Source organism: Mytilus trossulus, chromosome 7, assembly GCF_036588685.1.
Source record: "Mytilus trossulus isolate FHL-02 chromosome 7, PNRI_Mtr1.1.1.hap1, whole genome shotgun sequence".
NCBI lineage: Eukaryota > Metazoa > Mollusca > Bivalvia > Mytilida > Mytilidae > Mytilus > Mytilus trossulus.
This window is the reverse complement of record NC_086379.1, coordinates 45,549,068-45,792,860: the sequence shown is the minus strand read 5'-3', so window position 1 is coordinate 45,792,860 and position 243,793 is coordinate 45,549,068. Positions and strand designations below refer to the sequence as shown.

The 243,793-nt window shown below is 31.4% G+C and overlaps 6 protein-coding genes across 22 annotated transcripts; 2 read left to right on the top strand and 4 right to left on the bottom strand.

The window, feature by feature from the left end:
* The first annotated feature begins 637 nt into the window (after nt 1-637).
* On the top strand, nt 638-44,384 carry LOC134725162 (uncharacterized). Of its 5 annotated transcripts, none has more exons than XM_063588763.1 (14): nt 638-811; nt 24,921-25,073; nt 25,494-25,622; nt 28,001-28,063; nt 29,739-32,942; nt 33,878-34,126; nt 34,661-34,777; nt 35,275-35,376; nt 35,744-35,860; nt 37,358-37,446; nt 38,216-38,305; nt 40,079-40,186; nt 41,561-41,697; nt 43,098-44,384. In XM_063588763.1, exons 2-14 carry the CDS (start codon nt 24,939-24,941, stop codon nt 43,166-43,168), a joined length of 4,611 nt encoding a protein of 1,536 aa, XP_063444833.1. In that variant the 5' UTR covers nt 638-811; nt 24,921-24,938; the 3' UTR covers nt 43,169-44,384. The 5 variants fall into 5 exon arrangements, with proteins under 5 accessions (XP_063444833.1, XP_063444831.1, XP_063444830.1 ...); XM_063588761.1 differs by lacking the exon at nt 638-811 and adding an exon at nt 19,726-20,030 and having other exon boundaries at nt 40,118-40,186; XM_063588760.1 differs by lacking the exon at nt 638-811 and adding an exon at nt 19,726-20,030.
* A 3,308-nt stretch (nt 44,385-47,692) lies between these two features.
* On the bottom strand, nt 47,693-93,946 carry LOC134725161 (sodium-independent sulfate anion transporter-like). Of its 4 annotated transcripts, none has more exons than XM_063588756.1 (21): nt 93,785-93,946; nt 88,245-88,360; nt 67,120-67,339; nt 62,098-62,200; nt 61,404-61,608; nt 60,897-60,982; nt 59,601-59,680; nt 58,791-58,845; nt 58,365-58,458; nt 57,409-57,584; nt 56,857-56,929; nt 55,908-55,958; nt 55,445-55,505; nt 54,926-55,122; nt 54,506-54,564; nt 53,985-54,056; nt 52,201-52,309; nt 51,412-51,479; nt 50,569-50,634; nt 49,791-49,878; nt 47,693-48,978 (listed from the first exon to the last, which is right to left on the bottom strand). In XM_063588756.1, the coding sequence occupies exons 3-21, from the start codon at nt 67,317-67,319 to the stop codon at nt 48,890-48,892; spliced, it is 1,932 nt and encodes a 643-aa protein (XP_063444826.1). In that variant the 5' UTR covers nt 67,320-67,339; nt 88,245-88,360; nt 93,785-93,946; the 3' UTR covers nt 47,693-48,889. The 4 variants fall into 4 exon arrangements, with proteins under 4 accessions (XP_063444826.1, XP_063444827.1, XP_063444829.1 ...); XM_063588757.1 differs by having other exon boundaries at nt 93,827-93,945; XM_063588759.1 differs by lacking the exons at nt 88,245-88,360; nt 93,785-93,946 and adding an exon at nt 72,623-72,677.
* Nucleotides 93,947-97,717: 3,771 nt separating this feature from the next.
* Nucleotides 97,718-102,078, bottom strand: LOC134727072 (uncharacterized). Of its 2 annotated transcripts, none has more exons than XR_010108708.1 (4): nt 101,684-101,719; nt 101,579-101,605; nt 100,604-100,756; nt 97,718-97,975 (listed from the first exon to the last, which is right to left on the bottom strand). XR_010108708.1 is itself a non-coding variant. In XM_063591462.1 (4 exons), exons 1-4 carry the CDS (start codon nt 101,956-101,958, stop codon nt 97,785-97,787), a joined length of 567 nt encoding a protein of 188 aa, XP_063447532.1. In that variant the 5' UTR covers nt 101,959-102,078; the 3' UTR covers nt 97,718-97,784. The 2 variants fall into 2 exon arrangements, 1 of the variants encoding a protein (XP_063447532.1); XM_063591462.1 differs by lacking the exon at nt 101,684-101,719 and adding an exon at nt 101,763-102,078.
* A 3,320-nt stretch (nt 102,079-105,398) lies between these two features.
* LOC134725160 (major antigen-like) lies at nt 105,399-124,711 on the bottom strand. 5 transcript variants are annotated; one of them, XM_063588751.1, is made up of 2 exons: nt 124,077-124,711; nt 105,399-109,796 (listed from the first exon to the last, which is right to left on the bottom strand). In XM_063588751.1, exon 2 carries the CDS (start codon nt 109,645-109,647, stop codon nt 105,751-105,753), a length of 3,897 nt encoding a protein of 1,298 aa, XP_063444821.1. In that variant the 5' UTR covers nt 109,648-109,796; nt 124,077-124,711; the 3' UTR covers nt 105,399-105,750. The 5 variants fall into 5 exon arrangements, with proteins under 5 accessions (XP_063444821.1, XP_063444820.1, XP_063444822.1 ...); XM_063588750.1 differs by lacking the exon at nt 124,077-124,711 and adding an exon at nt 118,386-118,795; XM_063588752.1 differs by lacking the exon at nt 124,077-124,711 and adding an exon at nt 117,399-117,534.
* A 3,958-nt stretch (nt 124,712-128,669) lies between these two features.
* LOC134725159 (dipeptidyl peptidase 1-like) lies at nt 128,670-150,642 on the bottom strand. 2 transcript variants are annotated; one of them, XM_063588749.1, is made up of 8 exons: nt 150,386-150,642; nt 146,082-146,176; nt 145,071-145,270; nt 141,156-141,314; nt 133,586-133,704; nt 132,298-132,429; nt 131,414-131,585; nt 128,670-129,194 (listed from the first exon to the last, which is right to left on the bottom strand). In XM_063588749.1, the coding sequence occupies exons 1-8, from the start codon at nt 150,549-150,551 to the stop codon at nt 128,870-128,872; spliced, it is 1,368 nt and encodes a 455-aa protein (XP_063444819.1). In that variant the 5' UTR covers nt 150,552-150,642; the 3' UTR covers nt 128,670-128,869. The 2 variants fall into 2 exon arrangements, with proteins under 2 accessions (XP_063444819.1, XP_063444818.1); XM_063588748.1 differs by lacking the exon at nt 128,670-129,194 and adding an exon at nt 129,217-129,610.
* A 54,679-nt stretch (nt 150,643-205,321) lies between these two features.
* LOC134727071 (nephrin-like) lies at nt 205,322-228,366 on the top strand. Of its 4 annotated transcripts, XM_063591458.1 has the most exons (13): nt 205,322-205,418; nt 211,195-211,500; nt 212,246-212,530; nt 214,313-214,624; nt 215,450-215,752; nt 216,186-216,521; nt 217,953-218,261; nt 219,062-219,157; nt 219,761-219,803; nt 221,216-221,295; nt 222,715-222,739; nt 224,829-224,898; nt 227,355-228,366. In XM_063591458.1, exons 1-12 carry the CDS (start codon nt 205,367-205,369, stop codon nt 224,890-224,892), a joined length of 2,211 nt encoding a protein of 736 aa, XP_063447528.1. In that variant the 5' UTR covers nt 205,322-205,366; the 3' UTR covers nt 224,893-224,898; nt 227,355-228,366. The 4 variants fall into 4 exon arrangements, with proteins under 4 accessions (XP_063447528.1, XP_063447529.1, XP_063447530.1 ...); XM_063591459.1 differs by lacking the exon at nt 227,355-228,366 and having other exon boundaries at nt 224,829-224,899; XM_063591460.1 differs by lacking the exons at nt 219,761-219,803; nt 221,216-221,295.
* The last annotated feature ends 15,427 nt before the right edge of the window (nt 228,367-243,793 follow it).

Here is a 243,793-nt window from a genome sequence, read left to right as displayed (position 1 = left end):
ACTGAAAATCAATTAAATAAATCACTAAATAACACTGGAAATACAACTTAATCATGTTAATTATTGCAACTTTTCAACCCAGGTATAACTGCAAAATTTTGCTATAGAAAATTCTGACGCCACAAAGCCAAAGGCGCATGAAATTGACGATCTTTTCCAGATATCTTATACCATGTATATTTAAGTGTTGATATTCCCTGTAAAAAATGTGTTAGTTGTCTTACATGTACATTTGGCAGCTGATACCATCCTTTTCATTGTGAATTGAAAAATAAACTAACTTTTCATTTTTTGACTAGTGGACATCATGATTCATGATCATGATCAAATATACAACTATTTTTCAAAATCTAATATTTTAAATTAGAATAACAGCTCATAGAAACAAGTCAAAGCAACCCAATGTGAAAAACTTTTAAAAATCAAACACAGACTAAGCTCGCATAAACAAAACTTATTGCCAGTGTAAACATACCAATTTCTTGTTTTCATTTTACTTCTACTTTCACTTTGTTCACCATATTGGAATCATGTGACAATGAGTAAATAATTTTGACAAAAGAATGTTCATTGGTTTTCATTTAAACAATTGTCCAATCAAAAACGGCTATGCATCTCAGTTTTGGATTGATAGACAACACATTTGTTGAAAAATGGCGGGTGCTACCTGTCAAACGAATACACATCCTTTAATGCTACCTGTGATGAATCTTGATAACAGAAACAGTCTTTGAAAATTTCCATTGCAGAAAAAGGGAAAAATATCAATTTTAACCAAAACGAATAGTTGGAATTCCAGAATCATCAACAGGTGAGTGACGCGCTGGCGTGTTGAAACTTGAAAATAAACGGACAACGCCGGCTTGTTCATCATAAATAGATAGCTAAAGTCATTTCGCAATGCAGGCAAACAACGTGTTTTACTTTACATAGGTAAGTGATCCCATTCTACACTAAATCCACTGTCTCTTTCTTCCAACTGACACTGTTGACAACTTTCCTGATTTATCATCAAGTTGGCAAGATTCCAAAAGAAAACGAGACCAGCTGATCATCAATTATGCTTCTTTGTTCGTGATAATTGAAAATTGAATTATAATCTGGATAGTTGGTATAATGGAATTTTCTATAGCATATGCTTTTGGATAAATATTGTAACTTCTTAGTTGAACATGTGATTCAACCTTCAGTAGTTGAATGATCATGATTATTATGTTTAGGAAGTCTACTTTAAATTTTTGCTTTGACTCCTTCCTGAGATACTTAAGGTTCATCATAACAAACAACAAATATGGCTGTATTTACATGCCAAAAATTACTCTGAGTACAGACTTACCTGTAAAGTTGGAAAAGTTTTAATGCCTAGCATCCACTAGATATGAAAAAGTTAAATCCATTTTGTGTTTCAGAAAGATAAAATCTCTTTTGGATTTTGATGGGCATTTTTTTTCCTTCATGCAAAAGGTGTGAAAATTGACTAAGTTGTGGAACAACTATGAGATGCTCCCTCAGGTAAAAAACCGGTTTGTATTGTTTTCATTTTCCTTAATTGACCATAAACATCAGGTATCTTCACATTTTTAGGTGAGTTAAAGAATTTATCTGAGTCAGTGAGTGGACGGTATCAAAGTAATTCAGGTGTTTGTTTATTTTTGCACCTTCTAAAGAAAGGAAAAAAAATGCCCAGCAAAAACCAAAAAAGATTTTATCTTTCTTAAACACAAAATGCATTTTACTTTTATATATCTAGTGGATGCTAGCAAGGACTTAAAATAGATATATATACGTCCCTGATGCTAGGCATTAAAACTTTTCAAACAGCACAGGTAAGTCTGTACACAGAGTAGTTTTTGAGGTAAAAATACGGCCATATTTGTCCATTTGTTATGATGAACCTTAAAAAATCAATTTTGAAAAAAGGGAACAGCGGATGGCATGATTATCTAAACTACAACTTTCAGTAGATTGGAGATAAAATACATGATTGATGTTCACATTAAACTTCACACACAAGACGACAGGGGTCTAATGCGCTTGTGGTGCAGCTGTTTATTACAATTTTGGGGTATATTTCTGTTTCACAAATTTCTATCATCATGATCATATTGAATTGAATATTTTTTATTAAGTTAATTAAATTTTTAATTATGTGAATTTTTTAAATCCTAAGTTTAAATTTGAGAATGGAAATGGGGAATGTGTCAAAGCAACAACAACCAGACCAAAGAGTAGACAACAGCTGAAAGCCACCAATGGGTCTTAAACGTAGCGAGAAACTCCTGCCCCTAAACAGATATGTACAAATGTATACTATTTCAGTGATAATAGACGTCATACTAAACTCTGAGGCAGGGTTAAACATGTTTTTTGATATCTTTACCCTCACCCTATCCACAACAGCTCAGGTGGATTTTTCATTTTTCCACCGGGCCACTGTGGGCAATAGTGATAACAAATGCTTATCTGCTTTCTTCAATTGACTGTACTTGCCAGTCTTTTGATTAAACAAAAGAAATTGCATGCCCAGTCCTTAGGGTGGGTAGAGTGGGCAAGCTAGAAATTTTGTTACCCAGTGCCCACTCGCACTGTGGACGGGTGGACAAAGCAAAATCCACCTGAGCTGTAGTGAACCTCTAGCCAATGAAGATAAAATAAATGCACAATAGACTGCCCTGAACACTGTGAGGGATGTCATTCTTATAGCTCCTAGGGATAATGAGCCCGCTCTGGCCGTAAGTTGGGCACGTGCTAGAAGCAGGTGGTCCCGCCAAGAATAATTACATTGCCGGTCTCCTTGGGGAAAGAGTTACTAAAGAAGAACTATAGTTAATACTACATGTTCAAATGTAACATTAACCAATTTTTCTAGATAAATAGTATAATAAACAAAGTGACCACTGTCCACTGGTACAAATCAGTCATTTTGATAGGACCGCAAAAATTAAAAAAAATTGGTTGTCATTAGTAAAATTAAAAATGGAAATAGGGAATGTGACAAACAGACAACAACCCGACCAAAAAAAACCAACACAACAGCAGAAAGTCACCAACAGGTCTTCAATGAAGCGAGAAATTCCCGAACCTGGAGGTGTCCTTCAGCTGGCCTCTAAACAAATATATACTAGTGTCTTCTGAAGACAGATGGTTTCCGCTTTATAACTTTAGTACAAATGTTTTAATGATAATATTGAACCACAAAAAGTAAGGTTGGGATTGAATTTGGGGGTTATGGTCCCAAAGGTTTAGGAATAAGGGCCCAAATAAGCATTTTTGTAGTTTCCAGTCAATTACTTGTGTTTAAGTGTATAAATCTCTCTGAAATTGTACCACAAGTTAACATATTACAAAGGGATAGTTATTTGGGGTTATGGCTCAAATCATTTAGCAATTAGCATGATTAGGGGCAAAACATGGGGTTTTCTGGTTTACAAAGAACAATTTAGACAATTTAAAACCAGTGTAAGGAAGGTAATCCAATTTCATTTAAAGAAACTGATAAATATGTTTAGACGAGTTATATATATATATATATATATGTTTGATTACCTCCCTTACACTGTTTGAAAATTATGTTTAAAAAATGCAAATTGTCTTTAGATGATTAGCTGTAAATTTATTTTTAGAAGTTACTTTTAATTAATATTAATTTCAACCATGACTGTATATGTCATTTTATATTTTGATATTTTATGACATATTTAAATGAGTAGTTTTTGTTGCAAACTGTATTAGAAATTTGAATTTAGATTATTTTTGGAATAAGTGAAAGGGGGAGGTGGAAAAAAAATTGGGGGTGGGGGGGGCTTTTGGTACTTTACGAAACGGAACGGAACGGAACGGAACGGAACAGAATTTCATTTAAGGTATCCAAAGGGGGCATTTATCAAAATTTCGAAAAATCTTTAAAACAAAACAAACTTTAAAATTTCTGTGTTTTACGGTTTTCCATATACAAATAACACAAATGTATACTTAATCTCATCTTCACAGGTGAAATGTGCAATAATGTATAACATCGGGAACTATTCTGTAAATGAATATGTCGGATTGTCCTGATAAATTATCATGAAATTAACGCATTTGCAAGTCATGCATTATGATATCTAGACTGACCTCACGTCGTCCTTTCCGACGATGATTAGAAACATTGGTTCTGATTTTAACTTCTTAAATTTATTATTCCGTTCCGTTCCGTTCCGCAAAGTACCAATTGCTCTGAGGAATTGGTATTTAACGGAATAGAACGGAACCAGACATTTATAATGTAATAAAAGCAGTATGATAAAAAAAAAATGTGTCTGACACCCCTTTTTGCAGAAGAAATAAGTGTTTTAGATAGCATTCCCGACCAGATAAATAATTAAGAATTTAAAATAAAGGCAGCTTAGACAAAAAGTCTTACTCCTTCCATTGGTAATTATATTTTTTAAAAGAGGCCTTCCACCTCTCGTGCCGACGAGAATTAGAAACAGTAATCAAGTTGAATCTGATTTAAACTTTTTAATTTATTATTCCGTTCCGTTCCGTTCCGCAAAGTACCAATTGCTCTGAGGAATTGGTATTTAACGGAATCGAACGGAACCAGATATTTATAATGTAATAAAAGCAGTATGATAAAAAAAAATGTGTCTGACACCCCTTTTTGCAGAAGAAATAAGTGTTTTAGATAGCATTCCCGACCAGATAAATAATTAAGAATTTAAAACAAAGGCAGCTTAGACAAAAACAAAAAATCTTACTCCTTCCATTGGTTATTATATTTTTTAAAAGAGGCCTTCCACCTCTCGTGCCGACGAGAATTAGAAACAGTAATCAAGTTGAATCTGATTTAAACTTTTTAATTTATTATTCCGTTCCGTTCCGTTCCGCAAAGTACCAATTGCTCTGAGGAATTGGTATTTAACGGAATCGAACGGAACCAGACATTTATAATGTAATAAAAGCAGTATGATAAAAAAAAAATGTGTCTGACACCCCTTTTTGCAGAAGAAATAAGTGTTTTAGATAGCATTCCCGACCAGATAAATAATTAAGAATTTAAAATAAAGGCAGCTTAGACAAAAAGTCTTACTCCTTCCATTGGTAATTATATTTTTTAAAAGAGGCCTTCCACCTCTCGTGCCGACGAGAATTAGAAACAGTAATCAAGTTGAATCTGATTTAAACTTTTTAATTTATTATTCCGTTCCGTTCCGTTCCGCAAAGTACCAATTGCTCTGAGGAATTGGTATTTAACGGAATCGAACGGAACCAGACATTTATAATGTAATAAAAGCAGTATGATAAAAAAAATGTGTCTGACACCCCTTTTTGCAGAAGAAATAAGTGTTTTAGATAGCATTCCCGACCAGATAAATAATTAAGAATTTAAAACAAAGGCAGCTTAGACAAAAACAAAAAATCTTACTCTTCCATTGGTAATATATTTTTTAAAAGAGGCCTTCCACCTCTCGTGCCGACGAGAATTAGAAACAGTAATCAAGTTGAATCTGATTTAAACTTTTTAATTTATTATTCCGTTCCGTTCCGTTCCGCAAAGTACCAATTGCTCTGAGGAATTGGTATTTAACGGAATCGAACGGAACCAGATATTTATAATGTAATAAAAGCAGTATGATAAAAAAAAATGTGTCTGACACCCCTTTTTGCAGAAGAAATAAGTGTTTTAGATAGCATTCCCGACCAGATAAATAATTAAGAATTTAACACAAAGGCCGGATAGACAAAAAGTCTTACTTCTTCCATTGGTAATTATATTTTTTAAAAGAGGCCTTCCACCTCTCGTGCCGATGAGGATTAGAAACAGTAATCAAGTTGAATCTGATTTAAACTTTTTAATTTATTATTCCGTTCCGTTCCGTTCCGCAAAGTACCAATTGCTCTGAGGAATTGGTATTTAACGGAATCGAACGGAACCAGACATTTATAATGTAATAAAAGCAGTATGATAAAAAAAAATGTGTCTGACACCCCTTTTTGCAGAAGAAGTAAGTGTTTTAGATAGCATTCCCGACCAGATAAATAATTAAGAATTTAAAATAAAGGCAGCTTAGACAAAAAGTCTTACTCCTTCCATTGGTAATTATATTTTTTAAAAGAGGCCTTCCACCTCTCGTTCTGACGAGAATTAGAAACAGTAATCAAGTTGAATCTGATTTAAACTTTTTAATTTATTATTCCGTTCCGTTCCGCAAAGTACCAATTGCTCTGAGGAATTGGTATTTAACGGAATCGAACGGAACCAGACATTTATAATGTAATAAAAGCAGTATGATAAAAAAAAAATGTGTCTGACACCCCTTTTTGCAGAAGAAGTAAGTGTTTTAGATAGCATTCCCGACCAGATAAATAATTAAGAATTTAAAATAAAGGCAGCTTAGACAAAAAGTCTAACTCCTTCCATTGGTAATTATATTTTTTAAAAGAGGCCTTCCACCTCTCGTGCCGACGAGGATTAGAAACAGTAATCAAGTTGAATCTGATTTAAACTTTTTAATTTATTATTCCGTTCCGTTCCGTTCCGTTCCAAAAAGTACCAATTGTTCTGAGGAATTGGTATTTAACGGAATCGAACGGAACCAGACATTTATAATGTAATAAAAGCAGTATGATAAAAAAAAATGTGTCTGACACCCCTTTTTGCAGAAGAAATAAGTGTTTTAGATAGCATTCCCGACCAGATAAATAATTAAGAATTTAAAACAAAGGCAGCTTAGACAAAAACAAAAAATCTGACTCCTTCCATTGGTTATTATTTTTTTTAAAAGAGGCCTTCAACCTCTCGTGCCGACGAGAATTAGAAACAGTAATCAAGTTGAATCTGATTTAAACTTTTTAATTTATTATTCCGTTCCGTTCCGTTCCGCAAAGTACCAATTGCTCTGAGGAATTGGTATTTAACGGAATCGAACGGAACCAGACATTTATAATGTAATAAAAGTAGTATGATAAAAAAAAATGTGTCTGACACCCCTTTTTGCAGAAGAAATAAGTGTTTTAGATAGCATTCCCGACCAGATAAATAATTAAGAATTTAAAACAAAGGCAGCTTAGACAAAAACAAAAAATCTTACTCCTTCCATTGGTAATTATATTTTTTAAAAGAGGCCTTCCACCTCTCGTGCCGACGAGGATTAGAAACAGTAATCAAGTTGAATCTGATTTAAACTTTTTAATTTATTATTCCGTTCCGTTCCGTTCCGCAAAGTACCAATTGCTCTGAGGAATTGGTATTTAACGGAATCGAACGGAAACAGACATCTATAATGTAATTAAAGCAGTATGATAAAAAAAAATGTGTCTGACACCCCTTTTTGCAGAAGAAATAAGTGTTTTAGATAGCATTCCCGACCAGATAAATAATTAAGAATTTAAAACAAAGGCAGGTTAGACAAAAAGTCTTACTCCTTCCATTGGTAATTATATTTTTTAAAAGAGGCCTTCCACCTCTCGTTCCGACGAGGATTAGAAACAGTAATCAAGTTGAATCTGATTTAAACTTTTTAATTTATTATTCCGTTCCGTTCCGCAAAGTACCAATTGCTCTGAGGAATTGGTATTTAACGGAATCGAACGGAAACCGACATCTATAATGTAATAAAAGCAGTATGATAAAAACAAGTCAGACCCTTCTTTTTTGAATGAGTGGTAAGTGTTTTAGATAGCATTTCGACTTGATCAATATTTAAATAAACAGCTGCGCCATGAGCGCATGATACGCCCGTCGTCTTGAGAAAAAACATAAATCTTTTTTGAATAACACAGGGTTGTACAGGATGTCATGCTTAGTATATCCTGACTCCTTCCTTATTCCCGCTCAATAGGAAGATTCATCATTGTACAAGATGTATTTGGAAACCCGACGCAACATTAGCCTGTTAAGTTTTAAGCAATAGAGATACAGCGCAACATGTGAAAAAAAACCTCTTTTTTTACCAAAAACTCAATAACTCGAAAATATAAAAATGAATTATCACCAAAAAGTATACAGATCTTTAGATTAATATAAAGAAGTGTGTAAAGTTTTAAGCAATAATCATAAATCGTTTTTGAGATATGGTGCGACATGTAAACCCCCCCCCCCCCCCCTTTTTTTTTTTTTACAAAATACTCAATAACTCAAAAATGAAATTTTGAATCATCACCAAAACGTATACAGATCTTAAGATTAATATAACAAAGACATGTGTAAAGTTTTAAGCAATAATCATAAATCGTTTTTGAGATATGGTGCGACATGTAAACCCCCCCTTTTTTTTTACAAAATACTCAATAACTCAAAAATGAAATTTTGAATCATCACCAAAACGTATACAGATCTTAAGATTAATATAACAAAGACATGTGTAAAGTTTTAAGTAATAATCATAAATCGTTTTTGAGATATAGTGCGACATGTGAAAAAAACACACCCCTGTTTTAGTTACAAAGTGCCGTAACTCAAAAAGTTGTAATCTTATTTTCACAAAAAAACCTCCCCCTTTTTTACAAAATACTCAATAACTCAAAAATTAAATTTTGAATCATCACCAAAAAGTATACAGATATTAAGATTAATATAACTAAGAAATATTTAAAGTTTAAAGCCATAATCAAGAATCGTTTTTGAGATACGGTGCGACATGTGAAAAAAACACACCCCTGTTTTAGTTACAAAGTGCCGTAACTCAAAAAGTTGTAATCTTATTTTCACAAAAGAGTATACAGATCATTTGACCATCATAAGAAACAACTATGTTAAGTTTCATGAAATTTGGATAAGTCGTTCTCAAGTAACGGTGCGACATGTTTACACCGGACAGACGGACAGACGGGCGGACGGACGGACGGACACTGGACATTTGTATACCATAATACGTCCCGTCAAAATTGACGGACGTATAAAAAATAACACAAAGACAGGTTAGACAAAAGGTCTTTCTACTTCCATTGGTAATTATAAATTAAAAAAGGGGCCTTCCGAAGATGATTAGAAACAGTGATCAAAACTTGACAGACAAAAGATTGACGTGCGAGTTTAACACAATGTAATGTGATGCCTGAAACACTTCTCAAGCAACGTGGGTCCTATTTGGCACCACAAATAGCAGAGATCTACAAAAAGCTTGGCTGTGACAAAGAGACGTCTGCAGTATTCAAACTTTATTTATAGAACGAACAACATAAAAACAAGTACACAATCCCGAACCTAATAACCGTTACACTATCCCCCCTTTTCTTTATAAACAGACAGTTCTCAATAAGAATATCTCTTATTTTTTTGCACAAATGTTTTTGTCAATCTTTGAAACGTAAGGGTTGGTTTATTTTGCGTCCATATCGACTGATTTTAATAGGTGGGTGCTTTTCTTTTGTCATCTGATGATTCCCAGGTAAGTCTGGAGCCTGTGTCCTCGACTCACTGGAATCTGAACTGTCATCCATCTTGGGTGAAATCTTTGGATTTAAGGCATAATTGAGAGACCCTATCTTCTTGGTTACGTTTGCATGGGTCTTACTACCACTTGAGACTGGACTCAGTGTCCCCGAATCACGTGATATAATCTCCTTCTGTTCTGATTCATCATCTTGTTTGGTTGAATTCTTGCCCGAATCTAAACTTTGTATCGTCTGTTCTAATGAACATATGATATAGTCTTCAAATAGTGAATTCTCTTTCTTTGAACTATCAGATTTATCGTCGTTAGCCGCATCATAAGCATCTGAAATTTCGACAACAAATTCTTGCGATAGCTTAATATTCTTGTTCTCAAACCCACGTGAGTCTGGAGCCTGTGTCCTCGGCTCATGTGGCACATTTGAACCAATCGCACTTACCTCGTCCATGTCTGAAACATTATCTTTTTCAATATTATCCTGTAGGCGAGTTTCCACTAAAACCGACCCAGTGTTGTTATTGTCTTGTAAGGAAGCTGGGTCTAAAACATCAACAATACTTTCTTTTAGACTTTCAACTCCTCCATATACATCTGTCTCGTCCATGGGCTTTAAAGTATCTAAAGTGGGTTCCATTTCAGCCGTCACTCTTGATATTTGGCAATCATTTTCTGTTCGATACCGTCCTGGTATCAGCTCATTATTTATCAGCAGATCACCTTATTTGGCCATTATGATACCATCTACTTCTTTCAGTAAGTTTATTCCAATCAAAATATCATCTCTTATGGGGGCAATGCATACTTTCCAAATTATCTCCTTTTTACCCAGTTGAAGCTTTGCAACAATATTCATGTCAGCCTCCATTTCTTTCCCATTTTCTGCATTCAATAAGCAAGCTTTTATACCGGTAGCACCGCTCAAACCAATACAATTTGCAAAGGATCTTGAAAGTACCGTTACATCTGCTCCTGTATCAACAATAGCATCGACCTTATTGCCATTGACTTGAATTGGAATGAGTAAATCTTGTCCTCTGCCAATTTGATGATATATCTCCTTTCACAATCAGCACCAGTATCTTGTCTTCTCATAGGGCTGGGGGATCGTGATCTTTTTGGACAACACGTTTGAAATAGCTTTTATCGCCACAAAAATAACATCCCGTTGACTGTGCTGTCAAGGTAGCTGGTTTTGAATCATGCAGCATGGCCCTTTCTAAAAGATATCTTAGTGCTTTGATTTCATTCTGTAATGTTTGATTATCTGGTTTCCGAAATGAATTTACCAACTGCCTAACGCTGTCCATCCCTTCATATTGGTCAGTACTCTTTTCCTCTTCATCTTTCCACGTAACGCGTCTGGTCCTTTGTTTTGTATTATAATCAACATCCCTGCCCAACGTAGCATGATAATTGTGTTGTAGTTGTACAACAATATCTAGTGCTGAAGATACAGTCTTAGGTTGGTGGTTTAAAGCTTCATATGCTATTTTGGCGTTCTTGTGGCCCTTCAAAAAGTGTTCCGCTGCAAGTTCCTCTTGTAACTCGATACTACTTGTTGGGTATGCTCTTGAGACTAATCGTCTGACTTCTTCAGCAAACTCTTCATTCTTTTCATTGTGTTGTCTTCAATCAGATAGTTTTTTTCGTGCAGTGGATGGGGGCTCTTTTCGGTTGAACCTGTTTTCCATGTGACGCGAATTGGATTCAAAAGTATCTCTTTCCTGTCGAGGAATTGCAGGCATTCAATGTACCTATCTAACTTTTCCTCCTCTGTCCATTCGTTTCTCCTAGCTTCCCTGTTGAATGGGATAATAAACCCCTCATAATTATCCTTCCCGTCGAATGTTGGAAGTTTTTGGTGGGGAACGTCACTATTTGGTACTTTTTGTCTTGTCTGCTGTGTATTGTTACTACTGTGCATAGCTTCAATATCACTAGAAAACGAAGGTTGTATGTTTCTTATCAAATCTTGTCTATTATTTGTGTTCATAGAACTCGACCTAGACTCCCATCTTTCTATAGTGCTTAGCAACGGTTTAAAAGGGGGGAGTGTTGTGGTATCCCTTGGTGTTGATGACAATGGTGTGTGTGAATTAGCATTTAGTCTGGGACTGTTCCCGCGACCAAACTGCAAACTCCCGTTCTGTCTGTCATCATCTAAATTCTGTGTTGTTGTATCCCTTTGTGTTGATGACAATGGTGTGTGTGAATTTGCATTTGGTCTGGGACTGTTCCCGCGACCAAACTGCAAACTTCCGGTCTGTATGTCATCATCTGTATTCTGGGACGATGGCCTGGGACTGTTCCCTCGACCGAACTGCAAATATCCTATTGGTTGATTATCTAAACTAAATGAAGGTGGTCTGGGACTGTTCCCACGACCGAACTGTAAAACCGATTTCGGCTTGCTATCTTGACCGAACAAAGATTGTCTGTGACTGTTCTCTTGGCCAACCTGAAAACTGTCAACTGGTTTGTTTTCGCCTAACTTAGGGTCTAGGTGTTCATTATTTCCATCATATAATCCATACTTTGGACAAATAGAAGACCCAGAAAAATCGTCAACTGTGTAACCGGAAGTATTAGTTCCTGTGCTCTTAATGTCGGATTTCGATGTCTCCCGGTTCTGCAAAAACGTATTGTTCAATTCTTCTATACTTCTACTTTGTTGGTAGAGTAGCTGCATTGTATTGGCAGAAACCTCGTCCTGTTTTCTAAACATATGTCATGGTGTCAGCCAAGGTTCCCATGTCGTTCCCCATTCTTTCTAACACGTTAAGCATTTTTATGCCCAACTGATCACCATTTGGCGGGGAATCTTCGCTGACTTTTCGATCAGAACCCGTCTCTACTACTGTATCGTCATTCATGTTTATTATTAAATTGCAATTTATAAAAGATTGTAATTTTCAATCCTGTGGATCGACGTGTACTGAAAATGATTCCCTATCTAACCAATACTCTTGGCATATGTCAAGTGGTAATTTTCTAAACCACTTTTGTGCCCATATTCTTTTAGGATGAAGCCCGTCTCTTAGCAGGTGAAAATTAATATTTTGTCTGTTGTGTGATGACGAGTGGAATAGACCTGAGATAGTTGTGTAGAACAGTTTCACTCATAAGTCCTTTATTTTCTAAATTCGATCTGTAATACTTAAAAAACAAACACGTATTACATGAAACAGTCTAAAAATATGCAAATTATTATGATACAAAATGCAAATCTTGACTAAAATAAAATAAAAATTAAAAAATAAAAATGTTTTTGTATGTCCGGTAATTTGGTGACGAGGTCGGAGCCACCGGAATTATTTTTTTTCAAATGCAAATTTTCGTCAGCTAAATTTTTTGTAAAATTAAAACAATTTTCAGTATTTAAAGTATAAAAATCATACGATCTCACCGGAATAATTATGTTTGGGTTGTGATTGACGGGGATCCGCTTCTGGATCGCCCAATCGTCGACTCACGTGGTTTTCCAAACTGGCAACTTTCCGATGAATTTCCAAACATCTCAGTCGAATCAATTCACAATAGTCGACACTTCTGACACCAGTGTGATGCCTGAAACATTTCTCAGACAACGTGGGTCCTATTTGGCACCACAAATAGCAGAGATCTACAAAAAGCTTGGCTGTGACAAAAAGACGTCTGCAGTACTCAAACTTTATTTATAGAACGAACAACATAAAAACAAGTACACAATCCCGAACCCAATAACTGTTACAGTAATTAAAAAATTGACACTGTCATAGTTTAAGTACACTTGTATTTCTACATCAAAAGCTTATGTCATTCGCACTGTATATTGTCAAAGTTGCAGACTTCTAATTTAATAAAAGGTTGATTTTGATATTTTCATTTGTAACCACTGTAATGACGCCGGGTATAATTGACGAGAGCTTTGTTTTTATTCAAGACCTTTTTTTTCCTTTTTTTTTTTAACTTAAATACACATGCATGATATTCATTAGCACAATTTAAAACTTACATTCAAATGAATTCCAAGAGGATCAACATTACACAATGTACTTTAGACATACAAATGTAGCAACTCATTCCGAACTTTAATAATTAACGACAACATTTTTTTGCCCATTTCATCATTTTTTTTTCCCGAAAATTTTAAAATATAATAAGGAATGGATGGATTTTGGGTAACCTGCATTTGTGTTAAATTATTTATTAATGATCAGGTCGAGAATGCTATATAAAACAATTACCACTCATTCAAAAAAAGAAGTGTCAGCCTTTTTTTATCATACTGATTTTATTACATTTGTAGATGTCTGTTTCCGTTCGATTCCGTTAAATACCAATTCCTCAGAGCAATTGGTACTTTGCGGAACGGAACGGAACGGAATAATAAATTAAAAAGTTTAAATCAGATTCAACTTGATTACTGTTTCTAATCCTCGTCGGCACGAGAGGTGGAAGGCCTCTTTTAAAAAATATATTACCAATGGAAGGAGTAAGATTTTTTGTTTTTGGCTAAGCTGCCTTTGTTTTAAATTCTTAATTATTTATCTGGTCGGGAATGCTATCTAAAACACTTATTTCTTCTGCAAAAAGGGGTGTCAGACACATTTTTTTTTATCATACTGCTTTTATTACATTATAAATGTCTGGTTCCGTTCGATTCCGTTAAATACCAATTCCTCAGAGCAATTGGTACTTTGCGGAACGGAACGGAACGGAATAATAAATTAAAAAGTTTAAATCAGATTCAACTTGATTACTGTTTCTAATCCTCGTCGGCACGAGAGGTGGAAGGCCTCTTTTAAAAAATATATTACCAATGGAAGGAGTAAGATTTTTTGTTTTTGTCTAAGCTGCCTTTGTTTTAAATTCTTAATTATTTATCTGGTCGGGAATGCTATCTAAAACACTTATTTCTTCTGCAAAAAGGGGTGTCAGACACATTTTTTTTTTATCATACTGCTTTTATTACATTATAAATGTCTGGTTCCGTTCGATTCCGTTAAATACCAATTCCTCAGAGCAATTGGTACTTTGCGGAACGGAACGGAACGGAATAATAAATTAAAAAGTTTAAATCAGATTCAACTTGATTACTGTTTCTAATTCTCGTCGGCACGAGAGGTGGAAGGCCTCTTTTAAAAAATATAATAACCAATGGAAGGAGTAAGATTTTTTGTTTTTGTCTAAGCTGCCTTTGTTTTAAATTCTTAATTATTTATCTGGTCGGGAATGCTATCTAAAACACTTATTTCTTCTGCAAAAAGGGGTGTCAGACACATTTTTTTTATCATACTGCTTTTATTACATTATAAATATCTGGTTCCGTTCGATTCCGTTAAATACCAATTCCTCAGAGCAATTGGTACTTTGCGGAACGGAACGGAACGGAATAATAAATTAAAAAGTTTAAATCAGATTCAACTTGATTACTGTTTCTAATCCTCGTCGGCACGAGAGGTGGAAGGCCTCTTTTAAAAAAGATAATTACCAATGGAAGAAGTAAGACTTTTTGTCTAACCCGCCTTTGTGTTAAATTCTTAATTATTTATCTGGTCGGGAATGCTATCTAAAACACTTATTTCTTCTGCAAAAAGGGGTGTCAGACACATTTTTTTTTATCATACTGCTTTTATTACATTATAAATGTCTGGTTCCGTTCGATTCCGTTAAATACCAATTCCTCAGAGCAATTGGTACTTTGCGGAACGGAACGGAACGGAATAATAAATTAAAAAGTTTAAATCAGATTCAACTTGATTACTGTTTCTAATTCTTGTCGGCACGAGAGGTGGAAGGCCTCTTTTAAAAAATATATTACCAATGGAAGAGTAAGATTTTTTGTTTTTGTCTAAGCTGCCTTTGTTTTAAATTCTTAATTATTTATCTGGTCGGGAATGCAATCTAAAACACTTATTTCTTCTGCAAAAAGGGGTGTCAGACACATTTTTTTTATCATACTGCTTTTATTACATTATAAATGTCTGGTTCCGTTCGATTCCGTTAAATACCAATTCCTCAGAGCAATTGGTACTTTGCGGAACGGAACGGAACGGAATAATAAATTAAAAAGTTTAAATCAGATTCAACTTGATTACTGTTTCTAATTCTCGTCGGCACGAGAGGTGGAAGGCCTCTTTTAAAAAATATAATTACCAATGGAAGGAGTAAGACTTTTTGTCTAAGCTGCCTTTATTTTAAATTCTTAATTATTTATCTGGTCGGGAATGCTATCTAAAACACTTATTTCTTCTGCAAAAAGGGGTGTCAGACACATTTTTTTTTATCATACTGCTTTTATTACATTATAAATGTCTGGTTCCGTTCGATTCCGTTAAATACCAATTCCTCAGAGCAATTGGTACTTTGCGGAACGGAACGGAACGGAATAATAAATTTAAAAGTTTAAATCAGATTCAACTTGATTACTGTTTCTAATTCTCGTCGGCACGAGAGGTGGAAGGCCTCTTTTAAAAAATATAATAACCAATGGAAGGAGTAAGATTTTTTGTTTTTGTCTAAGCTGCCTTTGTTTTAAATTCTTAATTATTTATCTGGTCGGGAATGCTATCTAAAACACTTATTTCTTCTGCAAAAAGGGGTGTCAGACACATTTTTTTTATCATACTGCTTTTATTACATTATAAATATCTGGTTCCGTTCGATTCCGTTAAATACCAATTCCTCAGAGCAATTGGTACTTTGCGAAACGGAACGGAACGGAATAATAAATTAAAAAGTTTAAATCAGATTCAACTTGATTACTGTTTCTAATTCTCGTCGGCACGAGAGGTGGAAGGCCTCTTTTAAAAAATATAATTACCAATGGAAGGAGTAAGACTTTTTGTCTAAGCTGCCTTTATTTTAAATTCTTAATTATTTATCTGGTCGGGAATGCTATCTAAAACACTTATTTCTTCTGCAAAAAGGGGTGCCAGACACATTTTTTTTTTATCATACTGCTTTTATTACATTATAAATGTCTGGTTCCGTTCGATTCCGTTAAATACCAATTCCTCAGAGCAATTGGTACTTTGCGGAACGGAACGGAACGGAATAATAAATTTAAAAAGTTAAAATCAGAACCAATGTTTCTAATCATCGTCGGAAAGGACGACGTGAGGTCAGTCTAGATATCATAATGCATGACTTGCAAATGCGTTAATTTCATGATAATTTATCAGGACAATCCGACATATTCATTTACAGAATAGTTCCCGATGTTATACATTATTGCACATTTCACCTGTGAAGATGAGATTAAGTATACATTTGTGTTATTTGTATATGGAAAACCGTAAAACACAGAAATTTTAAAGTTTGTTTTGTTTTAAAGATTTTTCGAAATTTTGATAAATGCCCCCTTTGGATACCTTAAATGAAATTCTGTTCCGTTCCGTTCCGTTCCGTTCCGTTCCGTAAAGTACCAATAGCCGGTGGGGGGTGGGATACAATATTTTTTCATTTCAGATTTCAGAAATTTTAAAGAAAATTTCTTAAATATTTTTTGTCCGGTGGAATATTATTCAACAGCATATTGCTCAAAAGCAAAAAAAAAATTTTAAGTTCATTAGACCACATTCATTCTGTGTAAAAAATTATGCTGTGTCAACTATTTAATCAGAATCCAAATTCAGACCTGTATCAATCTTGAATGTTGTGTGCATACTTGCCCCAACTGTTCAGGGTTTAACCACTGTCAGTGTAGTCCTATTAAGCTGGGCCCTGGGTAGCATCTGGTTCTTGTTTAAAAATGTGTTTATTTGTTGTCAGATGGCAAAGATTAGAAATAACACAATACTCATTTTAATCACAAGAATTTGCTCTACTAGTATATGAATTTGTACATGTATGCATTCAGAAATGAATTATGTACTTTTTTTGGGACATATTTCTAGAATTTTTTTAAACGTTTCATGCAATAGAAATTTTTACTCCAAAGAAATAAATGGATGTCTTGCATTTCTTTTGTTGTATTTAAAGTTCAATGTCTAAAAAATTTTAAACATTTACAACCCCAAAACATGCATTTTCTAATAAGGTGCCAACCTTCACCCTAAACTCAGACAGTAGTGTAACATTACAACAAATCAAGACACACTATTAAATATCAATTGAAATTGAAATTGCTTAAGTCGATCAAAAAGACATTTAAACTAAAACATGTGAAAAAAAATGTATGTATAATGTATTAACACAGTAATACAAATCCAGGCTAGGGTAGGGTTGAGTGCTCACAAACTTGATTAATACATTTACATGTATGTGTCAGTCCAAAGTCTAAAATCCTTATTTTTAGTGGTTGTCATTGGTTGGTGTCTGTCATATATTTTTTTTTTTTTTGATAATTGTATTACATGTATTTTAAATTAGGCCATCCTTTTTCATGTTGAGCCATTTAATAAAGATGACTACATGTGTTTTCTCATTGTTAAAGGCCATACATTTACAATATTTGCTTAAAAATAATGTACATCCACATCATTTGAACTAGGATGGATAGTTTCTCATTGGCAATTATACCACAACTCCTTATCACCTGGCATAGACATGTGAGCTTATGCCATCACTTGGCGTCCGTCGTCGTCGTCGTCTGTTGTCGTCTGTCTTCGTCGTAAACTATTTCAAGAATCTTCTCCTCTGAAACTACTAGGCCAAATACTTCCAAACTTTAACTGAATGTTCCTTAGGGTATCTAGTTTATAAATTGTATCCGAAGTTTTGATCCATCAACAAACATGGTCGCCATGGCTAAAAATAGAACATAGGGGTCAAATGCAGTTTTTGGCTTATATCTCAAAAACGAAAGCATTTAGAGCAAATCTGACACGGGGTAAAAATAGTCATTAGGTCAAGATCTATCAGCCCTGAAATTTTCAGATGATTCTAACAATCCATTGTTGGGTTGCTGCCACTTAATTGGTAATTTTAAGGAAATTATGCAATTTTGGTTTATTATCTTGAATATTATTGAAGATAAAGATAAACTGTAAACAGCAAAAATGTTCAGCAAAGTAAGATCTACAAAAAAGTTAACATGACCAATATTGTCAATTGACCGCTTAAGGAGTTATTGTCCTTTAAAGACAAATTTGCTCTATTTGTTCATCAAACTTGCTTAAATTAAAAAATCTTCTTCTCTGAAACAACTGGGCCAAATACTCTAAAACTTTAAATGAATGTTTGTTGGGGTATCTACTTTCTAAATTGTATCCAAAGTTTTGATCCATCAACAAACATGGCCGCTACGGCTAAAAATAGAACATAGGGGTCAAATGCAGTTTTTGGCTTATATCTCAAAAACTAAAGCATTAAAAGCAAATTTGTCATGGTTATTAAAATGTTCAATAGGTCATGATCTATCAGCCCTGAAATTTTCAGACGAATCTAACAATCCATTGTTGGGTTGCTGCCACTAAATTGGTAATTTTAAGGAAATTTTGCAGTTTTTGGTTATTATCTTGAATATTATTAAATATAAAGATGAACTGTAAACAGCAGAAATGTTTGGCAAAGTAAGATCTACAAATAAACAATATGATCAAAATTTAAATGGCATTTTAAAGCAAAAATAATAATTGTGAAAGGTTTAAGCAAAACGTTTCAGGTGAGCGAATCAGGCTCTTGAGAGCCTCTAGTTTTTAAATTGTAGAACTTTGAATTCAACTTTAGCTTGAAATAATGAATGAATATAAAAAAGAAGATGTGGTGTGAGTGCCAATGAGACAACTCTCCATCCAAATAACAATTTTAAAAAAGTTAACCATTATAGGTCAATGTATGGCTGACTATATGGGTTTTCTCATTGTTAAAGGCCATACATTTACAATATTTGCTTAAAAATAATGTATATCCACATACTTTGAACTAGGATTGATAGTTTCTCATTGGCAATTATACCACAGAAGCCCATTCCCACTAAGCTGATTTAGACAAAGTGTTTTCATGTGTTGTATGATAAATGAGGAGGCTTTTGCAGTATACATACAGTACATGTATACATAATTATATATATATGTAACTTAAAAATGTTTGGCCCTTGGTCACCTATTAAAGACTTCATTTGTTCTAAAAGGTTAAAATCATAATGATATTGGAATAAATATTATATATGTAAATCAAATCAGTTTACCAAAACAGATTAACTTTGTTTTATTTTAAACCTGATAATATGATTAACAAATAATTGTATCAGATTTTCATAACTAAAGATTAATATCTAACCAAGCCTTTTGATATATTATTGGTCTCTAATTTCATAAGAAGCTTTTTTACGTTTATATTAATCATTTTTTGTTTTGGTAATTTTTCTATTGTTGTCAGTTTCAATGCGTAAATTTCACAGCTGAGTAGCAACAGAGAAAATAGTGGCCCTATATCATGTATATAAAAAAGAAATATGCCTGTTATTTTCAACTTATTAGACCAAGTGCATTGATTTAATCAATTGACAAGTTGTCAACAAATATCAAAATAATAAGGGGAATACCATTATTTTAATGGACAAAAGATTATACAAATAAAAGAAGATTTTATGATATTGGTGTTGAAAAAAGATATTATTTTCATACTAGTTAATGGCATACTATAGTAATGGGAATAGATTTTTTCGGAGCTAAACTTTTTATGATGGATCCAAGATTGTCCGTAGAATTAGTTCTTGCAGAAAAGGTAAAATTGTTATTCTATAAATATTTTTAAAAATTGATATTTTAGGAATATGGGAATAAATATGAAACATTGGGTATGTCAAAAATTTATTGTAGCAAAAAACATGATAAAAATAGTGCAGAAGGTTGGAACAGAACATTTAAACAAAGTTTTAATTCTAATTTCTCCAATAAAAACTGTGTATTATTAAAAGGCTTTGAGAGAGTTTGTCAAAATGTTTGTATATTTTAAGATTTTTCTTTGTTCAATTTTTCATTTCTAATTATTGAGTTTTCTAGATTCTTTTCAGAACCCTGAAGGCCAATTTTGCACATCTTTACAAATTACAGTAACAATTCACTCTTTTGTCCATTTTGTTTTGTATACAGACAAGGCATTTCTCTGTGTCAACAGTTTTAATATTTAAATCTTTGATATATTAGCGTTTCAAATCTCTCTATCTGATACCAATCATATTGTTATCCCTAAAAGTCAATATATTGAAATGAAAAACTAATTGATAAAAGTAAAATTATAAATTAAACGTGTGTTACTGTAATAGGTTTTTATCAGTTCATAAGTATTTTTCGCCTTGAGAATTTGTATAGATGCATAATGCCATTTTGTGACAATTCAAAATATTTAACAATCTTAACACAGTTATCATCTTAAATCTTTATGTTCTTATTACTTATACACCCCCAAGGGTTGAATGTGGTATAAAAATGTGGTCATCCCTGGACCCCTTTTGTGTGGCATTAAAACCTTTGTTAAAGTGTGATGTCCGTTTGTCTGACTCTTTGCAGGATGTTTACATATTATTACACAGTCAAATCTAGTTGAAATTTGGACAATGAATCAGATGCCTCTTGCTGATAAAGTGTCAAGCTCTCCATGAATGTTAAAAAATCCTGGCACAAACACGTTAGGTTCCGTAGGTTACCTGGCAATTTTCTGCCTCCTCCATGTATATATCACCCTCATTTTCCAGTGGCAGTCTTAATTCCAATAATTAATTTCAGTTGACTTACTTTGCAGAACCAACTTATAATATTGTACTAATTGCTGATTTGTTTTTGTCCTAAATATACATGAAATATTTGCCACTGGACATTGATAACCAACTAAACAATTATATATCTATGCTATTTTTCTCCAGTAATTCTTTTTATGTTGTTGATAATAGGGTCATTGAATAATTTCTTGATGAATTTATAAGCAATGCAGGCATCTGTGTTTAGGGGCCAGCTGAAGGACGCCTCTGGGTGCGGGAATTTCTCGCTACATTGAAGACCTGTTGGTGACCTTCTGCTGTTGTTTTTTATTTTGGTCGGGTTGTTGTCTCTTTGACACATTCCCCATTTCCATTCTCAATTTAATCTGTGAGCCTCTAGTTTGTCTAAGGTGGTTAATTGATTCAAGACAGTCAGAAGTTAAGTGTTAAGGATTGTAGAAATAAATAAATATTGCAAGGTGTTGTATCTAAATCAATATAAGAAATCTATTTTTTATGCCATAGTCTGCTGCTTAACTTCAACGCTGATAAATGTTAAGTTTCAGGCTGATACCTTAGTAACAAATAAAGATGTCAGCCACTGGCTTCTTCAATGCAATCACATTGTCTGCTCTTTGGTCTGGTTGTTGTCTCTTTGACATGTTCCCCATTCCCACTCTCAATTTTATATTGTCTGTTTGTACTAGTTTGCCTACTAGTTCTTCTATAGAGAATTGTGGGGCATGGCTTTGGATATAGACAAACAATAAATTTAGTCAAAAAGTATGTTAGCTTATACAGTCACAGTGTTTTCCCCAGGCTGATTTAGAGCTGTGGTTTTCAGCGCTATCCCATAATAATGTATATATACATGTACATCATTTAGGAATTAACATAGTTTAAAAAATTTTCCTCAGTTAAAGTATGACCTCAAAATGATGTGCTTAAGTCTTCTTAATAAAATTGAGAATGGAAATGGGGAATGTGTCAAAGAGACGACAACCCGACCAAATAAAAAACAACAGCAGAAGGTCACCAACAGGTCTTCAATGAAGCGAGAAAATACCGCACCCGGAGGCGTCCTTCAGCTGGCCCCTAAACAAATATATACTAGTCCAGTGATAATGAACGCCATACTAATTTCCAAATTGTACACAAGAAACTAAAATTAAAATAATACAAGACTAACAAAGGCCAGAGGCTCCTGACTTGTTATAGATGTAAATTTTGTTTGGACTATATATGGGTAGCAAAAAAACCCAGGAAAATCAAAGATGGACATGTGAAGTAGATTCTTGTTTTGTTTTGATGGTTGGTCTGTAAGATTTTATCTAATTAGAAAAAAGTCAATAATGAAGATTAATACATCAGACATTAAAACAGCATATAAAGAGAGTGAGAAGTAGTGACCGTGTACCTCTGAGAATTATCGTTAGATCAGCTCTATAAATGTCAGACGAAAGCCTCATCAAAATTTCATACAATCTCTGGTAGAAGGTTAATTAAGTTAATTAAAACACACTGGCCATTCATCATGGGTGAATTATATGATGATCATGATCAATGGTCTAAGGGTTTACACCCTATTTTACATGATATTCTCTTTTACATTCATACATGCACATTGCATATTGTGACCAATTTGATTTTTTCAACACTAACTAGTATGAGGTAATTGATTAAAGGAGTATTTCTGTTAACTTGAAAATTGAAGATTCTAATAAACTGTTAATGTCCTGGAAGAAGTATTTTCTTACTGCTGACAATGTAAAAATCTGGTCTAGTGGTAATACATGTACATGTATAGGCAAGTTACATAGCATGCCTATATGTACAAACAAATGTAGATCTTTACCAAAATTCAAAACAGTTTTAAAACGATTCCATGTATCCATTTATTTCATTTCATATCTATGTCTCATTGTATCAAATTTCTGAAAAGCTTCTGACCATACACATGAACATTCCTGATCTTTGTCAGATGCTTTGTGAAGAGTTTCCGATTTTTCCCAACTTATTGTATATGTTGCCGTTTTGTCAATTACATGTATATATTTTTGCTTCTTGTAAGGCTAGTTTTAAGTTTTTTTAAAATACATACAATCCTATCCTATGGCCATGTGTAATTTCTATTTATTTGAAAGATTCAAATTTGTAGTTCAAAACTCAGCCAGGGTAATTTCTGTTTCAATTAATATTCAATTTGTAGTTCACCAAAACTCGGCCAGGAAATCCATAAAAAGTAATTCTCAAATGTTGACTTTCTCCTACTTTGACCTTCTTACATTTAGTTTTTATGCAAATTGTTTGCTAAGGATATATTTTACCAGAAATAAACAATTGATTCAATTAGCCAACTAATGCAATTTATTTGTACCAAAAAAAAACCCAGATTTGATTAGGCAATTAACCGAGATTTTAAATACATCACAGAAAATAATGAATTTTATTGTCATCTTTGTTATTGTAATTTACTACATTACAATAACAGTTTCACAGACCAGCTGTTACAAATTGAATACAGTAAACAATAATTCCATTAAAAAAGAAAGAATTCTTTATATGTGTTATCAATATTTCATAATCCTGTAACGATCTGAATTAAATATAATTTGGCTACAATCCAGTAAATCCATTGGTTGGTATATGCGTCAGGTATCAACAAATAATATGATGATGTATATTTATATATTGTGAACTTGTTTTGATACAGATTAATAAACTGTGACACATTTAAATGGGGTTGGCTTATGTTTTTTTTGTGTTGTTAGAGAATCGGAACTCGAATCATGATTACAAATCTGTATTTATGTGTTGAATTGATTCATAGTATTGAGAAAAATCATCCACAGTAAAATAAATACAGGAAAGATGAGTATATGTGTGCCTGCATTTCAAAATTGTTCAGAAATTGATTAACAAGTTCAAGAATATTGATGAATTATTTATTAGTATGTAAGTAAGAATATCAAATTGTTTACATTTTTGAATGCTATTTTTTTTTATTTTAAAGAAAGTTGTGTAAAGGATGAGGTTATTTATATTTTTTTCTCATTAATAATGATTTTAATTTTTTGATTTTGAAGGGCCTCTGATAGAATATTAGAGTCTGAATAGGGGATGTTCAATTCTGTATTCTTTAACTTTGATGCCATTTCGCTCTTTTCTTTATTTTTGGTCCATTTTTCTGCAGTATTGGTTCATTATTCTTTATTCTGTCAACTCCATCCAGACCCTGATGATATGATACATTAAAAAATCAAAGATCCAGGCCTTTGATATTTTGAGGGAATTACTCGGCCTATCCCATTGAAAGTCTTCTGATTTGTCAGATATTCAAAAGAACATGATTATTTTATGTAATACTAGCATGATCTAGCATACTTGTAAGTGCCTGGGTGGTATATTAATATTTTATTAAACTACATAAGGTTAATATACTTCAGTTTTAAGCTGTTGATCAAACAATGTCAAGATCTAGATATATTATTTAAGATAGATCTCAGGTATGTGATTTTGACCCTTAGTCTTATGGATGGCATAGAAGTAATCGTTATTCAATTTTGTCTGAAAAAGCCTTTTTTGGAGGGATTTTATTTACAGCTAATAGTTTGGTGTAGATTGTCACAAAAGACATATTCCTGGGACTAAAAATTCAAGTTAATAAACTAAAAACAGGTTCATTCAACTTACCTTATCGGAAAAAAAAATATCCAAGTTACACCTGCTATTAGTCTTTGAAAAAATGTATGAAATGACCTGGAGTTAAAAGGCTGCCTGGTCGTTGTTGGCTTAACTTCCAGTGGCAAATATTTCATGCAAGACATCTTGAAGAGACATCTTTTTAGGAATTTTAGTTGACACAGGCATGATTTGTGCTGTCATATTGTGTACATGAATTATATTATATTTTTCAGAATCCCTCGCATCACATCATGGGAGATTTATTAGAATATTTTGAGGCGCAGAGTCGGAATCTGGATGAGATGTCAGCATCATGGTCCAGCCCAATACCAACAAATTTTACCTCTGTAATCAAATTCAATGGAGTACCAATATTACCTCCTGTGGTAATGATTATAATATTATTTACACCAATGAAAACAAATCTGTCATACTCAAATATTTTCTACTTTTCATCTCAAAGTTATTGCAAGCCTTCAGCAGGAAACAAAAGCTCACACGTTACTGCTAGTTCAAGACAACCCAGTTTATTGGTGTAGCAGAATTATTTGACAGATGTAGCAGTTAGAGATCAATAGATCACAAAAGGTTTTACAAAAACATTATAAAAGAAAAAAAAGTCTAAAATATACTACAATTATTGTCTGAAAATTTTGTTGTAAAAAAAATTAAACAAAAAATTACATTTACATATTCACAAATGATGATGGGTAAACTCAATATATTTTTCAATAGTTCATAGATATTTGAAATGAGAAAAATGTATCTGAAAAATTAAAAAGAAAGTTAAATTTAACCTGTTGTAGATGACTGCCAAAAGGAGAGAAGAAATGCTGACCTACAGAAGACAAGCCATGAGACTGGAGAACAGAAAAAAGTCAAAGCAACGAGAAAAACTAGTGGCTAGAGTACAGTCTATAGTGGCTGAAGTTGAGGTAACTTACGATTTATATTATCTTTTTTAGATGCTAGAAACATTACAAACAAAACACATTTTTGATTTAGAAAAATCTCCTGAAATTCTTTTTTAAACGATTTTTGTCGAGCCTTCGACTTTAGTCGAAAAAGCGAGACTAAGCGATCCTACATTCCGTCGGCGTCGTCGGCGGCGTCAACAAATATTCACTCTGTGGTTAAAGTTTTTGAAATTTTAATAACTTTTTTAAACTATACTGGATTTCTACCAAATTTTGACAGAAGCTTGTTTATGATCATAAGATAGTAAATTTTGTAAAAATAAAATTCCATTTTTTCCGTATTTTACTATAAATGGACTTAGTTTTTTCTGCAGGGAAACAAAACATTCACTCTGTGGTTAAAGTTTTTAGAATTTTAATAACTTTCTCAAACTATCCTGGGTTTGTACCAAACTTGGACAGAAGCTTGTTTATGATCATAAGATAGTATCCAGAAGTAAATTTTGTAAAAATAGAATTCCATTTTTTCCGTATTTTACTATAAATGGACTTAGTTTTTTCTGCAGGGAAACAAAACATTCACTCTGTGGTTAAAGTTTTTAGAATTTTAATAACTTTCTTAAACTATCCTGGGTTTGTACCAAACTTGGACAGAAGCTTGTTTATGATCATAAGAAAGTATCCAGAAGTAAATTTTGTAAATAAATAAATACATTTTTTCCATATTTTACTTTTAAATGGACTTAGTTTTTCTGCAGGAAACCATTACATTCACTCTGTGGTTAAAGTTTTTAGAATTTTAATAACTTTCTTAAACTATCCTGGGTTTGTACCAAACTTGGACAGAAGCTTATTTATGATCATAAGATTGTATCCAGAAGTCAAGTTTGTAAAAAGATTACTCTGTTTTTTCTGTAATTTACTTTTAAATGGACTTAGATTTTCTTACAATCATAAAATAGTAACAAGAGGAATATTTTTATTGATTTTATTCCTCATTGTTGTTGAGCCTGCGATTTACAGCAAAAATAGGCGAGACACTGGGTTCTGCGGAACCCTTACAAATTTTTTTTTATAAATACTAAATATTTTGGTGTTTTTTATTGTTTTTGTTTGAAGTTTAAAAAAATTGAGTTTGGTTGATAAAGGCATTCACACTGAAATGTCTGAATAATGTTCAGTCTTATTTTGCATACAGTAGATACATATGATAGTAACATAAATAATGCATGAAAAAAATAAGAAAAGTATACATATTAAAATATGAATATATATTGCTTGAAACATTTTCAAACATAATAAAATTAAAATATGGATATATTATCTCAGAATATATTTAGTGTTGAAAATGTATTTTGTAATGCTAGCCAGTATTTATTTATGTATAAAATTGTTAAAGGTTTAAGGTAAATGAAGTTGTCTGAATTTCAAGTCCAAAACATTTGAATAACTTTGACAAACATGCAAGAAATTTCATGAAAAATTATTGATGTTTTATGAAGATTTTTTTTAAAAATATCTTTAGGGGCTTCAACAATTGCATCACTGTTAAGATTGTTACCAAAGCACACCATGGGGCCCACTGGATTATTTGGAACAATTGATAGATTTCGTCAAATTTAAATGAACAAAATCAAGCATGATAAGGGTCATGGGATAAACTTACAACCTCATTAAATCAGTCTTAAAAAAATGTAACTGGCATCTTCTCTGCTAAACACAAAACTTATAGGAGTAGAAGGAAAGACTTTTCACTTATAGTCAAAACAATGTATCAAAGATTCTTTGGGCTTGTTAGAAAGCCTAATTAAAGCAGTGGGGGATCCAGGGGGTCCGGGGTTTAAACCCCCTTTTCTTTGAACAATCAATGCATTTGAATGGGGACATATAGTTGGAACACCCCCCTTTTTGTCTTGGGTTGGGAACCCCCCTTTTTAAAATGACTGGATCCGCACCTGTAAAGTCCATTCTCAATACGTCTGTCCATTACAAGGCCATGTATCTTTATGACAGAAACATATAATAATGCTTTAAATACTTGTAATGTTTGTCACTAGACATAAAGTAACCATCACTCAGATACTGATTTTACAATGAATGTAATGTATTTATTGAAACATATTCAATTCTTTTTTACAATTGCTCAATAAAAGATACCGTGAAGATGTAATATATCAGCCCAATATTTTATAGAATAAGCAAATTTGGATGAGAACCTTTTAAATGTTATCTCCTTTAATTTTGGGTGGTTGAACTAGGTATTTAGAAAGTAAGCACTTATTAAAATGAATCAATTGATTGTTTACATTTTTTTAAGCATAATTTTTAACACAACATTTATGTTGGTTGTTAGTATTTAATTTAGTATAAAACGCAATGTTGCATGTTGTTTGCAGAAAGAGTTTGCTTTAAAGCGCCGTTCACGGCTTCCTCGAACAGCCAGGATATCTCAGCTTATAGTACGTGACAAAAGCTACACTCTGCTTTTTCTCTTTGCTTTAATAGGAAATCATGCGTGAAATATAATCAGATATTGCAAGGATGCCAGTTAAAAAGTCTTAATTTATGTATTTTGTTTGGAATTTCTGTAATTGAACTAGTAGAAAGTGTGAAACTTAGGATGGTTTTTTCAGGGAATTAGTTTTTTATGCAACCTTGTGACTTAAGGGGAGTACCCTACAGAAGTCACAATAATTTTTCAGTTACATTTGGAGTCCATCAGTATGGCTTTGTACTTATAAGCTTTGGAAGGAAAAAACTACCATGAGGATGTAGTTTTCCTAGACCCATAATTAACTGTTTTTTGTGTACATTTTACATTTAAAGCTTTTAAAGTTAAAATTATTTCTTTCTTGTGATCAATGAAATAAGATTTCCAGAAGGAAAAACATATAAAGAACGGAATAACACTCAACCCTTAAAATATTGGCATCCTTGACCTTGAATGTTAGAGTTTGACCTTCACTGCTGTCTGGAAGTAGGACACCATGTATACCACACATTATTCACACATCAAACATCATGATCATATTCTAGATTATTTTTATTTTGATACATTTATAACATTAAAAAAAGATCATCATTCAAACATTTTGAGAAATTAAAAATGAGACTCATTAGCATGTGAATATAATGCACCATTAGAAGAAATAAAAATCTTTTCCAGCATACTGGTCAAGTTAAATATTATTGTAAAATATGCTAATTTTTAAACATTTGACCTGTGATATCAGTATATATTTAATATAGTAACTACATTAATACTAAAGAGTTGGAGCCTCATATTTCATCCTCATTTTCAATACACTGATGTCTTGTGTTTGTCTGTGTCTATAGATTTATTTCATTATTATATTTTTTTTTTTCTCTTGATTTTTTTTTTCTATTTTCATGTAGATATTTTGTTTTTATTCCTGTTATTATGTACATACATAGAAAACAGCTTTCAATACCTATCCCAACTTTTAAGATGTAGTTTACTGATCCTATAATGCATGCATTTATCAATTGCTATAAAAAGTCAAGATTTCCTAATTGATTTTGTGTAAACTTCATGAACTTTGTGTAAATAGAAGGGGTATGTGACCGTATGTCATGTTAGCTTTATTGTTTCTAGTGTACAGTTTATAAATAAGTTTAAATATTTCAAGAAATGACATATTTCTCTGTGACATCTTAACATGTCAATGTGTATTTGTATGTACGTCCTGTTAAGCATTGTGGGTAAAATCACTCTTGCTGATCACTTCCCTTTTCAAACATCACAACTCTCACATAATTATAACTTGGGTTTGCATGTTTTAGTTTCTCAGGTAGCAACTACACTTTTGCTTATTGTTAATAAGTTTGCTTTTTTTGACACATTTGTTGTAAAACCTATATACTTTTTTTATGGTTTGCAATGATTTATTTAATAATAATATACATCCAATAACAATTACTTAAATCATTTTTGCCATTTTGTTTAACCCCATTGTTTTTGTTTCATTGGATCAAATTCTTTGGCATCTGTTTCGAAAATATTTCATAGTCAGAAACGCAGAAAATAAGATAATTTGAATAAAGCTTATTTTTCAATTTTGATAATTAATATCAAAACTAATTTGAAATATTGACTATATATCTTAATTGCAGGAAAAGCAAAATAGCAGACTTTCCGATTCTGTGGATTCCTCTCCTGTCTCAAGCGGAACTGACGTTTCTTCAAAATGGTCACCTGAAAGTGTAAATTCATCAAGATCCCCAGCTGGGATCTCTAAAACAAATAGTCTTTCTTCAAATAATAGAAGCAAAAGTATGACTAATATTAACAATGAAAAAACAGTGAAGGTTGAAAAATCCAAGCCGTCTTATACAAAAAAGAAAGATCAAAGCCAGGAAGAACAAAAATCTGTGAACAAATCTGACAAATTTGTCAGGGAACAACGAACAAAAATTCCGGCTCCCGTTCATACTACAAAAAGCACCCCGCAGAAATCAAAACCAAAAGCTTCATCTAAGTCTCAGGCAAAAGCTTTATCAAATTTGAAAAAATCGAGTTCAATGTCGTCCCTGCCAAATCCTGCAAAAATCCCAGGAACCCCATCATATCCTGTTCCAAAACCACCTTCAACAAAAATGACAGAATTGCAGGCTAGACGTTCAAATTTGCTGATAACAGGTAGAATTTCATTTTCTAATCCTGATTTAAGAGACTTTGATGATGACAATTCTTTATCATGTAAATCAGAAAGTGGAATTTCCAGAAATTCTCGTAGACTGAAAAAGTCTGCTTGGCAACAGGCCAATCAACATAGTGCTTCAGACCCAGATATAAGTCGTAATGAAATAGGGGAGAGCCAGGGGTTTGTTTTATCACCGGAAGAACCAATTTTACAATCCCCTAAAATCCATAGACTCAAAAAGCAGCATAAAACAGCAGGAAGTAATCCTGAATTATCATCAACACAATACTCACCAGAAGTTGATCCAGAAAAATTTAGACAGGAATTCCTTGCTGCAAAAAAGAAAAAACAGCCAAAATCATCTGCTACAAATACTGAAAGGAAAACTTCACCTTCAGAAAACAAATCAATGACAAAAGAAACCTCAAAGAGGAGGCAGTTGCCAGTAGAACCAAAAGTTGAAGAACCTCAGTCACTAAATGACTATCCATCTTTAGATGATTGTAATTCTTTACCTCAAGAATTTAGCGGTTTGCCGTTGACCTCTGTTAAACAGCAGCAGATAGGTCAAGTTCTTGCCAAACTTTCCAAACATCTCAATTTGCAGGACACAGGTGAAACTCTGAATTCTACATCAAGTAGTTCATCTACAGAAAATAATATGAAACAGTCTGTCTATTCTAAAAGTCCTTCTAAAAATAAAGAGGAGGAAACGAAACAAAAGTATTTTCATTCACCTACATTGTCAGATAATTCAGGAAATTCTGGGAAAGATGGAGTAGAGGCTAGTGTTTCTAGTTTTAACCAGTCTGGTGTGAATTCTTCAGTGATGAGCTCTGTGGGTTCAGTTGGTACAAATCAAAGCAGACGCATGAGTCCAAAAGGACTGAAAAATACTGTTCATTTTTCTTCATTCGTTACCGAAATAAGTACTAGTGCTAGTCAATCTGTAGAGGATAAAATTTCTGTGAGAAAAATGGATATAACTCCATCAAGTAGTGCTGATTTGACAGGACATACAGGGTCAGCAAATTCTTCAGATTTATCAAATCAAGGTCAAAATGGAAAACCGATGCAAAAAAACGTAAACGACCTGGGGTCGTCAGCAGTACCTCAGGTCAGTACATCAACAACACAGCCATATAGAAATAATTTATTTCCTGGACAGCCAGGATCTATGTTAAGCAAAGTTGCCTTGAGCCCAGAAGAGTCACCAGGTGGCACTCCGAAAAGTTTTTTCAAAGATCAGGAAATGCCATTTCATGTTTATACCGCTGAAATTGATCATAACACTTCGGACAAGGAAAATGAAAACGTGTATCAAAAACAAATTCCTGCTGACATGGATGATAAGCTGAACTTACTTGAAAGAGAACTGAATAAAAGTTGTGATCAGACTTATGGGAATATATTTATGCTAACTGGAAAACGTTCCAACGACTCAGATGATAGATCAATAGGAAGTACTTTGAAAGAGAGTCAGGAAAATGTTATATCAGGAATTCAAAGGAATTATTTCAAAAACGATATTTATTCAGATGCCAACAGAACTGACTTTGAAAAAGTTATGAAAGTTTCATCATCTGTTACAGAAGGCTCGGGTCATGTGATGGGTGATGTGAACCAATCAAAACATTTGTCTCATGGAACTTCTGCCAATAAAAATATTCTTCCAACAGGAAGTCAAATATCTCCGAATATTGTTCCTAAAACTTTAGACCGACATGTGAGACATGGATCATATACTCTTGAGCATCCCTCAGATGCTTTATTAAAAGCAAAATTAAACCAACAAAGTCCGCAATATTCTCAGACCAATGGAAATATTACAAAAATGAATATAGGGCCAGAAAGTATGGAACCTGTATCAGTTTCTCAAAATGATATGAGTGTTCCAACATCGGAATCATCAGAACAAAATGCAAAAGCTGAACATATTCAGAGATATTTGTCTCAAGTGCAGCCGCACCCGGTTGAAGATGTGCTAGAAAATAATCAAAAACCCATTCAGAGCAGTAATACAAGCAGACGACCTTATGACATTGGAGAAGCTGTACAATCATTTACAGAAACTCTTCAATCATTTGAAACCTTAAGTGAGGAAGAGATGTTGAAAATTCAAGCAGATCATTTTAATAAAATTCGTCAACATCTTATCGAGCAACAAAAACAACAGCTAGAAGAACTTTTTGTTTCTCAAAGACGTGAACAAATGAATCTACAGGAAGAAATTGAAATGCATCATGATCATTTACGTGAACAGCAAGAATTATTCACATCATTTTCTGAACAAAACAACCTTAGTCAATTTTCTGCAAACAATCTTCAAAATACCTCTGTGAATAGCTACAATGATTCTGCTCAAAATTTTATGAACCCTCCACATTCTAATCCTTCGAACCAGAATATTTCAGTGAACAATCAATTTCAAATGAATGCTGGTAACTATGGTAACAGCTTCACGTCTGCTGGGTCACAACAGCCAAACACGAAAGGAAGTGCTGTCAACAAGTATGTTCCCAATAGTTACTTCCCTACAAATACTACAAACAGTTACGTTCAGCAAAGTTCAGCCAATGGCTATGTTCCTACAACTTCTGGAAATAGATACCTTCCAAATGAGTCGGTATTGTCAGAAATTCCAGGGAATGTTAGTCAACCTGTTTATTCTCAGGTTAGTTTATATAACAAAAAAACAGTATGACAATGCATGAATAAAGTACCTTTAAGTGATGTATGTTAAATGTATTAGGGGTAAATTCTTCGTTGGGGTTTTAATAGTTTGGAATGATTCAATTCTTGAATTTGATCTTGATTTGATCGAAATATTTTTCATAACACATATCATTATAATTCTACTTTTTGTTCATATTTTGAGGTTATGCATTACATGTATACTAAATGATTTCAGTATAATTAACTTGTCGACTATAACTTTTGGTATTTATATAAACCCACAAATGTGACCATTATCAAGTTTATGTATACACTACTTATCTCCATGTCATGTATTTGTATACTGTGAATTCATTATTTTGAAATATATATTGTTTCAGCCCCAAATTTGATAACTGTAAATTCAGAAATTATTGTGAGGTTTTTATCATTGCGAAAATTGTGACACAGTTGTACACGCAATAATTTAAACTCACATTTTGAAATATTTTATATAACCTAAACAGGATTGTTATCAAAATTGTAAAAAATAAAATCACATTTAAGTCTAAAATGACAAAATCGCAATAATAAATGCACGCAATAATTTCTGAATTAACAATAAACACAGCATGCACAGCTTATATCATAAAATAAGTCATCATACAACTGTACAAGAAAAGGAAGAGTTCATATTTAAAACTCACATCAAAAATACATATATGTGCTGTGTAAATAGAATGAAAGTTATTTAAAAAAAGACTATATATAGTCCAGATCAGAACAAAGAAACTTTAACAGAATTAAAAGCAGTTTTCAAATTCAACATGTTAAATTACAAAGTTTTATCAGTTTTGAATACAACTTAACAATAGAAACTAACAGATAGATGTGGCATAGACATGATAGAGGCACATGGTTCATATGATTAACAATATATATATTCTTTTTCAGCAAATGCCTGCCAACTACTCTACACAACAGAAACCTTTCTCTTATATATCTAGTCCAAGTTTGTATTTTAACCCAAGGGATCGGGATAATGAGTCAGATATTAGCACGTTCAGCAGAGGCACGCCTAAACAGTCTTTAAAGTTTAACCATTCCACACCATCACCTAAAGCCTATAAACCAGTTTTGCACTCTCCTGTAAAGGAGGTTCAAAATGCCTGGACAAGTTCTACAATGGTATACCCAGAGTCTGTAAGTTCTTAGTGTATTGCGGTAGTTTTTAAGTTCTTAAAATTTTTAAATTTTTCAGAAAGATACATAGATATAAGATGTGGTATGAGGACCAATGAGACAACTCTCCATCTATTTCAGAATTTGTAAAAGTAAACGATTATTAGTCGTACAAATGTATGGTCTTCAACATGGAACCTTGGCTCACACCTTATAAATTATGTATGAAATATTCTATTTCGAAACAAATTCTATATTGTAAAAGTAAAAAATATTTTTTTAATGTTAAAATAAACTGATTTAGTTGTTTCTTCTTTACTGTAAGCATCATGTTTAAATAAAGGAATGTGAACTTTTTGAAGCAACATTAGTCTACAGTAAAACCGTGATGCATAATATTATATTGTACAAGTTTATTGATGACATTTAAATCAAAATAAAACACTGTATTTAACTATAAGCATTCATTTCATGAACTCTAACAGTATAAATGCATTGCAAGTCAGCTCCTTGGTTTAATGTTCATCACTTCATCCTTGCAATAATTTTTTTCAGGCATTTGATCCCAGATTACAGCACTGTTTTGATAGAGTATCAGCTTGTGTGAAAGGATACTTGACACGTCGTCTGCTAGTCACAGAAAAAGTACAGGAAGTTGTCAAGACCATTAGTGTAAGTTGCGCTAATAATGTCTTTTATGTTGCACAATCTTGTAAAAATGTAGTTTGTCATTTTATGGTTGTGAATGAATATATACATTATGTTATGTTTTAGAAAATATAAAATTTACTTGTAAGACCTTTTAAAAGAAAAAGGAAGAAAACTTGCTGGAATTTTTTTCTCATGTTTTGTAGCAAGTGCAAATTTATTTCATATTTTCTGACATTGTTCCTGTATCCTTTATTCCTTTTAACTTTTTCCCCCTAAGTAAGACTATCCTAATTCTGTCCTGAAAGGGCTTTGAAGGAGGTAAATTGTATTGAGTAATGGCAAAAATTTGGAACGAATTGGTTCCCTATTAAAAATGCAAATTTCCGTTTAATTTTGAAAAGTATTTTTTGTTTCATGGCATTTCTTTAAAGTGCAATAATTAAATTCATATTTTGGTCCATTACTAAACAATTGCAATAATGAATGAAAGATTTTTTTTAATTTTTTTTTTATTGTAGGATACCAAATGTTTTGCAAGAAGCTTCCAAGCTGAAACTCCCATTAAGAAAGGGCAAGTCAACAATCAAGATAGAGATCTGCTGGATAGAATCATTGCACAGGTAAAGATATATTCTCTGTCAAAATAATGTAGTAGAATGTGTATCCAGGTTTCAGAGATACTGAAAGTCAAATGTATGCTGTAGCTGAAGCATTTGATACTTTTCACAGCTATTGAAATACAAGGGGACAATAAAAATCCTTCGGAAAAAACAAAAACAAATAATACCATGACAAAAAGAAAAGAATAATGGTCTACAAAACACATCACAAAGCAACACAAATATAATAAACACTGAAGGATCAAAGGGATTGAGATAATGAGTCAGATATTAGCACTTTCACCAGAACTGTGCTATCAAACTGTGCTTATGTTTGCCATAAACAAGACTTTTGTTTACAATGTTTTCAAATTTATTTTTGTTTCAGCTGCAGGCAGCTTTGTTAGACGTACATGAGATATTTTTTGACATACCAGTCTGGGAGAGAATGCAGATTATAGATCATGACAGACAAGTGATAGAAGAGAGACGGCTCAGAGAAAGTGTAAGATGTTTACTTGTTCTTATAAGGGGACAATTTCAATGTTTTACAGTAAAGTTTAAAAAGTAATGAAATTCATTTAGATATAAGAAGATGAGGTATGAGTACCAATGAGACAACTCTCCATTCAAGTCATGATATATAAATTAAACGAGTAGACCTCATTTTTGGTGTCGCTTCTCTTCTTTCCACAATAAATTAATCAACACGCCTCTGTGTCCTATAGGTACAGTGCATAGTGGCATTTGTCATCCATTCATATGATTATTCAGATTGAGTTATTTTTGGAGAAAAAGGGCATCCGGATATTGTTCCGTCATTGGACGAAATTATAAGTAAGATTAGTCTTCCGGTTTGCGTTTTTCTGTATACTTTGAACATACATATACAAAGAATAAAGTGTATTTTCAAAATTCTATCTGCTATCATTTTCAAGTTAACTATCCACGACATTCACAGAGTTTATTAAATAGAGAGGGTCTGTATACTTTATCAATGACCACTATGGATCGATTAGTAAAATTCGAATTGAAAGTAAATACACTATATTTATATAGTAATGAATGTTCATAATATACAGATAAGCGCTACAATTATTCATGTGAACTTTTGATACCTTTTCTGAAAATTTTACAAAATTCATTGATTACAAAAAAAAGAAGATGTGGAATGATTGCCATGTTGAAACAAATCTCCACAAGAGACCAATATGACACAGATATTAACAACTATAGGTTACCGTACGACCTTCAACAATGAGCAAAGCCCATACCGCATACTCAGTTTTAAAACTGACAATGTAAAACAATTCAAACCAGAAAACAAGCGGCCTTATTTATGTACAAAAAAATGAACGAAAAACAAATATGTAACACATAAACAAACAACAACCACTGAATTACAGGCTCCTTACTTGAATGTTCATAACATACTAAATGTATGTTCATATTGAAATTGATAGAGAACCAAAAAATGGGAATATTGGAAATAAAGGAGGAGGGATAAAAAAAAAAAAAAAGCATTTTCCTGTCCCCAATAACCTATGACTTATGATACTTTTGCTGAAATTTTCCAGTCATTCAATATTTTACAAAATTCTTCCAACAACACTTTACATACTTTAAACTACGCTCTGAATGCCCGCGATTTCGCGGGTGTGTTCTAGTGATATATAAAAGTGAATCATTATAGGTCGAAGTATGGTCTTCAACATGGAGCCTCACCCTGAACAGTAAGCTATAAAGGGTCCCAAAATGATGTAACAGGATAATTTTATTTGTATGAATAAATGGATTTGTAAATAATTGGGAAGCACAAAGTCAAATTTTAAATAAATAAAATAAATATTTATGATTAAATAAAAACAATTTAACAAAACATCTGGAATGCCTTTCAGAAAGATAATTTTTTGTTTGTATTGATCATGTTAATAAATATTGATGCACAGAAGAATTAGTTTTCATGTTTAGGATCACTATATTATAAATCTTTGAATTATAGGGTGCTACAACAAGATCTAGTGTATCATCATCACAGCCAAGGATCAGTTCTGCCACACTGAAGGCCATGGAAAGAAAAAGAAAAGCACAGTATCCTTACTAAACATTAATTTATTTATCATTGAAAAAAGATCAAGTGGTAATGTCAATAAGTTTTATGGTATGCTCTAAAATATAAAAAAGAAGATGTGGTATGATTGCCAATGAGACAACTATCCACAAAAGACCAAAATGACACAAGCATTAACAACTATAGATCGCCGTACGGCCTTCAACAATGAGCAAAGGCCACTAGAATTTATAAAGGAGAAATAAGCAGTCAAAGACCTCAATTGCATCACAATTTACTGGGGCCGATTCAGCCTTTTTAAAAAGGGGGAGGGGGTTCCAACCTCGAAACCCTCCCCTGGATCTGCTAATGATTCATATGAGAGGAACCATTTAATTTGCCAAAAGGCTCATCTTGGAGTTTAATCAGAGTTACTACAAGTGTGCAAATGGCAAGTCATGAGTGTTTTAAACAGAAAATCAAGTGGCCTCCTTTGATCTACTAAACTAGAAACATTTTGAACTTTTGTTGTTAATGAAATAAAGTCTGTTTCTTTAGTAGACAAAAAATATGTGTCTAGCAAATGATTTTTATTATGCCCCACCTACGATTATTCCAATTTCACGGTCCACTAAACATAGAAAATGATAGTGCGAGTGGGGCATCCGTGTACTGTGGACACATTCTTGTTAAAAATCTTTTAAAAAAAATTGTAAAAATCAAACCTAATGAATTGAATTATAAGTGTTTCGAATAGGATTCATTCTATGCAATAACAGATGAGATTATTATACCTTGACTTTATCAAAGAGAGGCTGAATCAGCTGTGTTTGGTGACATCAGACCAAGGTCGGCACCCCATGTTGATGAAAGATGTCACAGAGAAAGTACAGATTTAAGGTATGTTGAAAGTGATAAAACATTAAAAAAAAAATATCACAAAATTGATATAAAGAAGAGTTGTCTTTCTTTTATTTAACTTTGGATTTTATTGGAAAATCTAAAAAGATACAAAAATAATGCTATTCTCTTTATTGAAATTTTAGTATCGCTATAGTGAATCAGTTATTTTCAATATCTCAAATTTAAAGAGTACTTCTAACAGTAAATGTAAATTTTCAATTATTACAACAGATCAACACATGTTTTCAAACTTGATTACACGGATACTACATGACAATTATATCTATATAATTTAATTTTGGATGTAACACGTCTTCTGATTGGCTGACGTTATTTTGTTATGAGCCCATAGACATAATTTAGTCATGTGACCGTGTTGTCGACGTTTTTTCATGGTTTTCTATGGTTTAAAATGGAATTTTGAATTAAATTATAAGATATGACTGATATATTTTTTCTGTCTATTCGAAATAACATAAAAAATGTGGTGCACACTGTTAAATAACCCGCTACGCGCATTATTCAGTGTGCACCAAATTTTTTATGTTATTTCTTCGTAGACAGAAAAATATTCCAGTCATTCCTTAAATATATAGTTTGAAAAAGATAATAAATATTAAACCTTATAAATCGATTTATAAGTGTTTGGAATATGATTCATTCTATGCAATAACAGATGAGACCATCATAATGCGAATGATAACACATGGTGCCAGATTCGCAACATCAATTTCTTTAAGTCTATCTGCACATGGTGCAAGACACATGAATTGAACCTGGAAATTAAAATTATACATGAAAACATATAAAAAAGTGAAATTTTCACAAATATTTTAATATTGGAGTGGTGCCAACATCAAAATATGTATGAAAATGGCTCTAGCAAAAAATTTTGATATGCAAAAAATTGTAACAGCTGTCATGTGTGGTATTGTAAAATTATTTGATTTATTTAATACAGTTTAGATTTATTGTGAATTGTATGCATGCTTGTTTTAATTAGAATGTTGATTAGTGCAGCTATTCTTTAACATTGTATATTTTTTTCGCTGTTTAACAATTTGTTTTATTGATACCATTTCCATTACCAGAAAAACTCTTTTAATTATAAGCTGATTTCTAACATCTTTTCAACATTTTATGAGCGTACTGGATCCTTCCATTTTTGAACTTGCAAAATTGTGCTTGCTTGAAATTTTACAAATTGAAAATAATCCAACTTGATCATTTAACACATATAACTAGTAGTTATAAGGAAATTTATTCCTGTTAGAATATGTATCCCTGAACCTACTGATGTTAATTTCATGCCCAACAAAAGCACAAATGACTTCAAACAACTTCAGTCAAAACCAAACACAGAAATATATGTACTCACAGGTGTCAAAATGTGATTTTTTTTTTTAAAATCCAATTTAAAAAAAAAAAAATTTTTTCTGTGAAATTTATTTTTACAATAAAATCTTTATATTCTCAATATTCATAAGATTTAAAAGACTTTACAGGTTTTTTTTTGGCAGTTACTCATTTATATGCAGAAAACTCACCTGTTTTTGTGATACAGGTTTTTTTTGGGCAAATAGTCCACTTAGCATATCTCTCCTCCTTTTCTATCTTATATATAGAGATTTACCAACCTTTTTGCTTCATCCAAATTTGAGAACTTTGTCTCACTAGCTCTTATTGTTTTGCTTTAATGCTTTTAGTTGTCTTTTCTAACTGTTATGCATGCTACCTAACTATCGCTCCTAAAAACAATTGATGTTTCAGTGGACCTTTGAGAAGACACTTCCAATTTCTTTTATCCAGGGCTCTACAACCATCTCATCTTTCACACAGTCACAATACTTCATCACAGAGTGGCAGCACCACAGCAAGGTACATTGTCAAACAAAAAAAGAAAGCTTACTTTGCCATTAAATTAAAGGGACACTAGCTGTCAAATTCATGGTCACCGATTTGACTCAAATTCTCAAATTTGATTTATAACAATGTAAAACATTAATCCACACTATCAAAAGTCTAAAATAAACAGTTTACAGAGCATGGTGTAGATAAAATATAGGTTTGTTTCGCATGTATTTTAGTTCAGACGCCATCTAATTAACTATTGATTTGACCTCAGATGACCATATAAGCGATGTAAACATAAATAAAGATATGAATAGATTAAACCAACACGTACAATTGGATTTATATAGGTCTGTTTGGTTTTAATTTATAGATTAAAAATAGATGTTTCTCATTGCTTTTAACCGTATAAGAATGATTTAATGTGCATCGAATTAGTAATCAAATGATTTACTGTAGTTTCACTTTCATTGTTTACATTCTTTTTCTTTAAATAACCAGTACACGTACAATCCATGCATTGTCAATCTCTAGCTAGGGGTTAAATTGAAGTTCACATGAATACGAATTTAAAGAGGTCCACTCATTCACTTGCAAGTGAAAACCTAATTACAATGATTCTTAGAGTAATTTGACAAAATTGAACCTTTTTCGCTGCAAAAAACGAATTGTTATTTCACTATTTCACTTTCATTATTGATTGAACAAAGAAAATCAAACTTAATATTTTTTATATATCTCGTAGCTAGTGCCCCTTTAAGAAGACTTTTAAAATTGAGTTTGAACAAATCTCGTTTTAAATGTTTGTATAACTATGATGTACAATGAAGGTGGTATATAGAGATCTTCTTGTTATCGAAAGCACCTAATTTAGGAGGTACATTTGTCATTTTCAATTGTCTAAAACTATACAGAAATCCTTACTTTAGAGTTTATTTTACAAAACTGAATTTCACTCAACAATGACATTAACATAATGAATCGCAAGAGAAATAACAAACACCTAAAGATGTGATTGTTGGTTGAACAATAATGTGTTTATCAAAATAAGAATATGTGGTACGATTGCCACCAAAGAAGCAACTCTTCACAAGAGACCAAATGACACAGAAAATAACAACCATTGGTCACTATACAGGCTTTATCAATGAACAAATCAGATATTTATAAGGGTCCTTGGTATAATTTGAGTTCGTGCACGCAACATCTCTTTTTGTTCATTATCATGCAAATAAAAAAATTGAGGTCAAAACCAGTTTTTATAAAAGATTTTGTTTTTGGGAGATAGAATACTCGATTATAACTTTGATCAATTAGTTGAAATATTTATTTTTTTTATATTTTTTTAATTGCCAGTCCATATTAGATATAAGAAATTCATAGAATTGCCTTTTTTTTCAGAACAAGAACTCGTCCAAAAACAGCACCAAGTCAGCCAGTCCAACATCAGCATCCAGTACACCAAACATCCAATCCTTCCACCCAGCAGACGACAGCAGCTACAGCAGCACCTAAAACCAGGAAAACAGCTAGTACAGGTTGATAACATATTTTATGCATAATTTTTTGAAGCATTATAAAAATCATCTGGTGAATTGAGAAATATAATAATTTTATCAGGCTAAAACAATTGAACATAGTTAACACTTGTTAGACTTGCAATGTTCCCCTAAAACTATGTGGCTTAATTTATTTGACCGATTTTAAACAATAAAGCATTCTCTGCTGACTTCAGAATTAAGTAACTTAAACCTCACTGATGATGGATAAATGCACTTGATAATATAAGCTACTTTTTATATTAATCATCAAGACATCATGTTTCACATGGGTTAAATTTCATTTTGCTTAAATTGTTTTCTTTGGGTTCAACCTTGAAACATTTTTCGGTTTTATCCAGTTTTAGCAAGATACAGAAAAAATGAGGTAAAAGCTTTAAATAAATGGGCTTTTTTATTTTTATTAATTTTAACTGCTTCATTAATGTCATATACATTCTTTTATCATAATACATTTTGGTTATCATAAATTAACTATCATTGCACTCATGCATTTTAGAGTATAAATGTGATAATCTTGAAAATAAATTTCATTAGCTCGATTAATTATTGTGTAGTGTGTGGTTGCACATCATGTCATATAATATTTAATGGCAGCCATTTTGGTAGCTATAACAATTTCTAAATCATTGCTCATATTTAATGTGAATTGTAGTGGATGAGGAATTATTTTGTTTTGGCCAATCAGAAGCGATATCAAAATCTAAATCATTACTCGTACTAAGTGTGGATTATAGTAGATAACATTTTATTATTTTTAATTCAAAACTTCTTTAGAAATTATAAGTTGACTATAAAAAAATTCTATTGATTTAACAGACATAGCTCTAAGGAAAATAACTTCTAAATTGTTTTTAAGATCCTGTTATATCTGTACACAAATTTTATTTTGAAACGATTTACGATATCAATAAACAATGGAAATTCTTTTCCAAAACACTAAAAAAGCTTTGCATACAAAAAGAATAATAAGCATATCTGTTGTTTTGATTGCTTTAGAGATGAATGATTTTCTTTAAATTTGTTTTACTTTTAACAGATAAAACATTACACAGAAAACTAAAGATAGAGCAAAATAAATCTGTACAATACAATGAGGGGGATAGGACCTTTAACGGGACTCTGGGATCGGGTGTTTTTAAGCTCAGGATTTCGGGATTGATCCTTTCTGGATCCGGGAAGTCTTTTTTCGAATTTTGGGACCTCGGGATTTCATATTTTTAAGCCCAGGATTTTGGGATTTCATGATCAGGACCCCTCCTTCTACAATTGAAACTCATGTGCCTCCATAAGGTTAAGCAGTTCATGCTCCTATATATGGGTTGAATTGATGAAATCAAGATAAAGTATTATCATTAAAATATTCTCTTGTCTTTCAGCAAAATCATCAACGACATCAACAGCATCAGTTGCCCCAAAGAGGAAAAAGTCTGGGAAAGCCTGGAGATGATGAAAAGTTTGTAGGGAGCAAAGGACAAGCCCAATTACATCGAGCTGTATGTGAAAAACTGATGGGGAACAGAGCAAGGTCCAGCAGGCAGAAAACCAGTGAAGTTTGAGTAGAGCAGACGACAACCAAGTGCATCATGGGATACTAGAAGTCATTAAAATTTGTAATATTTGTAAACATTTTTTTGGGAGCACTGGTCAAGTTCAATTACATAGTGCAGTATATGAAAAACTGATGGGGAACAGTTCTAATTTTAATTTCAGCAGATAGCAACCAAGTGCATCATGGGATATCAGAAGTCATTTAAATTTGTAATATTATGAAATGATCTCAGTTTTTGGAAGGTTGTAAAATGAATCTCATATTGTATTCAAAATAGTGATGATGAGTTTTAAAACTTGTTTCATATCTATTTGAAAAGCTGTAAACAAATGCATTTAAAACTTTATGTTATATGTCTATAGCAATCTGTAAATTCATAGGTAACACATTTTCCAACGATTTCATTATTCACTGAAACCTCAAAGTTAAATACTCAATGAAAGGCATATATATCATAGATTAATAATGAGTTTTAATATATCAAGGCCATAGATTCATTCATATTTTTCATAAACCATGAAGAAATTAGTGTTTTCCACAAACCTTAAAGAATAGTAAATTTCACTTTTTTAATTCAACAAACCATAAAAGTTGTGCAAAACATTGCTTATTTTACAACCCATGTATTTGGAAATAAGCATCCAGAATATTTCTATGCATTTAAAAATACTTATGTTACATTTTATCATTTCACTATTTGTAGAGCGATACACATTTAAACCTTTAAATTTCTGTGTAAAACTTGGTTTGGGATGAAGATTGTTAATAGGGGTAAAAAAAGCTTCTCCATCAGAAAAAAATGCCCTACTTTTTTACTGTGTTTTGTTGGAGGAATGCTAAAAAAAATATATGATGCCTTCATCCTCATCAAATATCTGATCATTTTCATACATCTCGTACTCACACTAAATGGCAACATTCCAGTATTGAAGATCATTGCAAAAGTAGAGTAAAATTTTGTTACATTGATTTAAGTTTAATTGTGCACAGTGTTACTGAACCATATTTTTGTTATGTTTTTATTTATATGATTTGTTATTTTTATATGTCAGTCATTCTTTGTTGCCAAACAGATAAAATATCTGTGATTATGAATAAACAAGGTATTATTATTCTTATTTGTTTTTGACGAGCCTTCCACTTCAGTTGAAAAAGCGAGACATAGTGATCCTACATTACGCCAGCGTCAGCGTGGGTTGAGTCGTCCACAAATATTCACTCTGTAGTTAAAGTTTTTGAAATTTTAATACCAGTAATTTTCTTCAACTATTCTGGATATCTCACATGCTTGAACAGAAGCTTGTTTATTTTCTTAAGATAGTAAACAGAGGTAAATTTTGAAAAAAATAAATTTCCATTTTTTCTGTATTTTACTTATAAATGGACTTCGTTTTTTCTGCATGGAAACTTTACATGGACCTTCTGAAGCTTGTTTATGATCAAAAGATAGTATCCAAAAGTAAATTTTGTAAAAAAAAAACACCATTTTTTCTGTATTTTATTTATAAATGGACTTCTTCCAGCTAACATTACATACAGTCTTGTAGTTAAAAAATTTTAAAACATTTTTTAGATTCTTAAACTTTCCTGGATTTGCACCAAACTTGGACAGAAGCTTCTGACAATCAAAAGATTGTATCAAGAGGAATATTTATATTAATTTTTTCCTCATTTTTGTTGAGTGTGTGATTAACAGCAAAAGAAAGGGAGACACTGGGTTCTGCAGAACTCTTACAATTTAAAAAAAATAATATTATAAGCTCACCTGGACCAGAGGGCTATGAGCTATTTTCATCATCCTTTGTCCATTCATGGTTTGACAGAAACCGTTTGCATTTTCATTATCTAATCTAAAACTAACAAGTTTGTCTGAATCAAATTTGGCAGGAATTATATATGGAATGTCCCTCATATAAATTCCTCTATTTTTTTTATCAGATGAAAAAAAGTTACATCACATTTGCGTCTGTCATACAAGTGAGAGGTTTAGCTAGCTATAAAACCAGGTTTAATCCACCATTTTCTACATAAGAAAATACCTGTACGAAGTCAGGAGTATGACAGTTGTTGTCCATTCGTTTGATGTGCTCGAGTATTTGATTTTGCCATTTGATTAGGTACTTTCCTTTTTGAATTTTCTTCGTAGTTCAGTAATTTTACGATTTAACTTTTCATTATTTTATCTTACCTAGTCCACACTGCAAGGTTTCACAAAATTTGACAGCAATGGAGAATTTTTTAATTGTCATTTGGACCTTAAGATATTCTTCCTTTATATAAAATTGAGAATGGAAATGGGGAATGTGTCGAAGAGACAACAACCCGACCAAATAAAAAAACAACAGCAGAAGTTCACCAACAGGTCTTCAATGTAGCGAGAAATTCCCGTACCCGGAGGCGTCCTTCAGCTGGCCCCTAAACAAATATATACTAGTTCAATGATAATGAACGCCATACTAATTTCCAAATTGTACACAAGAAACTAAAATTAAAATAATACAAGACTAACAAAGGCCAGAGGCTCCTGACTTGGGACAGGCGCAAAAATGTGGCAAGGTTAAACATGTTTGTGAGATCTCAACCCTCCCCCTATACCTCTAACCAATATAGAAAAGTAAATGCCTAACAATACGCACATTAAAATTCAGTTCAAGAGAAGTCTGAGGCTAATGTAAGAAGATGTAACCAAAGAAAATAAACCAAATGACAATAATACATAAATAACAACAGACTACTAGCAGTTAACTGACATGCCAGCTCCAGACTTCAATTAAACTGACTGAAAGATTATGATTTCATCTTATGAACATCAGGCACAATCCTTCCCGTTAGGGGTTTAGTATACCATCATAACATATTATGAGAAGAACATAACCCGTGTCATGCCAACAACTGTTCTATATAGTCCTCATTAAAGAAAAAATCATTTTGAGACTTCATCCACGCACTCATCCATCTACATGATATTGTAATGAGGTACGCTACTCTCTGAAAATTGGAATCATTAGTCAATTTATAACTGAGAGAAAGGTTCAAATTGTCCTTTTAACTAAGCTGTGGTCTCAATAGTCTTGTGGCAGAAGTGACAGAATTCTTTCCTGTATTGTTGAAGATCCTAGGTTGGATCCCTAGCTTGATCAAACCAAAGACTTTAACAAACATTGGTATTTGCTGTTTAGTCAACAATCAATTGCCATTTTGGAGTGAGATTGAGGCTTGTCAGAATAATGTGTCATGAGAAGTGACCTGTCTTCCAGTCAATTGTTACCTTTTGAGCTAGTTAGAAGAAATTTGACTCAGGGTGTCAGTCTTGTACAAAGTAAAGTTCTTATATTATTATACTGAACATAGTCCAGTCGAACTAAGATTTAACCTCAAACTAATTGCAACAGAAAATGTTTTAGTTATAATCCATAGCATTATGCCCTTTATATACACAGAAAAAAGTCACATAATGTCTATCTTGAGAAAAACTCAAAATCAGCATTTTTAATTTTCTATGGAAATTAACATTGGAAGGGGAGATAACTTTTGCAGAAATGAGTCTTTTATGGTCAGTTTTTGGTTGCTTTTCTTGAGTCTTCCTCAAGTTAGATTTTATGGGACTTTTTTCTGTGTATATTTTGGGTAAAATGCTAAAGATTAAAACTTAAAAATCTTCTGTTGCAATTACTTGTTAGGATCAAATTTATGCCAGATTGACTGGACTAACATGCATATCATTTGACACTGGCCATTAAGTAGTCATCAAACAATCAAGCAACTGGACATTCAACATTTTATTTTTAAACTCATTTTTCATTCACCTTTGACGAAATTCACAGAAAGTGAGACATCAGGATAACATCATGTATTCGGAACAATTGTAAAGTTTATATGTCATTGTCTGGCAGAGTTCATATGACCTTGACCTATATTTCATGGTTCATTGGTCAATAAAAAGCCTTTCTAATATTATTAGTTTATCTGATACTATAAGCAATAGGTCAATTATATTTGGTGTATTGAATGACTGCAAGATATACATGTCTGTCTGTCAGTTCTTTACCAATGACCTCATTTTCATGATTCATTGACAATGTTGAGGTTTTGTAGTATAATCTCTACCTCATTTACTTTTGGCAGTAGAACCACTATGTTTGGTATGTGGAATGCATGTAAGGTGTACATGTCTGTCAGTCAGGGTTCATATAATCTTGACATCATTTTTATGGTTCATTGGACAATGTGGAGTTTTTGTGGTAGTCTCTTCTAAGATATCATTAGCAATACATCAATTGCATTTGTTGTATGTTAACCAAATAATTGTGAAATGCAAATTATCAAGACATTTAAGGAATAGAAGATCTTTGATAATCCATAGTAAAGACCTATTAAACATTTCAAGACAGTTTCACATCAAACATATCACGGAATAGAGACTAATTTATGTTTAGTTTTATTCATATAAAATTCATATAAATACATAATAATAATTATCATTTACAAAATACATATATTCTTATAAAACAAATATTGATCACATTTTTAACAAGCACTTATAAACAAAAAAACAAAACATCCTCCTTAAGTTTAATTTCCAAACAAAATCATTCATCTATGTCTGCTTTAATCTTTAAATCTATATTGTCGCAGATAATCACTGTGCTAAAGAAAAAATATTCTTTCTTCATTACACTTTAAATCTTGTGATTTTAAGAAGAAAAACACTAGATTACTAATTGTATTCTAAACAAAATCAAGTGGCTTATAACATGGAAAACTTATCTGAATTACTTCCCCTTTCTATATTTATTTGACTTGAACTAGTATTTGAACAGAAATATATAAATTTACTCTTAGGGATAAAGTTTGCATATTCATTGATTACATTTATTCTTTATCCCTAAGAGTAAATTTATATATTTCTTTTCAAATACTAGTTCAAGTCAAATGAATATAGAAAGGGGAAGTAATTCAGATAAGTAAGAGAAAGGGGAAGTAATTCAGATAATTTAAAGAAGGGGAAAGTCATTATGATAATAAAGCATGAAATCCAATTTATTATTCATAATGTTGTGAAACTTTAATAGAAAATGCGTACTCATACAACCTTTCAGCTTTTCTTAAGCATTTATCTCCCAACAAAGACATTTTCACACTTTTTACAAGAAATAAATTCTTAAAGCATAATTCTGGTTATTTGTTCACAAAGGCAATATAAACCATTTTAATTAAACAATATCTAACAAGTTCAAGTTACATACAATTATTTAAAATGCCTCCATTTGTAAAAATAGTAATTACCATAGTTAAAATCACAGCTCGAGATAATGACATGAAATCAACGATAAAGTTTTTAACTTCAACACTACATAATACAACATTTTGTAACTAGTTCATGATGGTAGTACCATTTATAAAATGGAGCAATATAATATCCAACATTAGCCATTTGAAAAAATATACAATTACATTATTCAATCATCAAGAAAATGTCTAAATATTTGATCATATTTAGACAATTCTTGATAAAAATACTTTTATGAAATATTTATCACATTATACAAAGATGAAGTTAGTCTGATGAATTATGGTATTTACAATGATTTTTTTTTAATAATCTCACATAGTTCAATATTACAAATGGCTGCTAATATCAACAATAACAGTAGCTTCTCCGAGGGTATGTGATAATTCACCATTCTGAAGTTCTTTCTTTAACTCATCTAAAACAAAAGTATTCAAATAATTATCAAATATTTCATTGGAAAAGTGTCTTGGAAGATATCATGATTTGATTGGGTGAAATCCATGATCTTAATCACTCTAATAAACTGTCCGTGCTATCAAGAAAAGCATACAAATGAAACATGTCAACTTTTCAAATGACTAATGTAATGTAATGTTCAGTATTTTGGAAAACGAATCATGTTTTAATGCCCCCACCTACGATAGTAAAGGGACATTATGTTTTCTGGTCTGTGCGTCCTTCGTCTGTCCTTTGTTCATCCTTCCTTCTGTCTGTCCTTCTGTTAAGGTTACAGTTTTTTGTCAAGGTAGTTTTTGATGAAGTTGAAGTCCAATCAACTTGAAACTTAGTACACATGTGCCCTATGATATGATCTTTCTAATTTTAATGACAAATTAGTTCTGACCCCAATTTTACAGTCCACTAAACATAGAAAATGATAGTGCAAGTGGGGCATCTGTATACTATGGACACATTCTTGTTTTGTAATGGCAGAATCATTTCCAGTAAAACTGTATACAATTTATATGAATAGCATATCATGTGTAATGGGAGGATCTTGTGGACTGCTGCTTTTCCATTTTTCTATTTTATTTAGACTCATAATTTAGCTTTTCTTCAAAAACAGTTTTTTCATTGATAAGTACCCAGGTACTTAGGACAGAAAATATACAAAGTGTATTTGTCTTCTTTTTGCCAATTGTTCCTATCTAATATCCACAAAAATCAGCTTCAATAAATAATAGCAAGCCAGTTTTATGTGAAGCTTTAAAATATAATAATTCTCACCTTGTAATATCCTACAGCCATCTTTTATTGTAGCACTGACCACAAGGTCATTAATGTCTGCATACTCTATGTATTGAAATACTTTTTCCTGTGAAGAAAATAAAACTCATCAGAGTTTGCATTTAATATAAATGGAAAACTTTAGCAATTTATTACAAAATTTCAAAAAAGTGAATTGTAAATGAAAGCTTCAAAAAGTATTAAAACAATATAAATAATATCTGTTAATTTAGAAATTATTACATGCATTTATTATTCTGTTTTACAAGAATGGATAAATATGAGAGTTTAATAATGGCGATTTTTAGAAAACTGCTAACAGATCTATGTTTTAGTTATCAGAATGCAATTTCTTATTTATTGCGACACCCATTCAGTCACACTATTCACACTAAAAAAAATCTCAATAATTTCTGAATTTACAGTGGGTTAAAAAGAGCTTGAAGTATTATATTTTATGGAAAAAAAATTATGGAAAAAATTAATCAACTCTTTTTTCTAATACAGCAATGGAATTTTGTTTAAATTTTTGTCTCATTCCTTTAGTTTGGCTAAATGAAATGTCATACAAATTCCAGATTCACCAAGCAGGTTGAAAACTATAAACTATGTGTTACTATACTATTATTTCATTTAACCCTTGAATGCAGGCAACTTTATTGGCAAATTCGAGGTCAATATAACCCTGACAATGAATCACACTTTTTGCCAATGTATATCTTACAAGGCACACATTAACAAATTCTAATAAATGTTTTGAATCAAATTTGTAACTTACTGTAATACAGGCAAAGACAATCTTTGAATCTCTTCTAGCAAACTCAACAATCATTTCTTTTATACACTAAAAAATAAAAATAATACTCAATTAGTAATAAAATAAGTCATTTCATAATTGTAAACTATCATATGAGTCCATGATTCTCTCTGGGAACTCAGGATGCCTCTGCCAATAAAATCTGACCACCATGAAATGGAACAATAGTACTGAAAGTGGCATTGAACATCAATCAATCAATCAGTCAAATAATTGTCACAAGAAAATTAGAGTGATCGTTAATAGTTTTAGCTACAGTATGACTATGTTGCTTGGAAATGTAAAACAATTTTCTGTTTTGATTTGTTTTCCATTTGTCATTTCAGGGCCTGATAGCTTACTGTGCAGTATGGGTTTTGCTCATTTTTGAATGCTTTATGATGACCTATAATTGTGAATTTTCGTGTCATTAAGTCCCTGGATGAGAGTAAGTCTCATTTACAATTATAATACATCTTCTTATTTTCATATATAAATCATTAAGCACAAAAATACAATAAAAATAAGAATGTGTCCATAACACATGGCTGCCCAAATAGCACTATCATTTTTATGTTCAGTAGACCGTTAAATTGGAGTACAAAACTTTGGCATTAAAATTAGAAAAATCGTATAATAGGGAACATGTGTACTTAGTTTTAAAAATAATGGACTTAAAATTCATCAAAAACTACCTTGACAAAAAACTAAGCATGACAGACGGATGGACGAACGAACGAAGGTACAAACAAACCTATGGACACACAGACCAGAAAACATATTGCCCATAAATTGTGTTTTTAAAAAATATTTCTTAATACTTACTTGTATAGAACTAAAGTCTATTTCTGATATATGACTGCAATCTAAAACAACTGATTGGTATCTGCCGTCTGAAAGAAAAAGAAATAAATTTTTAAGATAAATTGTTGGGATATTTGGACAACAAATGAGTCTAAATAAGAGACATACTTTGCATTGTTGTCAATATGATGGAATTAGATGCGACAGTCATACAAGTGAGAGGTTTAGTGCTATAAAACCAGGTTCAATCCACCATTTTCTACATTTGAAAATGCCTGTTCCAAGTCAGGAATATGACAGTTGTTGTCCATTCGTTTGATGTGTTTTATCATTTGATTTTGCCATTTGATTAGGGACTTTCCGTTTTGAATTTCCTCTGAGTTCAGTATTTTTGTGATTTCACTTATTGCATGGTATTAAATGAATAGGATGAATTATTTTTTAAATCTATCAAATTTTTTTTTACCCTGAAGTTGTTTACATCCATCTCCTTTGGTTGTTAGTTGTTTCATTTGCAATCATACCTTATCTCTTCATTTTTAGAATGTGAATGTAAGAATAAAAGATAGATTTTAAAAATATCCTAAGGTTTAAAATGTCTTGTAATTGATTTTTACACCATACACACTGTATTGTATACATCAAGGACTGCATACATTGTGAAACTTTTTTGAAAGTAAAACATTGTCATCAAAATAAAAAATACACACTTAAAACCACCAGAAATCTCTCTTTTCTGCTACTGAATCGTTGTTGAGTTGCTTTCTCTTTAACATAGACAAAACTACAGCTTACATTAACAATTCTTACCTTTTTCTGACAGATGTTCCATTTCTTCTAGAATATAGTCAACAGCTGGGAAATTCAAACCATGATTTATTTTTAATACTAATATGTTGTTTGCATCAGTTGGTACTATCTGAAAAAAATATACATGTATTAAATTTTGTCTGTTTATTTTGAAAAATAATTGCTTAAAGTATAGGAATATTTTTTTATGCTATTTCTTTTCATTCTTGCAAAATGCTGTAAAGGTTAAGATTGATGCAGAAATTAAATAAATATCCTGTTATTATAAAGACAGGCGAAATGTTAAATGAATCTGGTAATTAATGTAAAAAAAAATACATAAGATTGTACAAATTCTGATAAAAAAAAATCTATATTATAAACAAATTCATAAAAAAGTTTAAACTGATCTTTTTTTTAAACATTGTAATATTTCATTAGCCATATATAAAATAATTCTAGTTATAATGATAATATTTATTGTGTTTGTTTGTCTTGAACTTTTAACAAAGTTGTTATTTTGGATAAATTGTATATCAAAGTTAAAAATTGCATGAACAGTTTAAATTTGACTGATATACAGAACAACACAGAAAAGTTAAAACATGTCTTGTGTAAAGATTTGACACACATTTAAAACATTATTGCACTCTTAGTGAATAACAGGGGCAGATCCAGCCATTTTAAAAAGGGTGGTTCCTAACCCAGGACAAAAGGGGGGGTTCCAATTACATGTCCCCATTCAAATGCATTGATCTTCCAAAAAAGAAGGGGGTTCCAACCCCCGGACCCCACCCCCCACCCTTCTGGATCCGCGCCTGCATAATGTCCTAAAATTAATCTTTTTAATTTGGACTTTCAATAAAATTCCAATTTTAACACCAATTGCATGCAATAATCTTATAATGCAAACTGGTAGCCACATGCAATTTGACAGTATTATTTTAATAAAACATGCAAAAATGGAACAAAAACATTGCAATGTTGTTACATTTACCCTCTTGTTTAAATGAAGAAACCATTTTCTAAATCCCTCTCTTTCTTGAATGTGCAACAAAAAAGATAAACCTATATTAAACAACCCATTTCATAAGTTAAATTCTCCACATATAATGACTGAAATCTACCTGTCTGCCAATTTTTGGAAAGCATAAATCTAAAATCTGGAATCGAATAATTTTTTTTTATCTATCTAAAAATAATTATTATGCAAATAGACAAGGGCTTGCATAAAATTATTGAAATTACTAGATGACCAAAAAAATATATTTAGACAAAATAAGCTTGAATATAAAACTAATTTTAACACAGGTTAATACAAAATGTGATTATTTTTATTTTTCATTTTGTAATGTCTGTGCATTTTTAAGCTTACTATAAGGTATATATTTCCTTATTGTTAAAGTCTTTAATCTACATCATTTTGTGACTGGTAGATAGTTGTATCCTTGCCAACAAACAAATGGAAGTTTTTAACGACCTTGACCTGCATGGTTGGTTACTGTAAACCAACTTATTTTCGCAGATACTTTATTTCGCGTTTTACCCTTACTTGACCACTTCGCGGCTATTTAATTTTGCGATTTTCTGATTTACTTCATGAAGTTTAATAAGGAAAGATCCAAGGTTTACATATTCACGACGATTTATATTCGCGTTATTTTTCTACTCGTGAAAGTCGCGAAAATAAATCGCTTGCGAAAATAAGTTGGTTTACAGTATTCTTGCCAATCTGACCACCTCTTACTCTAATATTTAATGCCAATTTACTCTGTGATACACAGCTTTCGATATTTGAATCTTACCTTAATTTTTGGTCTGGCCATGGGATACAACAACATAATCAAAGAAATACCAACACCAATTATAATGCCATACTGAAAAACAAAGATATTATTTTTAAAATACAGTTGATTAATTTTAATAGAAATTTGGTACTTTGTGTGTATAGTTGTGAGTCTAGCGTGTAGTCTTTCACTGAACTAATGTATGTATTATGGATTTTCTGGCTGCATTTTAAACCCGTTTATGGCCATGGGCTGGTGATTGCTCTTTGGTGAGGTTGCTGTCTCTTTGACACATTCAGTTTCCATTCCCTATTCTATAAAACACTAATTTGCTTGTTATTTTGTATTATAAATATAACCAATCAATTTAAAAATTCATTTCAGCAAATCCATAATGTTGTCCATTCTAAGAGTCTAAATAAATGATGTATTGAAAAAATCAAGAATTTTTTTAAAACAAATATACAGTACTCCCATAATGCATTAATTAAATTGTTGAACATTAAAAATTAAAAAGATGCTGTTTTTTTTAAACTTACTTCTATTCCAACTGCCAGCGAGGAAATAAATGTTATTACTAAAGGTATAAGGTCAAGTTCTGAAAAAGAAAAAGAAAACTCCGTAAGCATTAATACATTATTCAAAATATTGAATATTGAAAGAGAAATAATAATATTAAAAAACTTAACAAAAACAATTGAATTCAGGTACCTAATCATTCTCATCTCCCTTATTGCAAAGATATGGATAAAATATATGTTTTGTCAGTTGAAAATTAAAAACAAAACTATAAAATATATGAAAAGACAAGAACAATTATTGAAGTTTTTCTAAAATTTCAGTGAAATTAGTTCACTGGTACTGTTTAGAACCAGTTGCAAATCCGAGAACTAAAAGACAAGCAGACAGGAGGAATGAATGATCAGATAGACATACTCAAAGATAAGTAAGACACTTACTTTTCACTCGCCATAATGTTCGTGGAATTTCATAATCAACCATCTGTATTACGGCTGAGATGATAACAGCTGCCAAGGCAGATTTAGGAATGTATTTAAACAATGGCGTTAACACTTGTAACGCCAACAGTATTATTGCACCAGTGACTATTCCAGAAGCTGGAGTCCTAACACCACTCTGTGAATTTACTGCAGTTCTGCAAAAGAAAAGATAAATCAGTCAAGGCAATGGCTTAAACTAGAAAGACATATAGGTAAAGTCTTCATTTTGTAAAAAAAATCTTTATTGTCATATAAGTAATATTTTATCTGTTTACCAATTTTCTTAGCTATGAATTATTAGATATAAGATCTTTTTTTTGTTGAAATCAAAATATTAAAATTGAAAACATGAAACAGTTTGATAAAGTTAACTATACATTAAAATAAATACCACACCTAAACAGTTTTCTAGGAAAAACGTTAGGCAAAAGGATTTGTAACAAAATCTGGATCTTAATAGTGGAAATCTCAACTCACCTTGAAAAACTGCCTGTGACTGGGTATGATGAAAAAAATGAGCTAACTATATTGGCTATACCTAAAATAAAAAATAAAAATAAAATACAAATATAAATATTTCTTTTACATGAACATTTTGGTTAATTTGTGTCATAAATAACCAAACATCAATAATGCACTTTATTATCAATCTAAAACTATTTATTTTTGAAACTTTACAGGGTAAATAGATTTTTGTTAATTATACTTTTGTAAATTGTATAGTATATTTCTAATAAATGTATGAAAATATAAAATATATTCATACTGCTACATTTTCAAATTGGATACAACAACAAAAATAGTTTTGATCAATTGGAAAATGTTGTTTCCTATACTATTCAGAGACATAACTGTTTTTTTTCTAATTTAAGACAATATTTTTACCTAAAGAGACTGATTTTCTAAAGAATGTCATTTTATTGAAAGTAGTTCAACTTACCAATGGCAATGAGTTCTTGACTAGGATAAATTTTATAATTATTTCTTCTTGCTGCAAATAGAAAAATAGAAAATTTCAATACAGAAAACTTGATGTGACTACCATGAACAAGCTATACATGTACTTACTTTAACCAGATAATGTACAGCATTTCACAATCACATTTTCATGATCATTGAACTATGAAAACAGGGGTCAAAACCTTTATCTGGTATACATTTTTTTAAACTTCACTTCATAAAGAGCATGTGTACTAAGTGTTATGTCAATGATGAAATACAAAACTTGTTAGAATAACAAATTTTGCATGAATAATACTATAAATTTAAAATTAATTGTGCGTTTTTTTATTGTTGTGAATAATTAGACTGGGTCAGTATCTCAATAACAAGATTGATATACATATATATAAATCCTACCACTGCATCGAGTGTAATACGATATTTATCCACTCGAGACAGTTAAATTTGATAATTTAACTGTCGAGAGTGGATAAATATCGTATTACACAAGATTTGGTGGTGGAATCTGTTTCTCTAATGATTTTCTAACATTATGCAGGCAAACCTATTCCTTCTTTTTGAATGATTTGCAAAAAGATGTTCTTTTTATTTGACGTTGTCAGGCATGGTCGCCTTTTTTCATGTGGTCACAATAGGAAATTCAGAGGAAAGCAAGAAAATTCGATGTCACAATCGGATTTTACCCAATGAAGTACTGAGATCAAACAAACCACACGTTGATTAATTATTTTTTTATACAATGGGTGCAGAAAGAGATCAATTGTGGAAGAATTAGAGAAATATATTTACATGTTTACATGCAGATTTTCCAGATATTGCAATAATGAATCTGACATGAATAAATGCATGCTATAATTTGTGAATTGACAGTATTTGCTAGAATTGTATTTACAAAAAGAGTCCAATACATGCACAGGTATACTTACAAAATGCTTTGGCAATGGCTATGAGTTCTACAAGACCAAGTAATGGAACAATGATAAATCCTGCTCCTATTCCCTAAAAATGAAGAATAAACAAATAAATATAAATATATCCTAACCTTTTTTTTTTTACATATTTGTTTCGAAAAAAAAAACTTCATTGTTATCAATGTAAAAAAAAACCACCCAGTAACTATTCATCTGTTTATCGTTTATTCTTGCAACTGGTTTAGTCTATTTATAGTTTAACATGTTTTTTTCAAAATCAGCTATTGAAACCAAGCAGAAGTTTCATAAATTTAAAGTTAACCAGAATAAAATTGTTTACTTTCAAGCAATAATATAATTCTAACAGCTAACTTTTCAATAAATAGTTGGTTAACATAGATGAAAAAATACATCTGCCATGAAACTAATTTTTTAAACATTCACAAATAAAACATTCTTAAAATAACTGAAACATATTTTTCTGGAAATAAATAATTTTAATGAATAAATGGATGACTGTGTTTTAAAAATAATATGTGTTGCATAAATAAATTAATTTAAATTTACCGTAAAAATTTCCGAGGTACTGATGGTTGTGTTACCATCAGAGACAGAGAATGCTGGGACTTTTACTGGCGGTAATCCACTTTTTATATGGCCGGTAATTGTAAGCTTGTCTACATCGTAACTAAGTAAAATGGCTACTATTCCTGAGGCAGATATTACAACTATTGCATTGGCGCCTGGAAATAAAAGAGAGTTGTAAAATGAGATACTGTAATATAAATAATCATTTAAACTTCAAAGAAATCAAAGCAGCCTTAAATAAGAATAAGTCAAAATTTTACAACAAGGAAGGTAGATAACTTTGATTGATTTATGCTATCTTTGTTTACTGAATGTATTTTATTGATTTGTTTCTATTACATATTTCTTTTTCAGTGATGTATTGAACTATTCTGACATTATAAAAGTATTCAATATCTGAAAAAAAAATGTCTCAAAGAAATTTTCAAATCCAAAATAAATAGGCAATAATAACGAAGTATTATTGTCATGAAAGACTTATAATTCAGTGGTTGTCGTTTGTTTATGTGTTACATATTTGTTTTTGTTATTTTTTTTACATAAATAAGGCCGTTAGTTTTCTCGCTTGAATTGTTTTACATTGTCTTATCGGGGCCTTTTATAGCTGACTATATGGAGTATGGGCTTTGCTCATTGTTGAAGGCCATACAGTGACCTATAATTGTTAATGTTTGTGTCATTTTGGTCTTTTGTGGATAGTTGTCTCATTGGCAATCATACCACATCTTCTTTTTTATATTATGTTTATTTTTCAAATTATTTTTTCTGAAAAGGCTTAAATTAACAGCAAGAGCTACATTTTATTTTTCAAAATTTTACTTTTAACCTTTGTACCTCTTGTTGCTATATTTAAAATAGATATTACTTAGGAAATTAAAATTTTATAGGTGTAAATAGTTCAATAATGTATAGGAAATTCATAAATTCAAACTTACTTGTTCCAACCAACCAGAGAATATATCTAGCAACTTTTACACAGCGTGAGGGGGTAGTACCAGGATCGTCTTTCCATTGTATTACTCTCAATTTCTAAAAATAGCATTATAATTTCATTTGAAAAATAATTATGATTCCATTAAAACAATTATTTCAGAAACAATTTCATAGTAAGAATGTTTCAGTATACTTTTTGCTGAAATTACAGTGAAAAATTTATAAGGAATAAATTTTAAATTATAAATTTTAAATTGGAATAGAATTATCATTTTTTGATTTCATAAATTCTCAATTCAATATTTCGTTGGATTAATAACTCTATCTATTGATTATTTTCAAAAACCAATATGTTGTCCTTTAGATAACAGAATTAATTAAAAAATTTTGTGATAATGATTTGGATTTTTTTTCTTTCTAATTCTTACCTTCATTAAGATTAATAAAACTAAGCTTGATAATCCCATTGTTAAATCCCATACACTGAAAAATAAATAATAATAATTATGCTACTATGTATATGCTTACAAAGTTATTTGAAACGTTACTTTTACTATAATGCTGTTTACCCCTTTCCTCCATAATGACGCCTTTTGACGCCTGTGTAGTACCTCAGTTGAAACGCTTTGACCTCGAAATGTCTGCATCAGACTTCACAAAATTTGTATCCAATATGAAAAGGATATTCATGAGAATATCTTGACTGGAATTTCATTGATGAAATATTTGTTTTCCCAATGCATTCATACTTTAAACCTGATGATTGTTCTTTTAATGAAAAAATCCTATGCGAATCAAGTGTGTTAAAAAAAAAAGGTCCATGGAGGAAAGGTTTACAAAGGTTTTCCCATTGACTATACCAATTGCTGAAATAGTTTACCAAACTGCAAATTGAAACAGCAGTTTTCGGAAAACATTTAAGAAATTGGTATTGTGAAAGGGTTGAAGTCTTTAGGATAGGCACAGTAAAAGTAACAATATTCATGGGTAACAATAGAGTATCAAAAATGTATATACTTTTGTATATGCCTATCCTATGCCTGTTAATTTTCTTGTTTTAAATTGTTTTGACATTTTGGGGCCTTTTATAGCTGACTCTGAAGGCCATACAGAATATGCAATTTTGTTGATTTATTATTTTTCATTGGATATAAATTTTTGTGGATTTTAAGAGGAAAGTTACATCATAAAATTAAGATTTCAACTAAGTACATATTTTGTATTTTCCATACACTTACTTTGTCTTTGGTATATGTTTAAAAGTTTCATACACCATCTCCAGAAAATCTCTTGGTATATTTTTCAGACCTAATATTCCCTGAAATCAAAGTAAAAATTGATATGTAATTGTGAATTCAGTCACACAAAAATCATTCTTAAACTTTAAGTTTCTTTTAAATTTATCTATAAAACATAATTGGTTGATAACAAAATAACAAATTGATAAAATATCATGCTTTCAATTTTCAAATGAACTAATAAATTTGGTTTTTCAATAAATCTTCTGAATCAAATTCTTATGTTATAACAAATGAATATAGAACTGACTGTATTAAAATCTAAATCTCTTTTCTATTAAAAAGGGATTTAGATTTAACCAGCACCAAGTCAGAAATAATCAATTAATAATTTTCTTTACCAATAAGCTTCCAAATGATTGTGACCTGATGCATGTTTCTGAATGACTGTTATATATACTATTATTATACCTTACATATATTTCAAACAATTCTATTAGGTGAAACGTTAACGCGCAACATGGAATATTTCAGTTGTTTTTCATTCAATTGCAATGAAGGACGAATAACCCTAAAAATTTCCTCCAGCGGTGAATAACGTTTTGAGATTGTTGATTTGTACTTGAGTTATCTCCCATGATTATGACGTCACAGACCTAAATAAACAAAATGGCAGCGTTCACGTTACACTGGAAGCCCACTGAGAGATGAGGAAATAAGGCATTGCAGTTTTGAATAGAGTGACAGCAGCTGATAACAGCTCTTATAGAGTAACTGTTCTTTTCAGGGCCATCAATATTTAAAAAAAAGATTCTACCTTTGTTGTACATTCTAGAACACAAATGTATTTTCAAACATCAGCTTGTCTGTGACTTTGACTTTGTTATGTAAAGTTTAAAAATATAGAAAGAGTTCGAAATGCCTTTCAACTGTTAGTTCAGTATAATAAAACAATTGTGGCCCCTTAAAATAGATGAATATCCAAAATTGTAGACCTTTAAAAGTTTTTTCACTTTGGGCTGTGCCTTCATTCTCGTGTTGACAATTTTGAATATTCACCTTTTCAACGTGCCATAATTGTATATTGTTCCTTCTTTTTTTATGCTTTTCCCTTATATTTATGTTGATAGTAATTTCATATTTTCAATGTTAACATCTGTAAATCTTACAAACATCAGTGACCTATAGTTGTTCACTTCTATGTCATTTTATCTATCTGAGAGTTGTTTCAATGGTAATCATACCATGTCTTCCTATTTCTATATAAAAATGTGAAAAGTTTTCTGGACGACCTACCTTAACTTGTCCAAAGGCTATTGTAATGGCGGCAGCAGAAGTAAAGGCATTTATCACAGGATGTGATATAAAATTTACTAAAATACCTAAAAATTGTAGAAAAAAAATCATTGTAAAACATTAGTTCTATTTCCATTGGAAAAATAATTCTTTTTCATCTTCAAATAAAATTTTGGATAACAACTATAAAGATACAAAATAAACTCTCTTCCCTAAAACTGTTACTGCATGCATTATATGAATACAATATTTTACTTAATGAGAAAATCAATTGTTCAATGTGTTTGACATCAGAAAATCTTGAAAGATAATAACATGGGGGAAAAGTCTAACAAAATATATAATTAACAAAAAATTAACTCAGTCATTTTGAAATTAACCGTATTTGGCGGTGTATAGTATGCATTTGTGTGTAATGCGCATTCAAATAAAACGATATTCTTCAATTTGCATTTTTTGTGAATGGCACTCTTTATTTGAAGAGAAATTCAAAAATTGATGACCTACCTAAATTAAGCAATCCCATAACAAGTTGTACAACTCCGGTCATGAGACATAACAAAATAGCATAAGTAGCATCTCCTTTGATCGGTGACATGGCAAACGTTGCTGTCATCAGTGACATTATAGCTGTAGGACCAAGGGTGATATCTTTTGACGTTCCAAGAAATGTGTATATAAAACAACCCATAAAAGCAGAGTATAAACCATACTGAAAAAGAATAAATATGCAAATTTTACATCCTGGTCTTTTTAAGAGATCATGTGACAAATTATAGTATGGAATACTACATAACTAATGAGTATTTAAGGGGGCATATTTAAGGGGGATAATTTGCACCCATACATCATGATAGAATTAAGTACATGTAGTAGATACATATTGTTAGTTGGCTCAAGTCAATTTATGAAATCTAGCAAAACATTACACTAAGTGCCATTTTCTAATCTATTAAGGACCATAACTCTTGAACAGCAAAAGAGAACATTATCAATACAAAACAAGACCTACAATCATCACCAGTAACAACATATTAAACATTTAAAAGCATTGCTTGAATGGTTCATAAGTTATTGCACAGAAACTGTGAGCAGATGCCTGCCAGGAAAACCCAGTTAGACTAATGGGAATGTTGTCCAATAGGAGTCGCTTAAAAGTTATGTATACATTGTACAGGTAATTAATTAAGAAAATATTTACCTGTGGCGGAAGACCTGCTAAAGTGGAGTAAGCAAGTCCCTGTGGTATTACTGTCATAGCAACCGTTAGTCCTGCTATAAAATCTGAAGTAAGATCATTGACTCTGAAATAAGCAACAAAACCACATATTCAAAATTAAGTATTGGATTCAGGATACAAAATTTCAAATGTTCATTAAACTGAACTTTTACAATCAAAGTGAAACAAAAATAAATTATTCCGAAGAACCCAAATGGTTAGATACAATTCTATGAAAATTAAATCATTCAACTGTGAAGTGTATATCACATTTTAATAGTTAGAAAACCCTTAAAAAAACCAGCATTTTTTCTCCATAATGATCACTTATTGAAATTACCATTACTTTAGGTTTTGAAAAGAGAATAATTTATTTCTTTATTTCAGTCAGTGCAATTTTCTTTTATAAATGCATTAGGGGCAGGAGTATTTTGGGAAATTAATATTCTTACCTAGAAAGAACTAAAAAAAGATTACCATGCCAAAAACTGATAAATAGTATTGCCCCAAAAAATGCAGGATATAAAAATGTTTAAAAATGAAAATGAATTTTGAGCAGATTAATAAAAAGAAAATGAAATCAGTAGGTAAATCAACTTTGTCAAAGAAGCCTGACTAAAAAGGCATATGCATTCAGAGAATTGTGATCGGGACAGATCTTCAGTCTATAAAATGACTGGACTATATCATAAATAGATAATTTTAGAACATTGACTCCTAACAGAAGTGCAATCGGTAAGCAGTTCTTTTTATAAACAGTGTCTGGAATCCTTCTTTATCTACAAGGTGTGACTTATCAGTGTGTTCATGACAACAAAAACTAGGCAATATAATAACATGTATACTACCTTCCTGATTCTAAAGACGTCAATAGAGAGAAACACAAGGTCAAGAATTTAACCTATTCCATTGGTTGGAGGTATTCAAAGAATAGAAGATTCATTCCCCTTATATTTGACTTCATAATTTACATATTATTTCTGCAATGCAGTATGTACCCTTAGATAAAATAAGATCCTAAATTAAAGAAAATCTTGAAAATTTGTAATTATATTTTTTCACAAAGGTCTCTGATAGCTTGTCCAGTATCAATGTCATATTTTTGTTTATCCTGAAAAATAAGCTGCCTTAATCTGCCTCAACCCTGTGTTATGGGCTAATGTCCTGAGATGATCACATTTAACGGACATACCAGACAAACCCTTATTCAACTAGCAGTTAAATCCAACCAATCTAAAAAAAAAAAAAAAAAAATTCAAAGAACTAAGCTTTAATGAAGAATTGCTTTGCAAAATACTGAAGAGTTATCCATTTTGTATTACAACTTAAAACAACAAAAAGAACACTTTTATTATTGTATATTTTCAAAACCAATGTTCCTGACCAGTGGCAGCCATAATAATGAATGACCTGCTTATCACCTCAAGTGATGGGATAGAGAGACTGGAAGGTTCACAGCAAAAAAACAGGAAAAAGACCATAGGATTATGTTTTGTCAAAACAATTGAAAAAATAGTTCTTTAGATAATCTCTCAAAAGTATTTTACCCATAATGCCCCATTGTACAATGCACCAAGTGCTATATAAACAATAGACAATAAAGAATGACCACCCTAATCGTTTAATTGTTCAATTGACCTCCTGGAGTGACCACACAGCAAGCACATGCCACAAATTCCTTAAAACATCGTCTCTTGACCCCTGTACAGTAGACATTCCGAGACTGACCATCCAACAAGGCCATAGTTATGACAATTCATTACTTTGTAAAAGGAAAATCAGCTAATTAAAGTATGTAAACGGTCTTTGCCTTTAAGATCGTATGTTTATCTTGTCAGAGGAATTGTGACAAATGTAAAGTGGACTACTGTTATCTTTTCCAAATATGAAATTTTTAAATTGTCTCAAAATATCTTATAAAGCATAGCATCATCACCAAGTTTGAGATATGTTATTGAATCTGTTTATTTTGAAGGCCAAATATTATCTGATTATGCAAGTGACCTCAAATGATTTGTATTTATTAATTTATTTGAAGGTGTTGAAATAAAGTAAAGATGTATATCTGCCCTTGAAAATAGTCGAACAATAAAAATTCTAAAATGTTACATTTTCTCTAATCAGTAAAAGTAATAGAATTATTAAAGCCTTGCTTTTTTAAAGAATGGAGAGAAACTGAAGGCTTTTGAAGCCTTTTCACTTGGCTGTTTTTCACTGCTTAAATCTATACTGTGAATTCATTTATATAAGTTGGTAACAATCCATCTAAGATGGAAATGGTATTTTCATAGATATTTGATTTCATGCTTTTGCAATGATGTATACAAGCCTATAGAAAATTTATACTTTATTGAACATTTAAATCTATGGTTTCCCCTTTAGCCACAAATCAACGAAGATTGACCAAGGTACTCTATGAATAATAAATGAATCCAAAGTATATAAATTTCAATAGTCCCTTTAGAACAATTTTTATCATTTTATTTTTATTTTGATATATCTTTTTTCATGATCCAACTGCCAAAGGTAATATCTTTTTGATATCAGTTTTTATCAATTCGTAAATTTTGTTACAGCTAAAAGATCAATATATTAGTTCTTCAAACAGATTTTGACAGTTTTGGTATCTGAATAATCTTTGGTAAACTGTTTTTGAACAATTTATTGACCTATTTGTCAAATTAAAGACCTCCTGGTAATACAATGTCTTTAAAAACAAACTTAGAGTACTGACCCCTCTAAATCATAATATTTATGTCAGTAAATATTAATTTGACAGCAATCTTACAGCATAACAAAACTAAAAGGTCTCCAAGAAGTAATGTGCCTGTAAGTCAGTTATTGTCGTTGGTTGCTGTAGATATTATATCTATGTTTTTGTTTATTGTTTTGTGCATAAATCAGAACGTTAGTTTTCTCCTTTGGATTGTTTCATTGTCTACAACTTCGTACTTTATTTGGCCTTTTTATCTTTTTGGTGGATTTGAGTGTCACTGATGAGTCTTTTGTAGACGAAACGCGCGTCTGGCATATATACAAAATTTAGTCCTGGTATCTATGATGAGTTTATTAATAACATTTGTAAGTCATTACATTGCCTTTAAAATTAAGCTATTTATGCAAAATCAGTTTTGCTCATTGTTTGGCCTTCAATAATAATCAAAAGAGAAGCGAATTATTGCTTTAAGCTAGACTGTCAATATGAGAAAGTGTCTGCTATTTTGTTTTCCACTGATACCATCAACTATTACAAATGAAAACATAAGCATTGAATATCCATTTCAAGGGACTTAACTTCTTAAAATATGTCTTACTAAAACTGTTGTCAGCCCAAATATCTTAATGTTCAGAAATATATTTGTTTAGATATCAAAGAGGATAACTGTTACATGAAAAAAAATATTCTTAAAACTAATGGGAACCTAATATTAAAGCATTATTCTATACTTTAAAACGTTGTTTTTATCTTTTTTTAAGTTTCAAGTGAAATTTTTGTGGCTAATCTTAAATAGATTGATTGTTTGCCAAATTTTCAGTGGCAAATATTTCATACAAATTCATGTTAAAGGCAAATTAACAATAGGTCTGATAAAGTGCTTCAACCAAGATTAATGGTGGGAAATTTTATTTGCCATTGAAAAAAGCTGGAAGACTGGAAGGTTGCATGGATATGAACAGAAATTTTGCTTTACAAATGGCCTTGTCCAAAAAGTAGATAACTCTACCTGTACAAGGCATCTGTCGATCTGAGGTAAAATAGGATATTTGTGGATGAGTTGCTGCATGATCAAGGTGATAGGTTAAAACATATTCTTACATCCTAGGTCTCATTTCTTTTGTACTGTTGATGTCAAGAAAAAAATATTTTATACTTCAACATTTCATTGTGGTTCCTTTGTAATTTTTACCAAATACTGTAGATTCATCAATATTCGTTGGATACCATTTTTCGTGGATTTTGTGTGTAAAGGGCAACTCAGAATTTTAAATGTTCATCACAAATTTTGTCAAAGGAATGTTGGCTGACTTTGCCAAAACCACAAAATTAAATATTTTGAACACAAGTTTTCCTCAAACCACAAAAATTGATACCCATGAAAATTAACAACAAATGGAAGTTTTTAACGACCTTGACTGGCTATACAGCCCTTGCACAGTCAGTGAAAATTAACAAATCTGCAGTAAGCTTAATGAATACCTTGGAGATGTACATATAACAGGAAATCATTACCCTTCCAGAGCACATGATTTCTACTCTATTTTTAAGTGAGACTCATAATTCTTTAATATGAACTAGGTTGCTATTTTTGTAGCTTGTAGGTTCTTCATTTATTCCCTTATCTTTAATCTTAGGTCTATAATCCTTTTTTTTGCCAAGTAGGTAATGCACTAGTATGATCTACATTTTGATAAATACTTAGTATTATTTTGTATTTTGGAGGGTAGTAAACTAATAGTTAATTTTAACTTAAAACTCAGTGTAAGAATTTGATAATAAGACACTTTGGTCTAATCAATTTTGATTGTCGCTCTTTCTCATTATATGTATTTGACTATATTTTGTTTTCTTTATTTTTACACTGTAATAAAAGTTAACCCAGAAACATAAGAAAAAAAAATCACATTTAAGAAAAGTTACAAAATTGGAAAAAAATATGTTTCTAAATTTCTAGCTATCTATTTACATGTATATGTATATGTATTTATCCATCTGATGGATTTCACTTATGTTTGCTTAGCTGATTCCTGATAAAAGAAACATGCTTTGAACATGCAAATCTTTAATCTTGGATGAGAGAGCAAGACAAAATGTTATTAAAGGAATATTTTTTTTTATTTCAATCTTAAAAGCAAAGAAAACAAAAGGTGAAAAAAAAGGTGAAAAATCTAAAGATTTTCAAAAAATAGAATTTACCAAAAATTCTTAGCTTTTTCAGCATATCAAGATTGTTTTTTACTAATATTTAAAAAATAAAATAAAAAATTATAATAAATTATTCCTACCTGTATTTCAATATCCATTTTGTAATAGGAAATCTTGTTTTCCAAACTTCACGATTACAGCATGCATTACTTATATGCTTCCTAGCTAATTTTCCAACTTGCACCATTTTTCTTCGACAACCTAGGCCTCTTGTTTGTACGGACACACGATGACCACGTAAAAGTGGTGTAGATTCGGATTCCTCCGAATTGAAACTCATGATTTCTTGATGTCTTCATCCTGTTTTATAGTCAAGAAAAATCAGGTCACGAGTTCATATGAATAAATTTAAATGGAATATGAATAAACAGTTTATCTATCTATTGTACAGGTGTATCTTCGGGGAGGGAGAAAAACATAGAATTGTATAAATATTTCCAATATTTTAAATCTATCAATACATGGAGAAAAGTTTTATCTTAATTTAATAAGATTAAAACGTGAAATTATACTTAAATTCACAAAATATTTGAAATTCGGTAATTCATTGACACTGACAACAATGTAAAGGGTTTTAAAACATTTTCCTGAAGTAACTTTATAAATCTAATATATGAACCATAATTTTCACCAACCAGGATGAAACAACCATTTTTCATTAATACCATTAATGTAAATTCTACATTATAGTAAACTTTTTCTAAATTTAATCCCAATTTTTGTATTGGAAAAGTATATCATAATTGCAGATTTGAAAACAATTAAAAAATAATAAGGAAGAATTTGAAAGAAATTCTTTAAAAATAAAAAATGAAGAATTTAATGACAGCAATAAATCAATGCCTCCCCTTATTTAAAAAGACAAATTCTTATGGTAATCTTCCTCCCATGGGCAGATCGAGACAAAGATATAGCTAAATTTATGTAATATCTTAGTTATTGGCCCTTGGAGATACATTTGGAGAATTAAGAAAACAAATTTGATGTTCTTGAAATTCAAATGCTTCATATTTTGATTAACTAACTGATTATTGTTTGCTAATTGTCCAGTGGCAAATATTTCATGCATATTCAGGATGAGAAGGAGTTAATTAAAATTTAAAACGAGGAATTTTGGACAAAGTAATTTTTTGCATTTTACATAACTTTTAAATGGTATTTCAAATTACCATGTAAAAAGCACTGGATATAAATTTAAACAAATTTTGTTTTTCAAAATCAGATATTTTTTTCTTTCAAATAACCTTGGTAATTGAATTTTCTAGTTCTATCCAGAATACGTTAGATAAATAAAATTAAAGAAATATGATATGAAATTAACATAATAGATGAACAAATATATAATGAAGATATACCATGTATGGAGAGCAATAGTACACCATGTAATTTAATCTGGACAGACAAAACAAGGGTTTGTCAAAGTAAAAACATGTTTTTTAATCATTGATTGCATGTACAAATGTACCTGCGTTCGTCATTGTCCGATGTCTTTCAAGCATGAGAATATCTGTGTAAAATAACAGATTATTTACGTAGAATTTGCTTTAAATGATCTAATTGGTGTTCGACATTTCTTTATTTTTGTTTACTGCTTTTTAATTTTGTTATCAGCTTGACAAATAATATTCTGATCAGAAGAAAAACATAACACACTTAAATAATAAATTGATTTTGGATGAATCTGTTTTCACTTAGACAATATTTTTAACTAGTAGTTTCCAAATATAAGAATACATTTCTACAGACATGCATAAAACAAAACTCTGGATGATTCATGCATACAAAAAGGCAGGTTTTAATTGTCCTTCAAATAAGAAAGGTCCAATTTCCCATATATTTGGTTGACTCTAAACGTTGTGTTACTTCGACTGGAAATATCAAGTTCAAATTTGAAAAGCCAGGTAAAAAAACTGTTTCAAAGAGAAATTTCCAAAAAAAATTATATTTACACTTGAAAAAACAATTTTCTTTGTCTCAAAATTTGAAAAAAATATAGACATAAAAGTTGTCAAATCCAACTACAATTTGAATATTAAACAGTTTATATTATAATTACATACCAGGAGTACTTAAAATATTTCCAACAAATTTACATATCAAATATGTCCATATTAAACTCAAATTATTTAGTGCACATGTTGGTGTTCTAGCTCAAGGCAATTTCGTAAAATCTTAATCAAAGGATGTCTTAAACCAAAAGGTAGTACATTTGTACATGTAATTTGTATCCAAAAGACAAAATATTATAGCTTTATACTGCCAACAAAATTTTAGTATTCGTTCAAAATAGCCCCTGAAATTTTCTCAACAGAATGGGGATCTAACACAGGCACCTGTTTCTGTCAATATGGGGTTTACTATCCATACCAGTACAAAATTGTACTGGTATGGATAGTAAACCCCATATTGACAGAAACAAGTGCCTGTGCAGGGCCCTACTGGAATTGTCAGCTTAAAAACTACCAATCTTTCTAGAAAGAACAACCTCTATGATGCAATGAATAATTTAAGTTTTATTAACATCCAGTGGCAAATGTTTCACACTTATTAAATAAAGGAACAAATCCCAAGTTACAAATAAGTTAGATTCTGTATAAACACTTAATATACTACAGGACAGAAAGCTACTTGAACCCCTTGGCTTCTTTAGTAATTACTATCATTACCTTAAAATGTATAATAAAAGAGCAACTGGCATATTCCCTGGACTGTCTGTTTAGAATTACCAAGCTTGCTAGACAGATTAGCAACCAAGGTACCCAAATTTTTAATGATTTATTTGACGTTTTCTTAACATCTAGTGACAGATATTTCATACACATTAAATAAAGTTAAATATTGATTACCAATTAGGAAGATTTCTTATAATTCAGTGGCAAATATTTAACACACATTAATAAAAAAAGATATAAATACAAAAATTCTGTATAAAAAAAGATTTGGTTCAAAGTGGTACGTATAATTAAATTTCAAATCATGGCTCCTCTTTGAGCTTTGGGTGTTTTTTTTGTCAGTTTTGGTTTATAACTCTTTATTTTTCATTAACTTTTAGATTTTCAACTATTTTGCCTTCAAATGTCATTGAAGATACATTTATTAATGAAATTGGGATCTGGTGCAGAAAAAGTTGATACATTAATGTTATTGTCACTCCTGCTCAATATCTCTTGTTATTTTCTCTAAACTTTGTTTTTAGTCTCATTCTAGAAGATTTCGTTGAAAACCTTGACATTGTTTACATTAATTTTTGTAAATAAAAAATGATACTGATTTGCACCGGTTTGTTTATTTTTTTAAATCCACTGATCGAGTTTCACCGTCACTGAGTAAAAAGTATGTCAAAAGCATGTCCTATTTATTAATATTTTGTAAAGTGTAGTTCAAATTGAAAGTTAATCCTTTCCTTTTAAAAACACATACTGTTACGTAATAGATAACAAACATGATAAATAATATGTAGTGCAAAAGCAATTTCAAAGAAAAATGTAAGGCTTTCATGTTTATTTCTAAACTTGACAAGATCGTGTTTTACATTGAACAAATATTAACGACAAGGCCAGATGAATACAAGCAAACAGACCTTCAACAAGTGAAACAATTAAATTATATTGAACCAAATTTTTTAAAACTTTTTTTTTTCTTAATGAAGTCTGGATGTTACTAAAATTATATTCTTATCATAAATTTTTGTCCTTAGCAAATAAGACAGGTGAAAGTTACCAAAGGAGTATGTGGTACCCCCCCCCCCCCCCCCTCCAAAAAAAAAAAATTGGAGGTAGAAAATAAAGTAAATGGGTTTTTGCTCTGTCTAACATTCATAATTATACTGGCTTCTCCTTCTTTTTTTTTGTATCCTTAAGAAACGCTGCTTTGTGGAATTTACTGCTGACGCAAATGCAGTCTTTAATTTGTTTTGATTTTCAGTTAAGTTACAATGTTTGGTGTCTTGATAGATACAATTAATGATTTCAGATTTATTATATTTGTTTATAAGTAGTAAAAGTTAGGACTCTGTTGCAGTTCAAACTAATTTCTTTGTCTTTATACAACAATTGGCTTGTCTTCACAATTCCAAAGTGACATGAGAATAGTTGAGGGATTTCACAAAAAGTTAGATATATATATATCCTAAAGTTGTGCATTGATATTTTCTTGATGTACAATTTGTCTTTTTTATCATTTTTTTTAAAATTAAGGACACATCCAAAATTCTTTTGTAAACGCACATCATGTTTTGAGACAATAATTTTTAATTATAAAAAAGAAATGCTTCAATGCGTTGTCTGTTATAAGATGCTTCAGTCTTAAGAAATAACACAACCAAAAGTAGTATACTTTAAAATTTTGAATATATCATAAACAAATGACATCAGAATCAGTATAACGTTTGTTTAATTTATAAGATGTCAATAACACGGAAGATGTAAACAAATTATGTCAAAGTTACGCAACACTCTAACAAACAAAGTCATACACCAATATGATGTCATAAGTTAAATCCCGTTCTCTCGGTCATAACCTTACTAATCAAAAATAGTGATCAAGACATTTAATACCCTATTTTTACATTACAAACGTTCTCGTTGGCTAATTTTGGCTTTCAGTTACATGTAAAGCAAAGAAACAGTCATTTAATTTGGAAAACAACAATTTGTTGTTAAAGATTTGTATCTTTAAATTGTATTTGGTTCTTGTTGTAACTGTATGAATCACCATGGAAAAACATAACAGCTTACCCATTTTATTTAGAATAAGCAAAACAATGGTTATCTAACTTTCTGACATCATACTTTACAAAACAAAAACAAAATCAGTGATCCAAATCTAGAAGATCTGTATGCAAACATTAGTTGAATTTTGTGATCAAAAATAGTTATAAAAAAAAACAAAAAAAACTGAAGTTACATATTCCGTGAATTCCTTTATTTTCATGGTTACCAATTTATTTAAGATTCTTAATTTGAAGTTTTTTTTACAAAATCTAACAAGTCCACCAATTGAAGTTTAAATACCATCAATTGTAGATCCAGGAAAATATTAACACACAGCGAATAATAAAGATCCAAGGTTCTCTCTGATGAAACTGTAATTACTTAGCTAATATTCCATAGTGTTTAACGAATCTGCTGCATTTATCAGACTACAAACATAAGAGAAATGAAATTTTCCAGAAAATGTATAAAATGACAACTTAATATCCTGGGCTACATACAATAAGTTAAAAAACAAAAGTTGACAGAAAAAATGTAAAAAATTATTCAAACAGCCAAAAAATAAAAAAAATAAAAATAAAATAACATATATGTATATATCAATTCAAAGCGATAAATCTGAAGAGCTATTTATAAAGCCAGATGAAAAATAAAGACTGCATTGGATCAAAATCCTACAAAATGACCCTGAAAACCAAATATGCAGCACAGTTTAGAACATGTAAATCATTATAAATATCAATATCAGTCAAATGTCCACTGCTTACACTTCAACCATGATAAAAAGCAACCCAAACAAACAGTTCAATTAACTCAATAACCTTATGGTGTCAGACAAGACAGGGGAGTGAAACATGTTTGTAATAGTTACCCCCTACAGCAGTCATTCTACACTTTTGTCCTGGTTGATCTTCAGATCCTGTTTGTATATAAGGTGATAATAATGATAACTGTCAAATAATGTCACCCAGTGAGATAATGTATATTATCGCATTCCATCACAGATAACTCGATATTATCATTAATTTCATTGTTTTGACAAGGTTTAATGAAATTTTCAATGAAATTCTTCTGTCCATTTGGTCGGTTCTTTAGGGCCAGACAGAGGTCAGACTATTTATTTACTGTATACTATACGGTCAGAAATTAATACACTTCAAAAATTGTTATTGGTGTGCTTTTGCAAGAGACTTAAAGTCCTTTTTTCAGATGGGCAAACACAAAAGACAGAGAACATTAAAATATGTTTCTTACTGTTATGCAAGTACTAAATCATTATTTTTACATGTTGACAAATTCAATAAAAAGTTAAAAATCAAATCAAAACCAAAACCCTGACCTTGATCGCTAAAAAAACAAACAAAAAACAAATAAAAACAAAATAATAACAAACCATGGGTCACAGAACCAAAACAAACTTGAGAAAAGAAGAAATAAAAATAGTCCAATTTCTAAAGATAGAATTCTTATCTGCTAAATTAGCTTAATTTACACCCATGGAGTTCATAAATAAATTTCTAAATTTAGGAAATTAGCTAAATTTTCTTTATGGGAGACAATGGAATTGTAGTCCTACACTTCTAAATTTGAAAGGAATTTGTCCTGCAACCAGGATGTCTCTGAGGGGGTTATTTGGAGTCCTGATGATATGCCTTTAAGGATGTTTGCTTGTCATGCTTTGGAAAGTTTTTTTTATTTTGAAACTGAGCAGCAAACATCCTTAAGAGTCATTTCGGGATATGTTCACTGATGTTAATTTTGAATTTTTGTCACATATTTGGAATCTTTTGGTTTTATCGATGTTGTACCAATAAAAATTTGCCATTTTCTTTCCTTAAAATTTTAAATTATAAAACATTTGGTCTCTGGAGGAAAGTTGTCTGGTTGGCAATTATCACACCTCTTATTTTTTATATCATGCAGACTATACTTAAAACGCATTTGTCCGATTTATGTATTCAATAATCTTTATGTTTATGTTTTAACAACAAAATTTGCTTCAAAAAACCAAAACAAAGACCTACTGGAAAATTTCAGCTGTACTAGTTTTAAGAATTGAGAAACACTTAACCGTAATCTGTATTGCATGTCTTTATGTATTCAAGGCTTATGAATGAGGGTGGCAAAGATATCTGAAGATGTTGAGATTTGAGGGGTACCAATGTTCTCCTTTGATCTCTGGCTTTGATGTGAAATTTACACAACTTTTTATCTCTGTATGTAAAGTTTATCCAAATGTTGCAGTGGATTTTAGGGACATATATACAGGTCTATAAATTTGTTTCCGAATGATTTGCGGTGAAAGTAAATGCCACGAGTTCAAGGATATCGTAAATTTCATTCCTTTAAAACTATTCTACTTGAAAATAAAGATAATTTTGTTTAATTTTACTATACTTCAATAATACATTGAATCATTGTTGAAACTTTTAAAGACCAATGACTTATTGTATTCTTAAAGAGGATTAACTTATTAATCCATAAAGAATCACATTTAAAAAAATAATGACACTTCAAACAAAGGGATGATTTTCAAATGTTTGTTCTTAAAACTAAATGGTATTATTAAAACACAATTCAATACAGAGTGTACAACTTAATTTTAAGCGGCAGATCCATTCATTTTTAAAAGGGGGTACCTAGTCCAAGATAAAAGGGGGGTCCAACTATATGTCCCTATTCAAGTGCATTGATTGTCACCTGAATTCTCCTCCCCTCCCTTGGATCCTTGAAACCGAAAATTGAGAATGGAAATGGGGAATATGTCAGAGACAACATTTTTCCCAAAGAGCAGATAACAGCTGAAGGCCATCCATGGGTCTTCAATGCAACAAGAAAATCCTGCATCCTGAGGTGGGACTCTGAGATGGCCACTACATGTTTTTAAACCTTTGGATAGTAAAATGTTGACCAACTATGTATCTAAACCATTTGGATGGTTTAAGGTTTTTCTGTTGGGCTGGACGGTAAATCGTACCTACAAAACCTACCATTTTTGCATTTTGTCTCCTCACTTACCAAAAAAATAAGAAATCAGCTGATCACAAGTTTGATCTTTTTCCATAAATAGTGTATCTTTTTTTTGTCATCCTTATGTTGTGTAGAAGCAACAGCTTGACAATGTATATATAATGTCTTGTCAACATATATCATCCTCTCAAAAAATCAATCAATAACAAATTTCTACAAACATAGTTGTTAAAAAAGAGGCTGTAAGGTTATGAAGGAGTTGAAAAAAGGAAAATGATAATTTAACATTAATAATCTTAAAGACAACATTGGTAAATCACACACTTGTTGCTGAAGGGGTAAATTCTACAATGGTTTACTATCCTATTGTGGTCTTTTCAACAAGGATTATTTTTGATTTTTGGTGTTTTAAAACCACTTTTAAGCAGCACATTTAGGCTAATTCATTACAGTCAATTTTACTTTGCGGAGAATTCAGAGTTCCTGGAGAAAACCAATGACCTTTAATAGGAAAACTGACAATCGTAGTCAATTAAGGATAGAGTTGAGTGCAATCGCACCATCGAGGTCCGACCTCACAACCCCAGATTTGACTGGCTAGTGATTACAGCAGTAACTACTTAGACCACTCTGCCACAGAGACTCAATACATCAACAAGGATAATTCATGATGAAATACATTTGACATCCTTTAAAAAAAGATAAACACTCTTTTTCAATGTTATAGAAGTTTACTAGTACTAAATGTACTTTAATATTTGAACAAAGATTATGGTGCCCCTTCAAAGATTAAATGTGTGTTTTGCAAGGTTATCATAAAAAATAGATTATCTTCCTTGGATTTCTAACATTTGACACAAGGACAAATACCTAAAGTGTGCTTGTGTTTTACTGTGCCGGTCTGCAGGATACGCACTGTATCAATATGCAGTCATATATATCTGATTGGACTTTGGATGTACTTACAAAATGTTGCATATTGTCTATTGTTTTTTTTCAATTACAGTCTTATTTAAAAGATGTTTAGGCCACAAATTGGATTCATCATATCATGTTTCTCAAAGATGTATGTGCAATTAGGGCTCATTTTGTGCTTTTTAAAATGTTATTTATCAGATATTCTATGTGGACATATTGATGCATAGTTAAAAGTTTCAGGTCAAATATTGCTGCAATTCTTTCAAGCATAGACATTTCTCAGTCTTGTTATAAGAAAATTTATAAAAATACAAGATTATTAAATATTTCTGTATGAAAAAGGGTTTTTTTTTTGCTTCAACTCATATATTACTAATTTCAAATTTAATATTAATATAAGTTTAAAAATGCATTTTATATAGCTATAGTTTTGCAACATTTTCTTTTTAAGAATATAATTCCTTTCCTTGGCAGTTTTAACATTTTCCATTTGTTTCAACTTTTAGTTACGTCATCCAAATACATATTTCAACATATCAGTGGCCTTATTATGACCCCCTCACCTATAATCACGATAATACAGGTACTACCTACATAGCCACAGTGTATTACCGACTTTCCTTGTAACCTAATTCTAAAGAGCGATATTTTCACGTCAACCCTATAATGCATGCATCTTCCATGACATATAGCCTTCATTTTATCTCTTTGTATGTGTGACTTTTAGTCATGTCTAGGACAACAAAGTATTTAGTATTTCATAAAAGAGAGGCGAAAGATACCAAAGGGACATTCAAACTTTTAAAAGACAACATGGCAAAAAAATATAAAGACCAAAACACAAACAACTGTACACAAACAACTGTCCACAAACAACTGTCCACAAACAACTGTACACAAACCACTGTCCACAAACAACTGTACACAAACAACTGTACACAATCAACTGTACACAAACAACTGTACACAAAACACAAAATAGAAAATTAAAGACTGAATAAATATCAAACATCCCATCCATTCTTATTTTCCCATTGCAAAAAGATTAAAAATTATTTCAGAAGCATATATATGTCAATATGTGTAAATGTATACTTTAGGGATGTTTATTTTTATAAATTTCACTTCTGCTACACTTATGCATATATGGATCACATGGACAAAGGATAACATTTAAAGTTTTGCTCTAGAACACTTGATCTTGCTGCAGAATGGATCACCAGAACAGAAGGATTCTGTTTATAACTGAAGTTCTGCTCTAGTACACTTGATCTTACAGTTAGATAGTATATATAGGTACATAGAATTTAGGACTACAAATTTCAATTGAGTCAATGACACTCACCTGATAGTGTATTATAGCTTAACATGCACAGATATCACATTCAATGTTAATTATAAAATGTATTATAAATGTAGATTAAAATGAGAGAACAAGGGTGGATCCAGCCATTTTCAAAATGAGGATATCCTAATCCAGGATAAAGGGGAATTCCAACTATATGTCCCCATTCAAATGCATTGATCGTAAAAAAAAAAGGGGGAGGGGTTTCAACCCGAGCCCCCCTCTGGATCCGCCACTGTATGAGAAGGTGCAGTATATTAAGGGTCCTATAATAGGTCTTGAATGTAACAAAACTCGTGTAGATTGATTAAATGTTAGCTAGTTGTTTACTTCCAATGGCAAATATTTCATGCATGTTTTGGACAATAACTAAGAGTCTAGAGAGCCTGTGTTGATATAAAATTGCACCTTCAACAATGATCTCTTTCCAATTTCGTTATCTAGAATATAATTGATGACTAAAATATTTCTTTTGCTGTTAACAGAAGTTTTCCCCAAAAAACAAAAATTGTCTAGTCTTGCTTAGATCTTTTAGAGGTTACAAGATATTGGCAAAAATCCAAACTGTTGGTAAACATAGTCATTTTATAAAGGCAATATCTCCTAGTCTTTTATTAAAAGTCGACAAGGATTTCAGCAATAATGATTTATTTGTAGATCAAGTCTTGTTGATCATTTTTAGTACTTTCAAAATTTAAATAGGCAAAAATTGGGGGAAAATGGTAGCATTTGTCTTTTAAAGACAATCACTCCAATTAGAAGTCACTTCTAAAGGAGTAGGGGCAATAAGGCCCTTATTTGGCCCAAAAATTACTGCAAATTTAAAAGTTATCATACATATTTTTAAATTACTGAACAATATCTAAGGTACAAGGTATTCAGAAAAACAAAACAATTTTGGACATTGAACAAGTTACCATGGCAACAATCATGACTTAATTTGCATATTTTGTAAAATTTCATGATTTTCTTTGTTTTTCATCAAATTTTAAAGTATATTTGAAATTGAAAAAGTATGTGCGCACCCAAGAAACAACTGTATTTTTAGTGAGATTTTGTCAATAGTTATAATTAAGCTTCTGTTAAATTATTTTGTTGTTTCTTGGCTGGGCACAATGTTTCCACAGCAGAATTAAAGATAGAAAACACATAAATACTGTATTTTTCATCATTTTTGTAAAAACAGTACATATAATGATGTAAATGTGACGTCATCACATAACATTCTTAATGTTTTTCATTGATATTTCTTGACGCTTAAGGAGGCTCGCGGGTATAAAATTTTAAGAAAAAAATCAAACATTTATTTTTCATTACAAATCTTATTAATTACCTTTAGTAGTTGTTACTTTATCATATGGTACAAAAATTGTTCCAAAAAATCAATGCATGTTGGCCCCAGGTGACTTTTTAAATGTAGATATCATTGAAAAAGATTCAAATTATCTCCCTTTGGTGCAAAAATGTCATTTTTTAGCATAAAAATTGAAATATCCTTTTTAACTCATCGGTGACCTATATTTTTTATTGTTGTTTTCTAATAAGCTGTACATAAACTAAATAATTGTAAAATTTAAGCGATTTCTGTAATTTAGATCTTTTTTTATTTCGATACTACCGCTATTTCTCTTATTAGTTCAACAGAAAAAATGGACATTAACAAAAATGTATGCTTCTTTCGAAGGCAAATTGTGAGCGTAAATGACCGGTGACCCCATTTTTTTATTTCATCTTTCTATTAGGTATAAGATAAAGTTCATTTAGAGAAAAATATAGCAAAATCTTATATTAAATTAAAAAAATGATTTAGACCCGCGAGCCCCCTTAATGCATTTCTAAACATTATGATAAAATTGAGAATGGAAATGGGGAATGTGTCAAAGAGACAACAACCCGACCAAAATAAAAAAAAACACAACAGCAGAAGGTCACCAACAGGTCTTCAATGTAGCGAGAAATTCCCGCACCCGGAGGCGTCCTTCAGCTGGCCCCTAAACAAATATATACTAGTTCAGTGATAATGAACGCCATACTAATTTCCAAATTGTACACAAGAAACTAAAATTTAAATAATACAAGACTAACAAAGGCCAGAGGCTCCTGACTTGGGACAGGCGCAAAAATTCCGGCGGGGTTAAACATGTTTGTGAGATCTCAACCCTCCCCCTATACCTCTAACCAGTGTAGAAAAGTAAAAGCATAACAATACGCACATTAAAATTCAGTTCAAGAGAAGTCCGAGTCTGATGTCAGAAGATGTAACCAAAGAAAATAAACAAAATGACAATAATACATAAATAACAACAGACTACTAGCAGTTAACTGACATGCCAGCTCCAGACTTCAATTAAACTGACTGAAAGATTATGATTTCATCATATGAACATCAGGCACAATCCTTCCCGTAAGGGGTTTAGTATCATACCATCATAACATATATGAGAAGAACATAACCCGTGTCATGCCAACAACTGTTTTTAGAATAAATGTGTTTAGTTCCGACGCAAAGACCTTATCAGTGACTCAATATTAACGCCAAAATATGCAATCTTTAATGACTTGACAACAGTATCGTAATTATATCCCTTCTTAATAAGTCTATTCAAAGGTTTTGTAAGTTTATGAGGTGAATACTGACACCTTTGTGCTTTATAAAGAATATTTCCATAAAAAATTGGATGTGAAATACCTGAACGTATAAAAAGTCTGCATGTTGAGCTATATTTACGAATGATGTCTTTATACCGATGATAAAATTTAGTAAATGTTTTGACTAGTTTGTGATATCGAAAACCCTGGTGTAATAATTTTTCAGTAATACATAAATTTCTCTCGTTAAAATCTAAAACATTGTTACATACACGAGCGAATCGTACAAGTTGAGATATATAAACACCGTAAGATGGTGACAAGGGAACGTCACCATCTAAAAACGGATAATTAACGATAGGAAATGAAAAATCATCCCTTTTATCATAAATTTTAGTATTCAGCTTTCCGTTAGTGATATAGATATCAAGATCGAGGAAAGGGCAGTGGTCATTGTTAGTATTAGCTTTATTTAAAGTGAGTTCACCAGGATAAATTTCATTAATATACATACTGAAGTCGTCATTATTGAGAGCGAAAATATCATCCAAATATCTAAAAGTATTATTAAATTTGTTTATCAGATGTTGTTTTGATGGGTCTTTGCTTATTTTTGTCATAAATTGTAACTCGTAACAATACAAAAAGAGGTCCGCAATAAGTGGTGCACAGTTAGTCCCCATTGGAATTCCGATAATCTGACGATATACGGAATCCCCAAAGCGAACAAAAATGTTATCTAGTAAAAATTCAAGGGCATATATAGTATCAAAGCATGTCCAATTAACATAGTTTTTTTGTTTATTGCTACTAAAAAATGACCTAAAAGAGTTTGAACATATATATTCACATTCTGATTTTTTGAATGCCCATTTAATTAGATGTGTGAATTTTTTCTTAATGAGAATGTGAGGCAATGTGGTATACAGGGTAGAAAAATCAAAACTTTGAACAGATTCAAAATCACCAATATAAGCATGCAATTTATCAAGTACTTCCAACGAGTTCTTGACACTCCAAAAGTAATTTATTCCACTATTTTCGAAGTCCTTATTTGAACAATTTATTATAAGGTTTTTAATTGTACCAAGTGTGCTGGTAAGAATAATAGACAATTTAGTAGTTGAACAATGGCTTGAAGACGAAATAAATCTATATTTGTAAGGGGTTTTGTGTAGCTTCGGAAGCCAATACATAGTTGGAACTTTCATTGTATTTGGCTCTGCTTGTAAAGCGGTGGCTAAAAGTTTATGTTTGTTACAGATTTCGTTTTCTGAAAATGGAGTCAGTTGGAATGTTGGTGAATTGGTGATTTCCTTTTTCAGAACCTCGATGTAAAATTTACGTCAAACAATAATAATATTATTAGCAGCTTTATCGGCCGGGACAAAAACAAATTCCTTGGCTAGTTCTTTTAGTTTATGTTTGATACGAGAAATAGGTTTATTGTGGTTATTGTTAATAGTAAAATGTTCTTTAAAATGTTGAATACGTATATCAACTATCTTCATTACTGAATTAAAAAAAGAGTCCAAAGATTTTTTGTCAGCTTTTTCCCGTTTTATCCATTTCATACAGTAAGTAAGGAGTGAGTCGTGGATGATATTACGACACTCATTCCAATTAATAATTGACGGGGGACGATATTTAGGTCCTTTACTGAGAAATGATTTTAACTCTCGGTCTTGAACGATGTTAAGATCTCCTGTTATAACATGGGAAATGGGTCCATAAATATATTCGGAATTACTGCAATTACATGAAGTAGGTGTATTTTCACTGATATTAACATCTTTACACAATTGACTATAATTAAACACAAATTTCCGGGTAGATTTCTTGTAAATATAACAAATAAGAGGTAGCTCAGTATTGTCAAAATATCCAGGAATTTGTTCTTTAACAGAATGGTCGTTAAATATACCGGCAATATTTACAAAATCAAAGCCTTTGTTGACATACTTAATTTTAATAAAATGTTTTTTATGATCTTCAGGGCGATCAATTTTGGGAAATAATTTAGAATAACAATATGCCATAATAATTTGAACAATTTCATACTCAGGACTGCTATATGAAATTGTGTTGCAATCCTCCAAAATTTTATTTAACTTATTAACCGGTAACGAACAGAGTTTTGTTAACAGATAATGTCTGCCGTTGTTTTTTGAAATAGAAATAAGGTCCGAAATATTGGTATGATTGGCCCGAAATTTTCTTTGATTGCGATTTGTTCTACAACCGTGAGAACGGTTTTTACGAACAGTTTTAGAAACAATATCCAAAATGTTAACGGAATTGGTTCTAGATATATTACCAATTCCCATGATATTATCATTTAGACCGAGAGGGTAAACTGTCTGTAATTTTTTAATCCAATTTAATTCAATTATTTTCCGTGATCGTACAAACTTTGAATGCGATTCACCAGGCTGCTTATTTACTACTTCTAAAGGTTGAACTGCTAAATATTTAAAAGGATGGTTGTGCTTCTTAAGGTGTTGGTAAATGATACTTTTGAATTTATTAGGTCTTTTAAAACGATACAGATGTTGACTTTATGTGCCAATTGGAGAAAGTTATCAAACATTTTATTTTCTTGGGCCAAAACCAGGCCTTAATGCCCCTACTCCTTTGATGTAGATAGACAGTAATTTCATCATACAGAACCAGGGTTTCTGTTGGAAGTTGCGAAAATTTAAAAAATGAGGAAAATTTAAATTCATTATTGGCGAAGGAGTATGTCGTTCAGAATCATTTGAATAGTTGTGACACTTACAGATTTTCTTAGAAATAGCAGTTATCAAAGAAATATACCAAATTTTTCACTTTTTTATTTTTAGCCATGTTGGTTGGCAGCATCATCATCAGACACAATTTTTAAACTAGATTTTCCAATGATAAATGTGCCATGTATGATTCCAACTGGTCTCATAGTGTCAAAGGAAAAAAGTTTTTGTAAAAGTAAGCAGACAACAACAGATAGACAATTTGCAATAAACTAAATGAATGTGTGTATTGCAATAAACTAAATAAAAATGTGTGAATTGCAATACACTGAATCGATGATTGTATAATTGATATCAATTAACTCAATATGTACTTATTTCAATAAACTAAATCAATGTGTGCATATTGCAATAAACTAAATCAATGTGTGCATATTGCATTAAACTAAATCAATGTGTGCATATTGCATTAAACTAAATCAATGTGTGCATATTGCAATAAACTAAATCAATGTGTGCATATTGCAATAAACTAAATCAATGTGTGCATATTGCAATAAACTAAATCAATGTGTGCATATTGCAATAAACTAAATCAATGTGTGCATATTGCAATAAACTAAATCAATGTGTGCATATTGCAATAACCTAAATCAATGTGTGCATATTGCAATAACCTAAATCAATGTGTGCATATTGCAATAAACTAAATCAATGTGTGCATATTGCAATAAACTAAATCAATGTGTGCATATTGAAATAAACTAAATCAATATATGTATTTCAATAAACTAAATTAATATGTGCATATTGCAATAAACTTAATCAATGTGTTCATTGCAATAAACTTAATCAATGTGTTCATTGCAATAAACTTAATCAATGTGTTCATTGCAATAAACTTAATTGATGTGTGTGTATTGCAATTATCTAAATCAAATTTAATTTGTTTGAGTATTGTATAGTCAAGTAAATATGTCCATCAAGGGGCCGAGAAAAGGTCATAATTTTATGAATGGTGCTAATTCAAAATAATTCCTAGTGATAAAACAATCCATTCAGAGTCTTACAATGAATTTACTTAATAAAGCCTTCTATTTGACATAAAAAAAAAAGTATCTTATCTCAGGTTTTCATAATGGTAAAACGAAGATTTGTCTAAAAACCAGATCTAAAGTTATACAAGCTCAAGACATATAATATTAAAAATCTGAATACAGGTAATCCTGGGATATTATAATACCCTTCTCTCCTCAAGTCTTTTAGAAACAGACATTTAAGAAAGTTCAAACAGTTCTCACTTAGGTTTGTTATATTGTGGATTCTTAAATTTTTCGTTGGTACCAATTTTCATGGATCTTTGATTTAGTGAGGTCGCCAAAAGTCTACATTTAAAGCTTATTGAAAATTTGTGGTTTAACCTTTTCCCCTAAAATCCCTTAAAAATATGTATCATACATAATATAATAATGAAATCACAGTCAACAATAATATATCGAGATGATAACATGTCCTCAGTGATAGCTGTATAATTATCAAAAGGCCTTTGGTACAGGTGAGCAAACAAACATTGTGGTTTATTACATAACATGACTTTGTTTACAACTAACCCTTTGTCTTCTAGGCCTTGGAAAAATAAAAGTGACCTTGAACATCCAGCTAAATATAGCAGCTATCAACCCAATAAGGTGTTTGAACTATTAAATATAGGTATTATATTCCCAAATGTATTTTAAATTTTTTCGTTGTGCAATAACAAAGGTATGCATTGCACATGTTGCAGAAAAATGAGAAAATTGTCAAATGACATATATTAGACATCAAGATATTTCAAATAATTTCATTCCTCAGACTATTTAATGATTCATCTAATCTTCTATTTAGTTTTTAATTCTTACTCTTGAAATACCCGTATATATCTGATTTCTGTCCTTAGTTTACATTTGATCTTATTATATCTAATTATTCATCTTTATCAGAGTTCAATTAGGACTTTGACAATTTTCTGATCTAGTCTATAATCAAAGTCAAAGAATTGTAAACAATGATATATAAACCTGTCAATTATTCCATATACTAAATATAGATGACCTTTTGCTATTACGTATTTGAAAAACAGACCAAAACACAAGAACTAAAAATTGACCAAAAGACAAAAATGAGATCAAGGTCAGATGATACCTGCTACTGCTAGACAGACATAATCAACTTACGGTTATATGGTACACCAATAAAGATGACCTATTGCTTATAGTACTTGTAAAACAGACCTAAAGTACCTGAAGGCCGTACTTTAACCTATAATGGTTTACTTTTTCAATTGTTATTTGGATGGAGAGTTGTCTCATTGGCACTCACACCACATCTTCCTATATCTAAACACTGAAACTTAACATTGACCCATGAATCATGAAAATGAATGAAAACTTTCATTGCAGGCGAGACAAAAACTACATGTAGTACACCACTTTCCCTGCAAGAAGCATCCAGTTAAAGATGAATACTAATTAAACTCTAATCTGTGTTAAAGGGAAAGGTTTAGCGCCCCTTATAAATCGGTGAACTACTAACCAATTCTTCACCTTCACGTTTTTGTATATAAAAAAATTGTCAATTCACAGGTGAGGATATGGTGAGGTGTTTATATATCTTAAAAGACTGTGTCAAAAACACAAACTTCAGGTCAATGACAAGTGCTTTGAATACCAGCTTATCTAGACACAGTAAGAATTCAACAGCGTGTTCTATCAAAACAATGGAATTGCCTCTTCACTATTCAATATTATTAATCTATTAACAAACTTAATAGTTCTCTGTTTTATCAATATGACTATTCAATTCAATTTATTTAAAATGTGTCAACAATAAAGTTCTTACATCTTGTTTCAAGTCTTGGTAACAAATTTTCATAATGAAAGCTGGCCTTGCAGTCATATTAATACTTTAGAGTACAATTCTAATACTCTGACTGCAAAATCAATTATCAAATACTTGAATTGGTGTTTTGATCATAACTTTAGTACCCTGAGACTGCCTAAATCTTTATGAATGAAAGCCCTTGTGATTGTAAGTGATTTACTCTCAATCTTACACAGGTCATACATGATTTTCATAAAGCACCAGCAAGAGTGATTTAAGGGGCAGATCCAGCCATTTTAAAACGCGGGGTTCCCAACCCAGGGCAAAGGGGGGGTTCCAACTATATGTTCCAATTCAAATGCATTGATCGTCCAAAAAAAGGGGGTATCCAACCCCGGAACCCTCGCCCTGGATCCGCCACTGGATTTTTCACTGAATCAAGTTGTCTTACATATTTTAAGTTAAAAGTGATAACAAGTGGATTGATATATAGTAATTGATTCTTTGATAACATAAATTTTGAGGTCCCCTGTCTTTTGCATTTATATAATAATAAATATTAATTAAAGATACTGCAACAAAGATTTTTTCAATTTTGCAACAACTAACATGACCTTTATCTTACATTTCATTGTGTACAGAACACTTAAGGTGTCAAACTGTTCTTTATTAAATATACCTAATGGTATGATACAGAACATTGTATTATATATTATATATATCTACTTGCTGAATTCCAAAGTTTCTCAGCTACTGAAGAAGGACAAAACAGAAAATTAATATATCTTTCTTGAAATCTGTCAGTGACCTATTTTTTTTAACAACATTTAAAATCAGCTGATTATTGTTTATCTATACTATTAAACGAGAAGATTTCATTTTTGGTGTCGCTTCTCTTCTTTCCACAAATAATTGATCAACACGCCTCTGTGTCCTATAGGTACAGTGCATAGTGCCATTTGTCATCCATTCATATGATTATTAAGATTGAATTATTTTTGGAGAAAAATGAGAAAAAAGGCATCTGGATATTGTCCCGTCATTGGACGAAATTTTAAGTCAGATTAGACTTCCGGTTTGCGTTTTTCTGTATACTTTGAACATACATATACAAAAAATAAAGAATTCAATCTGCTATCATTTTCAAATTTACTATCCACGGCAGTCACAGAGTTTATTAAATAGAGAGGGTCTGTATAATATTTCAATGACCACAGTATGGATCGATTAGTACACTTAAAATTGAAAGTAAATACACTATATTTATACAGTAATGAATGTTCATAATATACAGATAAGCGCTAAAAATATGCATGTGAACTTTTGATACCTTTTCTGAAATTCTCCAGTCATTAAATCTTTTACAAAGTTTATTGATTACAAAAAAAAAGAAGATGTGGTATGATTGCCATGTTGAGACAACTCTCCACAAGAGACCAATAAGACACAGATATTAACAATTATAGGTTACCATACGACCTTCAACAACGAGCAAAGCCCATACCGCATACTCAGCTTTTAATGGCCCCGAAATGACAATGTAAAAACAAATGAAACCAAAAAACTAGTGGCCTTATTTATGTACAAAAAAATGAACGAAAAAAAATATGTATCACATAAACAAACAAAAACCACTGAATTACAGGCTCCTTACTTGAATGTTCATAACATACTAAATGTATGTTCATATTGAAATTGATAGAAAACCAAAAAATGGGAATATTGGAAATAAAGGAGGACGGATAAAAAAAAAAGCATTTTCCTGTCCCCAATAACCTATGACTTATTTGCTGAAATTCTCCAGTCTTTCAATATTTTACGAAAATTCTACCTACAACACTTCACATACTTTAAACTACGCTCTGAATGCCCGCGATTTCGCGGGTGTGTTCTAGTAAAGATATAATAGAAAAAAAATCGCAAGAGAAAACACCCCAACTGAAATAAAATGGAAATAAAGGTGAAATACCAAACTGCATATGCATGTATGTATGATGCCTTTGCAAAATAGAAATATTTATTTAAATTTTAATTTCATTTAACAGAAATTACTACCATACCATCGTGACCATGCAAAAAGCTCAGGGGTGGATCCAGCCATTTCAAAAGGGGGTTTACCCATATCTACCCATTCAAATGCATTGATCATCCAAAAAAATGTGTTTTTAACTTCTTTAACCCCCTCTGGATCTGTCACTGAAGATAGAATTAAAAAAAAACACATCAAGAACTTACATTTTTTTTTAAATAATGCAGCAAGGACATTTTACAGGGTGTTTTCTCATCCTTTTTCTTCTATTGTTTGTCCTAATTTTATTAAAGCAGACCATTTCCCTCAATATCTTCATTATAAATGTGGCCAAATATTTTTCTTCAACAAGTGTTAAATTAAATTGTACATTGAAAGGGAGATAACCCTTTTTGTGAAACAGAATTACATGTATCTATAGGGTCATTCTCTGTAAAATAGAAACACTTTAAAATTAAAAAGCTTTCAAAATTCTGCAAATATATTTAACAAATACATGTATCTCAATCAAAAGTGATAATCTTATGGCTGTGAATACATATGAGTTTTCACTTTCAGGTTAGATTCAAATGAACTCATTGTTGAAGGCCGCACAGTCACCTTTAGTTGTTAATTTCATCTGGTCTCTAATGAAAAGTTGTCACATTGGCAATCATACCACATCTTCTTTTTAATATCAGCTGTACATTTTAAAAAGGTAAGATGTGTGGTGTATTAGTTTCTAAAATTGCAGTATAATCTATAGAATCAAATGTTTCTTTTTCAAGATTGTAAATGCTCAGACATAAATTAAAATTTGAAAGAAATTTGCGTTACTTGATTTTTCCTTTTTTCCTGGGTACCATTTTTCGTGGATTGAGGTTTGTGATAATTTGATTTCATGGTATTGCGGAAATCTGTGTCCAACCTTATAAAAAATTTCTACTTGTAGAACATTTAAATTCATGTTTAACATATACCTATGAAATCCACAAAATTAGTATTCCTTCCATGAATTATAGCAAATCTTCTGTAACCAGTCCATGGTAACTCTATTTGATAAATAAAAACTTACCAGTAGAAATCTTGATTGTAATTTAAGAGCCAGTAAAAAATCCTTGAAGATGTATAATTGTTTTTCTGTTACTCTTTTGATTCTTTGTAAAACATCTTATTATTGTGTACCTTTACCTGCAAATAAGGAAAGATTTATTGTATGTATTTTGGAAATAATGCCTCGTTCACATGTTTGTTTAATTCCAATTACATTTCGAATCAAGGGCAAATCAAATTCTCTAATCACGTTCACAAACTCTTCTTTCTTTTTTCTTTTGAATTCAAGTCTAATTTGAATTGTATAATTCTAGTTGTCTAATTCTTATTGTTCAATTCGCATTAGAAATGTGTTTTTCTTCAATCATTAATTTGAATTATACTGTGGTGTGGACGCTTTATAAATTGTAATTTGAAATTATATTATAATAGTTTAATTGTTAAAACAAGGAATCATTTGAATATGGAATAATTTTGAATTCTGGAAAATTGATTAGGAATATATGATGAAAACTAACCCAACTAGATGTGAGAGCTATACATGTAGTTAAATTTTTTGTCCAAAAAAAATTGAAAGGATAAGCAATTCTGTTAATTGGGTAGGGTATGCAATGTCTGAGTTGCTCATCTCTCAGAGGTATTCAGTGCTTTTGGCAAAGTCTGCTTACATTCTTTCATTTGTAACATTTGAATTGGTGGTTCCCTTGTACACATGAAATTCAGAAAAATTTGTATTCAACGAATTTTAATGAATCCACATTGTAGAACCTTTTTTGGATTTACCAGTGTCACTGGCGGTGTGTCAATTCATAGGTGCAACCTGACCATAAATGTCTGGTCTTGAGATAAGAGATTGTAAGTCCAAAAATACATTTTTTTATGAGAATTATCAAAGGATCTTTTTTATTTAATTTCCTTTTAATTTAAATACCAAAGTGTAACATTTTGTCATGCAAATTGTACATTCATTTCTAAGTTCTCTTGCACTAATGTACATGATGTATGGAATTCTGAAATTGAGCTGTTCATATTACTCTATATTTGTTGCACATATGATACTTTGGGTAATTAAAAGTACATATAAATCAGCCAAAAAAAGTCATAAAAAATTATTCTTAACTAACTTGACTAACAAGAACTAGATTTTTCTGGTTTTATAGTGTCTTACTTTGTCAGGACTATTCCAGAATTTATTGTACTGATTAAAAGACACCTAAATTAAAAAAAAATTGAGGTGATGGGGTTAAAAACAGATTTTAACACACAATAACATATTAAATTTCGAATTAAATTGTATAGGTTGGGTAACGGTTCTTGGGTAAAAGAGGCTACCCAACCCCTGATGGAATTCATTCTAGATAAGTCCTTAATGAAATGTGTATATACCCAACAACCTTTAAATAACATTGCAGTTTCTCATTGATGGTTTTGTAGAGTTCATTGTCAAAGTTTGCGTAATTGAGGGAGGGAAGGAGGGGTCCTGATCCCGAAATCCCGGGGTTAAAAACATGAAATCCCGAAATCCTGGGCTTAAAAACAACATAATCCTGAGGTCCCAAAATTTGAAAAATTATGATCTTTTAATAGTAATGGTTCATTTAATACAAAATATAAAACAGACTTTTTTCTAGGTCTATCAATTCTTGGTGTAGGATCACCATTTAAAAAAATATTGGTTTGCCAAAGCCGGAGAGCAATAAAAAAGATGGGTTGGTAGGTTACTAAGCTTTTTGATTGTTTTTAAAAATAATAAAAATGGACTATTTAATCATAAACTGAGTAAAAGAAGTTGTCTTTGTTCTTTATTGGTAATTTTTTTAGTTACTGAGCATTTGGTCCAGTAATGATAAGATATTATTGGACCAGCTCATATACATGTATGACTGGACCAAATGGCAAAAAAAACCCCACCAAAACTGTAGAAATTACCCCCTTCCCCTTTACACCCTTTCCCCAATTAAATTGTGCCCTCATTCCTTCACCAAGAAAAAGGCCACTTTGTTTCAAAACTGATAAACTCTAAGTTGAACATACATGACACACAGACAAGTGCTGTCATGACTATAGTCAAATAGCTGTAAGGGAGGTAACTCTAGGAGACCAACTATGTCTTTCTAGCAATTACTAAAACTAAATGTTAAAGTCAGAAGGAACCTCAAATCAAAAAAAAAATGCATATGTTTTTTTTTATAACAGAATGGATAATTTTCAGTATAAAACTTATGTACATATACTTTTTTCTGAAGAAAATTCTTTAATTTATTCATATTTAGAAGAAGGTTACTTAATTTTAATTGCTTCCTGGAACCAACATATTTTCCGTATGCAAAGTGACCTCAGTGTGACCCATCTCGTAAAAATCCGGTGATCACAATACGCATGGATGTCCTTAAAATAAACTATAATCTGAATTTGCATGTTAAACATGTGCTCAATTTCCATGCTTTTTGGTTGATTTTTTATCGATTGTTTACAAATAGGTGACAATCTTTAAATTTCTGCTTCAAAACATGAACTTTAATTATCTGCCATATTTTCACAACAACACTGACGGATTGAGAAAAAAAATTGACGATTATACGAAATTTACACGAAAAAAATGATAAATTTGTGCACAGAAGACTAAGTTAATGATGTTTGTATGCATTGGTTTAAGAATTGGAAGAACTTGAACATTATTTTTCACCCGTCACTCGTTTCTTATGACTTTAATAAAAAGACTTTATATGATATACATTATATACATATGTTTTTTAACTTTTTTTGTTGTTTTTTTCTAATTTGAATAAAAGAATGGAAAAGTTCCAATGTCCACCATGTTGCACATATTTCAAATTTTTGTTACAAATAACTTTATATGAAAAGACAAATTGTACAAATGAGAGAATAACAATACAATTTTCTATATAATTAATGTTTCCAAGAGGTATAACTGTTTAAGAAACAGTTCATTGGCACTGATTTTTTTTCAAACACGTCTGATACACTACTGATAAAAAACATATTATAATTTTCAAATGAATCTGACATGAATTGTACACTTTAAGGCACTAACAACACTTGACAAACAAAGACAACCAGTTTTCTATGTCCCCCACAAGGTGCATACAGGAGAAAAAATAATCACATATGGCCAGATTTTTATTCCTGTCTGACCTTGTATTTAACCCAAACCGGCAAAGATATATTCATTCTAATTTTGTAAAAGAAACATACCGGTACATGTACATTTAATTCCAAAGTCAATTAAAAAAACCGGTTAATGCCATATGAAAGAATTTAATTTGTTCATGTACATGGACTATCCTAGCAATGTACCTTAAAGTGGTAGCTCATAAGGTAACCGTCACAAAGAAAATATTTCATCCTACCCGGATATATGCATAATTCTGACACTGTTCTTATTCTCTAGTGTTGCATGCTAAGCAAACAAGCAGCTATATAAGTGCTTAAAGAAAGAGATTAGATCAAAGACCTTTTAACCTTATGGTGATATATATAGCCCTTTATTTGAGGCTATTATTGTTGAATACAAAGAACAGTTCCTCATCTGGAGTACATGTATGTCCTGGGTATATCTTATATACTTCCCCTTCCTCGTTTACATGTATATGCAAATTTAATTGTGTGAATATAATGTACATGTACAGTCTGTACATGTACATTATATTAACACGTCTGTCTGTACATGTATCTGTAATAAAGAACAGGTAAACACATCCTGTGCTTTTTTTGAGAGAATGACCATAAATACTTAACCAGGTCAGACCATGCATTTTTTATAACCTTTAGCAGCTACATGTATGCTAATTCTTAAATATTGATCTAGTATTTCCTTATTGTATTTCAATGTATTTATAGTATTAATATTCCTACAAAAAAAATCCTTACATGGTAGCCTAAAAAATCTAAACAATTAACAAAGGATTTGTGTAATAAGAAGGCTTGGAATCTCATGGTTTATAGTTTTCTCTTACACGACGCGAGTTTGCTACTCACCACTACTACTTGTCACTTACAGTATGGAACGTAAATTTTTGTATCTAGTTGTTTTCTTATTTTTGTCATGTATAGACAGTATTGAGATGGTAAAGAACTTTAATCATTCCTCTGTCCTTTGTCAGTTTTGTATTATTTTTAATTTTAGTTTCGTGTGTACCATTTGGAGTTTAGTATGGCGTTCATTATCACTGAACTAGTATATATATTAATAAGGGCCACGTGAAGGACACCTCCAGGTGCGGGAATTTCTAGCTACATTGAAGACCTGTTGGTGACCTTCTGTTGTTGTCTGCTTTATGGTTGGGTTGTTGTCTCTTTGACACATCCCCCATTTCCATTCTCAATTTTATTAAATGTTATTATTTGTATGACCACTCAAGTTTCAATTGATGAAAAAGCGTACTTAAAGTGTTTTCTTTTGATGAAAATATGTAATTCAATGTGTACAACAATAGTTGATAATGTGTGAGTACATTGTATGTTAATTTTTATTTTCAGTCAATTGCCAAAACAATGAAAAAAATATTTCATTCTTGTAAATGGTGTCATTATTGCTATATGCAAATTTTCATCCTCTGAAACTATAAATCTCAGGAAATAAGTGCAAAACCTTTTTTGTGGCAAGCTCAGCTAATCTTACCGTAACAAGTGATATTGTAAGCTGCTCTTTCGCCAACTTACATGGTTTGAGAACTGACCACACATATCAAGAAGAATTAATGCATTGCATATTATATACATTGTTGATCATTATCATAAGGTGGGGGCAATGACTGTGAAAGAAGGGGCCCACTGAAAAACCTTATAAAACTGCCTCTGCATATTACTGTATACAAATCCTTGAATTAACTAACAAAAAAAATTAGATACATTATTAAGTAAATACTTATATATCACACCATTATTTTTATTGGAAAGATGACTGCTGTTTTTAACTTATTTTGTTGACTAATTTTGTAATATAAATACCCCATATCTCATTTAATTAACTTCCTTGTTAATCAGGTGAAATGTATCAAGCACACTTACATTTAGTACAGAAGATCTGGGATTTGATCATCAATTGGATCAAATCACAAATAGTAAACTGCTATTTGAAGATGTTTCACAAAACAATTCATGCATCATACATTTAGGAGTGCAAGCAAAGACTATTAATGGCAACTTAAGAGTAAAGCCAGCTTTAAAAGCGAAAGCACTTGACTTCTTGCAAACTTTAACCATCTTACCTAGCACATTAATACTAGTAAGTGGATCTAGTTCAAAGCAAGTTTTTTTTTTATTCAATTAACATTATCAATATAATTGCCCTTAATATGTCCATGTAATATTTGCAACTGATCATGATTAAAATCATTCAATCAAAAATCCACGATGGCATCTCAAAAACTTTACTGACTTTTTTTTCTGTTGTAATTATTGAATTTTACTTTATTCTAATTGTGATTACAGATTAGTATGAAGACACACCAGATATAGATAATAGGATCATAAACTGATAAATACTAAAATAGTAAGAAAATCATTCTGAAAGTTGAAACTGAAGAAAAAACACATTACCATGTTTGTCTTTATACTATTCACCGACATAATTATAATAACCTGTAGTTTAATTTCATTTAACTAACGATCTCCAGGGTATGTTCATTATAGAATGGGTGATACATGTAAAAGTTGAGAAAATCTCCCAATTTGTTTTTTGTTGATTTGTTTTCAGTCATGTGATATATTACCTCCCTTACAAGCGACAGCTTCATACCTTATGCTAATTTTAATTATACAACGCACTCAAACGTTTTGTTTTCTAATGATGAATGTTATTTCAATCTCATTATTACGATAGATAAAAGACAATGACAGAGGAAAAATATGCTGCATGCATTCATATTATTGAAACAATAGACAATATTTATTTTCACAAACACAAACACATTTACATTAAATGGTTATGGCATACAGGACCATACAGTATACTCCCTGAACCTTGGACAGTAATTATAAAATGACCACAGTAAAACTGGTTATCCGAAAATATAAACTGAAACATAATCTTATTATGATTCCCCCATATATAATAAGGTTTTAGACAGAGCTGATTTTTTAAATTTTATTCTTTTCAACTTCCAGCGTATTTTTTTTTTATTATTATTATTTATTATTGTTAAAAATATACAAAAGACATCAATGACACTAGGACAAAACCCGTCAGACAATAAACTTATCAAGCATGGAAGCTGGATAGATCAGATTGCATGGTACACGCATCTAGGGGGAATCGGGAAATGTGCGTTAGCATTTCTTTATAATAAGATGCCACCGTTTTTCCTGAATAAGGATATCGATAAACATCATAGTAGCAAAATGCTGTACTATTGACCATGTTGTCTTTGTTGTGCTTTATTGTGTTCTTGGTTCATTATCGTCAGTTTTTCTGGATTTTTTAAATTAACTTTCCTGTAATGGTAACATTCAAAATTCCGGCTTGTTTGCGAGTGGTTGTATTCTACATTTAACAATACAAATCTAGCGAGATTGTGTCATCTTACAAAACTAGATTTTATTCATTGACAACAGGGGAATGCAGTTCCAACCAAAAACGCAACATAATTGACCATCTGTCAAATGAAAATTCCAAGAAACTCAAAGACATACTAGAATGATGTACAAAGCCACAAACAAAACCGCCATCTTAACCTTGCTCAAAAGCCGATCAACAACACCAGAAACTGAAGTTTTAAACAACAACCAATAGAACAGACCAATATAAAAATATTTGTTCCCTATCATTATTTTTTATATGCATAACAGATATGTTTTGTGAAAATGAGTTACGAAAAAAAAAATGTGACTTGACGGAACACATACATTTTTATTGTTTTGTACTATGGACAATTGTTTAAAATCCTAGTTTATTAATCCCCCCCCCCCGTTAGAAGTTTAAAGTATCGTACCGTCATCAAATATACGAATAGAACATAACCCGTATTATGCTATCATATGATTTTAGAATTAATGTGTTCCGACGCAAATACCCTATGAGGAAATCACTATTAATATTGATTAATTCCAAAACATGTCACCATTAATGACTGAGCTCACAATATTTTATGTGTGCAACCCTTTTACTGTTTATCTACCTTGTATCACATTCAGCCAAATAGAATTAAATGTGATTTGTTGTAGCAAATTTGTGTCCTCCATTTATTGAAATAAAGATAACTCAGCTGATCTGTAAAGGCAATAGTAGTATACCCGGGCGCTGTTCGAAATTCACAAATCGATTGAGAGAAATCATATCCGGGTTACAAACAAAAACGGATGGAAACACATGAACTATAAGAGAAGAACAACGAAGCAGCAAAAACACTGATTACAGAAGTGAATAAAAACACAAGACAATGCAAAACACCCGAAACGTACTATTAGATAACAACTGCCATTTTCCTGACATTTTAAGAAAAAAACATATGGATTATACCTGGTTTAGTGGTTAGCCAAACCTCGCATTGTAATATTCAATCTTGATGACTTATATATCATGACTGTATTATGTTACGACGCTAGATAAAACATTACGAGGAAAAAAGCTTGATTTTTGTCGCGCATAGGTGGTCGAGTGTTCTAGCGTGTCGGGCATAGTTAAAGGCGATTTTATATCAGGAGCACAGATCGAATTCCTGCCAGGAAATATAATAAACTTGCGGAAGCAAATTTACAGATCTAATATTGTCTGGCTGTTATTTAGACGAATAACATATACTGAATGTATTTTCAGCCTTGTATCACCATCACTTGTGATCCAGTGAATAAAATATGGCTGAGAGTTGTCACTGGTTCAGACGTCCTTATATTTATTCTTTTGAGGACTTTGGCATCTACTTACCTTTCATTTTCGATTCGCTTCTATTAATGTATTATAATTGTACTTGTATGTAAAGTAAAAAAAAAACAATTTTGATATGCACGTGGTATACAACGAATAGTTTCTTACTTCAATTGCTACAATTGACACAATTGCTACTCCCAGATATAGATAATCGTTAATGTAATAATTTTTTATCCTTTTGATATCGTTCACATTTAACTATAACAACCAGTCATACAATTTATATCTATATAAGTTGTTATTATTAATGATTAAGTAGGCATATCTTCCTTTTCCTGTTACAATGAATTTTTAAATTCATGGATTTTATAATATCCCTGAAATAGTTATTTGATTTTGATAAATCAATAAAAATACCAGTTATTTTGTTAAATCCATGAAATTGATAGGGATTTTATAAATTCACTGAAACTTTAAGTCAGTCTTTAATATTTTTAATCGATTATTGAACATTTAAATCTAATAATAACACTACTAGTTAAAACTATAAAACAAATGCAACAGTTGTGTAAAGTAAAATAACAAAAATACTGAACTCCGAGGAAAATAATACGGAAAGTCCCTAATCAAATGACAAAATCAAAAGCTCAAACACATCAATCGAATGGATGACAACTGTCATATTCCTGACTTGGTACAGGCATTTTTTATGTAGAAAATGGTGGATTAAACATAGTTTTATAGCAAGCTTAACCTCTCATGCACTTGTATGAAAAGAGGGACGAAAGATACCAAAGAGACAGTCAAACTCATAAATCTAAAACAAACTGACAACGCCATGGCTAAAAATGAAAAAGACAAACAGAAAAACAATAGTACACATGACACAACATAGAAAACTAAAGAATAAACAACACGAACCCCACCAAAAACTAGGGGTGATCTCAGGTGCTCCGGAAGGGTAAGCAGATCCTGCTCCACATGCGGCACCCGTCGTGTTGCTTATGTGATTACAAATCCGGTAAATAGTCTAATTCGGTAGGTCAAATTCATGAAAGGGAAGGGGATTGTAGTTACGACGTGAGGAACATATCCGATATCATTTGTGAAATGGTTATTCCATAACGGTCAACCAACTCGTGATGGCGTCCGTAAAATTTACGAAGGGATGATTTCAACTTCACCATTTGGAACTCTTGATTTAATAGCTTCCTTGTGAGCAGTAACCCTCTATCAAGAAAATCATGATAGGAAATGCAAGCACGGGAATATCGTATGACAGTCGCATCAAATTGTGAATAAGAAATATGAAACAAAACTGTCTTTCATTCAAGACTATTGACGGACCTCTAGATGTTTATATGCAATTTTTCTTGCTTTGTCTCAGTCTCTTTGACATTAACCCAATACCTTCTTTCATTGTTGTCCAATAAAGCAAGGCAATGATAAAACAGAAGTCTCCATTCCTTTTTTGTTTCGAGTAGAATCTAACTTACCATTTAGTTAATTGTATGCACTTATCTATAAAAGAGGGGCGAAAGGTACCAGAGGGACATTCAAACTTATAGATCAAAGATAAACTGTAAAGCAAGATATCACGAAACGAAACATTATTCTGTAATTAAATATTTCTTTTATTATTCATTTCATACAAATACAGCTAGCTAAATAACATGACTAAATGTGCATTAACCCATACAGACAAAACACATAAACACAAGGATCATAATACTATCAACCTGAAGCTATCAGAGGTTTCATCTCAGTTGGTTCCTTTTGTCTTTCTTTTATCCATAAAACGATATAAATTGTTACTGTAGCATTAATAATTACCACTGTTAATATTTCACATATAAAACAAAAGCCGAACTCTTTTGACTGTGACTTCATTCCATAAATAATTAGTACTGATAGTATCAGTACTTCTAAAAAAACAAGAAAAACATACACATAGCTATTTTTCATAAGAAAAGGAAACATTGGTAGCCGATAAACATTTGAAAAGTACAACGGGAAAACCATGATTTTATAATACTTTTAAAAGATTGAAATTTCAATATCAATTGCAATGATTGCTGGTAACTGAAGTTAAGTCTTAAACGTTCGTTTTGATCTGAACCTTATCTAATATCTCTAAACAATAAGTTAACTTATTCAGTCATGTTCAGTGTTTTAGTCATTTTGCGAATATCCACTGCGGTCAATTCCGTACTGTTTGGTAAATTCGCTTGCAGTCAATTCAGCACTGTTCAGTAACAACAGACATTTCATTGAGGTGTACATGATTGCGTTCAATATCGTAGCGGCTAAGTAGATTAATAACATTGAACCAGTAACTTGCTTAGCTTCAATCAACATCTATGTAGCAGCTAGGCTAGCTACATGTTCAATAATCATAAATCTACGCATCGCTATGTAGCCGCTACGATATTGAACGCAACCCTGGTAAATTCTAAAAATATTTTAATCGACTGCAAGTGAATTGATAATGAAAACTATAGTTGTTTTAATTTCCATCCCACAAAGTTGGCCAATGCTTAGACGGGATAGGCTGTTTTGTTAATGTTCATTTGGTTTATATGCTAGTCATGTGCATAACTAGAGTATGATAGTGCATGTTCACCTTTGGAGCACCTGCAATCGCCCTAGTATTCAAGTGGGGTTCGTGTTGTTCATCCATTAGTTTTCCGGTTTGTCGACTGTTGTCACGTTGTTTTATGATCGTCTTTTTCATGGCATTGTCAGTTTGTTTCCGATTTATGAGTTTGAATGTCCCTAAAGTATATTCAGTCGCTCTTTCACTGATGAAATTTATTCCTAACTTACGTTTATTTGTTCTATTAAGACCATTGCTGCTCTTTATATACCATTAGATTGTTTCTCACTTTGAAGACTTGCTCATGTCCATTTACCGTACAGATTACCTTGGCTGTATTTGGCAAAACTTTTAGGAATTTTGGTCCTCAATGCTCTTCAACTTCGTACTGTATTTGGTCTTTTTTTTTTAAACTTCTTTGGATTCGACCGTCACTGATGAGTCTTTTGTAGACGAAACGCGCGTCTGGCGTATATACTAAATTTAGTCCTGGTATCTATGATGAGTTTATTAGACTTAATCTTAACTTTTTTCTCTCTTTTTTTAACTTTACACCGAAACATTCAATCTATCATGGCTGCACATTTTCTCAAATATGGAATTCGTATAGGATGAATCATGCAACAATCAATATAAAATAGAAGATGTGGTATGATTGCCAATGAGACAACTATCCACAAAAGACCAAAATGACACAAACATTAACAATTATAGGTCACCGTACGGCCTTCAACAATGAGCAAAGCCCTTACCGCATATAGTCAGCTATAAAAGGCCCCGATAAGACAATGTAAAACAATTCAAATTCATCCAACCGTATTTTTTTACCATCAATTACACAAACACACATTCAAAAACAAATTTAAATATCTTATTTATGCGATAAGTGTAAAGTTTGGCATGACATTAAACCAGGTTCAACCAACTATTTTTCTTTAGATATCCTGTACCAAGTCAGGAATATGTCGGTTGTTGTCAAAAAGTTCGTTTTTATATATGTGTTGTCGTTTTTTTTGTTTTGTTGCACTTCACCTCGGTGTTCTTATTGTTCTTTTGTTTTCCTCTTATATGATGCGTTTCCCTCGTTTTTTTTTTTTTTAACATGGATTTGTTTTTCTCAATCGATTTATGACTTCTGAACGCCGGTTTAACACTGTTGCACAGGCACTTGTTTCTATCCAGAAAAAAAATGGTAGTTCAAGTTTTCGACATGGTTTAGTGAATTGAGAGTAGATTACCGAGAAGAGGAACACTGGATTATTTTGCCTATGTAAATTTTAAAATTGTTTGTATGCACATTGAACGACAAATTTATGTGACGTTTATAATTTTTCTGACGTCAGACACTCAAATCAATCCATGTGTTCGTAGATAGTAGATGTTTTTGTGTCCTGTTAAATTGTTCCTTTTAAAATTGTTATACGATAATGACTGATGTACCCATATTTTGACTATTTTATTAATTGTGACTGTTTATTTAACGCATCATGTAAATATAGCGGAATTTGATGAGACTGTTATTAAAGTGAGAGGGTTAGCACTATAGAACCAGGTTTAATCCACCATTTTCTACATTTGAAAATGCCTGTACCAAGTCAGGAATATGACAGTTCTTGTCCATTCGTTTTTGATGCGTTTTGTTTTTTGATTTTGCCATGTGATTATGGACTTTCTAAATTGATTTTCCTCCTGAGTTCAGTATTTTTGTGATTTTACTTTTTATGATATTAGTTTAGTGTCAAAGGAAAATAATCACTAAATCGATTCATATAAGGTAGATTCATTAAGTTAAAGGGTAGAAAAAGCGTCCGAAGCGGAGATTGTCGTGACCTAAAAAAAATCGTTAGCATCCTTCTTCTATTTATATGGATAGTCAACCTTCCTATGGATAGAAACAAGTGCCTGTGTACTGTTGCTTTTATTTATATTGCTTTTTTTTTTAAATTCAACACTTTACCTGATACCACAGTGAGAACAAATTTCAGAGGTTTCAATTTAAAACCCAAAAGACCACATGACGTAACAACTACCATCATCCACACAAAAACGAGAGTTGCCATGCCAACCGCTGATAGAATTGCAGCACCTCTTACCCAGTCCTCGAGGTGATCTAAAAATAGAAATGTGTTTTCATGGTCTTAATAAGGATATATATATAAATAGATAAACAAATGTAAGATTACGAATGATACATGAAATATACATGACTATTATGAATATGATAGATATACTTGCCAACCGACGGAAAGATAGCATTTTTAAAAGATACATTGTTTGAAGATATTTCATAAATACTCTGCTCAAAACATGACAAAAAGTAAAATCACAAACAACTAAACTCCAAGGAAAATTAAAAAAAGAAAAGTCCTCAATCAAATGCAAAAAATCTAAAGCTCAAACATATCTTACTATTTAATAAATATTACCTTTTCTATTCCCTTTTAACAAAACAAGTACCTTGTAAGTCAACGTGAAGTTACAATTCATTGTTGAAGGCCTATCGTTGTTAATTTCTGTTTCAATTTGGTCTCTTGTTGATAACTGTCCCATTGAAAATCATACCACATCTTCTTTTTTTTTTATGTTAAAAAAGAATAGACTGTTTACTGCTGTACATTTACTCTCGATTTGACTGTTTAAGTAACATTGAACTGGTATATATTCTAAAATTACTTTAAGTAAGTAGTTCTAGAATATATTAATTGGGTAGTCCCTAACAAGTGCGTACATTAATGAGATATACATCATAGTTTTGTTTGTCCTAAAATTATGCTTAATGCATTGTGGCTATCATTATGTTTCAAATATCAAAATGGATTTCAATTATTTTGGCCATGAGCATCACTGAAGAGACAGGTATTGTCGAAATGCGCATCTGGTGTAAGAACATTGGTACCGTTAATTTTATTGTCACAATTTTGTTAACACTTACCGTATGAACATGATGTAGTGCTGTTACCTAGAACTGTCTCACAATAATACCACAGTCTTTGATGTATGTGACACTTACCGTATGAACATGATGTCGTGCTGTTACCAAGATCTGTCTCACAATAATACCACAGTCCTTGATGTATGTTAACACTTACCGTATGAACATGATGTCGTGCTGTTACCAAGAGGTGTCTCACAATAATACCACAGTCCTTGATGTATGTGACACTTTACATCGTCCGTATGGAGCTCACATGATTTAGTATATGACGTCATGTAAGAAAGTTGAGATACTCCATGAATACCTGCTGCAGTCAACGTCAAAATGATAAACAAGATATCAGATTTATTTGGACACGAACATTTTAATCCGGCCATATTTTTCACATTTACACTTGTAGTAGGCAGATAACTAACTTTTTATTTATCTGTTATATATCTTTAATAGATATTTTGATGTATCGCATAAAAGATAAAAACACACAATAAGACAACAATTTGAGGATGGTGTTAATAATATCCGTACTTTTTGATAATTGTGTTTACTGATGTCATACATTGACAATCATTTTCTCCATGTTTGAATGTAATGATTGCAACTGGATATCGTTTACCTATTATGTCTGTTTATTTTGTTCAAACATTGTTGTTGATATAATGATTTATATGCGACTGTGATACAAGAGAGAGGTTTAACTAGCAATAAAACCAGGTTTAGTCCCCCATTTGCTACATTCGTAAATACAAGTACCATTTCAGGAATGTGACAGTTGTTTTCCATTCTTTTGATTAGTTTGAGCTTTTAATTTATCCATTTGATAAGGGAATTTCCTATTTTTATTTCATTGGAGTTTTGTTTTTTTTGTTATTTAGCTTTTTTCGTTTTCTAATTTCTTCAATCCAACAGTAATTTATCGTTCGACTACTTATACATTATTTAGTTGATGAATGACGTTACAGTATTCCATTCCAAACAGACTTATATGTCAACTGTTTCCTCTCTTTTATATGCATATTCAACAATACTTTGTATGATAAAAAGTAAAATCACAAAAATACTGAACTCCGAGGAAAATTCAAAAAGGAAAGTCCACAATCAAATGGCAAAATCAAAAGTTCAAACACATCAAACGAATGGATAACAACTGTCATATTCCTGAATTGGTACAATGATCACATAGTTTCTTCCTTATTGACATTCCACTCGAGGAACCATGAAATAGAGTAGCAGTTTATAACACCTTACTTAATTTTTTTGATATGAGCGTCACTGATGAGTCTTATGTAGACGAAACAAGCGTCTGTCGTAACAAATTAAAAGCCTGGTACCTTTGATAACTATTAACACCACTGGGTCGATGCCACTGCTGGTGGACGTTTCGTCCCCGAGGGTATCAACAGCCCAGTAGTCAGGACTCCGGTGTTCAAATGAATATCAATTATATGGTCATGTTTATAAATTTACTATTTGCAAAAGTATAAATCAGTCGAAATACTAAGGATTTTCTTATCCCAGTCATAGCTTACCTTAACCGTATTTGACACATCTTGGAATTTTGGGTCCTCAATGCTCTCCAAATTTATAATCGTCTGGCTGATATGTCTTATGTAGACGAAACGGGCGTCTGGCGTAACAAATTAAAAGCCTGGTACCTTTGATAACTAACTAAAGCTTAATTTTCTTATTTGACAATACGCAGGCTGCCGGATAGCAATGTTGTCGGAGAAGAAGGTAGTTCTGACATGGTAGGTAGTAGTAGTACCTGATCTTATAGTTCGTTTATGTGTGTGTCGTTTGGTTTATTGATGCATTTAGTGTTTCTGTTGTTTCGTTGTTTTCCTCTTATATTTGATGTGTTTCCCGTAGTTTTAGTTTTAACCCGGATTTGTTTCCTCTTAATCGATAGATGACTTTCGAACAGCGGTATACTAATGTTGCCTTTATTTATCACGGTTTAAGTATAACTGTCCCCCTAATGAAAATTGTCTGTTTGAATATATAGCTTGTAGGAAAACTGAGAAAAGGAATTTAATTTGAACTTCTTATAACTATGTCAGAGAGATAAAAAAAAACCAACAAACACAGTACCAATATCTGTTTCAGACCCGCCAACCAAAAGCAAACAAATACATGTATAAAATATTTTTACGAAAAAATAGAACTGTGAGTTAACTCACAAACTGAAACCCCGCCCAGCAACTTCTCCCCTTTGAAATGATGACATTCCTTCATGTACATACTTAGGAAGGGTTTTACAAATGTGTACAATTTTATCGATATCCAATAGGATATTTAGGAGGAGTTTTGATACGAGAGACTATTTCCACATATTACAATGATGAATCAATTTATGCCTTTTTACCTCCTTGATTAATAAATGCTGTATTCTCATTGTGACATAGATCAAATTTATTTGTTCAGTGTATGGTCACTTGTTTTTTTTAATGTCTTTTGGTTGAGTTCGGCTATTTGAATTGATATTTTATGGTATGCCTTTCTATGTTATGATGTTACACATTTGTTTTAGGTTGGGTGAAGGTTGGCGCGAATTAAAACGTTTAAACCTGCTGCATTTGTTTGCATCTGTGCTAAGTCAGTAACCTAATGTTCAGAGTTGTCATTTGTTGATTTGGTTCATAAGTGTTTAATCGTTTCTCGTTTTTTATATAGATTACTAGTAGACCGTTTGAATGATTTTACACTCGTCATTTTTGGTGCCTTTTAAAGCTTGCTGGTCGATGTCAACAAATGCTACGTGTTGACGGCCCGGCAGGCATACTTTGACCTAACCTATAATGGTTTCTCTTTACAAATTATGATGGAGATTTGTCTCAATTGCACTCATACTACATCTTCTTATGTCTTTAATAATCTCTTCTTAAACATGTAGCCTTATGGTATTATTTTCTATTGTCTATATTATCAATTCTTGTTTAGAGGAGGATTTGCGCTAACAAAAAACAATTAACAATATGTTGCAATATTGGAGTAAGTTCGGTTATCTCCCCTTTAACATGCGAGGATTGAGATTTTTATATGTATACAAATGTACTTCATTTGTGCAAAGTGTCACCAATATACGACTAGTCGGTTATGAGATGCACTTACAAGGCACAATTTTGCGCCTGTCCCAAGTCAGAAGCCTCTGGCCTTTGTTAGTCTTGTGTGATTTTTTATTTTTGTGTCTTGTGTAGAATTCGGAGTTTAGTATGACGAATACTAGTATAATCACTGTACTAGTATGCATATTTGTTTAGGGACCAGTTGAAGGACGCCGCCGGATGCGGGAGTTTCTCGCTTCATTAAAGATATTAGTTGCCTTCGGTTGTTCTCTGCTCCATGGTCTGGTTGTGGTCGCTTTGACACATTCCCCATTTCCTTTCTCAATTTTACTATTGAGTATTTCATAGGTTGACGAATAGGCACTAACTCAAACAAATAAAATCAAACAAACACTAGCATCACTAAACACAAATACAAAAACTATCTTAGTTTCCTGAGGGTTTCAAAATGCAAGCATTTGACGATGTAAAGTTTGAATAATTTGTAGTTTCATAGAATTAGAGCATGTTTGCGGCCTCTGTTTGCTTAAATTTCATTAATTCTTTCCGTTTTTTACTTGTATCATATCTAAGCATTGAGTAAGAAAGCTCAAAACTGAAGCCAAAGTCCAATTCTCTACCGTAGACTTTTTTTCACTTTTTTCAGGCTCATTTTGAGAATTGGAAGTATCATGTTTTCTTATGAATTAACATTTGTGTTTGCAACTTTAATGCTATAACTCAAATCGGCAGTAAGGCCACAAAACTGTAACTGCACATTACGCTGCTTATTCATGAAGATTTTTGTGTTTTAATTTTTATTTTGAGAAAATTATCATGTATAATTCTCTCTGAATATCACAGATGCGCTCTACTATGTTTTCATTGCATAAATAAATAATCGAAAATGACAAAACTTCGAAATGGCAGCATTTCTAGTAAAACTCGTACTAAAAGTTGTTTTCTTTCTGATTCTTGCGAATTCTAAAAAAACTGGTGCGTGCGTCGCATAATCTACTGCTCTAGGAATAGCACAATTTGACATTAAATATATCTCACTATAAAGTATATGATAACATTGATTAGTGTATGATATAATGATATATTGCTGTGATAAATTTTAAATTCCTACTTCCTATACTTTTGAGCTGCTTTAATTCGACTTCTATGTATTTGACTATACCCTAAACCAAATGTTAATCTAGTCTCTGGTTCAATAGCAGGCAAGCTCGGAGTGGAGGAATGCGAAAATTTCTCAGACTTTTCTGATCTCTTTTCGTAAATGTCTTTCTCCCTTACTTGAACATCATCCAAACTTCTTGGGCGGTCGTGGTCGATTCTAATTGTTGTCTTCGGTGGTTTGGAAGCTTTTGTGAAAGGTTGCTTTTTCTTAGCAGGTTGTGTTTTTCTTCCTTGCAAACTACCAACATAAGTTGCGCGGTTGTGACTTTCGTCATCATCATCATATAAATCGCCTACCCATCCTTCTAATTGTTTTACACGTGTTTCCGCGTCTTTCTGTTTGCGTTCTAAAAATTCTATTTGCTTGTCAATTTGTTTAGAAACTTTTTTGATACCCCCACGTTGCTTGAGGCCAATGTTTTCATCCTGTAAACGTTTATTATTAGCTTCAACTTCGTCAAACTCTTGCTTTTTGATAAGCCATTCCTTCTTATCTCTTTCCAACTGCTTGATAGTATTATTCATCTGAGTCATTCTCATGTTCATTTGGAAATTTCTCTGTTCCAAATCCGACTTTGACTCTACTTCCGTAACCATTTGAGAATATTTCTCTTTAACTTTCATAAGCTCATCATTTGTTTCTAGCAATTGACTCTCAACGGCTTTCAACTGTCTTAACTCTTCGATCTCTTTTTGCAAGAATTCAACTTTCTTTTTCAGTTCGTCGATTTCTTTTTCATATTCCATTTTCAATGCATCAATCTGCTCTTTGTGATTTACATCGTTTCTTTCCATTTTTAATTTCAGTTCGTCTATCTCTTCTTGTTTTTGTTTTATAAGTCTGTCTCTTTCGTTCTCTGTATTCTGAAGTTTTGATTTCAAATCTGATAATTCGTTTTCATACTTATCTATTTGTTTGAGCTTTTCTTTGTTTGATTCTATTTCTTGTTTTCCAAACTCAAGCTTTTCCTGTAAATCTGCCATTTGCTTCTTTTGTTCTTCATTCATTTCTAACATTTCGTTAATCTTTTTAGTAAGTTTGTTTTTTTCCGTTTCAAATTTGTCTTTTTCTATCTTTATTTCCTGTAGATTTTTACTCGAATCGTCTGCTTTTTTGTCTTTCTCCTCACATTCAGTTTTTAATCGTTCGTTTTCTGCTCTTAAACGTTTTATCTCACTATCAAATTTATCGTCGTCTTTAAGTGCTGTCATCAACTCTGACAATTCGACTTTCTTTTGAGATAGAGTTTCGTCTAGAACTTTGTTTTCGGATTCTAGAGATTTGATTTTATTATTTGCATCAGCATGTGTTTCTTTCAAATCTTTGATTTCTGATTTGAGTTTCGCATTCTCGTTTTGCAAATCCTGAATTTCCGTCATTTTCGAAGATTCGACTGCTGTTACACTAGATTCGAAAGATTTTGCGGTTTTCTCTAAATCATGAATTGACTTTACTTGTTTCAAGTGTTCAGCTTTTAATCTGATGTTTTCTTCGTTTAAAGACTGATTATCAGTTTGAAGTGTTATAATCTGTGATTTTAATTCCATTTTTACTTTATTTGGCAGTTCACCAGTAGTAATATTTTCATTTTTGAATTCTTCATTTATTGCTTCTAAGTTCTTGTTAAGTGAACGCAGCGCAGCAACTTCGTCCTTCAACACGTCTTTGTCCGTTTTCAAAATTGTATTTTGATCCTCAAGCTTTTTTCGCACTGACTGTTCCGTTTTCAAATCATTCCGCAATTGACTAAATTCTCTTTCGAACTTACTTGAGTCACTATTTTGTTCCAATCTAAGTTTTGCCAAGTCATTGTCAACTTTGCTATATTTAACTTGAAGATCAGTTAGTTTCGATGTCAAGTCGTTATTTTCAGAGGTAAGTTTGTCCTTTTCTTTTTCGAGTTTTGCAATTTTAGCCACTGTTTTATCATGCTTTGATTCTAAAAGTTTATTCTGTGCTTGAAGAGACTGTATTGTTAAATTCAATTGTTCATTTTCATGATTACCTCCCGAATTTTCAGAATTTTCAAGTGAGTCAATTCTATTTCTCAGTGCTCGGTTTTCTGAACGCAGATCGTCAATAGTTTTCAAGAACTGATTCATTTCATCTTCGAGTTGTTTTATACGTTTTCGATATGTCCCTTCCGCCTCCAGAAGAGTTCTCCGTTCCTCGTAAATTGATTCATACGATTCCGTCATTCTTTCGGATCCTGGTTTCCTTTGAACGACTGGTTCCATTGGACGATTATCCTTGAACTTATCAGTCGGACCCTGTTCAGACCTTAAACTAATGCGACTTTTATCACTGCGCGGTCGATCAAGTATAGTGTTTTCCGGCGGTTTTCCCACTTCAGTGTCCGTTACCGTCAAAAGTGAAATCACATCCTCTTCCTTTCCTTGTCGATTATCGTTTTGTCGATATGAAGCAAATCCCGATTCGAGCGAATCCAACGACGGCTTACGCTCATTCAATGAATAATTTTGTCGTTTGGAATTTGAATGTGTTTCTTTTGTAACTTTTTTCGATGTACTATTTTCCTCAGTAATTGCAACACTATTAATATTTCTCAATCGGTTTCTTTTGGTGTCTTCGTATTTTTTATCAACGGTTTCAGTTGTTTGTGTTCTTGAAAGTTTGTTTTCTGATTTCAAATTAATTTGCTCTCGTACAACTTTGTTTTCTACTTTTTGAGTACTCTTTAGTGATGTTGTTTTAGTTATTTGGGTTTGATTTTCCTTCGGGCGTTTACTTTCTTCCTTTTTAATGCCTTCAACTGGCTTTGTTTCTTTGATTTGTACTTTAGAAACTGAGGTGTTGGTTGCTTTAACTGGTCGAACAGCAGTATTACTTGTATAGTCACTAATTGGAGTACTTGTAAGTTTATCACGAAGTGTCTCTCTCTTTACGAGTTTCGGCTCACTGGATTTGTCTTTATTGGCTTTATCACTGGATTTTTCTTGTATTGTTCTTTTCAACTGTTTTAACTGAGGTACACTTGAATCTACAGAAGTCTCTCTCTTTGTCGGTTTAATATCCTTTTGTTCGTTAGACTTATTAGATAAATTAGTATTCACCGATGTTTTCTTATCGTTTTTTAAAACAACGCTTTCTACAGTTTTCTTATCGTTAATTTTACGTTCTTTCACTGTTACAGCCTTGTCCAAAGGTTTGTTTTCGTTACTTTTACGCTCCTTTATTACTGTACTGGTATTCAAAATTTTCTTATCATTAAGTTTACTGTCCTTTGAAGTAGTATTACTTTCTAACGTGTTTTTCTCTTTTATCTTATTTTCTTTCAAAGAATTGTCACTTTTTGAAGTATTTGTAGATTTTGCTTTGACTTCTTTTACTGGAGATTCTTTAGCACCAATTATTTTATTTTCCTTCGAAGAATCGCCACTTTCAACACTTTTAGAGTCAATTTTTCTTTTTTCATTAACTTGTTTACTGATCACAGATTTTTTCAGTTCGTTTAATTTTGATTCCTTGACAGAATCAGTGTCTTCTGATATATCTGGGTATTTTTTGTTTCTGACCTTATATGGAGTTTTGTCATCAGAAATGTTGTCACGTGACTTTCCAAGTAAATTTGCCGTGTAAGTTCTATCACTGTGAATACCCTTGCCGAAGACTGCGTCTGGAGAAGATTCTCTATCACTATGCTTATTTTGAATTCTGTCCGGAGAATTTTGTCGGACTAGATCACGCGGACCAATAACAGGAAGCGACAAATCTCCTCTTTTCACACTCCCGCTCTTAGAGCGTGCTGTAAACTTGGAGTCGGTGTCAAAAGTTTCTTGCCGGGACAAATTACTGGCAACGCTGCGACCTCCCTTTTCCATTAGAAGTAGGTATGATCTCCCTCCATTTTGATAAAAGTTCTTCTTCCTCTTTCGCTTTAAACTGTAGAGCCTTCATCACATGTGCGTAATAGTAACAACAGCAGCCGATCTGGAAGGTGAAACAATATACACTGGTTGTATGACTTTCCCTGTAAACATATACATAAAAAAAATTAGTTGAATATGATGATACAATGTATTATGATAATAACTAAATGCTATAAAAGGTGGACGAAAGATACCAGTGGGACAATCAAACTCATAAATCGAAAACAAACTGACAACGCCATGGCTTTAAGTTTGGTTACAATGTATGCATTCGTTAAAATGAGATAAGTTTTGTATGATGTTTCCAATTTTTGTAAAAATGCACGATTATTCTGGTGTAAGTGTACAATGGTGTCTTGCATATTACGTTTTAGGAAGACAACCCACACGTACGTCTATCCCTCATTTCTTTAAATTGATAATGATGTGGTAGTGACCATGTTATTGTTAAGACACAACCATTTAAATAAAACCCTTTTTATTAAAGATGAAGGTGATACAATTATATGACTGACCTTGATTGAAAATAACATTTGATGCATTGTAATATCAAAATCTTTCTTCCTATTGTTCTCAGTTAAACTAATATAGATGCTCTAAGACAATTTCACCTCTTCAAAAACATCCATGTCGAAAAACGAGAAAACATTAGAGGAATGATTTATTCGAGTTAACTTTATTTACCTAAACAACTTGACTGTTTAGTTTCCCTACAGGTATCCAAACAATATATCAAGCTCTTAATTCCCAAGAGTCTAAAAAATTAAATGATACGACAGCACATTGCCAAGGTTGAAACAGATATATAAATATGTGATGAAGTTCAATTTGTTTTTTTAAAGATCCAACCCTCCTGTGTTTAATTTCGATCAGTTGGCTTTGTCTTTGTTATGTGTATATGCATTGCTAATTCATTTTATCATGATTTTGAAAGGTTTTGGTCTTCAATTTCATAATACAGGCATCAATTTTTCTAACATTAATTTGATTTATTTCAAATGGTTGACTGGATTTTCTAAGCAAAGAAAACAATTTTGTAGTCTGTAGAGATTTAATCTATTTGATGGATAAATAAAAATGATTATTATCACTTATTTCTAGAAATGCGCTGTTGTGGTTGACTGAATTAAATGACAGTCTACGCCTCTACAACGAATCTAGAACAAAATGTGTTTTATAAGACTTTCACGGAAACATTCAATTATTAATACAAATATATTTCATCCATGTAGCAAATGAACTTTTCAATTAAACATAGGAATTATGTAGCTTTGAGAAAAACACATTAGAACATCCATAAAAACGAAATGAAAGATACCAAAGGGACACTCAAAAAGTCGAGGAGAAATCGACAAAAACACTGTAGAAAATGAAAAACGACTTAAAGACAAAACAGCATACTTTATACATAGAAAATAAAGGCTGAGTAAGGAACCTCACATAAAACTGGGTAATCTCAGGTATTTGGAAGGGTAAGCATAAAGGGAGAAAAACGAAAGTTAGGCTGCTTCATAAAGCCGTTTTATGTTTTCAATCATGTGTAAATGTCACGTGTACCTAGTGATTAACTGTATCTTCATGTATACAAGGTATGAACCATCCAGGTCTTTTACCTTCTGGGTTGTCAAGCTTCAAATTATGCAAATAATTTACGCAGCCACTGAAGAGTTATTCATACGTCTCGTATTAAGCAGCGAAACAAAATTCTGGTAATACAAAATGTATAAGAAAAATCATATATTCTGAAAATACATTTGTAACATGACGTTAAATGCACTAAAACAAATTATCTCCAGACACATTCATTGTATTGATACGGTGTATACGTCTAGATATCGACAATTCGACTATAGTCAACATTGAATGTCTTTCCATTTTTTAAGTTTTCTATGTATCATTTTTTTCTCAGTTTTATCAAGGATTTGTAAAATACTTTTATGCAAAACTAAAAACATATTTTTTGTCAATTCACATTATAAATGTCTTACAAAATGCGGATTTAAAAGACATCACTTTTTGATTTAGTATGTATTTATTATGTTAAGTGTTATATTTTATCGATTATTTGCCAATAATTGCTTCTTAAGAAATCTTAATCTTTAATGCTAGCTATAATTTATAATTAAAAAAATCCCCAAATATTTAAAGTATAACACTTTTATATAATATTGTGTAAACGATTAAGGTTTAATTCTATTCAATTTTTAGAGGACTTATGTTGCTTTGATATCTGAAAATCACTTTTCGATTACATATTACGTGATAAATTATTTCTTTTTAACTCAGGAATTGGTTTGAACATCTTGGTTAATGGGTACAAAAAAAAAAAGAACTGATCTATTCAGTTTGTAAGGTTCTATAGTATATAGGGACTTATCTTAAAATTCCGCTATGGCGTCATGTTCCTTTGACATTTTAAAAGACTCATAATTGTCATAAATAATAACATTATCATAATATAATAGATTTCAGCAGTGTCGATTGAGGTAAAAAATTTGGAAACCAAAACATATGTTTTCTGAAAATCTAAAAACTTTTTATAATTAATCGTTGACTGCGATGCAGACTTCGCCACCATAATGAATAGAAATCTTGCATCAGTCAACATGATCTAAAAAAAACGTCAAATAGTTCCAAATCGTTATAATACCAAATAATTTATTGGAAATGAGGGAATTGAAACATCAATTTTTAGACTATAATTTCACAACTCATGATTGGAATACGACAAAATGTTTCTTTTCTGGGTATATTGTAGAAGCGCTAACTCGAATAATTCAGAGCTTTCTATCCACTAAAATCCTCTATCTATATGTCAATTAAATCGTACCATTCTCTCTATCAGTACCGAAAATAAGTTAGATTTATCAATTTATTAAACAAATCGACGATTTAAAAAGAAACTATAAAATTTTCTAAAATTCTTTTTAATATAAACTGACAACTTACAAACGAGATGGTAGATAAAATAAAAGAAAAACATTAATAAACAAAATTTATCACCGTCGCTAAGTACTGTATCAATAACATTCAGATAGTATTTACAATCTCTCAACAGACAACAAAACTTCACTGTACTAGACATTTAAACTTAGTTGTTATTTGGCCATGACAAATCGAACTATATATACGATCTTATCACAAGTATTACAATAGTACTTCAAATTTTAAACCTGTCAGTTAATTCTCTATATGGTTTGTTATATGACAGACGAAACACAGGCACTTGTCTCAATTTTTTTTTAACTTTATACCTTAATATAACATGTTATATTAAGGTATATTTTTTTTGAGACATGTGCCTGTGAGACGAAAAGCGACTTGTTGAAATGTTTAAAAAAAATAAAACGAAAAAAGGGGGATTCAACTCCCGGAACACCCCTATTGGGAACCGCCAATGACCATTCTGTCAATATTTTTAATGTAAAGGTGGTTGTTTTCATGGGCTGTTTTTTCACATAAAGGTGTTTGTATTTTCTGTAATAAGAAAATCATATAATGACTATTTCTGAAAGTACTTTTATTAGTTATACACAATAAGTTAACCACAGGCACTTGTTTTCTATCCATACAAATATAGAAGCTTCTATTTATATGGATAGTCGACCTTCCAATGGATAAAAACAAGTGCCTGAAACAACAACACATATACATTCCATATTATTCAGTATTGTATAATCCAATCCGTCATTAAACTAAAAAGTTTTAAAACTAAATGACCTTTTATACTATTATACTATTTTCGAATTAAATCAAAGAGCCTTAATGAGCCCTTTTCATAAGATTAAGTACTCGAAAACTTCAAACATGTGAACACGATTAAAGATAAACAATGCAGTCTAGGTTTTTGTTATTATTCTTTAATATTCAATGTGAATCTATATCCATTTCATCTCATTAAAGACCTATATTGTATAAGCAAGTGTGGATGATGTATAAATGTATAATCAACGTTGTCTTCTTCTGACCAACAATTAAACCCTTGCCAAAGTAGGGCGGAATGTATAAATACGCAGCCACATCGGGTCACAATAAGGACGTTAAATCCGATGAACCGTACATTTTGAAAAACCCTATCAAGATTGAAAAAAAATCTTCAAGAAAGCCACCCCCGTCAAAAAGAGCATTATGAGTAGACCCTTTTTCTTAGAATATGTATACCGGTCCCGAGGTTGCTAACATTCGACTTATTTAACATGTAAACAAGCAAACTTAATTCCTGCTCCTCATTTTTTGCTGAACATAAAATGTTAGGTACTGTTTATATTTTTCTCTTTCTGAATGTGCATGAAATATCTGCCACTGGAAATAAAGCAAACAAATAAGGGTATTATAACGGTATAAATATAATTAAAGTTGGAATAAATATTAAGCAACCGTATTAACTACAAAGTTGAAACACAGATCTAAAAACATCTGACAATATCGCAAATCAAAACTTACATGTATACATGTATATCGTCTGTACTGATACGCTTGTTCGGGTTTAAAAAATAATTTACGATGCAAAAACATGAACGCAATACATGTAATCACAGTAGTTTAATTCAAGAAATATGCTAATTTTGACCTCACAGGTTAAACAACAACATAAATTACATTTCAGTTTATGCAAATAATATGTATACAATTTGTTTTTGATTTAAACGGTTTAATAAATGACAGGGTGAAACCCATTTTGTTTGATAAAACCGTTCAGTTATAATTTTAAAGATAAAATGAATTCCTAAGAAAACATTTTCAAATCGGTCATCGTTAAAATTGAAATCATGCAAGCAGTAAATAACATGTCATTCATGTTACTACATACGATATAAAATGGTGCAATGATTTTTAATTAAAATATGGAGGTTTTTGAATCATGTCTAAGGAGTCAAATAATGAGTAAGACATAGGGGTCGTGATTAATATTCATATGAAATATAAGAGAAAACATTCAAATATTTTAAAGTTTCCAGACTTACACCATGTTTTCATTTAAGCGGTATATTTAACATTGCCATAAAGCGCGAGGTTTGGCTAACGACAAAACCAGGTTCAACCCACCATTTTTTTTTCTGAAAACGCCCTGTATCAAGTCCGGAATATAACAGTTGTTATATATTAGTTCGTTTCCATGTATGTTGCATTGTCGTTTTTTGTTTTTTTTTCATGTTTTCCTCCTATGTATAGTTGATGTGTTAACATCGATCTGGATGTGTTTTCTCTTAACCGATTTATGAAATTTGGAAACCGGTATACCACTGTTGCCTTTATTTAGCCAAAGAATCAAAGGTTTATCGAGAAAGAAAATTGTATACTATAGTATTTACCAGTTTTACTTTTAACTTTACAATAATTGAAAGTAAATATGACTAACATTATTAATATTTTAAAACAACACGCCAATTTATCTGTTTACAGATGATAAATATCAAGCCACCTGTGTGAAAGTATATTTTACAAGTCTTTAATCTTTTTACTTACTTTCGTACTTAAATTTCTTTTACAGAGAATGTTTATTTAATGATGACCTTATCAAATGCATGTCTAAGAGTCACATATACTAAAGTTTGAATTCTATACATGAGAATGATCGTTTAACTCAATATTTTACATGGGGATCAATTATATCAAATGTCATTCTTTAATGCTTTCTGGAGAATATTTCCTTGTTGGCAAGCAAAACAGTAACATCAACGGAGAAACTTTAAATGGTAATACTAGTAACTGAAAATCTAAATTCATCAAGCTACCAAGGTGAAAAATAATATAACACTCTTGGGATGAAAGAGGGGAGTGGATCGTAACCCTTTACTAGCGAAGACGGTTTAGCCGGTTGCTAAGAAAATGTTTGTTTCTTATCCACATATCCTCATGTATTGTCCATCGACACTAATAAAGGTCGATTTATCTAGCAGAACAAAACTAGTATATCAATTGCTAATGTGTTCTCGCCTTTAATATGCATAAATTATTTACCACTGAACCTTAAGATAGCAACAACCGATCAATCATTACTTATGACATGCCTTTACTAAGGACTGTGTTAGAAGATCTTATTTCCGAAAATCAATCAAATGAGTCGATTCTTTGTACATTTATAATTTACCATACGTGTACAGGTTATTCTGAGAGAACATTATTTATTTATAAGTTGTAATTGACTTTGACAAGTTTCAGTAACTGTGAGTACTCTTACTTCCGTGCTTTGTATCAAGTGATTTTATGCAAGTTGTTTTTGTTCCACGTACCGATATTTTAAAAAGTGTCAATTGCTACTGATTTTACAGTTTGTTCTTATGTTGTGCTGTTATACCACTGTCAAAGGTTAGGGGAGGGTTGAACGCTGGTTAACATTATCAACCCCGCCACATTCTTTATATATGCCTGTCACATGTTAAGAGCATATAGTTCAGTGGTTGTCATTGGTTAATATGGTTTATGTGTCATATTTGTTTTTCGTAAATTTTTATACGCCTGTCAAAATTTTGACGGGACGTATTATGGTATATAAATGTCTGGCGTCTGTCTGTCCGGCATCCATATGTTGCGCCCTAACTTTAGAACCATTTATCCAAGTTTAATGAAACTTTACATAGTTGTTTCTTATGATGGTCAAAGTTTAACGATCTGCATATTTTTTGGTGAAAATAGGATTTAAACTTTTTGAGTTACGGGACTTTATAACTAAAACAGGGGTGTGCATTTTTCACCTGTCGCGCCGTATCTCAGAAACTATTTATGATTATTGCATAAAACTTCTCACACAAGACGAAGGGCGTATCGTGTGCTCATTGCGCAGCTGTTTATTTTAAGTTAGACCGTTAGTTTTCTCGTTTGAATGGTTTCACTGACATGTTTCATATCAATACCTTTTATAGCTGACTATTTGATATGGGTTTTTATTATATCGGTTGACTATAATGGCTTACATCCATTTCTTTGTTTTGAAAAAAAACCCACCAGGAGGTGAATACCATTACAAATGAGAGAGAGAGAGCCGTGGTGTAGTTGTTAGTGCATCGGACTACTAACACAAAGGTTCCTCGTTCGATTCCAGGTCCTGTGTGAACATTTCAGGGGCTCTCCCTTGACACCATTTGCGAGTTTTCTCTTGCACGTAAAAGACACTCTTGTTGATTTCGAAAAAAACAGGCTAATGCCGCTACAGGGCAGCACTCGCACTCGCAAAGTGTAAAAGGGATATATATTAGTTTCAATAATTTGTATTCTTATTTACTATACATAAATATGTTTAAACTAACATTAAACGAAAAACAAAGGTTTAAAACAGAACTTGCCCAGTCATTGCTTAGTAATAAGGATTTGAGTAGAATTTGCTGCGTAAGTTATATCAAGCGTGTTTAAAAGGTTATTATGTCTAAAAAGAAGTATCCAAAACATATTTGATTCTTTCGAAAATTGATTTCTGTGACTGGTATATAGACTAAGGACTGTCTTGAACTTGCAGTGATGAATTACTTTATATATCGTTTTGAAGCCTAACTTTGACTTTGGCACGAAAACCGCATTAAAAGCTCAGTACTGTTTTACCTCTCCGGTGCATGTAAGCTATTTTATGTCTCGGGTTACTACCCTTATCCTTTTACGGAAAGACTATGCTGTAATCTTTGCCAAAAAGTCGACATAAGGCCAAATTGTCTTCAACACAAAATGAAATGCAGAAAAAGATATAAAACGTCTTTGACAAATGTTCTTACCATGAACTCTCATTTGGTTTGACATATTGTGGGCATGTTTTCATCAAACATTACCTACTTCCGTTTTAACAATGAACAAATACAAATATAGATACCCCTTTATATGTACTCGCTTAAGCTCTTAAACATTCCCATACAATCTTCTTATCATAAACACTTTAAAAAGAACATATCAGTCTCAAGATATGTAAACATAACACATGACAACAAAAATATATGGTATCTTTAATGATACATCATCAATAAATCGAAATTGATATCAGTGAGGCCAAAAAAGGGGTCGAAGCATTTTATCATCATTTCAATGTCAGTTTCTTCCATTGAGATCTCGAATCTAAAAGTATATTTCTGGAACCACTGAATAAACATGAGAATGAAAATAGGGAATGTGTCGAAGAGTCAACAACCATGCATAAAACAGCTTTCATTTGTTTTGCTTGCAAGTCGAACTAGTAATCCTATATACGCTGTATTATATGTTAGTGTATGATTTAAAATCCTAAAACACTTACAGGTGAAATGAGACGCCATTGTTTTTTTAATGTTTTATATCAGTCATACATGTATTCATTCAATGTTGGAATGGAGTAGTTTGTGTTAATTATAACCTTAGTTTCCGATTTAATGTCTTGAAATCTCTCCTACAAATAGAGTAGGTAAACATGTAGTTTCTTTCTTATGGTCATGCATTTATAGTGGTGTTTAAAAATAATCTACAAGATAGTAAGATCGTTTCTGCCCTTAGAATGAATTTCTAGAAATCGTGACCAACACTCGTAAAAACAATTGATTTGTGAAATATTATCAAAAGATTGAAAAAAATGCCGAAGAATTGACTTCAGATCGAAGATTGGCATTTGCCATCCGCTGTTTAAATAACATGACGCATGTACACACTTAATTGTCACTACAAATAGCGACCAAAACAAACAAATTACAATTCTACATAGGTTTGAAAAACACATATTGATATTTCACGGAACATACCTTATAGAAGATATAAATCCCCGAACGACGTCCTTCAGAAATCCATTTCTGTTTTTATAATTATTGTCAATATAAAATCCGATCTATTTCATAAAATAATAATATAGCTAGGTAATTTAGCTTTATCAATCATTCGTTCGCCTCTTTAGTTTGTAAGAATAACCAATTGACCTGAACACTAGAAAATCAATCGATATACCAGGTGATTTAGAAATTAATCAAATTTATCGATTTAACACTCCAATGGATGAAATATGCTCTATGTCGTACAGATATGATAATATTGAATATACAATCCAGTGTTACAAAATACTATTTCGTTTGATTGTCTTCTTAAAATTCGTTCTAATACCCCGGTACATGCAAGTTTTGACAAAACATTTTCTCTCTCGGTTGATTTGAACACAAAACATATTTAAAAGGACTTGATCTACAATTTAACAAAGAATTGACAATAGGATATTAAGATCTATTCATTTTAAAGCATTTTCAATACATATATTTATGTATACAAGGTCTAAATTTAAATTAGAATTTCTACAATTGAAATTTAATTTCATTTCACAATAAGCAAAAAGTATGAATTTTTAATTTCAATCTTCGTAGATATTAAAGAATTCATCTTTCATCATTTTGAACCGTGAAATAAATGTTATATAAAAATCTGATTGAAGTTTTTAAGAGTTTTCTTATTTTAGAATGTATGCTCATTTTGTAAAACGTTTTTGTATTGAAATTTTGTGATCCAAAACAATAAATTCACTTTTACCAAAATTTAATTGCTGTTGAAGTTTTTATGAGAAAGTTTTAGCCCTAATACGAAGTTTATAAAAATGTTTATTAATAAAAGAAAATGTAAATTTCCCCCCTCTGTCAACACAAATATATATTTTATACATACATTATCTTGTGTAAATATTCGATATTTCAAAAGAAATTCAAAACATAATTTCCTTTTTCCCTTGCACTTTTCATGCTAACTGCATGGGCCATAAATTACTTAGTATATATGTTTTAATAACGGACTTTAAAATAATGTCTTTCTATATTCTTTCTAAATATAAAACTTTTAAATTGCCTAGGGGCATGTTTTGCTACAATCCTGGAGCATGCAGGAAGGATTGCTACCGTTTCCTTGAGTTGTCTAATTTTATTTGTTTACAACGACCCATATACTAGTACAAGTAAACACCAAGAACATGCATCCATAAATCACCATGCCCGTTCGCACATTTTCAGTGAATCGTACAAAATTTGTAAAATCCATTATTTGGCGAATATATTTAAACAGTTCACGTAATAACGAACACCATATGTACTAATTTAAACAAAAACGTTATCCTAACTTTAAACAAAACTGTTAAATTATTTCAACTGTCACATTTCTATGATTAGTGAACTGTGAAATCTGGGCACCACCATAATTTGGGATTTATATTAAACTATTCGCTCCAGAAGTTTTAAGCTGATATAACCACAAACCTAAACATTAACCTACATGATACCATTACTTTAACCTGATACGGGACCATCGGACTACTGGCTAGATGGACATACTGACACTAGGACAGACGAGCAAACATAATGTCCCACTACTACTGCAAGTTTGACATTACTTCCAAGCAAGCACCGAAGCTCATTAACTCGACAATCTAACGCAGGACTTCGGGAAAGTTCGGAGATCCGACAACTTTGCTTCTGAAGTTGGATTTGCATAAAAATTTTCTAAATTTCTGTACATCACACCAGCCACTTTTAATCTCTAAAATAAAAGATACAAATAATACCTTGCATAAAATGAACTTATAATGCTTATAATCCAAGTACAACTAACTCGTCCATGTAAAAATAACCAGAGCACTCAATTAAACCAACTAAAAGGCAAATAAACTACGAAACAAGCAATGCATTTGAATTGGGACATTTAGTTGTACTACCCGGGTTAAGAACCCTCTTTTAGAAATGGATGGATCTGGTCCTGGTATTTGTGACTATCGCTTGTTTGATATTTACACCTTATTGACAAAATCATTAATAAAGTATCATATTTTACTGATACCATTGTAACAGGATTGTTATGCAAATCCGCTTAGTATGGCGAGTGCTTTGGCACTGGCATTGTTTAGAAAAAATATGAATAGGTGGGTATTGGTTTAAAAGATTTAACGGTTGGTATTCATTAGTAGTGTATAGAAACATCTTATAAAATACAACTTTAATTGAGTTCATAGTTTTCACAAAATAAGCTCCATTATATCTTGTTTGCTACATAATGTAGTATTTGATAATGATTCACAAGGTTTAAAATTATGACCTATTGAGGAGGAGTCGGCTTAATTATGATTAGTTCAAATACGTAATAACTTTTCAATTGATATATTAGTAGAAAACGTCAGGTCCAAGTTCTTCCAACATAGAAAACTTTAATTTGTACACTTAACTTCCTTTTCATCTGTTTAAAAGGCATGTGATGTGTCTATATATTTAATTTTATTAATCTTGTTTTTATTCTTTCTTCTAAGGTTTAAATATTTTAATCCCATTGAAATGTGTTACAAAATATAGTTTACTGTTTGTTATACATGTATTAAACTTTGTTTAAAATGTCCTTGAAAAGTAAGTAGAAATATGCCGTGATTATCGATTAAGAATTTAATTTTGTCTGTCAAACTAAAAGGAGACACAAGTGTTTTATTTCAAATAAATTTAAAGGGGCACAAGCTTCGAGATGTGGAAAAAAAAATTAATGAAAACAAAATCATTTTATCAGGCATTTTGGTACAGTTTTGTCAAAATAAGCCAAGAAATATCACCGATGGATTATTCACTTGCAAGTGAAAAGTTAGAACTAATATAATCCGTATTCATGTGACCTTCAATTCAATCAATTAGTTAGAGATGTTGTTTCACATGTATAAGCCGTGTCCAGCCATTACAAGGAAAAAATGTCAACATTGAAAGGGAAAAAGGTGAATTATTTCGTTGACTGATTCAATCATTCTAATTCACATAACAACGTTTTGATTAAATTATCATTCTTAACCTTTAACATGAAATCAAGCAGACCTATAAAAATTCAATTACACGAGGTCGCAATCTAGATATATTTATGTTTATATCGGGTAATGTGACCGTCGGCAGTATTCAGAGGCAATCTCGATAGTTAAAATAAGATGGCACTTAGACTAAAATACACAAGAAAATCTGAATATATATATTATCGAGTACATGCTGTCTTAATTGTTTATTTCAGACTTATTGTAATATGGATATACGTTTTAGTATGTTATAAATCAATATGAGAATTTGTGTCAAATCGGCGCACATGAATTTGACAGCTAGTGCCCTGATGAGCGAGATTTTACATTTGTACATAAAAATTGCATTCGTATATATATATATATATATATATTTGTATAGTCGTATTTCCCCTAGTCAAACACCATAATCTTTTTGGCAAAATATTTTTTTTAAAAGTAAAAAATCATGAACTTTTTTGTAAAAACTTTAGTTTGATACATTACCACACTGAAACGAATAAGAAAATTATACACCAAACTTTAAATATATATATAAAAAAAAAGTAATTATGTAATTATTTTTCTAATTTTTCATTAAATTAGTACGCTCTAAGTGTGTGTTTTTAGCTTCAAACAACGAAATTCTTTATTACATGAATGTTGCGTGACTACTAGAGAGTTCGTAAGATTACTTTACCAGACTGTGCGTGTTTTAAATGTATTTAACTTTTAAGAAAGTCTTATCAAATTGATGTGTTACATAGAAGAATGAGTCCTAATTTCTATCGATCCGAGATATAGCGTTGATTCAAGGCACTTACATAGGTGGCTCAGCCTTGATAGCAGCCTTTTACCAATGTCTATCAAAAGTATCGAAGTTTAGCACAGAGTACAACTGCTCTCCTGATAAAACACATTGAATAATAGGCGAATATATCGCCAATATTTACTTTGACACGGGTTAAAGTCAACAAAATTCTAATTGATACATTATGTTTTAAGCAATGATTAAAATGATGTTTTTCCTCGGTGATAATTACATGGTGCATTCCAAATTGATCGGAGAAAAACAAATGTTGCATTGAATGCCAGTCTTAATGAAATTTCAACTATGCACACATTGTCACAGTAGCCAACCTGTAAACAGGTTCGAATAAACGAGATATATAGACAAAGTAAATATTTGAACAATTTGAAATTTGAATCTGTTATATATGTGGACTATTTCGTACGTCTTTCGTGAACAATCGGGGTTTATCAGGAAAGTAAAGAGTATAGATATTTCGAATTGACTTTTAAAAACTGTTAATGATTTTATGCCACACTTTATCTATCGACAAATGGGCCTTTGTCGACTTTAAACCGTGCTGTATAAAACTTGATTACATTTTCTTGTCTATATCCCTGTTTCCCATTAGTAATAATATGTTATTGAATTGCTGTGTATACTAGTATATGCATTTCATTACAAACAGAATAAGCTTTTTAGATACTTTGTCAATAGAATATTAAATACATTTCAATATTCGGTTGAGTTCAACTAGTAAATACTACAAATGTCATCCATCATTTGGATAGAGGCCCAATAAATGATCCATTCTCCGAATTGATTAATCTGATTCAAAGCGACATTCGACCACTTTTTTAAAATTTTATTTTATTTTAAAGACAATAATGAAGATTTTGTTATGAAAAACCTTCATAAATAGTATAATATGTTTTCTTGTCTAGTTTGTTTTGAGAATTAAAGTGACAGAAAAAGAGAATGTAATTTCCAATAAGGTTCTGTTGGAAACTGTGTTGCAATATTGTCAACATGTGTGTCATCAAGTTTGCCAAACAAATGTAATTCATTGTTTAAAGACAAAAACTATAAGTAGAAATACAAAAAAAAACACCAACTAACCAGAATCAGGAGTTGCTCCTGAGATAACTTTTCAAAGAAATTTCCACATATTATTCCAGTCAGTTAAAATAAAACTAAGAAGATGTGGTATGATTACCAAGGAGACAACTATCCATAAAATTTAAATGGATGCAAGCAATTATAGCCATGTAGTATGAATAAAATAAAAAATGTGATTTTCGATAAAGATCAATACAGGAACTTATGTTGATTCATTGCTGCCATATACATCATCCAAAAAAACAGAGCCCTCTTATCAGCCTCTTTAAAGAATATTTTGACCTTAAAGCTTCAGAGGAAAAAAAAAATACCAAGTGAATTGCAAAGCCAGAATTAAGAATATCCGATGATTGTTCATGTGTTAGTCTAATCAAAACGAAATATATTTTCAAATTTAAAGAAATTTTGGAAGTAGCATTGCCATCGTCAATACTTTTATACTTAGGTTAAAGTTATAGTAACTGGATTCCTTTCAGGAGCACATGAGTTTCGACTTCAATGTTTAGTAAGGTTCGTGTTGCTGAATCTTTAGCTATATTGACTTCGATTTGACTGTTTGTCCTTTCCATTATGGTATTGTCTATCCTCATTACCTTTTTTTTTTTTTTTTTTTTTTAGATATTTTTAATGTTACAACAAATTCAAAGGATTTACCGCGAAGACAAAACTCATTTTGTAAAACTAGTATTAAGTATTTAAGTACTATGTGAAGAAAAAAACTGTTGACACCATTCGTGCGTTCATGAGTTAAATGATTTCACTTACCATTTTCAAAGAAGTTTCTCTAGTTGAAATTGATCTCTCTATGTAATCATAAAAGATCTAAATAGATACAATTTCCTGGAGGAATGAACATATGCGTGCGTGTCTCAAATTACAAAACGTATCCAATATAAATGCAATTTTTAACACTGCATATAAATACGAAAAAACTAACTTCAAGTAATTGCAGTAATGAATTATGTATCTTAAGACATTTTCACAATAAACTGTCAAATATTGCACTTTTCAAATTGTAGAATAAAAATTCACATTTAAAAAAATCCACATTCTGTTGGCGTGATCATTGCATATTTCCACAAAATTTGCGTTGCTATAGTACGGACAAAGTCAGATTTTCTACAAAAGTAACACTTTTCCTTTGTATTTCCGATGGTATCCAGCAATGATAAGATATTGTTTGTTTCCGACCCATTTATCAACGTATCGATATTCCTATTTGATTTCAACAAATCAAACAATTACATTTTGATAAGAAAATTGACACAGAAGGAAAAATAAATATAACACGAGGCCTAACCAATACGAATTTTGCATTTAAAAAACACAATTAAGCTCTTTTAAGTACTTTGCCAGCCAATTGCTGAAAATCTGATTAAGCAGTTGATCCCCTTTAGAGGTGAAATTAGTTCAGAGTACATCTATATATTAAAACTCTCGGCAGAGCTATTGTTTTCACGTAGCAACCACGTTCTGGGATTAATTCGATATTGTTAATATTGGACATATTTTAAACTTTAAATGGTGTATGATAGAAATATGATATAGAATTAATTTAATATTTATCATAAAGCGACTAAAGGTACGTCTAATGGTAAGAACTGATAGCAATCATATAATAAAACAAGACATTGATTGGCGTTGAGACTCACGCATATCACTAATTGACGTATTTTAACTAGTATAGATTATTTTTTTATACAGCAATTTGTTGCAAATTATAATTAAAAGCGTGTTAACAAATTGGCAGTCATATTTTTAAAAATAAAATTGAATTGGAATTCAGGAATGACATAACAAATTGCAGGTTTTGTTATTATTTGATGTATTGAAGCAAATATGGTTTGATTACAAATGCGTTTTTACTAGAGACAAAAAGATGAGGATTTTAGTATTTATAGGGCAGCATATAACCTTCAACTATGAGCAAAGATATCCGTACTTACAATTGTAAGCGGTAAATTACCTAAATAGATATATAAGAAAATGTCGAATTCGTACCAATGAGACAACTCTCCATGGAAGTCACAATTAGTAAAATTAAATCATTATAGTCTTCAACACGGAACCTAGGCTCATAACGAACAGCTAGCTATAAAGGGCCCCAAAAATTATTTGACATTTTGTTAAGGGACCAGTTGAAGCAAACCTCCTTGTGCGGGATTTTCTAGCTGTTTTACTTCGTGAAGACCAATTGATGGTCGTCCGCTGTCACTGCCCATTGGCCGGGTTGTTGTCTCTTTGACACAATCCGTATTTCCATTCTTAATTTTATACTTTTCCCAAAGTGTAGGGAGTAGACTAGAAGGATGTTGAGGTTCCTTTAAGTTGAATTAACATGGTCATATGGTCCATTATCATATCTAAGTTTCATAGTCTTCAGGTTGGAGTAAAACGCAAATGATACAGCAATCCATCATTACAAAAAAAACTGAAAAAAAAAAATTTGCGGTCGTATAAAAATAATTGTGAGGTTTCTTTGCGCAATTTTTTTGATTGAAACATTATCTGTTTGAACTTCGACTTCAATTATATAAACATGTCTGGCAAAGGTTAGCATCACAATCTAGGAGAAAATCCATTTTATATCCTGTTTGTCTATTTCTGGTTACAGGGAAAGGTCAACACACAACATTAATATGGTCTTCAACGATAGATAATCATTTATTAATTCTTTTGACGTAACACTCATAGTAACGGAATCATATTTTTACAAAAAAGCTGAGCATTGTTTTGAAAATTGAAAATGATATATTATCATTAAAACAAGAGGCTGTCACAACGACAGCAAACCGGATTTATTAACATTTATTTGTGTCCTGCCAATATCACAAGAACCATAACTGATGAACGGTGAAAGTGAAAATTGTCAATATCAAATTTGACCTCAATTTTGTCATCCATTTTGTTGTCAGTAACAACATATTAAAATTCTGAAAGCTTTGGTTGAAACATTTTTTTTAACTTTCAAGAACCTTAACTCCTGAACGGTAAAAGTCAAAATCGTCATTATTGAACTTGACCTCCATTTTGTTGTCAGTAACAACATATTAAAATTCTGAAAGCTTTGGTTGAACGGTTCATGAGTAAATGCACGGACACGACATTTTTTAAACTTTCAAGAACCGTAACTCCTGAACGGTAAAAGTCAAAATCGTCATTATTGAACTTGACCTTCATTTTGTTGTCAGTAACAACATATTAAAATTTTAAAAGGTTTGGTTGAACGTTTCATAAGTAAATGCACGGACACGACATTTTTTAAACTTTCAAGAACCTTAACTCCTGAACGGTAAAAGTCAAAATCGTCATTATAGAACTTGACCTCCATTTTGTTGTCAGTAACAGCATATTAAAATTTTTAAAAGGTTTGGTTGAACGGTTCATGAGTAAATGCACGGACACGACATCTTTTAAACTTTCAAGAACTGTAACTCCTGAACGGTAAAAGTCAAAATCGTCATTATTGAACTCAGTGACCTTTATTTTGTTGTCACTTGTCAGTAACAACATATTAAAATTTTAAAAGGTTTGGTTGAACGGTTCATGAGTAAATGCACGGACACGACATTTTTTAAACTTTCAAGAACCGTTACTCCTGAACGGTAAAAGTCAAAATCGTCATTATTGAACTTGACCTTCATTTTGTTGTCAGTAACAACATATTAAAATTTTAAAAGGTTTGGTTGAACGGTTCATGAGTAAATGCACGGACAACATTTGGTGGACGCCCGCCCGGCCGCCCGACTGGCCGCCGTTCATCCCAAAATCAATAACCGACATTTTTGTCACAAAAATCCGGTTAATGAAAATTTATCTCATCAGACGGATAAGAATACATACGGCACAGTGATTTTATGGACACTGTACGTCATGCATGTATATTTCACTAACGACTTATAATCACTGACCTACACACTAAATCTTGACCAAGAGTGGAGAAAAGAAACCAAGTGGGTGCATTTGAAACCATCTGTTGAAGAATGAATTGTGTACACAGAGACATGTTTGGCGCCTGTCGTCAGAAAAAAAATCGGAAAAAGCCAATCAAATGTATAGCATTAATTTTGATTTATTCAAAATTCCTGACTATCAACTGGTGACAGGGCCTCGAAATGGTCGACAAACTAAAATGTACTGATAGTTATGCAAAATAAGAAAATACGTCATTGTCTATCATAAGAATTTTTTAACAAAGAACAATTTATCATTGAGATTGCTTATTAATTCAAAGTCACATGACCATGACTTATGGGCAGGATAGTCAGGGAAACCAGAGACATATATACAAATATATGTCTCTGGGGAAACTAATACATATACTCATAGTACTGCAACTTTATAGAAAATATCATTGATCTATCACAAGTAGTTCCTACAACTTAACGATTGTTGATGCCAATGAGCACGATGCAAAAGCTGGAAAAACAACACCTGTCCCTCATTATGCAGCTTAAGTAGCAGGCAAGACAAAAAACAAAATACCTTTTACTTTTGTTATCTTATGAACAACTGTCTATTGTTGAATGCTGTATGTTGACCTCTGGAGGTATTTTGGTATTTCAGTGGATGGTTTCATGTCTGATTGAAGTAACCCATCTTCTCAATTGAATCACAAATATTCTCTTGTTGTATTACTTGCCATAAACAACAGGCCAACTGTGCACACATCACTTAACTGGTGAAAAATAGCCTGTATGCAAATATACTAATCAAGTTTGATCCTAGTTCATTAAGAGTTTATGATAACAGCCAAAAACTGCTAAACACTGGAGACGAAAACACATCAATATTTGAGGGACAATAACTCCAAAACAAAACAAAGAGTTAGAATTTTCTCTAATTTTAAGTGCAAATACATTATGCTGTTAATGTTTATAGTTACACTTTTAACTTAGCTCCTTTAGTTTTTGAAGGAATGACAGGAAATGCCAAAAAAGTTAAAAAAATAAAAAAATTCAGGGGAAATAACTCTAAAACATGAGGACAAATTAACCAAATTTACAGGATAGATAAGACTGGTGCTGACCCCTTTTATTCCATATTTTTTCCCCTAACTGTTATAATTAAAGACTTAAGTTTTACCCCAATTTTCTATTTTGGACACACACCAATCATGTTGGTTAATCAACCAGGACAAAAATCACAAACCTATAGATGAAGCAGACAACCTTTTATTTCTACTAATTAAGCATTTTCAGGAGAATATTTGCAAAGAAAATTTGTTGAATGATGGTCAGACAATGAATGCAAAGTGATGGCTAGAGCTCACATGAACTTTTGGTCAGGTGAGCTAAAATAAATTAGGGTAATATATGCATGTAGTATGGAAATAATTCTAAATACATGAACGGCAAATTACAAAACAAAACACCTTTATTATATCTTGGAGCCATCACAGAAACATAACATATTAATACTTTGGTTTATGACACTTTCGTATAAATTCATAAAAAAACACAGCAATATTTCAGAGTGAATCAGTGACAAACACTAGATTAACCTTGGAATATCAACATCAAGAATTGTAAATAACTGAAAATATCTGCATCCAAATTTTACAGAATTGGGAAGGACTGAACAGCAATACTTTCGATAGAACATTCATCAACTCCTCTCATGATACGGAAAAACCCTTCTTCACCCCACCTTGGACCCCAACTGTTTTTAACCAGCCAATATTTATGGCCAATTCCTGAATCATACCCATATCCAACAACAAGAACCACATGATTTGTTATTTCAAATGGATTAAAACTATTGGTCAGTGTTGTGTGTTGGTAAATTCCACCTTTGTAATGCATGAAATCACCGTAAACCATAAACGATACTGCTATTGGTCCATTTTCAACCAAATTTTTCATCATAAGTTCTTCATTACAACTGAAAGAAGAAATAAACTCAATTTAAAAATGTATAAGTAGAATTTATTGTAAAAATGTAACAATTTTGTAAACAAACAACACATATTGAGTTACAAAATAGGGAATGACTGGACGGCAATGCTCTCCATCGCACATTCATCAACACCTCTCATAATTCTGAAAAATCCACCTTCACCCCATTCCGGACCCCAGCTATTTTTAACAATCCAGTATTTCTCTCCTGTCCCACTATCAACTCCATATCCAACTAGAAGCACAGCATGATTTGTTATTTCAAAGGGGTTGAAACTGTTTGTAAGACCTGTGTGCTTGTAAACGCCGGACTTGTACTGCATAAAATCATTGTAAACTTCAAAGGCGATAACCATGGGTCCATTGTTGACTAGATTAATCATCATCAACTCTTCATTACATCTACAAAATAACCAAACCATTCAATCAACTCACTTATACACATTCACTGATCTTGGGCGAGTTTAAGGTTATTGAGCTAGGTTAATGTTTAGTTTGGTGTCCAAAATGTAACACTTTTCATATTTGTTTTTCTACTTTCCATGTTTTACCCATCGTAACAGACAGTCAATCTCATACTAAATTTATATACGGTAAAATATCATAACTAAAAAACTGACAATAAAAGTCTTAAAATCTTGCTCTAGCATGCATATCCTAGGTACATGTATAACATACTAAAACTACGCTTTCCAGAACAAATTACCATTTTTTTAAATTTAAAAAAAATCCCTACTTTTTACCTTAAAAAATTGTTAGTTTTAGAATCAAATCTCCTTTTTTTTTTTAAATCTATTCAGCACAAAAGCTTCTAAAAATATATATATGAAAAAAATGTAAAAACAATTTAAAAATGAGATTTGTAACATGCTTTCATTTAGAATGAATTTGAAAAAAATTCTATAGTCGATATCTACAGCTGCAGAATGTGGAAATAAAATATATGTTATAATTATCATTTTGAATTTGAAACAGAACTTTGGCATACATTATGAGGCATTTTCCCACTTGAAATCAATTAATTGTAATGTACATCATATAAAACTGGTAGAAGTTTGCATAATTAAGATTTAAAGGAAGATAGGTCATAAAATATTAATTAGATTTCAATAATTTTTTCATTATGAAATAATATTCTAATTAATTATTCATATGTACAATTTATAATATACTTTTCCCCAATAAATACGTGTTGTTTTAAAAGATGGTCAGAGCTGATAAATTTGTTTTTTTTTGCTTTTACATAAATTTGAAAAATTGCAACCAATACAAAATCAGTATCTAAATGAATTGAAGATCTAAACATAAATATGGAAATAAGGAATGCATATCTACTCATAAATCTTATTATTTATAAAAACTTATTTGAAATTAAAACCCTTTCCTAGGAATATTTGGGTGAATTTGAACCAACAAAGGGTCATACTACAAATTAGCAGTTTCGGCATGAAGGAAAGTCAGTTTTACTCTCAAAAACTTTTTTTCCAAGGACCTAAGAATTTGAACCTACATATTATAATTCTTAAAATTTATGATTTGGTGTGGTTTCAAAGAAGTATGTTTTCACATCAAAATATATGTACAATTTATGTAAAAAATATTTACAAATGGATTCATAGAAAACTAACTATATATCTTTGATAAAGGGAATTTTCTAGACAGTAAAAGTATGCTAATATATTTATTGACAAAAAAAAATTCAATACACTATTAAGTGCCATAGTTCCATTATAATCAAAAGTTATTAATATTTCAAAACATTTTGAAGTAACTATATATCGTTGATAAAGGGAATGTCCTATTCAGTAGAAGTATACTTATATATTTATTGACTGAAACAATTAATATACTATTAAGTGCCATAATTCCATGGAAAACAAACATTTTGAAGTAACCTTTGAAATTGATGAAACCGTATGAAACGAAAGCTGAAACCATTACCAGTGCCATCAAGACAAAGACAACAGAAACTAATTGAAAATAACAAAGACTAACCACTGTATGACAACAAAAACAACTAAATGATATTAATACCCCTGACAGTGGTGATCTAACAAAGCCATACAAATAAAATTTCTTTTCATGACGAGAATATAAATCAGACTTTAACCAAAATGAATTTGTGATTGACCTTTCAAATATTTTAGTTGAAAAAATCATCATATGGAGACGCTTTGTTGTAAAACAATATGAAATTTAACTTACGCTCCATAAAATCCACCAATATACTCATATTTAGTAGCATATTGTCTTGGGCAGGAATTCTGGGTTTTACATTGACCGTCTTTGCCAGTGTAGGGATTGCAGGACTCAGCAACCAATCCAAAATCTTCTGCATATTTTCCTCCAATCAGATATGGAAATCCACCATCACAACCTGAAAGAAAATCATATAAGTAGTATTATCCTACAGCTATGTGCGTCCCAGTTGCCAGTCTGATTTCAAAACAGAGGTGCAATTAAGACTTAATTCTTCACTAAGTTATATTGAGGATAAAAACAAATTCTTGTGAATCATATTGACCTATGTTCTAATTAAGAAAAAAATCATGGGGGCTTGAATATATCGTGATTTTACCACAGGTTGGCCCTTTATGACAAATATTTTACCCTGAGCATTAGCGAGGCCTAAAATATCGGCATAAAGGGACAACCCGTGGTAAAATCACGATATATTCAAGCCCCCATAAATTATTTTGATTCTAATAGGACAAATACAGCAATTCTTTTGGATCAAAGCACTCTAGGTGGAGGCAAATATTTGCCGTTCTCATAAATAAATGCACTATTAAATTGACGTAAAAGAACAGAGTGAACTGAATAAGTGACATGCTTAAACTATTTAAAATACCATATTTAGATAGATTTGGATGAATTTAAATGATAATTTACTCATATGTCTAACATGTATAAAAAAATTGGCTTATACCACATTTTAGCCTTGTTTGTTTACGTTTCCTTGTTATGATGATTTTTACTTTAAGTCTGTTTTCTCAAATTCACATAACTGATAAAAAATAATCTGCCCCTGCTTCTGTATCATATGCCCTTAGAAATACTGCATGATGCTAACTTAGTAAGTCTTTTACCTTGAGAGTATTCACTGCATTCTACAATGTCCTGAGTTGAGAACACTGGAGTCTTTGTACCATTTGTCATAATACGAACACGGGCCTCATTCATAGCTAATGACCCAAAGGCATAACAACTACCACAACTCACTGAAAATATATAATTCCAAAGTTATATACAAAATCAAAATAGGTTTGAAAATTATCATGATAAAATTTGTTTTTTAAAATAGCTGGAGTTTCACGCTGTTTCAGTCATTGGAACATTAACAGGGAGACAAGATGTAACTTTGAGATGTTAACAAAACCTTTGACTTGCCAATTCTATACTGTTTAGACAAATAAATAGGTTTGTAATTTTTTTTCTTAAAAAAACAAATAAGATTGGCTGAAATATATTTTCAAGAATTAAATCATCAAGTCCATGATACTCTTGCCAAAAAATGAAAGAACTGACGAAAGTTTATGTTAATTTTCAATTTAAAAGCTTTGCAAAATCTCTTTTCTCACTTGCCAACAATATTTAAGATTTCAAATTTAAGTTATCTCCCATTGTACAATTTCTCCTTGTTGAAAACAATTTACAGTAATAAATTGTAAACATGGATATTTAACATTATTTTCTCTGCTTGTATTTGTTTGTTTTACATGGTTTTTTTGTGTTATGTAATTGCAAAGTGATTAATATCAAGGATGTTTTTACAACATTTGTACATTTTCTTTTTTCTTTTTTGTTTCTTGTTTTTGTATCTATTTCCTAAAACATATAATTTATCTTAGTTATATAACTTGGTTATATATCACATTATTGTATGGAAACAGGAAGATGTGTTATAATTGCTAATGAGACAACTCTCCACCACAGACAAAATATAGTTCACGATGAGTAAAATAAGTTATTTCAATTTTTATGCAAAAAACAAATGTATTTTTTCACCAAAGGGAGATAATTTGGAGCTTTTTCAATGATATAAACATTTTAAAAGTCATCTGGGGCCAAAACGAATTGATATTTTTGGTTGATTTTTGTACCATGTCATAAAGTAACAACTAATAGTGTAATAAATAAAAATTTGTAATGAAAAAAACAAATATTTCAATTTTTGCTGATTTTTTTTGTACCCTTGAGCTTCCTTAAATATAGATAATTACAATCATCTAGCTTCATGTAAGATGTCAGAAAATGCAACAACAAATGGAAGATTTAACAGTCTTGACTGGCTATACAGCCCTTGCACGATCAATCAGGAAATGCTATTAGGTACAATTCTATTCATATTACTGCCAACAAGTTCTATTTACTCACATTGGTTTCTGATTGGTGAGACATAGTTCATGCCACCAACATTCCTCCAATCAAATGAGTCGGGAAGAGATTGGGCTTTCAATGTTTGTTCTCTGGTTGGTTTAGCTGGTTTTGGCCTTCTGTTTTAAAAATGAATAAATACAATTTTAAATACTTTTTACTTATTTGTCTGCCACGTAGTATACTTTTATAATTTTATGCCTTATGGCGAAGACAAGTTTTATCGGACAGAGTTAAATGACTGGATTTAAATCAAAGTCAATTCCTGGTCAGATTATTATTTTTTTCTTGAAAAGAATTCATTTATATATGGATGCACAAGAGAAAAAAATCCATCAAATACTAAGAAACAACTATATAAAAGGACAAGCCAATTTTTGCTGTTCTTCATGAAGGTAGCAATTTAAGGGCATATCCAACAGTTTCAGGGGAGGTAATAACAAACGTAAACGTCGTCTATTGTTTCCCATAATTTCACGGTGTTTCAACGACGTCATAATGGCCGTTTGGAAAGAGCGGTTTCTTTCCTCATTGGAAATGGCACGGCGGGAATCGGCAAAAAAATCATACAGAATATTAGCAGAACTAGAATTCAAAACTAAAAGATATCTTTGTCCATTTGGTCTATTATAAAAGAACCGCAATTATCTTAATCATTACTAGACCATACTCACTTTTAAGTTTCCGTTTTATTAAATTATCTTCAATACAGTAGAAAACAACGAGAGCAAATGCATAATGATTTATTATTGCATAAGAAAGTAACACAAATTGTAATTAGTTCTTTATCAACTTTTTCCGAGATTTTGTCATTCAGGATAGAAAACTTAAAGTTTGGTTTTACTTGAGAAAGATGAAAAAAAAGGTTTCTTGAGAAAAAATAAATACGGCGTAAAATAGCATTTATCATGCATCTAGCTTTGCGTTGAAGTGCTAATAGATATACAGTAGCTCTTTAACATGAATATGAACTTTAACCGGTAAACTATGTAAAACAAAAGATGACACAGTAATAAAAAAATATTGAAATAGGAAAACATTGTAATATATACACTGACATACAAGTAGAAAATATCCGACGATGTTGGTGTTTACTTATGTATGAGGAAACAAATATAATTAAAAAATAAAACACAAAAAAAACCAGTGTAGGTGTCTTTACTAATTAGACGAGCCCTTTTCAGTCAGTAGGTCCATAACATGATGGAAAAAAACCAGCCTTTGACAAAATACCATAATTCAAAATGGGGAGGGGGGGCTAATAGCTTTACTCACGATTTTGATCATCATTCAACTTTATCTAGTACGGCATAAGTTTTACCGCTAGTACACTCTTTATATCTTGATAATGTATCAATCGATCCACTCTCGCCTCGTCGTAGATATGCGTGATATATTTGCCACTGGAGCACGGCAGCAATAAATTCATCAGTTTCATATAGTGATGCATAATCATTAGTTCTCAACTGATAATTGTCTCAAACAGTGTTCCAGTTTTGTTTTTTTATTTTTATTTTATATCTTATTTTAAAAACGAAAATTTTAGAATTTCTTTCCGCATCTTTCTCTTTGAATTCACTTTTTTGAATAATCAATAATAATATAGAGTGGGGTGCTCAATTTCGCCATATCTTTCAATGTTTTCTTCAGTTTATGTTCAGGTCTTTATGTTTTTTAAGTATACTGATATTTCTATATGAAGATAACTTCAAATCAAATTATTCTTAGCTTGAAAACGTGTTTGTTTTGAGAAAAATCATCTGAAAAGTGTGATTTAAGGGTGTTTGAAATTTCCTGATTTTTTTGTCAACGGGGGACACATATTCGCCGTTTTTGCATATCTATTTTAAACCAAATAACTGCAGCTTTAAACAATATTTATCAAATAAATTTCATTAAATATGAATAGCTGACATTTGAAAGGTGTAAAAAACTGAAATTTTGGGCAATCAGTCAAGAAAATAACTAAGAAATATTTCTTTGAATTTTTTTTTTCATGTCCGTTTTTCTGTCCTTTGCGGTTAGTTCCGAAATTGTGTCTCATTTTCAAAAATAACCATATTTGTTTTAAAAATATAATTTATCGGCATATTTCTTCCATTTCAACCATCCTTTGAAGTTTTTACACCTTAAAATTATAAAACGGCGTAATTGTGTCCACTGCGAATATGAGCGCCCCACTCTAGTAGTCTACATTAGTCACAGTGTAGATACTATTCTGTACGCTTTCCGGAAGTCGCGATTTTCGAAGCGAGAACGTTTTGGATCACATTTTAAATTTGTCGAATATACTATATTAAACGGTAAGATGTTCATCTGTACATTGCTTAATGATCAATTCAGCTGACATCGATATTCACAAATGGTTTATAATTAAATTTAGCACATTCATTATTCGTATCTTTGCCTTAATTAAGAGATTTTCAAGTGCATCACTAAGGAAAATCAGTCGGTGAACCTAAATACAATCTTTTTGCACTCTTACTGTACAAATTAACGTAAAATCCAGACTTAATTTACTAAATAGAGTATATTTTAAGTGGTGGTAAAAGTTTCAGCCAGATCTTTGAAGCCAGAAATAAGAAAATTACACTTGTTTGAATTTCTCACTGTACGATCAGTCGAGCTTGTATATATTTTGAAACTGTATGATCAGTCTTTATTTCACTGTATTCTAGTAGTGATTTCAAAGTTATTTACGATACATTAGAAGATGTCATTTTTCTAAATAACACAAATATATTTTAATAAATGCACATCCTGTAAACTTTTCAAACATGTTTTAGCTTGATAGGGTGTACTCGACTTACTACATTAAGTATAAGGATGTTTGAATGTGGCTGAAATAAGAAGAAGGTTAAATTTGTTTGTTTATAGAAGTTTCAGGAATGTCCTCCGTTATACTTAAAATTGTACAAACACACAGATTTAATTGTTACTATATAAAAATGCATGAATTTACAAACATTTGAGGCCGTACTGTAGCCTATAATTGATCACAGTTCCTTCACTTTGTTTTTGGATGTAGATCGGTCTCTTTCACACTCAATTGTACACCACTTTGTAAAGCGATGGTTTATAGTGATAATGATGTCCGTCTTTCCGTTCGTCCGTTGGACTGGTACAACATGTTTCGCCGGTTTTGCAAGTACATCTCCTCATAAACCATTTAATATACATTGGGGTTTCCAGACATTTTTAAATGGAGAGGGGGTCCAATCCAGGAGAAAAGAGGATTCCAAATATATGTTCCCATACAAATGCATTGAAAGTTAAAAAAAAGAGTTTCAAACCGCCGGATCCCAATTTTCTTGAATCCGTCACTGGTATAACTATTAATTATTTTTTACTTGGATTCCATATCATAAATTATAATATAAAAAAGAAGATGCGGTATGATTGCCAATGAGTCAACTGTCCACAAGAGATCAAAATGACACAGCTATTAACAAATATAGGCCACCGTATGGCCTTCAACAATAAGCAAAGCCAATACCACAAAGTCGGCTATAAAAAGCCCAGAAATGACAATGTAAAACAATTCAAACGAGAAAATTAACGGCCTTATTTATATAAAAAAAAGGGATATATTTCTTATTTTATTAAAAATATTTTAAGGGGTTTCTTTATATAAGATACGGGCTTGAACATTGCATTATATGGGGGCACCCATCAGGTATTTCCAACTGTGACCTCCAAAACGAATTGTTAAACTTTTCTAAAATCGCTCCATTTTTAATCTATTAATGTACTATGGACCTTCTATTTCGAATTTTTTGTAAAAATATTTTTGATGTTTCTCTATCCAAAATACGGACTTTGTCATAACCTTATATTGGGCGTACCTATTTTATATCCACAACTTCCTTCAGACACTTGTCATAACTTAATGAATATTTTTCAGATTCCTTATCATTTAATTCAATTGTGTACCTCTTATTTTGGTTTTTCGAAAAATCATCAGTTTTTTATTTCCATGATATGGACTTTTCCACTACCTTATTGGGTGGTACGCGCTTACTATACGCAACTTTTAAAAACTTACCATATACTAGTACTAGTATTAATAAAAGTATAAACTTTCTCATACTCGTTATTAAATGATGCCCCTGTGTACCTATAATTTAGTTTTTCTGGTGGTTTATTTTTTTCCAAAACATGGACTATAGAAGTGGCGGGGTATTATTTCGTTAATTCTTTCCTCAATACCTAAAGTTTTTAAACAAAGCTTTCTCTATCTATTTTTTGTCATTTTAAAAGAGACATGCTTGATGTATGTAATCACCAATTGGTCAACGGTAGACGGTGTAAATAGTCTTAAAAATGTAATAGTTAAACAGATAACTGCAACGACACACTAATACAAAGTCCACAAGCGAATCATGTATTGCTTTATAGGCATTTGATTTTAAGTAAGACTGACGAAACAAAAATATAATTATTTTGCCGTCTACAAAAATCATCAGAAATATATTTGTATTGTCTGATGAAAGAAATTACACGTTATAGTTCCATGGACACAATCATAAATTATATCAAATAGACACGTATATACCTTCAAATTGCCGTTGTTTTTCAGTCAAGGTCGTTAAAAACTTCCATTTGTTGTTGTTTTTTTCTTCAAAATCACGACTGGTCATACAGACAAAAAATCTGAAATCGCTACTAGAATACAGTCAGTTTTAGACTGATCGTACAGTAATTTATTTTGGGATCCTCAATGAAAACATATTTTTTTATTTGAAATACGAACATTCTACTTAAATACGGTAGGAATATTGACACAGTATATATTTTACTGTAAACTGATGCAAATATTTGCAATAAAAGATTATTTGCTTTGTACTACGAGAGCAAAATTGTCAATCGATTTCACTTTTTTCTATGAAGTTGGTGTGATGCACGCGTATATTTTATATTCTACTGCACGTTTTTGTTACATAATTTAAGATGTGCAAAGCACTTTATAGATATAGGAGTAAACAAATGATGAGAAAAAGCACCCAAAACAAAACCGTTCTGTTAGCCAGTTTGAAATCCTCGCTTCGAAAATCGCGACTTCCGGATAGCGTACAGAATAGTATCTACACTGTGTTAGTGGTTACATTGTATACAGCCAAACTATGTAGAGGGCAGTAGAACAGAAAACAATTTCCATTGTGTATATATGCAATAACTCATATATTGAAGCGTAAAACCACGGCAGTCAGGCTCGTTTAGGTGAAAAAAATACTGTCACAGTTTCAATTTCATATACTTATATAAATTATAGTAAATATGTCATAAAAGCAAAAACACACGAAAAAATGTCCACAATTTATTTTAACATTCAACATTTTTCGGTCGTTTTGTTTATGCTCAAGTTAATGTCAAACTGATCTGTTTTGTTCATCAAAGTATGTTTTCATCTACAACTGCAAAAGGCGCAACTTCAAGATTCATGTGACCTTTGTTGTTGTTTAGAGATTTTATTCGAAGTTCCTTTATCCCTTCAATCATTTATTTAGATGGTATTTTAGCGTATAGATAGCGCGAAACTCTCCTTACTCTATGCATCTGATATTACGACATTTTTATTTCGACTAAATGAGGCTGCAAATTTATACATCCGAGCAGCTAAACGGCCGCACCCAATTTTAGCAAATATATACACGTAACTGTCGGACAGGAGCAGTCCAGAGACGGAATATTTCTATACCCAATCAATCCATTTTTAATGATAAAGATTTTAAAGGTATACATTAATACGTCAGCAAACCAACGACACATATAAATCAAAACACTAAGAGTAAACATACAGTTTTTTGTTATAGCTAGAAGCCTGTAAAGAGAAAAAGCCAAAACTGCAACAGGAATATATAATACGGAGTGGGTGAGATTTTAGACAAGTGTTTGGTTGCAAAATTTCACGTGCTCTTTATTGATTTCGATATGTGAAATTATATAGACAGTGTAATGTAAATCAGTGTAAGACAAACACTTCTTTGTAAAGTAACGGTAAAATAAATAATGACGACGGACGTCAAGTGGCATATTAAATGAAAAACATCAATTGTAAATATAATATGAAAATTAACCCTGCTTTGTACTATAGACCGACACACAGAAACGGACTTTTAACGTGTAATTCGTTTGTTGTAAAAGAGGGATGAAATACCGTATACGATAGCCGGGGACTATTTTAATAGTTTGTTATTCCATGGTTTGCTAAACCGAATAATTCAGTACCTCCCCGTAATCGATCTCTCCTACTTGCTAGGTAGAAATCGTAGACCAGACGAATATAACGACTGAATTATTCGGGTTAATGGTTTGCATGTTTCACACCCGGGTTTCACAATTTTGACGAACACTATAGTAGAGCTAACTGAATTATTATCTCGTTCATATACTGGTCCATTATAAAGAAGAAGAGGCAATATGACTGCTGTCGAGACAACTATCCAACAAAGTCACAGTGTAAAAATACATTTGTCTGCAACACCGTCGCACTGCCTATGAAAAATTAGCGGGAACTATAACGTTACGTTCCGAAACGTCTTATTTTTGGCGCAATTTGTGAGGCTTACGGAAGGGATTGAGTAAACAGTATGATATTACTCGATTTTTCTAAAAAACGAGTATGGTGACAAATATTTTTCAAAACGTTATGACGTTCCATTTTTTTCAAAGAATAACATATCTTACTTTGGTCAAATCGACACCGTTAGAAACATTAAAAAAAATCAAAAATGTGCATTTCAAATGTTCATTTCTTACCGTTTTTGGGGGTAACCATGACGTTTTTGGCTTTATTTGAGAAAGAATTAATTCTTTAAATGGTCAAGTTAGATTTTTCTAACCATCTTGAATTATTTTGCTTCAATTTGAGCCCAATTATATAAGTATATTTTGATTAAAAAATCATATTTAAATTTTTTAAATAAAAAACGTTTTTTACTCCAAAATTCCAAAAATGTTCAATTTTCACCAGCATTTTTTGCAAAAACGAAATCGACAACATATATTTTTTTGGGCAAAATTCGATTCTCTGTCAATTGAAGAATAAAATATCTTAAAGGGAAAAAATTCTCACCGTCAGAAATAAACTGTTGGATATGCCCTTAAGGTAGTATTAATAAGAGTATAAACATTTTGATGACTGTCTGTTTTGGGAAATATTAGCAAACTTGAACATGAAATCTACTTGAAACAGACATTTTTTAAGAGATTATAAAAAACTTAATTATGAATTAAGTTTCAGTATACTTTTTTATGTTATGTCATCAGACATGGTCTCCTTTTTTCATGATGTCACAATGGCAAAATTCAGAGGAAATCAAGAAATTTTGCATCACAATTAAATTTTGACTCATCAATAGCTGAAAACAGATATTTCACTAGTGACGAGAAATATTTTTCTCACTCTGATCATGAAATGTCAAATTGCAATGAAACAGGCTTAAAATTCTCCAGTAATACATATGAATAAATTTTAAAGAATTTTTCTTATCCCTAATTCTAGCTAAAGATTTTACTCAACTAAGCAGACAATTATAATTAAATGTTAAAATAATATTTTCAAACTTGCCCAATAATTCTTGACTTCCTTCCGCCAGCCCTTTTGATCATATCTTCTATTGTCATTTTTTCATACTCAGGATAATGGACGGCTTGCCAAGTCTTTTGATGTTGGTTAATCTTCTTGATAAAAGAGTGGTCAGTTTTGTATAAAACATCACTATACAACCTGCAAAAGTAATGATCATTTAAAAATACATGTATTTATAAATAAAAATAATCTAATCCCTGTAATTATACTGGTAGTAAACAGAAACTATGATACTTTTTGTAACTAAACAGGGCTATGGTCCTTTGATGTGGTCATCTCAAGTACAGGAAGTCTATGATAAAACCCCATGCCTGGTCAACCTTAAAATCTGTATGACCCGTATACAGCAGGTGGGGTGGCGTGGTTGGGATTTTTCTGTTAAGGGGGCTCGCAGGTATAAATCTTTTTTTTTTAATATAGGATTTTGATATCGTCACAGGGCTTCTAAAATGTTGTACATTACAAATTTTTTAAGAAAAAAATATCTCACAAACAGGCTTTGAAAATTTTGGCAAAATGCATGCTTCTAAAATGTTGTATGTGAACTTGAACATTTTTGTAAAAATAAGTGAAATAAAAATTTTGAAACTTCTGGATTATCCAAGAACTTAAATTATTTTCACAGAAATTAAGAATTGTACAATTATTTTTTCCCAAAGCCATTCTACAACAATTTTCAAGTTTTCATACTACATTTTGGAAGCAAACATTACAAACAACTGACATTGGCAATTTTGTAATTTGTCTTATTTCACACATTTTGATTGGTCTAACTGCATGCTATTTTGTAATACCAAAGATTTCCTCCCGCCCAGACCATTGGTGTCAAAAAGTATTTTTTAACCCCGCCACATTATTTATGTATGTGCCTGTCCCAAGTCAGGAGCCTGTAATTCAGTGGTTGTAGTTTGTTTATGTGTTACATATTTGTTTTTCGTTCATTTTTTTTTACATAAATAAGGCTGTTAGTTTTCTGGCTTGAATTGTTTTACATTGTCTTATTGGGGCCTTTTATAGCTGACTATATGCGGTATGGGCTTTGCTCATTGTTGAAGACCGTATGGTGACCTATAATTGTTAATGTTTGTGTCATTTTGGTCTTTTGTGGATAGTTGTCTCATTGGCAATCATACTACATCTTCTTTTTTTATATAAACAACATTTTAGAAGCCCAGCGATGATATATTTTCCCACAAAAGAACCTTTTCATATACTTCAAAATAGAAAAATGAATTAAAAAATGGGGTCACTGTTCATTTTAGCTCACAATCTGCTTCCGAATAAAGCATTCGAAAACAATAATAAACAAGAGGCTCTCAAGAGCCTGAATCACTCACCTTAATTCTTTTGGTTAAATCTCTCATCAATGATTATTTTGGCTTTTCAATTTATTTAAATGTTTTTTGGATCGTCCTATTTTCTTCAAAAGCAAAAAAAAAAATCATTTTCTCCTATGTTCTATTTTAGCCATAGAAGCTATGTTTCTTGACATACAAGGAAATAAAATATAAAATTTATACTAGATACTATGAAACTTATTTAGCCTAAGTTTGGCTGAAATTGATACAGCAGTTTCAAAGGAGAAGATTTTTTAAAGTAAGTCAACATGATGAACAAATTGTGAAAAAAGTCTTTAAAGGGCAATAACTCCTTAAGGGGTCAATTGACAATTTTGGTCAGATAGACTTATCTGTAGATCTTACTTTGCTGAACATTATTGCTCACTTTACAATTTATCTCTATCTACAATAATATTCAAGATAATAACCAAAAACAGCAAAATTTCCTTAAAATTATCAATTCAGGGGCAGCAACCCAACAACAGGTTGTCTGATTCATCTGGAAATTTCAGGGCAGATAGATCTTGACCTGATAAACAATGCAACCCCATGTCAGATTTTCTCTAAATGCTTTTGTTTTTGAGTTATAAGCCAAAAACTGCATTTGACCCCTATGTTCTATTTTTAGCAATGGCGACCATGTTTGTTGATAGATCAAAACTTCAGATACAATTTATAAACTAGATACCCTAAGGAACATTCAGTTAAAGTTTGGAAGTATTTGGCCCAGTAGTTTCAGGAGAAGATTTTTGTAAAAGATTACTAAGATTTACGAAAAATGGTTAAAAATTGACTATAAAGGGCAATAACTCCTAAAGGGGTCAACTGACCAGATCGGTCATGTTGACTTATTTGTAAATCTTACTTTGCTGAACATTATTGCTATTTACAGTTTATCTCTATCTATAATAATATTCAAGATAATATCCAAAAACAGCAAAGTTTCCTTAAAATTATCAATTCAGGGGCAGCAACCCAACAACGGGATGTCTGATTCATCTGAAAATTTCAGGGCAGATAGATCTTGACCTGATAAACAATGTAACCCCCATGTCAGATTTGCTCTAAATGCTTTGTTTTTTGAGTTATAAGCCAAAAACTGCATTCGACCTCTATGTTCTATTTTTAGTAATGGCGACCATGTTTGTTGATAGATCAAAACTTCGGAAACACTTTATAAACTAGATACCCTAAGGAACATTCAGTTAAAGTTTGGAAGTATTTGGCCCAGTAGTTTCAGAGGAGAAGATTTTTGTAAAAGATAACTAAGATTTACGAAAAATGGTTAAAAATTGACTATAAAGGGCAATTACTCCTAAAGAGTCAACTGACCATTTCGGTCATGTTGACTTATTTGTAAATTTTACTTTGCTGAACATTATTGCTGTTTACAGTTTATCTCTATCTATAATAATATTCAAGATAATAACCAAAAACTGCAAAATTTCCTGAAAATTACCAATTCAGGGGCAGCAACCCAACAACGGGATGTCTGATTCATCTGAAAATTTCAGGGCAGATAGATCTTGACCTGATAAACAATGTAACCCCCATGTCAGATTTTCTCTAAATGCTTTGGTTTTTGAGTTACAAGCCAAAAACTGCATTTGACCCCTATGTTCTATTTTTAGCAATGGCAACCATGTTTGTTGATAGATCAAAACCTCGGATACAATTTATAAACTAGATACCCTAAGGAACATTCAGTTAAAGTTTGGAAGTATTTGGCCCAGTAGTTTTAGAGGAGAAGATTCTTGAAATAGTTTACGACGACAGACGACGACGACAGACGATGACGGACGCCAAGTGATGGCATAAGCTCACTTGGCCCTTCGGGCCAGGTGAGCTAAAAATATAGGTCACCAATGAGTTAACAAAGATAGTTCAATTTTAATGCCCCAAAATGGCATTTTTGCACCAAAGAAAGATAATTTGGAGCTTTTTCAATGATTTTAACATTTTAAAAGTCATCTGTGGCCAAATTGAATGGATTTGTTTGGGTGATTTTTGTAACATATCATAAGGTAATAACTAATAGTGTATAAATAAAATTTGCAATGAAAAAATAAATGTTTATTTTTTTGCTGAAATTTTTGTACCCGCAAGCCTCCTTAAGGTGGTACCTAACACTACAGGGAGATAACTCTGTAAAATCAGCAGAACGTTTTAATAATGTGGTGTTGTTAAAAAGTTCAAATTTTTTGAAATTTTTATATTTTTGTCAGAGGGTCAAAGCAAATACTTTGTCAAAATTTTAAGAAAATTAAACAAGCCAAATTAATTTTAGCTCAGGTGTTGGGTACCACCTTAAGTCCAGAAAACTGAAAATAGTCATTTTTGGACAATTTTAGATTGTTTTTTTTTTGACAATTAAATGCTAACAACGTCATACAAATCCTGAAAAACATAACATTTTTTAGGGGTGGATAAAAGGGTCACACCCTCTATGACTTACCCTGGATCTGTTACTGCTATCCTATATTATCTATGGACTATGGTATTTTTGCTATCATCCGTCAAGATTTTGAACTGAATCACTATCTGTTAATTATACCTTTTATTATCTGGTAGCTGATATGTTTTTGGAGCAACACTGGACATCTTCATTCCAGAGAAACAGGACCAGTCCCTGTCAAATGTGTCATGTGACCATCCTGGAAATGTTTGGTCACACATACTGGTGATATTTTTACCATCTTTCTTGAACATGGAAAAGGCAAAATACTTCCTGCCAGCAATCACAACCTCAAAACCCTGAAATAATAAAATTGGTTGATCAATTTCCTACCTAAATAATAATGAACTATGTCTTGTATTGTTAATCAAAAGAATGTTGTGAAAAATCAGCTCTGTTACTAAAAAAAAATCATAAAATCATGCATTCAATAAATTTTCTTTTCTATCAGGTATATCTGTCTTTAAAATTTTATAAATGAGAAAAATTCTTAAATTATTTGACATAGCAAGATGCAACTCAATTTCATTCAGTGGTAAACAGAAAAGGGCAAGGTTATAATATTCATGTTTTTTGGCCATCTGTGAATATTAATGGTATCATTCATTTGACTTATGTATATAATTCAGTCCTTGGTATAGTGAAAACCTAACAACTTCCAAACATATCCTGTTTTACTGCTATCTCAGTGTTGGCACAAATGCTATTTCCACATCAATACAAAGAAAGAAAAGCAGGAGTCAATATGTAATGGGAGTTTCAGAGTGTTTATGGACAGGTCGTGGTGTTTTTGAAGACAATAAAATCTATAGATTTGAAGTAAATGCTTTATCATGTTTATAGAAAAAGATATGAAAAATTAATCTTGCATAAATCAACTTTTATCTCTGACTCAGTGCTTCTACATGGCTTTTTGTATATATATATATAGCTATGTCCAAAGTTTTCTTTATTCAGAAGTTTGTAGAATTTGAATATAATTTGGACAAGCAAATGCATCCGCCTTGGTACATTTTTTGTACATGTAACATGTGAGTACATTATTGTTTCATTTTTGAACCAGTGGTACTGTTATTATATATGTGAAATTAGAAAAGTTGTTATAAATACCTGGTTATAAATGAGCGTCCAAAAGCCTTTATTTCCATATTGGTCTACAGCATAATCTGGAAAGAACAGTTTGACCTTCAAAGTGGTTGCCATTGCTGAAAAATAAGGGGTAAAATCTGACATTTTTTTCTGTATTTATAATATCAATAAATATATCAAACCTATAATAAAATTCAGGTATTTTTACAGTGAATAATACTTCTAGTTTTTGGTGGATAGTTGTCTCATTCACAATCATAATTATTTTCAATAGCAACGTATATATCAAGTATATTTTTTTTCGTGGTCATGAGTCTTGAGTAGGCAGTGGTACAAATTTGCAATGATTGCAGTTCTTCTAGTTGATTGTAATTGTTCATATTAGTTGACTGTTAGTACAATGTAGTTCAAGTTGACTTTATCACGAGCTTCACAGTAAAAGTATGAATGGACTTGCTTCCCTGGAAGAAAACTGAGTTTGTGTTGTACAGTACAAAAGTTATGAGACACAAATCAGACAAATGTTTACTACTACAGGGATCAATGTTGAGGTCTGACTGACCTGTCCATAGTAAATGTAAATGACTCCCACCTTCACCCCAAGTCCATGATGTCTTAGTTTGGAATAAAATGACAGGTGTTAGGTCTAGCAAAGTGATATGCATATGTGATGCCTATGAGATTGACCTTGTACATGTATGTCATTCAATCTTTTTGAAATGACATACAGGAATGAATATGGTTTAGGAGTTGGTATCTCAATCTTTTACAAGTTCACATAACACACACAAGGAGGTGTGGGGTGACCCTAGGGACTACCCCTATTTTTCATTTGATTTTTTATATTGTCCCATACGTTATTAATAAAGAAATATATATGGTTTAGGGGTGGGGATTTTGACCGTTATCAAGTTTTCAAACAGGAGGGGGTGGGGGACTCCAGTGACTTCCCTTATATTTCATTTGATTTGTTATATTGTCCAATACATGAATATATATGGTTGAGGGGTGGGGATCTCATCTGTTTCCAAGTTATCAAACAGGATTGGGTAGGGTGACCCTTAGGACTCTCCCTATATTTCATTTGATTAGTTCTTTTGTCCCATACATGAAAATATATGGTTTAATATAAAGGTGGGGATCTCAACTGTTTCCAAGTTCTCAAATAACAGGAGGGGTGGGGTGACCACAGGGACTCCCCCTATAATTTATTTGATTTGTTATTTAGTCCCATACATGAGTATATATGGTTAAGGGGTGAGGATCTTGACTGTTTCCAAGTTCTCAAACAGGAGGGTGCAGTGACTTTAGGGACTGGTTTAAGGGTGGGGATCTCAACAGTTTTCAATTCTCAAATATGAAGGGGTAGAGTGGCCCCATGAACTCCACCTATATTTCATATAAATTGTTATATTGTCCCATACATGAATATATATGGTTTAGGGGTCAGGTGAGCTAAAAAAGTGATAACAGATACATGAACTACATTTAATATATTACATGTAGGTCAAGTACAATATGGTTTTATCATATAACTTAAAACCATGAGGAAGAATAAAATAGTATTCACTATTGCTTCTATTGTAAAAATCTTCCTTGTTCATGTTGTAAAAAAGAAAGTGTAATTTAATAAAAAATATATGTACAAAAAATGTATGTTTCTATTAATTCCAACTTAAAAGTGACGAAATAGGTTTACTGAAATTCTATATCTTGTGAGATACATGTATATTAATATTACATACTTATTTGTATGTGTCAGGTTGTTAAAAATAAATGTTGGCTTTTCACCCAATTCAGGATAAGATTCTTCAATATATTTACTAATATAATTTAATCTAATTGCGTGCAATTAAGATGTAAACATCTCAATTGACATAGCAGGTTAAAGAATGAAATGATTAGGACAATATGTTTAATTTCTTAACACATATATATCATAAGTTTATAAGTGCACTTCATTAACACGAAATCAACTTAAAAGATTGTTTCCTAAGTAACACGAATAAGTTGAAACTTATATATTGCTCATGTGAATATACTTTTACCATACTGCTGATATTTATTTTGCCAAGCTCTTGAAATTCAGCAAATCAAATGTGTTTAATTTAATTAAGTATGACAGCTTATTCTTCGAACAAAATTAACATAATATTTTTCCATAAATGTGAAGATACATAGTACAATGTATATCTTTTTAGCATGTTTTAGGGAACTGTAATATTTGTATGAAAACATTCAATTATTTTACATTGTAACCCAAAAGGAATAACCCAGTTCTAGAGGCTTTGAAGTCTTAAAAGCTAAAAATATTGTATCTCTCAATCTTTCTTTGATTCACCGGACAACCAATTTACAAATTACATGTCATAAAGACTAAGACTTCAAGACTTTCAAAGTAAGTACTCATTAAACTGTATTTTTGTTTAGATAGTTACTTGTCACTCAGAAACATTTACTAAATTGGTATTAATAAATATAGAACACAAGTTGACTAAATTGGCATTATTCCTTTTTTTAATTATCCATAGAACTCCAAGAAGTAAATGTCTCCTATGGAGACAATGCCTCTAACTATCACATTTTAATGTTCAGTGAACTGTGAAATCATTGTAACAAAAAACAGCTTCGATAAGATAACCTAAAAAAACTATACATGAAGAAACATGTGACCCCCCAGCTTGAGGCTCCCACAGGGTCAAAATCGACCTGCGACCTCTGGGCTTTTAAGGGGCGACTTCCGACCTGAAGGTCTTCTAAAAACGACCTCAGACCGATATCCTTCGTCTGTGTATGGAAAAACAACCTGCGACCTGTACATTTTCCATAAAAACGACCTCTCGACGAATTCAAAAGCGACCTTGCGACCTGAGGGGTATCCTGTGGGAGCCTCCAGCTTCATGGTTAACTCCCTTAACAAAACTTACATGACTTACAGGTAAAAAAAATGTAGCCACAGACAAAAGTTGTACAGACCTGAAATGATAATGCCACCCCCTTCAATGTAGTAAGACATAAAAATAAGTACATATTAATATTAAAGTTATTGACAAAATTTGAAGACATATAATACATGTAATAATAATCATGAACACAATTTCAAATAATTATAATAATAATTTACTATAGATAATTGTAATGAATCAAGCAAGGCTAAAAGAAATCAAATGAAAATAATTCAGTGCTGTCAGACAGGGCAACTTTTTCTTAAAGCAAGTTGAATTTGGCTGATTTATAGCAAAATTCTTGTACATAGTCGTCATAGACCTCTAACAAGGTGGTAAATCAGAATTAAGTCTTTCTTAACATATCTTTTTAACTTTATATGAGACCTTCAAATTAGCAGCAATATATATTCAATAATCAAATAATTCTAATGCTTCCCCCTTTTTGTCACAAAAATGTTAACATTTATAAGTTTGAACAGCATTTTGCTTCCAACAATGTAATTTTATTAGAAAAACTGTTACCAAGAGAAGGTTGTCCCTCCAGGTTAAATTAAAACTTCTTAGTATTACTTTATTCTTGGAATTCACACATTCTATATAAGTTTGTATATTGTTTATATGTATATGTTTTCTGTAGCAACTGTTTTAAGAGAATAAAGTATTCATAAAACATATCATAACCAATTATATACAAACATGTATTTTAAGCACATACAATATTTAAATGAACATGATGAAGAGATCATTGCCTTGACAGTGATGGTATCAACAGTTATAGGCTGTGTTCATTTCTTGCTGGTTGAGTGGATATGATGTCATTGTAAACCACAAAGAATTTACCTGTCCTTGGGTTTTTTCACACATGACAATTAATTATCAGGTTGAAAATCTTATGCTTTTTTCTTCAGTTGAACAGGTTGGGAACAAACCCTCAGTATGGTATTAATACCTGCACAGAGGGATAATTTTCCTGTATAGCGGTATTTTTGTTCAGAATGGATTTTAAGCCAAATAGGGCAGATGGGTATTCTCTACTTTAATATATATATTGGCTATTGTCTATAGCATTATACGTATAAACAATTACACTTTACTAAAAAATGGGTTGCCCAGTTTGCTTTAAATCCAAACTAAACAAAAATATTTTTATCCCTCTATAAACATGATAAAGGTATTAACATCATACAGAGGGTTTGTTCCCAACCTTAGCCATGTTGGCCTTTTACAAAGATAAACAACTGAACAAAACATAAGTTTATGTATAAACAGAATATGCCATTCTGTTCCTTATATTAGGTGGGGTGAAATATGGAACTCTTGCCAATATTCCCAATCAAAATAGACACGAACACATAACTATTCTGCTAAAAACCTTACCAAAACTGTCACACTTTAATGTCCTGTCATTGCCACCGGCACCGACTTTGAACACCCATTCTCCTCTCAAATCCTCGTAAGTGCAGTTAGCAGGAGTATCGCCATTTACAAAGGCTGTGATAGAAAGAAGAAATAGAAAACATTGCAGAGCGTGCAGGATGCCCATGTTGACTACAATCAAAAGCGACCGTCAACTATTTATTGTTCGAAAACATATGATTTGCACATGACTTTTTACCTTTTGTCACGTGATGTAAGTTCAGTCATGGGACATGCTAAATTAAATACTTTACACTGACCGTGACTTGACAATTTCCAAGTTGTGGCAATAAATATTGCTAGCTGTGCATATTTTAGTGAACAAAAATATACATAAGCTTATATCATCATCTATCGTACGCCGATAAAGTTGCTTTAAAAAAACAGCAATATGTGAACCCGAGACCGCTGACTGAGTTAAGGAAGTTCGCTACTCAGTATAAAAATAACAAGCTTTTCATCACACTAGTATATATTTTAGGGGATAAATAAAGGAACAAATAGAGCAAACAAATTATATAGGTCAATGTGCTTGTTTTCAAGATAACTAGAACACTCCCGCGAAATCGCGGGTATTCAAAGCGTATTTGAAAGGATGTAAAGTGTTGTAGGAAGAATTTTGTAAAAGATTTAATGACTTGAGAATTTCAGGTAAAGTATCAAAAGTCATAGGTACTTGGGGACAGGAAAATGTTTTTTTTAACCCTCCTCCTTTATTTCCAAAATTCCCATTTTTTTTCTATTAATTTCATTATGAACATACATTTAGTGTACATGTATTATGAACATTTCAGTCAGGAGCCTGTAATTCAGTGGTTCAGTGATATTTGTTTTTCGTTCATTTTTTGTACATAAATAAGGCTGTTAGTTTTCTTATTTGAATTGTTTTACATTATCATTTCGGGGCCTTTTATATCAGACTATGCAGTATCGGCTTTTGCTTATTGTTGAAGGCCTTAAGGTGATCTTTAAATGTTAATTTCGATGTCATTTTGGTCTCTTGTGGAGAGTTGTCTCATTGGCATTCATACCACATCTTCTTTTTTTGGAAAACATTTAGTGACTTGAGAATTTCAGAAATTTGGGACAGGATAATTGTTTTTCTAGCCCGGCTCCACCTTTTTTTGTTCTCTATTAATTTTAATGACACAGGAATGATTTTAGCGATTATCTGTATATTATGAACATTCATTAAAGGGGGTCGGGGCAAAGGCGGATTAAGGGGGCCCGCCCCCCTTTTCTTGAAAATAATTGGTTGCTTATATGGGAAATCACTGAAGCATGACCGGAGCGGGCCCGTCTTAGGCAGTCAACGGGCCCCTGCGTATGAAAATTTCTGGATCCACCACTGCGGAGGGGCCCTGATCCTAATATCCCGGGCTTTAAAACATGAAATCCCGAGGTTCTGAATTTATTATACAAATTAAATATCAGGGTCGACATCCCGAAATTCGAAAAAAGAAATCCCGGATCCCGAAATGGTCAATCCTGAAATTTCGATCTTAAAAAAACCCGTTCCAGACGTCCCGAAAGTGTATTTTCTTTTTACAGTCAATTCTCAGTTTAATAATTGATCCATGGTGGTCATTGATATAATATACAGACCCTCTCTATTTAATAAACTCTGTTACCGCCGTAAACTTGAAAATGATATCAGACAGAAAATACACTTTATTCGTAGTTTGTGTATTTGTTTCAAAGTAAAAAGAAAAACGCAAACCGGAGGTCTAACCTGACTTGAATAACCTGACTTGAATTTCGTCCAATGACGAATATAAGACAGAAAATACACTGTATTCGTTGTATTAATGTATGTTCAAAGTATGTATACAGAAAAACGCAAACCGGAAGTCTTATCTGACTTAAAATTTCGCCCAATGACGGAAACATATCCGGACGTCTTTTTTCTCGATTTTCACCCAACATAACTCAATCTGAATAATCATATGAATGGATGACAAATGCGATTATGCACTGTACCCATAGCACACAGAGGCATGATGATTAGTTTATTGTGGAAAGAAGAGAAGCGACACCCAAAATGAGGTCTTCTCGTTTAATAGTATAGATAGCCATTGAAATTTTGGCGGGAAGATGTTCTCTTTTGATTTTTCACAATACTCTTTATATTATCATTGACCAGTTTAAGCTCTCAAAAACTATTAAAAAAAATACAAAGATTTTATAAGACTTTTACAGATGGCTTATAATTATACATGTGAAAGATTTATAAAAAAGAAAAAATAGTGTCAATGGGCATTTTTTTTAAGGCGATCAAATGGATAAAACCAGAGGATTCAGAAAATCGGAAAAAAATTATTCAAAACCGTGACAAGCAAACATCCTTAATTAAGAAACTAAGTCTTGTCTATACATATAAAAAGAAATTGAAAACATTTAGGTAGCAAAATGATCGACATGCAACGACAAGACCCATCCATAATTCAACATAGCTGATATCGTCAGTTGACTCTTTATAGTTACTATTGCTAATAAATACGACAACATTTTGCCAAGAATATGCCAGCGTACTTTATCTTTTACTTTAGTGTTTAGACAAGGTCGATCTACAAATAATAAGTCAGCTTTCAGATGCAATTTTCAACATACTTTTTAACGGCCTTCTAAAACACTGACATTCAATTGATTGATTGATTGTTATTTGCTTTATGCCCCATTAGCACAGAAAGGCTATATCGCGGCGAAATCCAATTCAAGGTATAATTTTAAAATCAAACAAAAGGTCTTTCAATAAACTAAAATTATAGACTAAAGCAAATTGATTATTTACAAAAAAAAAATTACACTAAGATAACGCTATGGAAATTAAAATCGTTTAAAATATATATAACAACATTTTTTTTCTATTTTTATAATATGCTCCAATTTCTTTTAAGAATGATATAATATTTGTAAATGGAACATTATTAAATAAATCATACATATTATCAGAGACATATAATACAACTGATGTCTTACAAAAAAAAAATGTAAAATCACAAAAATACTGAACTCCAAGGAAAATTCCAAAAGGAAAGTCCCCAATCAAATGGCAAAATCAAAAGTTCAAACACATCAAACGAATGGATATTTACAACTGCCATATTCCTGACTTGGTACATGCATTTTCTTATGTAGAAAATGGTGGATTGAACCTGGTTTTATAGCTAGTTAAACCTCTCACTTGTATGACAGTCGCATCAAATACCATTATATTGTCACCAATGCGTGAACAAAACAAACAGAAATAATAGGTAAAAATGTCAAAAATAGGGGTACAGCAGTCAACATTGTGTTATCATCTTTATCACTATTAAAACAACAAATGTAACGAAGAAGCACAAAAAGGCATACATCAAATTTAACATCCTCCTTTTGCTTATATTATTCGATTTTTTTTATCTATGTAAAACGCACCCATAAAGGATAGAAGGTTTTAAGGGCATACGATAGAGTTTTGATCCTGTATTTACAAGTTGATGAAAATTTGCATATTGGCTATCTTTTACCTGATTAAATCAAATATGTAATAAAAAATATACCTTCATGTGCTACTTTTTGAGTAAAATGAGGTCGAAATTTTATATATTTGCTCAAAATTCAGATTTGTGGCCGTAAATTCTTTTTCGAAAGAAAGACATAACTTTTTTGTTATAAAAGATAAATAATTGGTAATTTCTGTATTTTATAAGTATCCTATAAAAATATGCATTTCTTATTCATAAATAACTGACATTTATCAAATGTTCATAATTCGAGAAAAAATGCGTCATTTTTTGCTGCATCTTTATCAAAATTAAAAAAAACCTCTATTTACAGTCTTATAAAAATTGGGTCATATAATCTCCCTGCAAAATGAAACAAATTGCTGTTTTGAAAAATAGGGGTCCATGAACTCGTTTTCAAATTAAATCAGTTTGAATGATAAAAATCAGTCGAAAAATGCATCTTTTCTCGATATGTCACAGTTTGACGTCGCGAACATAACATTTGACGTAACCCTGTAACTGTATCGTATGCCCTTAAGGGCATATGATACAGTTTTGATCCTGTATTTACAAGTTGATGAAAATTTGCATATAGGCTTTTTTTTACCTGATTAAATCAAATATGTAATAAAAAATATACCTTCATGTGCTACTTTTTGAGTTAGATGAGGTCGAAATTTTGTATATTTGCTCAAAATTCAGATTTGTGGCCGTATTTTCCTTTTCGAAAGAAAGACATAACTTTTTTGTTTCCAAAGATAAACACAAATTGTTTTTTGTTAAATAATTTGTAATTTCTGTATTTTATAAGTATTCTAAAAATTTATGCATTTTTTGTTCAGAAATAACTCATTTTAATCAAATGGTCATGAATTGAGAAAAAAAACGTAATTTTTGGCTGTATATTTTTCAAAATTAAAAAAATTGCACTATTTACAGTTTTATAAAATTTGGTCCACATAATCTCCCTGCAAAATGAAACAAAATGTCGTTTTAAAAAATGGGGGTCCATGCACTCGTTTTCAAATTAACTCAGTCTGAATGATAAAAAATAGTCGAAAAATGCATCTTTTCCCGATATGTCACAGTTTGACGTCGCGAAAATAACATTTTACGTTAGCAACGTCATTACCTCCCCTGTAAATGTATCGTATGCCCTTTAGTAAGGGTGTAAGATTGCGCGTTTTAAATTCGCACATATAGACATAAATAATTTTGTCGTTCAAAGTATAACTGGATACATAAGTACAGAGTCACGTCAAATGTATATCACAAAAAAAACCAGACTTAACCGTAAAAGTAATGTTAATAAAGTTGATACGGTATATTTATCACTGAACAAGTTCTTGGTACCTTCCGATGAAATTTTTTCAGAAAAAGGACGAGACGTTCTTTGACATATCCCTGGTTCATCAACTTTATGCTAAGAAATGGTGTCGTTTTACAAAGTGTGAGTAGGACAACTGACATTCGAACAGAGGTACAAATGTACTACAAAAATAACCCCTGGTTTCTGGAAATCTTAAATAAGTATACTAAGGAGTGCATTACTGCTCAATTTTCGATGCAAACTCGTATAAAGACAAGTAAATTTTGACTAAAATTCTCTAATAATATTTCGCATGCACCAAAAGATTCATTTCTGCAAATTTGTTGGTAAATTTTAGAAAACAAGGACACTAAAAAAGCATTATTTTGTGTCAGAGTACGGCTACTTTTCCGTTATAAATTGGAGGGAGTAATTGGTGGTCCGTGACACTTAAATGCTCTTCAGCTTTTAACTGTATTTGGTCTTTTGTAGCCTCTTGCGCGTATGTAGTAATTTTAAAATAAAAGTTTAGTAACTATGAAACATTTGACCGTTCAATAAAGATTTTCAACCTTCTTGCGATTATTTCAATGTTTTTTTTAAATATTTTCTATGATTGACAAAGCCTTATGATAATATTTTTTTTCTCTCCAAAATATGATAATGCCATGTCCTCTTTGAACGACCCACATTTGATCCGGTCGCAGGACCAGTATTGTTACCATAGGTAAAATTAGAAGATAAGGACAACACTACTGTTTCGATTTGTATTCTTAAAACCAAAGGCCACAGAGACAAAACTTATTGTGTAAAAATTATCATCAATAGGCTAAAATGTATCTACCTGTAATCTTCAGAAAATAAAATTTCCTTTTTTAGATAATTGCCTCTGAATGTTTCCCTTTTTCAGCAAATTTTTTGTTTGGCTATTTTCTTGAAATACTGTTATAAATGAGTATATATGACAGTTGTTATCCATTTGTTTGATGTGTTTGCTTTTTGCTTATTATAAAACAATAAAATTGTCAGTTGTTTTCGTTTAGACAGCCGAGAAACGTGCTGAAAATTTGAATAAAACAAATAAGTTATATCTATTTATGTGCATTTAGTAAAATATATGTATACATCGGTATGAGATCCTGCAATAGCCATAAATAAAAACCTTACGTACTAGAGTATTTAAAATGATACATTTTTAGGAAAATTTGATCTTACATGACTTTTACCGCTCTTTTTATGCTGTTGGTTTGTCCCAAGCAGGATAAATACGCTATCTCACAATTTAATTTATTTTAGAAACATTCATACAGTGAACAAATATATCATTATCATACGTTTTTAACATTAAAAGATGGTGCAATACAGATCTGCACATAAATTTCCGTTATAAATGTTGGAAATATATAAATAATTAAATCGTCACACAAAAGTAACATTCTGTTATCTGTTTTATTGATAAAAGTTTTGTGTCCTTATTTGAAGATGTTTCGATTTAATTTTACAATACAGCATTTATTTTCTAAGATCATATAATATCAATTAGTTACAGACATATATTACCTTAGCCGTATTTGGCTCAACATTTGGAGTTTCAGGTCCTCGATGGTCTTCAAATTTATACTTGTTTGACGTTCTAACTATTATAAACTGAGCGTCAGTGATGACTCTTAATGTAGACGAAACGCGCGTCTGGCGATTCAAATTATAAGCCTGGTAGCTTTGATAAATAATAACACATTTATTAATCAGAAATTAGAGTTTAAACTTGAAAATTAGCAGATATGGAATAGTGGGGTCCGATTTATCAGAATAAAGAAGTGGTAAGTTTCTACTTATAATTTCTTTGAATAATTGAGGACATCTGCTCTCTGTTGTTGTTAGTCAACTGATTGCTTCCCTTTGATTTTTCTCTTATTTGAAACAATGTGACCCGCACATGTTTTATCTTTTGTTTTTGTTTTTATACAATTGGTCTTGATTGTATTGCAGTAATATATGTGTCGTTCATATCAATAAAATCTAGAATTAAGATTAGACAGGGTCCGCAGTTATAAGATCTAATAAGGTAATCCTCGCATTACTTTCATATCTGTATATTAATTTGTCTGACAAAATTATCGAGGATTACTTGTTTTGTACGTAGTTATTTGAATAGACCGCGTCTGTTGAAAAGAATGCTTACCCAATAATACTAATTTTACTTCCAAATACATATGTAAATATTTACCTCGATTTAATTCTTCCTCAAGCAAGCTGTAATGCATATTGTTATGTACAATGAATCACTATTAGATATGTTATGTTTATGAGGGGTATTTTTCGGAAACATACTCTTTAACATGTTATATTTGTTTAATTACACCGAATATCATTAGAGATGCCGAAACTTCACCTAGATAGACATATATAATTCCATTAATTTGTATTCAAGATATTGACATAAACAAATTTTATCTAACGATGAATGATCGAACATCTCAGTCAATAGTAAAACATTGTATATACATTTGTATGTTTTAATAAATACTATGGCAAAAAAGGTAAAAAGACCCGCATATTCTTATACATATCCTTGAAATAATGAAATCATAGTTTACCATCATCAAGATTGTTGAAAGCCGTTTTTTTAAAGCCAAGGACGAATAAGAACTGAAAAGTTGACCTTAAAGATAGATTTCTTGAAAATGTACTCGTCGAATCTCATCCAAGGGTATACATTTTGATCTGATGTGCAAAATGTGTGAATACAACATTGAATAAACAAATAATTATAAACACATTTGGAAGTTTAATAATCAGGTCTATGATATGAGCAATTAAGCTTCGTTTCCTGTTACATGTCGAAATAAGGAAAAATGCCATGTAAATAAACTCATCATTGAAATAAGGCGGAAAATGTTGTACGCCAGACGTGCGTTTCGTCTACAACAGACGTATCGGCGATGCTCGATTCAAAGAAATTCTTAAATAAAATGGACACAAAAAGTGCGTATTCGAAGAGCATTCAGGACCAAAAACTCCAATAGGTTTATTGGAACAAAAACTAAAATTGAGATTTACATTAATCCTTCAAGATTTAATTATACTGAATACTGACAGAACGCTAAGATTCAAATGCTCTTGAATTTCGTATTTGATTAGGCTTCCCAAATCTTCTGTTTAGAGCCTCACCGACGAGTCTTATCATTTTAATCAAGGAGCAACTTTGAACTAAACTATATAAGTATTTCCTTTGCGCTAGTAACCCATAATTTTAGTATATCAAGGTCGACTTTTGACTTTTGTTATATTTAAAAACCCTTATCTTTTAAGAACAAGTAAAAATGAAATTTAGATAAGAACAAAATTTCCTGTTCCCTGTTTTTATATAAAATTGAAAGCATTAAACTGATTTTCATCGAGAAACCTGTTTACAACAGTTCTTAATGTAAATATCCTTCTGATATATATTGATAAAAAATCTTCAGTGAAACAGATCATGTGTCCACGCTTTCCTTACAAGCATCTGTTAATGTTAAATACCGTTCTTCTTTCGGGTCAGGTACTACAATGTATTAACATCAGCAAATGAAAGTTCAGTCCTCAAATTATGTTTGTCTTTATATTGAAACTATAAGAGATGGAGAGAAATTTGAAAATGCAAAAATGAGCTGAACAAAACAAAAGAATGAAATGATCAACATCCTCAGTTGATTATTTGACTTATGTAAGTAATTACCGTAGCTTACCCTTCAATAACTGTAATGTCTAATACTGTCCACATAAGAGTTATTCCTGAAACGATGAGTTTTACCATATTTGTGTTTTATCATTACAATGATAGATAGAGAAAAAAACCCCAGTTTCCTACCAAAATGATCATTTTGAAAAAAATCGCATAATAATTTTGCATGAAATTAACTATTAACTAACTTTTTAATGGTTTTCAACCATTGACCATTGCATTTTCTACTATTATCGTTAGAACTATAAAAATGTAGAGAAACTGTGAACAGCTGACGTAATCAGCAAGATAAGATCTGCAAATAGTTGCACATAATTAGGTGAATCTGAATAGTAAAAAATACAACAAAAATACCGATCTTCAATGCAAATCAAAAAGAGGAAGTAATTTTTTTTCTCACAAAACCGAGCTCTATAAATCAACGGAGCAAGTGAGAAACAAGTGTCATATTCCTGACTTGGTACATGTACAGGCATTTCATGAAGATTTGATTTGGGGTTAAACCTGGTTTAATAGCTAACTGAACCTTCTACTTGTATACCAGTTGTTGAACAAAATGTCCTGTTCCCTGTATTTATATAAAATTGAAAGCATTAAACTGATTTTCATCGAGAAACCTGTTTACAACAGTTCTTAATGTAAATATCCTTATGATATATATTGATAAAAAATCTTCAGTGAAACAGATCATGTGTCCACGCTTTCCTTACAAGCATCTGTTAATGTTAAATACCGTTCTTATTTCGGGTCAGGTACTACAATGTATTAACATCAGCAAATGAAAGTTCAGTCCTCAAATTATTTTTGTCTTTATATTGAAACTATAAGAGATGGAGAGAAATTTGAAAATGCAAAAATGAGTTGAACAAAACAAAAGAATGAAATGATCAATATCCTCAGTTGATTATTTGACTTATGTAAGTAATTACCGTAGCTTACCCTTCAATAACTGTAATGTCTAATACTGTCCACATAAGAGTTATTCCTGAAACGATGAGTTTTACCATATTTGTGTTTTATCATTACAATGATAGATAGAGAAAAAAAAACCAGTTTCCTACAAAAATGATCATTTTGAAAAAAATCGCATAATAATTTTGCATAAAATTAACTATCAACTAACTTTTTAATGGTTTTCAACCATTGACCATTGCATTTTCTACTATTATCGTTAGAACTATAAAAATGTAGAGAAACTGTGAACAGCTGACGTAATCAGCAAGATAAGATCTGCAAATAGTTGCACATAATTAGGTGAATCTGAATAGTAAAAAATACAACAAAAATACCGATCTTCAATGCAAATCAAAAAGAGGAAGTAATTTTTGTTCTCACAAAACCGAGCTCTATAAATAAACGGAGCAAGTGAGAAACAAGTGTCATATTCCTGACTTGGTACATGTACAGGCATTTCATGAAGATTTGATTTGGGGTTAAACCTGGTTTAATAGCTAACTGAACCTTCTACTTGTATACCAGTTGTTGATACATGTTTTGACACAATTGCTGTTCAACAGGATAGTGATTTAAGGTTTTTGAAACTGCTTGTTATACCACAATGACAATTGTTTTAACCCTTAGTTTATTGCATTTTCAATACTATAAATTTTGTGAGTTAGATTAAAAAGAAATTATATTAAAAATATTAAAGTTAATTTAAAAAAGAAAAAAAACACCATACGTTCAGTTATCCGTTCTTATGCTATTTTTCTTTTTTTTTCCCTTATCTAAAGATGTTTCGATTTTATTTGACATAATTTGTTTGCTAAGATTAAATAATATTCACTATCTTAACACGCATTTGTTAATCAGAAGTTAGAATTTCAACTTCAAACTTAGTAGTTGGAATAATGGGTTTTGATTCACCAACTTAAAGAAGTGGTAAGTTTCTACTTTTATGTGAAAAATTGAGGACTTCCGAGTTTAGTTGTAGCTGGTCAACTGCTTTCTCCATTTTGACGTTTTCTCCCTTGAAACAATTTCACACCCGCAACTATTTTGTATTTTTGGCCTTATTCGAGTTCTGTCCGTCATCAGTAAAAAACGTCAATTATGCACGTCTTCATAAACTAGAAATAATGTTTAATTCCCTTAAGACAGCAGTGCTGATAATCAACCATAAGAATTTATTTTAATCAATTCGTGAAATTTAGCACCACTCGCTAAACATGGTAATGGAAGTGACGATGCCGCTAAACGCACGAATAATGTTAACTAAAACCAAAGTTTTCAAACTCGAAAATTGTATAATATTGCAACAATATACGTGTTGTCCGTACCTCAATAATATTTATAATATGGATTAGACAACTGGCTTTAACTGTTTAAAACTTAAAATAAAATAAAAATCGAAATAATAAAAATGCCTGGTAACTGGGTCGATGCCACTGCTGGTGGACGTTTCGTCCCCGAGGGTATCACCAGCCCAGTAGTCAGCACTTCGGTGTTGACATTAATATCAATTATATGGTCATATTATAAATTTTCTGTTTATAAAACTTTGAATTTTTCGAAAAACTAAGGATTTTCTTACCCCAGGAGTAGATTACCTTAGCCGTATTTGGCAAAACTTTTTTGGAATTTTGGGTCCTCAATGCTCTTCAACTTTGTATTTGTTTGGCTTTTTAACTATTTTGATCTGAGCGTCACTGATGAGTCTTATGTAGACGAAACGCGCGTCTGGCGTATAAAATTAAAATCCTGGTACTTTTGATAACTAAATAAACTCTTCATTGGCAACAGCAGTATACTACTTTTCAGAAATCGATGGAAAGAAAACAAATCCGGTTTGCAAACTTAAATCGAGGGAAATTAATGAACTATGATAGGAACAACAGAGGAAAAGAAAGACATGAAATGCAACAAAAATAAACGCCAATGCAACATACTAGTACACAGACACAACATTTTGTACGCGAGACGAGTGTTTTGGCTACAAAAGACTCATCGGCGATGCTCGAGTTAAAAACGGTTTAAATGGACGAATCAAGAACGAAATCGAAGAGCACTGAGGATCAACCGTTCAAAAAGGTGTATTGTAAAATTCGGGATATACTGTAATTCTTCAAGATTATGTGACTAAACACGACACAATTGATAAGGAACATCGAAGTAATCTTTCCTATAAAACGAGAAGACCTCATTTTGTGTGTCGCTTCTTTTCCTTCTGCAATACATTAAACATCATGCCTCTGAGTCCTATAGGTTTCATGCATAGTCTCATTTGTCATCCATTCTTATGATTAATCAGTTTGGGTTATTTTGGGAGGAGAAAAACGAAGAAATATATGTTCGGATATTGTTTCCGTCATCAGACCGACTTTAAAGTCAGACAACACCTTCGGTTTATAAACTCTTAAACATAATTTTCAAAGTGGGTCTCATTGGGGTGTAAGCGTGACGGCCTAATTTTTGTAAGCGTGACACGTGAAAGTCAAATTATTGTGCCGTTAAAACATTAAATGAAGTCTAGCGGGACGCAGAAAATTACAAAAAAAACATGAATTACTTACGAACACAATGTGAGTGGGAAACGGGAATCTGACAAATCAGTAAGCCGGATACGGGAGTCTGACAAAACCTTAGTAAGCAGGATTCGGGATCAGAACCCCCAAATGAGAACCTTTTCATAATTTCTCAGGAACAGCCAGGACAATTATTTTCGCGTTATTCTGCATGTATACTATAATTATACTCCTATAAAATATAGAAACTGCCTATATAGTATAGCAGTGATCGCCTTGGAGAAGAAACTTGGAATTGATAGTTAATAGCAAATACACTTGATTTATAATATACGTATGTTCATAGTATTCAAAAACTGGGACTATTACACTAACTATTAATATAATAGTTCCAGACAAAAATGCGAAAATTATGGAATTGAACAGAAAACAAAAAAATAACGTACTTGGAAAAGGGAGAGAGATTAAAATAATTGTTCTGTCTCCAAGTACCAATGATTTTTATACCTTTTCTGAAATTCTCAAGACATAAATTTTTTTACAAAAATTCATCCTATAACACTTTACATACTTTAAACCAAGCTCTAAATGACCGCGATTTCGCGGGTGTGTTCTAGTACTGTTTTATTTGAATTGAGGTTTTGTATTCCTGAATGCTGATAGAATACAACGATTAACAATTTTTTAATTTGATTCTTGTAATCGATGAGTCTTTTCTCTTTTATCAACGGTTTCTTATCAACGAGCAATTGTTATCTGACCTAAATAAACATTTCCTTAAAAAAATAAGATTAAGATATGATTATTAGTTCAAGACAATGTTGATAGCATCAGAGTGATTTATATCTAGCTACCCGTTTACTCTCGTTTCTAATATCAATATCCCTCAGAAATATATTGACTAACATCTTAAACGAGACTGCTTAAAAAGATCATATGTCCGCGCTATCCTTTAAAGCATCTATTAATAGACCGTTCTTTTTTTCTGATCAGGTACTAATATCAGCAGCAAATGAAATTTCAGCCTTCTCATTTTGTTTGCTATCATCTTGAAAATTATGACAGTTAGAATGAGATTTCAAACAGCAAAAAAATATCATTTTGATGGGATGCACGAAACAGAAGAATCAAATGATCAACACCCTCATTTAATGATAAGCCTCCTGTGAGTAATTATCTTGCCCTCAAATAGTTATTGGTTATCATCCTCAAGCTAGTAACTGTACACGTAAGTCAGTTGGACTTCTGAAATGAACTATCAACTCATATTGCCATTCAAAGAGGATGTTCACTGACTTGTTAGTATTACCGTGAAAACTAATAATGTAAAATAACAATTATAACTAGTTAAAAGAACTCCCAAGAAAATAGTATCAAAAAGTCCACTTCACTGTAATGGCCAATCCTGTCCGCATAAGAGTTTTATTCATAATATGATAAGTTTTACCATTTTAGTGTTTTGTCATTACAGTAATACTACTAGATAGAAAAAAAACGGTTTTCTGCCAAAAAGATAATTTAGAGAAAGTCTCACAATACGTTAGAATAACTTTTATTGTCAATTAACTTCATAAAGGGGTTAATGCTGCTCTATCATTGTCCATTGCATTTTTTTTACTATTATATCGTTAGAACTATAAGATGTAGAAGAACTATGAACATCTGAAATAATGGACAGAAGAAGATCTAGCTGATATAATAATATAAATCTGAATACATTACCGTTTGATGTATTTTCACTCCAAGAGCAGCCGAGTTTTTTCTGCTTTTGCGGAGTTTGTATCCCACTACCGACCTAGGTACAGAAGTTGTAAAATCTCATGACATATATCAGTCTTATAATTAGTACCCCAGGCGCGCGTTTCGTCTACATTAAAAGACTCATCAGTTTCGGTCGAATCAAATAAATTGAAAGGCCAAATCAAAAACAAAGTTTAAGAGCATTAAAACCAAAAATTACAAAAAGCAATTTCAAATAAGGATAATACAATATATATCTGAGACTAAAAAAGGGGTCTCATTGGGGGGTTTCGATCCTGATCCCGCATACGGTTTTGTCCTATTCCCGTATCTCCTTTACACTATATACGTAAGCAATTCTCATTTTTTGTCATTTCACGGGTCCCGCAAGACCTCATTTCCTGTTTTCACGTGTCACGCTTACAAAAAAATCGGCAATCCCGCATCACGCTTAGACCCCAACAAGACCCACTAAAAAAAACATTAAATGTTTCAATTTGTTCAACATTTTATAAACAGTATATTAACATAAAACACGTCACGCTTAGAATAAGTCTAATATGTTCTCCTATTTATTTGTATTGTAGTCCTGTAATATTATGTTGTCATTTCAATATTATATTTAACTTTGCCATTAAAGTGCGAGGTTTGGCATGCCATAAAACCAGGTTTAACCCACCACTTTTATTCCCCTTTAAAAGTGTCCTGTACCAAGTCAGGAAGATGGTCATTGTTATATTATTGTTCGTTTTTCTGTGTGTTGCATTTTAACGTTGAGTCGTTTGTGTTTTCTCTTATTTTTGAGACATTGAGATAAGACGTGGCACGGTAGTTGTCTATCCCAAATTCATGTATTTGGTTTTCATGTTATATTTGTTATTCTCGTGGTGTTTTGTCTGATGATTTGTCAGTTTCGGTGTTGTGTCGTTGTTCTCCTCTTATATTTAATGCGTTTCGCTCGGTTTTGGTTGTTACCCCGATTTTTGTCCATGGATTTATGAGTTTTGAACAGCGGTATACTACTGTTGCCTTTATTTAGAACCCAACAAGACCCACTAAAAAACATTAAATGTTTCAATTTGTTCAACATTTTATAAACAGTATATTAACATAAAACACGTCACGCTTAGACCCCAACAAGACCCACTAAAAACATTAAATGTTTCAGTTTGTTCAACATTTTATAAACAGTATATTAACATAAAAACACAAAAGTGATGCTATTTGCATTTTGCTGGTGCTACCCTAGTGTGAATGTTTCACTTTCCAGATGTTAGTCTCTAGTGTATCTAATGTAGGTAATTTCAGAGATATATAAATAATAATAAATTGCACGCAGGAATCAGTACCGAACGTGTTTAACTTCATAAGATTTTACTTTCTTCGTTATTGATATGTTGTGCGATTAGCTTTTGAATAAGCAATACTTAATTGATTAAAAAGCAAAGAAGTTTTGTCCTTATCTAAAACCAATAATTTTAACAGAATTTGTTTGCTACGATTGAAAAATATTTGTATCTAAATTTCTTTACGCGTTCACAAATTCAAGTTTAAAGTTTGTGATAGAACCCTGAAATACAAAGATGGAATAATCAGGGTCCGATTAATCAGCATAAAGAAGTTGTAGGTACATTTTTTTTATTTACCCAACATTCAGGACAAGTAAAGCATGATGCCAATTTATATTTCACGGAATAGAGCGAGAAACAACAAAAAACGTTAACGGTTCCATTTTTTTTCTGTTTCAAATTTACACTTTCATTTTTTAATTAAGGCTATCAATATTGAAAAATAACTGAATGTACAAAATGAATCTCTTCAAAAGGATTCCAAAGAATTTTTATTTTTGACTGTATTTTATCTGCTAAATTTGCGTAAACACTATGGTCCCAAATGTTTAAGTGACCAAATAAAAGAAGCGATTGGTCAAAGTGACAAGATGTATTATTTGACATGTAATCATAATACAGGTAAACAACAAAACCGTACTAAAAGTACATATCAGCAATTGATAAATGAATCCAGGGGGATACGTGCTATCAATAGGTATAATGTATCCTAACAGGTCACTGCAAATGTGATTCCCGATCGACAAAAGTAGCTATGAACCATATTTGTTTGATAACGTCCTGTCTCGTGATACAATTATCTAAACAGTTTATCAAAGTAGAATTTTATTTAATTCAGTATAAAATATGATCATCACAATGTACGATTTGAAATTTCAATCAATCAGGGAGCGTCATAAATTTTCGCTCAGAAAATTACCCTCAAACGAAAATTGTTGAGACCAAAAAATCATTCAATTTCAAACCCCTTGTTTGAACACAGTTTAATTTCAAAACTTCTATAATTCTTATTTTCAACAATTTGTTTTTTTAATTTTTTAAACATGAAGTCCATATGCATTTATTATTTATAGACAAAAACAAATTTGAAATCAAATTCGCATTCTATCAATTGATTTTCAAATTGTAAAATCGTTCGTCGACTATTTCAATGGTTAAACCGTAAAACAATAAATATGTATGATTGTCCAATAGGGTGCACTTTTATGCAGCATATTTCGATTCAATATCAGATTTTAAAACCAAAATAGGAAAATTCAGACGTTTGATATTTTTTTATTTAAGAGCCGTAGGTAAATATGATTATTTTATGACCAAAAGTTTTGGAATATTCAATTTGGTGCTGAAAACCAGGCATTAAGCTACTTATAAAATTTGATGATTTGTTTGAAATACAATTAAGGACATTTTCGTATGTTAATGATTTGTTTGGAAGTAAAGAAAACACTGAATTATCTCGATGATTTCATATAATCATGGAAGTAATATCGAGTCAATATAATCCTTTCATGAAATATAACTGATCACAAAGATATGATAATACTGATGAAAATAATTGTTTGGCGAATGAGTACCGAAAACCCTTTAGCAAGTCTTGTGTTTTATCTTCTATCTTTTATTTAGATTAACGTTAACATACGTCATTTCAAATTTGTTTCATTTTGGAAATTCATATTAAGTACAATAGGTAACAAAAATGAAGGTGAGAAAGCACATTTCGTTTTAAATAAGAACCTGAACTGCTCATCTAATAAACAAATTTGACATATTTTCATTTTAAAATACCACAATTTAGATAATAAAATTTCAGCCTTAATGAGTAAATACTCGAATAAATAATCGTCAGACAGTTTGATTGGCTAAAGATTATCATGAATTTCAACTTTTATGACAATGGCAAATAAAAAAACCATATTCGCCTAAAGTAAATTGAATAGCGTCTCAACAGTTCCCATTGGATTTGAAGGTACTGAACTATCATGGCTAGTAACTCGTCATATCGTGAACATTTAGTATCGTGACTTTGTCATAGTTTGTTTAAGTTGGACATGATTGTGTTTAGTGTTTAAAATGACAAACAAACAATGACACAATATTAACATTTCGAATTTTTGCTAAAGGAACTTTGAACATAATCCAAGCTGGTAAGAATCTTTGTTTCACGTGTAATACGTATAGACATTTCAATTTGTATTATATAATCAATAATTTGACACAGAATAATACTTGCGAATGTCAAAAATTAAAAGATTTGTCTTTTACAATTTTAATCTCACTAAAAATATTATTGATTCAGGTGCAGCCATTTATATTAATACATAATACAATCTTAAAATGTAGCAATGGTTGTTACATAGGTACCATTAGTGCCTTAACCCGCGACTGATCAATGAGAGCAAACAATGTGGCTCTTATAGCCTTGATTATGAAATAAATAATTCATCATTCAGTTTTACACCAATAAACACTAATAACAGTTATCAAAGGTACCAGGATTATAAACAGTATCCATGAATCACAGTTTAAAATATTAGGATAATTATTTCGAAAGTGTGTACATTTGCACACAATCTTAGACATCTGAAAATTCGGTGTCATGGTTTGGTTCAGTAGTGTTAAGGTTTAGTTCTTGAATGACATGTATTTCTGTGATTTTTGTCGTGTATGACGGAAGAGTAACATTCAAAATAAACAGCCATTATTCAACTAATGAAACACTATTAACAATATTTTAGCCGATTTTTTTGTTTTGTGTTTGTTTCCATACGAATAGATCTAAGTTTTACATATTAACGTCAATATTCTACTCGCGAAAAGATATCGCTGTAGAAAATAAGTTGTCTACAGTATTTGAGATACAAGTACTATCATTATAGTACACGCGTGTATAATGAAATTGCGATGTTGAAATATGAATACATTTTTCCAAAAAATTATATTTATTAATACAAAAGGAACGAGTAAAATTTGAACTGCGTCGTATAGAAATCGATCTTACACAAGTGTACGCAAATATGAACATGTATAAGACTCTGGTTGGTTTTAGAACATTCATATACGAAAAATAATGAAATGAAAGCTGAAGTTTGGTCCGTTTTGTAGCAACTAGCAAACAGTCCCAGAATATCTGTTGACATTTGTTTTCAAAACCGAAATACGTTAACAGATGCATTGATGTTGATTTGGAAAGTGTCGATACCTATCTGACGCAGTATATGCGGTAGAATTTATAATGAAACAACTATACACCATGACCAAATGCCATACATGTTAGGTCGCTATTAACAGTTAACAGGTTTATGCCTCTTAGCAAGCAGTAAAATGAGTCGACTTAATTAGATGTAAAGCAATAGACCACTTTCGAGTTCATCCGTCACCGTAAAAAACTCGTCAATAATACGCGCCTTTATGACGTCATTTACCAGATAGAGGGGGTCGCCTGTATCCCTGCACTATTAACGTTCATCAAGCGTCTTTTTGATCGTCATTGTGCAGGATAAACTATAAATAATTGTGGTTATGTAGGTACTTAATGACAATTCCCTAATGACAGCAGTATTGATTTTCAATTTTGAAAATTTATTTTGCCGGATAATTCGTACAATATAGAATTATAGTTTTCTAACCACTCGCTCAAAATTGAAACGGAAGTGACGACGCCCCTAAACGCACAAATGACGTTCACTCCATTGAAGTCACATAGCGGGACACAATGTTATGGTATTTACTGTACAAAATCATCTACACCAAATGTACTAATTTATTCCTTCAGTCAGATTATCATCATCTTAGTAAGGGTGATTAGACATAAACATAATCGAAAAAGCGAAAAATGAATCCAATCACGAAATTCAAATTTTGAACTGATCTTCATAGGCAAAATATGTGCACAGAACATGATTCCAAAAAAGTTGTTTCTGGCAAGTGACTAATTTGATCGACCTCATTTGTCCGTATTCATGTGACCTTCTATTTAACCTCTAACTGGAAATGGGCAATGCATGTATTCTGCTATTAAAAGGAAAAGATTGTCAACATTGAAAGTCAAACAAGAATGGACAGTTCCGTTGATGGATCCGATTTAATAAAAGAGAGACGAAAGATACCAAAGGGAGAGCCAAACTCATAAATCTAAAACAAACTGACAACGCCATAGCTAAAAATGAAAAAGACAAAAAGACAAACAATAGTACACATGACACATCATAGAAAACTAAGGAATAAACAACATAGAAAACTAAAGAATAAACTATCATTCTTTTACTTGTAAAAACGATGATACACAACACTTTTTAACCTACAATATCATATCAAAAAACTAATGCACGTGGTGGCTAATTATTACTTTTATACACACAAAATGCTAATGCATATTTTTGAGTCGAAGCATTGTTAAAATTTAATCTATACCTTTTTGCAATTTTGATATACATTTTAGTATTTTTAAATCAAATATTAGATTTTGATTAAAATTGGTAAACACGAATTATACAGATAATAGCCCTTTGATAAATGAAAAATAAACAAGACAAACAAGCAGTCATATGTATTTTGAGTGTAATTGGTTTCAGTAGGTATGATTGTAACCAAACAATTCAGTTCAAATGTGAAAACAACAGAGACTATAAATTATATATTTTTTAAAAGAACATTCGATAACAAACAACTTGTCGTAACGCAGAATAACCTTCTAAAGTTCTATAATTTCTATTTTCAACAAATAATTGCATTTTTAATCATTTAGTCGATATGCATAAGCATATCATATTCATCTATTATTAATAAACAATTGAAGAATGGAGTTGAGTTTGCATTTTATGGATTGATTTCAAAGTTTAGTATTTTTCATCAACGTTTTAGTCTGATTGTCGATAAATGGATAACAGTTTATTTTATAATTATTATTTCTGGGGCTATCAATTTGAAGTTGAATAATATTAGCAAAATTAATCAATTGTTTGACAAATGACTACAGAAAAATAACAGCAAATGCGTGTTTTATACATTTTTTAAACTAACGAAAAATAAAATAGTCTATGGTTAAAAAGAAACGTAACATTGATTTCGTTTTCTTTAAAAAACTGATAGTACGAACAAAAGATAACAGAAATGAGAATGAAAAGACAAATTAAATAAACAAGATCCTGAATTACTCAGCTGAAAAAAATATGCCATATTTCTATTTCAAAAGTTCAAAATAATCTGAGGATAACATTTTAGCTGTAAATGAGTAAACACTCATATAAAATAAATGGTGAATATTTCCATGGTAAATAGACGATTCCCCGAATGCAGATGAAGTTATGAAGGGACATAAATCAAAAATGGTAAAAGTTAAGCCACTCAAATTTGTACATTTCTGTCGAGATGGAGTTATCTTCCCTTGACCATATTTACAGAGATCAACGATATTTTTAGTTCTTTGGACACTTGTTATACCACAGACTTTCGACATAACTTCAACCAAGGAAAAAAGGCGAGACATTCAGCGTGTTAACTATGATGTTATGAATCAAACCGCTGCCTTTATGGAAAGTTTTACATTTTGTCATGTCTTAGGGATTTGCTCATTCTCACAGGCCGTACCGTAACCTACAATTTTTTTTTATCAAATCCACGGGAATAAATATCTCATTGGCAATTATACTAATTATAAATTTTAGGGCTATCATATTAGTGCAATGTATAAAAAAAGTGGTTGTTTTCGCGTTTTCTGTGTATCATAATAATAATAATATAAAACAGAACAGTTGGTATGATTGTCAATGAGACAACTATCCACGAAAGACCAAAACGACACAGACATTAACAACTATAGGTCACCGTAGTTGATTCTTTCTTTTTGGTTGATTATTTCTAAAAGCATTAGCAGAACATAATATAATTTATATATTGAATAACTTTATTTAATTTATTGATATTATAATAGGTTTATTCAAATTCATTTGTTGTATGTAAATGTTCAAATTACACAATAATACAATGATTGCAACTAGGAAAATTTAATCTTAGATGGTTTTGGTCGTTCTGTTAAGGCCATTTTGGATAATTGCTTTTATACACTGTATATACATAAACAACTCACCAAAGACATCAGACGTCTGATTCAATACGCCAGCAGGACATGTCGTCTTCATAAGTTGAGGTTGAATCATATCAAATGCGAATATTAGAGAATTAAAAATCAGAATTACAAAAACTAGTGCCAAAAAAGGCTTAAACAATAAATACTTAGGGGTAGAAAACAAAAAAGAATGTATTAACAAAAATAATAATTTAAAATAAATAAATGTAAATGAATAGAAACAATGAATTTATCAATAATATTTTACGTCATTATAAAAATCCGGACTGCAGGTTGGTCATTTCATCGGTACGATACATCCAACAGCAGTGGAATGAAGTCAGTGGTTGTAAACATCCTAAGAGGCATAATCATTATGTTGTTCTCCTGACGCGCTTTAAGGCTACGTAAGACTAACCAGTGACACACAAAACAAAACAGTTGAAAGTCAAATCAAATACGAAGTAAAAGAGGACTAAACACAGAAAATAATTACAAAAAAGCTTTACCAAATAAAGCTTAGGCAATATATAACTAGGGAATAAAAAAACCAAGTATTGCAAATAATTCATTATTTTATAAACAGTAAAGGAGTAGGTCCGGTAAGGACTCATTTCGCCTCAAATTTCAGATTCATATGACAATATTTTGACCACTTTTTAAACACTTAAGTGTCTATTTCACTTGATTCAATTAGTTTATGTGAAAGATTTTAACTGATTCAGTCATTAAAAACGATCCGATTCAAGCTCAAATATGAAAAATCTCTCAAATATGCCAAAAAACGTACCTTTTCAGATGTTTTTTTGTCAAAAAAGAAAGTGGCCGCATCCGTGTTCATGCACAACCTTTATATATGTTATGTATTATCATAAAATACAACTAACATTCCAATATTAAGGATGAACACTTTCGTTTTAAACATTTAACTAAAATGATAGAATTTTGAAGATTTCAGTAATTTAGCATGACTTAATGGTGCTACAACCGGATAAATGTGCACTGTATTGTCAAAAACAGCCCATATTTATGTAGCAGAAGCATTCAACTGTCCAATAAATAATTAAAAGTTTACATTTTAACAGTTTTGTAAAACTGTTATATTTTGGGGATTAAAAGGGGTCTTACCGGACCTACTCCTTTGCAAAAAATGATCAAATCAGTGAAATTTCATGTGCTGAAGATACACTCGAGGATATGGTTCTCTTTAGAAATATTTATTCTTGATTTTTGTTTCTTCGTTATATTTTACATCACAGGGTCACTACCTCTGCTGGTGGACTATTAGTCCCCAAGTTTATCATCAGCTAAAAGGTGTATGTTTCGGTACTAACATGATTTATATAAACAATCCTTTCTAATATTGTCCGTTTATAAATTTTGATATCATAAATAAACTAAGGTTTCAACTCCTTCAGGCAAAGTTGGTCTTAGACGGATTTCTCCTTTTTTATTACGTTATATTTTGCCATATAGCTCTTCAATTGTTTCGGTTCTTTTAAAACATTGGCTATCAACTATTTGTCTTTGAGCTTTTCTGATGAATGTAAATCAAGAAAAGCGCTTCGGCCGCATGTAATTTACATCAGGTGCCATTTTCATGTTTTACTGGTATGAAGTGTATAAAAAAAGAAAAGGTGATTACATTTTTTTTTATATAGTAAAAAAGGACGTCATGCATTCTGTAATCTTTTGTATTGCGGAAAAAAAACAAAATGTAAAGTAGTTTTTGTCTTTATCGAAGCCCGCTTTTTGTACAGACTTTGTTTGTTTAGGTTATATAATTTTTTTATTATATTATTTTTAGACCGAATTTTTTGTACAGAATTTGTTTGCATAGGTTATAAAATATTAATCTCTCTTTTTTTCCGCATTTGTAAAATAGAAATGAAAGTTTAAAAGTATTTTATTGAACGATAACAGAATAAAATCCCAGTAGGTATTATGTCCGGCTTGGACCAATCATATTTTTTCTTGTGATTTGATCGAGTATTTTTTCGAGTTTATATGATAATTTGTTTGCAAGACACAGAATAGAGGATTAAATTTAATATGCAAGTTCATACAAGGTAAGTTAGATTTTGTGATAAAAGAAAATCATCACTCATACATTATTTTGTGATCTAAAATTTTAATTTAGCTTTACAATGATTGTGTTCCAAACTATAGAATAAAGCTGTGTTTTATATACGAGTACAAATTAATGCAAACGCCAAAGGCAATCTTTATTTGGAATCAGTTATCTTAGACGTACAGACACTTTATAAAAAAATATTGTAATTGCATTTAGACGGTCATTTTGGAATAATGTTATTTGTATATGTCTCTGGAGCAGCTCAGGATTTGTGTGTGCGTTCAAAGTTTTTATGTAGAGAGTGATTAAACAGATTGTCAGTGGCTTGAAACGATGCATGTTAGTGCAGTTAACCAACGCATTAACCAGTTTGATAATACGTAGTACGTAATACGTACATTTGTAAAAAACACCATAGTATGTTTGTATAAATTATTGTTTTACACATCTTATAAATAGTATGGACACCAGCATTGTTATGTTTGGGTAGATATAACTTCTTTTTCTCTGGGTAAATTCCTCTGCAACGGAGCACCCATGTCACACAGTAAAAAAAAAACCGGAAATATTCGATATTTGTTGTTTGTAGAATTTGAATAGACCTTCTTTGTTAAATACAACACTTTAGGTTACATGAATACCAATTCTACTTTCAATTTTATATACGCATTTCAATTGAAATTCAATTAAAATTGAGAATGGAAATTAGAAATAGACCACAGAGCAGACAAATATCGATTTAAAAAAGACCATTGTAAAATCATTAAAACGATCTGTTCATGCTGATATAATTAAGCAATTTATTTATCATGCACTTAAACCATGCCTCCCATGCTATATGCAAAATTTCGTATGTCCACTCTTCAAGTTTAAGTATTTAAGACCGATGTTTCGGAAAAATAATAATATTCTATGATCATGTTACGAAGTCGAATATTGGGGCTCAAAGATTGCAAATAAACGACATGCAGTCAACAGAGATGTTCTTTGGAGATTCAATTGTAATGGAATTTATATAACTATCCATATACCTTAGTCAGCCGGCTTGTGAGAAAACACATGTATTCAAACCAACTCCTTGCCAGACTTACCAAGATTCGCTAAACTACCCGTAACATTGAAGCGTGAAATCTCATCATCATCTGGTTTTACGAATATCAGTTTTGGTCCTCAGCTAAATGCTTTTTACCTTTGAAACGTTTTTTGATTTTAGCGTCACTGATATTTTTTTTATAGACGAAACGCGCGTCTGGCGCAAAAGCAAAATTTCAATCCTGGTATCTTTAATGAGTTTATTTGCAACGAATCCAGTTCTAAAAAGACAATAACAATGACAATAACACAAATCAGAAGGACTGAAGTACAGGAGTAATCAAACGTCCAATGTCATCTGATCGAAATTAACATTATCGTTTTGCATGGTGTTTAGCGCTACGTGTTTGTATTTCAAGACATTGTTTACTGCTGAATGTAACAGATGGACGAACGAGAGTTTTGGCGTATTGAATTTTAAACCTGATGCTTTTTGTTATCTATTTATCATGTTTTTCTGTGTCTAATATGTTCTCCTATTTATTTGTATTGTAGTCCTGTAATATTATGTTGTCATTTCAATGTTATATTTAACTTTGCCATTAAAGTGCGAGGTTTGGCATGCCTTAAAACCAGGTTCAACCCACCACTTTTATTCCCCTTTAAAAGTGTCCTGTACCAAGTCAGGAAGATGGTCATTGTTATAATATTGTTCTTTTCTCTTTGTGTTGCATTTTAACGTTGAGTCGTTTGTGTTTTCTCTTATTTTTGAGATATTGAGATAAGACGTGGCACGGTACTTGTCTATCCCAAATTCATGTATTTGGTTTTCATGTTACATTTGTTATTCTCGTGGTGTTTTGTCTGATGATTGGTCTGTTTCTGTGTGTGTTGCGTTGTTCTCCTCTTATATTTAATGCGTTTCGCTCGGTTTTGGTTTGTTACCCCGATTTTGTTTTTTGTCCATGGATTTATGAGTTTTGAACAGCGGTATACTACTGTTGCCTTTATCTAAGACAGAAAAATACGGACAAACATAAAAACACATCCAAGCAACTGTGGTTTAACAGCACACAATAAAAACAAACTATAAAAATCAGTTAAAACGTATAACTCATCAGATGGATACAAATACAAATACTTAAAAAGTTGACATGGACTGGTACTTGTATATCCCAACAACAAAAAGACACTAAATACAGATCTGAGAGTACTTGCACATACTGACAGCTAGTTCGAAGCCAGAAACAACTAATAAAATAAATCATGCACCATAGACTAAATTGTCAGTACACAACCATCATCCAATGATTTAAGTGTAAAGAAGTCATACACAGTTGAAAAAAGCCTTTACCTTGTGCAATGCCAAGATACAGATATAGACATTATTGAAGAGGGATGAATGTCTATAAAGTAAAATAACAAAATTACTGAACTCAGTGAAAATCAATTCGGAAAGTCCCTAATCACCTGGCAAAATCAAATGCCAAAATACATAAAAAACAAATAAGCAAGAACTGTCATATTCCTGACGTGGTACTGGCATTTTCAAATGTAGAAAGTGGTGGATTAAACCTGGTTTTATAGCGCTAAAGCTTTCATTTTCTTGACAGTCTCATCAAATTCCGTTTTGTTTCATTTAAAAGGAACAGAACACAAAAACATCTATCTACAAACCCATCCATTGCTTCGCGTGTCTGACGTCAGAAATATATGTAAATGCCAATTATATAAGTTATATTTTGATTTGCAGATAGCAAAATCAATAATGATATAAATGAAAATACTATTAGAAGATCTTATATAACAGTGATGAATAGGAAGTCTTTTATAATAAATTTATCCTTGTCGTTTCTAAATTTTCGGGAAGGGTAAGCAACATTTCCGTACAAATGAGGATGTGCTATCCCGTGTGAAATTAGTACAAACCAAAATCTGTATATAATGGAAGAAATGATAGTAAAGGTTTTACAGGGAAATCCCAAATTACCAAAAAAATGTGATACTAGTAACCGAATCTATTTATTTGTTATCACGAATATAATCCGATAAAACAATTATATGGGGACGAAGTCCCCTCTTACAGTAGAAAATTCAATAAAAAAAAAATAATTGTACTAATGAACTCAAAATCGTTCAATTTTTTTTGTCGCGTTTTTGAATTTACGGATCGGCGCAGAAATCTACTTCCGTTTCCGGTCTTGTTTACATGAGACTTTGAATAAAATGTATATTTATCAGTCTTAGAAAGGAACTAATACTAATTCATTTAAAAAAACTCTCGTTATTTATTAAAAAAAACGTTACCTGATGACAGCGTTTCTTTCTTTACAGTGAATATGACGTCATAACTTTAATAACGTCAAAACTAAAGTCCCTAACAACAGAACCAAAATCAGAAACGTTACGGTATTTCCGTTTCTCTTTTTAACATTGTTGATCTAAAAAAAAATCGTAGACTTCGTCCCCATTCACAGGTATTTCCTGCCTCATATTACAATTTGTTATACCAATTATGTTTCATTATTACAAATAAAAAGAAATATGAAGAAAATGATAATGCATAAGAAGGAATTGTAAAATCTGTTATTACAAATTTCCACTAATTCGTTATCACAAATTTAATCTGTTTTAACGAATTATCCAAAATGTGATTACGATTTTAAATCGTGATTTCGAATTCAAATTATATTTCTGGAAGGTACAGTATTTTCTTCCGAAGTATTAAGTAATTTGTAATTACGAAATCCCTGACTTTATAATTTACCAGTGATACATAAATGACGTTTATCAAAATACAAAACGTCACAACAAAAATAGATGTTTACATTTTATGGACTTTTCATTTTTGAAAGGTGTACAGTAGTCTATAATTGCTTACATCCACTTCATTTGAACTTTGGTGTATAGTTGTCTTATTGGCAATCAAACCACATCTCGTCATCTTTATATTAAAAGAAGAATTCGTATCATCAAAAGATTATCAGAAAACTAACATTAATTTTACAAAGTGAATTAAATACAAATATGACGGCCAATCTTGTCCTCATAAGAGTTATCTTCATGAAATTAGTTTTATCCTTTATATGTTTTTGCAATTGTATTGAAAACCATACTAGATAGAGTGTAATTGTTTAAGATAAACTATTCAAATAAGTTTAAAGAAACACCCCTGAAATTGTCAACTTACATCAGATACCTGAGATGTATGAACAGCTTAAATGAGTAGCAAGATAAGATATACAATAGTTCATAATTATGGGAAGCTCAATAAAAACAAAATGACACATTATTACTCAGAATGTTAAAGATGGTTTGTACTTGTTGCTAATGATTTTAATGATTCATAGTTTGTCGCGTTAGTTGTTCAGACGGATGGGAGCCTTTTTTTGGATCACAAGGGCAAATGTTTAGGCTCTTGCTAGGGATAAATCGCTAATCATAATTCAAATATCGTCTGTACACCTCTGAGTAAGATGAAATCAATCTTGGAATGAGTCTTCTTTTAGCATTGATCAACCTGTCAAAATTAAAATGTCGAGTATGCCTCAGGCAGTAAACAATTTTGTATTATATGATAATTAATTTAGAGAAAACGTTTAAAATATTTTCTCAGTTGAAATACCCTGAATTATTTTTTTTGTCTGTGTTCGTACAACGAAGGATGAACATGCCTTTTCACTTCTTTCTTTAAAATTGGAAATTAGCAAATATTAAATTGCGAAGAGCAACACATCTAGATTGACAAAACAAGTAAGCCTACTACAGATGTTACAGAATACACAAAGTTATTACAGAAGCTGATATGCTAAAAGCAACAATTCTTAATTAAATAAACATTAATTTGAGTTAAATTTTAAACGAGCAGAGCGAACTTGTGTTATTTGTTATTTTTTTTTTTATAGTTTTGTGAATATAAATGTTCATAACAAAATAATATTGCAACCGAACAAAAAGGAAGTAAAAATGGCAACGGTACATGAATTAGAAAGATTTATGTGGTATTCGTCATTAGTATTTTACCTTATTGTTATAATAAACTGATTTCATCTTTGTAATTATAACATAAATATGAAGTAACATTGAAACCTGCTGTACAAGAACGTAATCCATTATGCAAACCGTACAATATTGTACATGTTACAAGACATGATTTATACACTTTGTTTGCACCTGTCCTAAGTCAGGAATCTGATGTACAGTAGTTGTTGTTTGTTTATGTAATTTATACGTGTTTCTCGTTTCTAGTTTTTTATATAGACTAGACGGTTGTTTTTCCCGTTTGAATGGTTTCACACTAGTAATTTTGGGACCCTTTATATGTTGTTGTTCGGTGTAAGCAAAGGCTCCGTGTTGAATGCCGTACATTGACCTATAATGGTTTACTTTTATAAATTATTATTTGGATGGAGAGTTGTCTTATTGGCACTCACACCACATCTTTCTATATCCATTTAAATAGTTCTATTGTAGTTCTGTTATTTTATGTTGTCATTAAATGTTATGTTCAACATTGCCATTAAAGCGGGAGGTTTGGCATGCCACAAAGCCAGGCTCAACCCACTTTTTGTCTTTAAAACATGACCTGTGCCAAGTCAGGAATATGGCCATTGTTATATTATAGATCGTTTCTGTTGTGTAGTTTGTTGCCCCTTCTTTTTGAGTGTGAATTCACATTACTATAAGACTTGTCACGGTACTTTTCTATCCCAAGTTCATGTATTTATTTTTGATGGTTTATTGTTATAGTAATAGGATTTTGTCTAATGCTTAGTTATTTTTCAATTAATATCAATTTATGAGTTTCGAACAGCGGTATACTACTGTTGCCATTATTTTCCAGGTTATCTTTAATCGGATTATGTCGGAAAATGATAAACAGTATCCTAAAGTAGGAACAATATAATGGTCGACTAAAATTACTATGCTCTCAATCGCATTTAGTTTCATCAAGCTGTACCAAAATTTATAACACTCATGAAATAATTGACGCCTTTTTAAAACTCTATTGCAATATGAAATAATAGGATTTTTACAGTAGTAAGTCCAATAGATTGAAAACAGACAAGTCAGTAATATAACACTCACTTAAAGATGGGTTTGGTGGGACTTTAAAGATGTTTAGTGTAGATAATTGACAGATAACCTGTACATAGAAAAAAAGAAGGAACTACTTTTCATTAGTTTCATAGTACTATGTGGTTTTCTAATACGTCTTTTTTTTATTAATCTGTCAATTTTAAATTCTGTACGTAAGACGGTTGTAGTAATACTTACTTAAAACATGCACGCACAATTTTGTTTTTAGATCGACAAGTCTCTATTGTTTTCTTTCAAGCGTACTAATTAGCTGTGTTCGTTTCAATAACTTATTGTTAAAACATCAAACTTGATATTTCGATAAGAGTTTGGACTGATGTAAATCTAACTTATCCATACAAAATCATCACACAACGTTTTGTAAAGAGCAAAATAAACTTTACAATTGACCTGACAACATTTCCAGTGTACATTGTTAAGTCATAAATAATTACTAATTTGAAAATGAAATGTTTTATAGGTACGACATATCTTCCTGTTTATTAAAAAAACCACAAACGGTTACTCAAAAGGTCTAAATCCAATTTTAAATAAACTACGTTTTCGGCTGAAGTGGTCTTTACATATACTGTATTGACCAAAAAGTTAACTTTTATCTTTCCCGGACTTTTTGTTTGGAATGATAAATTGTGATTCATCATAATAGAGAAGGAGTAAGTTTTAGTTTGGTTGAATATATAAGATAAATATAACATCTTTTATTTAGGTTTGAAACTGACACAAAATGCCAAAGTCTTCAATGGCAAATTGTCGTTTGCTCGTCATTATACCTTTGCATCTGGTTTTTTTTCAACACGAGCAACAGTCAAGCGTCTAGAGTGGAACGAATGCCAAAATCATTATCATACACATTTGTAGGTCTTCTTTAAACACTTACTGGATTGTGAAGATGGGATACTGTTTAAAATGTTTACGTGCAACAGATTGTAAAGAAATTCATATATACCTCATTATATTAAAATATTAAGGTATAAAGGAAAATCTTTTCTGTGACAAGTGCTTGTAATAACGATGAGCCATTATAAACTTCTGATATCATCAAGGAAATATTTATTCTCAATCGCTTTGAGTCCACGTAAGGACAAGGTAGCGCTCCATAGTTAAAACTAACATTATTCTGTTATCCTTGTTTTTTTTTTAAACAAAGAAAAACCTTACAGTTTGTGTTTTTTGATGTTCACACAATCCAATTCGGAATTTTATTGCGCAACGAAATTAAAATAAACTTTCACGTTTTATACTATATGACTTGGTTTATATCTAACAAGTCAGGTATAGGACAGTTGTTATTCATTTGTTTGATGTGTTTTGCAGTATCATTTTGCCCTTTGACAAGGGACTTCCCGTTTTGAATTTTTCAGTAGCTCTTATTAATAATGCTGTGTTTTCAATTATTTTAAATTAAGAAAAAAAGTGTAATTGTACCAACACTAAGTTATCAACAACTTAAGGCATTTTAAAATTCTTGAGTTGTTATACATTGTCCATGTATTCTGTTTACGAACATTTTGCTTTAATGCTGTCCAAAAGCTTTCTACCTTTGACTTTAGTTAAAATTGTATCTTATTACTATTCAACTATCAAAATATTTCGTGACCACAAAGATTCTGTGCTTTTCAAACTGTAGCGTATTTACCTGACGAAACAGGGATTTGGGTTCTTAGTCAGATCTGTACAGGAAAAAATCATAATATTACAAAATCGTGTACGGATTGAATAATATTTGATGTCAAATTTGTCAGGCTTTAACTGAATATATATTGGGAAAGTTGATGCACGCATACGATCTGTATTGTGTCTTAAACTATAAGAAGCAAAAAATATATATATACTTTACTATTTTATTGTGCAAATACGTGAATTGTTGCTATGAAAGTTCGAGCATTTTTCTGAGCAAGTTTAAAAAAAATACAACAAATATTCTTTACTGTGGGTTAGCATTCATTATTCGTCACAAGCATATAGATTAACAACGTGTGGTTATATTGATAATTTAGAATCTTCTTTGAAGGTGGAGCACGAACGCACAATGAATTAATTTTATTGATGTGTCATTTGTATGCAAGAGTGATATTTTCTTATTCCAATTCGAAAAAAGAAAATCTTGAAGCTATACGAGTAACGCTCTCTTGATCAGGTTCACAATTCTAGATTGATGTAAAGTTATTTGATTTAAATTCAAATAATTACAACATTTAGAAATTCAATAGATATCAGTTTATTGGTTTAATATACATTGATGTAAATTAATATGATTTTATTAATTTGTTTTGAAACGTTAAAGATTATTATATACCAATATAAAGCACCTTTTATATTTTTTTAAAATATTATTCAGTTAGATACAAGGAGTAATCACACCGACCATGTAAGACTTGCATGGACAAATACGATTATTCTCAACAGCCGTACTCACAAACGAATTTAATAGTGAGACAATTTACAATGAATGTGCAACTGCATCAGACATACAGATTACTGATTCTTACGAAATACTGATTAGATGATATATAAAGCATGTGAACTTTCACGAAAAAGACTATATATGAACATTTTTATACTGATGAGATGTTGAGAAAATTAACCAGAGTTATCTTATATTTATAACAAAAAAGTGCTAGCAAACAATTTTTAATTTAGGCTTTATTAACATTAAAACATTTTAAAGCTGTTAAAAAGACCGATTCTGTACTTTCCAGCTGTAGTACATATTGCTTTCGCCTTTGACTTTAAAAATTGTACCCGGAGCCGTCCAACGAATAAAACAAAGTAGTAAAAAAAAAGTTTAAAATAAAATGAATGTGAATGTGTCAAAGAGACAATAACCAAACTAAAGAGCAAAGACAGCAGCAGACTACATATGGATCTTCTTCACAGCGAGAATATCCCGCTCCTGGAGGCGGGTTCAGTACGCCGTAAAAATGTATACAATTTTCGGATTAACTGTCGTCTTTATAAACTTTTAAACATATGAATGAAAAAAAAAGAAAACAAAAACAACAACAAAAAACTAAAAAAAAAACCCAACAAGATGCAAACAAGGCTAGAGGTTCCTGACTAGATGTAAACGATGTGGTATGAGTGCCAATGAGACAAATCTCCATCCAAGTCACAATTTGTTATAGTAAACCATTATAGGTCAAAGTACGGCCTTTAACACGGAGCTTTGGTTTCCACTTTACAGCAAGCTCTATAGAATCACAAGAATTACTACGGTGAAACCATTCAAACAGGAAAACCAACGCTCTAACCTTTAAACAAAAAACAAGAAACGAGAAACACGTATAAACTGTCCCCTGGTTTTGTGAGTCTTTGTTTACTCCTTGGTTTTTATTGTTATTGTCTACATTAACAAACGACAACTTGACGGTTTAATAATTGTAATCTGCACATCAGTCTGTTTCATCAACCAAAATATTAAAATGCTTTCCTCAAAGTGTTCTTTCTTGCGCAAGAAAAGTCAAGTTAACGGCAATCAATCTAATAGGAAATTTACAAAACTTCTAGTTAAGTTGTTAAAAAAGACTATGCATTCACTATTGATTCACTAAATTTAGATATAATTTAGAATTCTATACGCATATTGTAGTTAAAATTGTATAAGGTTTCTTAAAGATATCTTAATTACTTAATTACAGCAATATATTTTACCGTCTGTTATAATTAAACACGCAGTTGCAAAACAGTTACTTTTGAATTAATTATATGATGAAAAATTAGAGAAGAGGATGGATTTATGAGGTCGTTTTTATTAAAATTAAGGAGTGGTAAGTTTATTTTAAATATTAAATGCTATTAACAAGATTTTTTTGGACTAAAATATCAACTTCATTTAACTGTTTTAAGTACAGTTATCTACGTCATTATCTTCTGTGATTAATTGATGGCTACAGTTTTGTCCTTCGGTCGTAGTGAATTTTTCTCTATAAACTTTGAAGCAGCTTGAAGGATCCTATTGACAAATGTCGTCTTATTCGAGTCAAAACAAAATTCAGTTATATTCATACAAAGCGTATAGGAGAACAACTGTCATCTTATATAACAGGCAAACTGATCCACTTAAAACCAAGAGTAGAATAAACACATGTGCCCGGTAGATAAAACACTTCCTCGTCCACTTTAGCATTTTTGTAGAGTTCACTGCAAGAAAAATACGAGTATGGGCTTACGTCTACGATAAGCGGAACATATCCATGGTCTTTGATTAGATAGGCCTCATACCTATGTATACTGATAGATGTTAGAGTTTATTTGTTTGATCACTGATGGAGAGTTGATTGATTGACAATCATATCACATTTCATTATTTTCATACCTTTTTTATTTACGTTTTTGTAACAATGTAGTCATGAATGAAATTGAACAACTTGAAAACAATGATGAAACACTCAAGATATTAAAAACTTTATTTACACGTTTTAAACTTCTATGACGAAATACATGGAGTAGAAATTTACCGCGAATTTAAATCGTCGCAAATATGTATAACTTGGGTCTTTTCTTATTTAACTACCTCAAGTTCATTCGAAAATCGCCGCGAAGTGGATTAGAAAGGGCTAAACACGAAATAAAGTATCCGCGAAAATAGGTTGGTTTACAGTATTTGTTTTTACTTATTTTGAAATATCAAAATTGACTAAAACTATCATAAAAATAATAATATCAATTTTACGTTTCATACCATACAATGATTTGGGTCTGTTAGTGAATACAACGTGTTTATATTTGTATTGCTTTAATGTAATAGCAAATACGGTCTTAATTGTCGACATGTCATTAAACCAGGCTTAACACACCGTTTTTATTCAAATGTCCTGTACCAAGTCAGGAATATGGCAGGTGTTGTTCGTTTCTATGTGCGTTAACGTTGACGCTAGTGTTTGTTGCACTTCGTTGTTCCTGTTGTTCTTTTGTTTTCCACTTATAGATGATGTGTTTACCTAAGGTTTGGTTTACGGACGCCATCACGAGTTGGTTGACCGTAATGGAATAACTGTTTCGCAAATGATATCGGATATAATCCTTAAGTCGTAACTACAATCCCCTTCCCTTTCATGAATGTGACCTACCGAATTAGACTTTTTACTGGATTTGTATTCACATAATCAACACGACGGGTGCCACATGTGGAGCAGGATTTGCCTACCCTTCCGGAGCACCTGAGATCACCCCATTTTTTGGTGGGGTTCGTGTTGTTTATTCTTTAGTTTTCTATGTTTTGTCATGTTTACTATTGACTTTCTGTTTGTCTTTTTCATTTTTAGCCATGGAGTTTCCAGTTTGTTTTAGATTAATGAGTTTGACTGTCCCTTTGGTATCTTTCGTCCCTCTTCTTTTACAGTTCTTACAGTTCCTCTCATATCTTAAGATATGTTATTTTGACACTTGATGTCTGTTTGATTTGTTGACTCATCGTTGTCAAAATAATAGAATTTGAAGCGACTGTCATATATGTGAGAGTTTTATCTCGCTACAAAACCAGATTTAACTTTTTAAAACTGATCGCATCTGAAGACGGTTGATTTAGTATGTATCAAATAAAAGGATTTATGTATACAAAAAGATGCAATAGTGCTTAATATCGGATGTTAAACATTCCGAAATACTTTATTCCGCTTACTTCAAGTACTATACAAAATTCATCATATATAACAAAGTTGTTTTAAAGTTACTCCGAAAGGGCGTTTTTTTCAAATTATCTAGGTTGCAATACTGTTAATATGGTCAATGCTATTTTTTATAAGAACTCCTATTACGACTAAAACTGTTCCACTTTTAGAATGGAGTAGTTTGAAAACTGTATCTAAGAATGGAAAGCTCACATGCCCTATTCTTTTTAAAGGTCAAACTTTAGGTATATGCGGCATATTTGCAACATTATTTCTATGTCCCGGCTTCACGGTCATAAAACTTTCGAGCATGATTTTTGTACTCAGACTCGGAAATCAACCAATCAAATTGCTGGATTTCATGTTTCGAGCATGATTTTTGTGCTCCGAGTACTGAGCAAAGTTTTGTGCCTTCAAGTCCTGGACTTCGAAGAGTTTAAACTTATACTAAAATTCTGTACTAACTCTTCTTTAAACTTCAATTTGGGTCTTCTGCATATTTCAATTTGACCACAATTCATGTATATTCATACTGGTAGCATTTCCAAGTTATATCTACAGTATCCGAGATGAAACATAGAGATCATAGCTTGGAAGCAGTAGTTAACCAAAACAAAATATCAAAGAACGAAATATATCTCACCAAAAGAAGCATGGTATATGAAACAGATTTATTGATAAAGTGCTTCCTCTTAATTTGTTACTACTGATTTAACCATGTCCGTGTATCGTCATGTTCTTTTTTTTAAACAGGGATCTTTGTGTTATATTTGATTAGTTTGTGCATTAAACTTACCATTGCCAATCGCTGTTGATTTTTTGGTTAAATTGAAAATTTCAATGTTCCATTTCTGTAAAGAATCAAGATATCCTATCGGTAAAATTTTAAGCATATTGATAGCTTTAATGTTTTATACTTAATACTTTGTATTCTCTACGACATATTGCCTTCTATATAATCACATTATAATTCATCCAGGAATTATTTATATATAAATCGAATCGTTTGATTGATATCATCCAGAAATTCGGGTCTGCCAAATTTTTACCGAATTTAATATTTCATACTCTTCGGGAGTAATGAATCTTTGAAAATTTGGTGCGTCAAGCTATGCAGTTTAAACATAATACGTTGTTCGCCTGTGCTATTTTTATGTGCTGATTTAGGATGTTTTACATATTGGTTTTTATTCTGTAGTTAGTCACCACTTCGGTATTAACATCTTTATCAATTAAATAGTCACTTTTATAAAGTTGCTGTTTGCAAAAGTATGAATTACTCTAAATGCTAAGGACCATCTTTTCCCAAGCAGATAACCTTAGCCGTGTTTTTCACTTCTTTCTGTAATTTGGTCATCAATGCTTTCATCTTTGTATGGCTTTCTTTGTTGTTTTGGCCTTATCGTCATTGGTGAGTCCTATGTACATCAAACACGCGTCTGGTGAATTAAATTATAAGCCTGGTATCTTTAATAACGATAAGCTTGTTCTATTTTACTGTTTATTTGTGTGTTTCTCTGTCCTTTGTATATTCTTACATTTCTTTGTATTATATTTCTGGCATGTAATGTTGTAATTTTACATTGCCAGAAAAGTAGGAGATTTGGCTAGCCACAAAACCAGGTTCAACCAAGTCAGAAAAATGGCCGTTGTTATATTATGTATAGTTCGTTCTGTGTGTGTGTGTTGTATTTTAGTGTTTCTATTGTGTCGTTGTTTTTTTCGCAATTAATGAATTTAGAACAGCGGTATACTGTTGCCTTTATTTATAGTACCGTAGCCATTATTGCAAACCATTTTCAATTCAGACTAAATATTTTCACACCTCATATCGAATCGTATCTTGTTCAGTTCTTTTAAATATTTTGTGAAATATTTTGCACTAATAAGCACAAAAAATTGAAGACTTTGTATGAATATGTCCAAATTTCGTGACAAATTTCGTGACAAAATTAGATTTCAAAGTCCCGGCGAAAATTCTATTTCAATGTTCCGATAACAAAACACAATTTCAGTGTTATGATGTCACACGTCGTCGTCACAGAAAAAAAGATAAGATAGTCTTCCAAGACGTCATAACTATTTGTTAGTTTATTGATGTAGAAGCTTTAAGTTTTTTTAACTGAAAAAAGGACATAAACAATTATGTGCATTTTGAGGCATTATTTCATGCATTAAGGGTTATGGTTGGCATTGTTTATTTATTATTTCAAAAGACAACATCATTTCTTAGCTAGGTATTAATTTAAGATTCTAAGTACAAAGGCTTTTGATTTCAAAAGATGTTCAATATAAAATGTCAATTTAGCAGCGACACTAAATGTCAAATTGTACAGTAACAAGCAGCAGAAGAATAAAACATTAATCCTTTTATTAATTTATAAATAGGCAAGCTCTTCTTATTGTCAAACTATACATTGTTGGGATATAAGGAAGTTTCAAAATAGCAAATAAAACCTCAATGATTTTATATAGGATAGAAAAACACTATCAACGACGTTTTTATACAAAACGATTGTCACAAAAGAAAAGATGCAGTAAAGCCCATTTTGGTTTGAAATAAATAAAAAAAAAGATTTACTCAAAGCACATATAAAGTGGGGCTTATACAAGTCTGGAGGTGAAAACGAAGCCAATAGGGCAAAAAATATTTACCGAGTGTAAATAAGTTTAAAAAATGTCATGCGTTCTTAATTTTTTTCTGTGTTATTCTATATATATATCAGAAACGCTCAAATCAATTCGAAACGTTTGAAAGCAAGTGTTTAATGAATGCGAACGAGATTCTGTAAGGTTTTTAAGTTTCTCAAGCATCATATTAGTATTTGCTGTATTCAATTTTATTCGTTTCTTATATTCTCAGAATATGAAAACAGCTGATATACTTGCTGCTATTCTTTACAAGCCAGACTTTGTGAAAATTTGGAAAATGGCAGAGGGAGGGGAAAGACGTGAGTACTATTCAATATTACTAAGTCAGTGTATATTCTCTGACAGTATTCAGAATGAGACAAATGCTTGGCAAACTGTTTTTATTATTTCAGTCATTTTTTTTTATTGTGATTACTGTGACTTGACTGTTAGTGTTGCTCTCCACATTTACAGCGTATTTAAAATTCTGACAAAAATTGCCACTTGTTTTATAAAACGAAACTGTTTAAATGGTCAGACATTGAACAAACTGCTGTAGAAAATAAGTCAAATCTTGAAATTGCAAGATAATAAAATAAATCATACTTACAATCCTATAAGACTTTAGTTCCATTATAATGTTCTTCAAAAATGTTCAAACTAAACTTTCATATAGTTTTTCTTTCATAAAATCTTCTATAGTCATAAAAATCAGACATCATTTGATTTAGATTAGTAGGTGTGAAATTACAAAACGTTTTTAGGAAGTTTCCACGGAAAATAATCATTTTTTCTTTCAAAAAGTCTTTATTCAAAATAATAATGTTATAGGTTATCTCCCATGAAACTGTATTGTTTTGACACATATATTTTACTGAACATAAGATGTTTTATTCAAATGATGTCTGGTTCTTATGAATAAAGAAGACTTTTCGAAAGAAAAACTATATGAAAGCTTAGCTTGGACATTTTTATAACAATTCAAATTACTACATATCACCTTTAGCATGCCAATAATAATTAAATTTCTACACAAACTGTAAGACTGATTAGTCACTACAACATTTAAGGATTCTAAAGTCTTTTTGGATTGTAAGTATGTTTAATTTTGTCATCTTGCACTTTCACATCTTGACTGAAGATATTATTCAAATTTCTGACCAGTTGAACAGTTTGGTTTAATAATTTGGTTAGCCTTTTGAATATGTTGCAATAGGGAAGAGCAACAATAACAGTCAAGTCACGTTGATAAAACAGACTGAACATGTATACTCTGAAATCAGTTCTGAATTTGAAATTAAAAATTAAATACTTACTTAGTACATGAATATGCAATAAGATTTGCTATTACGTCTTAATATATCAATCTCACAAAACAAAACGATTATTGCATGATTGTAATTTATGAAATTGCATTGACGGTATTTATTGGAGTAAATGTTTTATAGAAAACATATTACCTTACATGAAATTATTCTACTATATTCCTTACAAGAAATCTCTACAGCTTCGGACAAAATTTAAAAGTATGAAAGCACTATTTTAATTTTCATAAATACGTCTATCAAAGTTTTCTTGCTTGTTGCAGATCCAAATTTGCTTGGAGAAAGAGAAAGAGTAATGAGAGGTATATATTGTGTAGAAACAAACACATTTAAATATATATGGTTAATATGGCAAAGATATAGGCGTTCGAATCCCACTGATTGAAAAAGAATAAAAATATGCCAACACTTTGCAGATCTAATATTGTTAGGCTTAAATTGAGAAAAAAATCAATAAAGATATTAAGACATTAGTCCTGTATGAAATCAGATCACACAATGGGGAACGTATGTCATAAAGTAGTCACATGTTTAGACGTATAACGTGAAATTATAATTATGTAATACAACATCTTAATTTCATTATCAACATAACCAAAAGACAAATCATTACTGAACTGAAAGAAACGCAACCGTTCTTGCCACTATACATCTTATTCTTTAGTTTTCTATGTTTTTAGCAATGGCGTTGTCAGTTTATTTCCGATTTATGAGTTTGACTGTCCCTCTGGTACCTTTCGTCCCTCTTTCTGTGTATCTGGACCAGACAATAAAAAGCATGAATCTACTAACGAAAGCTACATTTTAATATAGCCTTGTTGGTTGAGTGAACATGTGCTCCCTTAATATCAATTAAATAACAACTGAAATTCAATTCTAACTAGTTATGAAACATATGAATATAATATAAAACGCACAATTGCTTGAAAGATGTGTATTTTTTAAAAACTTTTTTACATATCTATGTATATAAGGAGGAAGTAAAGAATTATATCTACTCTAACATTCAAAATTTCACTTAAATGCCAAAACAAAACAAACAAAAAGAACTGCCGAAAAACATACACCTGCTAACGAAAACAAGAACAAAATTCTTCAATACATGTACATGTAAAAATGTTTTTTGTTTAAGCAATTATAAGTATTCCACATCTATATATTCGCAAACAAATAAAGTATGTGCCTACATAGCGCGGGGACTGCCGAACAATTGGTATTTCATTATTACACACTTTAAAATAATCCCGTTCGGAAAATTCAACATATAGTTCATGTGTGACAATATCAAGGAAAGATCTTTTAATATGTGAACCAGACCTGATGTATTTTTTTCTAGATTTGAATTTGGCATACTGTCTAAGAGCAAATTTTACCTCCTTGATGAGACAATTAGAAAATCGGCTCCGTGAAATGGAAACATACTTAAACCAGTTTCTGACAATTGATGAAATACTACGTGTTGGAATGATGGAAGACCGTAGAGGGAAAATTAATATGATTTTGAGATATGTTTTACGCAGGGATGAAAGTGAACGTGAATCGTTTATGACATATCTTATTGAAAAATCATTCATCACAGAACAGGATTTAAAAGGTAAGATTATTTTAAAGGTAGATGTTCTGTAAAATGCCGGAATATATTAATCATCGGAAAGAAGGGAAAACACCTGTCATATTACCGACTTTGTACAAGCATTTTATAAAGAAGTTCTTTAGTTTAGACCAGGTTTTACAACTAGCTAAATGTCCAACTTGTATTTAAATATGTACTTAGGTGAAATAAAAAAATTCAAGAAATCAAAAATTGATACTTAATGTCGAAAGAGCACCAGCTAAGAATAGTGATAGGTCATGGAACTCCTTTTCGAGATATTTGAGTTTTAAAAAATGGCGGGAAAAGGCTGAATCAGACTTTTACCTTATATTTGCATTGTCCATTTTGGAGTATCAAAAGAACAAAAATCAAGAACCTGCTTAAGCTTTGTAAAATGGTCTGTTATGAGCTATGGAAGTCTTTTGTGAAATGAAAAATCGGTGTTTTGGGGCAAAATATTTTAGATGCAAAAAAATAAAAACCAAGGAGTCCGAACATTTGACACCAATTTCAAAAACCTCACCTAAGTACATCCTCAAGTTGTTTATAGTTCCATAATAGTATAACCCAAATAGACATCATAAGTAAACTTGACAATGAATAGGAGCCAGGAGCAAAACAAAACAACATGAAACCATACGTCACGAATACAAATCTAAATGACTTAATAATTCGAAAAAGCATGCAAACACATCTATCAAAGACGCAAACAAAAAAGATGTTTGTAGTTACAGTAAAACAAAACAAAATCTAAATATAAGGGAAGACATAATAAAACAATAAATAACCTAAAGCGTTCGAACTGTACAGTGAATCCATCTGTTCAGAAACAATAGCAAAATCTAAATATTGAAAGATGAAGAAAGGTTCAAAGAATAATGGTATATTTGTTGTCAGTCTTTATCCACAAGGATAACACGCGATCCCACTTAGTACAAACTGATGATCGAGTTGTGGAGATCTGAAGCCAAAAACTAGCTATATTTATCTTATTTTCGGTCATATATTCGGCTTAAACAACATCCTTATTGAGGTTGGCTATAAAATGAAACCCAATAAAATTACAAACGCATATTTTATTTCCTTTTTTATCCCTTGTTCTTAAAAACAAATAATTGTTTGTCAACTTTATAAATTCCTAAATATTCTACGTTTGATATCATGCCTAGCATTAATTGATATTGGAACTAATAGGTAGAAATTTTACTCAATTACACCTGTTTTAATTTCGTTACACTGGCTACCCATGCATTACCGTTGCCAATACAAACTTATTTTATATGTGTACAAAGCACAGCATGGCAAGGCTCCGAGTTACCTTCAAAATTTAATTACGCCATACAAGCCAAGTAGATCCCTCAGGTCGGAAAATAGTATGCTCCTTCATCCTCCAAATGACGTTCGAACGAAAAGCTACGGTGAGAGGCGTTTTGACAAGGCTGCGCCTACACCCTGGAACAATTTGCCATCGTCTTTACGGAGTGTAAATTCCTTAGATGTTTTTAAAAAGCAACTCAAGACTCATTTATTTCGGACTGCTTTTAAGGATTTCTTGTAGTTTTTATATACTTTTAATTGACTGCATTAGTTTTAGACAGTTTTATATATTTTAGAGTACATGCATTTCATTTCTTTTATAAGTATCTTATAAATTTTTATTTGCTTGTTTAATTCTTTTAAGATAGTGCTTTGTAATCTATGATTTATGTATTTTTTTTTATTTTATATATTTTTTAATGTGAAGCGCTTAGAGTAATTTTTGTTATTATATAATGCGCTCTATAAATATTGTATTTATTTATTTATTTATTATAGAAGTGTCTCACTTCTGTTTTTATTGTTTCGTATTGAATGGTCACTGTAATCTATTAACATAAGCGATACTAATTGTACTGCAGCGGATGTCGAAAATAAATGTCTCTGTTGCATGAGGAATTTATATTTGAAAATAGCGATTCGGACAATAAGTATGAAGAGTTCTGTGGATAAAATTCTTCCGGACAAATTTGTAATCCACTGTTTGTTAACTATAAAAAAAATACACCGTCCGTATTAAAAAATAGGCTAAAGGAAAAATGTTCAAAAACCTGTAAATGACAATTCACGTTTTTTTATCAAATGAATATTCAAACAATAACATTGCTTTACAATCGAAATTTAATAGATTTCATACATGTTCCGGATTACCTTGAATACAGAGAGTTCACGGCGGATGATTTCAATAGACCAGATATTCAGCGTTTTGTAGAACAAGAACTTGAGGTCACGGCTATTTTGGACTATTTGTTTGAAAGGCATTTAATTGATCTCGATGAATATGAAGAAATGGAAATGGCAAACTCCCGGATCGAACAAGTCCGAATTCTTTTAGCTATATTGCAAAAAAGACGCGATGATAGTTGGACTAGCAAGTTCTGTTATATACTGAACAAATTTGGACACCAAAGGATACTGAGAGGAATGCAAAACATAAAAAATCAACGACAAATTGGAATCCAAGGTAAACACGTGATCAAAATTTTTAAGACCAACGCAGACATTTTTTACGATTAATATATTGTTGTAAGTTCGACCAAGAGATAAGGAGGGGGGAAAGACAATTATTTTCCACAGCAGTCAACCAACATAAAAAAATCTTTCATAAATTTTTAGAAGGAATGACTCAGACTTTACTTCTTGGAACCCTTTGGTTCAATAAAGTCATTGTACAGTTGTAAGCAGCAATATGTAAACATGTAGAATTAAAAGGTTATTTTGACTTGTATTAACTTCCCAAATATCTTAATTAACGTTAATACTTTAGAAACACAAATATTTTGCATATCATAAATGAACGTTCAAATGTTCTTTGATACCTGCATGATTCAAAGGGGATCGAATTTTGCAAGGGCTTATGTAAACGACTTCTATGTAATATTTTTGAAAATCGCGTGATACGTGCTGAAACTGATTTAAATAACTGGTCGTTTATTTTCAATAACAAAAATAACAACTATTAACAAAGATACATACAATAATATTAAATTTATGATTGTGCTAATTTCTATTAAAGAGATTGATATTCCTGTGTTTGGAAGAACTCTCAAGTTAGATACAGATGATCAGACCCAAATAGCTTTAAGGGAGCAATCCGCTGTTGATTTGCATAACCAATGGCAAAATGATGACCATAGAATCATTGGCACCAGACCTGGTTGCGTTGAGTTTATGTTATTGTCAAGTTCAAATAAAGCATGTAAAATACTAGACAATGACGACAAAGAAAAGAAATGTCGGACATTTTTGCAAAATCTGACTTCAATGCCAGATGTAAAGAAGACACTTAAACCTGGACAAATATTCAAGATAAAAGTTCAAATGTTGGACTGTTCTTTGCCAATAGTATCTGCAGAAAAGGGTAAATTTACAGCATTTTATTCATTGCAGTCGTTTATCAAGCTAAAACGTATTACCTTACTGGAAAAATATTTTTTTGCATATAAAAATGACATAAAATCTCAAAAAGCACTTGGAAAAATCAAAAGACCAAAGTGCCTTATTTATGGGTAGTCATATGAAAGACAGTTACATTTTTTGTACGCTAGACGTGCATATACTCAAAAACCCATTGCATCTTTTCTGAAATGAAATAAAAACAATACCATATTCCTCATTCATAATACAGTATGTCCCATGTACCATAATCCAAATACAACCAGAACATAAATAAAGGCAAAAGTAGTATATCGCTGTTCGAAACTCATAAATCGTGAGAGAAAAAAAACCGGGTTCCAAATTAAAACTAAGGTAAACGCATCAGATATAAGAGGAGAACAACGACCCTACAGAAACACAACATTAAAATGTAACACACGCAGAAACGACTATTATATAACAATGGCCATTTTTCTGACTTGGAACAGGACATTTTAAGATAGAAAGGTTGGTTGAACCTGGTTAAGTGGCATGCCAAACCATACATGCATCGTTAACCATACATCCGCAAAAAAAAACAAATAAGATCATACACAGATGTTCGTAAAGAAAAATAAAAGTCTGCATGTTATGAGATTAGTTATTTTGAAACTGCTTGATATTAATGAGTAGGAAAGAGGTGGTGTCATAGTTGACTGAATTGAGAGAATAGCGTTTTTTTTATTTATTTTTTTTTATGTAAAATGACTGTCGTATGAATTTTTATCTGAGCTAATGAAATTAATATGTAGAAATTATCAAAAAGAAGCAGTAAATATTATCTTTTGATAACTTCCTCTTAACAAGTAATATATAATGATTTACTTTTACAAAATTATTACTTGGATTGAGAGTTGTCTAATTTACACTCATATAACATCTTTTTATATCCATTTATCATGTTTCAGCAAAAAACATGGACTGTAACCTTGCTATTAAAATCTGCAAGGCCAATTTGATTGGCGACGTAAAAGTCGAAGTAATAATGAACTTATTGGTAGAGCATGAAATGATAAACCAGTTCACCGTTGCAAAACTAAGTGCGACATCAGATGAAAATCTTAAAAAAGAATACTTGATATATCTTCTGGGCTCTTCTGAAGAGGAAAAACTAAGGCAAATATTATCAAAAGCAAGGGAGTCCTCAACACTTCAACCATTTATCAATCATATTGAACAATGGAGATGCATAGGTTTGTTTTAAATATCATTCTTTTATAACTGTACGTTCATTAGATTTGATGGTTAAAATGAGTGAATAATGGCAACAGTAGTATACCGATGTTCAAAAGTCATACATCGATTGAGTGAAAATAATTCCAGGTAACACACTTAAATCGAGGGAAACACATCAACTATAAGAGGAAAATAAAAACAAACGCAAACATACATAGAAACCAACTATTTAAGAACTGCACAAATGCACCTCACCCATAGAACGCAGAATTGCTTTTATTTACAGTAAAAATGGAATACCTTGCATTGGTTATTATACCAAGATATTTCTCAACTGAAATTCAAAGTCTTATCAATTTGCAGGAATGCAAACATTTAAAATATATGTGAAAGATATTGCAAATTATTTTGAATAACTGTGTTACAAACAACTTAAAAGATAAATGAAAGTCATATTATAGTTTGAGTTTACGTTTAAAAAGTGTAAGCTTTTTCAGTGATTGAGGTGCAAATATGACTTTTGAATACAACAATATATTTCAGAATGTTATAGAAAGACACTGCTGACGTTTTTCCAGAGTGTAGAAGATGAAATAGACACTAAAATCATCATAAACACGCTGATAGGGGAGAAAGACGTTTCAGATTTGCTGACTAACGTGTGTATAGATAAAGCAGACAGTATATCACGTGGTGATAGAGCAAAATTATTTTTGCAATTTATTCTGACGAATGAAAATATCCTGATGCGTTTTGCTTCAGTATTTGCAACCATGTCTAAAATGGTTTTGACGTATATGTCTTGTGTTTACTGTAGTAAGGACAAAAGTAATAGTAAGTTTAAAAGAGTAATAGTGATATTTTAATATTTCCTATGTAAACTGAGCAAAAAGAGGGGACACTATTATATAATCAAAGAAATACGGAAGACATCACGGTTAAAATAAGAAGATGAAGACAAAATAAAACACTAGCAACACGAAACCGAAAATTCATCAAAGGGCAGATAAAGTTCGCTTAATTGTAAGCAAAGTTTCCTTCAATATTGAGATCCGTCGTGTTGATTATAGAAACTTAATATCATACGATATAAAAGGTATTTGCAGATTTACTTCATATATGGTGACGATAAATAATGTGGATTCACTATTATTCGTTGGATACCAATTGTCGTGAATCTCGTGGTTGGTACAGGTAATCCACGAAATTAAATGTGCAAGAAATAATAAATTATCTATGGGATTGTATGAAGAATTCGACAAAACAACGAAATTAAATATCAACGATCATGTAAAGTTTTCTTAATTTACGAATCTTAGAAAATTAATCTACAATAAACTGATCATAGCTCTAAGCTATAAATTGTGTTCGCCAGACCTGCATTTAAACTACAAAAGAACCATCAGTGACGATTAAATAGAAAAAGTAAAAAAGGCAAAAAAAAAAAGGAAGATGATGAAAATATTTGAAAGACCCAAATAGTGTTTGCCAAATAAAGCTAAGGTAATTAAAAATGACGACATGAGAGCTATATATGAAACTATATCTTTAAGGATTATTTATTGTCTTAAATAAAGAAATTGAATTATACACGTACAGTTCTAAATTACAATGCTAACGTCTACAAGTTTTGTTTAAGACTTACATTAAGCACCAATTCAGATAAACATTTTACTAATAGAGAAAAAAATTATTTATTCTAGCTAGACAAACAGATGATCTACCCACATATACTTTTGTGGTAGAAGATTCAAGTGGTAAGTTAAAATTATTTTCTATTATTGATAATATATGGATTTTGCAACAACATGTCCACCAAATGAAAGACAAACATGATGTCGAAAACATAAAAATATCATATATCTTGTTATGGTAATTTGTCAATTTTTTTGGAATTAGTTTACTATGCTTTGTCCATTCAAAAACCAATTTTGCGTTTGTGTTTGTAGCAGTTAAGCGTCTCTTTTCTTCCGTTGTTTTCCTCTCAAACATGTTATAGTTGAATAGTTTCCCTTAGTTTTGGTTTGTGACACGGATTCGTTTTCACTCAATCGATTAATGACTATTGGACAGCAGTAAACATATGTTGCTTTAATTTGTTATTAAGGGAACTTTAAACGTTGGCTATTGAAATGAAGGCAATATCCATTAAAATATCTCCAAAAGATAAGTATCTAACACAATCATACCCTAGATGATGACTTGATAATAGAGAAATGGTCACCTTGGTTTAATTCCGATCTGCATATGTCAACAAAATTGGACGTTCATTTGGATGTGTGGGATAAACAGGTACGCAGCCACGTCCCGTCATAGTTCTGATTTTAAATCCAACAGATCAACCTCTCTGCACGTTATGAACCCTTGCAACATGTCTTTAATGGATCAATAGGTGACAAGTTACATGCGTTAGTTTTCTATTTCGATTCAATACACCTTTATTTCCAATAGTTTTTAAAATTTGCCGAACCATCTTTCTGGATGGTCTCTTCAGGTTCAATCCACCATTTTCTACATTTGAAAATGGCTGTAAAAAGTCCGGAATATGACAGATGTTGTCCTTTCTTTCGATGTATTTTATCATTTGATTTTTTATTTGATTAGTGACTTTCTGTTATGAATTTTCTGCATATGTCAGTATTTTTGTGATTTTACTCTATTACAGGACAATAGTTTTGTATTTATTGTTGAACTGTTCATTGTTGTTCTGCTCCAGAATGTACAGAAGAGTACATTGTCTATATTTGTCTGATGACTTTTAGAAATTGAGTAGACGAATCCACTGTAAATTCATCTATAAGCGGAAATTGAGGAAAATTAGCATTTTGTGGACATTCGATTTTTTTAGTTTCGGCGAAGTCTGAAAACAGGCCTTAAAAAATTAATACTCCGTTGAACATGTAGATTAGTAGTACACTCGGTATGGGTTTGTGACCTGTTTGTTGTTGAATAATCGGTAAACAAATATTGAACAGTGGTGTTATACCGCTGTCTTTATTTAAAGTGATATAATTGCAGGATAATCACATACAAAAATTTGCATATGAGTTAAGCCTTTTTCAACTGATTTTTATAGTTCGTTCTTATGTTGTACTGTTATACCACTGTCCCAGGTTAGGGGTAGGGTTGGGATCCCGCTAACATTTTTAACCCCGCCACATTATTTATGTATGTGCCTGTCCCAAATCAGGAGCCTGTAATCCAGTGGTTGTCGGTTGTTTAAGTGTTACATATTTGTTTTTTTTAAATTTGTTTTTTTACATAAGTAAGGTCGTTAGTTTTCTTGTTTGAATTGTTTTACAGTGTCTTATCGGGGCCTTTTATAGCTGACTATGCGGTATGGGCCTTGCTCATTTTTGAAGGCCGTACGGTGACCTATAGTTGTTAATGTTTGTGTCATTTTGTTCTTTTGTGATAGTTGTCTCATTGGCCATCCTACCACATCTTTTTTTTTTTTTTTTTTTTTTAAATATTACGGTTTGGTGTACTTACTATTTTCAGTTGTTTTATAATGGTAGCACCATTTCTGAATTATGACGTATCCTTAACAGCCCTTTATTGTTTTCTAAATTACTACTTCCATTTTTAATTCACAGGTCAAGATAAATGTTCACGGTTACTACAAATACAATGCATACATTATGTTCTGCATTTTATTCGTCATTGTTATGCATTATCATTATTCTTATCCATTATCATTGATTTACTAACATAAACATGGATGACGACTTGTTTTAGGTGATTTTGTGATACGATCAACCGAGAAACGGAATAATGGCAGAAAAATTCTCGAAAAAAGGTAAATTCAACTTAAAAATTGTTAACTCATGTGTGTATTCAGTGACAAGTTCTAAAATTATTAATTTCCATTCCAAAGTTAAAAATTAACCAGAAAACGAGAAATAATCTGTAGATACCATGTCAAAAGTAAAATCACAAAAAAAAATGAACTCCGAGGAAAATTCAAAACGGAAAATGTCAAAATCAAAGGATAAAACACATCAAACGAATTGACAACAACGGTCATACTCCTGACCTTAGTTCAGGCATTTTGAAATATAGAAAATGATGGATTAAACCATCAATCAGTCAATCAGCAGTGTTATATATCTAGTAATTTATACCACGATATAAGTATACCGAAAATGACATAACATTTTAAAGGCATTCATATACTAGAGCTTACGATATTTTTATTTCAATTATTTGTTTTTGAACATGTTTGTTTGTGTGTTTTTGATATAGGTATTGGTGTTTACTTTTTCTTATGTCGTTATTTAGAAAATATAGTTTTCTAAGATGTTTGAAACAAAATCTGGTTTACTTCTTAAAAGATACTTAACTAAGTTTAAAAAAAAAAAAATTTGCTGAAAAAAATAATCGTTAATATACGACAAGTCTTTTGTATTTGTGATCTGATACTAGTTATTTGAAAATGGGTTTTAATTTTTTCTTGGCTTGACATTTCAGACACAAACATGAAAGTTTTACTGACTCAGGTAATATTGGCCGATTTTTATGTAATATTATTTCCGATCGTAATAACCTCAATAACAAGAGAGCTTTGAACATACTTTAAGTATTTATATAAGTGTTTTGAAATGCCAGAATTAATGATATTAAGTTCTTTAACTCTTACTGAAAGTAGTTGCTATTTATTTAGTTTTTATGAAGGATAAATTGTTTAACATTTTATCATGAACCATGACACAGCAAAATTGGAAAACAACAACAACATTCACATATTCATTAATGATTTTTCATAGTTTTCTTGTTAAGTTTTGTATCCATTTGAAATGAAATCTGCAAAATAATCGTTAACGAAAAAATATTTATTTATTCCAGGGAATATAGAGAGCCATCACAATCTTGAAAACTTGAAAATGAGCAGTGAAAGTGGCAAAGAAATACAGTTAATCTAAGCACAATGAACCTATATCAGACGTTAAGAAATTGTCTGATCCCCAAGAGCTGAAAAGAAAACTTAACCAAGTTGAAAAGTTACACAAGAGGAAAATAAATGTTGATAAAGTCATGAGCGTGTCTGATTAAAAACAACATATCTATGAGACAATTTGCAGTCGATTTTTTTTTAATCTGCACTAATAAACTTAACATTATTTACTTCTTTTACATTCGTAAATCACAATGTATTAACCTGAAACATTACACATTATGTTATTTATCTTAACGGTTGTTTGAGCACTACAAATTTGCACTGACTGCAAAGAGTGGATTGTATTTTTTGTAGATTCTCGTTATTTTCAAATTGAATCTATCATCTGAATTTGCCTTTTTGATACAAAATTCAATCTCTTAAACATTCAAATTTTCAATTGTTATTTAGAGATATATTCCTTTGAATTGAGATAAAACGATATGCACTATTTGTTTCTATTATGCAGCTGTATATGGTTTATATAAAAATATACACGTTTTCATATACTTGAATGAAAAACAGGTCAGTACTCATTTGTTGTAAATATTACACTTTTGTATACTGTTGCACTTAGTTTAACACACTTTATACACATGTTTGTGAAGTGTTGACTTCCGAGTTTATTGATATGTAATATAAAAGCAAAAATTATGAAGTTTTGTGTGCTAAAGAGTAGATATGGGTAAATGAGATATGCGAATGAAACACTAACTTGATATTAGATAAAACCAATAATAACTTATAATAGTTGTTATAGCTAAAAGAGGGACGAAAGACACCAAAGGGACAGTCAAACTCGTAAATCTACACATAATTAGTCGTTGAAATTTTAAAGGGTCACCATCTTGCAAATTTTGGTTAAGACAATAACAGCATGTTTCTTTATTTTCACTTCAATTTTTTTAGCGCTACATAATTTCTGAAGAAAAATTGACAAGTCATACAATTATATTGTGTATTATAATTGTGGGATATAACCTATGGGATAATGTGATACAAAATAAGTATAACAAATCCACATATAGAAACTTTCTTGTAAACTCAATACAGCAGGTTATTATGTTAATAAGACCGTTAAGAATTTATTCCAAAATACATAATTTATTTTTAAAATTATTCAGGCCTTTTGTAGACGAAACATAAATGAGTAAAAACAAATGCAAGCCTTGATTTATGATAAGTGTACTAATTGAAGATTAATATTGTTATATAGTCGCTGTAAAAAAAAAGTTTGACAAAACATGCTCATACTATGCTGCATTTTTACTGTTATCTGAATTCATAAATTAAACTAATACAAATCTAACTAACGTTACACATTATACACATAGGGAAAGCATTGACCACTCTCAAGCAGCAGCAATAACTACGTTAAACCATATAGTACATTTGTATGCATTTAACTAACTTTGTTTTCCTTTTTTAATATATACTTCCTGTGACTAATTTCTAGTGAGTTAGTTAACATGTCGGAAGCAAGACAATTCTTATATGTATACTTGTATTTTATTTTATCTGTTTTGATTGTTTAATCTTGTTTTACACAGGTTCATATATTTTGTTTATTTTTTCTTTGATAAAAAAATGTACTTTGAATAAGTAAAAAACTCACAGTTCACTTTTTTTGTTAATCATTTCGTTTACACGTTGTTCAATAGATTGTAAAAAATATAGTGTTTAGGTTTTCGATATTTGAGACAACTTTATGTTCAACCTCTGTTGTTGGTCTAGTTGTAGGAGGAAATCATTAGTGCAACCTTTTTCCTGTATCTTTATTCTAACGATAAAGTTATCATATTTGTTTCCAATTATACTTTTCCAATCCCTCTACATTACGATATACTGGCTACGTGACCATTAATCAGTTTCTACACGTTATGTAGTATTTAATCCCGACATATGCTTATATTTCTTGATAGTCATCTTTTTTAGCATTTAAATGAAAGTAGCACTTAACTTTATACTATATTTTGTCTTTTCATCCTTTTTGTTCGAGCATCACGGATGAACATTTTGAAGACACATACTGACATAGCACGTCTTGCGTTATAAGTATTGTATATGGTTTTTATTTATCGAAGGTCGAATTGCTGTCAAATGATAGCTGTAAAAAAAGAACGTCAAGAACATAGATATATTTTTACTTGTTTGGCTGTTATATTTCCCCGCTTAAAACTGTCAAATTAGAATAGTATAAATCACTTCCAAAAATCAGTAATGCCTATGGTTTACAATGTAGAATACATGACACTAACTGAATTTTTCATTGTTTAGCTTTCACGTGTTTCCCAGTGATCTAATGCCGGTATTATGTTACAAGATTCAAGATTCATCCTTTGTTATCTACAGATCAAACTGTTTTTAAACAAGATTTTTTATTTTGGATTTAATAAATTCTTCATTTCTCAGTCCCTTACCAACACTTTTTAATTTTCGTCTTTGATAGATGTTGAATTATATATTGTTGGTACATAACAACAATTTTGTTTACCACATGATATTAACAGCGGGACCCAGAGAGATGGCACCCATATCAATAATGTCTAGTAAGTTCAATTATAATTGCTTGACAGAATGACAATTTAAATGATATGTATTTTGATGCCGATTTAACGTTTTTTTTTTCACGGAAAATAGTTTTCAAAATTTCCCTTAAAACTGGCGATTATTAATATGACCTCATGAACACAAAAACATATATATTTTTATAAAAAAAACCAAGTGTACATTTATAAATTATATGTTTACAAAATTTAGAATTTTTGAAATACTCAGGCTTTTCTACCTCAGGCATAGATTACCTTAGCTGGATTTGGCAAAACTTTTATGAATTTTGGTTCTCAATGCTCTTCAACTTCGTACTTTATTTGGCTTTTTTAATATGTTTGGATTCGAGCGTCACTCACTGATGAGTCTTTTGTAGACGAAAGGCGCGTCTGACGTATATACAAAATGTAGTCCTGGTATCTATGATGAGTTTATTTACCAGCACATCATTTAATCGTGGTTAACCGACAAATTCATGAATCGTTATATAATTCAACATGAACATCTCCGGAAGGTGATACTCCATGGTTCCAAATCAAGAGAGCCACGATATATAAACTGGAATCATGAATCTAAATTAAAAACAAAATGCGTTTAGGATTATGCCATTACATGAATGCCTTTGTAATGCATGTTATACGTCATATATACGAATGCCTTTATTATGCAGGTTATACGTCTTATGCTTCAAAATTGTTTAATCTATGAATGTAATGTTTTTATTCAAATAATAGTATTCAGTGATATGTTGTACAGTACCAGGACTTTTACATATTAAGAACGACCTAATTCTTATTTTGGTTAATACTCTGTAGTTCAAACAAATAACACAAAATAAATTGACAACAATAAGAAAAGGAATGGTTAATATACAAGGAACGAATAAGGTATACAATCACACAATGTCACACATACATCAGACATTCCGAGATACGCTTAAACTATATGTTCAAATATTTTTGTAGACTACTTATTTTAAGCATTTTCGTATTTTGATTTTATTAAAAAAAATATATCCTTCATTAGAATCCAAAAATTATATATTATAAAGCTCAACTGGCATATATAGATTCGAAATTGTGTTAACACCTAGCCATCTGTACAGTGCATGAATAAAGGCAAAAATAGTATACCGCTGTTCAAAACTCATAAATTCATGGACAAAAAACAAAATCGGGGTAACAAACTAAAACCGAGGGAATTGCATTGAATATAAGAGGAGAACAACGACATAACACTATAATGTAACACACATAGAAACGGACCGAGCGTCAAACAAAATCCGACGAGAATAACAAATATAACATAAATATAACATCAAAACCAAATACATGAATTTGGGATAGAAAAGTACCCTGACACGTCTTATCTCAATGTGAATTACACTCAAAAATAAGAGAAAACAAACGACACAGAAACGAACTATAATATAACAATGGCCATATTCCTGACTTGGTACAGGGCATTTTTAAAGGAAAAAATGGTGGGTTGAACCTGGTTTTGTCGCATGCCAAACCTCGCACTTTTATGGCCATATGAAATATAACATCAATATGACAACACAGCACCACAGGACTACAATGTTAATAAATTAGAGAACCCAATTGACAAAGAATCACACGAACAACAGCCAACAAAAGGCAACAAGTTCAACATTTTAATACGTAAGAAGCTTGTTATTGATATGATTTAAGTCCTTTCTAAAATTCCGTATTGACAGAAGATTTGAAATAACTCAGAACTAATGTTCCTATCTCTCCATCAATGTTGAACTCATGAATGTTGTTTTAGCATTTTTGTATGAATGGGCGGAACAGAAGTTCCATGGAAACTTTACCATACTATCTGATCCTGTTAGAAACAAAGTCATATACCATTCATTCCGTTAGAATCAAATACAGGTTCAATTTGGTTTGATATTTGACGATAGATGTTCAACATATGGTGTTTTTAGGGAATATGTTTTTCAAGTGTTGAATACACTACACATCACGCATCAAATGATTAACAATACAATGTTAAGTACCATCATTGTTTTTGATTTTGCTTTTGATTTCCAATGTTACATTTGTCATGTTTGTAGGAAGAATATCTTCGAAATATACTTCATAATATTTTTATTATGTTGTAATTTTTCAGAAAAAATAAGGTTACCTTGAACATGTTGAATGAATTTTGCATACGATTTAACATTTAATAATATAACTTCCTGCATAAATTTTAAAATACATTATACGATATTTTCAATTGATATATAAACAGCTGATCATGAGGTACCTTCAAACAAATACAGCGTCATTGCGGAAGTTTTCAACAATTTAAAAATGTCGAATTACATCTATCTAATCAGAGGTATCTTTACTTTGACCACATCAAGTAAGTTTGCAAATAGCTTTTGTATTTTTTATATGTGTTTTGTCACTATCATGGTAAATTTAAAAATAGATGCATATTAAATTGAGCTACAGTTCATATACATGTATATCATGTATATGCTAATTGAAATAACTATTTGTTTTTTTAAGGGCAGAAAAATGAGAAAAAATGAAATACATTAAAAGATAGGTTTAGATAGAAATGACAATTAAAGAAAGTGTTTAATAGAAATTAATATCAAAGCTAGGTATCACATGACTTCATAAAGTTATTTAACTAAACGTCATGTATATATTAGGTACAAACAAAAGTATTTACCTTACTGTAGACAGAATGTAAAAATTAGCGTCGCTCTCCTGAAAAAATGTTTCCATTTTAGTAAAAATCATCTTTAAACGGGAAGTATTAAAGAAGAGGAACGAAAGATACCAGAGAGACAGTCAAACTCATAAATTGAAAATAAACTGACAACGCCATGAGATAATACACATGACACAACATAGAAAACAAAAGAATGAGCAACACGAACTCCACCAAAAACTAGGGGTACTCTCAGGTGATCCGGAGTTGTAAGCAAATCCTGCTCCACATGTGGTATATTAATCTATGTTTGCCATATACATTTGAGAGCTGAGACATCGGACACAAGTTTCATACAACATACCATATTTATGATTGTTGTCAACAGTGGCATGTTATATTTGGGCCCAGTAGTTTCAAAGGAGATGACTTTTGTGAAAGTTAACGAACGGTCGACCGACAACAACTATAGACAACGGACGTCAAATGATGGCAAAAAACTCACATCGGCACTTCGGGTCATATGAGTGAAAAGCTGGAGTTGTGGGTTATATGTGAATTATCCGGAAAACGATAAAAAAAAATATAGTAAAAAGACGTATCATAGATTGAACTGAATTTTTATATGCGTATTGTTATGCGTTTACTTTTCTTCAACCAAGTCAGGAATATGACAGTTCTTGTCCATTCGTTTTTGATGCGTTTTGTTTTTTGATTTTGCCATGTGATTATGGACTTTCCAAATTGATTTTCCTCTGAGTTCAGTATTTTTGTGATTTTACTTTTCATTGGCTAGAGGTATAGGGGGAGGGTTTAGATCTCACAAACATGTTTAACCCTGCAGCATTTTTTGCGCCTCTCCGAAGTCAGGAGCATCTGGCATTTGTTAGTCTTGTATTATTTTAATTTTAGTTTCTTGTGTACAATTTGGAATTTATTATAGCGTTCATTATCACTAAACTAGTATATATTTGTCAAGGGGCCAGCTAAAGGATGCCTCTGGGTGGGGAAATTTCTCGCTAGTTGAAGACCTGTTGGTGACCTTCTGCTGTTGTTTTTTCTATGGTCGGGTTGTTGTCTCTTTGACACATTCCCCATTTCCATTCTCAATTTTCTATACAGTTTTTGACAATCGAGAGAAGTCAATATATACATTTTCTATCGAATAATTTGACATTTACATCACACTTTGGCAATTGATACTCATTAAGGATTTTTAGGCTTGGATTGGCAACTCATAGAGGTAATTCTTTATCTTTTCTTTCGTAAACACTGCAATTGTTTGTCTTTTAATCGGTTTTTATATATTGCTTGTTTTTATTCGATTCTTTTTAATGAAAATTCTGGATTCTTCTTATAGAACTTATCGACTATTATTGACTCTGCATTGCTAAATAGGGTAATATATTAGCAAAGTGATGAGAGAGCCAATCCATTCGTTTGTTTGTTAGTTCCGTTGTCCCTCATTTGTATCCCCAGCATATGCCGACCACTTGATAGAATTTGCCGACTATTTTCAAAGAATTTAATTCCCATGATGATTCATTATTGTTGGGTTTATTTTATCATTTTTTAAGGATACAGTGCGCAGTTGCTACCACAAGTTCTCTTTAACTTCTGGTCATAACCAAAAGAAACTCTGAATCTTCACAATACATAAACACTAAAGTGCATCCCGTATTATTTTTCTTAATACAAAACATGGACTTCGCCATTGCTTATTTCAGAAATTATCCGTTTTGTCTCAGCAAGTCTCGATTTTAACCCTTTACTGCTTTTGCGTTTATTTCTAAATCAAAATCTGAAGGTTTTATAAAGCAGACCATTGAATTTGGTATTGCTTTATTTTGATGCATCTATGACTTCTCTTCAACTGGGAAACCATGCAATGTGTATCTGCAACTCCTTCTAACCCGTCATTACATTTTTTCATAACTCGCTCACAATCTTCTTGAAACAATTCCTTTTTGTTTAAACTCATTACTTGAGTTTTCGTCAAGAAATTATGAAAAATGTCTCATTATCGATTTTCACTATATTATATCTCTTTGCACTTTCTTTTTTTTTCTTTTTTAATTTTGAGGTTTCTCTTACGAAAGAAAGAACTTTGCAAAGAGCGGATTATTTAGTTTTCTGCGCCATTTTCCGCTGTACCTGTAGTTGTCAATTTTATAACTGGATTGATTTTGAGCGATTACAACAGATAGTGTCCTATAAATGAAAACTATATCTAGCTCATCCGGCCACAATCATCATTGGGAAACTAGTTGACAATATGGAATCCGTGACATCACTTTCTAATCATTATTGCGGACATGATTAAAAATAGAATACAGGGATAAAATGTTTTGTTTATTCAAAAGAGAACATGTGTTTGTCTGATGACAATCTAAGCCACTTTTGAATTTACAGTGTTTGCCTTTTCTATTGATATATATTAAAGATAGTTAGCTCAAATCATTGGTAGGCTAGCTCTTTATAAAATACTATTGTAAAGTAGAGAAGAACAACAAATAGAGTTTTGTTATATCATTTCACGATGATGGAGAGTGTCCACTGTTATTTACCTATGTGAGCGAGATAGCTTCTGTAGAGCCTACAGTTTTCAAACATAAATGTTACTCGTAATAAGATGTTGACTTACTTTTTCATTTGAAAAGTCTTATATTTTTAAAAAGTCGATCCAATTGATTCCGTAAACTTTTGGTTCTTAATGAATGACATTTGATTTTTTGTTTGATACTACAATGTTCTAAACAAAAACCGATAAGACCATTCGTAGGAAGTTTTAATGTATGACCTTTTCCTTGTCATCAGGGGTCGAATTTAAGCTTTTTTGTGTACTGGCCAACCGGACCAGAGGACTGAAAATCTACTGGTCCGGCTCCAAATCTACTGATCCTGCACAAATGAAATTCATTTGACAAACACTAATAAAAATGAGAGAAGTTCACGTTTATTTTCATGATTTTCCCTTCCTTTGTTTCCTCTCCTTTATTTTCGAAGATTTTAGTGCTGCTCTTTTTGTTCATTAGCAAGTACAGAATCTAATTTTAAATTTGACTTGAAGCTCTCGTTACAAAAATACTTTTCTTATCTAGGTCTGTTACTGCAAATTGTTCACATGATATACATAATACAGTCTATTTCATTGCAATCACATATATATTTAAACCATTCGCGTTTTTTTACCTAAGATTTTTTTTATATTTACGTTTCATTTTGTCAATTTCATAACTTTATTCAGTTCTTCCATTTAAATGTCACTAATTTTTTTTATTTTTTGTCCGTCAATTTGACTAATTCAAAACATTTCCACATTTTTTGTTGTTGTGAAGGACGTTCAACCTCGATATTAATAAACACTTAATCAGTTGTAATACTTAGTACCTTCATTACCGTGCAATTTATTTCGCAGGTTAATTGTTATGTAAAAAATCAGGGATTTTATCGACAAATTTCTACTGGTCCGCCGGATCACCAGGTGACACAATATACTGGTCCGACTCAAATTCTACTGGTCCCAGACCACCGAAACCTGCTTAACATTCAACATTACATACAGAGAATAAGCATTTCGAATAGAGCTGTGACTGTTACGAAATTGTACGGATGTCGTGTATTTCCGTTTACCTTGATGTGTAATTCTGTACATTGAATAAATTCAAAATAGGATTTTTAATTGGAAATGACTCGGACTTGTTAAAATAATACCAGGGTCATCTTTTAAAAGTCTTATCGTGTTTGTGATTACTTAATACAAAGTTGCCGTTCCGGGTCAAGCGAGAAAGCCAAGAGACTGCAAAAGTGGTTAAAGATAAAGAAATGCTACTGATGTAGATGTGGAAAAGTTCATTAAATATATACAAATTATTTATTTGATAGTATTCCTAAATTTGTACTTCATTTATATCTATTTTACCCTATACTATAATGATCTTACTATATTGAACATATTTTGTATAAGAGGTCGGTCAATTAAAGACGAATCAACCGTATCTTACACGTTGACGTATACGCATCTGCAGATTGACCTATATATAGAATTTCAATAATGCAGACGAGCAACTGATTAATTTCTAATGCCAGTGTCTAATACCGTGTTCACACTATAAAATCTGCACCGGGTCGAATCAGGGTTAATTAACCCGAATTAATTACCCCAGTTCACACTTGAAAAAAATTAACCCGGGTTGGGATTTTCCCTTTCAACACAAATAGAAATGTTAGGGACAATATTGTAACACGCATCTGTCCACTGTACATATTTACATTTTTTCATCACAGATGCATTATTTTAAAGTCTGATTTTTTTTTACCGCACTCCGGGCCGCTTTGTGTGAGTTCAATCACCATCAACCACTTTCCGTGTTCTCAAATAAACGCCACTTATCAAAATTGCACCCATTTTTTGCTCAAAAAAGCGACGGAAATAACATATGATAAATCGTTTGTCAACATAGATTTATAAAATTATGTTCCTCTTGCTGCCACTAATTTAACATGGGTTATATAATTTGTGACCCAGTAAATACGGTCACTGGACATCTATCAAAATATGACGTCATTCGATATATGACGTCAAGTAATAATAACGTCACATTGAAGAGTCTTATTAAGCAAACGTCACTATAGCAACAACCTCACATTAACTTCACTTTGCGTTCACATTTAGAAGTGAGGTAGTTATTCCGGGTTCGCCCCACATTAACTCCACCTCAAATGAGGGGTAATTTTAAACCGGGTTCGCCCCGGGTTAAGGCGTTCACACTACCTTAATTTAACCTGGATTAACTAATTCGGGTCGAACCCGGTTTAAAAGGCATAGTGTGAACGGGGTATAATTGTGTAGCTGACTTAACTGTGAACGTTCTGCATTTAACTCATTTCACATGAGCCTTATTTCGTCTTGTCACATAGAAAACTACTGTTTTAAGACTTCAGTTGTAAGATCAACTTGACGCACTAATAACTGAATTTTTAAATTTCATGTATTTTTCATGCTTTTGAAATTATAAACGATAGTTTAACATCTTTTACCATTTTTGTCTATCTTGACTTCCTTCTCTACCATACCGAGCATACAAAAAAAAACCCTTATTAATCGCATGCAAGTGTTATCTGTCCGTGAAAAGGTTAGGTACACATATATCGTACTTATGATTTAAATGTGAATCATTGATTTACTTTATACAAGAAATAGTTTTTAGTCAAAATGTTCAATTAATGCAGACATTACGCACGCTCAAATGATTTGATAGACACGTACTAAAGCTGATAATGTATAGCTTTCCCGTCGAATTAAATACAGAATATTTCAATGCATACGAAATATATTTTACATCATGATATTACTTTATTTACATCTCTGATCCAATAAAACAAAAGTCAATCGTATTCCATGTTCATGTGTCGCACAACATACATATATTTTTGTAGTAAAGTATGAAATTGTATTTTCATTATTGTTTTTCAGCATTAGCATATGGATTGTTTGCTCTAGAAGGTTCGACAGTACAGTTGGAGTGTCCTTATACAGTTACAGACCTGAAAAGTCTACGCTGGCGTAGAGTTGACAATAACTCGATTACTTATTCTATAAATTCGAGGATAAATCCAAGTTTCTCATCCAACCTTCAACAGAGATTAAACATAACTGGTAATCAAACAGAAGGAGAATATCATCTGAGTATATCTGACATTACAAAAAGTGATGAGGGATCATATGAGTGTTCTATTTCTGGTACTTCAAAAATATACACAGAACAGCTGACTCTTATTGGTAAGATTTAAAAAAAAAATTATATATTTCATTTTGTGTTGTCTGGCTTGCAACACATGTTGTTGAAATGATGTAAAATGTTTACATAAATATTATTATTTACGAATGCAGAAAAGGTACTCAGTATATATCATGTATTCAAAAAGTATATAGTCGATAGTTTCCAATCTCAGTCAGTTATGTTCGTTATCCTTCACATCATTTGAATCATTAACACCAAGAGCAAAAAACAAGACAACTATCAAACTATATGGCAAAGTTTTGCTCTTAACATGGAACCTTTGCTTACACCAAACATCAAGTTAACATCTCCCGAATCAACAATTTGTATAGTGCATTTTAGTCATAAACACAAATAAAGTTACAGTGTGTGACACAGTATTCAAGACTTCGTTTATAAATAGACTATTTGGCTGTGTGTGTTTTTTTTTTAATAAAGTTGCAATTCGAACGAACAATGATCTGCGCTGGGTTAACAGAATATAGTATAAAAACCAATAAATAAAAGGAAATGACACAAGTGTTTTGAAATAAAGATAAAGCAAAATATTGGCTTAAAAGTTAAGAATGCATATAAGAGATACCCACGTCAATATTAACAGCCTTTTATATAAGTTTAGGTAAAATAACCTAGATACATGCCAGTTGATAATCTTTAATCATGCAAACAGATGTAACTTAATCTATCTGTAAGCGTTGTATATTTTGCTGTATATTGCAAGAAGATTTTTAACGGCTTTTTCAGTTGAACCATCAAGTGTGATTATAGAAAATGTGTTACAAGATGACAAACTGCAAGGTACAGAAGGAATTGATCTGTTAATAACATGCACAGCTATAGGAGGACAACCACAACCAGATCTGAAACTGATAATATCAGGAAGTACAGTTGCTACCGGCAAACAGTCTCTTCAACACACATTAACGAAAATCAGTAGATCACACGACCGTGAGACGCTTACATGTTATGCCGGTAACGAAGAGATTTCACATTATTCACTTGCTAAATCAGCTAAGGTGTATCTCATCCGTAAGTTATTCTTTTTCTTTTTTTTCACAAATGATATAAATATATTTAATTGTACTCTTCTTTTACATAACTATATGTGCACAAAGAGTACATAATGGGTTAACTTCAAAAGTGTTCTCAATTCCTTTCAAGTTGCCAAGTTAAAAAATATGTTCTACTGATTTGAAATTGTATTATAGTTTATATGTACTTTAAAAGAAAGTGGACATACAGCGTTGGGCTATTTAACAACACAACGAAACAAAAGTCAAAAGACATATTGAAGTCATCATACAGGTTTGAATAGATAGCCGCCAGGTATTAGAAAGACAGTAAAAACCCAAAGTGACATTTGATACCATGATATATTATTAAGGGTATTAATTAAATGATTGTTTTATGATATACTTATGCAAAATAATCACTTATGAGGTTTACATCCTGGTGTGATACATCCTAATGGCTATCATGTCACACATGTGTTTAATTGAAATAAAAGTCGTTGCCTCTAAATAACAAAGGAGTAGGTCCAGAAAGACCCCTTTTTGGCCCAAAAATATAGCAGTTTTACAAAATTGTTAAAATGTAAATTTGTAGTTTTTTTTTAGACAGGAGATTGCTTCTGCTACCTACATATGGGTTGGTTGTGCAATACAATGCACATATATCGAATATTTATATAAGCACCATTAAGTCATGCTAAATTACTGAAATCTTCACAATTCTAGCATTTTAGTTAAATTTTAGACGATTTTCGTGTAAAACGAAAGTGGCCGCATTCGTGTTCATCCTTAATATTGAAATGTAAGTTGTATTTTATGATAAAACATAACATATATGAAGGTTGAGGATGAACACGGATCACTTTCATTTTTGACAAAAACCATCTAAAAAGTTACATTTTTTGGCATATTTGGTAACTTTTTCATATTTGAGCTTAAATCGGATCGTTTTTTATGACTAAATCAGTTAAAATCTTTGACATAAAATAATTGATTCAAATGAAATAGACACTTCAGTGTTTAAAAAGGGGTCAAAATCGTTCGTCAGATGGAACTGAAATTTGAGGCCAAAATTGGTGCTTACCGGGCCTACTCCTTTATCCGTGTTGTAAAAAAAAATCTGTACTACTAACCATTTTGCTAACAACAAAATTATTTAAATTTATCTATGTACGTTGTTGATTTAACATCAATGTTATAAAGGCACCTCGGTTTAGATATTTTATTTATATTGTGACGTATATTTAACTCATTCGATCAGTATCTGTTTACTTTTTTTTGTTTTACTGTCTTTATGATCAAGTGAAGCCTTTGCAATTGATATTTCATTGTGTTCCTTTAATTTTATAATGCTGCAACTATTTTTGCATGTGAAGGGTGAAGATTAGCGCCTGTTATAGCGTTTAAGCCCGCTACATTGTTTGCACAAGCCCATAGTATGAAGCCCGTTGTACAGTGGCTGTATTTTGTTACTGTGGTTCATAGGTGATTGTCGTTTTTCTTTTTTGTATATAGATTAGGTCGTTGATTTTCTTGTTAGAATTATTATATACTAGTAGTTTTTAGGACTTTTATAGCATGTTGTTAGTTTTGAGCAAATGCTCCGTGATGTAGGCCGTATTTTGACCTATTATGTATAACTTGTCATACATTTTGATTTCGATGGAGAGTTATCTCAATGGCACTCATACCATATTCTATCTATATAACATTAAATCTTACTTAAAACAAAGTACATAAATATAGGGATCTAACATAACATTTACAAGAGTGTAAACACAATGGTAATGTATATTTTTAGTAAAGCCATTGCTGCCAATATTCTTCCAGAAAGCTATAGTTATAGAAGAGATAGTGCCCCTTAATGTATCATGTGTTTCTCATGGTAGCAGACCTGCAGCCAATTTTACGTGGCTTATTGGAAAAAATAAAAAAGATGTCACATTGAAATCTTACGAAACTAGTACCTTCAATTCGTCAACAGAAACGTTTACAGTTACATCTACGTTACTCTACAGAGTTGATAGAACCTACAACGGACAATACGTAACATGTGAAGCAAGAAATATCGTAAGCGGTAATGTTTCATCGAGCAAACAGCTCAGCATTAAATGTGAGTAAATTGAAGTACACTCCATAAATAATCATTGTACAGGACAATTGTTGGTAAATTAAAACTGAAATTATTCTAATTAAAATGTTTTATCAAAAACATGTGAAATTATTGCTGTAAAATTGAAAGATTTTCGAATAAAAATAGATTGACACGTTTCATGTTCATTTATTTAAGATTTAAAATTCACAAGTTTTTATATTATGTTGAAATGTTTATAAATCACTAACCGAAAATCCGTTTGGCTTTGCTGCAGTTGAAAATAAACCAAAACCAATACCTCTGAAATCCAAAAAAAAAAACACCAACAAGATTCAAGTTAAACATCAACTCGCTAGCAGCAGACAGTGGTCCACTTCATTACCGAACACAATCAACAATAAATCAAGCAGAAAGCAACACAGATCAACCCACAACACATGACAACCGCCGATGAGATTCCCGACCAAAAACTGAATATCAAAATAGTTTTCTCAGATTTCATTTCGACCCTGCCAAAACAGAACAGTTTAACACTGTATAGTATATATGTATAACTGTATATTGCTTTGTTTCTTTTCAAATAACTCCGTAAACATCGCACATTTCAATATGACGCTACGAGCAACTACGAATGGAACCCAAAAGCTTAATCATATAAAAAAGGTCTAATAAAAGTGGTCGTCATCTTAATAAAATTATTTCAAATATGCAAATTACAAAATTTTACCAAGAGTTTCGCGAAAATTACATCTATGATATATGTATTGTGTTCGATAAAAGTACTTACATGTAACTTAACTGTTACAAATTTTCACTTAAGCAAATGACTATACTTATATTAAGATGCACCGAGTGTGGGAGTAGAAAATAAAACGTTTCAGCAAAGAGACACAGGAAGGAAATTGCAGTGCAATATACAAGGCAACCCTAGTGAGTACTCAAACTTCAAGTGTCATCATAAGTCTTTATATGGTGTTCAAAAACGAGAGTTGACAATCGGACAGAATGGAATTTTAACACTTCCGGAAGTACCATTTGAACTTGTCTACCAGGACAGTGGAATATATGTGTGTACAGTTGGAAATGGTATTTTGGGGACAAATGGACAAGAAAAACAAACAGGATATGGATTTGTTAAAATAAAAGGTAATTCAATATTAAGTTTGAATAAACTATAAGATATTCAGTATAAATGGGGTTTCAGGGTCTCGGATGAAATTATTTTTTGTACATTATAAAATTGACACACACTCTATCATACGATCCCATTAACTAATTTCGACACGTATTTTTTTGTAAAATATATTAAAGTAGATGAAAGAGAAACAATAAATTTAATTTGATTTGGACTTTAACATTATTTAAGCAAATACAATGGGTAAATACAGAGAAAAAGAACACCCTTTATTAAAGTTCATGTTTTTAACATATAACTTGGAAAGTACAAAATTATAATACTCGAAGATGACATAAATAATATATAATAAAACCCGGTGCGTCTTTAGAAAATCAATCAACATTGAATTTGTCTAGAATAAGGAGCATTGTTTTAATGAGCATATTCTTTTCCAAATTACAGCACAGCCAGTTTTCGTCAAGAGCAATGTCAAGAAAATGACTGTAATGATCGGAAAAAATGCGGATGTCAATCTTTACGTCTTAAGTGAGCCTAAATATACATCTATTAAATGGTACAGAAACACTACCCTTCTATCACAGTCAGCCAAATACAGTATGCTTGAAAAAATAATGATTGTGGATGACGATTTCCATGGCAAAGTAGTACAACTTGACGGGTACAAATTGACTCTAGTTATAAATGCTTTTAGAATTGAAGATGCTACATTTTACAGACTGCTGCTGTCAAATGGAATAGGAGATGTAGTCGAGCACATTGTGTTTCTTGAAATAGGAAGTAAGTTTAATCTGAATGTTTTATCCAAATACAATTATTGGATTATCACCTGCAATATACGTTATTTTGTCTATGGTGGAGTGTGGTCATTAAAAAAACATACTACATCTTGCTATTTTCTTATTTCAAATATAAGCTGAAAATACGTTTTTTGAAATAATTATCGAAATATTGTCTGGTTCAGTGTTTTTGTTGTTTCTTTGTTTTCCTCTTGTATTCGAATTGTTTACCTCTGTTTTAGTTTGTAACATGGAACTATTTTCTCTCAATCGATTAATGACTATTGAACAGCGATATAGTATTGTTGTCTTTATTAAACTATATCTCTGGTTTCATTTATTGCTAATTAAACTTTTAAACGTTTGTAAGATGTTTTGGATTTTTCAAAATGTAGTTATATTTATGTAAACTGTATATTATGTATAATGTTTTAAGCCATTGGTCCATATGGGCGTAAAGTGCTTTTCAATAAATAAAGTTAACCAACCTTTTGAATTTTAGAAAAACTAAGGCTTTTCTACCTCAGGAATAGATTGCCTTAGCTCTATTTGGCAACCTTTTTATGAAATTTGGTCCTCAATGCTCTTCGACTTTTGTAGACGAAACACGCGTCTGGCGTATATACAAAATTGAATCCTGGTGTCAATGATGTGTTTATTTACTGATCGAGCATCACAGATGAGAAATTGTTTTTCTCAATGTACATCTGATGCAGTAAAACACAGATGCGGCTGTAACAAAATTCCGATATTTTTGTTCAAAAAAATTAAATCATTTACCCAATATACCAGTATATATATTAATACTTTTAATTTAGTAAAAGAATTTAGATTTTGAAATAAAAAAAATAGAACGTGATATAATTGCCAATGACACCGAAATTGACAACTATAGGTAACAGCATAGTCGTCAACAATGAACAAAACACATACCGCAGAGTCAGCTCTAATAGGCCCCGAAATGACAAATGTATAACAATTTAATCGAGAAAACTAACGGCAACGTTTATGTACAAAATAATGAATGAACATCAGAAATGTAACATGGCAATTAAACGACAATCACTGATTCACACGCATCGTTATAAATATATTGGATTCTGATGTGACTGTCATACAAGGGATAGATTTAGCGCTATTATACCTTGTTAAATCCACCATTTTTTTTACTTTTGAGAATGCATGCACCAAGTCAGGAATATGACAGTTGTTGTCCATTCGTTTGGTGTTTTATCATTTGAAATTAGCATTTGATTAGAAAACGTTGAAATTTCGGCGGAGTCAGTATTTTTTTTTATTTTACTTTTAAAAAGCTTCAAACTTAGAACAAACACGTACATATATAATATGGCGGGGTTTCATCTTGATTTTATCCTGTTTTAACAAGATCAAGATACACTTTAACTTATATTCTTCTTTCTGGTTTATTTAGACTTTCCACAAACGCCAAAACATATTACCGTTGTATCTGTTGAGCAAACAAGATTGACAATACAATGGGACCCTGTGATAGATGACGATTTTCGTCTGATTTATCACATTGAGCATAAACTGTCCATTTCATCAATGTGGATTCGCAAAGAAATCGATGGGAGAGATATTGAAATAGGCAACACAAAACTACTATATAAATTGGTTGGTTTGCAAACGTCAACTTACTATGACGTAAGAATTGTAGCGGAAAACAGTTTCAACAAAAGTTTACCATCAGCTATCATCACAGCCAAGACTCTTAGTAAAGGTATTAAAAAAAAAAAATTTCAGCAAGTATTTACAATAATTTTCACATTAATCTTATGTACTATAAGCTGCTGTTGTCCTTGTGTTCATCCTAACATATCATGACATAACACGTACAGTTTCAGAAAACTAAAAGGACTGTTTCGAGAAAAAAAAATGAAAAAAGACAACAACTTAATATCACTACATGTAGCTTTTGGATGTAAAAATTGATCATACCACGAATAAAAAATTTGTACAGTACATGGATTTAACCTCTTATAAATGGAATACTATTTGTACTCATGAAAACACTCTTGCATTTCCTACAAAAAAACAAGAACTATGGTTTCATATACATTTTTAACCTGTGATTGTGAACTCGCATAGATGCATCTATGTATTACAATCCTTATCTTTTTAAGCAGATCAACGGATCAGATTACATCGACCACAATCAAACTGTTTAGATTGCGATATTCTCTCCTTTAGAATAAACATAACTGAAATGTTTGCTTTCAAATATAAAAAGACCTTTTTTGTTAGAAAATATTTAAGATCATACGAATGACATTAGTCATTTGTAATGAGAATATACAATATTACAAACATGTTGATGTTTAGGTATGATCGATTTTCTTTTATTGGGTGGCTTGGTATTTAATACTTAGATCTTTTTCTATCCGAAATTACAACGATATTGTAAATAGTATATAGATCTATAGAAAATAAAAACACCATTCTAAATAAACGGTACGTCTGGATGACTCTTGTTATCTTGTGGGATTATTTTTTATCATTTCTTCATAATGTCATCTGTAGAAAACACAGAAAATGCTATACAGTCCGCAAGCATTCCGATGGTAGCCATGGGAGCATCTTCTACTATTATAACCATTGTAGCTTGGCTTGTAGTAGGTAAATATGATTCATAAATGGTTAATGATATGATGTCTTCGTTTACTGTTTTCCAATTCCTCATAAAGCGAGATTTATTTACCTCTACCAGAAAGAAAATATCGTATACAAGATACACTTTTAATGGTTATAATTGTGTACGCCAGACGAAAGTTAAGTGACAGTCAAAATGATTAATTAAAGTACGAAGTGGAAAAGAATTTGGGAGTCACAATTCTGGAAGATTTGTCAAATATAGCTCATACTATGTTTTAAAACAAACACAAGACAATTGGGACATTCCAAAAACAAAATGTTAAGCTTAATATTCAAAAGACTTTAACGTTTAATATCATTGATTTGATTTACAAATGAACATTAGTTTTATGTTTCTTTATTCATACTATTGCGGGGGTATTTTTGGCTCGTTTAATTATTTTTAATTTTGACAAACACTATCCGTGTCATTTAGAAGCTTTATTTCTCTACACATATAACATGTGATTAAAGCAATCAAGGGATTGTTAAAGAGTCAATTTTTTTTTAAAGTGTTATGTAAGCCCCATACAGACCTACAAGATTATATGAAAACAAAACCAGTATGCTTTATTTAAAACATTTCAGGTTTGTTTTGGTTCAAACGAAAAACAACCACCAAGGCAAATAGGTAAAAGATTAATTAATGATCAATAATGTGTAAAAATAATGGGGGAAACATTATAACTTACGATTACACGTGTAGTGTTCTAAATCTACTAACTAGCTATACCGTATTTATCTCATTGAGATTTAAGTAAATAATGCATTGATATAGATATAATTGCTTCCTCTTTGGAATCGATATACATCTACGCTGTATGTTCCGTTGAAAATCCGAATCACATCACTAAAGATGTAACAGCTGAAATTTAGATTACTTTTTTTTACAAAAATTTGAAAATATTGAAGGAGTATAAATAGTTCACAGTTATTAAAAATCACCATAAGTTTGATACGTTGCAGATGTTTTAAATCTTATTGCCGATAACGACAAGAAGATTGTTTAAGTCGTGGCCCACACTATCGACAAATATGAGTCAAACATATGTCGTCTTTGTCATTAAATAAAGATCTGCTAAAAAGAAAAAAATAACCATAATACCGAATTCCGAGGAAAATCCGAAGCGGAAAGTCCTTAATCAAAAGACAAAATCAAAGCTCAAACACTAAAAGCAAGTGAATGAGAAATGTCATATTCCTAAATTGGTAAAGCATTGTCTTATGTAGAAAATGGTGGATTTAACCTCGTATTGTAGCTAGCTGAACCTCTCACTGTTATGACAGTCGCATAAAATAAACAACGTCGGTACAAATAAACTATGAAATATGCCAAAAACGTCACTTTTAAGATTGTTTTTGTGAAAATTGAAAGTAGCCGCATCCGTGTTCATCCTCAACCTTTATATATGTTTTGTATTATCATTAAATACAACTTACATTTCAATATTATGAATAAACACGAATGCGAACACTTCAATTTTAGACGGAAACCGTCTAAAATTTAACCAAAATGCTTAAATATTGAAGATTTCAGTAATTTAGCATGACTTTATAATGCTAGAACGCGATATGTGTGCATTGTATTGGCAAACACAGCACATAATTATGTAGCAGAAGCATTTTACTTTTCAAAATAAAGCTTAAAGATTACATTTTCACAACTTTATAAAACTGCTATATTTTGGGGCAAAAAAGGAGTCTTACTGAACCTACTCCTTTAGGGAGATTAACTTGCTACATATAAAACAACTTTTATGTTCATTTTATGATCATCAAAAGGAATATGAACATCGATATTTTCAAACCGTTTCACTCCCTCTCAAATGTGAGGGCAAAACTCAATGTTTAATCTTGTTATATATAAACGTAAACTTTGATACACCATATGTGTATTTCAAAATATTCCCGTCTCAAAAATAATGTTTGCAACGAAATTTGGGAACTGAAGAAAAGCCATTTAGGCTTCATTATACATCAAAAATGGTACTATACATATCAATAATTACTATCCCTCTATTTAACTAAAATTTACTTCTTTAGAAATAAAACAGATTCAGCACAACACCGTTCTGACATCCAAATGTATGATGTAGTTACAGATTCTGCAAAAATTCAAATAGGTAATATTATTACATCTCAGGGAAATGTGATTTAATAATCTCAAAACACTTTTCTTCGTACCCCTTTTTGCAAAACGAAACATTTTATTCCTAATTGAGGAATCATCAAGCATGACTAGTTTCGACGAATTACGGACGCCATCACGAGTTGGTTGACCGTTATGGAATAATCGTTACACAAATGATATCGGATATGTTCCTTACGTCGTAACTACAATTCCCTTCCCTTTCATGAATTTGACCTACCGAATTAAGACTATTTACCGGATTTGTAATCACATAAGCAACACGACGGGTGCCGCATGTGGAGCAGGATCTGCTTACCCTTCCGGAGCACCTGAGATCACCCCTAGTTTTTGGTGGGGTTCGTGTTGTTTATTCTTTAGTTTTCTATGTTGTGTCATGTGTACTATTGTTTTTCTGTTTGTCTTTTTCATTTTTAGCCATGGCGTTGTCAGTTTGTTTTAGATTTATGAGTTTGACTGTCCCTTTGGTATCTTTCGTCCCTCTTGCATCGTAGGTATCATGAACATGAATTTTCTTGATTACGTTGATCAGGAACGCTCAAGGCCGAATGTAGGACGCTAAGTGTGTATAAACAGTTGAAGAGCTATATGATCAAACATCACCTATAAATAGACAAATCCCACAAAATCAACTTTGCCTGATGGAGTTGAAACCTTAGTTTCTCTATAATTTCAAAATCTATAAACGGACAATTTAACAAAAGGTTTGTTATAAAAGTCAGATGCGAAGTACTAAATTCTGAGATGTTGTTGCTTTCGTGGACTGATTTTTCAACAGCAAAAGTATCGACCCTGTGCTGTAAATTTTAAAACAACACGTTGTTTTAATCATTCGAAGCGCATTTTGGAAATTAACCTTCATTTGGAACGCGCACTGCCGAATATTTTAAAACCCAAGAATACATAAGAACCGAAATATTTGATGAACTATATTACCAAATCGTACCCAAACAAAGCTAGATCTACCGCAGGTCATCCTTGTCTTTGGGCGATAAAGCCTTATTTTCTTATAAATACAAATATTTTGAAAAATTAAAAGCCAAGAATGAATAAAAATCTTTAATCTGTGACTATGCTCCAAACAAAGCTACGTCTGCAAGCGCATGATATTTCTTTTATGTTTGATATTCTAAGCAATCTGTTGCAAGTCTGGAAAAATGTCAATGTTTTTTTTTCTAATTGTATATTCTTGATTGTAACCATTGACATATATGAGGCGTAAAATGAATCGCCTTTTTGAACTCCCCAATGTAGCTTGCGTTTAACATGCTAAAATACATCAGAATCATAGATTGGTTGTGATTGCCTTTTTTTCGTGCGTTAACTTGTATTTTCCAAAGAATCATTATCTAAACAGGGTCTTGTTTCAAAAATGAATTTACCGACATTTCAGATCAACCCAATGATATCAGTGATACGTAAGTACCTTTTTATTATTTAAAAAAAAGTTTCTTATACAACTTTTAATTTAAGTTATAAAGTTGTGAGCTGCATGCAAAAAGAAAATTCGTTCAAATTTGCTGATTATTCATTATTCGTTGTCATTTAAAAAAAAGAGGACAAATTTGTTACCAGTAACATCATTTGTTTCCTTTTAACCTTAACATCTGATAATATTCTTTGAATATGTATTTTTGCTAAACTGACTTGCCATTTAATTGTAAGATCAAAATATACATGTAGCTTACTATTAACAAATACTGAATCCAGTGAATTTCTATAATTCATTTGCCGATTTTAAAGTTCTAAATGTGTGACTGTATTGACAAATTTCTTATTTGTAGCTTAAACAATTTATCAATTTTGATAATACCAACGAATCCAAACATTTCTTATAAATAAACGGTTTCATTGTTATTATCACCAGTATTACAGACTTTTAAAAGTGGCTTGATCTTAGAACAAAGTTGTTTAGGTGGTTTTCCTATGATTTAGTTAAATAGGGATGGTTAATGACCAAAGAAATAATTTCTCCTAATCCTTTGTTTATTTGCCTGTTCGAAATCAATAGCGTGCATTTACACTTTTTAAGGACGTCATAAAACGTTGACTCACCGTAATGAAATATCTGCGTCACACATAACTCTCTATCATTTGTTTTCGATTGCGGTATCACCAAAAGAAACTCATCAAGTAATTTGAACCTTACTGTATGCTTGCAAGATTACAAGGTAGTTACAAGTATCTTGTCTTAGGGAGGAATAAATCCTGCTTTGTAAAGGACCACTCTGTTTCAAACAAAAAAATCTCTGAAACCGATATTATCAAGCTGCTTGATTTCTTCATTGACAACATATTTGTTACGATCGGAGGACGTGTTTTTCAACAGACTGTCGGCATTCCAATGGGAACAAACTGTGCCCCTCCACTTGCCGACTTATTTCTTTATTATAATGAGGCTAACTTCATGCAGGAACTTCTTAGGAAGAAAGAAATAAAGTAAGCAATGTCCTTTAACTCTACTTTCCGCTATATAGATGATGTTCTTTCACTAAACAATTCAAAATTTGGTGACTCTGTGGATCGCATCTATCCCATTGAACTAGAGCTAAAGGATACTACAGATACAGTTAAGTCGGCTTCATATATTGACTTACATCTAGAAATTGACAAAGATGGTCAATTGAAAACAAAACTTTACGACAAAAGAGATAATTTCAGCTTTCCAATTGTGAACTTTCCATTTCTAAGTAGCAACATTCCAACAGCACCTACATACGGGGTATTTATCTCCCAATTGAAACGATATACTAGTGTATTTACTATAATTATTTTCACAAGGAAACTATTAAACCAAGAGTTCCAAATGGTGAAGTTGAAATCATCCCTTCGTAAATTTTACGGACGCCATCACAAGTTAGTAGACCGTTGTGGAATGACCGTTTCACAAATGATATCGGATATGTTCCTTACGTCGTAACTACAATCCCCTTCCCTTTTATAAATGAGACCTACCGAATTAGACTTTTTACCGGATTTGTTATCACATAAGCAACACGACGGGTGCCACATGTGGAGCAGGATCTGCTACCCTTCCGGAGCACCTGAGATCACGCCTAAATTTTGTTGGTGTTGGTGTTGGTTATTCTTTAGTTATTTATGTTGTGTCATGTGCAGTATTGTTTGTCTTTTTGTCTATTTCATTTTTAGCCATGTCGTTGTCAGTTTGTTTTATATTTATGAGTTTGATTGTCCCTTTGGTATCTTTCTTCCCTCTGTTTTACACGTATTTTGATTTTTGTGGTTTTCTATTGTTGTCGGATTGATGCCTGCCTTGTATTACAGAGAACTATTCAAATATAATACTAGACGATATATAATTATATTTTAAATCAATGAAATCTTTTAATTTATTAAAAACAAGTAAAAATGTCAATTATACGGTCTTCTTTCTGCAAACTATGGATTTCTTTCAAATACAACCGTTCATTTTCTAAAATATATCAAAATAAATAAAATGCTTCTTTACTTCTAAGTCTGTATTTAATATATTCACAATCATTGCAGTTCAATGTCAGCTTACGAGGACCTTGGTATAAAAGATAAGCCAAACGTTTACAGTGAGCTCTAAGAAAAGGTATGTATTTAGGTTGTTTTTTGTGTTTTAAACAGGCAGTCTTATTATGAAAAAAGGACATGAAACGTAACTTTGTCATGTGATGTTATCGATTTTAAATGTAATGGCCCTGATTCTGTTTGTCAGAAACACTACAGCTATCCACAAATTCAGATATGCATGTTATTGAAACTGTAATTCAATAAGTCAATAATGGACTGCTTTTTCATCCGTTTAATAAAAGAAATAAGACTAAATGAGCATACCGTATGTCAACTTGTCACAAACTGTGATTGAAAATAACACTTTATAGTTTCATGCGTCAGTGGCGTTTTTCTAGATTTCCTTTTACCTGGAACGCTCGAAGCTGAATATTTGAAAGCCAAGGATGTATTAGAAATATCTATGTGATCAAAATGAGGCGGACACATAATAGACAAAGCAATATTTGGTCAATTTTGTTTGAGGGAGTTGAAATTTTAATTTCTTTATAATTTAAAATTAGGCCGTGTTCACACCAAACGCCGTGTACAGTAGAAATGTTTACATTTGGATTAATAGTATGTACGCTAGTTTCACATTAAATTTGTTCTCATCTATAAACCTTGTTTAGTTACCTGTACACAAGATTTGTTCACACTTGTAAACTATATGTCATTTAAATGTTCATTACGGAGAATCGAATTCAAATTTTCGAACAACTTTTCTTGCAGTTAAAGAACGACCATTTGACTTAAAAAAAAAAGGGGATGGATTTTTCCATAATTTGACTAAAAAATAAATCAGGTCATACAAATGATAAGAATGAAAAAATATTTTAAATCCAAAGTTTCCCCATACTTTATAGTGTTAGATATTGAATAGGTACCATCGGAAAAAAAAATAATTAAACTTCCACGCGAGAAAAAAATCTGACGCAGAACTATCCCCCTTTTTTGAAGTAAAGTGATTGCTCATTTAAGAAAGTCATTTTGGATGATTTGCAGTAGTTTAAAGATGTCTTGATTGCGCATTAAAATGAAGGCTGAATCAGCGTGCTTTCAGACAAAGAAAAATGATTGAGATGTTAAGGATCACTACATTTCTATCTTTTCTGTTAGTGTCAAATGGTATTTTTCTCCAAGGGGTATTTGGCAAAGGGAGGGGGTAATGTTTTTTTTTTATCTTTTGTTTCTAATTGTATTTTTACGGATATGATATATGACACAAACAAACAATTAAACTCACCCTTTTTCAGTAATGCATTTATAAGTGAATCTTTGTTTTAGTAACGACCAGTGACAAATATTTCTGTCAGTGTGGACGTCCAGTCGATTCAGGAATTATGTGTTCGGCAATCATGATGGATGAGTCTTGATAAGGGGTTAAACTTAACCTACAAAATGCATACATCGACTATCGACTGCATGTAGACAAAACATGATTTAAATTACATGTAAACATCGAGTTTTATCAATGGGAACGTAATTATGTATAGTATATGTGTGAGTTATACTAACACAACACCGAATTTAGGTCAATATGAACAGGGCCTTAATAAACTTTGTACTCTAGTCTACATGGAAGCTTTTATCAAGTTGAAAAAAATGTCCTGACACTAGAGGAGGATATTGTGGTATACCGCAAGTCATTTATTTACATGCAATCCTATATCGAGTCTTAACCGTATTGGGCACAACTTTTTGGAATTTTAGGTCCTCAATGCTCTTCAACTTTGTATATGTTTGGCTTTTTAACTGTTTTGATCTAAGCATCAATGATGAGTCTTATTTAGACGAAACGCACGTCTGGCGTATTACATTATAATCCTGGTACCTATGATAACTACTCATATACTAAACAGACATATTATGTGTTCACAGATTAATCTATACTAGCAAACGTAGCTAAATTAAAAAAAAAACTTGATTGATTAATTGAAACGATTACTTTACGACGCTTAAGAAAACAAAGCGGCACAATATTGTAACAAAGTTTATTAAATTTGAATTACAAGTACATCAGTACTATAAACGTACATTGTTTGCACCTGTCCTAAGTCAGGAATCTGATGCACAGTCGTTGTCTTTTGTTTATGTGATTTATACGTGTTTCTCGTTTCTCGTTTTTTTTTATAGTTTGGACTGTTGGTTTTCCCGTTTGAATGGTTTTAAACTAGGAATGTTGGGGCCCTTTACAAAATGTATAGCTGATTGTTCGTTGCGAGCCAAGGCTCCGTTTTGAAGGTCGTACATTGATCAATAATGGTTTCCTTCTATAAATTGTTATTTGGATGGAGAGGTGTCTCATTGGCAATCCTACTATATCTTCGTATATCTATTGTATTGTAAAAGCACACATATTCGTTCTGGAGGTTTTAATATTTTAGAATTATTTCTAAACGTTGTTTTATTTTGATGTATTTTTAATGTTCACACTTGAATATATATTCAAAGCAAGTTGAACCAATAGGTTATTGATCTAAATATATGTTTCAGGATCAAAGAAAGCAGCCATGCCTTGTTATAGTCAGTTTTTTTTTACCAAAGTTTTAATATACCTAAATATACAACAAATCAATGACATATGTAAAGGAAAGAACATTTAAAACAATGTTATTTGTGTTTTTTGAATGATGAAACATATATAAGGAATGAGTGTACTATTACTCTGTCTATGAAGAAGTACCATAAAAAATGTTGTACATACTAAGTTACTTGCGCAAGATAAGATTTATTTATTTGTAAAGAAGATGGAGATTCATTTGCAGGGTTGAGTTGCATTTTTATAGTTTCAATACAATAATATGTATTTCAGCATTCGTACACAATATTGGCAAACCAAGAAAGCACCAAAACTTAAAGTTACAGCTATATTGAATATACACCATTTTGACCGCATTTTAAAATAAGTTTGTAAATAAATAAAATAACAATGCTGTATTGTGTTATAGATAGTTCATAACTTTAGTTGTAGAGATTATTTTTAATGTTGAATTGCTCAAGTATAACACTACTTTTCCATTTTGTGTTTGTGTGTGTATGTGTGTGTATTGTTGTTTATTTTATAATTGTTTTTCGATTCTTGTTATAGCATTATAATTTATCTTTTTAATCTATGTGTTTGATTTTACCTTTGGTATCTTTTTTCTTCACTGCAGAAAAAGTTTGACTTCATCGACTAAGCTGTGGTTGCACAGTCATTGAAGCACCATAATACTTGTATTTAAATCAGTTAATGGCATGGTTCCTAACTATTTAGAAGAAAATTTTCATTTTACTGATAATCAAAACTATGACTTACGTTCAGCTGATGAAAAACTATTAAATCTTCCAAAACCAAAAACTACTTTTTTTAAAGAAAACATTTACATATTCAGGTTCTCAAATATGGAACAGTTTACCAAATGAAATCAAAATGAGTGATACACTTGTATCTTTTAAAACAAAATGTTACAAATTTTTCATCAATTGTGCAAATTAATATGCCTTTTCATTATTATTTCAATACAATTGTATAGTGTGTATAATATAAATTTATAATACTGTTTGTACTTATAACTATGTTATCATTATTTTGAGGACTCTCAGGAAGATTATTTTTTAACTAATGGGATCATCCTCTTGAAATAAAGATTATTTATACCTTCCATGTTATTTCTTGGGGATGTGTTTGGAAAAATATGAAAAAAGACTTTCACAAATTTTGCGGCGGATACATTGAATGTTATCTTGCATGTGCCCATAACATGATGATTTTATCTGACTTACCTTTACAATGAATAATTTGTCATGCATTTCCGTTTCGTCTTTCTCATTTCTCTGTTTATTCCATTTTTATTTTAATGAGTACCTTCAAATGCGGAATAGTTTACACTTAATTATAAATAAAAATGGTCAAAAAGCAATCTGATAAGGATTATCTTTACATTAACCATAACAAGTAAGTCTTGTATATCTAAATGTTGATTAATAATGAATACTTTCACACTTTCTTTAATTCAAAAAGCGAAAATAATCTTTTTTTTGTTTGGATACATTATTAACATATAAAATGTTTTGTAAATTTATCTCCGCTGTAACAACAATTTGATTAATTCAGTGACCTGATGAAGGTTATGACCCATACGTTATTTGCACGAGTTAATTTTACTGAGGAAATTTAAACCCTGTAAAGAATGCATGCGTAAAGCGTCCAGCCATTATTAATGTAATTTCAATGTAATACACATTTATTTCAGAAGATTTTTTTTTATAATAATCAATCCATTGGATACAAGTTAAATCTAAAACAGTCACATTTACGTTCTTATAACCATCTGTGTTTCATTTGAATTTAACACTGGTTGTGTTTAAACTTGTTTCTTTTACATGCAGAGCTATAAAGAGACTTATTTTATTCCAAAAGCCTTTAACAAATGACTAATTGGGCAGTGCTAAGAAAGCTTTGACTATCTTTAGCATTGAAGGTGACGGTTGCACCTAACATAGTTCTAAGCTTTCCATTTTTAATCATTACTTAGTTTTTAAAAGTACAGAGTTAAAATCATAAAACATATCAATCGATGTGTTATGCGGTTACTAGTATTATGCTCGTATGATTTAGTAAGACGAATACAGAAGGAACATAATGATGGTGACATGAAATAGATAATGGATCGCACATTGACATTAGTCCCAAATAATCATAAATCATATTGCCTTAGATGTAAAATATGCACGAGTCTAAAATTAATAAGTAAAAGTATACTTCTCCAATTTTGTTTTCTCTTAACAAAGATCGCAATCGATTAAAAGACTAACACAAATATATTTTCAAATCCAGGAAAATAAACACGAGAGATAGATTATTTATTTGTGATGTATTTTGTATGAGTGTTATAGAATTTCATTAACGATAAAATATTCAATGGACTAAATGTGCATCGATATTCTCCACGGATGATCGAGTCAAAATTGATATAAAGAAATATCTTTTAGAAAAAAAAAGATTGCTGATACCGCCAACCCACCCCAAAGAAAAGGACAAAAAAAATATAGCAAAACTGGGCAACTTCAACTTTTGGTGGAGAGTTGTCTCATTTGAAATCATACCTCATCTAGCTTTTTATTTATTACATTATAAGCGAGCTTTTCAGGAGGAGAACATATTCCATAATATCATAAATAAGAATAATAGATAGTATAAGCAAGGATGTGTATAGTCAGATATGTATGACAAGTTGCACTTTTCAAATGTGTATTGTACTACATGTATAATACATAACCAGGAATAAATCCATGAATGATCACTTGAGAGGCTGTTATATGACAGAGAGTTGGCACTATAAGGTTGCCCTATTAATTCATGCACACATTGATTTAAATGCTTCGACTAGAAAGAAATGTGCATTTAAAGACGTAATGTTATAAGTACAATTTAAAAAAATTGCTTGCAGTTGATAATTTATAACAGTACACACGGACTTATTTTTCCTTAATGCCTTTACCATGTTTATGATGATTGGAACCGGCTACAGTAACATGCATAGGCAGTTTTATAGGGTTTACCAGTGGGCCCCCGCTTTTACAGTACTTGTCCCAATCTTATGATAATGATCAGTCGCTGACATGTATATACAACGCAATGCAGAGATTCGTCCTGAAATGTGTGTTCAATTCTTTTTTGCCACAAAAATAGTTTTGCACCTGTTTCCCCGAGATTGGTAGTTACCGAAGATGCAAATTCGCATATAGCTATAATGACATCATGTACAAGAATGAATTTTGCTTTCATCGCAATTAACCGAAAAAAAATTACAGAAGTTACATACAAACACATTGTCAACTGTCGTTATACACATTGCATTACCATGTTCATCAAATAAAACACTAAAATTACGCTTTTTTTGTCAATTGAAAATTGAGTGGTTATCAATAACTATTATATTTAAGAATGAATAAAGTCCTTTACCATTACAATATTGTCTATACGTGACAAAAAAAAAGAAAATAACATACATGTGTACAAAAAAAATCACGTTCCGATATCGTAAGTGACGAGTTCAAAATGTAGTAGTAGTGGCGAGTAGCACAGTCTCGCCGCGGAAGAGATTACGATAAACTGCGAGACTCCAATCCTTCTTACTATACAAATCCTTGTTAAAACCAAGGAAAAATTTTCAAAACGAAATACCCCGTAATCGATTGTGGTTGTAACAAAACATGTCTATTTTTTGTAAAACATCAAAAGAATGGACATTAGATTCAACGTAAAAGGAGAGTCGAGTACAACTTTTGCTAAGCAAGAGTCGATAAAACGCAGTAAAAAAACCCACTCACATTTCCCCACTTAGAATCCTTCAGATTATTTTATACATTTGTCCTTTTTGGCTTATTAGCTCTTAATCTTTAAAGTATATTTTGTTTTTCACTCGCGAATCACTGAAGAGCCATATCGAAATTTTCATCTAATACCAACTAAACTCATCATAGATACCAGGATTGAAATTTTATATTTACACCAGACGCACGTTTCGTCTACAAAAGACGCAACAGAGACGCTCGAATCAAAAACATGTTTTAAAGGCAAAACAGAGTACGGAGTTGAAGTACATTGAGGACCAAAATTTCCTAAAAGTTATGCCAGATAAAGCTAAGGCAATCTATTTCTGAGGTAGAAACGCCTTAGTTTTTCAAAAGTTCAAATATTTGTTTACAGTTAATCTATGATTATGAACGTATTAATGATAACTCGAGTCATCACAGAAGTGCTAACTACTGGGCTGGTGATAGCCTCGGGAAATAAATCTCCACCAGAAGTGGCATCGACCCAGTGGTTGCAAATAAACTGATCATAGACACCAGGATTAAAATTTATATTTACGCTAGACCATTTGTATTAGTACTATATATAATGTCAATCAAATACAAGTACGTAATAATTGTAAATTAATATATTTACTTGGCCTTTTTATGAATGTAAATTCTCCATAAAGTTAAAGATTTTTGCTCATCTTTTTGGATGTAACATTCTGTGTAGTCAGTTTATCCCCCACCATATCCTTGTTAGTTAACTTTAAATCACGATTTTCTATGGTAATACCTATCAGTCTCATTTTGGCTTTGATAAAGTGTTCTGCTGTGATTCATTAACAACGATTGCACTTATAGAACTGTAAAGTATTTTACAATTGTTTCTAACAATCTTGATTTATCCTCAAAATTGACCTTTTTACTTTCACATCTAGAACACATATTTATCTTTTCCCTCTGAATGCCTATATTTATACTTTCCATTTTAAATGTTATAATATATGTGTCTGTTCAACATAGTTATAATATATGTGTCTGTTCAACATAGTTATAATATATGTGTCTGTTCAACATATTATTATATAGTCGGATGGCATATTTTCCATATGTTTCGTATAGATGACATGCATCATCTAATTCTCAACCCAATATTACGTCTTTTATGCAAAACAATTCACTTTTTTTGTAGAAATATATAACTGTACTTGATTACCCTGGGCAAGAATTAATTCTAATATTCTATTCTTTCATTTAGTTTTCGTTCATTTGTTTAGTAATTTTGTTCATTCAATACGTTTTCTACCGTCTATTTGAATCCGCATCTCCATGACTAATATAGAACGCAATATATCTGCTATATATTTCCAAAATGTCACTTTCAGTATCTTAAATTTAAATATGTAAAACATGATACTTTTACAATTTTTTTAGTTTTTATATAATTTTTCAATACATTTCACATTTACAATAGAACTTCCTTCTAAATATTAGTTGCCCATTGTCTTCAACACATATAAGTACTTTTAAATACATACGGTGTCAATACGGAAGTTTACAACAATTGAAAAAAACATGTCGAATTGTAGCAATTTGATCAGAATCATCTTTAGCATAACTATATCAAGTAAGTCTTGTTCACATAAAGATTTACAAATAATTTTGCATTGTCACATTTATAACAATAATAACTGATACAAGCTATGTTTGTTCAGATATTGTTTATACGTTTAAAATGAAAATAAAAAATTAAATATATATACAGTAATTATAGATATATTTGCAAAGAAGTAATAAAACGGAATAGATTGATTGACTGATTGTAGATGTGTAACGAAACTGTTAGTTGTCTTGATTTTATCTTTAAATTCAAAACTTTAGTTTTAATAGTTCCTTTAGAAATAATTCAAAACAAAAGGATGAACAAAAAAGATAAGACGAGTTGGTGTAAGTACATGTAGTTCATCCAGAGTGATAAATAGTCTTTCAAAAGGGCATTACGGGGGTTGTCAATCGTGGCAAAGAGAGTTCTACATTAATCTAACTTGACCAGACATTTTCTCATTAAACCATGACAGAACAAATGTTACAGAGAAGTTAGAATAAAGAATAAGCATACATAGAGATATATCATTAATCAATACAAATATGTCCTTATACACAAATAAAGGATATATATATATATATGTTTGAAGTGTGTGAATTGGTAAAATGATGTTTATGTAGAAGGAGTTATCTAATTAAGAAATAAATCATGGGGGCTTGAATATATCATATTCTAACGTCATCGTTTTATGACGTCGCGAAACTTATTCATAAAAAACATATGACGTGGGCGTACGATCGGAACAACCCATGCAATATATTCAAATTTTACCACAGGTGTGTACTCAAAGCGTTTGAAGCACGTCATGTTAGAATTAATTACTTTTGGAGTGTCAAGAACTCGTTGAAAGTACTTGATAAATTGCATGCTTATATTGGTGATTTTGAATCTGTTCAAAGTTTTGATTTTTCTACCCTGTATACCACATTGTCCACATTCTCATTAAGAAAAAAAACCACAGACCTAATTTAATGGGCATTTAAAAAGTCAGAATGTGAATATATATGTTCAAACTCTTTTAGGTCATTTTTTAGTAGCAATAAACAAAAAAACTATGTCAACTGGACATGCTTTGATACTATTTATGCCCTGGAATTTTTACTAGATAATATTTTGTTCGCTTTGAGGATTCCGTTTGTCGTCAGGTTATCGGAATACCAATAGGGACTAACTGTGCACCTCTTATTGCGGACCTGTTTTTGTATTGCTATGAGTTACAATTTATGACAAAAATAAGTACCCGGCCACGTCCACTTGTATTTTTTTCTATCTGATGAGTTAAGCCTCTTTCAGCTGATTTTTATAGTTCGTTCTTATGTTGTACTGGTATACCACTGTCCAAGGTTAGGGGGAGGGTTGGGATCTCGCTAACATGTTAACCCCGCAAAATTATTTATGATGTGCCTATCCCAAGTCAGGAGCCTGTAATTCAGTGGTTGTCGTTTGTTTATGTGTTACATATTTGTTTTTCGTTCATTGTTTTACATAAATAAGGCCGTTAGTTTTCTCGTTTGAATTGTTTTACATTGTCTTATCGGGACCTTTTATAGCTGACTATGCGGTATGGGGTTTGCTCATTGTTGAAGGCCGTACGGTGACCTATAGTTGTAAATTTTTGTATAGTTTTGGTCTTTCGTGGGATAGTTGTCTCATTGGCAATCATACCACATCTTCTTTTTTATAAAGACCCATCGAAACAACATCTGATAGACAAATTTAATAATACTTTTAGATATTTGGATGATATTTTAGCTCTCAATAATGACGGATTCAGTATGTATATTAATGAAATTTATCCTGTTGAACTTACTTTAAAGGGTCATTAGCTGTCAAATTCATGGTAACCGATTTGACTCAAATTCTCATATTTGATTTATAACAATGTAAAACATTTATCCAGACTACCAAAAGTCTAAAATGAACAGTATACAGAGCATGGTATAGATAATATGTAGGTTCGTTTTGTGTGTATGTTAGTCCAGACGCCATCTAATTAACTATTGATTTGACCTTAGATGACCATATAAGCGATGTAAACATAAATAACGATATGAATAGATTAAACCAACACGTGCAATTGGATTTTTATAGGTCTGTTTGATTATATCTTATAGATTAAAAATTTATGTGTCTCATTGTTTTTAACCGTATAAGAATGATTTTATATAGATCGAATCAGTAATCAAATGATTTACCGTAGTTTCACTTTCATTGTTGACATTCTTTTTCTTTAAATAACCTGTACACGTATAATGCATGCGTTGTCAATCTCTAGCGAGGGGTTAAATTGAAGTTCACATGAATACGGATTAAATGAGATCGACTAATTCACTTGCAAGTGATACAGTGATTATTATATTTCATCGCTTAATTTGACAAAGTTAAACCATTTTGGCTGCTTAAAGCGAATTATTATTTCACTTTTTCACTTTCATTATTGATTGAACAACAAAAAATCTTACTTTAGATTTTTTATATATCTCGTAGCTAGTGCCCCTTTAAATAAAGCTAATACTAACAATGACCACTTCCCTTTCCTCGATCTTGATATCAATATCACTAACGGAAAGCTGAATACTAAAATTTATGATAAAAGAGATGATTTTTCATTTCCTATCGTTAATTATCCATTTTTAGATGGTGACGTTCCCTTTTTACCATCTTACAGTGTTTATATATCTCAACTTGTACGATTCGTCCGTGTTTGTAACAATGTTTTAGATTTTAACGAGAGAAATTTATGTATTACTGAAAAATTATTACACCAGGGTTTTCGATATCACAAACTAGTCAAAACATTTACTAAATTTTGTCATCGGAAATATTTTTTATAAAACACAAAGGTGTCAGTATTCACCTCAGACACTAACAAAACCTTTGAATAGACTAATAAAGAAGGGATATAATTACGATACTGTTTCCAGTTCATTTAAAATTGCATATTTTGGCGTTAATATTGATTCACTTACAGGGTCTTTGCGTCGGAACTAAACACAATTATTCAAAAAACAGTTGTTGGCATGACACGGGTTATGTTCTTCTCATATATGTTATGATGGTATGATACTCAACCCCTAACGGGAAGGATTGTGCCTGATGTTCATATGATGAAATCATAATCTTTCAGTCAGTTTAATTGAAGTCTGGAGCTGGCATGTCAGTTAACTGCTAGTAGTCTGTTGGTATTTATGTGTAATTTTTTTTTAATTTTCTTTGGTTTCATCTTCTGACATCAGACTCGGACTTTTCTTGAACTGAATTTTAATGTGCGTATTGTTATGCATTTGCTTTTCTTCATTTGCTAGAGGTAAAGTGGGAGGGTTGCGAACTCACAAACATGTTTAACCCCGCAGCATGTTTGCGTCTGTCGCAAGTCAGAAGCCTCTGGCCTTTGCCTAAGTTACCTGTAATGAGAAATAGAATTGTGGCATGTATTGGATATTATATACGGAAGAGAAGAAGTATATTATAAGTGTCGGTATTCACAACCCAACCATATCATTGCTTCACGCTGACTAAATAGTAGTTCATTTAGTCTTAGTCTTAGAGGCGTGATTTTGTTTAATTAATTGTTATGGGTTTAAAGTAGCTCCCAGTAACTGCAAGGACTCTCAGATCTGTACCAAATGTCTTTTTGTCGAGTGGATGTACAAGTACCGTGCTACGGTAGCATTTTTGTGTTATATGTATTTCTATTTGCATCTATCTGATGAGTTAAGCCTTTCTCAACTGATTTAAATAGTTAATTATTATATTTCATAATAACACCACCGTCCCAGGTTAGGTGGAAGACAGGGATCTAGCTTGCATGTTTAACCCCGCCACATTCCGTATGTATGTCATGTTTCAATTCAGGAGATTGGAATGCAATGGTTGTCGTTAGTTAATGTGTTACTTTTTCGTTCATAAATTAGGCCGTAAGTTTTCTCCTTTGAACTGTTTTATGTATGTGATTTGGGGCCTTTTATGGCTGACTATGTGGTATGGACTTTGCTCATTGTTCAATGTCGTACTTTGACCTTTAGCTGTTAGTTTCTATGTCATTTTGATCTTTTGTGGAGAGTTGTCTCATTTGTAATCATACCACATCTATACACAATTATACATGGAAATATTTTCTTTAGAATTATTAGAAAAAGATTCAAATTGGTATCCATTTTATATGAAACAACAATTGTTATGGATACTATAAACAAACTCTCTTCACAGATGGCCTTTTCACAATTTCTGAAAAAAATTATTCAGCACTTATATTTTGTTTAACTATTTGTCCTGGTTTTTATCATAAAAGATTTTTTTTTAGAAAATGCAAGTATAATTGGGAATTTAGGAAAATGAATACCGCTATCTTTTTAGCTAGTGCACTCCAAATGCAATTAAACAGTAATTACCATCTGGAAAGCATTATCGGTTAAAAACATGTTTCATTTGTCGACCAAAAAGCTTTTGCTGTAATGGTACATTATGCATTTAGCAATATCGTTTTCCAGCACTATCACATGGATTGTCTTCTCTGAAGGGGTTCCACGGTACAATTGGAGTGTCCAGGACTTGCTACAGAATCGAGAGCATTACACTGGTATTCTACATCTGGAACTCGTCATATAATTTATTCCCAAAATTCGGCAATAAATCCAACTTTACAATCAGATCTTCTCAAGAGAATAAATATAACTGGTAATCATACAATTTGGGAATATCACTTGAGTATATATGAGATTACAGAAAGTGATGATGGAATCTATGAATGTGGCATTTCTGGTGATGCACGCTTATACAGACAACAGCTGACTGTTATTGGTGAGTCATTTCTGTTTTGCAATAAACGGAACCTTGTAATGACAATTCAGATATTTTATTTAACAAAACAACACAGAAGACACAAAAACATTTGAAAGGATAATTTCTGTTTTAAAATGATCATATTCATTCTTATTGTATCTCGCCTGCACCTATATTGTTGAAATATATTTAGAATAAAAAGCTGGTCATATGATATGTATATCTACCGGAAAAGATGATCTAGACGGAATGCTCCTTCTGGCTCACAATTGTTGTTACCTTGATCTACTTTACACTAGAGGAACACACATGAAAAAATATCTAATTAGTATGACTGGCTTGTTTTAAATAATAGTTACCAAATAGTTTTCATAACAATAAAGATCTTACATGTTCATGATCGTTATGATGATTTCTGCTATTATTTTCACATTTAATCCGAGTATTCACTTTACCTCCTACAATGTTTAATATTTGTGTGCATTTCGTATGTTGTCGTTTTTGTTATAAAATTACAAAGTTTGAATCGAATGTATATCATGTGGTGCTAAAAAGTTAAAAGTCTTTTTTAATGCCTTTGTTTTGAAAAATAACCCAACATCATCTGAAATTGAATTGGTGCGTTATACATTTTATAATACATTGTGTATAAAGCTAAATTATATCTGAGGGTCCTGATAGGGTTAGCAAAATGAAGAATAACGGAATAACAATGATTTAGAAAAAAAATGAACTCGACAAAGGGTAAGGGAATACATGTAATAAAGTTCTAAAAAAATCAAAAATAGGAAAACTGGCATAATAAAACCGAAAAATATAAAAATGAACATCACTCATAATCCAGACGCGTATCAATCTATTTTCGCCAACACACATGTACCAGATAATAGATGTTAGCCAGACAGACATATCATAGCTAGCAATATATAACGTAATTGTTTTAATTTATCGACTTTTCAGTTGATCCATCTAGTGTGGATATAGATGATGTGTTAGAAGATGACAAACTGCAAGGCACAGAAGGACTGGATCTGTTAATAACATGCAGAGCTGTAGGGGGGACACCACAACCAGATGTCAAACTGATGATATCTGGAAGTACAGTTGCTACCGGTAAACAGTCTCTTCAATACACTGTTCTAAAAATCAGTAGATCATATGACCGTAAAACAATATCATGCTCTGCAGGAAACGAAGATATTTCACATTACTAAGTGGTTGATTCAGCGAAGTTGTATCTTAATTGTAAGATATTTGTTCGTACAGAACTGAATCTTGTGATATTTGAATATGTTGTCAATAAGATGAAAACGATAAGTTGACATTCAACATTGATTCATGATCCTAATGATAAAAATATTTAAAAGACATCTTGTTGTAAATGAACATTAAGGTTTCAACAAGAGATACATATGATACACTATCATCTACATTTACTTAATGAATAGAGTTGAAATTGGATGTCGCGTTTTCTTCTTTCACATAAAATCTACGAATGTTATTCTATACCACAAATGGGTTATGACAAGCATTGTTTATTACATGTTCATTACGATATCTTTTTTTTTTTCTTTTTTTTTTTTGGGGGGGGGGGGGTATTTAAAGGTTTAAATCGGAAAAAAGCAAGTTAGAATCGACTGCCCGTCATTTACGTGTCATCTGTTCTGTTCTGTATAGGTGTTTGTCAACGTTATATATCAGAGCACTCCCACGTCGGATATATGGGTTCAATGCTTAATCAAATATTTAAAAATATATTTACAGTATGTGGAGTGCTTAAGTTTACAAAACTTTATTTACAGGTAAAACTTTGAATAAATGACTAAATGAATGTTAATTTTAAAAACAAGTGTTTACAATTATGTGGTATCATTTCCGTAATTGTACGTTTGTTCGTCAAATTTTATTTCGTAGCAGATACGGTCAATATTAACAATTAAACACTTTGTGATACACATTTCTTTGACGCCATCGTTCGTCAATTCAACAGTAGATTTTTACACGTCTAGAAATTTTCTTTCTTGGGAACCGCATCAATTCATCATGAAAAGGGTTTGGGAGATTACTTCAGTTTTCGGTCCATTGGGGGAAGGGGGGGTTGTGGGAGGGGGTTACTTCTGAGCACAGAATCACCAGAACTCAGGTGCAGATTCATGATTTAATGTTAGTGGGTGAATAAAATATTGTTCTGCGGAACATGTTTCAAAACAGTTTTTGGTAAATTAACCAAAATATATGTGCCGCCATCATTTACGATTTGTCTCTCAAGTATAATGGACTGATCAGCAAAAGGTTAACCATAAAAGGTGGGGATTACTTTGGTTTTAGGTTAAAATGATTAAAGAAGTGAATCTGGAATATGTGCCCCCACCAATTCATATATTAACGCATACAATTTTCAGCCCACTAATATATTGGGGTGGCTTTGAGCTCAAAAACATCAGAAATCATATGCATTTTTCAGTTAGAAATGGGTACAGATGCGCGGCTGGAAAGTCACCTCCTAACCCATGCACATCCATATCATATTGAGTAGTGGTATTTCGTCTGTGAGACGCTTAAAAGTTTTTAAGATCTTTATATTGCCTTACGCTAAAACTATATATCTTCAAATTATGAACCAAGACATATTTCGCCTTAATCTGTATCACAATTAATAGGACTATATTGTATATTAGATATCACAACTAGAATAGACATTCTCGTGTTATATCCTATATATTTTTCTAATTGAAACTATCCCAACTTAATATATATATTATTTTGAACAAACATGAAACCTTTTCGTATTCATTTAAGTTACATATTCGGGAGGGTAAAACGTATGAAATGTGTATATTTTCAGTGAAGCCACGTTTGCAAATATTTCTACAGAAATCTGTTGGAAAAGAAGAGACCTTGCCACTTAATGTGTCGTGTATTTCCCATGGTAGCAGACCTGCAGCTAATTTGACGTGGCTCATTGGACAAACTAATAGGGAAGAAACAATAAACTCTTCAGAAATTCAGACATTAGATTTGTCCACAGAAACGTTTACAGTTTTATCTACGTTAATCTACAATATTATGGACAATTGTTAACATGTAAAGGCAGTAATATTATAAGCAGTAATGTGTCAACAAGCACACTGCTCAATATAAAATGCAAGTAGATTCGAACTTATTATCATCCCTACTCAAAGTACAATATATACTGAATTTAATATATCGTTGTTTTCTTTATTAAGAGTATGACAGTTTATTGCTTAGAAATTCAACTCTAATCAACGACTTCATGGAATAACATCGTCTAGTCAAAGAACATTCATACCAGAAGATAGTTGTCCACATAACCAAGAAAAGGCACATAATTATTTGTCGGCGGCTAAACTATATAGTTTTCCAGCCTGAGTCAGAAACAGGGCGAGGTTTTCAAATTAAGTACAGTTAATTCTAATATGACGTGCTTCTTTCGCTTTGTAAACAACACTGTGATAAAATTCTCGATAACATTTACTTAACGCAGACTCAGAGATATACATAATAATGGCTATTACAATATACTTCCCACGTAAATCTACATGTATTGGAACCTCTTTACAGACTCTTTGCCGATTTTATTGTTTTAAAAAGTGCAATTAAAAAAAGACAAAATAACTTTTATTCTTACTCGTATGCATAATAAAAAGATGTAATACACAAGAGCTCGAGGAAATCGACAAAATAAAAATAAAATAAAATTCCGCGAAAGTTTATTAATCTTTTTGGCGCATTTAAGTCATTTCAAAACATGACGTCATACAAATGAAACCGCTAAAGTTGACAGTTTTCTATTACGTGAACCATCGGAATTCGTATGATATTGTATTAAAACTGATTTTTGAGGTAGGTTTTGTTTTGTTTTATTTTCTATTCTTTTGCATTATTCGCATATTTACTCATTTCAGTAAGTCAACATGGCGCCTCCTTAGTTACAAAATGTCGACTTAGGATTTGACGGAAGCTTACGAGAAAAACATGTAAATTAAATGTTGGGTTTGAGAATTTAATGAATTTTTTTTGGGCAGTTACTCACGAAATAACCTAGAAAGCTACATATTTATAAAGATATTTGAGCTTTATCTAACAGAGAGTAAAAACTAACAGCCACACACACACAGCATACCCACCCTCGCTTCAGTTTTTTAACGACCGTATTTGTCTTATTAGAATCAAAATAATTCATGGAAGCCATAGATTGTTGGAAATTAACACATGGTCTGGGCCGTGATATTCGTTAATTTTGTCCCTCGCTTACGCTCAGGACAAAATTCGAAAATCACGACCCAGGCCATGTGTAAATTTCCAACAAACTATGGCTTCCGTTATTTATTTCATAATTTTTCAAATGGTAAGAGTCAAATACTTTAGAAATGAAAAAAAAACATTATTTGTAAAAAATAACTCAACTTTGTATAAAGATCGTTTGATCAAACATATTAATTCTACATGCTTCGGTCATTCAAGCAAAGTACTATAATTAAACATGTTTTAGAAATACAATATAAATATTCATTTGTATTTAGATGCACCGATAGCAAGTGTAGTAAATAAAACGTTTGTGCAAACAGATAAAGTAAGAAATGTACAGTGCAGTATACAAGGCAACCCTATTGAATACACATACTCCAAGTGTCATCATAAGTCGTTTTACAATGTTATAATTAGAGAGTTGATAATCGAACAAAGTGGAATTTTAGCACTTCCTGAAGTTGCAACAGAATTAGCATACCAGGATAGTGGTATTTACACATGTGCAGTTGGAAATGGTATTTTGGGCACAAATGGACAGGAAATACAATCAGGATATGGATTTGTTGAAATATAAGTTACGTTTTGAATTAGTTTTGTTTCAAGCCTTACCGTTTTGTTATCATATAACTTTAAAAAAAAACCCAACTAATTTCTGAACTAATCACCAACGAACAAAATCGTTTTTTATTAAACAAAAAGTACAATAAAATCCTTTGCTTTCTATACTTGTCATAACTCATCACTTAAAAACCATTGTCCGGTCCTTCAAGCAAACATGTACAGTATGTGTATAGACCGAATACACCCTTCTACAATTGGTGTATTTAGAACGGCATGTCAACTTGAATAGCATAAAATTATGATACTCGAAGATGAAATGGCTTATATATGATAAAAATAAACGCTTAAGAAAAAAAATATACTTGTAATATGTTGTTAATTAGAGATGTATTCTTTCAAATTAAAAATTAGAGATGTATTCTTTCAAATTAAAGCGCAGCCAGTCTTCACAAATGAAAATGTCCAGAAAAGGAACGGGGTTTACGACAGAAGTGTTAATGTCTATGTGTATGTGTATAGTGAACCCAAATATACCACAGTCAGATGGTATAAAAACACAACTCTTCTGAAGCAGTCAGCTAAATACAGTATGACTGAAAACAGTGTGATCGTTAATGATGATTTCCATGACAAAAAGGTACAACTTGATGGATACAAATTGACTTTGATTATTAACGGGTTGAGATTTGAAGATGCTGCTGTTTACAAACTGCAATTGTCAAATGTTATAGGAAACTCAGTGGAGCACAATCTGATTCTAGAAATAGGCCGTGAGTATATAGATTGAAAACGAAACTTTTCCATTTACAATTAAAATAATTGTTATAATATGATCAGACAATAAAATTTGTTTTTGTACATATTTTATTTTATAAGTTTATTAATTCCTGTATTTAGATATTCCACAAACGCCTAAAAATATCACTGTCGTTTCTGTTGGAGAAACAAGCTTGACTATACAGTGGGTCCATGTGAATGATAGAGAATTGCATCAAATGTATCATATAGAATATAAACTGTCCATTGCATCAGCCTGGATTCACAAAGAAACAATTATAAAAGAAACCGGCAACACAGAACTACTATACATGTTGTCTGGTTTACAAACGGCAACGTATTATGATGTAAGAATTTTTGCTGAAAACAGTTTCAACAAAAGTTTGCCATCAACAGCTACCACAGTACAGACTATAAGTAAAGGTAAAAGTTAATGGGACAATACACTGATATTAAAAAAATGTTGTACAGCATGTAACTCCAAAATATTTGCACAGTATATTCGTGTATTATAAAGATCAGATGTCTTGTTTTCATTATTACAATTTGAAAGGATGAATTGGCAGTTAAAAGTTAGATTCAATCGTAATATCAAAATACGATTGTGACCGTATTTACTAGCTATATATATTTAGTCTCATGTTAGGAG

What these genes read in the sequence shown, in the direction of transcription:
- LOC134725160 (XM_063588751.1), bottom strand. Translation starts at nt 109,647, where the DNA reads ATGGAAAAGGGAGGTCGCAGCGTTGCCAGTAATTTGTCCCGGCAAGAA.
- LOC134727071 (XM_063591458.1), top strand. Translation starts at nt 205,367, where the DNA reads ATGTCGAATTACATCTATCTAATCAGAGGTATCTTTACTTTGACCACA. An exon ending in CTTTACTTTGACCACATCAA is followed by an intron (nt 205,419 to 211,194) that starts GTAAGTTTGCAA and finishes ATTGTTTTTCAG; the next exon opens with CATTAGCATATGGATTGTTT. An exon ending in AGCTAAGGTGTATCTCATCC is followed by an intron (nt 212,531 to 214,312) that starts GTAAGTTATTCT and finishes GTATATTTTTAG; the next exon opens with TAAAGCCATTGCTGCCAATA.
- LOC134725162 (XM_063588760.1), top strand. Translation starts at nt 19,953, where the DNA reads ATGGGAATAGATTTTTTCGGAGCTAAACTTTTTATGATGGATCCAAGA. An exon ending in AATTAGTTCTTGCAGAAAAG is followed by an intron (nt 20,031 to 24,920) that starts GTAAAATTGTTA and finishes TATATTTTTCAG; the next exon opens with AATCCCTCGCATCACATCAT. An exon ending in CTATAGTGGCTGAAGTTGAG is followed by an intron (nt 25,623 to 28,000) that starts GTAACTTACGAT and finishes TGTTGTTTGCAG; the next exon opens with AAAGAGTTTGCTTTAAAGCG.
- LOC134725161 (XM_063588756.1), bottom strand. Translation starts at nt 67,319, where the DNA reads ATGAGTTTCAATTCGGAGGAATCCGAATCTACACCACTTTTACGTGGT. An exon ending in TCAAGAACTCATTGCCATTG is followed by an intron (nt 55,506 to 55,907) that starts GTAAGTTGAACT and finishes TTTTTATTTTAG; the next exon opens with GTATAGCCAATATAGTTAGC. An exon ending in CGCTGGCAGTTGGAATAGAA is followed by an intron (nt 54,057 to 54,505) that starts GTAAGTTTAAAA and finishes TTTGTTTTTCAG; the next exon opens with TATGGCATTATAATTGGTGT.
- LOC134725159 (XM_063588749.1), bottom strand. Translation starts at nt 150,551, where the DNA reads ATGGGCATCCTGCACGCTCTGCAATGTTTTCTATTTCTTCTTTCTATC. An exon ending in GGACGCTCATTTATAACCAG is followed by an intron (nt 145,271 to 146,081) that starts GTATTTATAACA and finishes TTATTATTTCAG; the next exon opens with GGTTTTGAGGTTGTGATTGC. An exon ending in ATGCAGTGAATACTCTCAAG is followed by an intron (nt 131,586 to 132,297) that starts GTAAAAGACTTA and finishes ATTTTCTTTCAG; the next exon opens with GTTGTGATGGTGGATTTCCA.
- LOC134727072 (XM_063591462.1), bottom strand. Translation starts at nt 101,958, where the DNA reads ATGGCCGGATTAAAATGTTCGTGTCCAAATAAATCTGATATCTTGTTT. An exon ending in CACTACATCATGTTCATACG is followed by an intron (nt 100,757 to 101,578) that starts GTAAGTGTTAAC and finishes TTCTATTTTTAG; the next exon opens with ATCACCTCGAGGACTGGGTA. An exon ending in TGTTCTCACTGTGGTATCAG is followed by an intron (nt 97,976 to 100,603) that starts GTAAAGTGTTGA and finishes TTGTTTTTTTAG; the next exon opens with AAGTACTGATACTATCAGTA.